The sequence below is a fragment of the Ranitomeya variabilis genome, chromosome 5 (assembly GCF_051348905.1).
Source record: "Ranitomeya variabilis isolate aRanVar5 chromosome 5, aRanVar5.hap1, whole genome shotgun sequence".
Classification (NCBI taxonomy): Eukaryota; Metazoa; Chordata; class Amphibia; order Anura; family Dendrobatidae; genus Ranitomeya; species Ranitomeya variabilis.
Window position 1 is genome coordinate 185,606,315 of NC_135236.1, and position 288,358 is coordinate 185,894,672.

Consider the following 288,358-nt stretch of genomic DNA (forward strand, 5'->3'; position numbering starts at 1 on the left):
AGATTTTAGAACACAAATCACGGAAAAAATAAATAGGCTTTCTATGGCCCACTCAGTGAGAGATGGCACACACAGGGATGGCACTGTAGCAGAAATGCCAATCTTAATCTCCCACAAAAAAAAAAAACAAAAAAAAAAAAAAAACTGTCCTACAATTACTATCTCCCTGCAGTAATGTAAGCCAGGTATGGCAGGCAGCAATAGGAGTGGACTGATGCACAAATTAAATAAAAAGTGTGGAAAAACAGAAAAGATAGCTGTGCAGAAAGGAAGGAACAAGAGGATATGTGCTTTGAAAAAAGCAGTTGGTTTCCACAGTGGCGTACACACAGCAATACAGCTATCACGGAGCCTTCTAGGGCAGCCCAATGAGCTACAGCGCTGAGGGGAAAAAAAAAAAAAAATAGCTTCCACAGTCCCTGCACACCGAAGGTGGTGTTGGACAGTGGAAATCGCTGCAGCACAAGCGGTTTGGTGGTTAGTGGACCCTGCCTAACGCTCTCCCTGCTTCTGATGAAGCGGCAGCAACCTGTCCCTAAGCTCAGATCAGCAGCAGTAAGATGGCGGTCGGCGGGAACGCCCCTTTATAGCCCCTGTGACGCCGCAGACAGCAAGCCAATCACTGCAATGCCCTTCTCTAAGATGGTGGGGACCAGGATCTATGTCATCACGCTGCCCACACTCTGCGTTCACCTTCATTGGCTGAGAAATGGCGCTTTTCGCGTCATTGAAACGCGACTTTGGCGCGAAAGTCGCGTACTGCATGGCCGACAAGCACAGGGGTCGGATCGGGTTTCATGAGACGCCGACTTAGCCAAAAGTCGGCGACTTTTGAAAATGATCGACCCGTTTCGCTCAACCCTAGTCACCAGTAAAGCACCCCCACACCATCACACCTCCTCTTCCATGCTTCACGGTTGGAACCAGGCATGTAGAATCCATCTGTTCTCCTTTTCTGCGTCGCACAAAGACATGTTGATTGGAACCAAAGATCTCAAATTTGGACTCATCAGACCAAAGCACAGATTTCCACTGGTCTAGTGTCCATTCCTTGTGTTGCTTAGCCTAATCAAGTCTCTTCTGCTTGTTGCCTGTCCTTAGCAGTGGTTTCCTAGCAGCTATTTTACCATGAAGGCCTGCTGCACAAAGTCTCCTCTTAACAGTTGTTGTAGAGATGTGTCTGCTGCTAGAACTCTGTGTGACATTGACCAGGTCTCTAATCTGAGCTGCTGTTAACCTGCGATTTCTGAGGCTGGTGACTAGGATAAACTTATCCTCTGAAGCAGAGGTGACTCTTGGTCTTCCTTTCCTGGGGCGGTCCTCATGTGAGCCAGTTTCTTTGTAGCGCTTGATAGTTTTTGCCACTGCACTTGGGGACACTTTCAAAGTTTTCCCAAGTTGTCGGACTGACTGACTGTTAGGGCTAGTGGAACGCACCAAATTAATATATAGATTTTATTATGATAGATGCGTTCGCAGCCCGGAGTCCACCGTGCAGGAGAACCTGCTGCTAGCAAATAGCGGAACTAAATGGCGGTGTTAGCTAACTCTATTACTTCACAGAGCAGCCGTGAACACAAAGCACTGCACCCTGTTAGACTCCACAGAGGCACAGGCTAACTGCCTAAACAAGAGCAGTCAGTGGTCATGCATGCACACGAAACTCCTCGCCGGAGGTGCCAGCATTCTAGGGGCTTATTTCGGCCAGGTCCCTGAATACCCAAGCATACAAACTCCTCGCCGGAGGTACCAGCATTCTAGGGGCTTATTTCAGCCGGGTCTTTCAACACACTCATACAAGACCACACTGGTGCAAAGTACATAAATAAAGAGCAATACTAGCGCATTGCCGTGCGGCCATGCGAGCCTTAAATAGTTGCAGCACGTACAGGACCTTCCAGAAAGAACCAATGAGAGGGTGCCACAGAGCGTGAGCACCTACAGGACCTTAGCTGCAGTGTCTGATCATGTGACCCTCAATCTCCACTGAGAGATCTTACTCTGGGCATGCTCAGAACGAGAAAAGCAGGACTTAGTCCCAGAAGCGTGTGCTCGCCGCTGCCCAGCACTGACTTCAATGGCAGAAGCAGGAAAAGCAGCAGTAACTCTCTTTACAGAGTCAGACTGAGCGAGACGCTGGGACCGATGTCTCCGCTGAGCAGACTCCACTGCGGCAGGAGAAGAAAGGGAGACCGCAGCGGAGATGGCCCGAGATTCCCCCTGTGCAGAGATGGGAACTCGAACCCTAACACTGACCTTCATTTCTTAAAGTAATGATGGCCACTCGTTTTTATTTACTTAGCTGCTTTTTTCTTGCCATAATACAAATTCTAAGAGTCTATTCAGTAGAACTATCAGCTGTGTATCCACCAGACTGCTGCACAACACAACTGATGGTCCCAACACCATTTATAATGTAAGAAATCCCACTTATTAAACCTGACAGGGCACACCTGTGAAGTGAAAACCATTCCCGGTGACTACCTCTTGAAGCTCATCAAGAGATTGCCAAGAGTGTGCAAAGTAGTCATCAAAGCAAAAGGTGGCTACTTTGAAGAACCTAGAATATAAGACATAATTTCAGTTGTTTAACAAAAAAGTTAAGTATATAATTTCACGTGTTAATTCATAGTTTTGATGCCTTCAGTGTGAATGTACAATTTTCATAGTCATGAAAATACAGAAAAATCTTTAAATGAGGAGTGTCCAAACTTTAGCTCTGTACTGTAGGTCGTTAGTAGTGTTGAGCGATACCTTCCGATATGCAAAGGTATCGGTATTGGATTGGATCGGCCGATATCCAAAAAATATCGGATATCGCCAATACCGATACCCGATACCAATGCATATCAATGGGACACAAAATATCGGAATGGTTCCCAGGGTCTGAAGGAGAGGAAACTCTCCTTCAGGCCCTGGGATCCTTATTCATGTATAAAATAAATAATAAAAATAAAAAATATTGATATACTCACCCCTCCGGTGGCCCCTGCTCTTAGCGGTGCCTCCGTTCTTAAGAATACAGAGTTAAGGACCTTCGATGACGTTGCGGCTTGTGATTGGTCGCGTGACCGCTCATGTGACCGCTCACGCGACCAATCACAAGCCGCGACGTCATCGAAGGTCCTTCACTCCCTGCATTCTTAGGAACGGAGGCACCGCTAAGAGCAGGGGCCGCCGGAGGGGAGAGTATATCAATATTTTTTATTTTTATTATTTATTTTTTACATGAATATGGATCCCAGGGCCTGAAGGAGAGTCTCCTCTCCTCCAGACCCTGGGAACAATACGCACCACACACTTCTGATTCCAATTTCCGATATCGCAAAAATATCGGAACTCGGTATCGGAATTCGGATACAGCAAATATCATCCGATACCCGATATTTGCAGTATCGGAATGCTCAACACTAGTCGTTAGTAATTTTTGTCAAGGCTATCTCAGTTGAGTGATGGGGGTGGAAACAAGATTGTAGATTGTCAAAGAGCAACTTAGATTAGAGGTGGGAGAAAACTTCAGCATGGATCTGCTGCTCCAGGAGTTTGGAAGCGAATGGCAGCAGCGATATTGGGCGATAGCTGGACATATCTGTTGGATCGAGGGTTGGCTTTTTAACCCCTTAGTGACAGAGCCAATTTGGTACTTAATGACCGAGCCAATTTTTACAATTCTGACCAGTGTCACTTTATGAGGTTATAACTCTGGAACGCTTTATCGGATCCCGCTGATTCTGAGATTGTTTTTTCGTGACATGTTGTACTTCAAGTTAGTGGTAACATTTCTTCGATATTACTTGCGATTATTTATGAAAAAAATGGAAATATGGCAAAAATGTTTAAAATTTTGCAATTTTCAAACTTTGTATTTTTATGCCCTTATATCAGAGAGATATGTCACAAAAAATAGTTAATAAATAACATTTCTCACATGTCTACTTTACATCAGCACAATTTTGGAAACAATTTTTTTTTTTGTTAGGGAGTTATAAGGGTTAAAAGTTGACCAGCAATTTCTCATTTTTACAACACCATGTTTTTTTTAGGGACCACATCACCTTTGAAGTGATTTTGAGGGGTCTATATGATAGAAAATAACCAAGTGTGACACCATTCTAAAAACTGCACCCCTCAAGCTGCTCAAAACCACATTCAAGAAGTTTATTAACCCTTTACGTACTTCACAGGAACTAAAACAATGTGGAAGAAAAAAATGAACATTTTACTTTTTTTTGCAAACATTTTACTTCAGAACCATTTTTTTTAATTTTCACAAGTGTAAAAACAGAAATTTAACCACAAATTATGTTGTGCAATTTTTCCTGAGTACGCAGATACCCCATATGTGGAGGTAAACCACTGTTTGGGCGCACCGCAGAGCTTGGAAGTGAAGGAGCACCGTTTGACTGTTTCAATGCAGAATTAGCTGGAATTGAGATCGGACGCCATGTCGCGTTTGGAGAGCCCCTAATGTGCCTAAACAGTGGAAACCCCCCACAAGTGACACCATTTTGGAAACTAGACCCCCCAAGGAACTTATCTAGATGTGTGGTGAGCACTTTGAACCCCCAAGTGCTTCACAGAAGTTTATAACGTAGAGCCGTGAAAATAAAAAATCTCATTTTTTCTACAAAAATGATCTTTTTGCCCCCAAATTTTTATTTTCACAAGGGTAACAGGAGAAATTAGACCACAAAAGTTGTTGTGCAATTTCTCCTGAGTACGTCGATACCCCATATATGGGGGTAAACCACTGTTTGGGCGCACCGCAGAGCTTGGAAGGGAAGGAGTGTCGTTTTACTTTTTCAATGTAGAATTGGCTGGAATTGAGATCGGACGCCATGTCACGTTTGGAGAGCCGCTGATGTGCCTAAACAGTAGAGACCCCCCACATATGACACCATTTTGGAAACTAGACCCCTTAAGGAACTTATCTAGATGTGTGGTGAGCACTTTAAACCCCCAGGTGCTTCACAGAAGTTTATAACGTAGAGCCGTGAAAATAAAAAAATCGCATTTTTTCTACAAAAATGATCTTTTTGCCTCCAAATTTTTATTTTACCAAGGGTAACAGGAGAAAATGGACCCCAGAAGCTGTTGTACAATTTGTCTTGAGTACGCCGACACCCCATATGTGGGGGTAAACCACTGTTTGGGCGCATGGCTGAGCTCGGAAGCAAAGGAGCGCCATTTGACTTTTCAATGCAAAATTGACTGGAATTGAGATCGGACGCCATGTCGCGTTTGGAGAGCCCCTGATGTGCCTAAACAGCAGAAACCCCCCAAAAGTGACCCCATTTTGGAAACTAGACCCCCCATGGAACTTATCTAGATGTGTAGTGAGAACTTTGAATGCCCAAGTGCATCACAGAAGTTTATAATGCAGAGTCGTGAAAATAAAAAATATATATTTTTTAACAATAAAGATTTTTTAGCCCCCAAGTTTTTATTTTCACAAGGGTAACAAGAGAAATTGGACCCCAAAAGTTGTTGTCCAATTTGTCCTGAGTATGCTGGTACCCCATATGTGGGGGTAAACCACTGTTTGGGCGCACGGCAGAGCTCGGAAGGGAAGGAGTGCCATTTTGGAATGCAGACTTTGATAGAATTGTCTGCGGGCGTTATGTTGCGTTTGCAGACCCCTAATGTACCTAAACAGTAGAAACCCCCAACAAGTGACCCCATTTTGGAAAATAGACCCCCCAAGGAACTTATCTAGATATGTGGTGAGAACTTTGAATGCCCAAGTGCTTCACAGAAGTTTATAATGCAGAGTAGTGAAAATAAAAAATATTTTTTTTCCCACAAAAAAGATTTTTTTAGCCCCAAAATTTTTATTTTCACAAGGGTAACAAGAGAAATTGGACCCCAAAGTTTTTGTCCAATTTGTCCTGAGTATGCTGGTACCCCATATGTGGGGGTAAACCACTGTTTGGGCACACGGCAGAGCTCGGAAGGGAAGGAGCACCATTTTGGAATGCAGACTTTGATAGAATTGTCTGCGGGCGTTATGTTGCGTTTGCAGACCCCTAATGTACCTAAACAGTAGAAACCCCCAACAAGTGACCCCATTTTGGAAAATAGACCCCCCAAGGAACTTTTCTAGATATGTGGTGAGAACTTTGAATGCCCAAGTGCTTCACAGAAGTTTATAATGCAGAGTAGTGAAAATAAAAAATATTTTTTTTCCCACAAAAAAGATTTTTTTAGCCCCCAAATTTTTATTTTCACAAGGGTAACAGGAGAAATTGGACCCCAAAAGTTGTTGTCCAATTTGTCCTGAGTATGCTGGTACCCCATATGTGGGGGTAAACCACTGTTTGGGCGCACGGCAGAGCTCGGAAGGGAAGGAGCGCCATTTTGGAATGCAGACTTTGATAGAATTGTCTGCGGGCGTTATGTTGCGTTTGCAGACCCCTAATGTACCTAAACAGTAGAAACCCCCACAAGTGACCAAATTTTGGAAACTAGACCCCCTAAGGAACTTATCTAGATATGTGGTGAGAACTTTGAAAGCTCAAGTGCTTCACAGAAATTTATAATGCAGAGTAGTGAAAATAAAAAAATATATTTTTTTCCAACAAAAAAGATTTTTAGCCCCCAAGTTTTTATTTTCACAAGGGTAACAGGAGAAATTGGACCCCAAAAGTTGTTGTCCAATTTATCCCGAGTACGCTGATGCCCCATATGTGGGGGTAAACCACTGTTTGGGTGCACGGCAGAGCTCAGAAGGGAGGGAGTACCATTTGACTTTTTTAGCGCAAAATTGGCTGTCGTGTTTGGAGACCCCCTGATGTACCTAAACAGTGGAAACCACCAATTCTAACTCCAACCCTAACCCCAACACACCCCTAACCCTAATCTCAACCCGATCCATAATCCTAATCACAACCCTAACGATAATCACAACCCTAACCCCAAAACAGCCCTAATCTCAACCCTAACCATAACCCTAATCAAAACCCTAAATCCAACACACCCCTAACCCTAATCCCAACCCTAACCCTAATCCCAACCCTAATCCCAAACGTAACACTAATCCCAACCCTAATCCAAACCCTAACCCTAATCCCAACTCTAACCCTAACTTTAGCCCCAACCCTAACTTTAGCCCCAACCCTAACCATAACTTTAGCCCCCGTCGTCACAAAAAAAGTTCAATGTAACCTTTTTTTTGTACGTCGCGTCCGCCATTTCCGCGGATGCGTGGCTGTAACTCTGCCCCCTCCTCCCCAGGACATAGACTGGGCAGCGGATGCGTTGAAAAACTGCATCCGCTGCCCACGTTGTGCACAATTTTCACAACGTGCGTCGGTACATCGGGCCGACGCATTGCGACCGCCCCGTACCGACGCAAGTGTGAAAGAAGCCTAAGGCTACTTTCACACTAGCGTCGTACTCGGCCCATCGCAGTGTGTCGGGCCAACGTACCGACGCTAGCGTTGTAAGCGCCGCACAACGGGTGCAGCGGATGCTGTTTTTTCAACGCATCCGCTGCCCCATTGTGAGGTGCGGGGAGGCGGGGGTGGAGTTCCGGCCACGCATGCGCGGTCGGAAATGGCGGACACGTCGCACAAAAAAGTTACATGTAGTTTTTTTTGTGTCGACGGTCCGCCGAAGCACGACGCATCCGTCGCACGACGGATGCGACATGTGGCAATCCGTCGCAATGCGTCGCTAATGCAAGCCAATGGAGAAAAAACGCATCCTGCAAGCACTTTTGCAGGATGCGTTTTTTCTCCAACGACGCATTGCGACGGAAGCCAAAAAACGCTAGTGTGAAAGTAGCCTAACCCTAACCCTAGCCCTAACCCTAACCCTAAATTTAGCCCCAACCCTAACCCTAACTCTAACCCTAACTCTAACCCTAACCCTAACCCTAACCCTAACTCTAACCCTAACCCTAACCCTAACCCTAACTCTAACCCTAACCCTAACTCTAACCCTAACCCTAACTCTAACCCTAACCCTAACCCTAACTCTAACCCTAACCCTAACCCTAACCCTAACTCTAACCCTAACCCTAACCCTAACCCTAACCCTAACTCTAACCCTAACCCTAACCCTAATTTTAGCCCCAACTTGTCTTCTCCTGCCGGCCGGCAGATGGCAGCAGATGGCGGGCGCACTGCGCATGCGCCCGCCATGATGAAAAAGCCGGCTGGCAGGAGAAGACAGAAGAGGACCCAGGGACCCCGGGTGAGTATGATAGGGTCCCCGAATCCCCCTATTTCTCTGTCCTCTGATGTGCGATCACATCAGAGGACAGAGAAATAACTGATCGCTTTTTTTTTTTTTTTGCGGTCGCTGGTAAACTGTTAATTACCGGCGATCGCAAAGCAGGGGTCGGTGCAAACCGACCCCGATCATGTTCTTTGGGGTCTCGGCTACCCCCGGCAGCCGAGACCCCAAAGAACATCCGGGTGCCGGGCGGCGGGCGCACTGCGCGTGCGCCCGCCATTTTTTCCCGGAAAAAAAGATGGCGGCGCCCATGGGGAGACACGAGGAGCACCGGGGGAGGTAGGTAAGTATTGGGGGGCTATTGGGGGCCATCGGGGACCACATTTCTCTGTCCTCCGATGTGCGATCACATCGGAGGACAGAGAAATTAAACGGCAAATTGCGTTTTTTTTTTTTTGTTGCGACCGCCGGTAAACGGTTAATTACCGGCGATCGCAACTCGGGGGTCGGTAAAAACCCCCCGAATCATGTTCTCTGGGGTCTCGGCTACCCTCGGCAACCGAGACCCCAGAGAAAATCCGACTCTGGGGGGCGCTATTCACTTTTTCCACAGCGCCGTTAATTAACGGCGCTGTGGATTAAGTACCCTTAGCGGCCGCCGTTAAAAGGCGTATCGGCGGTCGTTAAGGGGTTAAGGATAGGCGTGATTGTGGCATGTTTGAACGCAGAAAGGAAGGTGCGAGAAGTTAGTGATAGGTTGAAGAGGTGGGTTAGGGATGGGATAAGAGTGGTGGTGAGGTTGGGGCGGAGTTGGGATGGGATCAAGCGCACAGGTGGTGAGGCATGATTTGGAGAGGAGACAAATAAGTCCCCCTTCAGTGATGTTGGATAGGGAGGTTATGGATTTTGGGCATTGGTCTGGTATACAAAGGGGTTGTGTTGGTTGAAAAATGAAGACTTGCCTTGTTTGGTTGATCTTATTTTTAAAGTGTGTGGCAAAGTCCTCAGCAGAGATGAGGGAGGTTGGAGGGGGCAGTGGGGGGCAGAGGAGGGAGTTTAAGGTTTTGAATAACTGTTTGGGGTTGTAGGATAAGGAAGATACAGGGGTTGTAAAGTAGGCCTGTTTAGCCGAGGTGAGAGCAGATTTAAAAGCGAGTGTTGCCAGTTTAAATGCAGTGAAGTCATCTTGCGAATGTGTTTTCTTCCAATGCCACTCTGCATCCCTGGACACTTGCCGGAGCTTTTTAGTGGTGCTATTGTGCCAGGGTTGTCTATTGATATGTCACACTCTGCCATGAATGAGAGGGGCAACCGTGTCAATAGCTGATGCAGGAGTGGCATTGTTGAAAGCAGTGGAACTGTCTGTGTCGTGGAGTGAAGATAAGGATGCCAGTGGTAGGATAGAGTCAGAGAGTGTGTGGGTGTCTAGGTGTGCAAGGTTTCTGCGAGGATGCACATATTGCTGGACATGGGTGACTGGTGAGGAGTAGGGTTGAGCGACTTTCATTTTTTTAAGATCGAGTAGGGTTTTGGGAAACCCGATTTTGTCCAGAGTCGAGTCGAGTGCAGTCGGCCGATTGTCGCTAAAAGTCGGGGATCGACCGAAACACGAAACCCAATGCAAGTCAATGGGGAAGCATAGTCGGCAGTGAGTGGAGGCCAGGAAAACACCTACAGTGCCCATTTTAATGCCAAAAACATCCATTCTTGTTTCTGAAGCTTGTCAATCTTAATTAACTTTATAATAATAGTTGGGCATAGGAAATTGGGGGTCATTTGGCAAAAGTTGTGGGGGGAGTAGGGCTGGCTCAAGTTTTTCGTGGGCCCAGGAAATGCGGACTACGTCACGGCGGTGTTGCAGGGAGAGGTAAGTATTTCAACGTTGCAAGTGCTGTGATCCTGAGCAAGCAGGGGGGGCCCACTCATTCGCATTGGCACTGGCACAGGGCCCCTCAAAGTACGGCGGTGTGTTTGCATGGCGGGGGCGCCTCCCACCAGCAGCGACACTTTTGCGTACTCTGGGGGGCCCTGTGCCAGTGACGTCGCCAACGAGTATGCCCCCCGCACCTGATGAAGGAACCTGCACTTTCATCTGCACCTTCCTCTTTGTCCCTGTGTAAGGTGGTATAACATGCGGGAAGGGGAACCTTACTTTCAGCAGGGTCAGATTCTGGCTGTGTAGAGTACAAGGGGAATGTAGTGGTCTAGGTCAATGTACCAGCAGACTCATCTAGCAGTGGCTGGGCAATGGGCAGGATGAGGAGGAAACAGATATAGGGCCAAAGAATAAAGTAGGCTAAATGCAGTTCAAAATTGGTAACAGGACTAAACAGGCGGCATTGCTTTGTTCAGTGGAGTAGCAAACCCAAGAGCAGCAGACACTGTTTCAAGGGCCTAACCACACTAGTAGGCCAAATGCAGTTTAATATCTGATAGTATAGGCCGAAAGCCAGAATGTGGAAGCTCAGCTTTGTTCAGTTGAGGACAACACCAGGGAGGGGCAGACACCGTTAGTAGGCCGGAACAGCCAATTTTTAAAAAAACAGCAGTTAATAAGAGGCAGAAGGTAGAAGCTCAGCTTTATTCAGTTGAGGACAACACCAGGCAGGGGCAGACACCTTTAGTAGGCCGGAACAGCCAATTTTTTAAAAAAACAGCAGTTAATAAGAGGCAGAAGGTAGAAGCTCAGCTTTATTCAGTTGAGGACAACACCAGGCAGGGGCAGACACCTTTAGTAGGCCGGAACAGCCAATTTCATTTTTAAAAATCGTAATTTGGAACAGAAGGTAGAAGCTCAGCTTTATTCAGTTGAGGACAACACCAGGCAGGGGCAGACACCTTTAGTAGGCCGGAACAGCCAATTTCATTTTTAAAAATCGTAATTTGGAACAGAAGGTTGAAGCACAGCTTTATTCAGTTGAGGACAACACCTGGCAGGGGCAGACACCTTTAGTAGGCCGGAACAGCCAATTTCATTTTTAAAAATCGTAATTTAGAACAGAAGGTTGAAGCACAGCTTTATTCAGTTGAGGACAACACCAGGCAGGGGCAGACACCTTTAGTAGGCCGGAACAGCCAATTTCATTTTTAAAAATCGTAATTTGGAACAGAAGGTTGAAGCACAGCTTTATTCAGTTGAGGACAACACCAGGCAGGGGCAGACACCTTTAGTAGGCCGGAACAGCCAATTTTTTAAAAAAACAGCAGTTAATAAGAGGCAGAAGGTAGAAGCTCAGCTTTATTCAGTTGAGGACAACACCAGGCAGGGGCAGACACCTTTAGTAGGCCGGAACAGCCAATTTTTTAAAAAAACAGCAGTTAATAAGAGGCAGAAGGTAGAAGCTCAGCTTTATTCAGTTGCAGCTTCTTGGCAATAATATAAAGAAGACGCGACAGGACAACACTCGGTGGATGCCATATCTGTGTTTTCAATGGAAAAAAACCTTTCAGTTAACTACTTGCAGGAGAAAGTTTTTGTAGCTGGTGGCCAATTTTTGTACTGTACCAGTTTTTTGTTGTATGTGTTTTTGTTTTTAATGTTAAAATGTCTGCATTTGATATCTCTCCAGTATTTTCTTTTTTATAAGCAAAATACTGCAGTTTTACATAAAGTAGGGACCGCAGACAGGCTATCAAAGGCCTAAAATACCTAAAAATAGGCTCAAGGCAGTTTTACATCGGTTACATGGATACACAGGCAGCTTGGTGGTCAGTGGAGGAGTATTTAAAGTAGGGACCGCAGACAGGCTATCAAAGGCCTAAAATACCTAAAAATAGGCTCAAGGCAGTTTTACATCGGTTACATGGATACACAGGCAGCTTGGTGGTCAGTGGAGGAGTATTTAAAGTAGGGACCGCAGACAGGCTATCAAAGGCCTAAAATAACAAACAATAGGCTCATGGCAGTTTTACATCGGTTACATGGATAAACAGGCAGCATTGTTGTCAGTGGAGGAGTATTTAAAGTAGGGACCGCAGACAGGCTATCAAAGGCCTAAAATACCTAAAAATAGGCTCAAGGCAGTTTTACATCGGTTACATGGATACACAGGCAGCTTGGTGGTCAGTGGAGGAGTATTTAAAGTAGGGACCGCAGACAGGCTATCAAAGGCCTAAAATAACAAACAATAGGCTCATGGCAGTTTTACATCGGTTACATGGATAAACAGGCAGCATTGTTGTCAGTGGAGGAGTATTTAAAGTAGGGACCGCAGACAGGCTATCAAAGGCCTAAAATACCTAAAAATAGGCTCAAGGCAGTTTTACATCGGTTACATGGATACGCAGGCAGCTTGGTGGTCAGTGGAGGAGTATTTAAAGTAGGGACCGCAGACAGGCTATCAAAGGCCTAAAATAACAAACAATAGGCTCATGGCAGTTTTACATCGGTTACATGGATAAACAGGCAGCATTGTTGTCAGTGGAGGAGTATTTAAAGTAGGGACCGCAGACAGGCTATCAAAGGCCTAAAATAACAAACAATAGGCTCAAGGCAGTTTTACATCGGTTACATGGATAAACAGGCAGCATTGTTGTCAGTGGAGGAGTATTTAAAGTAGGGACCGCAGACAGGCTATCAAAGGCCTAAAATAACAAACAATAGGCTCAAGGCAGTTTTACATCGGTTACATGGATACACAGGCAGCTTGGTGGTCAGTGGAGGAGTATTTAAAGTAGGGACCGCAGACAGGCTATCAAAGGCCTAAAATAACAAACAATAGGCTCATGGCAGTTTTACATCGGTTACATGGATAAACAGGCAGCATTGTTGTCAGTGGAGGAGTATTTAAAGTAGGGACCGCAGACAGGCTATCAAAGGCCTAAAATACCTAAAAATAGGCTCAAGGCAGTTTTACATCGGTTACATGGATACACAGGCAGCTTGGTGGTCAGTGGAGGAGTATTTAAAGTAGGGACCGCAGACAGGCTATCAAAGGCCTAAAATAACAAACAATAGGCTCATGGCAGTTTTACATCGGTTACATGGATAAACAGGCAGCATTGTTGTCAGTGGAGGAGTATTTAAAGTAGGGACCGCAGACAGGCTATCAAAGGCCTAAAATAACAAACAATAGGCTCATGGCAGTTTTACATCGGTTACATGGATACACAGGCAGCTTGGTGGTCAGTGGAGGAGTATTTAAAGTAGGGACCGCAGACAGGCTATCAAAGGCCTAAAATAACAAACAATAGGCTCATGGCAGTTTTACATCGGTTACATGGATAAACAGGCAGCATTGTTGTCAGTGGAGGAGTATTTAAAGTAGGGACCGCAGACAGGCTATCAAAGGCCTAAAATAACAAACAATAGGCTCAAGGCAGTTTTACATCGGTTACATGGATACAAAGGCAGCTTGGTGGTCAGTGGAGGAGTATTGCAAGGAGTGTCTGTCCAGTACTCCCAAAATATAAATAGATGTTAATGTCTCGCAAAACAACCCAAAAAAAAAAAAAAGGTGGCATACTTAGGTACAGGGGTGGGCTCATCTGCTGAGTTTCTGACATAGTAATTTGGCAGTAACTATTTAATGGTGCCAATATAGGACACAGACACAGACTACTTTAAGTTGCATCATAGATGTCTACAAATTTGTATTGTCAGTGCCAGACATTGAATGATGTCAGCGAATAGACTAAAGATTGGTGGAGCTGTGCGACATAATTTTGCACGTGGTAGAGCACAGTTTGAGCTGGGGGAGGGGGGAACTCTCTTGAGGCTGGCGGGATCGCCCCAGGGCCCCTCATGTTACAACGGTGTGTCTGACGTTGGGTGCGTACCACCACCGCCAGAGACACTACATTGTACTATGAGGGACCCAGTGGCAGTGCCGTCGACCAAAAGCGGCCACACCCACCTCTTCAGACAAACAGCAGTCTCACGGGTGCTTGCGCCAAGTCGCGATACCACGGCCCCGTGTGGGGAGTTTGGCCATTTAGGGAGGTGTAAACATGTCGTATGCTGGACAATCAGCTGCAGCAAATTATACATTAGAAAAGTAATTCACAGTAGTCCACAGGCAAGAGCTTTTCATAGGAAAGCTAGGTGTCGGCCGGGCAAGGTGGGGCAAAAGATTTCGAAATCCAGTTGTGGTTCATTTTAATGAATGTTAGATCGTCAACATTTTGGGTAGCCAGACGAGTCCTTTTTTCGGTTAATATTGAACCTGCAGCACTGAATACTCTTTCTGATAGGACACTTGCTGCCGGGCAAGCAAGCTCCTGCAATGCATATTCTGCCAATTCTGGCCAGGTGTCTAATTTTGATGCCCAGTAATCAAATGGGAATGACGGTTGAGGGAGAACATCGATAAGGGATGAAAAATAGTTAGTAACCATACTGGACAAATGTTGTCTCCTGTCCCTTTCAATTGATGCAGCAGTACCTGTCCTGTCTGCGGTCATAGCAAAATCAATCCACAACCTGGTCAGAAAACCCCTCTGTCCAACGCCACTTCTGATGTGTGCACCCCTAACACTCCTAGTTTGCTGCCCCCTGGAGCTCGTGTGAGAACGATCACGTGCGCTGTGTGCTGGGAATGCCTGAAGCAAACGGTCAACAAGAGTTGATTGTTTGGTTGCTAATATTAGTTCCAAGTTCTCATGTGGCATAATATTTTGCAATTTGCCTTTATAGCGTGGATCAAGGAGGCAGGCCAACCAGTAATCGTCATCGTTCATCATTTTCGTAATGCGTGTGTCCCTTTTTAGGATACGTAAGGCATGTGGGCCAAAGTTCCAGTTGTCAAATCTCCGGTTGTGATTGGTTGAGGGGCAGTTTCAGGCAAATCTACGTCACTTGTGTCCCTCAAAAAACCAGAACCCGGCCTTGCCACGCAACCAATTTCCAGTGCCCCCGGGAAAGCTTCCGCATTAAAAATATACTCATCCCCATCATCCTCCTCGTCCTCCACCTCCTCTTTGTCTGCTACCTTGTCCTGTACACTGCCCTGACCAGACAATGGCTGACTGTCATCAAGGCTTTCCTCTTCCTCTGGTGCAGACGCCTGCTCCTTTATGTGCGTCAAACTTTGCATCAGCAGACGCATTAGGGGGATGCTCATGCTTATTACGGCGTTGTCTGCACTAACCAGCCGTGTGCATTCCTCAAAACACTGAAGGACTTGACACATGTCTTGTATCTTGGACCACTGCACACCTGACAACTCCATGTCTGCCATCCTACTGCCTGCCCGTGTATGTGTATCCTCCCACAAAAACATAACAGCCCGCCTCTGTTGGCACAGTCTCTGAAGCATGTGCAGTGTTGAGTTCCACCTTGTTGCAACGTCTATGATTAGGCGATGCTGGGGAAGGTTCAAAGACCGCTGATAGGTCTGCATACGGCTGGCGTGTACAGGCAAATTACGGATATGTGAGCAAAGTCCACGCACTTTGAGGAGCAGGTCGGAGAACCCAGGATAAGTTTTCAATAAGCACTGCACCACCAGGTTTAAGGTGTGAGCCAGGCAAGGAATGTGTTTCAGTTGGGAAAGGGAGATGGCAGCCATGAAATTCCTTCCGTTATCACTCACTACCTTGCCTGCCTCAAGATCTACTGTGCCCAGCCACGACTGCGTTTCTTGTTGCAAGAACTCGGACAGAACTTCTGCGGTATGTCTGTTGTCGCCCAAACACTTCATAGCCAATACAGCCTGCTGACGCTTGCCAGTAGCTGGCCCATAATGGGACAACTGGTGTGCAACAGTGTCATCTGCCGATGGAGTGGTTGGCCGACTGCGGTCTGTGGAAGAGCTGTAGCTTCTGCAGGAGGACGAGGAGGAGGAGGGGGTGCGAACGCCTACAGCCAACTGTTTCCTAGACCGTGGGCTAGGCACAACTGTCCCGAAATTGATGTCGCCTGTGGACCCTGCATCCACCACATTCACCCAGTGTGCCGTGATGGACACATAACGTCCCTGGCCATGCCTACTGGTCCATGCATCTGTAGTCAGGTGCACCTTTGTACTCACAGATTGCCTGAGTGCATGGATGATGCGCTGTTTAACATGCTGGTGCAGGGCTGGGATGGCTTTTCTTGAAAAAAAGTGTCGACTGGGTAGCTCGTATCGTGGTTCAGCGTACTCCATCAGAGCTTTGAAAGCTTCGCTTTCAACTAACCGGTAGGGCATAATCTCTAACGAGATTAGTCTAGCTATGTGGGCGTTAAAACCCTGTGTACGCGGATGCGAGGATAAGTACTTCCTTTTTCTAACCAGAGTCTCATGTAGTGTGAGCTGAACTGGAGAGATGGAGATCGTGGAACTTGCGGGTGTGCCGGTGGACATGGCAGACTGAGAGACGGTTGGAGACGGTATTGTTTCCGCCGGTGCCCTAGATGCAATATTTCCTCCTACAAAACTGACCCTGACTGCTTTTGGCTGTCAAAGAAACCTGCACAGATACTGCCGGTGGTGCGGAAAATGGTGGCCTTACAGTGACGGAAGGGATGTTGCGTTGCTGACTAGCTTCATTGGCCGAGGGTGCTACAACCTTAAGGGACGTTTGGTAGTTAGTCCAGGCTTGAAAATGCATGGTGGTTAAGTGTCTATGCATGCAACTAGTATTTAGACTTTTCAGATTCTGACCTCTGCTTAAGCTAGTTGAACATTTTTGACAGATGACTTTGCGCTGATCAATTGGATGTTGTTTAAAAAAATGCCAGACTGCACTCTTCCTAGCATCGGATCCCTTTTCAGGGATTGCAGACTGAGCTTTAACCGGATGGCCACGCTGTCCTCCAACAGGTTTTGGCTTTGACACGCGTTTTGGGCCAGATACGGGCCCGGCAGATGGAACCTGTTGCGATGTTGATGCCTGCTGCGGCCCCTCCTCCACCTCCGCTTCTGAACTACTGCCGCCTGCACCCTGTTCCCCCAATGGCTGCCAATCGGGGTCAACAACTGGGTCATCTATTACCTCCTCTTCGAGCTCGTGTGCAACTTCGTCTGTGTCACTGTGTCGGTCGGTGGTATAGCGTTCGTGGCGGGGCAACATAGTCTCATCAGGGTCTGATTGCGGATCAGTACCCTGAGAGGGCAATGTTGTGGTCTCAGTCAAAGGAGCAGCATAGTACTCTGGCTGTGGCTGTGCATCAGTGCACTCCATGTCTGAATCTACTTGTAATGGGCATGGCCTGTTAAGTGTTTCACTTTCTAAGCCAGGGACGGTATGTGTAAAGAGCTCCATGGAGTGACCCGTTGTGTCGCCTGCTGCATCCTTCTCTCTTGTTGTTGTTTTTCCTGAGGAGGACAAGGAAGCGACTTGTCCCTGACCGTGAACATCCACAAGCGACGCGCTGCTTTTACATTTACCAGTTTCAGAAGAGGAGGCAAAAGAGATAGAGGCTGAGTCTGCAATGTAAGCCAAAACTTGCTGTTGCTGCTCCGGCTTTAAAAGCGGTTTTCCTACTCCCAGAAAAGAAAGCTTTCGAGGCCTTGTGTAGCCAGACGACGAAACAGGCTCCACAGCTCCAGACTTAGGTGGAATATTTTTATCCCCACGACCACCTGATGCTCCACTACCACTACCATCATTACCAGCTGACAATGAACGCCCACGGCCACGACCTCTTGCACCAGACTTCCTCATTGTTTGAAAAACTTAACCAAATTAACTTTATTTGTTACTGTCAAACAACTTACACGGTGAGCTATAACTTCAGTATGATTTCAATATCCCTTAACAGGTTGGTGAGACCACAAGGAAAATCAGGCACAATGTTACACACTCTGTTTTCTGTGGCACCAAATCACAGAGATGACACACACGCAGGACTGTCACTCAAGCACAAATGTCAATATTAATCTCACACCTATTTTTTTTTTTTTCTCTCAGGGAGACTTTAGAAACCAAATAAGATAAAATGTTTTTTTCAGGGACAATTTAGAAACCAAATAATAAAAAAAAAAAAAAAAAGAAAAAAAAAAGGCTTTCTATGGCCCACTGAGTGAGAGATGGCACACACAGGAGTGGCACACAAGCCCTGACTGAGGCCAATATTTTTCTCCCACTGATTGATGGAGTTTTTTTTTTTAAGGTAGATTTTCGAACCCAAATCAAGCAAAAAAATAAATAGGCTTTCTATGGCCCACTGAGTGAGAGATGGCACACACAGGAGTGGCACACAAGCCCTGACTGAGGCCAATATTTTTCTCCCACTGATTGATGTAGTGTTTTTTTTTAAGGTAGATTTTAGAACCCAAATCAAGCAAAAAAATAAATAGGCTTTCTATGGCCCACTGAGTGAGAGATGGCACACACAGGAGTGGCACACAAGCCCTGACTGAGGCCAATATTTTTCTCCCACTGATTGATGGAGTTTTTTTTTTTTAAGGTAGATTTTCGAACTCAAATCAAGGAAAAAAATAAATAGGCTTTCTATGGCCCACAATTTGAGAGAGAGAGGTGGCACACCCAGGAGTCAAGACTGGCACACAAGCTGAAAGGGCAATATTAATCTCCCACTGTTTTTTTTTTTTTTTTTTTTTTTTTTCAGGGAGACTGTAGAAACCAAATAATAAAAAAAAAAAAAAAAAAAAAAGGCTTAGGCTTTCTATGGCCCACTGAATGAGAGATGGCACACACAGGAGTGGCACACAAGCCCTGACTGAGGCCAATATTTTTCTCCCACTGATTGATGTAGTGTTTTTTTGTTAAGGTAGATTTTCGAACCCAAATCAAGGAAAAAAATAAATAGGCTTTCTATGGCCCACTGAGTGAGAGATGGCACACACAGGAGTGGCACACAAGCCCTGACTGAGGCCAATATTTTTCTCCCACTGATTGATGTAGTTTTTTTTTTTAAGGTAGATTTTCGAACCCAAATCAAGGAAAAAAATAAATAGGCTTTCTATGGCCCACTGAGTGAGAGATGGCACACACAGGAGTGGCACACAAGCCCTGACTGAGGCCAATATTTTTCTCCCACTGATTGATGTAGTGTTTTTTTTTAAGGTAGATTTTAGAACCCAAATCAAGGAAAAAAATAAATAGGCTTTCTATGGCCCACAATTTGAGAGAGAGAGGTGGCACACCCAGGAGTCAAGACTGGCACACAAGCTGAAAGGGCAATATTAATCTCCCACTGTTTTTTTTTTATTTATTTTTTTTCAGGGAGACTTTAGAAACCAAATAATAAAATTAAAAAAAAAAAAAAAATTCTATGGCCCACTGAATGAGAGATGGCACACACGGGTGTGGCACACAAGCCCTGACTGAGGCCAATATTTTTCTCCCACTGATTGATGTAGTGTTTTTTTGTTAAGGTAGATTTTAGAACCCAAATCAAGGAAAAAAATAAATAGGCTTTCTATGGCCCACTTAGTGAGAGATGGCACACACAGGGATGGCACTCTAGCAGAAATGCCAATCTTAATCTCCCACAAAAAAAAAAAAAAAACAGGGACTGTCCTACAATTACTATCTCCCTGCAGTAATCTCAGCCAGGTATGGCAGGCAGCAATAGGAGTGGACTGATGCACAAATTAAATAAAAAGTGTGGACAAACAAAAAATATAGCTGTGCAGAAAGGAAGGAACATGAGAATATGTGCTTTGAAAAAAGCAGTTAGTTTCCACAGTGGCGTACACACAGCAATACAGCTATCAGGGAGCCTTCTAGGGCAGCCCAATGAGCTACAGCGCTGAGAGAAAAAAAAAAAATGTAGCTTCCACTGTCCCTGCACACCGAAGGTGGTGTTGGACAGTGGAAATCGCTACAGCACAAGCGGTTTGGTGGTTAGTGGACCCTGCCTAACGCTCTCCCTGCTTGTGACACAGCGGCAGCAACCTCTCCCTAAGCTCAGATCAGCAGCAGTGAGATGGCGGTCAACGGGAATGCCCCTTTATAGCCCCTGTGACGCCGCAGACAGCAAGCCAATCACTGCAATGCCCTTCTCTAAGATGGTAGGGACTAGGACCTATGTCATCACGCTGCCCACACTCTGCGTTCACCTTCATTGGCTGAGAAATGGCGCTTTTTGCATCATTGAAACGCGACTTTGGCGCGAAAGTCGCGTACCGCATGGCCGATGCAACGCTGGGATCGGCTCGGTTTCATGAGACGCCGACTTTGCCAAAAGTCGGCGACTTTTGAAAATGAACGACCCGTTTCGCTCAACCCTAGTGAGGAGGACAAGGATGAGAAGGGAGCAGATGGTGGTTGGATAGAGGGAGAGGGGAGATAGTAAAGTTAGATAGAGAACAGAGACGGGCGAAGACCAGGTCTAGTGTATGTCCGTCTGTGTGGGTGGCTGCGGAGGACCACTGAGTAAGTCCAAAAGATGAAGTAAGGGACAAAATTTTGGAGGCTGTTGACTGAAGTGTATCAGTGGGGATGTTGAAGTCACCCATGATGATGGTGGGAATGTCAACAGAGAGAAGGTGAAGAAGCCAGGTGGAGAATTGGTCAATAAAGGCAGTGGCCGGGCCCGGAGGTCAGTATATGACGGCCACTTGTAGGTTGGAGGGAGAGTAGATGTGGACAGAGTGGACTTCAAAAGAGGGGAGGATAAGGGAGGGTAGAGGTGGGATTGGGTTAACCCCTTAGTGACAGAGCCAATGTGGTTCTTAATGACCGAGCCAATTTTTACAATTCTGACCACTGTCAATTTATGAGGTTATAACTCTGGAACGCTTTAATGGATCCCGCTGAATCTAAGAATATTTTTTCATGACATATTGTACTTCAAGTCAGCGGTAACATTTCTTCGATATTACTTGTGATTATTTATGAAAAAAATGGAAATATGGCAAAAAAATGTAAAATTTTGCAATTTTCAAACTTTGAATTTTTATGCCCTTAAATCGGAGAGATATCTCACACAAAATAATTAATAAATAACATTTCCACATGTCTACTTTACATGAGCACAATTTTGGAATCAAATTTTTTTTTTTTAGGAAGTTATAAGGGTTAAAAATTGACCAGTGATTTCTCATTTTTACAACAAAATTTACAAAACCATTTTTTTTAGGGACCGTCTCACATTTAAAGTCACATTGAGGGGTGTGCATGACAGAAAATACCCAAACTTGACACCATTCTAAAAACTGCCCCCCTCAAGGTGCTCAAAACCACATTCAAGAAGTTTATTAACCCTTTACGAGCTTCACAAGAACTGAAACAATGTGGAAGGAAAAAATTAACATTTAACTTTTCTTTGCAAACATTTTACTTCAGAACCAATTTTTTTTATTTTCACAAGTGTAAAAAGAGTAAATGAACCACAAAATTTGTTGTGCAATTTCTCCTGAATACGCCGATACCCCATATGTCGGGGTAAACCACTGTTTGGGCACATGGCAGAGCTTGGAAGAGAAGGAGCACCGTTTGACTTGACAATGCAGAATTGGCTGGAATTGAGATCGGACGCCATGTCGCGTTTGGAGAGACCCTGATGTGCCTAAACAGTGGAAACCCCCAACAAATGACACCATTTTGGAAACTAGACCCCTTAAGGAACTTATCTAGATGTGTGGTGAGCACTTTGAACTCCAAGGTGCTTCACAGAAGTTTATAACGTAGAGCTGTGAAAATAAAAAATCGCATTTTTTCTACAAAAATGATCTTTTCGCCCCCAAATTTTTCTTTTCACAAGGGTAACAGGAGAAATTAGATGACGATCGTTGTTGTGCAATTTGTCCTGAGTACGCCGATACCCCATATGTTGGGGTAAACCACTGTTTGGGCGCATGGCAGGGCTTGGAAGAGAAGGAGTTCCGTTTGACTTTTTCAATGCAGAATTGGCTGGAATTGAGATCGGATGCCATGTCGCGTTTGGAGAGCCCCTGATGTGCCTAAACAGTGAAAAAAAAACACAAGTGATATTTTGGAAACTAGACCCATTAAGGAACTTATCTAGATGTTTGGTGAGCACTTTGAACCCCCAAGTGCTTCACAGAAATGCAGAGCCGTGAAAATAAAAAATCCTTTTTTTTCCTCCAAAATGATTTTTTAGCGCACAATTATTTATTTTCTCAAGGGTAACATGAGAAATTGGACCCCAAAATTTGTTGTCCAGTTTGTCCTGAGTACGCTGATACCCCATATGTGGGGGGTCCACTATTTAGGCACACATCGGGGCTCGGAAGGGAAGTAGTGATGTTTTAAAATGCAAACTTTGATGGAATGGTCTGCGGGCGTCATGTTGCATTTGCAGAGCTCCTGATTAGTGTTGAGCATTCCGATACCGCAAGTATCGGGTATCGGCCGATACTTGCGGTATCGGAATTCCGATACCGAGATCCGATACTTTTGTGGTATCGGGAATCGGAATCGGAAGTTTCCAGTGTATGGTTCCCAGGGTCTGAAGGAGAGGAAACTCTCCTTCAGACCCTGGGATCCATATGAATGTGTAAAATAAAGAATAAAAATAAAAAATATTGATATACTCACCTGTCCGGAGGCCCCTGGACATCACCGCTGGTAACCGGCAGCCTTCTTTGTTTAAAATGAGCGCGTTCAGCACCTTCCATGACGTCACGGCTTCTGATTGGTCGCATGCCGCTCATGTGACCGCCACGCGACCAATCACAAACCGCGACGTCATCCCTCAGGTCCTAAATTCCCTTCTAGGAATTTAGGACCTGAGGGATGACGTCACGGCTTCTGATTGGTCGCGTGGCGGTCACATGAGCGGCACGCGACCAATCAGAAGCCGTGACGTCATGGAAGGTGCTGAACGCGCTCATTTTAAGCAAAGAAGGCTGCCGGTTCACAGCGGTAAGGTCCAGGCTGCGTCGGAGAGGTGAGTATATCAATATTTTTTATTTTAATTCTTTATTTTACACATGAATATGGATCCCAGGGCCTGAAGGAGAGTTTCCTCTCCTTCAGACCCTGGGAACCATCAGGGATACCTTCCGATACTTGAGTCCCATTGACTTGTATTGGTATCGGGTATCGGTATCGGATCAGTTCCGATACTTTGACGGTATCGGCCGATACTTTCCGATACCGATACTTTCAAGTATCGGACGGTATCGCTCAACACTACTCCTGATGTACCTAAACAGTACAAACCCCCCACAAGTGACCCCATTTTGGAAACTAGACCCCCCAAAGAGCTTATCTAGATGTGTGGTGAGCACTATGAACCCCCAACTGCTTCACAGAAGTTTATAATGTAGAGCCATGAAAATAAAAAAATCATATTTTTTTCCACAAAAATTATCTTTTCACCCCCAAATTTTTACTTTCACAAGGGTAACAGGAGAAATTGGACCACAAAATATATTGTGGAATTTATACTGAGTACGCTGACACCCCATATGTGGGAGGGACCACTGTTTGGGCGCATGGCAGAGCTCGGAAGGGAAGGAGCGCCATTTTGGAATGCAGACTTTGATAGAATAGTCTGCGGGCGTTTTGTTGCGTTTGCAGAGCCCCTGATGTACCTAAACAGTAGAAACCCCCCAAAAGTGACCACATTTTGGAAGCTAGACCCCCCCCAAGGAACTTATCTAGATGTGTGGTGAGAACTTTGAACCCCCAATTGCTTAACAGAAGTTTATAATGCAGAGTCGTGAAAATAAAAAATATTTTTTTTCCACAAAAATGATTTTTTTTAGCCCCCAATTTTTTATTTTCCCAAGGGTAACAGGAGAAATTGGACCCCAAAAGTTGTTGTCCAATTTGTCCTGAGTACGCTGATACCCCATGTGTGGGGGGACCACTCTTTGGACACACATCGGGGCTCGGAAGGGAAGGAGCGTCGTTTGGAATGCAGACTTAGATTGATTGGTCTGCAGGCGTCACGTTGCATTTGCAGAGCCCCTGATGTACCTAAACAGTAGGAACCCCCCACAAGTGACCCCATATTGGAAACTAGACCCCCCAAGGAACTTATCTAGATGTGTTGTGAGAACTTTGAACCCCCAAGTGTTTCACTGCAGTTTGTAATGCAGAGCCGTGAAAATAAAAAATCATTTTTTTACCACAAAAATGATTTTTTAGCCCCCAATTTTTTTTTTGCAAGGGTAACAGGAGGAACTGGACCCCAAAAGTCCAACTAGTACTTAGTATGCTGAAAACCCATATGTGGGGGTAAACCACTGTTTGGGCGCACGGCAGAGCTCAGAAGGGAGGGAGCATAATTTGACCTTTTGAGTGCAAAATTGGCTGTCTCTTTTGGAGACACCCTGATGTACCTAAACAGTTGAACCCCCCCAATTCTAACTCCAACCTTAACCCCAACACACCCCTAACCCTAATCCCAACCCGATCCATAATCCTAGTCACAATTCTAACCCCCAAAACACCCCTAACCCTAATCCCAAAAGCTAACCATAACCCTAATCAAAACCCTAAACCCAACACACCCCTAATCCTAATCTCAACCCTAACCTCAAAACCTAACCCTAATCCCAATACACCCCTAACCCTAATCCCAACCCTAACCTTAACCCAAATCCCAAACCTAACCCTAATCCCAATTGTAACCCTAATGCCAACCCTAATCCAAACCCTAATCCCAACTCTAACCCTAACTTTAGCCCCAACCCTAGTCCTAACCCTAACTTTATCCCCAACCCTAACTTTAGCTCTAAACCTAGCCCCAACCCTAACCCTAACTTTAGCCCCAACCCTAACCCTAGCCCTAACCCTAGCTTTAACCCAAATGCTAGCTCTAACCCTAACCCTAGCACTAACCCTAGCCCTAACCCTAAGGCTATGTGCACACGTTGCGGATTTTGCTGCGGATCCGCAGCAGTTTCCCATGAGTTTACAGTACAATGTAAACCTATGGGAAACATTAAATGCTGTGCCCATGCTGCGGAAAAAAACACGCGGAAACGCAGCGGTTTACATTCCGCAGCATGTCAATTTTTTCTGCAGATTCTGCAGCGGTTTTACACCTGCTCCATAATAGAAAACGGCAGGTGTAAAACCGCAGGGGAATACGCACAAAAACCGCGGTACATTTGCGATAAATCCGCAGGAAAAGCGCAGCGTTTTGGCCCTGCGGATTTATCAAATCTGCTGCAGAAAAATCCGCAGAGGACCATTCTACGTGTGCACATATCCTATCCCTAGCCCTAACCCTACCGCTAACCCTACCCCTAACCCTACCCCTAACCCTACTCCGAACCCTACCCCTAACCCTAACCCTAATTGGAAAATAGAAATACATACTTTTTTTATTTTATTATTTTTTTCCTTAAGGGGTGATAAAGGGGGGGTTATTTCCTTTTTTTTTTTTGATCACTGTGATAGGGTCTCACAGTGGCCAAAATAAAACAAGAGGAGGAATCTTCCTCTGTTGGCCAGCAGATCATGGCGGGCGCACTGCGCATGCGCCTGCCATTTTCTTACCAGAGCAGGAAGCCAGTGGCCAGCAGAAGAAGCAGGAGGACCCAGGAACACTGGTAAGTATAACAGGGTCCCCGATCCCCCTATTTCTCTGTCCTCTGATGTGCGATCACATCAGAGGGCAGAGAATGACATCGCTTTTTTTTTTGTGACTGCCGGTAAACGGTTAATTACCGGCAGTTGCAAAACGGGTCAGTAAAAACCGACCCCGAATCATGTTCTCTGGGGTCTCGGCTACCCCCGGCAACCGAGACCCCAGAGAAAATCCGACTCTGGGGGGCGCTATTCACTTTTTCCACAGCGCCGTTAATTAACGGAGCAGTGGTTTAAGTACCCTTAACTGCCGCCGTTAAAAGGCGTATCGGCGGTCGTTAAGGGGTTAAAGGTCCAGTTTGAAGAAAGGAGAAGACAAATTACAATGCAAATCACAAGTATAATGCTGGTACAGATTCCTTAATGTCCAGATTTGCATCACTAAAGAATAACTTAAAAGAAGAAAAAAAGGAAAGATTTGCTTACATCTAACACCACAATGGCATAATGTAGACAATTCACCACTAATACAAATAAATCTATTTCATCCCTATTCTGTACTTTAATTTAAATCTGACAGTAAATAAAACTTATTGACTATAATCAATTCTTATAGGGGGTGTCTACTCAATCTTATGCTCCTCCATCAACTGCCATTTTAAGAAAACGAGAGCTGTGTAATATATTAGTAAATGTCACAAAATCATGTTCCTAACACATTTTCTAAAGTAAAGAGAAAGCGGATAACCCATTTAAACATTTTCATTGTGGTTCTGAACTATTGAGTTAAACTGATGGAGATATAGTTACATAGTTACATAGTTATTAAGGTTGAAGGAAAACTTTAAGTCCATCTAGTTCAACCCATAGCCTAACCTAACATGCCCTAACATGTTGATCCAGAGGAAGGCAAAAAAAAACCATGTGGCAAAGAGTAAGCTCCACATTGGGGAAAAAAATTCCTTCCCGACTCCACATACGGCAGTCAGACTAGTTCCCTGGATCAACGCCTTATCAAGGAATCTAGTGTATATACCCTGTAACATTATACTTTTCAAGAAAGGCATCCAGTCCCCTCTTAAATTTAAGTAATGAATCACTCATTATAACAACATACGGCAGAGAGTTCCATAGTCTCACTGCTCTTACAGTAAAGAATCCCCATCTGTTATTATGCTTAAACCTTCTTTCCTCCAGACGTAGAGGATGCCCCCTTGTCCCTGTCAAAGGTCTAGGATTAAAAAGATCATCAGAAAGGTCTTTGTACTGTCCCCTCATATATTTATACATTAACATAAGATCACCCCTTAGTCTTCGTTTTTCCAAACTAAACAGCCCCAAGTGTAATAACCTATCTTGGTATTGCAGACCCCCCCAGTCCTCTGATAACCTTGGTCGCTCTTCTCTGCACCCGCTCTAGTTCAGCTATGTCTTTCTTATACACCGGAGACCAGAACTGTGCACAGTATTCTAAGTGTGGTTGAACTAGTGACTTGTATAGAGGTAAAATTATGTTCTCCTCATGAGCATCTATGCCTCTTTTAATGCATCCCATTATTTTATTTGCCTTTGTAGCAGCTGCCTGACACTGGCCACTGAATTTGAGTTTGTCATCCACCCATACACCCAGGTCTTTTTCATTGACGGTTTTGCCCAGAGTTTTAGAATTAAGCACATAGTTATACATCTTATTACTTCTACCCAATTACATACTGAGCACTTTAATCCTAACATGTTATCAGCTGACGATATGAAACGAAGACAATTCAGCTCTTTCTCCCTCCTCCCTCTTTGGGAAGTGGCCAATTGACATATAATTAGAAATAAACTCTCATTTAGTCATATAGTGTTTTTTTGGCATTGTCTTTGCTTTTTTTAGACTAGATTCACACAGTTTTTTAGGAGAATTTTCCAGAGTATCTGCTACAAAATCCTCTTAAAAAATCACTTCACTTGCTCACTGAATACCCTTACTATTCAATTCAATGGAAAATCCACTTAGCTCTTATTGCGATGAGTTCTTTAAGATATTGTTGCCAGTGGGTATTTGTGGACAAAGTGGCAGGTCAGGTCAACTTACTTGAGACTGATTTCTCATAGAAGCTGATCCAAACCTGATATTTTTAAGTCAAAATGCTAAAGACCCCATGTGTAAAAAAGAAATGCTTCAGAAACACCTTCAAAATCACTTTAGTAATTGCTTTAGGAAAACATATCAACCAAAAAAGACAAAGTTTGGTTTCTTCTTCAAAAACTTGTAAGATTATTCCTTCGCATATAAAACTGTGTGAACCTAGAATTACTGTTTGTATTTGCAGCAGAAATATTTGCACCAAATTTGCTGAACACAAACATTGCCAGTACGGTGCCAGTAAAATGAAGTAGATATCTATATTCTCATGCACATGCTGCTTAATTTTTCCTTGGAAATTTTAAGCAGTTTCAAACTTGTAGCATGACTATTCTTTCAGGGTTTTTGCAGTGTTTAGGCTATGTGCACACGTCGGAATTGCCGCGGAAATTTCCGCATGCGTTTTGGCATGCGTTTTCCCATTAAACACTAGCGTTTTACAAGCGTAATTAGCTTGCAGAATGCTATCGTTTTCCAAGCGATCTGTAGCATCGCTTGGAAAACTGATTGACAGGTTTCCACCACAGAAAAAAAACGCAACATGTGCACAAAAATTGCGGATTGCATTTTAATAATAGGATGCTTAATGTATGTGCTGTTTTCGCGGTTTTATCGCATTTTTATAGCGAAAAACCGTGAAAAAAACAAAAAAATCCTGAACGTGTGCACACAGCCTTATACTCATTTGAATGAATAGGGAAAAAACACTTGCAAAAAACACGTCACAAATGCATCAAAAACAACCATATTTCATGTATCGTTTTTCCTGTCAACAGATGTGTTCTTGGTGCAGACATTTCTGCTGCAAATGCTCATCAGGCTCATACCTTATTTTTTTTTGCAAAATAAATATCTGGACCTGCTGTGCACAGCTCAGACATGCAGCTTACATAACATGGACTCCCCCACAATTTCATAAGGCAAATACAGTTGTGCTCAAAAGTTTACATACCCAGGCAGAATATTGGCTTTCTTGGCCTTTTTTCAGAGAATATGAATGATAACACCAAAACTTTTTCTCCACTCATGGTTAGTGGTTGGGTGAAGCCATTTATTGTTAAACTACTGTGTTTCTCTTTTTGAATCATTGTAACAACCCAAAACATCCAAATGATCCTGATCAAAAGTTCACATACCCTGGTGATTTTGGCCTGATAAAATGCACAGAAGTTGACACAAATGGGTTCAAATGGCTACTAAAGGTAACATCCTCACCTGTGACCTGTTTGCTTGTAATCAATGTGTGTGCATAAAAGCTGAGTGAGATTGTGGGATCCAGACAGGCTCTTGCGTCTTTCATCCAGCCACTGACGTTTCTGGATTGTGAGTCAAGGGGAAAGCAAAAGAATTGTCAACAGATCTACGGGAAAAGGTAGTTAAACTGTATAAAATAGGAAAGGGATACAAAAAAGATTTCCAAGGAATTGATAATGCCAGTCAGCAGCATTCAAACTGTGATTAACAATGGAAAATCAGGGACACTGTAAAAACAAAACCATGGTCATGCAGACCAAAAACAGTTCGTCCACAACTGCCAGGAAAATTTTCGGGATGCAAAGAAAAACCTACAAATAACATCAGCTGAAATACCGGACTCTCTGAAAACTAGCGGTGTGGCTGTTTCAAGATGCACAATAAGGAGGCACTTGAAGAAAAATGGGCAGCATGGTCAAGTTGCCAGAAGAAAGCTATTACTGCGCAAATGCCACAAAGTATCTTGCCTACAATACGCAAAACAGCACAGAGTCAAGCCTCAAATATTTTGGAACAAGGTAATTTGGAGTGATGAGACCAAAAGTGAACCTTTTGTCCACAACCATAAACTATAGATTTGGAGAGAGGTCAACAAGGCCTATGATGAAAGGAGCACCATTCCTACTGTAAAGCATGGAGATGGATCACGAATGTTTTGGGGATGTTTGAGCTACATAGTCACAGGAAACTTGGTCAAAGTTGAAGGAAAGATGAATGCAGCACGTTATCAGTAAATACTGGAGGCAAATTTGCAATCATCAGCTTGGACGTTCCAACATGACAATGATCCAAAACACAATGCTAAGTCGACCTGTCATTGGCTACAGCAGAACAAAGTGAAGGTTCTGGAGTGGCCACCTCAGTCTCCTGACCTCAATATCATTGAGCCACTCTGGGGAGATCTCAAGCGTGCAGTTCATGCTAGACAGCCCTGCAATTTGCAGGAACTGGAGGCTTTTTGCCAAGAAGAGTGGGCAGCTTTATCATCTGTGAAAATAAAGAACCTCATCCAAAGCTACCACAAAAGACTTCAAGCTGTTATTGATGTTAAAGGGGGCAATACACGGTATTAAGAAATAGGGTGTTAGGACTGGTGGAACGCACCAAATAATAATATTAGAGAATATGAGGTGCGTTCACAGTCTGGGGTCCACTGTGCAGAGATGACACCTGCTGCTGAGTAATGGATGGATGCTTGCTCATACGTGGGTTAGACCTCACCCAGTGTGAACGGAAGTGAACTCTGTTGCTTCACAGAGTCGTCATAAATACGCTTCGCCCTGTTAGAAGTCACAGGGTGCAGCTGAAAGACACTAGTGGGATCCCTATGAATCACCCCCACTAAACTGGTGATTGGACTCGCTCTGACCCTCGTGGCTTTTGAGCCCATGCCTGAGGACCCCCTGAGTCAGATGCTGAGTCCAAGCGGGAATTCCCACCCTACACTGACCGGCTGTCAGGAAAGCACACTGATTGCGCACAGTGCCGTACAGGCGGGCACTGCGAATAGACGCTGTAACGTGTACTAAGTGTGCCGGTAGCACTGTCGGGTGCTAGATAGCTTCCACCATTCGCGAGCAGTCATCAACACAAGGAATGGGAATGATTAAGGAGCTTTCATCCATCGACAGACATTCATCTACACACACACACACATTATCAAGTTTATACTAGCACATGGCCGTGCGGCCATGCGAACCTTTTATAGCTGTAGCTCTCAAGGACCTTCCTAGTGGTCCAATAGGAGCTGAAACAGGAACTGAGCGTGTGACCACCGACCTCCAATGGAAGGTCGTCCTGTGGGCATGCTCAGTATGGGAAAAGCAGGACTTAGACCCTGAAATGCCTGCTCACTGCTGATTAGTACTGGTTACAAAGGCAGAGCCTGGAAAGGCAGCAGTAACCAAGCGCACAGTATCAGCTTGAGCCAGACGCTGGGACCGATGTCTCCACTGTGGCTGGAGGAGAATGGGAGACCGCAGCGGACATGGCTCCAGATTCCCCCTGTGCAGCGGCAGGAACTCGACTCCTAACATGGGGTATGTGAACTTTTGATCAGGGTTATTTAGATGTTTTGGGTTGTCATTATGATTTAAAAAGAGAAAACACAGTAGTTTGACAAAACATGGCTTCACCCAACCACTAACCATGAGTTGAGAAAAAGTTTTGGTGCTATCATTCATATTCTCTTAAAAAAGGCTAAGAAAGCAAATATTCTGCCAAGGTATGCAAACTTTTGAGCACAACTGTAAAATAAAATAAACCTTACAATCGTAATATTATAATACAAATATGTTGTTTATTTTATATTAGTAGCTTTCATTATAAGCTGTGACTTTAGGCTTAGGGTATGTTCCCATGGTCAGTAAACACTGTAGGTTGGACCTTGCGTACATCCGCAGCGTCCAACCCACAGCATCCAGATGTTACAGCATAGTAGATGGGATTTCAAGAAATAGAAATAGATATGTTTCTATTATACTTTTCCTCTAATTGTTCCTCTCCTGGTTTTGGCTTACAAATACTGATGTAAAATACTGACCAAATACTGCTAGTGTGACGGCAGCCTAATATTACCAATAATATTGCTATATAAGATTAAATAATTATAATATCAAAATAATAATATTCCAATATTCTAGACAAATATCAACAAACCATAACCAAATATTAGCACCATATACAGTTATATGAAAAAGTTTGGGCACCCCTATTAATCTTAAGCTTAATGTTTTATAAAAATTGTTTTTTTTGCAACAGCTAATTCAGTTTCAAATATCTAATAACTGTTGGACACAGTAATGTTTCTGCCTTGAAATGAGGTTTATTGTACTAACAGAAAATGTGCAATCTGCATTCAAACAAAATTTGACAAGTGCATAAGTATGGGCACCCTTATCATTTTCTTGTTTTAAATACTCCTACCTACTTTTTACTGACTTACTAAAGCACTTTTTTTTGTTTTGTAACCTCATTGAGCTTTGAACTTCATAGCCAGGTGTATGCAATCATGAGAAAAGCTACTTACAGTGGCCACTTGCAAGCTGTTCTCCTGTTTGAATCTCCTCTGAAGAGTGGCATCATGGGCTCCTCAAAACAACTGTCAAATGATCTGAAAACAAAGATTATTCAACATAGTTGTTCAGGGGAAGGACACAAAACGCTGTCTCAGAGATTTAACCTGTCAATTTCCACTGCGAGGAACATAGTAAGGAAATGGAAGAACACAGGTACAGTTCTTGTTAAGGCCAGAAGTGGCAGGCCAAGAAAAACATCAGAAAGGCAGAGAAGAAGAATGGTGAGATCAGTCAAGGACAATCCTCAGACCACCTCCAGAGAGCTGCAGCATCAACTTGTTGCAGATGGTGTCACTGTGCATCGGTCAACTATACAACGCACTTTGCACAAGGAGAAGCTGTATGGGAGAGTGATGCAAAAGAAGCCGTTTCTGCAAGCATGCAACAAACTGAGTCGGCTGAGGTATGCAAAAGCACATTTGGAGAAGCCAATTTCTTTTTGGAAAAAGGTCCTGTGGACTGATGAAACCAAGATTGAGTTGTTTGGTCATACAAAAAGGCATTATGCATGGCGGCAAAAAAACACAGCATTCCAAGAAAAACACTTGCTACCCACAGTAAAATTTGGTGGAGGTTCCATCATGCTTTGGGGCTGTGTGGCCAATGCCGGCACCGGGAATCTTGTTAAAGTTGAGGGACGCATGGATTCCTCTCAGTAGCAGCAGATTCTTGACAATAATGTTCATGAATCAGTGACAAAGTTGAAGTTACGCAGGGGATGGATGTTTCAGCAAGACGATGATCCAAAACACCGCTCCAAATCTACTCAGGCATTCATACAGAGGAACAATTACACTGTTCTGGAATGGCCATCCCAGTCCCCAGACCTGAATATCATTGAACATCTGTGGGATCATTTGAAGAGGGCTGTCCATGCTCGGCGACCATCAAACGTAACTGAACTGGAATTGTTTTGTAAAGAGGAATGGTCAAAAATACCTTCATCCAGGATCCAGGAACTCATTAAAAGCTACAGGAAGCGACTAGAGGCTGTTATTTTTGCAAAAGGAGGATCTACTAAATATTAATGTCACTTTTCTGGTGAAGTGCCCATACTTATGCACCTGTCAAATTTTGTTTGAATGCTGATTGCATTGATTTTCTGTTAGTACAATAAACCTCATTTCAAGGCAGAAACATTACTGTGTCCAACAGTTATTAGATATATGAAACTGAAATAGCTGTTGCAAAAAAAAAACAATTTTTATAAAACTTTATAAAAGTTTAAGATTAATAGAGGTGCCCAAACTTTTTCATATAACTGTACAATATTGATAATACCCCCATACTGTTCGTTAAAAGGGTTGAGATTAAAGTCTATGCAACTTCAGACTTCTGAATGCTCATAGTGCACACTGTCAGGATTCTCCGATGCCGACATTTGAAGCGGCCATCTTGTGGCCGTAAATATGTGATTTTCACACCTATGGCTACATTCTCACTGATTGCACTGTGCTTTGCTAATTTCAATTGTATTAAGCGATTGTATTGAGCAAGGCCGTGTACGTCTAGTTAGCACATTACTGCATGTATGCAAATCACATACTTGCCATAACATGATGCCTCCTCCACACAAACCACAGCTTGTGATTCCGTATAATTCCCTTATGCCCAATTTAATAATAAATAATAATTTTATAATAATTATCCTGTACCACCTTATAATAATAAAAACATCCCCTGTGCTTTCTTATATTAATAATAATAATGACTCCTTGCTTCCCGTAAAACGATAACAATTCCCCATTGCTCCTCCTTATAATAGTGACCCTCAGTGCCTCTTTATTGCAATAAGGCTCCTGAGTAGGGTTGAGCGACTTTCATTTTTTAAAGATCGAGTCGGGTTTTGTGAAACCCGACTTTGTCCAGAGTCGAGTCGAGTACAGTCGGCCGATTATCGCTAAAAGTCGGGGATCGACCGAAACACGAAACCCAATGCAAGTCAATGGGGAAGCATAGTCGGCAGTGCGTGGAGGCCAGGAAAACACCTACAGTGCCCATTTTAATGCCAAAAAAATCCATTCTTGCTTCTGAAGCTTGTTAATCTTAATTAACTTTATAATAATAGTTGGGCATAGGAAATTAGGGGTCATTTGGCAAAAGTTGTGGGGGGTAGGGCTGGTTCAAGGCTTTAGTGGGCCCAGGAAATGTGGACTCCGTCACGGCGGTGGAGCAGGGAGAGGTAAGTATTTCAACGTTGCAAGTGCTGTGATCCTGAGCAAGCAGGGGGGGCCCACTCGTTCGCATTGGCACTGGCACAGGGCCCCTCAAAGTACAGCGGTGTGTTTGCATGGCGAGGGCGCCTCCCACCGGCAGCGACACTTTTGCGTACTCTGAGGGGCCCTGTGCCCGTGACGTCGCCAACGAGTATGCCCCCCCCACCTGATGAAGGAACCTGCACTTTCATCTGCACCTTCCTCTTTGTCCCTGTGTAAGGTGGTATAACATGCGGGAAGGGGAACCTTACTTTCAGCAGGGTCAGATTCTGGCTGTGTAGAGTGCAAGGGGAATGTAGTGGTCTAGGTCAATGTAACAGCAGACTCATCTAGCAGTGGCTGGGCAATGGGCAGGATGAGGAGGAAACAGATATAGGGCCAAAGAATAAAATAGGCTAAATGCAGTTCAAAATTGGTAACATGACTAAACAGGCGGCATTGCTTTGTTCAGTGGAGTAGCAAACCCAAGAGCAGCAGACACTGTTTTAAGGGCCCAACCACACTAGTAGGCCAAATGCAGTTTAATATCTGCTACTGTAGGCCAAAAGCCAGAAGGTTGAAGCTCAGCTTTATTCAGTTGAGGACAAACAACATGGAGGGGCAGACACCGTTAGTAGGCCCTAACCACCAATTTTTAAAAACACAGCACTTAATGAGAGCCAGAAGGTTGAAGCTCAGCTGTATTCAGTTGAGGTCAGACTCAACACCAGGGAGGGGCAGACACCGTTAGTAGGCCGTAACCAAAGTTGAAGGTCAAATGCAGTTTAATATCTGATACTATAGGCCGAAAGCCAGAAGGTTGAAGCTCAGCTGTATTCAGTTGAGGTCAGACTCAACACCAGGGAGGGGCAGACACCGTTAGTAGGCCGTAACCAAAGTTGAAGGTCAAATGCAGTTTAATATCTGATACTATAGGCCGAAAGCCAGAAGGTTGAAGCTCAGCTGTATTCAGTTGAGGTCAACACCAGGGAGGGGCAGACACCGTTAGTAGGCCGTAACCAAAGTTGAAGGCCAAATGCAGTTTAATATCTGATACTATAGGCCGAAAGCCAGAAGGTTGAAGCTCAGCTGTATTCAGTTGAGGACAAACACCAGGCAGGGGCAGACACCGTTAGTAGGCCCTAAACACCAATTTTTTTTTAAACAACAGCACTTAATGAGAGCCAGAAGGTTGAAGCTCAGATTTATTCATTTGAGGACAACTTGAATTAGGGACTGCAGAAAGACTTACCAGGCTGTCGCCTGTGTGGACCATGCATCCAATACATTAACCCATTGCGCCACAAAGGACACGTAACCTTCCGTGGCCATGCCTACAGGTCCATGTGTCTGTTGTCAGGTGTACCTTTGGACTCACAGATTGACATAGTGCATGGACAATGCGGTCTTTTACATGCTGGTGGAGGGGTGGGATGGCTTTTCTCGCAAAAGAATTGTCAACTGGGTAGCCCATAGCGTGGTACAGCGTAGTCCATCATGGCTTTATTAATATTAAATAAAATTAAAAAATAGGCTCTATGCACTGTAAAATAGGTTCCAGGGGTAAACGGGCAGCATTGGTGTGGTCAGTGGAGGAGTAATGCAAGTAGGGACCGCAGACAGGCTATCAAAGGCCTAAAATGACAAACAATAGGCTCATGGCAGTTTTACATCGGTTACATGGATACACAGGCAGGCAGCATTGTGGTCAGTGGAGGAGTAATGCAAGTAGGGACCGCAGACAGGCTATCAAAGGCCTAAAATAACAAACAATAGGCTCATGGCAGTTTTACATCGGTTACATAGATACACAGGCAGGCAGCATTGTGGTCAGTGGAGGAGTAATGCAAGTAGGGACCGCAGACAGGCTATCAAAGGCCTAAAATAACAAACAATAGGCTCATGGCAGTTTTACATCGGTTACATGGATACACAGGCAGGCAGCATTGTGGTCAGTGGAGGAGTAATGCAAGTAGGGACCGCAGACAGGCTATCAAAGGCCTAAAATAACAAACAATAGGCTCATGGCAGTTTTACATCGGTTACATGGATGCACAGGCAGGCAGCATTGTGGTCAGTGGAGGAGTATTGCAAGGAGTGTCTGACACAGTTAGTACTCCAAAAAAATAAATAGATGTTAATGTCTTGCAAAACAACTATAAGTTAAAAAAGGGTGTCATGCTTAGGTACAGGGGTGGGCTCAACTGCAGAGTTTATGACAAAGTAATTTGGCAGTAAATTAGTATTTACTGGTGTCAATATAGGACACTGACCCAGACTACTTTAACTAGCATCATAGATGCAAACAAATTGGTATTGTTTGTCAGTGCCAGGCATTGAATGATGTCAGTGCATAGACTAAACATTGGTGGAGCTGTGCGAGATAATTTTGCACGTGGTAGAGCACAGTTTGAGCTGGGGGGGGGGGACTCTCTTGTGGCCAGCGGTACCGCCCCAGGGCCCCTCATGTTACAATGGTGTGTCTGACGTTGGGTGCGCACCACCACCGCCAGAGACACTACATTGTACTATGAGGGACCCAGTGGCAGTGCCATCGACCAAAAGCGGGCACACCCACCTCTTCAGACAATCAGCACTGTAATGGGTGCTTGCGCCAAGTGGCGAGACAACGGCCCCGTGGGGGGATTTTTCCCATTGGGGGAGGTGTAAACATGTTGTATGCTGGACAAACAGCTGCTGCAAATTAACAGATTGGAACACTCAGTAAGACCAGTCCACAAGCAAGACCTTTTTATAGGAAAGCTAGGTGTCAGCCGGGAAAGGTGGGGCAAAATAATTTGAAATCCAGGAGTGGTTCATTTTAATGAAGGTGAGATCATCCACATTTTGGGTAGCCAGACGAGTCCTTTTTTTGGTTAATATTGAACCAGCAGCACTGAATACTCTTTCTGATAGCACACTAGCTGCTGGGCAAGCAAGCTCCTGCAACGCATATTCTGCCAATTCAGGCCAGGTGTCTAATTTTGATGCCCAGTAATCAAATGGGAATGACGGTTGAGGGAGAACATCGATAAGGGAAGAAAAATAGTTAGTAACCATACTGGACAAATGTTGTCTCCTGTCACTTTGAATAGATGCTGCAGTACCTGTCCTGTCTGCGGTCATTGCGAAATCACTCCACAACCTGGTCAGAAAACCCCTCTGTCCAACGCCACTTCTGATTTGTGCACCTCTAACACCTCTGCCATGTAGCCCCCTGCAGCTTGTGTGAGACTGAGAACCATCACCGGCGCTGTGTGCTGGGAATGCCTGAATCAAACGGTCTACAAGAGTAGCTTGTTTGGTTGCTAATATTTGTTCGAGGTTCTCATGTGGCATAATATTTTGCAATTTGCCTTTATAGCGAGGGTCAAGGATGCAGGCCAACCAATAATCGTCATCGCTCATCATTTTAATAATGCGTGTGTCCCTTTTGAGGATACGTAAGGCATAATCCGCCATGTGGGCCAAAGTTCCAGTTGTCAAATCTGCGGTTGTGCTGGTTGGAGGGGCTGTTACAGGCAAATCTACGTCACTTGTCTCCCTTAAAAAAACAGAACCCAGCCTTGCAATGCCACTAATTTCTGTTGGCCCAGGAGAAGCTTCCTTATTCAAAAAGTACTCATCCCCATCATCCTCCTCGTCCTCCTCCTCCTCTTCGCCCGCTACCGCGTCCTCTACACGGCCCTGACCAGACAATGGCTGACTGTCATCAAGGCTTTCCTCTTCCTCGGCTGCAGACGCCTGCTCCTTTATGTGCGTCAAACTTTGCATCAGCAGACGCATTAGGGGGATGCTCATGCTTATTATGGCGTTGTCTGCACTAACCAGCCATGTGCATTCCTCAAAACACTGAAGGACTTGACACAGGTCTTGTAGCTTCGACCACTGCACACCTGACAACTCCATGTCTGCCATCCAACTGCCTGCCCGTGTATGTGTATCCTCCCACAAAAACATAACAGCACGCCACTGTTCGCACAGTCTCTGAAGCATGTGCAGTGTGGAGTTCCACCTTGTTGAAATGTCGATGATTAGGCGATGCTGGGGAAGGTTCAAAGACCGCTGATAGTTCTGCATACGGCTGGAGTGTACGGGCGAATGGCGGATATGCGAGCAAAGTCTGCGCACTTTGAGGAGCAGGTCGGGTAACCCCAGGTAACTTTTCAGGAAGCACTGCACCACCAGGTTTAAGGTGTGAGCCAGGCAAGGAATGTGTTTCAGTTGGGAAAGGGCTATGGCAGCCATGAAATTCCTTCCGTTATCACTCACAACCTTGCCTGCCTCAAGATGTACAGTGCCCAGCCATGACTGAGTTTCATTCTGCAAGAACTCGGACAGAACTTCCGCGGTGTGTCTGTTGTCGCCCAAACACTTCATTGCCAATACAGCCTGCTGACGCTTGCCACTAGCTGTCCCATAATGGCACACCTGGTGTGCAACAGTGGCAGCTGCGGATGGAGTGGATGTGCGACTGCGGTGTGTGGACGAGCTCTCGCTTCTGCATGAGGAGGAGGAAGAGGAGGAGGGGGGGCGAACGCCTACAGCCAACTCTTTCCTTGACCGTGGACTAGGCAAAACTGTCCCAATATTGCTGTCCCCTGTGGACCCTGCATCCACCACATTCACCCAGTGTGCCGTGATGGACACGTAACGTCCCTGGCCATGCCTACTGGTCCATGCATCTGTTGTCAGGTGCACCTTTGTAGTCACAGACTGCCTGCGTGCATGGACGATGCAGTCTTTAACATGCTGTTGGAGGGCTGGGATGGCTTTTCTAGAAAAGAAGTGCCGACTGGGTAGCTCGTAGCGTGGTACAGCGTAGTCCATCAGCGCTTTGAAAGCTTCGCTTTCAACTAACCGGTAGGGCATCATCTCTAATGAGATTAGTCTAGCAATGTGGGCGTTCAAACCCTGTGTACGCGGATGCGAGGATGAGTACTTCCTTTTCCTAACAAGAGTCTCATGTAGGGTGAGCTGGACTGGAGAGCTGGAGATCATGGAACTAGCGGTGGTGCCGGTGGACATGGGTGAGTGAGAGAGGGTTGGAGATGGTATTCTTGCCGGTGCCCTACATGCAGTGTTTCCTACTACTAACCTGGTGATTCCCTGACTGCTTTGGCCTGGCGACGAAAGCTGCACAGATACTGCCGGTGGTGCGGGAAATGGTGGGTTTACAGTGAGGGAAGGGATGTAGCGTTGCTGACTAGCTTCATTGGCCGAGGGTGCTGCAACCTTTAGGGACATTTGGTAGTTATTCCAGGCTTGCAAATGCATGGTGGATAAATGTCTATGCATGCAACTTGTATTTAGACTTTTAAGATTCTGACCTCTGCTTAAGGTAGTTGAACATTTTTGACAGATGACTTTGCGCTGATCATTTGGATGTTGTTTAAAAAAATGGCAGACTGCACGCTTTCTACTATCGGATAACTTTTCAGGCATTGCAGACTGAGCTTCTTTAACCGGATGGCCACACTGTCCTCCAACAGGTTTTGGTTTTGCCACGCGTTTTTGGCCAGATACGGGCACGGTAGATGGAACCTGTTGTGATGTTGATGCCTGCTGCGGCTCCTCCTCCTCCGCTTCTGAACTACTGCCGCCTGCACCCTGTTCCCCCAATGGCTGCCAATCGGGGTCAACAACTGGGTCATCTATGACCTCCTCTTCTATGTCGTGTGCAACTTCGTCTGTGTCACCGTGTAAGCCGGTGGTATAGCGTTCGTGACGGGGCACCATAGTCTCCGCTGGGTTTGATTCTGCCTCAGTACACTGCGAGGGCAATGTTCTGGTCTGAGTCAAAGGAACAGCATAGTAATCTGGCTGTGGCTGTGCATCTGTGCACTCCATGTCCGATTCAACTTCTAATGGCCATGGCCTGTTAACTGTTTCACTGTCTAACCCAGGAACGGTATGTGTAAAGAGCTCCATGGAGTAACCTGTTGTGTCGACTGACGCATCCTTCACTGTTGTTTTTAGTGAAGGACACAAGGAAGCGACTTGTTCCTGACCGGGAGCATCCACTGACGATGCACTGCTCTGACATTTGGCACTTTCCGAGGAGGAGGCGAAAGAGTTAGAGGCAGAGTCAGCAATAAAAGCCAATACTTGATCCTCCTGCTCCGGCTTCAAAAGTGGTTTTCCTACTCCCAGAAAAGAGAGCGTTCGAGGCCTTGTGTAGCCAGACAACGAACCTGGCTCAACAACTCGAGACTTAGGTGCTGTACTGCTTTTACCACGACCACCTGATGCTCCACCACCACTACCATCATTACCAGCTGACAATGACCGCCCATGGCCACGACCTCTTCCACTAGACTTCCTCATTGTTTGCAAAACGTAACCAAAGTAACGCTATTTGTTACTGTAAAACAACTTATAAGGTGAACTCAAAATTCTGTAGGATTTATATATACCTTTATAGGTGCCTGACACTGAAAGGAAAATCAGGCCCAATGTTACACACTAGGCTTTCTGTGCCCCAATAATTTGAGACATATGGCACACACAGGAGCAGCACTCAAGCAGACTTGCCAATATTTATCTCCCACTAATTTTTTTTTTTTTAAAAAGGGAGAATTTACCCCCCCCCCAAACAAAGGCCCAGTATTACACAGTGTTTTCGGTGGCACACAATGAGAGACAGATACCACACACAGCAATGGCACGGAGGCAGACTTGCCAATATTTATCTCCCACTAATTTTTTTGGGGGAAAAGGGAGAATGTACCCCCCCCAAAAAAAATGGCCAAGTATTACACAGTGTTTTCGGTGCCACACAATGACAGACAGATGCCACACACAGCAATGGCATGGAGGCAGACTTGCCAATATTTATCTCCAACTAATTTTTTTTTTGGAAAAGGGAGAATGTACCCCCCCCCCCAAAAAAAAAGGGCCAAGTATTACACAGTGTTTTCGGTGCCACACAATGACAGACAGATGCCACACACAGCAATGGCACGGAGGCAGACATGCCAATATTTATCTCCCACTAATTTTTTTTTTTGGAAAAGGGAGAATTTAGCAAAAAAAAAAAAAAAAATGGCCAAGTATTACACAGTGTTTTCGGTGCCACACAATGACAGACAGATGCCACACACAGCAATGGCACGGAGGCAGACTTGCCAATATTTATCTCCCACTAATTTTTTTTTTTGGAAAAGGGAGAATTTAGCAAAAAAAAAAAAAGGGCCAAGTATTACACAGTGTTTTCGGTGCCACACAATGACAGACAGATGCCACACACAGCAATGGCACGGAGGCAGACATGCCAATATTTATCTCCCACTAATTTTTTTTTTGGAAAAGGGAGAATGTACCCCCCCCAAAAAAAAATGGCCAAGTATTACACAGTGTTTTTGGTGCCACACAATGACAGACTGATGCCACACACAGCAATGGCACGGAGGCAGACTTGCCAATATTTATCTCCCACTAATTTTTTTTTTGGAAAAGGGAGAATTTAGCAAAAAAAAAAAAGGGCCAAGTATTACACAGTGTTTTCGGTGCCACACAATGACAGACAGATGCCACACACAGCAATGGCACGGAGGCAGACTTGCCAATATTTATCTCCCACTAATTTTTTTTTTGGAAAAGGGAGAATGTACCCCCCCCAAAAAAAAAAAAATTGCCAAGTATTACACAGTGTTTTCGGTGCCACACAATGACAGACAGATGCCACACACAGCAATGGCACGGAGGCAGACTTGCCAATATTTATCTCCCACTAATTTTTTTTTGGGAAAAGGGAGAATGTACCCAAAAAAAAAAAAAATTGCCAAGTATTACACAGTGTTTTCGGTGCCACACAATGACAGACAGATGCCACACACAGCAATGGCACGGAGGCAGACTTGCCAATATTTATCTCCCACTAATTTTTTTTTTGGAAAAGGGAGAATTTAGCAAAAAAAAAAAAAGGGCCAAGTATTACACAGTGTTTTCGGTGCCACACAATGACAGACAGATGCCCCACACAGCAATGGCACGGAGGCAGACTTGCCAATATTTATCTCCCACTAATTTTTTTTTTGGAAAAGGGAGACTGTACCCCCCCAAAAAAAAAAAAAATTGCCAAGTATTACACAGTGTTTTCGGTGCCACACAATGACAGACAGATGCCACACACAGCAATGGCACGGAGGCAGACTTGCCAATATTTATCTCCCACTAATTTTTTTGGGGGAAAAGGGAGAATGTACCCCAAAAAAAAAAAATGGCCAAGTATTACACAGTGTTTTCAGTGGCACACAATGAGAGACAGATACCACACACAGCAATGGCACGGAGGCAGACTTGCCAATATTTATCTCCCTGCAGTTATCTCAGAAAAGTATGGCAGGCAGCTATAAAAAGGACTGCTGCACACAAAAGTGTGGACAAACACACAAGATAGCTGTGCAGAAAGGAAGGAAAAACAGGATTTGTGCTTTGAAAAAAAGCAGTTGGTTTGCACAGCGGCGTACACACAGGCACAGCAACGCAGCTATCAGGGTCAGGGAGCCTTCTAGTGCAGCCCAATGAGCGACAGCGCTGAGGAAAAAAAAATGTAGATTCCACTGTCCCTGCAATCAAAAGGTGGTGTTGGACAGTGGAAATCGCTACAGCACAAGCGGTTTGTAGCTTTATGTACCCTGCCTATCACTATCCCTGCTTCTGAAGAAGCTGCAGCAACCTCTCCCTACGCTCAGATCAGCAGCAGTAAGATGGCGGTCGGCAGGAACGCCCCTTTATAGCCCCTGTGACGCCGCAGAAAGCAAGCCAATCACTGCAATGCCCTTCTCTAAGATGGTGGGGACTGAGATCTATGTCATCACGCTGCCCACACTCTGCGTCCACCTTCATTGGCTGAGAAATGGCGCTTTTAGCGTCATTGAAACGCGACTTTGGCGCGAAGGTCGCGTACCGCATGGCAGACCCCACACAGGGATCGGCTCGGTTTCATGAGACGCCGACTTTGCCAAAAGTCGGCGACTTATGAAAATGAACGATCCGTTTCGCTCAACCCTACTCCTGAGCATAGGCATAACAGATGCCCCCTAGAAAAAAGTCCTGTCGCGTCACAGTCAAAGAAGAGCATATCTCCCATCATTTTAAGAAATGGAGAAGGAAATGTATTGCAGCAATCAGACAGTTATTTTACCCCTACTAAAGCCCCTAAGTGTTCTGTCACTATGATACCACTTTCCATAGAGTATTATGCCCCTGCAAAGTATGATGACCCCACACAGTATGATTTTCCCACAAACCTTGCACAAAGCATGATGCCCCACAGCACTCTACACAGTAAGATTGTCATCACAGCCTCCCATACAGTATGGTATCCACCACAGCCCCCAGAGTACAGTATGAGAGGCACCACAGACCCCTACACAGTATGATGTTCGTCACAGGTCCCTATATAGAGTGTGATGTCCATTAAAGTCCCATGTACAGTATGAAGACTCCCATAACCATCCCATATAGTATGATGGTCACCACAGCCCACAACATAGTATAATATAACCCACAGACCTTCAGACAGTATAATATCCACCACAGCCACCTCACACAGTATGATATCCACCACATCCACCCTGCAAAGTAAGATGGTCACCCCACACAGTATGATAGATGCCCCATACACTATGAAGATCACCCAAAGCCCTAATACTGTATGACGATCCCTCCACAGCCCCCTATCTAGTAAGATGGTCCACATCACAGCTCCCATATGGAATGATGGCCCCTACAACAGTCCTCTATTTAATATCATGGTACACCTCACAGCTTCTTATATGTTATGATTGCATACCTCAAAGCCCCTATATAGTATGATGGTACTTCCAACGACCCCTCATATAGTATGTTTCGCCTCATAGCCCCAATATAGTATGATGGTCCACATCACAGCCCCTTATATAGTATGATGGTCCCTCCAATAGCTCCCTATATAGTCTGATAGTACCCCCAACATCGAACCATATAGTATGATGGTACAAACCACAGCTCCTTATATATTATGATGGTACATCTCACAGCTCCTATGTAGTGTAATGGTACCCCCATCCGCCCCCATAAAAAATGATGGTTCACCTTATAGCCCCTATATAGTATGATGGTCCATCTTACAGTCACCCACATAGCATGATTGTCTCCCCAACAGTGCACTATATAGTATGGTGGTCCACCCAACAGCCCCTTATATACTATGATATACAGCACCCTATATAATGTGATGGTCCCCCACAACATCCCAAAAGTAAAAAAAATCCCTGTACTCATCCAGACACCTCATCCTCAGCAGAGTTTGACTCCTCTTCTATCTATTCTCACAGTGGATACTGGCGGCGTAATGCAATGACATTGCATCGCTGACGTCCCCTGTTGGTGCTGGCCTCTGGTAGGTCGCAGAAAGAAGGGATGCCAGCGGCCTTCTGGGGTAAGTGATGGAGCCAGCCACTTTGTGCTCCGTCACAACTGTTAACAGTATGGGCATCTTGGGGGTGCAGATTCTTATAACTATGTAGCAGACAAGGCAGCCCACGACCAAATAGGCCCTTCTGGCATTTGCCAGAATTGCCAGATGACCAGTCCTGATATAAAGTTATTTCTGGACTTGTCTTTGAAAAAGATAAATGCACATCTAAGTAGTTTGGGGTTGAAATCCTGATGACAGATTCCCTTTAAATGGGAATCTGTCAGCTGTGTGTTAAAAACTAATCTGAGAGCAGCATAATGTAGCGGCAGAGACCCTGATTCCAGGCATATGTCACTTTTAGGCTGTCACTGTAATTTCAATACAATCAGTTTTTAATCAGCGGGAGAGCATCATAAGAGAACTAAGTCTCATTAATAGGCCCGTCAAGCTAATCTGTGTAACCTAGCCCTTACCATTGATTGGCAGATTGCTGACAATGTACAATGTACAAGAAAGCTCCCAATCAGGGGTGTGGGCCGGGTTATACACAGCTTAGCATTCTGACCACTGCTACATCTACAATTTAGAAAACAATTTTTCTCTCCAAACAATACCAAGCAGTCCAGTAATTGATACATCGCTGAAACCAAGGTCTATGCCCCTACGTCATGTTCCTCTCAGATTACACATTAAAAACCTGCTGACAGATTCCCTTTAAGTGGTAAAAGATTATGGAACTTGCCAAAAAAAATGTTTTTTTGTCTCCACAAAACCAGTAACTTTCTTACTTTTTCTGCTGATGGCATTGTGTGTGTCCTAGGTTTTTTTTTAGCATGGGAAACTGTAGTTTTCATTGGGGCTTTTTGGATGTACACATGATGTTTTGATGGCTTTGTAATGCATTTTTGCGGATGAGGTGTTGTTACCAAAAAAATGGCATTTCATTGTAAAGCGGTAAAATGTGGATGATTCATATTTTTATATTTTTTTTATTTTTAATATTTTAAAATCTTTTTTTTTACTTTGTACTTCTTTTTTTAGACCCTTTAAGAGACTTGAACCTTGAAACTGCAATTGTCTAATCACTTGTTTTAGACACAGCAATACAAGAATATAGCAATATATAGCGACAATTTACATCTATGTGATTGAGCTTAATAGGAGTATAAGCATAGCTACCATGGGGACTCAGGTAGGATTGCAAGCTGTAAATATTGCCAGAGATTGACAATGGCATTTAAGCTGTGACATCACTACTACAGCATGTGACCACTACAGCTAATCAGGGACTCAAGTAATTGGCTGATTGTGCTCATGCTGAGTTCAATAATTGGCTGCAATGGTCACTTGCTTAAGGGTACTGTCACACAGTACCATTTTGATCGCTACGACGGCACGATCCGTGACGTCGCAGCGATCGTATGATTATCGCTCCAGCGTCGTAGACTGCGGTCACACGTTGCAATCACGGCGCTGGAGCGATGCCGAAGTCCCCGGTAACCAGGGTAAACATCGGGTAACTAAGAACAGGGCCGCGCTTAGTAACCCGATGTTTACCGTGGTTACCAGCGTAAACGTAAAAAAACAAACAGTACATACTTACATTCCGGTGTCTGTCCTCCAGCGTCTCAGCTTCTCTCCACTGTGTATGCGCCATAGCCGGCAAGCACAGCGGTGACGTCTGACGTCACCGCTGTGCTCGCTTTCCGGCTGGCAGACGCTCACACAGTGGAGAGAAGCTGAGACGCTGGAGGACAGAGACACCGGAATGTAAGTATGTACTGTTTGTTTTTTTACGTTTACGCTGGTAACCACGGTAAACATCGGGTTACTAAGCGCGGCCCTGCGCTTAGTTACCCGATGTTTACCCTGGTTACAAGCGAACACATCGCTGGATCGCTGTCACACACAACGATCCAGCGATGTCAGCGGGAGATCCAGCGACGAAAGAAAGTTCCACACGATCTGCTACGACGTACGATTCTCAGCAGGATCCCTGATCGCTGCTGCGTGTCAGACACTGCGATATCGTAACGATATCGCTAGAACGTCACGAATCGTACCGTCGTAGCGATCAAAATGGTACTGTGTGACAGTACCCTTAGTTGCAGTGTCTCTGCTGCTTGGTCAACAAAGTTACCAACACTTGAGTTAAGAGCAACCCTCGGAATTGTCTATTTTTTGGAGGGTCATAAATGCCACTTGGTCTGGGACATGGCAAATTTGCTTGAATTGTTTCCTAACAATAATACTGTATATGTGCCAAATATTTGTCAACAAAGACAGACAGGTGCAGCAGCGGACAGGCAGGACTAAATCGACAGTGTATAAGTAAGGCAGAGTGGCCGTACTGGGCCCTCAGCCCTTTAGGGGAGGCCAACGTGACAAGGAGACGTGGGAATATAGGAGCGGACAGGGTTGGAAAGAGATTAAGGGGTTAATGGCACATGAGATATGTTGGAGTGATGAGGTCATGGGGAGGACGGGGCAGAGGAGGGATAAAGGGGACAATATAAAAAGGGGAAGCCATATTAGTGGGGCAACCAATTTAGGTACCCACTGGTTAGGTAGCTTTGTAGCTCAACAGTACCTGGTGTGGCGATGGAGGTGGAGACCTTGCTCCAACGCTTGAGAGTTGCCGCGGGCACTCAAGGCACAGAATGGCTGCAGGCATTGATCAGTAGCCTGCTGCAGGGGTCAGCAGCTGGAGCTTCCCAGGCTTCATCAGATGGCAGATGGCCACGGAGATCCAGGCCTCTGGCACGCCTGAGTTCAGATGCCACCCCCCGGGTCAGCATCAAATAAGGAGCCCCTCCGGGGACCCTCCGGTTAATAATGCAGGCCGCAGGCTGATGGTGCCTCATCAGAGGTCCGGGAGGAATCCAACAAGGTGGCGGGGCCTACAGCAGGGGGAGGACTCGGTCTCCCTCGCGTCCGTGAGTACACAGCAGAGTATGTCAGGACCTAGGCTGGCGGGTGCCTGCGTGGAAGCAGGGCCCGCTCTGCAGAGAGGTGAGCGGGAATCATGAAGGCGGAGGCCTTATCGGGCAGCCCCTTAGGGTAGGGAGAACAGCGGGCGGCACCTGGTCAGCTCAGGTAGCAGCGCATTACTGGCGGCAGCGCTGGATGAGATAAAGCAGTGGAGCTTGGGCCCCAGGGGTGGGTCACAGCCAGCACAGCAGCGGCTTCATGGGTCCCTAGTCAGGCAGCCACAGCATCAGCTGAAGGGATTCGGCAGCCTGGCATACAGGGAGACCCTGGAGCCATGGAGACAGCAGACAATCGATCCAGGATTGGATCAGGACAACTTCACCAGGAGTCAGGATCTACGGCTGGTGGGTTCACAGCACCCAGGCAGCCAGGTGAGAGTGAGTGTGTTCTTCCTTTTAATCCCTGCTTAGCTTCTTTTGAGGGTAGGGGTCGGTAGGCGTTTTCTGGGGGAGTGAGCGGGGTCATGGATTTAATATTACATGGTCTTAGGGATTTAGCCATGCTGTTGGGGTCTGAGGGTGTTCAAGGGGGGGGTGTATCCATCAGCCGTGTGGTTGGGGGACTCGAGTTTGTTTATGGGTGTCGGGGGCCCAGTTGGGGGCAGTGCGAATAATTTAATTATTAATACTTGTGGTACTCCCTCTTTAGCGGGTGGGGGTAGGTCATCCGGGGCTACTACGATTGTGGATAACTCGGCTAGTACTAGCCAGAATGTGGGGACGGGTGACGAAAAAGAGAAAGAAGATGGGGTAGATGACATAGTAAAGGAGGAGGTTTATGTATGTTTTGAGATACTTTGGGGGCTCATTTGAAGCAAGAGGTGAGAGAAAAAATATGGAAAGGGGGCTATATAGAAATATTGTCTTTGTTGCCATTAGAGTGTTTTAATCTTGATAGGGTTAGGAGGGAGGATTCTAAGAAGGAGGATGAGTAGAGGAGGAGATACCGTTTAATGCCTAGAACCTTCTCTAATTGGTTGCAAGCGTTCGCCATTCTGGCTAGCGTAATTTGGGAGAAGGCCCTGAAAATTGTTCAGGTCTTTTTTGTTATATGGATGCCATAGGCGAGGCTTATCAGGTTTATGGGGGTCAGGGTTGGTTGAGATATGATGAACAGTTTCACCAGCGGAAGGTGGTTCGACCAAGTATTAGGTGGACCACAAGGATATAGCTTTGTGGATGAGGGTTGGACAGAGTAGTCAGCCTTTTCAAGGGGGCACTGGAGGTTCAGGACAGTCAGAACACTCAATGGCTATGCAAAAAGGACTGTGTTTTGCATTCAACTAGGTTTGGGGGAAAATGTAAATTCAAACATGAATGTTCAGTTTGTGGGGGTATACACGTACCCGCAAAATGTTTTAGAGGGGGTAGGCAGAAGGCAGGAGATACAATTGAGAAAAGGGGAGATCCTGGTGTGGCTGGGCGAGATGGAGGTATATCTAAATAGGTATCATGACGCAGCGGCGGCGGTTTTATTGAAGGACGGGTTTAAGGAGGGTTTTAGAATTCCATTTGTTGAACAAGAAGTTAGGTTGTCAAAAAAGAATTTAAAATCGGCATATGTGGTTTCAGATAAGTTACAAAAAGAGGTCACCTTGGGTAGGATGGCTGGTCTGTTTGCAGTGGCTCCCCTCAGTAATTTGAGGGTATAACCACTTGATGTAGTTCCGAAAAAAGAGCCCAATAAGTTCAGACTTATCCATCACTTATCATTTCCAAAGGGGTCATCAGTAAAAGATGGGATTGACCCCCAGTTGTGTTCGGTCTTGTATAAGTCGTTTGATGCAGCCATGGATTGGGTTAGGTTATGCGAAAAAGGGGCATTGCTAGCAAAAACGGACATTGAAGCTACATTTCTTTTGTTGCCAGTGCATCTGGAGAGAATGGATTTGTTGGCTTGTTTTTGTGTTGGGGGTTTATTTGTAGATCATTGTCTCCATATGAGTTGTTTTCTATTGTGTGCTTATTTTGAAACCTTTAGTACATTTTTGGAGTGGGTAGTTAAGGACGTATCTGGTTTGAATTCCTGTATTCATTATCTTGATGACTTCTTGTTTATCGGTCCTGCTCAGGAAGCTGATTGTTCAATTTTACTGCATACAGTGGAGAGAATGGCGAAAAGGTTTGGGATTCCATTAGCGGCTGATAAAACAGTTGGGCCGGTTGTTTCATTGATTTTTTAGGAATTGAGATTAACACGTTGGCGATGGAGATGTAGATTGCCTGAAGAAAAGGTGATGGCTTTGAAGGAAGATGCGGGAAAAGCGGCGAGTTCACGTAAATTGACTCTGAGGGAGTTAGAGTCTTTGTTAGGCAAGCTGAATTTTGCTTGCAGGATCTTGCCAATGGGGCGTGCTTTTTGTCGGTGATTATCTTTGGCAACGGTGGGGGTAAAATCCCCTATGCATTTTATCAGACTTTAAAAAGAGATGTGGGAAGATTTGAAGGTGTGGGCAAATTTTCTGGAAGAGTATAATGGCCGTTCCATTTGGATTTGGCCAGTTGTGGATGCTGATTTTCTAGGTTTTTTCATCAGTGTGGATGAAAATCGTGGTTTTGGTCTTTACTCTCCTTTACTTTACTTACTTTACTTTTGAGTCTTTTGGCAAACCGCATTTTACTTCAGTTGTTTCCCAGCGTCGTAGCGTTGTCGCAGTGGGGAGAAATGGTACAGAACAGGAAGATTGGTTTCCTTTGCGAGCATACAGGTGCGGTGTCGGCCATAAATACGTTATCCACTGTGACGCTGGCAGTTGTAAAAATACTGCAGCACTTAGTGTTTTGGTGTTTAAAATTTAATTTATGGATTGTGGTGGATGTTGGGGTTCTGTTGCTGATACTCTTTATCATTCACAGTGGGATTGGCCTCTCGAGTCGGATTCGTGGGGCATGGAGTGTCCAGCAGAGTTATTTAAACTGCCCTGCGGGCCGTAAGGGAACTCTTTTCGAGGTCACTGTCGGACAGTTCTTGGAAGCAGTATGGCCAAGCTTGGAGCGTGTGAGAGGTTTGGAGGGCATCCTTAAGTGAGGATATGGAGGATGAGAGTAAATTATTGTTGTTAGTGGGTCATGACTGGGAATCAGGTTTGTCTGTGATGAAGCTGAAAAAGTTTTTAGCGGGTTTATCATTTGGTTTTAAGGTTAGAGGTGTTAGAGATGAAACCAATTCATTTTTAGTGTGGCAAGTGGTTAGCGGCTTGAGGAGGGGTGGAAGTCAGCGGATAGTAGGAGGCCAGTTTTATACGAAGTATTATTGGTGATTGTTAGGCAATTATTAGGTATATGCTCTTCCACATGGGAAATAGATTTGTTTACCGCAGCTTTTGCTTTGTTGTTCTTCGGGGTTTTTGTTTAGGGGAGCTAATTAGTCCATCAAGGTCTAAAAGAGGAGACCTGTTGAGGGAAGATGTGGACATTTATGTTGATAGGGTTCTGGTGTTCCTTCGCTCCTCTAAAACAAATGTGAATGGTAAGGGTTATAGAGTGGTGTTTTGGGGGGGTTCATGGTTCTCCTTTGTGTCCGGTGGTTTGCATGAGTAACTTCATGAAGCATGGTGGGGTATTAAGGAAACCCTTACTGGTACATGAGGATGGCTCTTTTCTGTCTCAATTCCAATTTATCGCTGTATTCAGGCGTTGTTTGGAGTCTGGGGGCATTCCAGCTGCAGATTATAGTGGTCATTTGTTCAGGATTGGGGTAGCAACAGAAGCTGCTAGAATGGGCTTGAGCGAGGAGGTTGTGAAGAGGATTGGGCATTGGGAATCAGAGAGATTTCAGTCATATGTTCGCCCAAATATGGTTTCAAATTTTGCGGTTCTGTTTTTTTTTCCAATTTTCGGTCTTCAATAGGGTTGTTTTTCTTTTTCTATTGCAGAGCATCATCAATGGTTAATTTGGATAATGGGACACTTGTTCGTCTTCTGGGTGACGATGAGGGCAGCAGGGCGCCTGGCTGGGTGACAATTGGGTTTTCCTCGGGAATCGACAACCCTGCAGTGGATTGGTAAAAGAGGGATGGTTTGGGGACAATTCCTACCTGAATTTCATTGTTTTGTTCGATTGGATCGGGTTCCTGATATAGTTGTTATACATTTAGGGGGAATGATCTAGGTAAGAGGCCCTGCAGAGAGTTAATAAAAGATATGAAGTTTGATATGTTGAGGCTATGGGCGATGTTTCCGAAATTTGTGGTGATTTGGTCTGATATTGTTCCTCGGAAGGTCTGGCGAGGAGCGAGATCAGTGATAGGGGTTAATAAAGCAAGGATTAAAGTAAATAAGGCTGTTTCTCGTTTTATGGGGAAGAATGGGGCAGTAGTCGTACGTCATGTGGATTTGGAATCAGGTGAGGGAGGTTTTTGGAGAGCGGATGGCATTCATTTAAACGCGGTAGACATGGATATTTGGTGCCTGGCCATACAAGAGGGTATTGAGACAGCTTTAAAAGTATGGAGGGACATAAATGCTTGAGGGGTCAGAACATTTATGTTGGTGGCGTGGGGGGGAAGGTCCTCAAAGTTGGTGGAAATTAAAATGGTGGATTGGTGGGGGGATCTTGCGAGGTCCTGGACTCCCCTGGGTGAATTCAGATGGACGGGGTCTGGACAATCCTATGGAAGGATTAACCAAGGGACCCATGAATGGGTCAGTGACTCAGCCAGGTTGGTTGTTATCTGCGACCGAGCTGGTGTATGGCGGCTGGGGGTAAGATTTAACCTGGGGTCATGGTGGGTTTTGGGGTATTTGTGGCATGTGCTTTTGGGGCTTCGAGGACCATCCCTTTCGGGACTTTATTGTTAAACTGTTTTATTAAATGTTAATAAAAGGCTGCTGTGGCCATTTAATCCAATTTACGTTGTAGTGTTTTATTTGGGATGGTCACTGTTCAAGTATTTTGAGGGTTGTGTGCGGGGAAGGGTTAAAAACTAACCACCATCTGAAGCTACTATGAGTCACGGATACCCTCTGTCAAAAGAGGCTTTACTGGGCCCATGGCCCTTTAGGGGAGGCCGACATGACAAGGAGACGTGGGAATATATTAGCGGACAGGGTTGGAAAGAGATTAAGGGGTTAATGGCACATGAGATATGTTAGAGTGATGAGGTCACGAGGGGAGGAGGGAGTAGTGGTGGGATTAAGGGGACAATATAAAAAGGGAAGACATATTAGTGGAACAACCATTTTTAGTACCCACCGGTTAGGTTACAAAGCTCCCATCCACCCTCCTTTTACTGTGGTTGAGGTTGGCTAATTTTGAATTTGGTTGACCATTGAATTTATGTTTATTTTGTCAATATGTCATGGCGGGCGGGGCATCGGGGGAAGGTCCTCAAAGTTGGTGGAAATGAAAACGGTGGATTGGTGATGAGAGATCTCACGAGGTCCTGGACTCCCCTGGGTGAATTTGGATGAAAAGGGTCTGTACAATCCTATGGAAGGATTAATCAAGGGACCCGTGAATGGGTCAGTGGATCGGCCAGATTGGTTGATATCTGCCCCCGAGCTGGTGTATGGCGGCTGGGGGTAAGACTTAACCTGGGACCATGGTGGGTTTTGGGATATTTGTGGCATATGTGTTTTTGGGGCTTCTAGGACCATCCCTCTTGGGACTTTATTGTTAAACTGTTTGATTAAATGTTAGTAAAAGGCTGCTGTGGCCATTTAATCCAATTTATGTTGTAGTGTTTTATTTGAGGATGGTCACTGTAACAAGTGTTTTGGGGGTTGTGTGCGGGGAAGGGTTAAAAACTAAGTATCATTTGAAGCTACCATGAGACACGGATACCCTCTGTCATGATTTTGTTATTTTTAGGCACAAAAAAATCAATGGATGTCTTGAGGCGGTGAGAATAGAGCTGGTGAAAATTCAAGTATAAATCCATTGTAATCTGGAGATAAAGTAACAGATTGTTTTTCCTCATTTGCAACTTGTTCTGACAGCTCACTTTCTAAGTCAATCTCACATTTCTAGCAGAATCAGCTCTTGTAGTCTTCTGTAAATCCCAAGAACCGAGATGGGTTTCTTTTGTCAACTGAAATTTCACAATAGCGAGAAGCCATTTCCATTCCGGCATTGACACTTTATGGAGGATTAAAAGCAACTACAGGAGATGTTTTCTCTGTCAGCAAACTAAGAAGAATACTACCAAGCTTCAATGGTGAATTGAAAGTGCATTTTGGAAATCCTCTATGCAGGTATAGCATATGATTTTTCCCGTGTTCCTTGAAGTCAATCTCAACATTTTCACACTGACCAGAAAGTGAATTTTAGATACAGACGGTAAATATCAAAAACATCTCTGAAGAGTTTGAAGCACATTGTTATCTAATGAGGAACAGCAAAGTGGTCGTGAAGTGTTGTTCAAACGTTCCGTCCCTAAGATGTTGATGATTGTAGAATACAGCTTTAACGGAACAATTATGTCAGGTACATGAAGCCATTAAAACGTGGAGATATACAGTACAGACCAAAAGTTTGGACACACCTTCTCATTTAAAGATTTTTCTGTATTTTCATGACTATGAAAATTGTACATTCACACTGACGGCATCAAAACTATGAATTAACACATGTGGAATTATATACTTAACAAACAAGTGTGAAACAACTGAAATTATGTCTTATATTCTAAGTTCTTCAAAGTAGCCACCTTTTGCTTTGATGACTGCTTTGCACACTTTTGGCATTCTCTTGATGAGCTTCAAGAGGTAGTCACCGGGAATGGTCTTCCAACAATCTTGAAGGAGTTCCCAGAGTTGCTTAGCACTTGTTGGCCCTTTTGCCTTCACTCTGCGGTCCAGCTCACCCCAAACCATCTCGATTGGGTTCAGGTCTGTGACTGTGGTGGCCAGGTCATCTAGAGTAGCACCCCATCACTCTCCTTCTTGGACAAATAGCCCTTACACAGCCTGGAGGTGTGTTTGGGGTCATTGTTCTGTTGAAAAATAAATGATGGTCCAACTAAATGCAAACCAGATGGCATAGCATGCGCTTCAAGATGCTGTGGTAGCCATGCTGGTTCAGTATGCCTTCAATTTTGAATAAATCCCCAACAGTGTCACCAGCAAAGCACCCCCACACAATCACAACTCCTCCTCCATGCTTCACGATGGGAACCAGGCTTGTAGAGTCCATCTGTTCACCTTTTCTGAGTCGCACAAAGACACGGTGGTTGGAACCAAAGATCTCAAATTTCGACTCATCAGACCAAAGCACAGATTTCCACTGGTATAATGTCCATTCCTTGTGTTCTTTAGCCCAAAAAGTCTCTTCTGCTTGTTGCCTGTCCTTAGCAGTGGTTTCCTAGCAGCTGTTTTACCATGAAGGCCTGCTGCACAAAGTCTCCTCTTAACAGTTGTTAAAGAGATGTGTCTGCTGCTAGAACTCTGTGAGGCATTGACCTGGTCTCTAATATGAGCTGCTGTTAACCTGCAATTTCTGAGGCTGGTGACTCGGATAAAGGTATCCTCAGAAGCAGAGGTGATTCTTGGTCTTCCTTTCCTGGGGCAGTCCTCATGTGAGCCAGCTTCTTTGTAGCGCTTGATGGTTTTTGCCACTGCACTTGGGGACACTTTCAAAGTTTTCCCAATTTTTTAGACTGACTGACCTTCATTTCTTAAAGTAATAATGGCCACTCGTTTTTATTTACTTAGCAACTTTTTTCTTGCCATAACACAAATTCTAACAGTCTATTCAGTAGGACTATCAGCTGTATATCCACCAGACTTCTGCACAACACAACTGATGGTCCCAACACCATTTATAAGGCAAGAAATCCCACTTATTAAACCTGACTGGGCACATCTGTGAAGTGAAAACCATTCCCGGTGACTACCTCTTGAAGCTCATCAAGAGAATGCCAAGAGTGTGCAAAGCAATCATCAAAGCAAAAGGTGGCTACTTTGAAGAACCTAGAAAATAAGACATAATTTAATAATATAATAATAATAATAATAATTTTTATTTATATAGCGCCAACATATTCCGCAGCGCTTTACAACTTATAGAGGGGACTTGTACAGACAATAGACATTACAGCATAACAGAAATCACAGTTCAAAATAGATACCAGGAGGAATGAGGGCCCTGCTCGCAAGCTTACAAACTATGAGGAAAAGGGGAGACATGAGAGGTGGATGGTAACAATTGCTTTAGTTATTTGGACCAGCCATAGTGTAAGGCTTGGGTGTTCATGTAAAGCTGCGTGAACCAGTTAACAGCCTAAGTATGTAGCAGTACAGACACAGAGTGCCATTAACTGCATAAAGTGTATGAGAACACGATGCAAGGAACCTGATTATGTGTTTTGGTTTTTTTTTTCTATTTTTAATAGGCCACACAGGGATAGTTAGGTTAATGCGTTGAGGCGGTAGGCCAGTCTGAACAAATGCGTTTTTAGGGCACGCTTAAAACTGTGGGGATTGGGGATTAATCGTATTAACCTAGGTAGTGCATTCCAAAGAATCGGCGCAGCACGTGTAAAGTCTTGGAGACGGGAGTGGGAGGTTCTGATTATTGAGGATGCTAACCTGAGGTCATTAGCGGAGCGGAGGGCACGGGTAGGGTGGTAGACTGAGACCAGAGAGGAGATGTAGGGTGGTGCTGAGCCATGGAGTGCTTTGTGGATGAGGGTAGTAGTTTTGTACTGGATTCTGGAGTGGATGGGTAGCCAGTGTAATGACTGGCACAAGGTAGAGGCATCGGTGTAACGGTTGGTGAGGAATATGATCCTGGCAGCAGCATTCAGGACAGATTGGAGCGGGGAGAGTTTGGTAAGAGGGAGGCCGATTAGTAGAGAGTTACAATAGTCCAGACGGGAATGAATAAGAGAAACAGTAAGAGTTTTTGCAGAGTCGAAAGTAAGAAAAGGGCGAATTCTAGAATTTCAGTTGTTTCACACTTTTTTGTTAACTATATAATTCCACATGTGTTAATTCATAGTTTTGATGCCTTCAGTGTGAATGTACAATTTTCATAGTCATGAAAATACAGAAAAATCTTTAAATGAGAAGGTGTGTCCAAACCTTTGATCTGTACTGTGTAGGAGATTTGACAGTAGACCTGAGTACCTAGTACTTACCAAAATCCATGTAGGAGCGATGGGTAAAACGGTTGGATAAGTGGCAATTTTGTGTATTCAGGCCAAGATTAATAAGATTTTAGAGGACGTGAGTATTTCATAAAGTGTCTGTGATATCACAGCCTGCTCTTGTTAGGCTAGTTAGGCTAATTTGACATAATTTGTTCTTCAACTTCTGTTGGGGGTGACACCAGATATTATTTAAAAGGACCCGAATTTTGTAACATTTATAACTTTATAACATTATTTTGAACCCCTTCCTGACATGGCGATTTTCTTTTTTCATACCTTCGTTTCCAGCCCTAAACCCTTTCTTCCAAAAGCCATAACATTTTTTTTATCATTCCATCAATATAGCCATATGAGATTAAGTTTTCAGCAGGATGACAAAACATATTGGAAAATGAGAAAAAAAATCCAAGTGCAGTGAAAAAAGTACAATTCTGCAATTATTTTTTGGATTTGTGTTTACAGCATGTGGACCTTGTAATTTGTGTTTTCAGCTTTTTTCTCTTTATTCAGTTAATAACATTGGCCAACACAAAAAAAACTCACCAGCAAAGGTAATATGCCTGTTTATGGAGTTTGATGTGCTGATTCCAAAAATATGCTTAGTTTTGCTCTATCACAAAGTTTCTGAGATAAATGTATTTTTGTTATTACATTATTTCTGCATTTTCAATGTATGTGGTTTTTCCGATGCTATTCCCATTTCTTTGCTTGTCTTACTTAATTGTGAATTTTCTTCCAAGGACAACATCAGTAAAGGTTTTAGTGAGTTTTATGGGAAGTATTGACAGTGCAGTCAACCAATGACTGCTTCTCGGAAAGTCACATGTTATGGGGAGGAGCTAACTGTTATGAGGCAATAAGATTTGAGTCAGTCAGAAAAGGATGGTGATGGCAGCAAGGACTGGTGAGACTCTGACAGTAGACAGACCTCTACAGGGATCTGAGCCCTGCCACAGAGAGATAGAAGCGAAGGCAGGGGACAGCGGCCATTGTGAGAGGATTTTCACTGCATTTCTGGGAGGGCAGGCCACCTCAGAGGGTAGAAAATAGCTCAGCCACTGAGGTGTAACTGAGTGAGGGTCTCCACAGAGAGAGAACCTGCAAGCAGCCAATATCACACTGAGAAAGTGCCTGTCCGAAATGTTCATCTGTATGGAATAGGCTGACCCATTTACCTCACATCTGTATATAGTTATCTACCAGATAACCTCCAGTAAAATCAGTTCTAAATACAAGCTACCTCTTTCATCTCTGGGGAAATATCAACATATAGTCGGTCGGCTCATCACATTTTTTTGAGTTTGTCACCGCCATTGAACTGAACTTACTCTACTGTTTGATCTGATTTAATAGAGAAAAATGTCCCAACAGTGTATCAATCATCCAAACAGATTCTGCTATGTATGTGGTTCTTTTACACTAAAAGGCCAAGTACGTTCAATCACTCATTATATTAAAAAGATGTACCAGATGTACTTTAAATGTTCACTTGGTGATGAAGACAAAAGCTGGGCCCCTCATGTGATATGCTTAAGTTGTTCAAATGGTCTTTGTGACTGGTTGAATATGAGGAAAGTGGCTATGCCATTTACTGTTTCCATGATTTGGAGAGAATCCAAATATCATAGTGACTGATGACAGCTACTTTTGTCAAACTGAAGGGCTTTTCTACAAAGAACAAACATAAGATTAATTACCCTGAACTTAAATCTGCGAATAGGCCAGTTCCACATGATGGTACCTTGCCAGTTCCTGTACCACCAGTGTCTGGATTGGATGAAAATGAAGTAGAACATGAAGACTATAGAGCTGAAGCTAGCGGTGAAGAAATGGAGACCTCAAGTCAAGATAAATACAGTATGTGCCTGATGTGCCGAGCAGTCAGAACGCTTTACTCAACATGAATTAAATTATCTCATCAGAGACCTTTCATTGTCAAAACATAAAGCTGAACTTCTTGCATCTAGGTTTAAACAGAAGAATCTTTTTCATGATGATGTCAAAGTGTGTTATAACTGAAACAGAAGTAACACTTTAACACAATTTTTCACAGTTGATGGACCAATAGTGTACTGTAACAATGGGAAAGGCCTCTTTGAAGAAATTAATCAATAGTATTTTGTTGCAGATTAGGATTGTTTATTGACTCATCCTACAGAAGTTTGAAAGCAGTGTTGCTTCACAATGGAAATATGAAACCATCAATCCCTATTGCACACTCATGTCATCTAAAGGAAAGTTATGAAAATCTAACAGTTGTTTTGGATGCTATGCAATATAAGCATCATCAATGGAATATCTGTGGAGATTTGAAAGTGATTGGTCTGCTAATGGGAATGCAAGGAGGTTTCACAAAATATTGTTGCTTCTTGTGTTTATGGGACAGTAGAAATACAGTAGAGCATTATGTTCATCGTGATTGTGGACAGAGAAACATCTACTGTATGCTCCAGGTAGAGACAATGTTCAGCATAATCCTTTAGTTGCTCCAACATAAATCTTTCTTCCTCCACTACTAGTGTTGAGCATTCCGATACCGCAAGTATCGGGTATCGGCCGATATTTGCGGTATCGGAATTCCGATACCGAGATCCGATACTTTTGTGATGTCGGGAATCGGTATCGGGATCGATATTAATGTGTAAAATAAAGAATAAAAATACAAAATATTGATATACTCACCTCTCCGACGCAGCCTGGACCTTACCGATGTAACCGGCAGCTTCCGTTCCTAAGAATGAGCGCTTGAAAGACCTTAGATGACGTCGCGGCTTGTGATTGGTCACGTGAGCCTGGGAACCATACAGGATACCTTCCGATACTTGGTGTCCCATTGACTTGTATTGGTATCGGGTATCGTTATCGGCGATATCCGATACTTTTCGGGTATCGGCCGATACTATCCGATACTGATACTTTCAAGTATCGGACGGTATCGCTCAACACTATCCACTACATATAAAGTTGGGATTGATTAAAAACTTTGTGAAAGCCATGGCAAAGACAAATTCACAAGGGTTCCAGTACATTTCACAGAAATTCTCCAACATTTCACCAGAAAAACTGAAGGAAGGGGTATTTATTGGTCCTCAGATCAGAGAGTTTATGAGAGATGATGTGTTTGAAGGAACTCTAAATGATAAGGAATTGAGATCTTGGAAAAGCTTCAAGTGGATCTGTGAAAACTTCTTAGGAAAAACAAATCTCCAGAATATGTTGAAGGTGTTGAGGAACTGCTAAATGCATAACAGTGTCTTGGATGTAGCATGTCTCTGAAAATGCACTTTTTGCATTCACATTTAGATTTCTTCCTTCAAAATCTTGGGGATGTGAGTGGTTTCACCAGGGCATTAAAGTAATGGAACACCGCTATCAGGGTTTTTGGAATGACTCAATAATGGCAGATTACTGTTGGATGTTATACAGGAACAACACTGAAAAATCATATCAATGACAGTCTAATGTCAAGCACTTTTAATTTCTGCTCATATTTTGGTTTCTATTTTGCATGTGAAATTATTTTGGTTGAATGAAAACTGTTTTGTAAAGTCAAGCATTTTTTTCTGATATGTAGATTACTGTTTTCTTAATGTCGCCAGTATATTTCCTATACCTTATAATAATGATGCTGCTCCGTGGAAACTATACGTGCTACAGAAAAACTATATACATTTTTTTAAATCAGGACAAAAAGAGGATTCAGAAAAGTACAAAGCCACCTGCGATGATTACATTAATTATTTTTTTGTAGACCTGTGTAATAGTACAGTAGTGGGATGCTATTGGATTAGCTCTTTTTGAGTGAATTGCAAACTAACATTGAGTTACATGTCTGTCCCCATTAAATTAATGTTTCACACTGTGAATAATGATTTTTTTCCTTCTTTTTTGGTCTATAATTTGTGATGTGAAACATTACAGGTGTGTTAGTCAATGCATTTCCATTGAGTTATATTTCATGTTGTGTTTTAACATGATCTGCTTCTGATCACAATCTTAGAGGTACGGTACTCAAGTTCTTCTTCACAGCAAGTTCATTTGTAGCTCAACATAGCATGGCATCTGCTAGGAAATAATTTGGTGCCATTCTTGGTCACCTGACAACTTCACAATTACAATTTAGATTTATGAACCTATTGTGATTCGACACAGCACGGTAATATTTGAAGTCTGCATGATGTATTTGCGGATTTAGACAATTCAGGGGGAGCTGTGTGGCTATGGGAAGATATAGAGATCAGCTTAGCAAGTTAATGTCATATTTCTACGTAAATGTCAAACTCATTACAGAACAAAAGACTGTGTGTTCTGCTCAAATCAAGACAGAATTTTATGAGACATCTAAAATCTAATATATAATTGCCTAGAATACTACTTCCTGCAATTTGTGCCAACTTCCGTGGCTTTGTCCGGAGCTAATGTCCGGAGATAATGTCCGGAGCTAATGTCCGGAGCTAATGTCCGGAGCTAATGTCCAGAGATAAGTGACGTCACCAGTGTCCTACACCCAGGCAAAGCACAAATTCACAAGGGTTCCAGTACATTTCACAGAAATTCTCCAACATTTCACCAGAAAAACTGAAGGAAGGGGTATTTATTGGTCCTCAGATCAGAGAGTTTATGAGAGATGATGTGTTTGAAGGAACTCTAAATGATAAGGAATTGAGATCTTGGAAAAGCTTCAAGTGGATCTGTGAAAACTTCTTAGGAAAAAAAAATCTCCAGAATATGTTGAAGGTGTTGAGGAACTGCTAAATGCATAACAGTGCAGGCAGAGCACAGGGGCCCCAGGCAGCATATGGGGCCCCAGGCAGAGCACAGGGGCCCCAGGCAGAGCACAGGGGCCCCAGGCAGCATATGGGGCCCCAGGCAGCATATGGGGCCCCAGGCAGAGCACAGTGGCCCCAGGCAGAGCACAGGGGCCCCAGGCAGAACATGGGGCCCCAGGCAGAGCACAGGGGCCCCAGGCAGCATATGGGGCCCCAGGCAGAGCACAGGGGCCCCAGGTAGCATATGGGGCCCCAGGCAGAGCACAGTGGCCCCAGGCAGCATATGGGGCCCCAGGCAGAGCACAGTGGCCCCAGGCAGAGCACAGGGGCCCCAGGCAGCATATGGGGCCCCAGGCAGAGCACAGTGGTCCCAGGCAGAGCACAGGGGCCCCAGGCAGCTTATGGGGCCCCAGGCAGAGCACAGTGGCCCCAGGCAGAACATGGGGCCCCAGGCAGAGCACAGTGGCCCCAGGCAGAGCACAGGGGCCCAAGGCAGAACATGGGGCCCCAGGCAGAGCACAGGGGCCCCAGGCAGCATATGGGGCCCCAGGCAGAGCACAGGGGCCCCAGGCAGCATATGGGGCCCCAGGCAGAGCACAGGGGCCCCAGGCAGCATATGGGGCCCCAGGCAGAGCACAGTGGCCCCAGGCAGAGCACAGGGGCCCCAGGCAGAGCACAGGGGCCCCAGGCAGCCTATGGGGCCCCAGGCAGAGCACAGTGGCCCCAGGCAGAACATGGGGCCCCAGGCAGAGCACAGGGGCCCCAGGCAGAGCACAGTGGTCCCAGGTAGAGCACAGGGGCCCCAGGCAGCCTATGGGGCCCCAGGCAGAGCACAGGGGCCCCAGGCAGCCTATGGGGCCCCAGGCAGAGCACAGGGGCCCCAGGCAGCATATGGGGCCCCAGGCAGAGCACAGGGGCCCCAGGCAGCATATGGGGCCCCAGGCAGAGCACAGTGGCCCCAGGCAGAGCACAGGGGCCCCAGGCAGAACATGGGGCCCCAGGCAGAGCACAGGGGCCCCAGGCAGAGCACAGGGGCCCCAGGCAGCCTATGGGGCCCCAGGCAGAGCACAGTGGCCCCAGGCAGAATATGGGGCCCCAGGCAGATCACAGGGGCCCCAGGCAGAGCACAGTGGTCCCAGGTAGAGCACAGGGGCCCCAGGCAGCCTATGGGGCCCCAGGCAGAGCACAGGGGCCCCAGGCAGCCTATGGGGCCCCAGGCAGAGCACAGGGGCCCCAGGCAGCATATGGGGCCCCAGGCAGAGCACAGTGGCCCCAGGCAGAGCACAGGGGCCCCAGGCAGAACATGGGGCCCCAGGCAGAGCACAGGGGCCCCAGGCAGTATATGGGGCCCCAGGCAGAGCACAGGGGCCCCAGGCAGCATATGGGGCCCCAGGCAGAGCACAGCGATATTTTGGACCACTGTGCGGTGTTTCAGACCCCCTGTGTGATGTCTGGGGCCCTGTTCTTAAGTATATTAAAGATTAAAGTAACGTATAATAAAGTATATTATAGATCAAATTTGACACGTTTATGAGCACCATTGAGTGATATACTCAAGAATGACATAATTTTTCAACATTTTATGGTTTCAAACTGTAAACACTCAGAGTTTTTTTTACTTCAACCAGAAAACCTTAACGGTTCATGAAAAACTTGACTGTTCAGGATATGATAAAAGTCATAGTATTCTGAATCTTTAACTTATAAAGATACCTTTACATGGGGTGATTATTGGTTCCAGAGAGGCTTTCGGCCGATAATCGTACACATGGCTGGTGACAGGACAATACAATATAAACGTTCAAAGGTAAACACTGATAACATTAAAATCTAATATATAATTGCCTAGAATACTACTTCCGGCAATTTGTGCCAACTTCCGTGGCTTTGTCCGGAGATAATGTCCGGAGATAAGTGACGTCACCAGCGTCCTACACCCGCTCAGGGTGGACAAAGATATATGCCTTCGTGGTGCGCGGCACTTTTCTGATTGGTTGCCGCCTGCCGCGAGCGACCAATCAGAAATGTGCCGTACTGTCAAGAATTGTCAAGAGCTGGTGAGTGCAGCCATTTTTTGTTCTTTCTTACTATTATTTATTAATTGTATTATTCTTACATTTGAATAAATAAAGTATATATGGATTCTAGACTCCCGATTCTTTAGAATCGGGCTGCCATCTAGTTAATTAATATTCTACTGTATCATACAAGGCAATCTACAGAAAAAAAATCTAATTTTTGAAATAACAATCATTTTTTAAATAACATTGCAAGTGTCATCAAAAAGCTACTAGACACTGAAAAACCTGACTAGGTTATAGCCAGTGGCGTAACTTGAAACTTGTGGGCCCCAATGCAAAAGCTCCAATTATCGCACATCTTTAATAGTAATAGTTTTTACATATGGACCAAAGCGACCTTTTGGGCACCTTGGCTCTAGGTCCCGGATGCAATTGCAACCCATGCACATATAGTTACAAACCTGGTTTAATTGGTTAAATCTGAGTACTCCAAGGGTAGGTATTAAAATGGTTGTCCACTGCTTAAACATTATATTCCCCAAAGTAAAATAAAAGTAACAAATAGTCACCTCCTGCACTAGTGCTGTTCCAAGCATTGTTGGCGCAGAGTCTCCCAATGCTTGCATGACCCCACCTCAGCAAAAACCTGCTGACAGATTCTTTTTAAGGGCTCTGCAAATGGTATCTACAAATTATTCCAGCAAATCTGCATACTTAAGTCAAATAGCACTACATCTCTTCCAAACCTTACTGTGTGAAATATTGCCACATAAATGGCTTAACAAATTGTGGCAACCATTTTTTTTTCCTATTATTTTTAGTGAAAATAAAACATATAGGCTAACACAACATTTTAATAGATTTTCAAATGTTATAAAATTCTATGAGACACCTATGTGTTGTGAATTAGACTTTTTTGGCTCCCTCTTGTGGTCACTAGTGATATGACTCTGGGATTGTCTTTCCTCAGTTTGGCACCCACCTGGGTCGTTAGTCCAGGGGTGTTGCTATATAAACTTCCTGGATTCTCAGTCCAGTGCCTGGCATCGTTGTAATCAGATCCTTTCTGTTTGCTCCTGTCTGCTGGTCCTGGTTCTTGCAAAATTAAGCTAAGTCCTGCTTCCTTGTTTTTTGGTTATTTGTATTTCTCTTATTTTCTGTCCAGCTTGTACTAAATGTGATTCCTGATTTTGCTGGAAGCTCTAGGGGGCTGGTATTCTCCCCCCGGGCCATTAGACGGTTCGGGGGTTCTTGAATATCCAGCGTGGAAATTTTGATAGGGTTTTTGCTGACTGTATAAGTCATCTTACTATATTCTGCTATTAGTCAGTGGGCCTCTCTTTGCTAAATATCTAGTTCATTCTTACGTTTGTCTTTTCTCCTTACCTCACCGTTATTATTTGTGGGGGGCTTGTATCCAACTTTTGGGGTCTTTTCTCTGGAGGCAAGAAAGGTCTATCTTTTCCCTTCTAGGGTTAGTTAGTTCTCCGGCTGGCGCGAGATGTCTAGAACCAACGTAGGCACGTTCCCCGGCTGCTGCTATTTGTGGTGCTAGGATTAGATATACGGTTAGCCCAGTTACCACTGCCCTATGAGCTGGTTTTTTATGTTTGCAGACTTGGTATGTACTTTTGAGACCCTCTGCCATTGGGGTCATAACAGTATGCCAGGCCAAAGTTGAATGTTTAATGCATTGCAGAAGTGGGATAATAAGAAAGGAAATTCTGAGTTTTTTTTTTTTCCTCTCTTTGTTCCTCCCCTTTACCTCTGAGTGGCTTGTGCTTGCTGTAGACATGAATGTCCAGACCTTGATTACAAGTGTGGATCAGCTTGCTGCTCGTGTGCAGGGCATACAAGATTTTGTTACCAGTAGTGTTGAGCATTCCGATGCTGCAAGTATCGGGTATCGGCCGATACTTGCTGTATCGGAATTCCGATACCGGGATTCCGATACTCTTGTGGTATCGGGTATCGGGTATCGGAACAACATTAATGTTAAAATGTGTAAAATAGAGAATTAAAATAAAAAATATCGCTATACTCACCTGTCCGACGCAGCCGGGACCTCAGCGCAGGAACCGGCAGCGTTGTTTGTTTAAAATTCCCGCTTTTACATGGTTACGCGAAGTCCCGGCTTGTGATTGGTCAGGGCGGCCATGTTGCCGGGCCGCGGACCAATCACAGCAAGCCGTGACGAAAATACGTCACGGCTTGCTGTGATTGGTCCGCGTCCCGGCAACATGGCCGCCATTAACCAATCACAAGCCGTGACGTCACGGGAGGCTGGAAACGCGCTCATTTTAAAAAGGGCGCGTGTCCAGCCTCCCGTGACGTCACGGCTTGTGATTGGTTGCGTCGCGGTCAACCAATCACAAGCCGGGAGGCTGGACACGCGCCCATTTCAAAATGAGCGCGTCCAGCCTCCCGGCTTGTGATTGGTTGATCGCGGCGCAACCAATCACAAGCCGTGACGTCACGGGAGGCTGGACACGCGCCCATTTCAAAATGAGCGCGTCCAGCCTCCCGGCTTGTGATTGGTTGATCGCGGCGCAACCAATCACAAGCCGTGACGTCACGGGAGGCTGGACACGCGCCCATTTTAAAATGAGCGCGTGTCCAGCCTCCCGTGACGTCCCGGCTTGTGATTGGTCAGGGCGGCCATATTGCCGGGACGCGGACCAATCACAGCAAGCCGTGACGTAATTTCGTCACGGCTTGCTGTGATTGGTCCGCGTCCCGGCAACATGGCCGACCTGACCAATCACAAGCCGGGAATTCACGTAACCAAGTAATAGCGCGATTTTTAAACAAACAACGCTGCCGGTTCCCTCGCTGAAGTCCCGGCTGCGTCGGACAGGTGAGTATAGCGATATTTTTTATTTTAATTCTTTCTTTTACACATTTATATGGTTCCCAGGGCCTGAAGGAGAGTTTCCTCTCCTTCAGACCCTGGGAACCATCAGGGATACCGTCCGATACATGAGTCCCATTGACTTGTATTGGTATCGGGTATCGGTATCGGATTGGATTCCGATACTGTGACGGTATCGGCCGATACTTTCCGATACCGATACTTTCAAGTATCGGACGGTATCGCTCAACACTAGTTACCAGTAGTCCAATGTCTGAACCTAAAATACCTATTCCTGAACTCTTCTCTGGAGACCGATTCAAGTTTAGGAATTTCAGGAATAATTGTAAATTGTTTCTATCTCTGAGAACCCGTTCATCTGGAGACTCAGCTCAGCAAGTTAAAATTGTTATCTCTTTCTTACGGGGCGACCCTCAGGATTGGGCCTTCTCGCTAGCGCCAGGAGATCCGGCATTGGCAAATATTGATGCGTTTTTTCTGGCGCTCGGATTGCTTTACGAGGAACCCAATCTTGAAATTCAGGCAGAAAAAGCCTTGCTGGCTATTTCTCAGGGCCAGGATGAAGCTGAAGTGTATTGCCAAAAATTTCAGAAATGGTCCGTGCTTACTCAGTGGAATGAGTGTGCTCTGGCCGCAAATTTCAGAAATGGCCTTTCTGAAGCCATTAAGAATGTGATGGTGGGTTTCTCCATTCCTACAAGTCTCAATGATTCCATGGCGCTGGCTATTCAAATTGACCGGCGTTTGCGGGAGCGCAAAACTGCTAATCCTCTGGTGGTGTTGTCTGAACAAACACCTGATTTAATGCAATGTGATAGAATTCAGACTAGAAATGAACGGAAAAATCATAGACGTCAGAATGGGTTGTGTTTTTACTGTGGTGATTCTACACATGTTATATCAGCATGCTCTAAACGCCTAACAAGGGTTGTTAGCCCTGTCGCCATTGGTAATTTGCAACCTAAATTTATTTTGTCTGTGACTTTAATTTGCTCATTGTCTTCCTACCCTGTTATGGCGTTTGTGGATTCAGGTGCTGCCCTGAGTCTTATGGATCTGTCATTTGCCAAGCGCTGTGGTTTTGTTCTTGAGCCTTTGGTAAATCTTATCCCTCTTAGAGGTATTGATGCTACGCCATTGGCGGAAAATAAACCGCAGTTTTGGACACAGGTAACCATGTGCATGACTCCTGAACATCGGGAGGTGATTCGTTTTCTTGTTCTGCATAAAATGCATGATTTGGTCGTTTTGGGTCTGCCATGGTTACAGACCCATAATCCAGTCTTGGATTGGAAGGCAATGTCTGTGTCAAGTTGGGGCTGTCAGGGAATTCATGGTGATTCCCCGCCGGTGTCTATTGCTTCCTCTATTCCTTCGGAAGTTCCTGAGTATTTGTCTGATCAGGATGTATTCAGCGAGTCCAGGTCCAGTGCTCTGCCTCCTCATAGGGACTGTGACTGCGCCATAGATTTGATTCCAGGTAGTAAATTTCCTAAGGGAAGACTATTTAATCTGTCTGTACCTGAGCATGGAACAAAAGTAGCGGTCAATAAAATAACTGAAAATATTGAGGCCACAGCTGGGCTAGAATAATAATGGTAAAGGAGTTGTGCAAAAATGTGCAAATACAAAAAGACCACTACTTAGTTAATGAATGGCAGACCATTCGGTATGAGAGTGAAATAAAGAACCTAGGGTATGGAAATCAAGATATATAATAAAACTATATGAGAATATATGAAAAAAAAATTTATATAATAAAAAATACCCAAAAAAATAATAAATAAAAAATGTACTAGGGAAAGGTACAATGAATTAAAATGCCTTTATTACATAGTTATATAATTCCATATTATACAGGGCAACAATAGGCAACACAAGTGTGCCTGTAACTGGAGGACAGAATAATAAAATTTAACAGCAAAAATAGCAACAATATTGTAACGGACACAAAGAGGGCTAGGTGTGGTATAACAGGAAATACAAAAAATTATTAAAATACATATATGTATATGCTATGTATATAGATGGCAATTTGGATAAAATATACGTATGTATAAAAATGGCCGTAAAAGAAGGGAGGGGGGAATTTGAACACTGAGCAAGCTAAACACAATTATAAAATATATATACACAAGAGCGTGTATAATAAAAACACTACGTGTAAGGTGCACGCGATGGGTAATAAGGTGCAAATGAGAGTGCAAAATAAAATAATACAGGCTAGTGTGAACAGAAATATATATATATATATATATATATATATATATATATATATATATATATATATATATAAGGCCAACTAAGTGATCAACTATAAATGTGCACACAGAGTGTAAGAATGGTGAGGAATAAACCCAAAATCACAGAAGTTGCTCAATGTAAAGATTACATACAGGCCACAAAGTATATATTTACCAGTGCCAACGATGTGTCCGGTCCTCCAGGTACAGCGCACCCCGACGCGCGTTTCGGACTGTGTCCTTCGTCATACCTGAGCATACCGCAATGCGTTCGTATATCAAGGAGTCTCTGGAGAAGGGGCATATCCGTCCATCCTCTTCCCCTTTTGGTGCGGGATTCTTTTTTGTGACCAAGAAGGACGGATCTTTGAGACCTTGTATTGACTATCGGCTTCTGAATAAAATCACTGTTAAATTTCAGTATCCTTTGCCTCTGTTGTCGGACTTGTTTGCCCGGATTAAAGGTGCCAAGTGGTTCACCAAGATAGATCTTCGTGGTGCGTACAACCTTGTGCGCATTAAGCAAGGAGATGAATGGAAAACTGCATTTAATACGCCCGAAGGTCATTTTGAGTACTTGGTGATGCCTTTTGGGCTCTCTAATGCTCCTTCAGTGTTTCAGTCCATTATGCATGATATTTTCCGGAAGTATCTGGATAAATTTATGATTGTTTATCTGGATGATATTCTGGTTTTTTCTGATGATTGGGACTCGCATGTAGAGCAGGTCAGGATGGTGTTTCAGGTTTTGCGTGAGCATGCTTTGTTTGTTAAGGGCTCAAAGTGTCTCTTTGGAGTACAGAAGGTTCCCTTTTTGGGTTTTATTTTTTCCCCTTCTGCGGTGGAGATGGACCCAGTCAAGGTCCGAGCTATTCATGATTGGACTCAGCCCACGTCAGTTAAAAGTATTCAGAAGTTCTTGGGTTTTGCTAACTTCTACCGTTGTTTTATTGCTAATTTTTTCTAGCATTGTTAAACCTTTGACGGATATGACCAAGAAAGGTTCTGATGTTGCTAACTGGGCTCCTGCAGCCGTGGAAGCTTTCCAAGAGTTGAAGCGCCGGTTTACTTCGGTGCCTGTTTTGTGCCAGCCTGATGTCTCACTGCCCTTTCAGGTTGAAGTGGATGCTTCTGAGATTGGGGCAGGGGCCGTTTTGTCGCAGAGAGGCCCTGGTTGCTCTGTAATGAGACCATGTGCCTTTTTCTCTAGGAAGTTTTCGCCTGCTGAGCGGAATTATGATGTTGGCAATCGGGAGTTGTTGGCCATGAAGTGGGCATTTGAGGAGTGGCGTCATTGGCTCGAGGGTGCTAAGCATCGTGTGGTGGTCTTGACTGATCACAAAAATCTGATGTATCTCGAGTCTGCTAAACGCCTGAATCCTAGACAGGCCCGCTGGTCATTGTTTTTCTCCCGTTTTGACTTTGTGGTCTCGTATTTACCAGGTTCAAAGAATGTGAAGGCTGATGCTCTTTCAAGGAGCTTTGTGCCTGACTCTCCTGGAGTCGTAGAACCAGTTGGTATTCTTAAAGAGGGAGTTATCTTGTCAGCCATTTCTCCGGATTTGCGACGTGTGTTGCAGAGATTTCAGGCTGGTAGACCTGACTCTTGTCCACCTGACAGACTGTTTGTTCCTGATAAGTGGACCAGCAGAGTCATTTCCGAGGTTCATTCCTCGGTGTTGGCAGGGCATCCGGGAATTTTTGGCACCAGAGATCTGGTGGCTAGGTCCTTTTGGTGGCCTTCCTTGTCACGGGATGTGCGGTCATTTGTGCAGTCCTGTGGGACTTGTGCTCGAGCTAAGCCTTGCTGTTCTCGTGCCAGCGGGTTGCTCTTGCCCTTGCCTGTCCCGAAGAGGCCTTGGACACACATTTCCATGGATTTCATTTCAGATCTTCCGGTGTCTCAGGGCATGTCTGTCATCTGGGTGGTATGTGATCGCTTTTCTAAGATGGTCCATTTGGTACCCTTGCCTAAGCTGCCTTCCTCTTCCGATCTGGTTCCTGTGTTCTTTCAGAATGTGGTTCGTTTACACGGCATTCCTGAGAATATTGTGTCTGACAGAGGATCCCAGTTTGTTTCCAGGTTCTGGCGATCTTTTTGTGCTAGGATGGGCATTGATCTGTCGTTTTCGTCTGCCTTTCATCCTCAGACTAATGGACAAACGGAGCGAACTAATCAGACACTGGAGGCTTATTTGAGGTGTTTTGTTTCTGCAGATCAGGATGATTGGGTGACCTTCTTGCCGTTGGCTGAATTTGCCCTTAATAATCGGGCTAGTTCCGCTACATTGGTTTCGCCATTTTTCTGCAACTCTGGTTTCCATCCTCGTTTTTCCTCGGGACATGTGAAGCCTTCTGACTGTCCTGGGGTAGATTCCGTGGTGGATAGGTTGCAGCAGATCTGGAATCATGTGGTGGACAACTTAAAGTTGTCACAGGAGAAGGCTCAGCGTTTTGCCAACCGCCGCCGCGGTGTGGGTCCCCGACTTCGTGTTGGGGATTTGGTGTGGCTGTCTTCTCGATTTGTTCCTATGAAGGTCTCCTCTCCTAAATTTAAGCCTCGCTTCATCGGTCCTTACAGGATATTGGAAATCCTTAATCCTGTGTCCTTTCGCTTGGATCTTCCGGTGTCGTTTGCCATTCACAACGTGTTCCATAGGTCTTTGTTGCGGCGGTACGTTGTACCTGTGGTTCCTTCTGTTGAGCCTCCTGCTCCGGTGTTGGTTGAGGGCGAGTTGGAGTACGTGGTGGAGAAGATCTTGGATTCTCGTCTCTCCAGGCGGAGGCTTCAGTATCTGGTCAAGTGGAAGGGCTATGGTCAGGAGGATAATTCCTGGGTGGTTGCCTCTGATGTGCATGCGGCCGATTTAGTTCGTGCCTTTCACGCTGCTCATCCTGATCGCCCTGGTGGCCTTGGTGAGGGTTCGGTGACCCCTCCTTAAGGGGGGGGTACTGTTGTGAATTAGACTTATTGGCTCCCTCTTGTGGTCACTAGTGATATGACTCTGGGATTTTCTTTCTTCAGTTTGGCACTCACCTGGGCCATTAGTCCAGGGGTGTCGCTATATAAACTTCCTGGATCCTTAGTCCAGTGCCTGGCATCGTTGTATTCAGATCCTTCTGTTGCTCCTGTCTACTGGTCCTGGCTCTTGCAAAATTAAGCTAAGTCCTGCTTCTTTGTTTTTTGAGTTATTTGCTTTGCTCCTATTTTTGTCCAGCTTGTACTAAATGTGATTTCTGACCTTGCTGGAAGCTCTAGGGGGCTGGTGTTCTCCCCCCGGCCGTTAGTCGGTTCGGGGGTTCTTGAATATCCAGCGTGGATATTTTAATAGGGTTTTTGCTGACCATATAATTCATCTTACTATATTCTGCTATTAGCTAGTGGGCCTCTCTTTGCTAAATACCTAGCTCATTCTTATGTTTGTCTTTTCCTCTTACCTCACCGTTATTATTTGTTGGGGGCTTGTATCCAACTTTTGGGGTCTTTTCTCTGGAGGCAAGAAAGGTCTTTCTTTTCCCTTCTAGGGTTAGTTAGTTCTCCGGCTGGCGCGAGACGTCTAGAACCAACGTAGGCACGTTCCCCGGCTACTTCTATTTGTGGTGCTAGGATTAGATATATGGTCAGCCCAGTTACCACTGCCCTATGAGCTGGTTTTTTGTGTTTGCAGACTTGGTTTTTATTCCTGAGACCCTCTGCCATTGGGGTCATAACACACTGCCCTATGAGCTGGTTTTTTATGTTTGCAGACTTGGTATGTACTTTTGAGACCCTCTGCCATTGGGGTCATAACACCTATGATGTCCAAATGCTCAATTCAAATCTAGAAGAATTTCTTGAGGGGTGTACTTTCTAAAAAGGGTCACTTGTGCTGGATGTCTGCATTTCTGGCACCTTAGGGGCTCTGTAAATGGTGTCCACAATATATTCTACCAAAATTATTGTTCCAATAGCCAAGTGATCCTTCTCTTCCAAGCCCTGCCATGTACCTAAATGGTAGTATATTTTATTATATTTATTATATAGGATACAGGTTAGTGTTGAAGAAAATTTAGGAAATATTCCAATACCCATCACTTCACAACTAAATGGGTCTGATAAAAATTTTATTTGTAAATATCCTTGAAAAACAATGAAACTTTATGCAAAACTTTAAGCTAAGCATTCCAAAGTTATTGCCACATAAGGTGCCACATATTAGATTACAAAATTGATTTTGGTCATGAACGCCAAAACTGGATGTGTCATAAGCCGTTAAAACAGAGCATGACATTGTAACTATAGCTTTAAGTATTTCACAACACAAATTTATTTTTAAAGTTGTGCCTCTTTAAAGTTAGTCTTCAATATGAAAATTTACACTGAGAAAATTAAATCCAATCTGATCACTTAAGAAACCATATACAGTAATCAAATAAATTGCATATATATACAATTATATAACATTAATGGAAAACATAACTAAGGCTACGTTCACATTTGCGTTGTGCGCCGCAGCGTCGGCGCCGCAGCGCACAACGCAAACAAAAACGCGGCAAAACGCACGCTAAAACGCTGCGTTTTGCGCCGCATGCGTCCTTTTTGGCCGAAAGTTGGACGCAAAAAAAATGCAACTTGATGCGTTTCTTGCGTCCAACGCTTGCGGCCATGCGGCGCAAAACGCAGCACAACGCATGTCCATGCGCCCCCATGTTAAATATAGGGGCGCATGACGCATGCGGCGACGCTGCGGCTCCCGACGCTGCGGCGCTGACCGCAAATGTGAACGTAGCCTAATGCTGTAATTTTTAGGCCTAATGAGAATTTATTAACTTTGAGCCTTTAGAATATTTTGAAGAAAATTACAGTTTTGATTCCCCTGTTGTTAAAGTTAAAATGTTCGTTATCATAAATGATTTACAGAAAAAAACAAAGAAAAAAGAGACAACACCAATTGGGGAACATCCTGGATATAAATATCACATGTTAGAAATCAAAAATTAGAAAAATATATAATTTTATTTGAGTCCAAAACACACAAAAACACGAATAAAACCATTTAAAAACAATATAACAACATACCCCAATGAGAGGTAGAGCCCCCCTGGACCCATACATACACAGTTGGTAACAATACCGTATCAACAAAATGGTAACGGGTAACAAAGCTATATGGGTGCTGGAAAATAAGCCACATGTAATGAGCCACATATAATGAGTTTTTAAACAACTGCAATTAGGGACACATGCTACCTATATGTGTAAAACAGCGCTAATAGTAGGTGCACGGTATACCTGTATTATAATAACATGGCTAAATATGAGCCCCATACAATGTTTGTAGATATAAAGATACCAACATACAGGTTAAGTGCACTAATATAGAACAACAACAAATCCTAGTAAAATACTAGACAATAGGAAGACCAGCTGGATTTTCCTCCCTATAGTAACCATATAGTAGCATGCCCAAATTAAATCATAGTAGATGCAGTGAAAAAGCTCAAAGGAGAAATATAACTAACAGCGCCATAGAAAAATTACCCATGTACGGGTAGACCACCTGAGGAGTCTATCCCAAAGCTTGTGTATGTGTAGAAGGAAAAGGAGGGGGACCAGGGGGGGTCAAAGACCCAACGCGTGTCACCACAGAAGTGGCTTCATCAGGGGTGAGAGTAGAAGACTCAAATGGTGCTTTATATACACAGTACAAAAGTGGCCTAAATGCACACAGCTGGAAAAGCACATAGCGTGCATGTAAGCAAGAGACGCCATACCTGGAGGGAGCCTGAGAGCAGAACGCCGGGTATACCAAAATGGACGGCGCTTAGCTGAATGCGCATGCCCACAACAAAGATGACCCGGAAGTGGAAGAAGTATAACCGGGTAGCAGGCATTAGCTTCTTTACACCTAGACGCCAGGAGTACCAATATGGGAAGCGCAAGTAGAGGTGCACACGCGCGAACGGCGCAACCCATTGAAACAAAAAGAATACAAACAAGTAGTGAGCAGCAGCGCTTTGAAATATAGGCACGGAGTATACCAAGATGGTGCAGATTGAAATACACACGCACAAGCCCAAAACTGTGATCATTAAAGAAAAAATGATATGTACTAATACTAATGAGAGTTCCACAACGAGGACCCGGAAGATGAATAAGATATAATATAATATAACATACATTAATGTCTTCACACATAGACGCTGGGTGTACCAATATGAACGACGCAAAATAGAAATGCGCACGCGTGAACGGCAAAACCAATGGACTAAAGGCAAACAAACAGTAAGCAGTGGCACTTTAACGTTTTAACAGATGAGCGCAGGGTATATCAAGATGGCGCAGGTTAGACTACGTACGCGCGAGCCTAAAGCTGAGACCATTACAGACAGATAATGTGCACTAATACTGATGAGAAATCAATGCATGCGCAATGGAATGCCATCAGATGCTGACCATATAATATAATATAGGTATTGGACACAATTCACACGCGCCTAAGCAGCAGTAAAGGTAGACAAAAATAGCGTCAGATTGAAACAGACTTCATTATACTCATACCAAAGGGTAAAAAAACCCCGCAGCAAGAGACACTGCACTTACTGCCGGGGAATAAATGGATAAACTTCATCCACTGAAAAGACTGCTGGTGACGCCCATGGTACCCAAGATCTGGTGCCTATATTAAACCCACACTGCAGACCTCAACTACAGTGACAATAAGAAGAACTATTTAGTATATAATATTTAGTAAACAGTAAATTTATTGATATTAGCTTAAAGAATTACGCCGTAAATTACAAAGCTAAATGCCTCAGGAATATGCAGGACAATACCAATGAAGGAAAGCCTAAATGATTGAGGACAGAGAGCACAAAAAGTGTCACAACAAAGGAAAAATGAGACTGCATACACATTGGCCCCGAGAGAAAGGCCTGACTGAGAAAAATATGTAATGTGGATAAAATAATAATATACAGCACGCCCCATAGGAACAATCCGGCTGGTCATACATGAAGAGAGTTTCAAAAACACATCAGGAAAATCGTCACATGAACAGATATGGGGTCCCAACATGAGATTCAGTAATCACTATAATTGCTTATAATATCCCGTAAAGAGAAATTCCTCGTTGAGGCCTTTAGGTGAGAGACTTTGTAGGGTGAAGATCCACTTGGTTTCACAGCGGAGCAGGCAGTTATGTATATCACCCCCCCTGATGTTCATCTTAACAGATTCAAGTCCCATGACCCTAAAACTAGAGGGTCTACCATGATGCTGGTCCAAAAAATGTTGGGCGACTGATGTTAAAGGCTTGTTTTTTTCTATATCCCTCCGAGCTGTCGAGATGTTTGAAAGATGTTGCTGTGTCCTTCTCCTGATCTCCTGTATCGTCTGGCCGACATAAACCATTGGGCAATCACAGAAGATGGCGTAAACCACATTTCGCGATCTACAGTTAAAGAATTCCCGCGGGCGAATCTGAAATGAGAGAGTTGAAATGGAATATCCATCCTGAGCAATCATGTACTGGCAAACACTGCAGTTGCCACAAGGATATGTTCCAAAAGTCCTACTGCCACAATTGAGTCTCACTGTTGGGCGCTGGTAGTGACTATGGCATAAATTGTCTCTCAGGTTTTTGGCCCTTCGGGCAACCAAACAAGGGGAGTGTGAGACAAGTGGGATAGTCCTCTTGTCACTCATGAGAATGCCCCAATTTTGGTCCAGAATTTCCCGAATATCTGACCACTGATTGTTAAAAGTAGTGATCAGTGAAATCGGACGGGAGCCTTCACGTACCTTTTTAGTGAAAAGATCCCTCCTATTCTGTTGTCGTGCATTCTGAAAAGCCGCTGAAATAGCCCTCCGGGGGTAACCCCTCTTCTTAAACCGATCCGAGAGGTCCTTGGACTGTCGCATGAAATCTGTTGTGAATTAGACTTTTTGGCTCCCTCTTGTGGTCACTGGTGATATGACTCTGGGATTGTCTTTCTTCAGTTTGGCACTCACCTGGGTCGTTAGTCCAGGGGTGTCGCTATATAAACTTCCTGGATCCTTAGTCCAGTGCCTGGCATCGTTGTAATCAGATCCTTCTGTTGCTCCTGTCTGCTGGTCCTGGCTCTTGCAAAATTAAGCTAAGTCCTGCTTCTTTGTTTTTTGAGTTACTTGCTTTGCTTCTATTTTTGTCCAGCTTGTACTAAATGTGATTTCTGACTTTGCTGGAAGCTCTAGGGGGCTGGTGTTCTCCCCCCGGCCATTAGACGGTTCGGGGGTTCTTGAATATCCAGCGTGGATATTTTAATAGGGTTTTTGCTGACCATATAAGTTATCTTACTATATTCTGCTATTAGCTAGTGGGCCTCTCTTTGCTAAATACCTAGCTCATTCTTATGTTTGTCTTTTCCTCTTGCCTCACCATTATTATTTGTTGGGGGCTTGTATCCAACTTTGGGGGTCTTTTCTCTGGAGGCAAGAAAGGTCTTTCTTTTCCCTTCGAGGGTTAGTTAGTTCTCCGGCTGGCGCGAGACGTCTAGAACCAACGTAGGCACGTTCCCCGGCTACTTCTATTTGTGGTGCTAGGATTAGATATATGGTCAGCCCAGTTACCACTGCCCTATGAGCTGGTTTTTTATGTTTGCAGACTTGGTATTTATTCCTGAGACCCTCTGCCATTGGGGTCATAACAGTATGCCAGGCCAATATTGAATGTTTAATGCATTGCAGAAGTGGGATAATAAGAAAGGAAATTCTGAGGTTTTTTTTTGTTTGTTTTTTTTTCCCTCTCTTCCTCCCCTTTACCTCTGAGTGGCTTGAGCTTGCTGCAGACATGAATGTCCAGACCTTGATTACGAGTGTGGACCAGCTTGCTGCTCGTGTGCAAAGCATACAAGATTGTGTTACCAGTAGTTCTATGTCTGAACCTAAAATACCTATTCCTGAACTGTTTTCTGGAGACCGATTTAAGTTTAGGAATTTCAGGGATAATTGTAAATTGTTTCTATCTCTGAGACCCCGTTCATCTGGAGACTCAGCTCAGCAAGTTAAAATTGTTATCTCTTTTTTACGGGGCGACCCTCAGGATTGGGCCTTCTCGCTAGCACCAGGAGATCCGGCATTGGCAAATATTGATGCGTTTTTTCTGGCGCTCGGATTGCTGTACGAGGAACCCAATCTTGAGGTTCAGGCAGAAAAAGCCTTGCTGGCTATTTCTCAGGGCCAGGATGAAGCTGAAGTGTATTGCCAAAAATTTCGGAAATGGTCCGTGCTTACTCAGTGGAATGAGTGTGCTCTGGCCGCAAATTTCAGAAATGGCCTTTCTGAAGCCATTAAGAATGTGATGGTGGGTTTCTCCATTCCTACAAGTCTGAATGATTCCATGGCGCTGGCTATTCAAATTGACCGGCGTTTGCGGGAGCGCAAAACCGCTAATCCTCTGGTAGTGTTGTCTAAACAAGCACCTGATTTGATGCAATGTGATAGAATTCAGACCAGAAATGAGCGGAAAAATCATAGACGTCAGAATGGGTTGTGTTTTTACTGTGGTGATTCTACACATGTTATATCAGCATGCTCTAAACGCCTAACAAGGGTTGTTAGTCCTGTCGCCATTGGTAATTTGCAACCTAAATTTATTTTGTCTGTGACTTTAATTTGCTCATTATCCTCTTACCCTGTTATGGCGTTTGTGGATTCAGGTGCTGCCCTGAGTCTTATGGATCTGTCATTTGCCAAGCGCTGTGGTTTTGTTCTTGAGCCGTTGGTTAATCCTATCCCTCTGAGGGGTATTGATGCTACGCCATTGGCGGAAAATAAACCGCAGTTTTGGACACAGGTAACCATGTGCATGACTCCTGAACGTCGGGAGGTGATTCGTTTTCTTGTTCTGCATAAGATGCATGATTTGGTCGTTTTGGGTTTGCCATGGTTACAGACTCATAATCCAGTCTTGGATTGGAAGGCAATGTCTGTGTCAAGTTGGGGCTGTCAGGGTATTCATGGTGATTCCCCGCCGGTGTCTATTGCTTCCTCTACTCCTTCGGAAGTTCCTGAGTTTTTGTCTGATTATCAGGATGTGTTCAGCGAGTCCAGGTCCAGTGCTTTGCCTCCTCATAGGGACTGTGACTGTGCCATAGATTTGATTCCTGGTAGCAAATTTCCTAAGGGAAGACTATTTAATCTGTCTGTACCTGAGCATACCGCAATGCGTTCGTATATCAAGGAATCTCTGGAGAAGGGACATATCCGTCCTTCCTCTTCCCCTCTTGGTGCGGGATTCTTTTTTGTGGCCAAGAAGGACGGATCTTTGAGACCTTGTATTGACTATCGGCTTTTGAATAAAAACACTGTTAAATTTCAGTATCCTTTGCCTCTGTTGTCAGACTTGTTTGCCCGAATTAAAGGTGCCAAGTGGTTCACCAAGATAGATCTTCGTGGTGCGTACAACCTTGTGCGCATTAAGCGAGGAGATGAATGGAAAACCGCATTTAATACGCCCGAAGGTCATTTTGAGTACTTGGTGATGCCTTTTGGGCTCTCTAATGCTCCTTCAGTGTTTCAGTCCTTTATGCATGATATTTTCCGGAAGTATCTGGATAGATTTATGATCGTTTATCTGGATGATATTCTGTTTTTTTCTGATGACTGGGACTCGCATGTGGAGCAGGTCAGGATGGTGTTTCAGGTTTTGCGTGAGAATGCTTTATTTGTTAAGGGCTCAAAGTGTCTCTTTGGAGTACAGAAGGTTCCCTTTTTGGGGTTTATTTTTTCCCCTTCTGCGGTGGAGATGGACCCAGTCAAGGTCCGAGCTATTCATGATTGGACTCAACCCACGTCAGTTAAGAGTCTTCAGAAGTTCTTGGGTATTGCTAACTTCTACCGTCGTTTTATTGCTAATTTTTCTAGCATTGTTAAACCTTTGACGGATATGACCAAGAAAGGTTCTGATGTTGCTAACTGGGCTCCTGCAGCCGTGGAGGCTTTCCAGGAGTTGAAGCGCCGGTTTACTTCGGCGCCTGTTTTGTGCCAGCCTGATGTCTCACTTCCCTTTCAGGTTGAAGTGGATGCTTCTGAGATTGGGGCAGGGGCCGTTTTGTCGCAGAGAGGCCCTGGTTGCTCTGTGATGAGACCTTGTGCCTTTTTCTCGAGGAAGTTTTCGCCTGCTGAGCGGAATTATGATGTTGGCAATCGGGAGTTGTTGGCCATGAAGTGGGCATTTGAGGAGTGGCGTCATTGGCTCGAGGGTGCTAAGCATCGTGTGGTGGTCTTGACTGATCACAAAAATTTGATGTATCTTGAGTCTGCTAAACGCCTGAATCCTAGACAGGCCCGCTGGTCATTGTTTTTCTCCCGTTTTGACTTTGTGGTCTCGTATTTACCAGGTTCAAAGAATGTGAAGGCTGATGCTCTTTCAAGGAGCTTTGTGCCTGACTCTCCGGGAGTCGCAGAACTGGTTGGTATTCTTAAGAGGGAGTTATCTTGTCAGCCATTTCTCCGGATTTGCGACGTGTGTTGCAGAGATTTCAGGCTGGTAGACCTGATTCTTGTCCACCTGACAGACTGTTTGTTCCTGATAAGTGGACCAGCAGAGTCATTTCCGAGGTTCATTCCTCGGTGTTGGCAGGGCATCCGGGAATTTTTGGCACCAGAGATCTGGTGGCTAGGTCCTTTTGGTGGCCTTCCATGTCACGGGATGTGCGGTCATTTGTGCAGTCCTGTGGGACTTGTGCTCGAGCTAAGCCTTGCTGTTCTCGTGCCAGCGGGTTGCTCTTGTTCTTGCCTGTCCCGAAGAGGCCTTGGACACACATTTCCATGGATTTCATTTCAGATCTCCCGGTGTCTCAGGGCATGTCTGTCATCTGGGTGGTATGTGATCGCTTTTCTAAGATGGTCCATTTGGTGCCTTTGCCTAAGCTGCCTTCCTCTTTCGATCTGGTTCCTGTGTTCTTTCAGAATGTGGTTCGTTTACACGGCATTCCTGAGAATATTGTGTCTGACAGAGGATCCCAGTTTGTTTCCAGGTTCTGGCGATCCTTTTGTGCTAGGATGGGCATTGAGTTGTCGTTTTCGTCTGCCTTTCATCCTCAGACTAATGGACAAACGGAGCGAACTAATCAGACTCTGGAGGCTTATTTGAGGTGTTTTGTTTCTGCGGATCAGGATGATTGGGTGACCTTCTTGCCGTTGGCTGAGTTTGCCCTTAATAATCGGGCTAGTTCCGCTACATTGGTTTCGCCATTTTTTTGTAACTCTGGTTTCCATCCTCGTTTTTCCTCGGGACATGTGGAGCCTTCTGACTGTCCTAGGGTAGATTCTGTGGTGGATAGGTTGCAGCAGATCTGGAATCATGTGGTGGACAACTTAAAGTTGTCACAAGAGAAGGCTCAGCGTTTTGCCAACCGCCGCCGCGGTGTGGGTCCCCGACTTCGTGTTGGGGATTTGGTATGGCTGTCTTCTCGATTTGTTCCTATGAAGGTCTCCTCTCCTAAATTTAAGCCTCGCTTCATCGGTCCTTACAAGATATTGGAAATCCTTAATCCTGTGTCCTTTCGCTTGGATCTTCGGGTGTCGTTTGCCATTCACAACGTGTTCCATAGGTCTTTGTTGCGGCGGTATGTTGTACCTGTGGTTCATTCTGTTGAGCCTCCTGCTCCGGTGTTGGTTGAGGGCGAGTTGGAGTACGTGGTGGAGAAGATCTTGGATTCTCGTCTCTCCAGGCGGAGGCTTCAGTATCTGGTCAAGTGGAAGGGCTATAGTCAGGAGGATAATTCCTGGGTGGTTGCCTCTGATGTGCATGCGGCCGATTTAGTTCGTGCCTTTCATGCTGCTCATCCTGATCGTCCTGGTGGTCTTGGTGAGGGTTCGGTGACCCCTCCTTAAGGGGGGGGTACTGTTGTGAATTAGACTTTTTGGCTCCCTCTTGTGGTCACTGGTGATATGACTCTGGGATTGTCTTTCTTCAGTTTGGCACTCACCTGGGTCGTTAGTCCAGGGGTGTCGCTATATAAACTTCCTGGATCCTTAGTCCAGTGCCTGGCATCGTTGTAATCAGATCCTTCTGTTGCTCCTGTCTGCTGGTCCTGGCTCTTGCAAAATTAAGCTAAGTCCTGCTTCTTTGTTTTTTGAGTTACTTGCTTTGCTTCTATTTTTGTCCAGCTTGTACTAAATGTGATTTCTGACTTTGCTGGAAGCTCTAGGGGGCTGGTGTTCTCCCCCCGGCCGTTAGACAGTTCGGGGGTTCTTGAATATCCAGCGTGGATATTTTAATAGGGTTTTTGTTGACCATATAAGTTATCTTACTATATTCTGCTATTAGCTAGTGGGCCTCTCTTTGCTAAATACCTAGCTCATTCTTATGTTTGTCTTTTCCTCTTGCCTCACCGTTATTATTTGTTGGGGGCTTGTATCCAACTTTGGGGGTCTTTTCTCTGGAGGCAAGAAAGGTCTTTCTTTTCCCTTCTAGGGTTAGTTAGTTCTCCGGCTGGCGCGAGACGTCTAGAACCAACGTAGGCACGTTCCCCGGCTACTTCTATTTGTGGTGCTAGGATTAGATATATGGTCAGCCCAGTTACCACTGCCCTATGAGCTGGTTTTTTATGTTTGCAGACTTGGTATTTATTCCTGAGACCCTCTGCCATTGGGGTCATAACAGAAATCACTATCCTTGCTACAATTTCTTCTGAGAAGAAGAAATTGGCCCTTCGGTATACCTTTTTTGAGATGATTAGGGTGGAAGCTGGTAAAATGGAGGAGACTATTCATCGCTGTGCCCTTAGGAAACAGGGTACAGAAGATGCCCACCTGTTCAATAGATAGTCTGAGGTCCAGGAACTCAATTGAAGAATCTGAAATTATAGACGTCAGTTTGATGTTGAGTAGGTTACAATTAAGATCTTCAATAAACTGATGACAATTCTCCAAAGAGCCCGTCCAGAGAAGAAATACATCGTCAATAAATCTGTGCCAGGTCAAAACATTTGACTTGAAGGGAGAATGATTATAGACGATTGTCTCCTCCCACCATCCAAGAAAAAGGTTGGCATATGAGGGCGCACAACGCGCCCCCATAGCCGTACCAGAAATCTGGCGGTAAAAGTTTCTGTCGAAAACAAAATAGTTTTTATCCAGTATAAAATACAACAGCTTCAAAAGGAAGCTGTCAAACGACTGAGACTGATCCGAAAATTTATCAAGGAAATATTTGACAGCCTGCATACCTGCTTGATGGAAAATGCTTGTGTACAAGGATTCGACGTCCATGCAGACAAGAAAAGATCCTTCTGGAATTTCCAATTCCTCCACAAGCTGCATGAGATGAGACGAATCTCTGGTGAAAGATTTAAGAGAGGTCACCCCTACCCCGGTGGTCCCTACCTTCTATGCACTTCCCAAAGTGCACAAGTCTATGACTGAAACACCTGGTAGACCCATAGTCTCCGGTATTGGTAGCATATTCGAACGTCCATGCATTTATGTAGATCATTTTTTGCAGCCATTGGTGACCTCTCTTAAATCTTTCACCAGAGATTCGTCTCATCTCATGCAGCTTGTGGAGGAATTGGAAATTCCAGAAGGATCTTTTCTTGTCTGCATGGACGTCGAATCCTTGTACACAAGCATTTTCCATCAAGCAGGTATGCAGGCTGTCAAATATTTCCTTGATAAATTTTCGGATCAGTCTCAGTCGTTTGACAGCTTCCTTTTGAAGCTGTTGTATTTTATACTGGATAAAAACTATTTTGTTTTCGACAGAAACTTTTACCGCCAGATTTCTGGTACGGCTATGGGGGCGCGTTGTGCGCCCTCATATGCCAACCTTTTTCTTGGATGGTGGGAGGAGACAATCGTCTATAATCATTCTGCCTTCAAGTCAAATGTTTTGACATGGCACAGATTTATTGACGATGTATTTCTTCTCTGGACGGGCTCTTTGGAGAATTGTCATCAGTTTATTGAAGATCTTAATTGTAACCTACTCAACATCAAACTGACGTCTATAATTTCAGATTCTTCAATTGAGTTCCTGGACCTCAGACTATCTATTGAACAGGCGGGCATCGTCTGTACCCTGTTTCGTAAGGGCACAGCGACGAATAGTCTCCTCCATTTTACCAGCTTCCACCCTAATCATCTCAAAAAAGGTATACCAAAGGGCCAATTTCTTCGGCTCAGAAGAAATTATTGTAGCAAGGATGGTGATTTCATGCGACAGTCCAAGGACCTCTCGGATCAGTTTAAGAAGAGGGGTTACCCCCGGAGGGCTATTTCAGCGGCTTTTCAGAATGCACGACAACAGAATAGGAGGGATCTTTTCACTAAAAAGGTACGTGAAGGCTCCCGTCCGATTTCACTGATCACTACTTTTAACAATCAGTGGTCAGATATTCGGGAAATTCTGGACCAAAATTGGGGCATTCTGATGAGTGACAAGAGGACTATCCCACTTGTCTCACATTCCCCTTGTTTGGTTGCCCGAAGGGCCAAAAACCTGAGAGACAATTTATGCCATAGTCACTACCAACGCCCAACAGTGAGACTCAATTGTGGCAGTAGGACTTTTGGAACATATCCTTGTGGCAACTGCAGTGTTTGCCAGTACATGATTGCTCAGGATGGATATTCCATTTCAACTCTCTCATTTCAGATTCGCCCGCGGGAATTCTTTAACTGTAGATCGCGAAATGTGGTTTACGCCATCTTCTGTGATTGCCCAATGGTTTATGTCGGCCAGACGACACAGGAGATAAGGAGAAGGACACAGCAACATCTTTCAAACATCTCGACAGCTCGGAGGGATAAAGAAAAAAACAAGCCTTTAACATCAGTCGCCCAACATTTTTTGGACCAGCATCGTGGTAGACCCTCTAGTTTTAGGGTCATGGGACTTGAATCTGTTAAGATGAACATCAGGGGGGGTGATATACATAACTGCCTGCTCCGCTGTGAAACCAAGTGGATCTTCACCCTACAAAGTCTCTCACCTAAAGGCCTCAACGAGGAATTTCTCTTTACGGGATATTATAAGCAATTATAGTGATTACTGAATCTCATGTTGGGACCCCATATCTGTTCATGTGATGATTTTCCTGATGTGTTTTTGAAACTCTCTTCATGTATGACCAGCCGGATTGTTCCTATGGGGCGTGCTGTATATTATTATTTTATCCACATTACATATTTTTCTCAGTCAGGCCTTTCTCTCGGGGCCAATGTGTATGCAGTCTCATTTTTCCTTTGTTGTGACACTTTTTGTGCTCTCTGTCCTCAATCATTTAGGCTTTCCTTCATTGGTATTGTCCTGCATATTCCTGAGGCATTTAGCTTTGTAATTTACGGCGTAATTCTTTAAGCTAATATCAATAAATTTACTATTTACTAAATATTATATACTAAATAGTTCTTCTTATTGTCACTGTAGTTGAGGTCTGCAGTGTGGGTTTAATATAGGCACCAGATCTTGGGTACCATGGGCGTCACCAGCAGTCTTTTCAGTGGATGAAGTTTATCCATTTATTCCCCGGCAGTAAGTGCAGTGTCTCTTGCTGCGGGGTTTTTTTACCCTTTGGTATGAGTATAATGAAGTCTGTTTCACTCTGACGCTATTTTTGTCTACCTTTACTGCTGCTTAGGCGCGTGTGAATTGTGTCCAATACCTATATTATATTATATGGTCAGCATCTGATGGCATTCCATTGCGCATGCATTGATTTCTCATCAGTATTAGTGCACATTATCTGTCTGTAATGGTCTCAGCTTTAGGCTCGCTTGCTTACATGCACGCTATGTGCTTTTCCAGCTGTGTGCATTTAGGCCACTTTTGTACTGTGTATATAAAGCACCATTTGAGTCTTCTACTCTCACCCCTGATGAAGCCACTTCTGTGGCGACACGCGTTGGGTCTTTGACCCCCCCTGGTCCCCCTCCTTTTCCTTCTACACATACACAAGCTTTGGGATAGACTCCTCAGGTGGTCTCCCCGTACATGGGTAATTTTTCTATGGCGCTGTTAGTTATATTTCTCCTTTGAGCTTTTTCACTGCATCTACTATGATTTAATTTGGGCATGCTACTATATGGTTACTATAGGGAGGAAAATCCGGCTGGTCTTCCTATTGTCTAGTATTTTACTAGGATTTGTTGTTGTTCTATATTAGTGCACTTAACCTGTATGTTGGTATCTTTATATCTACAAACATTGTATGGGGCTCATATTTAGCCATGTTATTATAATGCAGGTATACCGTGCACCTACTATTAGCGCTGTTTTACACATATAGGTAGCATGTGTCCCTAATTGCAGTTGTTTAAAAACTCATTATATGTGGCTCATTACATGTGGCTTATTTTCCAGCACCCATATAGCTTTGTTACCCGTTACCATTTTGTTGATACGGTATTGTTACCAACTGTGTATGTGTGGGTCCAGGGGGGCTCTACCTCTCATTGGGGTATGTTGTTATATTGTTTTTAAATGGTTTTATTCGTGTTTTTGTGTGTTTTGGACTCAAATAAAATATATATTTTTCTAATTTTTGATTTCTAACATGTGATATTTATATCCAGGATGTTCCCCAATTGGTGTTGTCTCTTTTTTCTTTGTTTTTTTCAGTGCACTATTTGACACACCTTGGGTTGATTGCCCTCTATCTTATGATATATTGTGGGTGGTGCCCTCCATTTTTCTCCCAGTTCATAAATGATTTACAAAGATTTAACATATCCTTCTATGATGCAAAGAAAGTAAATTATAATGAAGAAAAGTCAGAAGAGAGTTGGGAAAAAGAGCTGGACTCAGCTGTTTAATACCAATAAATTGAATGTTGGAAGATAGTGACTATATCATCCAGTTGTCTAACTGTAAACCAGCTCACCCCACCTCTAAGACGGAGATCCTCGGAATGGGTAAGCCACTGATGCTAGACTCAGTGCTGAGTAGATCCAATAGAAAAAACTCCTCCAGCCGAAAAGTCCAGGTAACACAATAGAACTTTATTCCAGTGTGATTAAAAAATAAATGACATCTTCATCCAGCAATATACAGGGTGGGCCATTTATATGGATACACCTAAATAAAATTGGAATGGTTGGTGATATCAACTTCCTGCTGGGGCACATTAGTATATGGAAAGGGGGGAAAACTTTTCAAGATGGGTGTTGACCATAGCGGCCATTTTGAAGTCAGCCATTTTGGATCCAACTTTATTTTTTTCAATGGGAAGAGGGTCATGTGACACATCAAACTGATTGAGAATATCACAAGAAAAACAATGGTGTGCTTGGTTTTAACGTAGCTTTATTTTTTTCAGGAGTTATTTACAAGTTTCTGACCACTTATAAAATGTGTCCAAAGTGCTGCCAAGATGGTGCACCACCACATTATGGGTGTCAGGCCCGAGGATTCCTACATAATCAGTTTCCTGGAAAGTGGATTGGTCATCATGGGCCAATTGAATGGCCACCAAGGTCTCCCGATCTGACCCCTTAGACTTTTATCTTTGGGGTCATCTGAAGCCAATTGTCTATGCTATGAAGATACAAGATGTGCAGCATCTGAAACAATGGATACTGGAAGCCCGTGCTAGCATTTCTTCTGTGGTGTTGCTATCAGTGTGTCAAGAGTGGGAGAAGAGGGTTGCATTGACAATCCAACACAATGGGCAGCACTTTGAACACATTTTATAAGTGGTCATAAACTTGTGAATAACTCATGAAAGAATAAAGTTACATTAAAACCAAGCACACCATTGTTTTTCTTGTGAAATCCTTAATAAGTTTAATGTGTCACATGACCCTCTTCCCATTGAAAAAATAAAGTTGGATCCAAAATGGCTGAGTTCAAAATGGCTGCCATGGTCACCACCCATCTTGAAAAGTTTTCCCCCCGCCCACATATTAATGTGCCACAAACAGGAAGCTGATATTACCAGCCATTCCCATTTTATTTAGGTGCAACCATATAAATGGCCCAACCTGTAGTATAAATTTCCTACACTTTTTGACTGTAATACTCTATTTGTTTCCTGGATTTTCAGCTGGAAGAGCTTTTTTTAACTGTATACAGCCTCGGAAACAGTTCTAAATAGAAGTATGAAGGATATAATATTATTTGACCACTTACAGTGCCTTGCGAAAGTATTTGCCCCCCCCTTGAACTTTTTAACCTTTTCACACATATCATGTTTCAAACATAAAGATACCAAATGTAAATTTTCGGTGAAGAATCAACAACAAGAGGAACACAATTGTGAAGTTGAACGAAATGTATTGGTTATTTTAAATTTTTGTGGAAATTCAAAAACTGAAAAGTGGGGTGTACAATAATGTTGGGCCCTTTTACTTTCAGTGCAGCAAACTCACTCCAGCCTAATGATGATAAATATAATCCGCTTGTGTGTAATCAAGTCTCTGTATAAATGCACCTGCTCTGTGATAGTCTCAGGGTTCGGTTTGCAGCACAGAGAGCATCATGAAGACAAAGTAACACAACAGGCAGGTCCGTGATACTGTTGTTGAGAAGTTTAAAGTTGGATTTGGATACAAAATGATTTCTAAAACTTTAAACATCCCAAGGAGCACTGTGCAAGCGATCATATTGAAATGGAAGGAGTATCATACCACTGCAAATCTACCAAGACCCAGCCGTCACTCTAAACTTTCACCCCAAACATGGAGAAGACTGATCAGAGATGCAGCCAATAGGCACATGATCACTCTGGATGAACTGCAGAGATCTACAGCTGAAGTGGGACAGTCTGTCCATAGGACAACAATCAGTTGTACACTGCACAAATCTGGCCTTTATGGAAGAGTGGCAAAAAGAAAGCCATTTCTTAAAGATATCCATAAAAAGTGTTGTTTAAAGTTTGCAACAAGCCACCTGGGAGACACACCAAACATGTGGAAGAAGGTGCTCTGGTCAGATGAAATCAAAATCGAACTTTTCAGCAACAATGCCAAACGATATGTTTGGCGTAAAGGCAACACAGCTTATCACCCTGAACATACCACCCACTGTCAAACATGGTGGTGGCACCATCATGGTTTGGGCCTGCTTTTCTTCAGCAGGGACAGGGAAGATGGTTAAAATTGATGGGAAGATGGATGGAGCCAAATACAGGACCATTCTTGAAGAAAACCTGTTGGAGTCTGCAAAAGACCTGAGACTGGGACAGAGATTTGTCTTCCAACAAGACAATGATCCCAAGCAAAAAGAAAAATCTACAATGGAATGGTTCACAAATAAATGTATCCAGGTGATAGAATGGCCAAGTCAAAGTCCAGAACTCAATCCAATCGAGAATATGTGGAAAGAGCTGAAAATTGCAGTTCACAAACGATCTCCATCAAACCTCACTGAGCTCGAGCTGTTTGCCAAGGAAAAATTTGCAAGGATTTCAGTTTCTCGATGTACAAAACTGATAGAGACATACCCCAAGCGACTTGCAGCTGTAATGGCAGCAAAAGGTGGTGCAACAAAGTATTAAGTTAAAGGGGCCAAATAATATTGCACGCCCCACACGCCTCACTTTTCATTTTTTGAATTTCCACAAATATTTAAAATTACCAGTAAATCTTGTTCAACTTCACAATTGTGTTCCACTTGTTGTTGAGTCTTCACCAAAAATGTACATTTGGTATCTTTATGTTTGAAGCATGATATGTGGGAAAAGGTTGAAAAGTTCCAGGGGGCCGAATACTTTTGCAAGGCACTGTACTTACATTTGCCATACAAGTACAGTGCAAATTGGTAGTGGGTGCATGGAGCGGGTTTACGGCATGAGCTCGACCCATAACTGAGAGGTAATGGCAAGATTTGCCTCTAACACCTGCGATAGTTAACCTGTTAAATTTTACTGTTAATGTCTGACAAGGGCTTTAACAGCATCCGAGCATGGGGGCATGTCAATCTATACGCCCATCAGTGCACCTGGGACACAATAGTGGGGCGCCAATGGGTTGAGCTTCAAAGGAGGCTGTGATTTTTACTCTGTGCACCAATACTTTGTCTGATTGCTTGTACTAAATGCCTCTATACCAATCACAGGTTTAAGACCCCTAAGGGGTCTAATAAATAATATGAAGTAAAATAAAAAGTTTTAAAACATATGAAAAAAAATCATAACAGTTCAAATTACCCACCTTTTACCCATTTAACAATAAAGATAATAAAAAAGTTAAAAAAAATACATGTACCGTATTTTTTGGCATATAAGACGCACTTTTTCCCAAAAAAAATTGTGAGGAAAATGGGGGGTGCGTCTTATATTCGGAACACAGGCTTACCGGCATTGTGGCGGCGACAGAGGTGCGGGCATGATGTGACACGGTGAGCTGTATGGCGTGAGCAGGTCCCATCCATATTTGAGGTGACTCCATGGCCCGGTATTGATGGAGAGCAGCAGTGCTGGTGAGTTACGGTATTTTCCGGTGGCGGTGGCCATCTTGCTGAGGCCGCGCATGCGCATATTCACTACTCTGCGTCCCAGGGCTTCAGGAAAATGGCCGCGGGAGGCCTCGCGTGCGCAGATGGAGATCGCGGCGGCCATTTTCCTGAAGCCAAGATCTCAATCTGCGAACTCGGCTTCAGGAAAATGGCCACCGCGATCTCCATCTGCGCATGCGCGGCCTCCCGCGGCCATTTTCCTGAAGCCCTGGGACGCAGAGTAGTGAATCTGCGCATCCGCGGCCTCAGCAAGATGGCCGCCGCCACCGGAAAAATCCTTAACTCACCCTGCTCTGCTGCTCTCCATCAATACCGGGCCGCGGATTCACCTCAAATATGGATGGGACCTGCTCACGCCATACAGCTCACCGTGCCACATCATGCCCGCACCTCTGTCGCCGCCACAATGTCAGTAAGCCCGCCGCCACCAGGAAAACCACCCAGCTCTGCTGCTCTCCTTCACTACTGCTGTGGCGTCACCTCAAAAGTGGAAGGGACCCTGGCCGCTGCCACCTGAGGAAGTGACCACACGTCTGCCTCCGCCACAGCAACCTCCCCATGGACACCAGGCCATGGCATCGCCCACCTAAGCAGGATGGGACCCTGCTCAGGTGCACGCCGTTCCGCCCACCGCACCTCAGCATCACCTCACCTCTGCCACCACCATGCCTCCTGTGACCCTGCTCTGCCACTGCCTGCCCTCAGGTAAGAGATCTTAAATTCGGACAATAAGACGGACCCCCATCTTATAAAAAATCTTTTTTTCTGCATTTTTCACCCCAAATTTGGGGTGCGTCTTATAGTACGGTGCGTCTTATATGCCAAAAAATACGGTATGTACATATGCGGTATCACTGCTTCCAAAAAGTCCAATCTTAATTAACCTGATTTGTAAACACTGTAAACAGAAAAAAGTGCCAGAATTGCCTGTTTTTGGTGATTGAAATACCACTAAAAATCAAAATTTCGTATTTATCTCAAAATGGTATCAATAAAAATGTTGTCAAGCCCATCTAAAATAAGCCCTCACACAGCTCAGTTGAGTGAAAATTGCAATCTTACGGGTCTCAGAAAATGGCAACACAATCAAAATATTTTTTTCTATCAAAATTCTGAATTGTTTTCAACATTTTTTTAATCACTTTATTAAAAAGTTCAACAAGTTTGGTATTTTCGTAACCATACCGATAAGGAGAAGCAAATTGGCAGGTCATTGTTATCACATAATATATGCCATAAAAACAATTCCTAAAAATCAATGTCAGAATTGTGGGGGTTTCTTTGCAATCTCACAGCACTTGGAATTATTTTACCGTTTTTCATTACACTATTTGGAAAAATAAATCGCATTATTCAAAAGTATGACTCTTCCCACAAAAAAGAAGCTTTCATACATCCATTTGAACCGAAAAATAAATAAGGTATTGCCCTTGGAAAAAGGAGAGGAAAACAAGAATAAATAAAAAACAAAAACTGAAATTCCACGCCTCAACACGTCCGATTATCCACCACCCTTGGATCCTTCAGACGGAACCTGAAAACCCATCTCTTCAGGAAAGCCTACAGCCTGTAATAACCATTCCGCCGCCTCACCACCACTCGAGCTGCTGCCTCACCACCACCCGAGCTGCGGCCTCACCACCATCCGAGCTGCCGCCTCACCACCACCCGAGCTGCCGCCTCACCACCACCCAAGCTGCTGCCTCAACACCAGCCGAGCTGCCGCCTCACCACCACCCGAGCTGCCGCCTCACCACCACCCAAGCTGATGCCTCCCCACCACCCGAGCAGCTGCACACCGACCTTCTGTCTATTCCCCATTATCCCATAGAATATAAGTCCGCAAGGACAGGGTCCTCGCCCCTCTGTACCAGTCTGTCATTGTAAATTTGTTTACTGTAAACGATATCTATAACTCTGTTTATAACCACTTTCTCATGTACAGCACACTGGAATTAATGGTGCTATATAAATAAATATTAATAATAATAATTGACCATGTAGAGGTTAATCTCTTACCCGGTCCATGACATACTCTTAAATCACAGGTGAGGTGGACCCATGCGCGTTCTACCATACTGTTATGCCTTGTATCATACAGCTGAAACCCAGTTTCAATTACCACGGTCAGTGATGGCACAGATTGAAACTATTTAACAGTCTAGATGCTATGGCAAATAACGACCAAGGCAGCTGAATGGTAGAGAGGCAAGGGACTCACCTTTGTACCGCTAATACTCCCCTTGCCATGTTGCAGCAGCCACCATTTTGCTGAATCCACTCAGAAAAGCATGACAAAAAAAATCAAAATTTTGGCAAATGTGGATTTTTGCAAAAATTCGAGTATAATTCAATTCCAATTGAATTTATTCACTCATCTCTAACGTTTATCGTTAATAAAAAGTGCAAAGTATTACAAAAAAACAGAATCACATTATTATAATTATAACTAAAAGCATTCCACGGTTATTGCTACTTAGACCTCATTCCAATGTCCATTTCTCACATGCGTGTTCTATACATGTTTTTCACTGATTAAACATGTACACATTTTAGTCAATGGGGCTATTCACATGTTCGCGTCATGATGAATCAAAATCACCATATAGTTCTAGGGGTCCATGAAAATCATTTATGTTTCATTGGTGTGCTGTTCGTTTTTAATACTGCAATTAACATTTTTTTATTTGTAAACGAGAAAATCACTGATGCCATATTTGTGTCACCCGTGTACTGTCCTGATGTCCATTTTTACATTTAAAAAGATAGAAGAATTACAATTTTTTTTTGGTAATAGAAAATCACTGATGAAACACTGATCGTAAAGACTGAAACACTGACCAAACACTGATGAAAATTGGATCTTAAAACACTGCGGAAAATTGGACTTTTTTTTTCTGAAAAAACACTGATGTCTGCATGAGGGCTTAAAATTACACATGTTTAATTTGAATTATCAGGCTATGTTCTCATGATGAACTTTTGGCACGTCTGTGACACACCATTTCTGCACCTATTATTTAAATAAGGTAACTTGTGGTTAATCATTGCATTTTTGTGTGCATTTTTTTAAACATATTTTTACTGCGTTTTTGACACTTTTGTCTCTTGTTGGTGTGTCATACTTTAAAGAAAGCTTCTTTGTTTTTGATACTTCCTGTGTTTAGCTTTGACAAAACTTTATTGATGTACTTACGTGCAGATTACATGCCTTTTTAATGGGCTTCCATTGCGGAAACACACCAAAAAAGCATGTGCGTTTTTAACTTGCGAAATTTCGGCATCTAATGCTGGTCTATGGGAATATTCCACACAGAAAAATCAGTGTACCTCCCAAGAGAAATTGACATGCTGCAGATTGCCAACACACATCGCTGGTCAGTTTACTCTGTGTTATAAAGAGGCACAGTGAGCAGGAGATTTCTATAAATCCAATCCACTTTTCTGGGACTGTAAGATACTGCGTTTTAGACGCGGTGAAAATATGCAGCGTCAATAACGCACCAAAAGCTCATTGTCGGGACATAGCTTTAAGATTTCTCCAAATGAATGGTTGTCTTTTATAAGTCAAACATTTTTGTGATTACCACATGGCTAAAACAGATTTTTATACCCTGGGAGTCAAGTATGGACTGAATGACTGCAAGCTTGAATACCATGATGAATGTTCCAGAAGGAATATATATTGGAAAATAACTGAAACTCTGTTATCATTTAAAGCATGTCTGAGAGAATCTTGGAAAACATTTAAGGTTTAATTATGAAAAACATTGAATGCATCTGAGTCATTTACATTTTAACATTTAATGATCATGTTCCTGTCGGCCTTGGATCCACTTGGAGATACCTATGACTACATCACTGCACAATATGGCATTGCACAGTGAGATAGTTTTGGAAAATAAAGATGAATAGCTCTATGAATTCTTGCTCATAGGAGCCAGCAAACTTTAGATTACAGCACAAGAGGCGCCACTTACGTTTCTGCCAGTTACACTCTTTACAATATGCCTTGGATTCACCTGTAACTCAATCATGCTCCTTCTCAATAAGAACAAGAGCAAAAAACTTGAAAATCTCAAAATATCCATTGAATACTATACAGTAAGTCATGAAACTAATATCAGGGTAGCTAAACAAGTAATTGTTAGTTTCTAAAAGAATTATCATTTGTATTATTAATGACTAGAGATGATTTAACCTTTTGAAATTAAAATTTTCCAAATTCGAAGAATTTTTCTAACAAATGTTTGATTTTCAGTGAATTAGTTAATCTTTAATTGCAATAACAGCATATATCCAATTTCATTGAAAAAATGAGTACAATGCCCTAAGGTCTTCTAGGACCGTACTAACGTCATTCAAGTTTTTTAATGCAAATATGGCCTTAGAAATAGTAAAGTAATATCATCACTGAAACTGACGATGACCTGATAGCAACCAACAGCCCATTTAATACACAGACAGACATTTTAGCCCAATTAATCGAGGAGGTTTTGACAGATTTTTGCCTTTAAACTCCTTAAAATGTTGCTAAATTTTGTGTTACTCATATTTGTGCAAAATTATGGGGTTTTTGGTGTTTTTACGCAGTCTTGGCCAACTCCTTCTAAACTACTAAAGTAGGAGAATCTGGAACAAGAAGCCAGCATGTCAAAACTCATCATAATTTGCAGCAAAAAAGTTTCATAAATTGTGCTCGAAATGTATGTCAGCGCAAGGCTAGAGGGTACATTTTAATGAATTTGGCGCTTCTTCCTCCAGTGCACTTTTCATTGAGACTGATGTACAAAGTGCCAGTCTTAATGAATAGGGGCCCTCATGTTTATGTTTAATTTATAAATAATCTAAAAGCTATTCCTCTTAGTTATGTGTGATCACACAAACCATTTTGTGCAGAATACAGACTCACACATTCGGCTTCGCTGTGAGAGGTAACATCATCCTGCTGTGCCTGAGAAAAGTGATATGTCATATATTCAATTATGACCACTGCATGCTGGAGGCATAGGAAGCTAGTTGTGATTTCTGTTTGGTAGAAGTACAGCCTAGACAGTTGGCACCAGTGGTGTCGGTGGTTTTGTAACTGCGCTTTGCTTTGTGTTTTTCTGTTCTGCTTTTTTGCTTTACAGTGCTCATTCTCACTTGCGATGAAATCAAATGAATGCAATCCGATTGCTATTCTGTCATTGTGTGTTTATCTGCGTTTTTTTATCCAGCTTGGAGTGTAACACGGTCGGACTGGAAAAAAATCGCAGCATGCTGCGATTGTAATTGGAAATCAGATTGCATTCAGCAATAGAAGTCAATGGGTGTAAGTAAAAATTGCACAGCACTTGGACCATGCGAGTGCTGTCTGATTTTTACACATCAATGTCTTTTTGAAAAGCTGGCAATTCATCTGCCATGTACAGTAAAATCACAGCGGGACCTGACAGGAAAGAATAGATGGATTACACACAATGTATACACATAAAATACTGTAGATAGACATATAGATGTCAGTGACATATACAATTAGTAGTGTGTGTGCAGCTTACTGTATATGTTTATGATTATTAAAAGATTATTGTTCTGAAAAAATCGTGTGGGCTCCTGCATAATTTTCTTCCCAGGGTACTAAGATCAGCTCACAACTGTATACTTAGCCTTTCCTTGCTACTAAAATGGGGTCCCCCCCAAAAAAATGATGTAGAGTGCCCCTATAATTAATAACCAGCAAAGGCTATGCAGACAGCTGTGGGCTGATATTAATAGCCTAGGAAGGGGCGATGGATATTGCCCCCCAGGTTAAAAACATCAGCTCTTACCCACCCCAGAAAAATAGCATTTATAAGATGTGCCAATTCTGGCACTTAGCCTCACTCTTCCCACTCGCCCTGATGTGGTGGCAAGTGGGCTAACAGTTGGAGGGGCTGATGTCACCTTTGTATTTTCAGGTGACTTCTGTCCTCATAGTTTGTAACAAAGACTCATTTTACTTTTTATGTTCCCTGCACCAACCCCACCTATTCCCAGCATATACAAACTCCTCATCTTGCTCATCTCCTAATTCTGTCATTGTGTGTTTATCTGCATTTTTTATCCAGTAATGGCTGTTGGCACCTGCTGAGAAGCACACTGACCCTAAGGATATGTTTACACGTTGCAGATTTGTGTGCAGAATTTTCTGCACAGAATCTGCATCTCATGGCAGAAAACGTAGGTAAAAATCTGCGGGTTTTGATGAGTTTTTGGTGCATTTTTGATGCAGATTTTCATGCGTTTTTTCATGCGAATTTGTATGCGGTTTTTAGGCTAAATAAAGATTTATTATTTAACAACAAAAAAAAATAGATATATCTGTAGATAGATTGATCGATAGATCTATCTATCATCTATTATCTATCTATCTATCTATCCATAGATATATCTATCTATCTAGTAGTAAAAAACGGAAGGCAGCACTCCAAAAAGTAGTTTCAAAATAAGGTGGACTTTATTAAGTCCACATGGTGTGGTGACATTTTGGCTACAGGGCCTCCGACGATGCACTGACAGGAGATAATGGCTCCTGCAGTGTATCGCTGAAGAGGTTACCTGAGTTCAGACTCGCTTTACGGCAATGCTGCGTGGGATTTTTCTCACAGAGCGCTGTCGGTAAGAATTAACTCAGGTGACCTCTCTCCCGGCAGCAGCAGAGGGATACATCACAAAGGATTACCTCCGCTTGTCAGTTCATCGCGGAGGCCCTGTAGAGCACTGACATCGACCAATTTCACTGTTCTACACGGGAGATCGTCGTGGGACACTTGCTATTAACTGGACTACGGCAGAAAGGTAAGAATAGGTTGGTTCATTATGTTATTTGTTTTCCAGGTGATTGAGGGCTTCGGGGACTAGGTGATTGGTGAGTATGTACTATATGTTGTATGTACTGTATGTGTGTATGTGTTTTTTTTAACACTTGAACATAGTAGCCGGATGATGGGACTACTGCTGTAGGGACAGCTTGCATTTAATGTGGTCTTGCTTTTAATACATTTAGGAGGCCTCTATGGCACAGCGAATATAAAAAACATAGAGTAGGACTACCAATTATGAGAATGATGTGACGGGGTGGCTCAAATCAATATGTGCATTTGCACTTTATGTATTGAATTCTGACCATAAACAGCTCTGGCTTCTCCCCTCTTTGACTTATAAGGACCCCTTAAAAGTAAAGATGCCCCCTGGGTGCCTCCTTCAACTGACAATGCACCCAGAGTGCTTACTTTAAGAAATAATGCCAGAAGGGTTCCCCCTTCACTTAAAAATGCCTCCTCAGTGCTTCCATCAAGTAAGGATTCTCCCTCAGTAACCCCTTCAACTAATACCACCTCTATACCCATTTAAATATAATAATGCCACCTTTATGCCGCAGACATTCAAAATTATATCATCTTCTGTCCTGCACATAAGTGTGAGCCGACTCAGCCGGCACAATGCAGTGATGTAATTACACCTATTTCAGTAAGTTGCTGAAGATTTATAGGCCACTGGCCTATAACAGGCTGCACCCTAAAAGTCTAAGTGTGGTAAAACTGGGAGCTGTGCTCTCCCAGGGGATCAAACTGTACATTGATACAATTCAAAGTAGTATTTGGAGGATCATTTAACAGGATCGAGGGGTAGAAATTTTGCTTCCTTCCCTATCCTCCAGAATTTTATACCCAGGGTAAAAACCTTGTGTCTCACTCCCAACCCCACGAGACATCAATGGATGCAGTGTAATCTAAGCACTAAGTTGCTTAAAATCAGGATGGAGATATATTCTGTCCTTTATCTGTCTTTTAAGATGAACTCTTCAACATTGGAATTTGCAACACCAAGAAGGAAAAGTCATGAAACTTTAGAAATCACAGGATCGATACACATCTTAATGATGTGCAAATGATGAAAAATTAAAACAAATTTTTCAAAACATCTCCATTTATTCTTAATTAAGCATGAGCGCAACATTCAGAAATCCTCACATTTACATGCCTTGGTTGCTATTAATGAGGTTATTAATGGTTGTCTGAGTAATGTTCTGACACACTGAATTCACTTGGGAACAAAAATAATCAAGATTTTCCACTGGCAGCTCCCTTTGTAATTGCAAACCTTTGAGGTCCAAGATGTACTCAATGAGATTCAACTCCAGAGATGCTGCAGGTCATTGTAGCCCATTTAGGCACCGCAGGCTGTTAACAGTCGTGTTAGGGCTAGCGGAAAGCACCATATAATATAAAGGGAGATATGAGGTGCGTTCGCAGCCCGGGGTCCACCGTGCAGAGATGGGACCTGCTGCTGAGTAATGTCGGATGAATGCTTGCTCACATGTGGGTTAGACCTCACCCAGTGTGAATGGAAGCAAACTCTGTTGCTTCACAGAGTCGCTTAAATGAACGCTATGCCCTGTTAATAGTCACAGGGTGCAGCTGGTGGATGCTGGTGGGATCCCTATGATTCACCCCCTCTATGCTGGTGAATGGACTCGCTCTGACCCTCGGTGGCTTTTGAGCCCGCGCCTGAGGACGCCCTGAGTCAGATGCTGAGTCCAAGCAAGAGTTCTCACCCTACACTGACCGGTTGTCAGGGCTAACTAAAGATTTACCGCACTGAGTGTGTACAGCGCCGCTCTGGCAGATGCCACTAACCACCCTAACTAGGGCTAGGAAAGCGCACTAGTTGCACACGGCGCTGCACTGGCGGTCGCTGCTGATTGACGCAGTAAACTTGTGCCTGGTGCTGGATGGCGCAATCTGGCGCTAGATAGCTCAATCACCCAAGTACAATCAACAACACTAGGAATGGGTATGATTAAGGAGCTTTCACCAGATTCAGACATACATCCACACACACACAATTACAGGCTTATACTAGCGCATGGCCGAGCGGCCATGCAAACCTTTTATAGTTGCAGCCTTTCAGGACCTTCCTGGTGGACCCATCAGAGCCACTACAGGACCTGAGCATGTAACCTCCAACCTCCTATGAGAGGTCATCCCACCGGCATTCTCAGTAGACAAAAAGCAGGATTTAGTCCCTGGAGCGTCTGCTCGCCGCTGATTAATGCTGGTTACAATAGCTGGACCTGGAACGGCAGCAGTAACCAGATGTACAGCATCAGCTTCAGCAAGATGCTGGGACCGGCGTCTCTGCTGAGCAGGCACCTCTGCGGCTGGGGAAAAATGGGAGACCACAGAGGACATGGTTCGCGATTCCCCCTGTGCACCTAACAAGTCATACAAGGAACTTGCCCCCTGGTATTGTTTGGTTGCACTTGGGACACTTTGGAGAAATGATAATTACACTGGTGATTCCCATACTTCCATAACTTATGATTCTTGGTGTTGCAATTTCAATGATGATGGGTGTATAAGATACTGCTGTCTTGTTCTATATAGTGTCTGTTTCATTACTTGCTTCCATCATTGACAGGATGATATATGTACATTCGGGTAAATAACAAAACAGTGACCATCAATTCCAAACAAACAAAACAGGTGTGAACTAAAAGTAGCCATCTCCATATATAACAAACAAATAAAGTAGCACTTTGTAGTGCTATAGCATGAACACATGAAATATATGAAATATGAATTGCATTACTGCACAGGAAAACAGGAAAAATTGAGAATACATGTGTGCCCAGCAGCTACGATAAGGCGATTCTCATTGCTGGGAACCTATCTAATGTGAATCCTCTACTAGGTTGAAGCCTTCATTTATGTGGTGTGACAGAGTCACTGGCATACTGCAGTCAGTGATGTCAAACCATGGTGTGTTTTAGGGGACCTTCATAGAGCGGGTGAGAGGATCTCCACCGTAACTCCACCTGCAGAGTCGTGGCAGGACCTGTGTGAGGTCAAGGTCATGTGATCATCACATGGGATGTTAAATAACTGGACATGAGAGACAGGCAGTGGTGTTTCTTGGGAGAGCAGGAACTCCCAGATAGCTCCAGGAGGAGCTGAGGACTATGCGGGTTAACTGCAGGGAATGGACTCATATGGACTGTATTTTGTTTGTTTTACCATTATGCCAGCAAGGCTCTGTTTATTTTTCTGAACCCTGCCAAGGTTTTGGCTATCCCCAATAAACCAGCAGGTGATCTTCTACCAGAATGGTGTCTACCTGGGAAAGCAGCTGAGTGTGTCAACCCCTCTCCTAGGCTTCAGCCTAGGAGAGGATTCACATTAGATAGGTTCCTAGCAATGAGAATCGCCTTATCGTTGCTGCATGGTATACATGAATTGGCCAAATTATGCACTAAGTATTCTCAATTTTGATTATTTTTAAGAGCAGCAATGCAATTCATATTCCATATATTTCATGTTTTCATGCTATAGCGCTACAAAGTGCTACATTATTTGTTAAATATGTGCATGCAGGGTCAAATCAAACTGAATATACTTTAAGATTCCTTTAAAGTACTTATCATACTATACAATGATAGTTATTGCACTTTATTGACCCATATGGTCCCACTGCTCTCCAGTCTTCACTACCGGAAAGTCACAGATTGAATGTCCTTCTACCAATCAGGAAGTACAAAGAAGCCACATCAGGAAGGAATGCAAGAACAAAGAAGTCAAAGTAAGTAATTTTAAGATAAAAGTGCTGTGAATTTGTATATGTTCCTCAAGCAACATAAAATCAGAGTGAGGGCATGTGTGGCACCCCAGGAGTCCAGTTGCCACAGTGGCATTGCCTCCCTCACAGGGAGTAAAGTCATGCCTGAAAGCAAGGAAGAGGTCCCCTTACCAGGTGTCAGTAGGAGACAAGTTGAACAGAACCTGGGGAGTGAAGCTGTGTTTAAACTCGCCCCAGAGCTGAGCGCTAGGAACCGGATACCTGAGTCCGTGGTTGCGACGGTACTGAAGTCAGGCAGCTAAATCCAGAGGGCATGGGACTGCAGGTCTCCTGGCCTGATCTAATACCCGGGAGCATAGCAGCATACCAGAGCCTGGAGCCGACACAAAGGTGCGGCACCTGTGATAGGCTCGAGCTGCCTGCCATGCGGGCAACAGTTTGTTCTTAAAAGCAGAGAGTGACAGTTAGCTGCAGTAGGATGACCGGTGAGGCAGCAAGGAAAAAGGGAGGACAGCGCAAAAGGAAGGGCTCTGTACCTACCTGGCCAGGTGTACCCAAAATGGCTTCCAGGCTACACAGCTCTCCATCATGATCTGTTACCAGTGCCCTGGTCTGTACTATCAACCATCAAGTAAAGGAAAAGAAAAACTACAGTCCTTGTGTCCTCCAATGATCTCTTGCATCCTGAGTCCTGCACCACAAGGTACACGAAGCCTGACATAAACAAAACCGGTAGCCCTGGGGCCCCGCTTCACCTGTGGGGAGCAGAACTATCCCAGCTGCATCACCATTAGCCCCAGCAGTCTCCTTTAGCAGCGTTGGCTATCTGTTGCCGAACACCACAGGTGGCATCACGTTAAATCCCATATACATATTCCCCATTTTACAACACAGCCAGGGCCATGAGGTCGGGTCACGGCCTCGTGACTTCTCCAAAGAACTTGACAAAAATATGCTTTTCTTCCCACTATATTAACACCGAAACGCTAAGCCCCCTCCATATGTGACCTCAAGCACATTCCGTGCTTCTACACCAACACCCAAGCACTTAATTTCTCTGCCATATGCCACTACGCAGGCATCGGCGCTTTCTCTATAACACTGAGTAACTGTGCAGGCGCTGGCACACTCTGTGCCTCTACATAGCTCCTTCTGTACAGATAGCGCACCCCCGACCCCCTGACGAAGGATTTTATATCCGAAACGCGCGTCGGGGTGCGCTATTACAGGACGTGGCAGACCCAGATAATAAGGTAGTAATCATGTACCTCCCTTTTCTTGCACCCTGCACTTTATATGGTTGGTTTTTGAGCTATTCCTTTGCACACCAATTGCAGTTTGCACATTGCACTGTTGCACTTCACATTGCCACCTATGTGGATATGTGGTGGCAATATATGCATTGCGGAGTCTAATAAACACTTCAGCAAAGGAGGATTTAATTTTCCTCACATGCTTTTTTTCTTTTTTTGCACACTGTTATTTGCGGTTTTTGCACATTGCACTATTGCACTTCAAATTAGGTAATCTCCTCATAATTAGCTGTGGAAGTGTAGCACTAGTACATATATATATAAAAATAACCCCTTTTTTTGCATGCACATATTGAAATAGGGAAACACTACTCCTATATATATACATATATAAACTGGGTCAGCCGCTACCATTAATTTATTTTTAACTTTATAGATATGTATATTTTTTTAGTCCTGTTGTGCGCATAATTGTTTTGTATTATCTAGCCAATCATATACAATAAAGGCATTTTTATATCTACTTTCTGTTTGGTGGTTCCTTTGGGTATCCATATATTGGTTGTGTTTTGCTCTTTCACTGACTGTGTCGGCATATCCCACTCATCCACCAACGCTGGCTCTGCATTCCAGGATCTGTAACCGCACTGAAGTAAGACACCATCACCCTCTCAGATAAGTAATGGATCTACCCACACTGATCCTCAACTTTACTTTCTTCTTCACAGCGCTATTTTCCCATGGTCTCCCTGGGATATCTAGTACTACACAGGGACTCTGCAACCTGACCTTTTTTCATAGGCAAGACAGGTATTATACTCTTTCTCTAAACCTGCACATGGACATCTGGCGACACCTTATTCCTGGCATCTTACACTCTGTTTGCTACTTTCTCTACACAATACGCAGCAACCCTGCTCTATCCCGAGCCGGGACCACGTTTACAGTACATTGGCAAGTAGAGTATTAAGGTTACACCATCTTTGGTGTTTATACGAAATAACTGTAGTTACCTACCATGTCTATAAGACCTTATGTTCCAAAATCGGATAGAAGGGGTAGTCTTTTGCTCCCTCACTCCGGTGTCTATAGAACAGGTATATACATTATAGCCACTCTAGGTACCGCTGCATATAGTTCCATTGCCACACACTGGTATACCGCTCTGTCTGTACCGTACCTTATACAGTATTATTCTGTGCAGGTGTATCCGACTAGGTCCCTTTTTCCTAGCCATACAACATATTTACCTGTACACAACAAATTTACTCTCTGGGTATGTTCAATGTTCTTATCCGTCTGTATGTTATACATTTTGCCTCTGCTAAACCCGTCTCTTCGTCTAAGGTCCTTACGGTTTATAAACCCTCCCCCACTCTATTGGTCGAGTTGAACATGTATCTTTATTTTGGCAAATGGACCTCATCTTGGCAACCTCTCTTGGCATGTACTCGTAAAAATGTATAGATGCCCTTGCAATTGTACATATGTACATTTATATTTTGTCTGATTATGTCTTTTTTGTTTGTTTTTTTTGGTCCATCACAGCGATATTGTGAACAAGGCCACGGGTTGGCCAAAACGTTATTTTGCCTATCGCTTCAACATGAACTTTCACTTGTGAATAAACTTTACACTTTATCAAGCAACTTTCGATATACGAGTGCAGTGATTACTTTATTCTCCAAAGAACTGTCTGACCCGGTTCCAAGTACCCCACAGCCCTGGTGGACGTGTCACATGAGTACAGGAGTTCAGCATCATATTCCAGGTGTAAGCTACCAGACTTATGTAGCTGTTATTGTTAGAAATTATATCTTCAACTTTCCGTTACTTTGTTTGCTTCTCTACCACTAATGCTACGTAGAGCATTACTTATCAGGCAAGCTAAAGGAACTGTGACATTGGGTTGTCTCCTTGTTTGGTAATTTGAGATGTGATTTTTTGGGGGTGGTTATTATTTCACTTTCTGGAAAAGAAAGTTGCTACAATTGTCAGCCATATTAGTTTTCACAAGGCTAATCTTTATATCTTTCATTTACCGACTTGATCCTTTGCTGGACTCTATCATGTCTCACTTGTAGTCAATCATAGAGAACCAGCAAAGTGCCACCAACCCTACCGAGAAGAGACATGTATTTCTTAATCTTTGGATTCATGATTATTAATTGGCAAAGATAATTTTCCTTCAGAAGTAAATCAAATAAACCATTACTTATAGCTGAAAAAGTGACAATTTTAATATAGTTATTTTTACACATTTTTATTTTTAAATATTGAAAACAATAAATATTGGTAAATGTAATTCACCAGTGACATTAATGAGGGAGGAAAAAGCTAACGTCTCCTTCTACTTGAGTTTTAATATAAATTCATGAAACTTGCTGCATCATAACCAAGTGATCAAAGTCTACAGTTTTAAGAAAATATGCTACAAGCCTTACATTTGTAAATCTGAAACTAAAATATATACATTTAGTTATGAAAAGTTAATCAAGACATTGATGAGCAAAATGAATGTGTTACGTGAATGTGATATTTTAACTATAAATCTCTGCTTCATAGAGGAATCTCTGTAGAGAAAAAACACATTTTTTTATTCCTGCTATAGTCAGTCTAGTACTACATTTTCTGTATCAGATTCATGACATTCCAGAAAGAAGGTTTTTTGACATTTTTCTATGACATGAGCTTCTGCCCCCAATGTGGTGCCAATGTAGAGATGAAATCTCCAAACCTTATATATTTGATATGCTAGTAATGACTCATCTCTCTGAATGAAAGCTGGTGAACGACCATTCTGTAGAGACAGCTATACACATTTTCTTTAATATTGTCTGTTATAGTTGTTCTAATACTCCTCCATACATGATATTTTACACAAGATGTGAAACAGCTGATGTATCGATGGAAGCAACGTTCATAAAAAAAAATGAAAGCTTTCAAGAAATCATTCTTCATGTATTTTCAGAAAAATATGAAAACGGCTGATTTTATTTCAGAAGATGATGGTCTACAATTGTTAGCTAAAATGATCAACCCTTCCATTGATTTAATATATCATATAAAAAGCTATATTCTTCTCTTGTCATCAACTAGTTGTTTCTATAAACCCGGCCTTATAGGGTTTTTTGTGAGATAAAGTAGCAAAAGAATCTTTACTACTGTAAACTCATGTCGTTTCAGTGCCACCACACCACTCTAGTTGTCCTCTCTGTCTTTGTGTACTTGGCTGTAGCAATTACATGCCATCCACATATGTGATGGCTGCAGGGTTCAAGGGTTTACTGTTTGCTCACTCTTGAGATCAGTGATTGGCCGCAGCAGTAGTTTGTGTAGATGTCATGTCATCTCTGCAGATGAGCAAACAATGACTGACAGCACTGGAGTGGAGACAGCAATTATGAATGTTGACTATGTAGATGGCATTTCCTCAGTGCACCTCAATGCAAAAAAGATCTTTAAAAATACTATTTCTTTATGCTGTCTTTAATATCACGATTACACAGCTCCTCCTTGCTGTTTAAAAGAAACCTAACATCGAAAAAAATGCTATTAATCTGCAGATATAGGGTTAATCAGCAGGTTAATAGTGTTGTGATCCTGCCCGGCGCCTGCACTTACTGTAGATCCTTCGCTGCTGGGAGGAAATGAACTTTATCCCTCCTGGCAGCATTCTGGTTTCAGTCAAGGGGGCTGCGCCGGTGCAGGTTTAGTCACTGCTCTGTGTATAGAGAGCGGCAGATGTAACTGTGCCCTGACTGAAAGCCGACCCTAATACTGAGCTGCTTTCAGTCAGTGCTGCTGGTACATGGTTACAGTTGTGGCTCTATATACACAGAGTGGTGGCTAAACCCAAGCCAGCGCCGCCCTGGGACTGAAACCTGAATGCTGCCAGGGGGGATAAAGTTAATTTCCTCTTGGCAGTGTGGGTCTAACCGCCATCACCGGGAAGGTTCACAATGCTATTAATATGCAGATTAACTCAATCTTTGCAGGTTAATACTGTAATGCTTTTTCGAGTGACAGGTTCTCTTCATATAAATTGTTTCTTTATCTCAAAAAAATCATAATATCCATTATATATATCAGAATAATATCAGAATAATATCCATTTCAATAATTCAAAGATCAAACTTACATCCAGGATAAACACCGCAGTGACTGATCCCAAGCATAGTGCAGTATAGACAAGTGGAAAATTCATTCCAAATAGGAACAGGCAGAGACGCGGGATCAACCACCCACACCTGAGCGCTATTTCCAGGAGCCACCCTCTTTTTCAGTCTCTGTTATCTTTATTTGTAGGATGTCATCGATGCAGCAACAACAGTATCGGAGTTGTGGCACTAGAATGATGAGAGATATATGTGAGTATATGTTTTTCTGTTATTTTATCACATTTTCTTTGTTTTGACAAAATATTAATGATTTGGGAAATCCACTTTAAATGAACATCCAAATGCAGAAAAGCTAAGTAAAACTAAATAAAAATGTAGCATCTGAGAGAACATATTCATCATATCTAAAGCTAATATGAAACAGACAAGGTGTGTATTGGAATAAAAGCGATCACACTGGACACCAGAACTATGAAGCGAAGCGGTCTCTGACAGCCAGAGACTTGTTCGTCCTGCAGAAGTTGCTGCACAAATGATTCTTTGACACTCCACATGAATATATTGCTAGCATGGTACTGACAGCACAATATCACACAAATACTAATACATAATTGTAGCCTTTGGATTTATAACCTCAAGCTCAGTTTTATAGACTGGACATACAAACGGGATGGCACAGAATGAATATGACCACTGTCAATTGATATTGTATGTCAGTGTGGCAATTACTGTGCCTCTAGGAACTCAAGATAAGGGTCTTAATATAACAAAATAATCAGTCAAACTGCAATTTGCATCGCAATTACATCCTAAAACAATGTAAGAAAGCTAGCAAAGAAAAGTAGTAAGGAGACTCAGTGATAAACTGTAGGAGTATATTCAGAACATGAATTTATGGGAAAAAATACATCTGCAAGGCGTTTGCATGTTCTCTTCATAACAGTTTCCTCCTGGTTTTTGGTTCACTTCCACACGCTAAAACCATACTGATTAATTATCTTACTATGAAAATAACCTTAGTTTGTAAGTGCGTGTATATTGTATACAGTACAGACCAAAAGTTTGGACACACCTTCTCATTTAAAGATTTTTCTGTATTTTCATGACTATGAAAATTGTACATTCACACTGAAGGCATCAAAACTATGAATTAACACATGTGGAATTATATACTTAACAAAAAAGTGTGAAACAACTGAAATTATGTCTTATATTCTAGGTTCTTCAAAGTAGCCACCTTTTGCTTTGATGACTGCTTTGCACACTCTTGGCATTCTCTTGATGAGCTTCAAGAGGTAGTCACCGGGAATGGTCTTCCAACAATCTTGAAGGAGTTCCCAGAGATGCTTAGCATTTGTTAGCCCTTTTGCCTTCACTCTGTGGTCAAGCTCACCCCAAACCATCTCGATTGGGTTCAGCTCTGGTGACTGTGGAGGCCAGGTCATCTGGCGTAGCACCCCATCACTCAGCTTCTTGGTCAAATAGACCTTACACAGCCTCGAGGTGTGTTTGGGGTCATTGTCCTGTTGAAGAATAAATGATGGTCCAACTAAATGCAAACCGGATGGAATAGCATGCCGCTGCAAGATGCTGTGGTAGCCATGCTGTTCAGTATGCCTTCAATTTTGAATAAATCCCCAACAGTGTCACCAGCAAAGCACCCCAACACCATCACACCTTCTCCTCCATGCTTCACGGTGGGAACCAGGCATGTAGAGTCCATCCGTTCACCTTTTCTGCGTCGCACATAGACACGGTGGTTGGTACCAAAGATCTCAAATTTGGACTCATCAGACCAAAGCACAGATTTCCACTGGTCTAATGTCCATTCCTTGTGTTCTTTAGCCCAAAAAGTCTCTTCTGCTTGTTGCCTGCCCTTAGCAGTGGTTTCCTAGCAGCTATTTTACCATGAAGGCCTGCTGCACAAAGTCTCCTCTTAACAGTTGTTGTAGAGATGTGTCTGCTGCTAGAACTCTGTGTGGCATTGACCTGGTCTCTAGTCTGAGCTGCTGTTAACCTGCGATTTCTGAGGCTGGTGACTTGGATAAAGTTATCCTCAGAAGCAGAGGTGACTCTTGGTCTTCCTTTCCTGGGGTGGTCCTCATGTGAGCCAGTTTCTTTGTAGCGCTTGATGGTTTTTGCCACTGCACTTGGGGACACTTTCAAAGTTTTCCCAATTTTTCAGACTGATTGACCTTCATTTTTTAAAGTAATGATGGCCACTTATTTTTCTTTACTTAGCTGCTTTTTTCTTGCCATAATACAAATTCTAACAGTCTATTCAGTAGGACTATCAGTTGTGTATCCACCAGACTTCTGCACAACACGACTGATATGGTCCCAACCCCATTTATAAGGCAAGAAATCCCACTTATTAAACCTGACAGGGCACACCTGTGAATTGAAAACCATTCCCGGTGACTACCTCTTGAAGCTCAATTAGTAGAACACAGCACCTCATGGGAAAAGCAGAGTCAACATTACCCATATAAAGAGCACACGTCTCAGCCAAGGAGTCCTTCTTGGTATGTAGTCCAATGTATAAAGATATAAAAGACAGCGCCTCACACGTTGCTGGCCACAGAAGGCAGAATAAACTGTGATCTATTTCACCAACGTGTGAGGCGCTGTCTTTTATATCTTTATATTCTCATCAAGAGAATGCCAAGAGTGTGCAAAGCAGTCATCAAAGCAAAAGGTGGCCACTTTGAAGAACCTAGAATATAAGATATAATTTCAGTTGTTTCACACTTTTTTGTTAAGTATATAATTCCACATGTGTTAATTCATAGATTTGATACCTTCAGCGTGAATGTACAATTTTTATAGTCATAAAAATACAGAAAAATCTTTAAATGAGAAGATGTGTCCAAACTTTTGGTCTATACTGCATGTGTCTACCAAAAAGAGATGAGCGAATAAATTAGGGAAGGATCAAATTTGAGTCAAAATTCCTAAAATCCTTGGCTTCATGCAAACTCAAACAATTGATATGATTCACGAGGAATTGCAAAAATGCCCAGGGCCATTTCACACAAGCTGCAAAATCAGTGAGTGAGCCAATGGCACTATGAGTGGTAGCGTGGGCTACCCCATAATGCACTGCAGCAATTTGATCACAAGGTGTAGCAGAGCCAATCAAAGGGCTGTCACAGAAAGTCCAAAACAAAGGGGTTGGCCAAGGAATGCCATTTTATGTTTTTATAGTGCAGGGATAGGAACTCAGAGACCACAGGCTGGGGATAGAAAAATGCCTAATGTGATTGTGCATTCTACTTCAGTGCTGATGTACCAGACTTCATTCTGTGGATAGATATATAAGTGATATATAGTAAACTGTTATAGCAGACTCTTCTTCACCACTCAGAGTTTGACTGTGAATTACTACATCTATGATGGACTGCAGCAATAGCATCATAGTAGCTACTTTTTTTCACACAGTGCCAGAACGTAAGGGTAATATTAACCCCTTTCTACCATTGGACATATTATTCCGTCCATGTGGGGCTCTACTTCCCAAAAACGGAATAGTACGTCCAGAGCGATCAGCCGCGCTCACGGGGGGAGTGCGGCAGAGAGCGGCTGGGTGTCAGCTGACTATCGCAGCTGACATCTGGCACTATGTGCCAGGAGCGGTTATGGACCGCCCCGGGCACATTAACCCCCGGCACACTGCGATCAAACATGATCGCAGTGTTCCAGCGGTATAGGGAAGCATCGCGCAGGGAGGGGGCTCCCTGCGTGCTTCCCTGAGACCCTCAGAGCAGCGCAATATGATCACATTGCTGCAAGGGTCTCTTACCTCCTCCTTCCTGCAGGCCCGGATCCAAAATGGCCCCGGGACTGCATCCGGGTCCTGCAGTGAGGTGGCTTACCAGCGCCTGCTCAGAGCAGGCGCCGGGAAGCCTCCCTGATGTGCATGTCAGATCGCTGATCTGACATAGTGCTCGGCAAAGTGTCAGATCAGCGATCCGTCACTTTACTGTGATGTCCCCCCTGGAGCAAAGCAAAAAAAAATTAAAATTCCTAAATAAATAATAATAAAAAAAAATTGTTCCAATAAATATTCCTTTATCTAAATAAAAAAAAACAAAAAAAAGTACACATATTTAATATCGTAACGACCCGACCTATAAAACTGTCCCTCTAGTTAACCCTTTCAGTGAACACCGTAAAAAAAAAAAAAAAACAAGGCAAAAAACAACGCTTTATTATCATACCGCCGAACAAAAAGTGGAAGAACACGCGATCAAAAAGACGGATATAAATTACCATGGCATCGCTGAAAACGTCATCTTGTCCCGCAAAAAACTAGCTGCCATACAGCATTATCAGCAAAAAATAAAAAAGTTATAGTCCTCAGAATTAAGCGATGCAAAAATAATTATTTTTTCTATAAAATAGTTTTTATCGTATAAGCGCCAAAACATAAAAAATGATATAAATGAGGTATCGCTGTAATCGTACTGACCCGAAGAATAAAACTGCTTTATCCATTTTACCAAATGCGGAACGGTATAAACGCCCCCCTCCCCCCCAAAAAAAGAAATTCATGAATATCTGGTATTTGGTCATTCTGCCTCACAAAAATCGGAATAAAAAGCGATCAAAAAATGTCACGTGCCCAAAAATGTTACCAATAAAAATGTCAACTCGTCCCGCAAAAAACAAGACCTCACATGACTCTGTGGACCAAAATCTGGAAAAATTATAGCTCTCAAAATGTGGTAACGCAAAAAATATTTTTTGCAATACAAGCGTCTTTTAGTGTGTGACGGCTGCCAATCATAAAAATACGCTAAAAACCCTGCTATAAATAGTAAATCGAACCCTCCTTCATCACCCCCTTAGTTAGGGAAAAATTTAAAAATTAAAAAATGTATTTATTTCCATTTTCCCATTAGGGTTAGGGCTAGGGCTAGGGTTAGGGTTAGGGCTAGGGTTAGGGTTAGGGTTAGGGCTAGGGTTAGCGTTAGGGTTAGGGATAGGGTTGAGGTTAGGGCTACAGTTAGGGTTGGGGCTAAAGTTAGGGTTAGGGTTGGGGCTAAAGTTAGGGTTAGGGTTGGGGCTAAAGTTAGGGTTTGGATTACATTTATGGTTGGGAATAGGGTTGGGATTAGGGTTAGGGGTGTGTCAGGGTTAGGGGTGTGGTTAGGGTTACCGTTGAGATTAGGGTTAGGGGTGTGTTTGGATTAGGGTTTCAGTTATAATTGGGGGATTTCCACTGTTTAGGCACATCAGGGACTCTCCAAACGCGACATGGCGTCCGATCTCAATTCCAGCCAATTCTGCGTTGAAAAAGTAAAACAGTGCCCCCTCCCTTCCGAGCTCTCCCGTGCGCCCAAACAGGGGTTTATCCCAACATATAGGGTATCAGCGTACTCAGGACACATTGGACAACAACTTTTGGCTTCCAATTTCTCCGGTTACCTTTGGGAAAATACAAAACTAGGGGCTGAAAAATAATTTTTGTGGAAAAAAAAAGATTTTTATTTTCACGGCTCTGCATTATAAACTGTAGTAAAACACTTGGGGTTCAAAGTTCTCACAACACATCTAGATAAGTTCCTTGGGGGGTCTAGTTTCCAATATGGGGTCACTTGTGGGGGGTTTCTACTGTTTAGGTACATTAGGGGCTCTGCAAACACAATGTGACGACTGCAGACCATTCCATCTAAGACTGCATTCCAAATAGCGCTCCTTCCCTTCCAAGCTCTGCCATGCGCCCAAACGGTGGTTCCCCCCACATATGGGGTATCAGCGTACTGAGGACAAATTGGACAACAACTTTTGGGGTCCAATTTCTCCTTTTACCCTTGGGAAAATAATAAACTGGGGGCTAAAAAATAATTTTTGTGGGAATTTTGTTTTTTTCACGGCTCTGCGTTATAAACTGTAGTGAAACACTTGGGGGTTCAAAGCTCTCATAACACAACTGTATGAGTTCCTTAGGGGGTCTACTTTCCAAAATGGTGTCACTTGTGGGGGTTTTCAATGTTTAGGCACATCAGTGGCTCTCCAAACGCAACATGGCGTCCCATCTCAATTCCAGTAAATTTTGCATAGAAAAGTCAAATGGCCCTCCTTTCCTTCCGAGCTCTGCCATGCGCCCAAACAGTGGTTTATCCCCACATGTGGGGCATCAGCGTACTCAGGACAAATTGTACAACAACTTTTGTGGTCCAATTTCTTCTCTTACCCTTGGGGAAAAAAAAATTGGGGGCGAAAAGATCATTTTTGTGAAAAAATATGATTTTTTATTTTTACGGCTCTGCATTATAAACTTATGTGAAGCACTTGGTGGGTCAAAGTGCTCACCACACATCTAGATAAGTTCCTTAAGGGGTCTAGTTTCCAAAATGGTGTCACTTTGGGGGTTTCAACGTTTAGGCACATCAGTGGCTCTTCAAACGCAACATGGCATCCCATCTCAATTCCTGTCAATTTTGCATTGAAAAGTCAAACGGCGCTCCTTCCCTTCCGAGCTCTCCCTTGCGCCCAAACAGTGGTTTACCCCCACATACGGGGTATCAACGTACTCAGGACAAATTGTACAACAACTTTTGGGGTCCAATTTGTTCTCTTACCCTTGGGAAAATAAAAAATTTGTGGCGAAAAGGTCATTTTTGTGAAAAAATATAATTTTTCATTTTTACGGCTCTGCATTATAAACTTCTGTGAATCACTTAATGGGTCAAAGTTCTCACCACACATCTAGATAAGTTCCTTAGGGGGTCTACTTTCCAAAATGGTGTCATTTGTGGGGGGGTTTCAATGTTTAGGCACATCAGGGGCTCTCCAAACGCAACATGGCATCCCATCTCAATTGCAGTCAATTTTGCATTGAAAAGTCAAATGGTGCTCTTTCGCTTCCGAGCTCTGCCATGTGCCCAAACAGTGGTTTACCCCCACATATGGGGTATCGCCGTACTCAGGACAAATTGTACAACAACTTTTGGGGTCCATTTTCTCCTGTTACCCTTGGTAAAATAAAACAAATTGGAGCTGAAGTAAATTTTTTGTGAAAAAAAGTTAAAGGTTCATTTTTATTTAAACATTCCAAAAATTCCTGTGAAACACCTGAAGGGTTAATAAACTTCTTGAATGTGGTTTTGAGCACCTTGAGGGGTGCAGTTTTTAGAATGGTGTCACACTTGGTTATTTTCTATCATATAGACCCCTAAAAATGACTTCAAATGAGATGTGGTCCCTAAAAAAAAATGGTGTTGTAAAAATGAGAAATTGCTGGTCAACTTTTAACCCTTATAACTCCCTAACAAAAAAAAAATTTGGTTCCAAAATTGTGATGATGTAAAGTAGACATGTGGAAAATGTTACTTATTAAGTATTTTGTGTGACATATCTCTGTGATTTAATTGCATAAAAATTCAAAGTTGGAAAATTGCGAAATTTTCTAAATCTTCGCCAAATTTTCATTTTTTTCACAAATAAATGCAGGTAATGTCAAAGAAATGTTATGACTATCATGAAGTACAATATGTCATGAGAAAACAGTGTCAGAATCACCGGGATCCGTTGAAGCGTTCCAGAGTTATAACCTCATAAAGGGACAGTGGTCAGAATTGTAAAAATTGGCCTGGTCATTAACATTCAAACCACCCTTGGGGGTAAAGGGGTTAAACAATCAATTGCAAATTTTGAAATTAATTCTGAATTTAAGGTTTGTTTCTATTTGCAAATGAAAGAGTGTGATCCCTGTGTTTTGAGGAGCCCCCTTTTTTTTAAAAGGGAAATTTCAATAATCCTGAAACTTAAACACAAGTGTTTACCTACTAAACTGTGAGTGTTGTTTAAAATGATATTTTTTAGCCCCCTTCATTGCTCCAATAGTCTTATATCACATATGCAAACATGCCACCTGAATGTAGCAACCAGTTACATGTGCTTACTATTAAGACGTGATTCTACCTAGATTTCCTGGTCCCATACACATAAAGTATCTTAATTAAAGGTTGTCTGAAAATACAGAACATTTTACAACAACATCTGCCATTAACTCTTCTGACATTATGTTAGCATTATACACTGGATAATTCTCTGCTCACTGAAAGGGGTTTATCTCATTTTTCTCACTGCTGAGCTGAATGAAATGGTAGAATGCACATACAATGGATTTCAGCTGTACAATTCAGGTAGCTCCATACGATTGACAATATGTATCTATTTGTTAACACTGAAACCAAGAAAATTAGTTTATTAACAACTTTTCTGACGCTTGTCTGAATAACTTGTTTCATTATCACCTTTATGATACTTTGTTTAAAGCAAATGAACTGGTGTCTGTGTTAATCTCTGTCTTTAAAATGTTTCTCTTTTTGCATTAGGGGTAGAATAAATCTAGTAACATGTTGCACACTATCCTGCAGACAGCTTTGCGGAAAAGCATCACTCATCTATCAATGCAGACAGCATCGGTGGCAGCCAGTTGTCAATAGTGTATGGAGTCAGCACAGCTTTATATAGGGGCCATGTCCCTGTACAGTAGCTCAGCTCCTATTGATATGAATAGGAGCTGAGCTGCAGTACCTCAGATCGGCCACAACACAGTGTATGGAGCTGTGGCATTTTGGATCTGTACACTGTTTATATTCGTCTGCCATTGGCACTGCAAACTCCTAATCGTTTACAGTGCCATGTGTCAGATGCCTATCTATTTGACATTGATAACCTATCCTTGGGATTACAGATGACTGAATCGCTCCATGGAGGATAGACGTCAAGTCAATATATTTCTTAACCCCTTCACCCCCAAGGGTGGTTTGCACGTTAATGACCAGGCCAATTTTTACAATTCTGACCACTGTCCCTTTATGAGGTTATAACTCTGGAACGCTTCAACGGATCTTGGCGATTCTGACATTGTTTTCTCGTGACATATTGTACTTCATGATAGTGGTAAAATTTCTTCGATATAACTTGCGTTTATTTGTTAAAAAAACAGATAGTTGGCGAAAATTTTGAAAATTTTGCAATTTTCCAACTTTGAATTTTTATGCCCTTAAATCACAGACATATGTCACGCAAAATACTTAATAAGTAACATTTCCCACATGTCTACTTTACATCAGCACAATTTTGGAACCAAAATTTTTTTTTTGTTATTGAGTTATAAGGGTTAAAAATTGACCAGCAAGTTCTCATTTTTACAACACCATTTTTTTTCAGGGACCACATCTCATTTGAAGTCATTTTGAGGGGTCTATATGACAGAAAATACCCAAGTGTGACACCATTCTAAAAACTGCACCCCTCAATGTGCTCAAAACAACATTCAAGAAATTTATTAACCCTTCAGGTGTTTCACAGGAATTTTTGGAATGTTTGAAAAAAAGTTAAATGTTCATTTTTATTTACACAAAATTTATTTCAGCTCCAATTTGTTTTATTTTACCAAGGGTAACAGGAGAAAATGGACCCCAAAAGTTGTTGTACAATTTGTCCTGAGTATGCTAATACCCCATATGTGGGGGAAAACCACTGTTTGGGTGCATGGCAGAGCTCGGAAGGAAAGGAGCGCCATTTGACTTTTCAATGCAAAATTGACTGCAATTGACATGGGACGCCATGTTGCGTTTGGAGAGCCCCTGATGTGCCTAAACATTGAAACCCCCCACAACTGACACCATTTTGGAAAGTAGACCCCCTAAGGAACTTATCTAGATGTGTGGTGAGCACTTTGACCCAACAAGTGCTTCACAGAAGTTTATAACGCAGAGCCGTAAAAATAAAAAATCATATTTTTTCACAAAAATGATCTTTTCGCCCCCATTTTTTTATTTTCCCAAGGGTAAGAGAAGAAATTAGACCACAAAAGTTGTTGTGCAATTTGTCCTGAGTACAATGATACCCCATATGTGGGTGTAAACCATTGTTTGGGCGCAGGGCAGAGCTCGGAAGGGAAGGAGCGCCATTTGACTTTTCAATGCAAAATTGACTGGAATTGAGATGGGACGCCATGTTGCATTTGGAGAGTACCTGATGTGCCGAAACATTGAAACCCCCCACAAGTGACACCATTTTGGAAAGTAGACCCCTTAAGGAACTTATCTAGATGTGTGTTGAGCACTTTGACCCAACAAGTGCTTCACAGAAGTTTATAATGCAGAGCCGTAAAAATAAAAAATCATATTTGTTCACAAAAATGATCTTTTCGCCCCCATTTTTTTATTTTCCCAAGGGTAAGAGAAGAAATTAGACCACAAAAGTTGTTGTGCAATTTTTCCTGAGTACGGCGATACCCCATATGTGGGGGTAAACCACTGTTTGGGCGCATAGCAGAGCTCGGAAGCGAAGGAGCGCTATTTTACTTTTCAATGCAAAATTGACTGGAATTAAGACATGCCATGTTGCGTTTGGAGAGCCCCTGATGTGCCTAAACATTAAAACCCCCCGCAAGTGACACCATTTTGGAAACTAGACCTCCCAAGGAACTTATCTAGATGTGTTGTGAGAACTTTGAACCCCCAAGTGTTTCACTACAGTTTATAACGCAGAGCCGTGAAAATAAAAATTCCTCTTTTTTTTCACAGAAATGATTTTTTAGCCCCCAGCTTTGTATTTTTCCAAGGATAACATAATAAATTGGACCACAAAAGTTGTTGTCCAATTTGTCCTGAGTACGCTGATACCCCATATGTGGGGGGGAAACACTGTTTGGGCGCATGACAGAGCTCGGAAGGGAAGGAGCGCCATTTGGAATGCAGACTTAAATGGATTGGTCTGCAGGCGTCACGTTGCATTTGCAGAGCCCCTGATGTACCCAAACAGTAGAAACCCCCCACAAGTGACCCCAAATTGGAAACTAGACCTCACAAGGAACTTATCTAGATGTGTTGTGAGAACTTTGAACCCCCAAGTGTTTCACTACAGTTTATAACGCAGAGCCGTGAAAATAAAAAATCTTTTTTTTCCCATAAAACTTATTTTTTAGCCCCCAGTTTTGTATTTTCCCAAGAGTAACAGGAGAAATTGGACCCCAAAAGATGTTGTCCAATTTGTCCTGAGTACGCCGATACCCCATATGTTGGGGTAAACCCCTGTTTGGGCACACGGGAGAGCTCTGAAGGGAAGGAGCACTGTTTTACTTTTTCAACGCAGAATTGTCTGGAATTGAGATCGGATGCCATGTCCCGTTTGGAGAGCCCCTGATGTGCCTAAACAGTGGAAACCCCCCAATTATAACTGAAACCCTAATCCAAACACACCCCTTACCCTAATCCAAACGGTAACCCTAACCACACCCCTAACCCTGACACACCCCTAACCCTAATCCCAACCCTATTCCCAACCGTAAATGTAATCCAAACCCTAACCCTAACTTTAGCCCCAACCCTAACTGTAGCCTTAACCCTAGCCCTAACCCTAGCCCTAACCCTAGCAATAACCCTAGCCCTAACCCTAGCCCTAACCCTAGCCCTAACCCTAGCAATAAACCTAGCCCTAACCCTAGCCCTAACCCTATCAATAACCCTAGCCCTAACCCTAGCAATAACCCTAGCCCTAACCCTAGCCCTAACCCTAACCCTAACCCTAGCAATAACCCTAGCCCTAACCCTAGCCCTAACCCTAACCCTAGCCCTAACCCTAGCCCTAACCCTAGCCCTAACCCTAACCCTAGCCCTAACCCTAATGGGAAAATGGAAATAAATACATTTTTTTTACTTTTTTATTTTTCCCTAACTAAGGGGGTGATGAAGGGGAGTTTGATTTACTTTTATAGCGGGTTATTTAGAGGATTTTTATGATTGGCAGCCGTCACACACTGAAAGACGCTTTTTATTGCAAAAAATATTTTTTGCGTTACCACATTTTGAAAGCTATGATTTTTCCATATTTGAGTCCACAGAGTCATGTGAGGTCTTGTTTTTTGCGGGACGAGTTGACGTTTTTATTGGTAACATTTTCGGGCACATGACATTTTTTGATCGCTTTTTATTCCGATTTTTGTGAGGCAGAATGATCAAAAACCAGCTGTTCATGAATTTCTTTTGGGGGAGGCGTTTATACCGTTCCGCATTTGGTAAAATTGATAAAGCAGTTTTATTCGTCGGATCAGTACGATTACAGCGATACCTCATTTATATCATTTTTTTATGTTTTGGCGCTTTTATACGATAATAGCTATTTTATAGAAAAAATAATTATTTTGGTATCGCTTTATTCTCAGGACTATAACTTTTTTTTTTGCTGATGATGCTGTATGGTGGCTCGTTTTTTGCGGGACAAGATGACGTTTTCAGCGGTACCATGGTTATTTATATTTGTCTTTTTGATCGCGTGTTATTCCACTTTTTGTTCGGCGGTATGGTAATAAAGCGTTGTTTTTTGCCTCGTTTTTTTTTTTTTTTCTCACGGTGTTTACTGAAGGGGTTAACTAGTGGGACAGTTTTATAGGTTGGGTCGTTACGGACGCGACGATACTAAATATGTGTACTTTTATTGTTTTTTTTTTTTTATTTAGATAAAGAAATGTATTTATGGGAATAATATATATATTTTTTTCTTTATTTAGGAATTTATTTTTTATTTATTTTTTTACACATGTGGAAACATTTTTTTTTTAACTTTTTTACTTTGTCCCAGGGGGGGACATTACAGATCGGTGATCTGACAGTGTGCACAGCACTCTGTCAGATCGGCGATCTGCTGTGCAGGGCTGCAGGCTTACCAGCGCCTGCTCTGAGCAGGCACTCGGTAAGCCACCTCCCTCCCTGCAGGACCCGGATGCTGCAGCCATCTTGGATCCGGGACCTGCGGCGAGGAGGGAGATAGGAGACCCTCGGAGCAACGCGATCACATCGCGTTGCTGCGGGGGTCTCAGGGAAGCCCGCAGGGAGCCCCCTCCCTGCGCGATGCTTCCCTATACCGCCGGTACACCGCGATCACCGCTCCTGGCACATAGTGCCGGATGTCAGCTGCGATATGCAGCTGACACCCGGCCGCGATCGGCCGTGCTCCCCCCGGGAGCGCGGCCGATCGCGTATGACGTACTATCCCATCGGTGGTCATACGGGCCCACCCCACCTCGACGGGATAGTACGTCAGATGTCAGAAAGGGGTTAAAATTCGTATGTCCTTCCTAATTCTAAAAGTTTGTGATTCGATTAGCTTGAATCGGCTAAATAAAAAAAAAATACTGTAGCGCTGTCTCTCCTGCGGGCGGTACGTGCACACGGAGGAGAGTGCACACTGTTCTCCGTGTTCACGTGTGCGGGACGCTTTGCGGACCATGCTGCCGGAGAACAATGGACATGTCTCTGTGTTTTCAACATGGACACACGGTCCGTGAAAACACGGAGACATGTGCATAGACCCATTCATTTGAATGGGTCTACGTGTGTCAGTGTCTCCGGTACGTGAGAAAACTGTCACTAAACGTACCGGAGACACTGACTTGTGAAACCGGCCTTAGGAGCAGCCACCTCCATGTGCAATATACAAAAACGTTGCACAAAATTTCTATGTTAGCTTACTGACTGAACCCTCCACCCTTCACCATGTTGTGATCTTAATTGCAGCAGGTTCCTACCTACCCATAAATGCAGGTTTTACTGAGAGAGGTGTCCACATTCACCCAGGAATTCAGACATCAGCCTAAGTAAGGCTACGTTCACATTTGCGGTGTGCGCCGCAGCGTCGGGCGCCGCAGCGTCGCCGCATGCGTCATGCGCCCCTATATTTAATATGGGGGCGCATGGACATGCGTTGCACTTGCGTTTTGCGCCGCATGCGTCCCGGCGGCGCCCGTGTCTGGGCGCAGAGGACGCAGCAAGTTGCATTTTTGCTGCGTCCAAAATCAATGAAAAAAAGGACGCATGCGGCGCAAAACGCAGCGTTGTGCATGCGTTTTGCTGCGTTTTTGTTTGCGTTGTGCGTTGTGGCGCCGACGCTGCGGCGCACAACGCAAATGTGAACGTAGCCTAAGAGAGGTTTTCATACATGTAGGGACCCATCAGTTTTTTTCTGAGACCACCATGACGATGGTTGATGAGCAGAAATAACTTGGCCAAATTGTATGCAAAGCGTCTCTTTTTTTTCTAGTATTCAGAAGCTGTATAGCTATTTATATTTCATATATTTCATATAGACATGCTTTAGCACGATAGAGTGCAACTTCTTTGTATATTGTCCTGAAGTACTTCTGCTGCTGGGGCTGCCATTCCTGGCCTTAATCTGCCAAGCACTGACCCATCTAACATGGCTTGGTTTGGGGATTCGATCCACTGTTGCTGTTGCTGCGTGGCCGGTTCCCCTATAATCAAACAACAAACATGTTAAGAAAATAATCAAATAGAAAAATTACTGAAGATAGCCGAATCGGCAACCAGTAATAGCGGGCACTCCACTGAATATGGGCCCTACACGCGACTTGGAGTAAAAAAAAGCCCAAAAATCAAATATATACAAAATCAACAAAATCTATTTCACATGAAAATAGATACACAAACATGATAATTGAAATTCATATAATACAGAGTACAGGAGGAAAGAAGTGACGGCACAGAATGTCACAAAAAATGCCAACTTATAGGGCATGGGTAAAAAATGTGTGTGTCCCCATAAGTAAGGTATACCAATCGGTTTAATATCCAGCATATGCATCAAAAAATGCACAAATGATCTCACATGCTATTAAAAAACATATAGTGGTCTTATAATAGTATTAGTATCGGGTGTACTCGGGCAATAGGTAAGAAGATATATGTAATCCCAGTAAAGAGAACTGTAAACCAAGTAATAATAAGCCACCTTATCAAAAATAGGGGAACAAACAGTCTTACCCATAATGACCCTTGTGAGGCAGCAAGGAAAGCAGCTGCTTACATTTTTTGATGCATATGCTGGATATTAAACTGATTGGTATACCTTACCTATGGGGACACACACATTTTTTACCTATGCTTTAGTTTGTGAGTTGGCATTTTTTGTGACACCCTGTACCATCACCTCTTTCCTGCTGTACTCTGTATTGTATGGATTTGCATTACCATATTTTTGTATGTATTTTCATGTGCTATAAATGTTGTTACTTTTTTATATATATTTGTTTTTTGGGCTTTTTTTGACTCCAAGTCACTTACCTTTGCTGGTTTCATAACATAGAGACCCACATCAATTTTTTTAAATTATATTTATACTATGAAGGGGGGTTGTGAAATCATATAACTGCAGGATATCTATTATTTCTAGCTATCCTTTCTATCTATTCTATCTGTCAATTATTTTCATCCATCCGTCTATTCTGACGGTTATGGCTGTGAACTTCCTGTGCTTGACTGATGCATTTTCTTCGTTCTTTTGAGATGTGTTCGTAAAAATCTGATGGCATACGGATGTTTCATGTGCCGTTAGTTCTCACACCCATTGCCTTGCATTAGCATGTCTTGTCCGATATACGCGGCCATACCCAGGGTGCTGTGATTTGTTCCTCAGCCCGATTCCAGCCGATTCTCAGCACTGACTGATTGAATACCATTTTTCAGAGTGCAGTGTGATTTTGTTCTTGCATTGCACTCGTCCCATTTATACGCCAGTGTGAGCGAGCCCCTACATGTATTTATTGGAACATCTGGTTTGTAGGTTGGGTAACAACTGAATGTGATGAGTAATTGGGTTATTTTTCATCTGGAAACATTCTTCTGTGCATATTGTTAATTTGGCTGTTTTTTTGCTATAGACATTTCTTGTGACAGCCTCAGCTTCCCAATTCAGCTGAAGACAAAAATAAGAGGCTGATTTTGGAAGCTTTGTGCACTTTATTCCCTCTGACAGCATCCAAGTGACAGCATATTATTTGGTCGGTACGACACACAAAGTATCTTAATTAAAGGTTGTCTGAAAATACAGAACATTTTACAACCACATCTGCCATTAACTCTTCTGACATTATGTTAGCATTATACACTGGATAATTCTCTGCTCACTGAAAGGGGTTTATCTCATTTTTCTCACCGCTGAGCTGAATGAAATGGTAAAATGCACATACAATGGATTTCAGCTGTACAATTCGGGTAGTTCCATACGTGTGACAATATGTATCTATTTGTTAACATTGAAACCAGAAAAATTAGCTTATGAACAACTTTCTGACGCTTGTCTGAATAACTTTTTTCATTATCACCTTTATGATACTTTGTTTAAAGCAAATGAACTGGTGTCTGTGTTAATCTCTATCTTTAAAATGTTTCTATGAAATGTTTTCATATGATGCTCCAGTATATGATGGGCCCCATATGATGCTCCAGTATATGATGCTCCATATATAATGTTCCCCATATGATGCTCCATATAAAATGGGCCTCATATGATGCTCCAGTATATGATGGGCCCATATAATGCTCCAGCATATGATGCTCCATATATAATATGCTCCATATAGAGTTAGCCCCATATGATACTCCAGTATATGATTGGCCTAATATCATATTTCAAACGTGGACAAAATATAAAAATGGCCACTGCCCTGGTCCGTACTCTTCATCGTCGGCATCTTCCAGCTCTCTGCACTGACTGTTCTGGCAGAGGGAGCACAGGTGTGACATCATCACGACCTGAAATATCAGAGTCAGGAGATGCTGAAGATGCCGCAGTGCAGGAATGGGGAGAGGTAAGTATTGCAAAGCGGCGGGGGGGGGGCCTGAGTAAGCGGCAAGCTGACGCCAGCCCCGACAGCAGGGTATATGTTTATTTTGTTTCTATCTTAGGCTTTGTTTTTTAGAGTCATAGAGAGGGCTAGAGATGTCAAGTGTGGCCCAGTGGGCTTCTCCACAATGCATCAATGCAGGGGGAACTATCACAGCCACTAGGGTTGAGCGAAACGGGTCGATCATTTTCAAAAGTCGCCGACTTTTGGCTAAGTCGGCGTCTCATGAAACCCGATCCGACCCCTGTGCTTGTCGGCCATGCGGTACGCGACTTTCGCGCCAAAGTCGCGTTTCAATGACGCGAAAAGCGCCATTTCTCAGCCAATGAAGGTGAACGCAGAGTGTGGGCAGCGTGATGACATAGATCCTGGTCCCCACCATCTTAGAGAAGGGCATTGCAGTGATTGGCTTGCTGTCTGCGGCGTCACAGGGGCTATAAAGGGGCGTTCCCGCCGACCGCCATCTTACTGCTGCTGATCTGAGCTTAGGGACAGGTTGCTGCCGCTTCATCAGAAGCAGGGAGAGCGTTAGGCAGGGTCCACTAACCACCAAACCGCTTGTGCTGCAGCGATTTCCACTGTCCAACACCACCTTCGGTGTGCAGGAACAGTGGAAGCTATTTTTTTTTTTTTTTCCCCTCAGCGCTGTAGCTCATTGGGCTGCCCTAGAAGGCTCCGTGATAGCTGTATTGCTGTGTGTACGCCACTGTGGAAACCAACTGCTTTTTTCAAAGCACATATCCTCTTGTTCCTTCCTTTCTGCACAGCTATCTTTTTTGTTTGTCCACACTTTTTATTTAATTTGTGCATCAGTCCACTCCTATTGCTGCCTGCCATACCTGGCTTACATTACTGCAGGGAGATAGTAATTGTAGGACAGTTTTTTTTTTTTTTTTGTTTTTTTTTTGTGGGAGATTAAGATTGGCATTTCTGCTACAGTGCCATCCCTGTGTGTGCCATCTCTCACTGAGTGGGCCATAGAAAGCCTATTTATTTTTTCCGTGATTTGTGTTCTAAAATCTACCTCAACACAGAAACACTACATCAATCAGTGGGAGAAAAATATTGGCCTCAGTCAGGGCTTGTGTGCCACTGCTGTGTGTGCGCTATCTCTCATTCAGTGGGCTATAGCAAGCCTATATTTTTTTTTTTTTTTTTTTTTTAATATTATTTGGTTTCAAAAGTCTCCCTGAAAAAAAAAAAAAACCTAAAAAAACAGTGGGAGAGTAATATTGCCCTTTCAGCTTGTGTGCCAGTCTTGACTCCTGGGTGTGCCACCTCTCTCCCTCTCATTCAGTGGGCCATAGAAAGCCTATTTATTTTTTTTTTTAAATATTATTGGGTTTCTAAAGTCTCCCTGAAAAAAACAAAAAATACATAAAAAAACAGTGGGAGAGTAATATTGCCCTTTCAGCTTGTGTGCCAGTCTTGACTCCTGGGTGTGCCACCTCTCTCCCTTTCATTCAGTGGGCCATAGAAAGCCTATTTATTTTTTCCGTGATTTGTGTTCTAAATTCTACCTCAACACAAAAACACTACATCAATCAGTGGGAGAAAAATATTGGCCTCAGTCAGGGCTTGTGTGCCACTGCTGTGTGTGCTATCTCTCATTCAGTGGGCTATAGCAAGCCTATTTTTTTTTTTTTTTTTTTTTTTTTAATATTATTTGGTTTCTAAAGTCTCCCTGAAAAAAAAAAAAAACCTAAAAAAACAGTGGGAGAGTAATATTGCCCTTTCAGCTTGTGTGCCAGTCTTGACTCCTGGGTGTGCCACCTCTCTCCCTCTCATTCAGTGGGCCATAGAAAGCCTATTTATTTTTTTTTTAAAATATTATTGGGTTTCTAAAGTCTCCCTGAAAAAACAAAAAATACATAAAAAAACAGTGGGAGAGTAATATTGCCCTTTCAGCTTGTGTGCCAGTCTTGACTCCTGGGTGTGCCACCTCTCTCCCTTTCATTCAGTGGGCCATAGAAAGCCTATTTTTTTTTTTTTTAATATTATTTGGTTTCTAATTCTCCCTGAAAAAAAAAAAAAAACCTAAAAAAACAGTGGGAGAGTAATATTGCCCTTTCAGCTTGTGTGCCAGTCTTGACTCCTGGGTGTGCCACCTCTCTCCCTCTCATTCAGTGGGCCATAGAAAGCCTATTTATTTTTTTTTTTAAATATTATTGGGTTTCTAAAGTCTCCCTGAAAAAACAAAAAATACATAAAAAAACAGTGGGAGAGTAATATTGCCCTTTCAGCTTGTGTGCCAGTCTTGACTCCTGGGTGTGCCACCTCTCTCCCTTTCATTCAGTGGGCCATAGAAAGCCTATTTTTTTTTTTTTTAATATTATTTGGTTTCTAATTCTCCCTGAAAAAAAAAAAAAAACCTAAAAAAACAGTGGGAGAGTAATATTGCCCTTTCAGCTTGTGTGCCAGTCTTGACTCCTGGGTGTGCCACCTCTCTCCCTCTCATTCAGTGGGCCATAGAAAGCCTATTTATTTTTTTTTTTAAATATTATTGGGTTTCTAAAGTCTCCCTGAAAAAACAAAAAATACATAAAAAAACAGTGGGAGAGTAATATTGCCCTTTCAGCTTGTGTGCCAGTCTTGACTCCTGGGTGTGCCACCTCTCTCCCTTTCATTCAGTGGGCCATAGAAAGCCTATTTTTTTTTTTTTAATATTATTTGGTTTCTAATTCTCCCTGAAAAAAAAAAAAAAACCTAAAAAAACAGTGGGAGAGTAATATTGCCCTTTCAGCTTGTGTGCCAGTCTTGACTCCTGGGTGTGCCACCTCTCTCCCTCTCATTCAGTGGGCCATAGAAAGCCTATTTATTTTTTTTTTTAAATATTATTGGGTTTCTAAAGTCTCCCTGAAAAAACAAAAAATACATAAAAAAACAGTGGGAGAGTAATATTGCCCTTTCAGCTTGTGTGCCAGTCTTGACTCCTGGGTGTGCCACCTCTCTCCCTTTCATTCAGTGGGCCATAGAAAGCCTATTTTTTTTTTTTTTAATATTATTTGGTTTCTAATTCTCCCTGAAAAAAAAAAAAAAACCTAAAAAAACAGTGGGAGAGTAATATTGCCCTTTCAGCTTGTGTGCCAGTCTTGACTCCTGGGTGTGCCACCTCTCTCCCTCTCATTCAGTGGGCCATAGAAAGCCTATTTATTTTTTTTTTTAAATATTATTGGGTTTCTAAAGTCTCCCTGAAAAAACAAAAAATACATAAAAAAACAGTGGGAGAGTAATATTGCCCTTTCAGCTTGTGTGCCAGTCTTGACTCCTGGGTGTGCCACCTCTCTCCCTTTCATTCAGTGGGCCATAGAAAGCCTATTTTTTTTTTTTTTAATATTATTTGGTTTCTAATTCTCCCTGAAAAAAAAAAAAAAACCTAAAAAAACAGTGGGAGAGTAATATTGCCCTTTCAGCTTGTGTGCCAGTCTTGACTCCTGGGTGTGCCACCTCTCTCCCTCTCATTCAGTGGGCCATAGAAAGCCTATTTATTTTTTTTTTTAAATATTATTGGGTTTCTAAAGTCTCCCTGAAAAAACAAAAAATACATAAAAAAACAGTGGGAGAGTAATATTGCCCTTTCAGCTTGTGTGCCAGTCTTGACTCCTGGGTGTGCCACCTCTCTCCCTTTCATTCAGTGGGCCATAGAAAGCCTATTTTTTTTTTTTTTAATATTATTTGGTTTCTAATTCTCCCTGAAAAAAAAAAAAAAACCTAAAAAAACAGTGGGAGAGTAATATTGCCCTTTCAGCTTGTGTGCCAGTCTTGACTCCTGGGTGTGCCACCTCTCTCCCTCTCATTCAGTGGGCCATAGAAAGCCTTTTTTTTTTTTGGTTTTTTTAATATTATTTGGTTTCTAAAGTCTCCCTGAAAAAAACAAAAAATACATAAAAAAACAGTGGGAGAGTAATATTGCCCTTTCAGCTTGTGTGCCAGTCTTGACTCCTGGGTGTGCCACCTCTCTCCCTTTCATTCAGTGGGCCATAGAAAGCCTATTTTTTTTTTTTTTAATATTATTTGGTTTCTAATTCTCCCTGAAAAAAAAAAAAAAACCTAAAAAAACAGTGGGAGAGTAATATTGCCCTTTCAGCTTGTGTGCCAGTCTTGACTCCTGGGTGTGCCACCTCTCTCCCTCTCATTCAGTGGGCCATAGAAAGCCTATTTATTTTTTTTTTTAAATATTATTGGGTTTCTAAAGTCTCCCTGAAAAAACAAAAAATACATAAAAAAACAGTGGGAGAGTAATATTGCCCTTTCAGCTTGTGTGCCAGTCTTGACTCCTGGGTGTGCCACCTCTCTCCCTTTCATTCAGTGGGCCATAGAAAGCCTATTTTTTTTTTTTTTAATATTATTTGGTTTCTAATTCTCCCTGAAAAAAAAAAAAAAACCTAAAAAAACAGTGGGAGAGTAATATTGCCCTTTCAGCTTGTGTGCCAGTCTTGACTCCTGGGTGTGCCACCTCTCTCCCTCTCATTCAGTGGGCCATAGAAAGCCTATTTATTTTTTTTTTTAAATATTATTGGGTTTCTAAAGTCTCCCTGAAAAAACAAAAAATACATAAAAAAACAGTGGGAGAGTAATATTGCCCTTTCAGCTTGTGTGCCAGTCTTGACTCCTGGGTGTGCCACCTCTCTCCCTTTCATTCAGTGGGCCATAGAAAGCCTATTTTTTTTTTTTTTAATATTATTTGGTTTCTAATTCTCCCTGAAAAAAAAAAAAAAACCTAAAAAAACAGTGGGAGAGTAATATTGCCCTTTCAGCTTGTGTGCCAGTCTTGACTCCTGGGTGTGCCACCTCTCTCCCTCTCATTCAGTGGGCCATAGAAAGCCTATTTATTTTTTTTTTTAAATATTATTGGGTTTCTAAAGTCTCCCTGAAAAAACAAAAAATACATAAAAAAACAGTGGTAGAGTAATATTGCCCTTTCAGCTTGTGTGCCAGTCTTGACTCCTGGGTGTGCCACCTCTCTCCCTTTCATTCAGTGGGCCATAGAAAGCCTATTTTTTTTTTTTTTAATATTATTTGGTTTCTAATTCTCCCTGAAAAAAAAAAAAAAACCTAAAAAAACAGTGGGAGAGTAATATTGCCCTTTCAGCTTGTGTGCCAGTCTTGACTCCTGGGTGTGCCACCTCTCTCCCTCTCATTCAGTGGGCCATAGAAAGCCTTTTTTTTTTTTGGTTTTTTTAATATTATTTGGTTTCTAAAGTCTCCCTGAAAAAAACAAAAAAAACATAAAAAAACAGTGGGAGAGTAATATTGCCCTTTCAGCTTGTGTGCCAGTCTTGACTCCTGGGTGTGCCACCTCTCTCCCTTTCATTCAGTGGGCCATAGAAAGCCTATTTTTTTTTTTTTTAATATTATTTGGTTTCTAATTCTCCCTGAAAAAAAAAAAAAAACCTAAAAAAACAGTGGGAGAGTAATATTGCCCTTTCAGCTTGTGTGCCAGTCTTGACTCCTGGGTGTGCCACCTCTCTCCCTCTCATTCAGTGGGCCATAGAAAGCCTTTTTTTTTTTTGGTTTTTTTAATATTATTTGGTTTCTAAAGTCTCCCTGAAAAAAACAAAAAAAACATAAAAAACAGTGGGAGAGTAATATTGCCCTTTCAGCTTGTGCGCCAGTCTTGACTCCTGGTTGTGCCACCTCTCTCTCTCTAATTGTGGGCCATAGAAAGCCTTTTTTTTTTTTTTTTTTAATATTATTTGGTTTCTAAAGTCTCCCTGAGAAAAAAAAATAAATAAATTAGGTGGGAGATTAATATTGACATTAGTGCTTGAGTGACAGTCCTGCGTGTGTGTCATCTCTGTGATTTTGTGCCACAGAAAACAGAGTGTGTAACATTGTGCCTGATTTTCCTTGTGGTCTCACCAACCTGTTAAGGGATATTGAAATCATACTGAAGTTATAGCTCACCGTGTAAGTTGTTTGATAGCAACAAATAAAGTTACTTTGGTTAAGATTTTAAAACAATGAGGAAGTCTGGTGCAAGAGGTCGTCGTGGGCGTTCATTGTCAGCTGGTAATGATGGTAGTGGTAGTGGAGCATCAGGTGGTCGTGGGGATAAAAATATTCCACCTAAGTCTGGAGCTGTGGAGCCAGTTTCGTCGTCAGGCTACACAAGGCCTCGAACGCTCTCTTTTCTGGGAGTAGGAAAACCGCTTTTAAAGGCGGAGCAGCAACAGCAAGTTTTGGCTTACATTGCAGACTCAGCCTCTAGCTCTTTTGCCTCCTCTTCCGAAACTGGTAAATGTAAAAGCAGCGCGTCGCTTGTGGATGTTCACGGTCAGGGACAAGTCGCTTCCTTGTCCTCCTCAGCAAAAACTACAACAAGAGAGAAGGATGCAGCAGGCGACACAACGGGTCACTCCATGGAGCTCTTTACACATACCGTCCCTGGCTTAGAAAGTGAAACATTTAACAGGCCATGCCCATTACAAGTATATTCTGACATGGAGTGCACTGATGCACAGCCACAGCCAGAGTACTATGCTGCTCCTTTGACTCAGACCACCACATTGCCCTCTCAGGGTACAGATCCACAATCAGACCCTGATGAGACTATGTTGCCCCGCCACGAACGCTATACCACCGACCGACACAGTGACACAGACGAAGTTGCACACGAGCTCGAAGAGGAGGTAATAGATGACCCAGTTATTGACCCCGATTGGCAGCCATTGGGGGAACAGGGTGCAGGCGGCAGTAGTTCAGAAGCGGAGGTGGAGGAGGGGCCGCAGCAGGCATCAACATCGCAACAGGTTCCATCTGCCGGGCCCGTATCTGGACCAAAACGCGTGTCAAAGCCAAAACCTGTTGGAGCACAGCGTTGCCATCCGGTTAAAGCTCAGTCTGCAATCCCTGAAAAGGGATCAGAGTCTAGGAAGAGTGCAGTCTGGCATTTTTTTAAACAACATCCAACTGATCAGCGCAAAGTCATCTGTCAAAAATGTTCAACTAGCTTAAGCAGAGGTCAGAATCTGAAAAGTCTAAATACTAGTTGCATGCATAGACACTTAACCACCATGCATTCTCAAGCCTGGACTAACTACCAAACGTCCCTCAAGGTTGTAGCACCCTCGGCCAATGAAGCTAGTCAGCAACGCAACATCCCTTCCGTCACTGTAAGGCCACCATTTTCCGCACCACCGGCAGTATCTGTGCAGGTTTCTTTGCCAGCCAAAAGCAGTCAGGGTCAGGGAATCACCAGTTTTGTAGGAGGAAATATTGCATGTAGGGCACCGGCGGAAACAATACCGTCTCCAACCGTCTCTCAGTCTGCCATGTCCACCGGCACACCCGAAAGTTCCACGATCTACAGCTCTCCAGTCCAGCTCACCCTACATGAGACTCTGGTTAGAAAAAGGAAGTACTTATCCTCGCATCCGCGTACACAGGGTTTTAACGCCCACATAGCTAGACTAATCTCGTTAGAGATGATGCCCTACCGGTTAGTTGAAAGCGAAGCTTTCAAAGCCCTGATGGAGTACGCTGAACCACGATACGAGCTACCCAGTCGACACTTTTTTTCCAGAAAAGCCATCCCAGCCCTGCACCAGCATGTTAAACAGCGCATCGTCCATGCACTCAGGCAATCTGTGAGTACAAAGGTGCACCTGACTACAGATGCATGGACCAGTAGGCATGGCCAGGGACGTTATGTGTCCATCACGGCACACTGGGTGAATGTGGTGGATGCAGGGTCCACAGGCGACATCAATTTAGGGACAGTTGTGCCTAGCCCACGGTCTAGGAAACAGTTGGCTGTAGGCGTTCGCACCCCCTCCTCCTCCTCCTCGTCCTCCTGCAGAAGCTACAGCTCTTCCACAGAACGCAGTCGGCCAACCACTCCATCGGCAGATGACACTGTTGCACACCAGTTGTCCCATTATGGGCCAGCTACTGCCAAGCGTCAGCAGGCTGTATTGGCTATGAAGTGTTTGGGCGACAACAGACACACCGCGGAAGTTCTGTCCGAGTTCTTGCAACAAGAAACGCAGTCGTGGCTGGGCACAGTAGATCTTGAGGCAGGCAAGGTAGTGAGTGATAACGGAAGGAATTTCATGGCTGCCATCTCCCTTTCCCAACTGAAACACATTCCTTGCCTGGCTCACACCTTAAACCTGGTGGTGCAGTGCTTATTGAAAACTTATCCTGGGTTCTCCGACCTGCTCCTCAAAGTGCGTGCACTTTGCTCACATATCCGACGTTCGCCTGTACACGCCAGCCGTATGCAAACCTATCAGCGGTCTTTGAACCTTCCCCAGCATCGCCTAATCATAGACGTTGCAACAAGGTGGAACTCAACACTGCACATGCTTCAGAGACTGTGCGAACAGAGGCGTGCTGTTATTTATTTGTGGGAGGATACACGGGCAGGCAGTAGGATGGCAGACATGGAGTTGTCAGGTGTGCAGTGGTCGAAGATACAAGACATGTGTCAAGTCCTTCAGTGTTTTGAGGAATGCACACGGCTGGTTAGTGCAGACAACGCCGTAATAAGCATGAGCATCCCCCTAATGCGTCTGCTGATGCAAAGTTTGACGCACATAAAGGAGCAGGCGTCTGCACCAGAGGAAGAGGGAAGCCTTGATGACAGTCAGCCATTGTCTGGTCAGGGCAGTGTACAGGACGAGGTAGCGGGCGAAGAGGAGGTGGAGGACGAGGAGGATGATGGGGATGAGTATATTTTTAATGCGGAAACTTTCACGGGGGCACAGGAAATTGGTTGCGTGTCACGGCCGGGTTCTGGTTTTTTGAGGGACACAAGTGACGTAGATTTGCCTGCAACTGCCCCTCAACCAATCACAACCGGAGATTTGACAACTGGAACTTTGGCCCACATGGCGGATTATGCCTTACGTATCCTAAAAAGGGACACACGCATTACGAAAATGATGAACGATGACGATTACTGGTTGGCCTGCCTCCTTGATCCACGCTATAAAGGCAAATTGCAAAATATTATGCCACATGAGAACTTGGAACTAATATTAGCAACCAAACAATCAACTCTTGTTGACCGTTTGCTTCAGGCATTCCCAGCACACAGCGCACGTGATCGTTCTCACACGAGCTCCAGGGGGCAGCAGACTAGGAGTGTTAGGGGTGCACACATCAGAAGTGGCGTTGGACAGAGGGGTTTTCTGACCAGGTTGTGGAGTGATTTTGCTATGACCGCAGACAGGACAGGTACTGCTGCATCAATTGAAAGTGACAGGAGACAACATTTGTCCAGTATGGTTACTAACTATTTTTCATCCCTTATCGATGTTCTCCCTCAACCGTCATTCCCATTTGATTACTGGGCCTCCAAATTAGACACCTGGCCAGAATTGGCAGAATATGCATTGCAGGAGCTTGCTTGCCCGGCAGCAAGTGTCCTATCAGAAAGAGTATTCAGTGCTGCAGGGTCAATATTAACCGAAAAAAGGACTCGTCTGGCTACCCAAAATGTTGACGATCTAACATTCATTAAAATGAACCACAACTGGATTTCAAAATCTTTTGCCCCACCTTGCCCGGCCGACACCTAGCTTTCCTATGAAAAGCTCTTGCCTGTGAATTACTTTTCTAATGTCTAATTTGCTGCTGCAGATTGTACAGCATACGACATGTTTACACCTCCCTAAATGGCCAAACTCCCCACACGGGGCCGTGGTATCGCGACTTGGCGCAAGCACCCGTGAGACTGCTGTTTGTCTGAAGAGGTGGGTGTGCTCGCTTTTGGTTGACGGCATTGCTACTGGGTCCCTCATAGTACAATGTAGTGTCTCTGGCGGTGGTGGTGCGCACCCAACGTCAGACACACCGTTGTAACATGAGTGGCCCTGGGGCGGTCCCGCCGGCCTCAAGAGAGTTCCCCCCTACCCCAGCTCAAACTGGGCTCTACTACGTGCAAAATTATGTCGCACAGCTCCACCAATCTTTAGTCTATTCGCTGACATCATTCAATGTCTGGCACTGACAATACAAATTTGTAGACATCTATGATGCAACTTAAAGTAGTCTGTGTCTGTGTCCTATATTGGCACCATTAAATAGTTACTGCCAAATTACTATGTCAGAAACACAGCAGATGAGCCCACCCCTGTACCTAAGTATGCCATCTTTTTTTTTGTTTTGGTTGTTTTGCGAGACATTAACATCTATTTATATTTTGGGAGTACTGGGACAGACACTCCTTGCACTACTCCTCCACTCAGCACCAAGCTGCCTGCCCGTGTATCCATGTAACCGCTGTAAAACTGCCATGAGCCTATTGTTTGTTATTTTAGGCCTTTGATAGCCTGTCTGCGGTCCCTACTCCTCCACTGACCACCAAGCTGCCTGCCCGTGTATCCATGTAACCGCTGTAAAACTGCCATGAGCCTATTGTTTGTTATTTTAGGCCTTTGAAGCCTTTCTGCGCTCCCTCCTTCCACTAGTCCTCCACTGACCAGACCACTGCTGCCCGTGTACCCCTGGAACCAATTTTAAAGTGCCTACAGCCAGCCCATTTTATTGTGTTAGGCCTTCGAAGCCTGTCTGCGGTCCATACTTCCACTAGTCCTCCACTGACCAGACCACTGCTGCCCGTGTACCCCTGGAACCAATTTTAAAGTGCCTACAGCCAGCCCATTTTATTGTGTTAGGCCTTCGAAGCCTGTCTGCGGTCCATACTTTAAATACTCCTCCACTCACCACCAAGCTGCCTGCCCGTGTATCCATGTAACCGCTGTAAAACTGCCATGAGCCTATTGTTTGTTATGTTAGGCCTTTGATAGCCTGTCTGCGGTCCCTACTTTAAATACTCCTCCACTCACCACCACCAAGCTGCCTGCCCGTGTATCCATGTAACCGCTGTGAAACTGCCATGAGCCTATTGTTTTTTTATGTTAGGCCTTTGATAGCCTGTCTGCGGTCCCTACTTTAAATACTCCTCCACTCACCACCACCAAGCTGCCTGCCCGTGTATCCATGTAACCGCTGTAAAACTGCCATGAGCCTATTGTTTGTTATTTTAGGCCTTTGATAGCCTGTCTGCGGTCCCTACTTTAAATACTCCTCCACTCACCACCAAGCTGCCTGTGTATCCATGTAACCGCTGTAAAACTGCCATGAGCCTACTGTTTGTTATTTTAGGCCTTTGATAGCCTGTCTGCGGTCCCTACTTTAAATACTCCTCCACTCATCACCAGCTGCCTGCCCGTGTATCCATGTAACCGCTGTAAAACTGCCATGAGCCTATTGTTTGTTATTTTAGGCCTTTGATAGCCTGTCTGTGGTCCCTACTTTAAATACTCCTCCACTCACCACCAAGCTGCCTGTGTATCCATGTAACCGCTGTAAAACTGCCATGAGCCTATTGTTTGTTATTTTAGGCCTTTGATAGCCTGTCTGCGGTCCCTACTTTAAATACTCCTCCACTCACCACCAAGCTGCCTGTGTATCCATGTAACCGCTGTAAAACTGCCATGAGCCTATTGTTTGTTATTTTAGGCCTTTGATAGCCTGTCTGCGGTCCCTACTTTAAATACTCCTCCACTCACCACCAAGCTGCCTGTGTATCCATGTAACCGCTGTAAAACTGCCATGAGCCTATTGTTTGTTATTTTAGGCCTTTGATAGCCTGTCTGCGGTCCCTACTTTAAATACTCCTCCACTCATCACCAGCTGCCTGCCCGTGTATCCATGTAACCGCTGTAAAACTGCCATGAGCCTATTGTTTGTTATGTTAGGCCTTTGATAGCCTGTCTGCGGTCCCTACTTTAAATACTCCTCCACTCACCACCACCAAGCTGCCTGCCCGTGTATCCATGTAACCGCTGTGAAACTGCCATGAGCCTATTGTTTTTTTATGTTAGGCCTTTGATAGCCTGTCTGCGGTCCCTACTTTAAATACTCCTCCACTCACCACCACCAAGCTGCCTGCCCGTGTATCCATGTAACCGCTGTAAAACTGCCATGAGCCTATTGTTTGTTATTTTAGGCCTTTGATAGCCTGTCTGCGGTCCCTACTTTAAATACTCCTCCACTCACCACCAAGCTGCCTGTGTATCCATGTAACCGCTGTAAAACTGCCATGAGCCTACTGTTTGTTATTTTAGGCCTTTGATAGCCTGTCTGCGGTCCCTACTTTAAATACTCCTCCACTCATCACCAGCTGCCTGCCCGTGTATCCATGTAACCGCTGTAAAACTGCCATGAGCCTATTGTTTGTTATTTTAGGCCTTTGATAGCCTGTCTGTGGTCCCTACTTTAAATACTCCTCCACTCACCACCAAGCTGCCTGTGTATCCATGTAACCGCTGTAAAACTGCCATGAGCCTATTGTTTGTTATTTTAGGCCTTTGATAGCCTGTCTGCGGTCCCTACTTTAAATACTCCTCCACTCACCACCAAGCTGCCTGTGTATCCATGTAACCGCTGTAAAACTGCCATGAGCCTATTGTTTGTTATTTTAGGCCTTTGATAGCCTGTCTGCGGTCCCTACTTTAAATACTCCTCCACTCACCACCAAGCTGCCTGTGTATCCATGTAACCGCTGTAAAACTGCCATGAGCCTATTGTTTGTTATTTTAGGCCTTTGATAGCCTGTCTGCGGTCCCTACTTTAAATACTCCTCCACTCATCACCAGCTGCCTGCCCGTGTATCCATGTAACCGCTGTAAAACTGCCATGAGCCTATTGTTTGTTATTTTAGGCCTTTGAAGCCTTTCTGCGCTCCCTCCTTCCACTAGTCCTCCACTGACCAGACCACTGCTGCCCGTGTACCCCTGGAACCAATTTTAAAGTGCCTACAGCCAGCCCATTTTATTGTGTTAGGCCTTCGAAGCCTGTCTGCGGTCCATACTTCCACTAGGCCTCCACTGACCAGACCACTGCTGCCCGTGTACCCCTGGAACCAATTTTAAAGTGCCTACAGCCAGCCCATTTTATTGTGTTAGGCCTTCGAAGCCTGTCTGCGGTCCATACTTCCACTAGGCCTCCACTGACCAGACCACTGCTGCCCGTGTACCCCTGGAACCAATTTTAAAGTGCCTACAGCCAGCCCATTTTATTGTGTTAGGCCTTCGAAGCCTGTCTGCGGTCCCTCCTTCCACTAGGCCTCCACTGACCAGACCACTGCTGCCCGTGTACCCCTGGAACCAATTTTAAAGTGCCTACAGCCAGCCCATTTTATTGTGTTAGGCCTTCGAAGCCTGTCTGCGGTCCATACTTTAAATACTCCTCCACTCACCACCAAGCTGCCTGCCCGTGTATCCATGTAACCGCTGTAAAACTGCCATGAGCCTATTGTTTGTTATGTTAGGCCTTTGATAGCCTGTCTGCGGTCCCTACTTTAAATACTCCTCCACTCACCACCACCAAGCTGCCTGCCCGTGTATCCATGTAACCGCTGTAAAACTGCCATGAGCCTATTGTTTGTTATGTTAGGCCTTTGATAGCCTGTCTGCGGTCCTTACTTTAAATACTCCTCCACTCACCACCTAGCTGCCTGTGTATCCATGTAACCGATGTAAAACTGCCATGACTGCCTACTGTTTGTTATTTTAGGCCTTTGATAGCCTGTCTGCGGCCCCTACTTGCAATACTCCTCCACTGACCACAATGCTGCCTGGAGTGCCTGCCTGTGTATCCATGTAACCGATGTAAAACTGCCATGACTGCCTACTGTTTGTTATTTTAGGCCTTTGATAGCCTGTCTGCGGCCCCTACTTGCAATACTCCTCCACTGAGCACAATGCTGCCTGGAGTGCCTGCCTGTGTATCCATGTAACCGATGTAAAACTGCCATGACTGCCTACTGTTTGTTATTTTAGGCCTTTGATAGCCTGTCTGCAGCCCCTACTTGCAATACTCCTCCACTGACCACACCAATGCTGCCCGTGTACCCCTGGAACCTATTTAAAAGTTCATAGAGCCTAGTTATATATTTTATTTACTATTAATAAGGCCATGATGGACTACGCTGTACCACGCTACAAGCTAACCAGTCGACACTTCTTTTGCGAGAAAAGCCATCCCAACCCTCCACCAGCATGTAGAAGACCGCATTGTCCATGCACTCTGGCAATCTGTGAGTACAAAGGTGCACCTGACAACAGACGCATGGACCTGTAGGCATGGCCACGGAAGATTACGTGTCCATTACGGCGCAATGGGTTAATGTGGTGGATGCATGGTCCACAGGGGACAGCCTACTAAGTCTGTCTGCAGTCCCTAATTCAAATTGTCCTCCACTGTCTAAATCGGAACTTCCACCTTCTGGCTTTCGGCCTATAGTATCAGAAATTAAACTGCATTTGGCCTTCAACTTTGGTTAGGGCCTACTAACGGCTTCTGCCCCTCCCTGGTGTTGTCCTCAACTAAATAAAGCTGAGCTTCAACCTTCCGGCTCTCATTAAGTGGTTTTTAAAAAAAAATGGTGGTTAGGGCCTACTAACGGCTTCTGCCCCTCCCTGGTGTTGTCCTCAACTAAATAAAGCTGAGCTTCAACCTTCCGGCTCTCATTAAGTGGTTTTAAAAAAAAAAAAAATGGTGGTTAGGGCCTACTAACGGCTTCTGCCCCTCCCTGGTGTTGTCCTCAACTAAATAAAGCTGAGCTTCAACCTTCCGGCTCTCATTATGTGGTTTAAAAAAAAAAAATGGTGGTTAGGGCCTACTAACGGCTTCTGCCCCTCCCTGGTGTTGTCCTCAACTAAATAAAGCTGAGCTTCAACCTTCCGGCTCTCATTAAGTGGTTTTAAAAAAAAAATGGTGGTTAGGGCCTACTAACGGCTTCTGCCCCTCCCTGGTGTTGTCCTCAACTAAATAAAGCTGAGCTTCAACCTTCCGGCTCTCATTATGTGGTTTAAAAAAAAAAAATGGTGGTTAGGGCCTACTAACGGCTTCTGCCCCTCCCTGGTGTTGTCCTCAACTAAATAAAGCTGAGCTTCAACCTTCCGGCTCTCATTAAGTGGTTTTAAAAAAAAAATGGTGGTTAGGGCCTACTAACGGCTTCTGCCCCTCCCTGGTGTTGTCCTCAACTAAATAAAGCTGAGCTTCAACCTTCCGGCTCTCATTAAGTGGTTTTAAAAAAAAAAAAAATGGTGGTTAGGGCCTACTAACGGCTTCTGCCCCTCCCTGGTGTTGTCCTCAACTAAATAAAGCTGAGCTTCAACCTTCCGGCTCTCATTAAGTGGTTTTAAAAAAAAAAAAAATGGTGGTTAGGGCCTACTAACGGCTTCTGCCCCTCCCTGGTGTTGTCCTCAACTAAATAAAGCTGAGCTTCAACCTTCCGGCTCTCATTATGTGGTTTAAAAAAAAAAAATGGTGGTTAGGGCCTACTAACGGCTTCTGCCCCTCCCTGGTGTTGTCCTCAACTAAATAAAGCTGAGCTTCAACCTTCCGGCTCTCATTAAGTGGTTTTAAAAAAAAAATGGTGGTTAGGGCCTACTAACGGCTTCTGCCCCTCCCTGGTGTTGTCCTCAACTAAATAAAGCTGAGCTTCAACCTTCCGGCTCTCATTAAGTGGTTTTAAAAAAAAAAAAAATGGTGGTTAGGGCCTACTAACGGCTTCTGCCCCTCCCTGGTGTTGCCCTCAACTAAATAAAGCTGAGCTTCAACCTTCTGCTCCAAATTACCATTTTAAAAAATGCAATAGGCTTTTCCGGCCTACTAAAGGTGTCTGCCCCTCCCTGGTGTTGTCCTCAACTGAACAAAGCTGAGCTTCCACATTCTGGCTTTCGCCCTATACTATCAGATATTAAACTGCATTTGGCCTACTAGTGTGGTTAGGCCCTTGAAACAGTGTCTGCTGCTCTTGGGTTTGCTACTCCACTGAACAAAGCAATGCCGCCTGTTTAGTCCTGTTACCAATTTTGAACTGCATGTAGCCTACTTTATTCTTTGGCCCTATATCTGTTTCCTCCTCATCCTGCCCATTGCCCAGCCACTGCTAAATGAGTCTGCTGGTACATTGACCTAGACCACTACATTCCCCTTGTACTCTACACAGCCAGAATCTGTCCCTGCTGAAAGTAAGGTTCCCCTTCCCGCATGTTATACCACCTTACACAGGGACAAAGAGGAAGGTGCAGATGAAAGTGCAGGTTCCTTCATCAGGTGGGGGGGCATACTCGTTGGCGACGTCACTGGCACAGGGCCCCTCAGAGTACGCAAAAGTGTCGCTGCTGGTGGGAGGCGCCCCCGCCATGCAAACACACCGCCGTACTTTGAGGGGCCCTGTGCCAGTGGCAATGCGAACGAGTGGGCCCCCCCTGCTTGCTCAGGATCACAGCACTTGCAACTTTTAAATACTTACCTTTCCCTGCAACACCGCCGTGACGTAGTCCGCATTTCCTGGGCCCACGAAAAACTTGAGCCAGCCCTACTCCCCCCACAACTTTCCCCCAATTCCCTATGCCCAACTATTATTATACAGTTAATTAAGATTGGCAAGCTTCAGAAACAAGAATGGATGTTTTTGGCATTAAAATGGGCACTGTAGGTGTTTTCCTGGCCTCCACTCACTGCCGACTATGCTTCCCCATTGACTTGCATTGGGTTTCGTGTTTCGGTCGATCCCCGATTTTTAGCGATAATCGGCCGACTGCACTCGACTCGACTCTGGACAAAATCGGGTTTCCCAAAACCCTACTCGATCTTAAAAAAATGAAAGTCGCTCAACCCTAACAGCCACTATAAAAGAAGAATGCCAGCTAAGCAGGCACCATGTTATGCTTTTACAGCATAGGAATGGGAGGTCAGAGCATATAACTCATTCTACATAGGGAAAAAGAGCAAAAATTAGTTTATGACAAATTACTTCACAAGTGATAAAATCACATTGAAAACGGAAGTGGCAGTCTTAGTTTAGAATCACACAAGAGTATGGCATAGGATGCGATGTGCTAATGACACTTGGCTCCAGCTAGGCTGTGAACGTGCTCCGATCCTTTCGTATCAGAGAATTCTATGGGGATGTGGAAACCACAAAAAAACGACCACAACTGGCTAGTTATCATATATAAATAATCTTTATTAGAACACACTGACAATGAAAATAGTAACCAGACAATAATGTAACATAATGAACGGATGGTGCGAAACACCGCACTAAAAATGCTGCTGTGCCAAAACAAACATGCTGACTGAACAACCTAAGTCCCCGAGTAACAAATGTACATGCGGGGGATGAAGCTACCGAGTGACAGTGCTTCTATAAAGGTAAGAAACACACATCAGCATAGGGGGCGTCTCTAGGGACACCAATAGTACACGTAAAACTATCCATATAACATGCTAAGGGCGCCTGAAAGGAAACTGTCTATAACTAGACTGAAGTGCCCTGGACAGCTGCCCTACGCACTATAATGAAGGTGCACAGTGATTATGTGCACCACCTTTGCACTGTTCGCCCCAATAGGCAGGAAAACCCCATAGTCCAAGACGATGTCAAAGAGAATAATGAACAGCAAATGCTGTACCCATATACATTACCTCCTACGGGGGACCCTCGGTAGCAACCTTGTTCAGTCAGCACGTCTACCCGACGCGCGTTTCGGAGAGGAAACTCCTTCGTCAGGGGGGCCCCCCCTCGGCAGCTGTGAGTGCCACCCTGTGGTCGGCGCTCACAGCACACCTGCATTTCTGCTACATAGCAGCGAACATCAGATCGCTGCTATGTAGCAGAGCCGATTTAGTGGTGCCTGCTTCTAGCCTCCTATGGAGGCTATTGAAGCATGGCAAAAGTAAAAAAAAAAAAGTAAAAAAATGTGAAAAAAATAAAAAAAATATAAAAGTTTAAATCACCCCCCTTTCGCCCCAATCAAAATAAATCAATTAAAAAAAAAAATCAAACTTACACATATTTGGTATCGCCGCGTTCAGAATTGCCCAATCTATCAATAAAAAAAAGCATTAACCTGATCGCTAAACAGTGTAGCGAGAAAAAAATTCGAAACGCCAGAATTACGTTTTTTTGGTCGCTGCGACATTGCATTAAAATGCAATAACGGGCGATCAAAAGAACGTATCTGCACCAAAATGCTATCATTAAAAACGCCAGCTCGGCACACAAAAAATAAGCTCTAAAACGACCCCAGATCATGAAAAATGGAGACGTTACGAGTATCGGAAAATGGAGCAATTTTTTTTTTTTTTTAGCAAAGTTTGGATTTTTTTTTCACCACTTAGATAAAAAATAACCTAGTCATGTTAGGTGTCTATGAACTCGTACTGACCTGAAGAATCATAACGGCAGGTCAGTTTTAGCATTTAGTGAACCTAGCAAAAAAGCCAAGCAAAAAACAAGTGTGGGATTGCACATTTTTTGCAATTTCACCGCACTTCGAATTTTTTTCCCGTTTTCTAGTACATGACATGGTAAAACCAATGATGTCGTTCAAAAGTACAACTCGTTCCACAAAAAATAAGCCCTCACATGGCCAAATTGATGGAAAAATAAAAAGTTACGGCTCTGGGAAGGAGGGGAGCGAAAAACGAACACGGAAAAACGGAAAATCCCAAGGTCATGAAGGGGTTAAACAACATGTATGTAAGTACTTTTATGAGAATTAACTGATTAACCAGAGCCAGCATGAGTTTGTAACTATTAAGTCATGTCAGACTAACTTAATTCCGTTCTATAACAGAATCACTGACTGGGTGGATCAGGGAAACGCAGTAGATATAGTATATCTTGACTTGAGCAAAGCATTTGACAAAGTATCTCACACAATCCTTATTTAAAAAATGACTAACTATGGAATGGACAAGGCAACTGTTAGCTTCATTCATAACTGTCTTAGTGATTGGACCCAAAGATTGGTCATAAATGGCTGCCCATCCAGTTAGAAGAATGTCTCAAGTTGGGTACTTACAGGGTTCTGTCCAGGGCATTGTGTTGTTCAACATCTTTATTAATGATTTAGATTAAGGAATTGAGGGTAAAATGATTAAATTTGCTGATGACCCAAAGTTAGGAGGGATAGTTAATACTAGAGAAAATAGAGATTCAAAAAGTTCTAAACAAACTGCAGCTGTGCGCAGCAACTAACGGTTTTTAATAGGGAGAAATGCAAAGTTCTTCATCTGGGCAACAAAAATGAAAAAAGCATAAAGAGAATGGGAGGAATAGCGCTAAGCAACAGCGCATGTGAAAAAGACTTGGGTATGCTAATAGACCACAGATTCAACATGAGTCAACAGTGTAGTGCAACAGCAAAAAAGGAAAACACAACTCTGGGTTGCATTAATAGAAGCATATAGTCTAGATCACGTGAAGTAATTATCCCTCTACTCCTCCTTTTACAGGCCTCATCTGGAATACTGTGTCCAGTTCTTGGCACCACATTTTAAAAAAGACATGAACAAACTGGAGCAAGTTCAGAGAAGAGCGACCAGAATGGTGACCGCTCTGCAAACAATGTCCTATGAGGAAAGGTTAGAGGATTTGGGAATATTTAGCTCACAAAAGAGAAGACTACGAGGAGACTTAATAGCTGTCTACAAACATCTGAAGAGATGTCACACTGTAGAGGGATCACCTTTATTCTCATTTGCACAAAGAAAGACTAGAAGCAATGGAATTAAACTGAATGGGACATGATACACATTAGATATTAGAAAAAAATGTTGACAGTGAGGGTGCTCAATGAGTGGAACAAGCTACCACGAGAGGTGGTAAGTTCTCCTTCAATGGAAGTCTTCAAACAGAGGCTGGACAGACATTGTAATAATTATAGGGGATAACTCAGGAGACTCTTTGCGTGGAACAAGACAGCTACATGACACAGTTTTAAAAGTGGTAAAGTCTATATTATCACACGGTGATTCAAACAGGTGCAGAGAGAAACTCAAGTCCACAACACTTGGAGTAAATATTAAATGCAGCTTAGCAGTCTATAGGAAACTTCAGAGGAAAATGCAATCACGCAGAAAGTCTATGAAGCACAATTATTCTTGAGGATACTTGACATGAATAAGTCCTTGCTTAGTCCAAAACACAGATGGATATGCTTATAAGGCAGTTCAAATAATATATTAGCTCAACCAGGGAGGCCTGGGTAATAGTCTCAGGTTCTTGCAGAGCAGCAACAGCTTACATGTCCAGCAAATGCAGATGGAAGTAAACACAAGCAGCAGATGAAGGAGGATTACTGGAACTGGTGTATGCAGCAGGAACTCAGAGCAGAGTAGCAGGATCACCACACAGGTTCACAGGAGCTGGTATATAGCCAGGGAGTAACCAGAGGTCAGGAGCTGGATGCAAGGCAGAATACTCTAGCACAGACTGAAGGCTGGGATGGAGTTTTATTGCAGGAAGACACAGTGCACATGAGACCAAAGATGCCATCTTGGAAAAGGGCAGTAATAAACAAAAGGTAATAAAAAATGTTCAGAGTCCTGACTAGGGTTGAGCGAAATGGGTCGGCCATTTTCAGAAGTCGCCGACTTTTGGCAAAGTCGGGTTTCATGAAACCCGACCCAACCCCTGTGTGGGGTCGGCCATGAGGTCGGCGATCTTCTGAATCTGGTATCGGAATTCCGATACCGAGTTCCGATATGTTTGCGATATCGGGAATCGGTATCGGAATCCATATTTAAGTGTAAAATAAAGAATCAAAATAAAAAATATTGATATACTCACCCTCGGAAGCTCCCTGGTACTAACCGGCAGGCTTCCTTCCTAAGAATGAGCGCGTGAATGACCTGCGGTGACGTCGTGGCTTGTGATTGGTCGCGAGTGGTCACATGGACAAGCTGCGACGTCATCTAAAGTCCTTCACACGCTCATTCTTAGGAAGGTAGGCTGCCGGAAAGAAGCAGGGCGCGTCCGACGGTGAGTATATACCTAATAGGAATATACTCACCCTCGGACGCGCCCTGCTTCTTTCCGGCAGCCTTCCTTCCTAAGAATGAGCGCGTGAAGGACCTTAGATGACGTCGCGGCTTGTCCATGTGACCGCTCGCGACCAATCACAAGCCGCGACGTCACCGCAGGTCATTCACGCGCTCATTCTTAGGAAGGAAGCCTGCCGATTAGTACCAGGGCGCGTCCGAGGGTGAGTATATCAATATTTTTTATTTTGATTCTTTATTTTACACATTAATATGGATCCCAGGGCCTGAAGGAGAGTTTCCTCTCCTTCAGACCCTGGGAACCATAGTATCCCATTGCACTGCATTGGGTTTCGTGTTTCGGCCGACCCCGACCCCGACTTTTTTATAGGATCGGCCGATTTCACTCGACCCGACTTTTGAGAAAGTCGGGTTTCGTGAAACCCGACCCGATCCTATAAAAATAAAAGTCGCTCAACCCTAGTCCTGACATTACTCTCTTTTTAGAAGCGGCCTCAGGACGATCCTGGACCTGGTTTCTCAGGGAATCTCTGATAAAAACGAGAAACATTCTGTTGGGCATTGATGTTTTCCACAGGTTCCCAAGAGTCTTCCTCAGGGGGATATCCCTGCCATCTTATCAGATATTGGAGCCGATTCCTGCAAATCCTGGAATCAACAATTTCCTCCACCACAAATTGTTCTTGCCCATCAATCACCACAGGCTGCGGAGGTGGCACAACACATCCCTGGAAGGTATTAGAAGACACAGGCTTTAGTAAAGATACATGAAAAACTGTGTGTACCTTCATAGTCCTAGGCAGCTTCAGCCGGCAGGCCACAGAGCTCACAATACCGTTGATCTTGAAAGGGCCGATGAATTTCTGTCCAAGCTTTTGTGAAGGAATGTTTAACTTCAGATTCTTAGTTGCTAACCACACAGAATCTCCTACCTTGATCATGGGTGCAGGTTTACGGAATCTATCAGCCGATCTCTTATAACGTTCTTGAGCTGTAGTCAGGGATTCCTTCAGAACCTCCAGATTTTGCCTCATCGCAGTCAGCCTTTCCGCCACTGCCGGAACCGGAGAATTAATTGGAGACCTAGGTAAGATACACGGATGATAACACAGATTGGCAAAGAAAGGTGTAAATTTAGTGGAGGCGCTCTGAGAATTGTTATATGAAAATTCGGCTAACGGCAGCAACTCCAACCAATCATCCTGGAGATGGCTGACATAGCATCTTAGATATTGTTCCAGCGTCTGGTTGGTATGCTCAGTCTGACCATTTGTCTGGGGATGGTAAGCGGAAGAGAGACAGACATTAATATTGAGTGCAGAGCAAAACCCCTTCCAGAATCTTGAAGTGAAGTGAACTGCACTCCACGGTCAGAGATGATCTCATCCGGAACCCCATGCAACCGAAAGACATTCTGTATAACCAAGTTCACTGTATCTTTAGCTGAGGGGAGGCCGGTGCACGAAACAAAATGAGCAGCTTTAGTCAGGCGATCAACTACCACCATGATTGTATTCATGCCCCCTGATGTAGGCAGCTCCACAATAAAGTCCATTGATATAGACCCCCAAGGGCGGGACAGAACAGGTAATGGTTGTAGAAGACCCATAGGTGCCACATGAGGAGTCTTGTAACGAGCACATACCTTGCAAGAGAGAACATAGTCCTTGGTATCCTTCAGGCAAGTTGGCCACCAGAAGAATCGGCTCAGGAACTCTTGTGTCTTCTGTACCCCCCTGTGACCAGCCAACTTGGAGTCATGTACCAACTTGAGGATCTGCAGACGGACGACCTCAGGGATGTAGATACGTCGATCTCTGAACCACATGCCACCCTTAAAGACAAGATTAATATCCACAGGTGGGTTGGCCAGAAATACATCACCGTCATAGGCCTCCCTGCACTCCTTCCACAAGTCCTGATCGTGGATAACTCAGATGAAATTGGCATCAGATAGAATCGTCTTGGACGGGGCTCCATGTACGGAATCCACAGCATGGATTCGGGATAAAGCATCAGCCTTCCCATTACGAGAACCTGGATGGTACAAGATAACAAAGTTAAATTGATTTAAAAATAAGTTCCAATGAGCCTGATGAGGAGAAAGACATCTAGCGGATCTAAGGAACTCTAAATTGCCATGGTCAGATAACACTATGATCTGTTGTGCAGCTCCTTGCAGATGATGCCTCCATTCTTTGAAAGCCGCAATAATAGCGAGCAATTCCTTGTCTCCCACGTCGTAATTCTTCTCTGCTGAGGTTAGTCTACGGGAAAAGAAAGCACAAGGATGTAGCAGACCCTTCTCTCCAGTTCTTTGGGAGAGAATAGCCCCCAAAGTATTATCAGAAGTGTCCACCTCCACAATGAAAGAAAGTGTTGGATCTGGGTGTATCAACAGCGGTGCTGATGTGAAACAGATCTTAAGCCGATCAAAAGCTTCTTGAGCCTGTGATGACCACTTAAAGGGCTTTTCCTTCTTTGTCAAGGAAGTAATGGGACGGACAATATCAGAAAAATTTCAGATGAAGCGTCTGTAGAAATTTGCAAAACCAATAAAACATTGGACCTCCTTAACGTTCTTGGGTACCGGCCAGTCAAGGATAGCCTGAATCTTACCAGATTCCATGTTCAGCCCCTGGGGAGAGATGATATAACCTAAGAACTGTATCTCAGAACGATGGAACTCGCATTTCTCTGGCTTAATATACAGATGGTTCTCTTTCAGACGTCTTAAAACAGTTTTGACATGTTCTTCATGTTCCTGTAGAGAGTCAGAAAAGATTAATATATCGTCCAAATAGATCACTACAAACTGTTCCAACAAATCTCTGAAAATGTCATTAGCAAGGTGTTGAAACTTTGCAGGGGCGTTACAAAGCCCGAAGGGCATCACAAGAGATTCAAAGTGTCCATACCGCATCTGAATGCTGTCTTTCACTCATCCCCTGGACGAATACGCACCAAATTATAAGTCCCACGAAGATCCAGTTTAGAGAACACCTTAGCATGGCGGACTCTTTCCAGTAATTCGGGAATCAGAGGCAAAGGGTAACGGTTTTGCACGGTTACCTTATTGAGTTCCCGATAGTCAACACAGGGTCTCAGGGTCCCATCCTTCTTCTTTACAAAAAAGATAGGTGCCCCTGCTGGTGAGGAAGAAGGACGTATGAAGCCTTTGGCCAGATTTTCATGAATATACTCCTTTAAGGCATGAAGCTCAGGTGCCGCCAAAGGGTATACATTACCAAAAGGAATAGCTGCCCCAAGAAGCAACTCAATGGGACAGTCATAATGCCTGTGTGGAGGAAGCTGATCTGCATTCTTCTTGTCAAATATGTCAGAGAACTCTTTATATGCTGGAGGTAAAGAAAATACCTGTACATGTGGTTCCGTAGCCGTGAACTCAGGGACAGCTTCTGTTAACGCTGAGTTGCTCCTTGTTAGAAAGATAATCTCCTTGGTCTCCCAGTTGATAATTGGGCTCTGAGAATGCAACCAAGGAATGCCTAAAATCACAGGAAAATGAGGAGAAGAAATTAGCAAGAAAGAAAGTTGCTCCTGATGATTAGGCTCCAACAAAATTTCAAGGGGTACGGTCTCCTGATCCACAGGCCCAGAGATAAAAGTTGACCCATCCACTGTTTCCATGGTAATTGGAGAGCTCTTTGCTGAATTTCAATACCATGTTCCTTGGCAAATGCGATATCCATGAAATTGCCACCTGCACCAGAGTCAGTCATAGCTGCACTGGAAATCCACTGTCCTGAACACAGGATCTTAATAGGGAGAGAACAGTGGGAGTTCTTTTCCTTAAGCTCCTTGGGGGGTGAAGTCATAGAAAGTGAATAGAATACAGCGTTTAAAGGCAGGCTACATTCAGAGATGTCAGATTCATCATCACAGTTGTCATACTTCCCTACTGCTGCTAGCACCATGTTAGGCCGTCTAGGACACTTAGGACAATTGATCAAGAAGTGGTCAGACTGGCTGCAGTAGAAACATAGACTTTCACGAAGGCGATGCTTCCGGCGCTCATTGATCTCGTGCCTCTGAACAGAATCAATTTGCATGGGCACCTCCTCCACCTCCCGAGATGTTTTACCTGCAGGCTCTTTGGAAGGAAGGGAAAAGTTAGAAATACGGTTATATGCAGCAAACTTCTCCTGCCTACGCTCAGTAAGGCGAATGTCAATGCGCACACAATGCTGTATAAATGTCTCTAGCTCTTGTGGTGACTCTGAGCGAGCTAGTTCATCTTTTACAATACTAGACAGACCCCTTTTAAAAATAGGCAATTGTGCATAACTGTCCCAATTGGTATCTACCGCTAATCTCCTGAATTCAGTAGCATACTCAATAACAGAACGTTTTGCCTGGCGTAAAGACAATAAAGCAGATTCAGCGGTTGCACGGCGATTAGGATAATCAAACATAAATGCCATAGCGGCCAAGAAATCATCCAAGTTATTTAACCGTGGGTCACGAGACTCAATCATCGGATTCGCCCAGGCGAGCGCTCGTGTGGTCAGCAGCATTATTACACATAATACTTTGGATCTATCATTAGGAAAACGGTCAGCATGCACATCAAAATATAGCATACATTGATTCACAAAGCCACGAAATTTGTCGCGATCACCATTAAATCTGAATGGGGCAACTTAGGTGGGCTAGCTGGTGGCGGTTGCCCAGAGGGAAAAGTCGCTTGTGCAGCTATTTGCGTGCTTATGTCCTGAAAAGACCATCCATACTGGGACTCTATGCCAGCAAGTTTGTTTTCCTGGGCTGCCATACGGGTGCTTAAGTCATGCAAAGTCTGTCCAAACACTTGTTGATTGTGTTCAAAGCTTCCAAACTTCTTTTGCAGACCTTCCACATCTTTCTGCAGTGATCTAATTATGGAAAACACCTGCTCTAGTCTGCTTTCTGCAGTCATTGTTCCTGCAGTCTCCTTTTTTTTTAGGCTAGAGTATCCTGTAATAATTATAGGGGATAACTCAGGAGACTCTTTGCGTGGAACAAGACAACTACAGGACACAGTTTTATAAGTGGTAAAGTCTATATTATCTCACGGTGATTCAAGCAGGTGCAGAGAGAAACTCAAGTCCACAACACTTGGAGTAAATATTAAATGCAGCTTAGCAGTCTATAGGAAACTTCAGAGGAAAATGCAATCAAGCAGAAAGTCTATGAAGCACAATTATTCTTGAGGATACTTGACACGAATAAGTCCTTGCTTAGTCCAAAACACAGATTGATATGCTTATAAGGCAGTTCAAATAATATCTTAGCTCAACCAGGGAGGCCTGGGTAATAGTCTCAGGTTCTTGCAGAGCAGCAACAGCTTACATGTCCAGCAAATGCAGATGGAAGTAAACACAAGCAGCAGATGAAGGAGGATTACTGGAACTGGTGTATGCAGCAGGAACTCAGAGCAGAGTAGCAGGATCACCACACAGGTTCACTGGAGCAGGTATATAGCCAGGGAGTAACCAGAGGTCAGGAGCTGGATGCAAGGCAGAATACTCTAGCACAGACTGAAGGCTGGGGTGGAGTTTTATAGCAGGAAGACACAGTGCACATGAGACCAAAGACGCCATCTTGGAAAAGGGCAGTAATGCACAAAAGGTAATAAAAAATGTTCAGAGTCCTGACAGACATCTGTCTGAGATGATTTAGTGAATCCTGCATTTAGCAGAGGGTTGGACCAGATGACCATTGAGGTTCCTTCTAACTCTACCTTTCTAGGATTCTATAATTTTATTATTATTATTATTTATTATTATAGCCCCATTTACTCCATAGTGCTTTACATGTGAAATGGGGTATACATAAAAAACAAGTACAATAATTTTAAGCAATAAAAGTCATGACTGGTACAGGAAGAGAGATGACCCTGCCCGTGAGGTCTCACAATCTACAATGGATAGGTAAGGATACAGTAGGTGAGGGCAGAACTGGTCGTGTAGCGGCTTGGTTGTTACTGCAAGTTGTAGGCTTGTCGGAAGAGGTAGGTCTTCAGGTTCCTTTTAAAGGTTTCCATGGTATGCGAGAATCTGATATGTTGGGGCAGATAGTTCTAGAGTAGGGGGGATGCTCGGGAGAGGACTTGTATGTGATTGTGGGAAGGGGAAATGACAAGGAGAACTTGTCAGGATCGGAGGTTGCATGCGGGTAAGTACCAGAAGAAGAGGTCACAGAGATAGGGTGTGGATGGCTTTGTATTCCATCGTTAGGGTTTTGAACTGGAGGGGACAGAGGGGAGAGGCTGGGGAATAGTGGGGGGATAAGTGGATCAGTTGGGCAGCAGAGAATTTTATGATTTGATTTTTCCATCTCCTCCATTGCCAGCATCCGCGGGAATTGCACTGCACTTGGGTAATATCCGAGTGCAGTGCGATGTTTCATACGCACCCATAGACTTTTGGGTGCGTGCGATCCAATTCTCAGATGCAATCGCAGCATGCTGTGATAATTATCTCATGCCAATTTGGCATGCAAAAACAATCGCAGATGTGAGCTGCCCATAGAATAACACTAGGCCGAGTGCAATAAAATATTCTTTCAGACTGGACTCGTCCGATTACATCGCAAGTGTGAGAGAGCCCTTGGAAAAGTCATCCAAAGATTCAAATGAGATAAATGAGGTGCTCTGTCTGCATAGATAGTGTGACAGTGAATTCATTAATCTGTGATATAAAACAGTATCAGCACCTTGATAACAGCATTTATTTTTTAATAACATTTTTGTAATCTTCACACAGTGTAATTCCAAACCAGGAGAGCAAATGAATACCCTGAGTCCTAATTTTGCTTGTAAAGAAGAATCCTGAAGTCTAGGCTTTTGTGTCACAGGCAGGAAAGTTATTTAAAAAAACAACAACACACAAATCTGCTGAATCTTGAAATTTAAAATAAACTGTCTATTAGTGTTGAGCGATACCTTCCGATATGCAAAGGTATCTGTATCGAAATGGATCGACCTGATATCCAAAAAATATCGGATATCGCCGATACCGATACCCGATACCAATGCATATCAATGGGACACAAAATATCGGAATGGTTCCCAGGGTCTGAAGGAGAGGAAACTCTCCTTCAGGCCCTGGGATCCATATTCATGTATAAAATAAAGAATAAAAATAAAAAATATTGATATACTCACCCCTCCGACGGCCCCGGTTCTCACCGGTCCAAGCGTCTGCCTCCGTTCCTAAGAATGCAGAGTGAAGGACCTTCGATGACGTCGCGGCTTGTGATTGGTCGCGAGACCGCTCATGTGACCGCTCACGCGACCAATCACAAGCCGCGACGTCATCGAAGGTCCTTCACTCCCTGCATTCTTAGGAACGGAGGCACCGCTAAGAGCCAGGGTCCGCCAGAGGGGTGAGTATATCAATATTTTTTATTTTTATTATTTATTTTTTACATGAATATGGATCCCAGGGCCTGAAGGAGAGTCTCCTCTCCTCCAGACCCTGGGAACCATACGCACCGCACACTTCCGATTCCGATTTCCGATATCGCAAAAATATCGGAACTCGGTATCGGAATTCCGATACAGCAAATATCGGCCGATACCCGATATTTGCAGTATCGGAATGCTCAACACTACTGTCTATCTAACAAAGTGAGGGTGTTATCATTTTTTAAACGCTTTAGTCAAGAAGTACAATATTAGATCCATACACCCCCCCTGAATATACACTGTTCAAAAAAATAAAGGGGACACTAAAATTCGACATCCTAGATATCACTGAATGAAATATTCCAGTTTTAAATCTTTATTCATTACATAGAGGTATGTGTTGAGAACAATAAAACCTAAAAATGATCAACGTAAATTACAACTAATATCTCACGGAAGTCTGGAGTTGGAATGATGCTCAAGATCAGAGTGGAAAATGAAGTTACAGGCTGATCCAACTTCAATGGAAATGCCTCAAGACAAGGAAATGATGCTCAGTAGTGTGTGGCCTCCACATGGCTGTATGATCACCCTACAATGCCTGGGCATGCTCCTGATGAGGCGGCGGATGGTCTCCTAAGGGGTCTCCTCCCAGACCTGGACTAAAGCATCCGCCAACTCCTGGACAGTCTGTGGTGCAATGTGATGTTGGTGGATGGTGCGAGACATGATGTCCCAGATGTGTTCAATCAGATTCAGATCAGTCTGGGGAACGGGCAGGCCAGTCCATAGCTTCAATGCCTTCATCTTGCAGGAACTGCTGACACACTCCAGCCACATGAGGTCTGGCATTGTCCTGCATTAGGAGTAACACAGGGCCAACCGCACCAGCATATGGTCTCAAAAGGGGTCTGTGGATCTCATCTCGGTACCTAATGGCAGTCAGGCTACCTCTGGCAAACACATGGAGGGCTGTGCGGCCCTCCAAAGAAATGCCACACCACACCATTACTGACCCACTGCCAAACCGGTCATGCTGAAGGATGGTGCAGGCAGCAGATCGCTCTCCATGGCGTCTCCAGACTCTGTTACATCTGTCACATGTGCTCAGTGTGAACCTGCTTTCATCTGGGAAGACCACAGGGCTCCAGTGGCGAATTTGCCAATCCTGGTGTTTGGTGGCAAATGCCAAGCGTCCTGCATGGTGTTGGGCTGTGAGTAAAACCCCCATCTGTGGACGTCGGGCACTCAGACCATCTTCATGGAGTCGGTTTCTAACTGTATGTGCAGATACATGCACATCTGTGGCCTGTTGGAGGTAATTTTGTTGTTGCCCTCCTACGGCCCCCTCCACATCTCCTGGTGTACTGGCCTGTCTCCTGGTAGCACCTCCAGCCTCTGGACACTACACTGACAGACACAGCAAACCTTCTTGCCACAGCTTGCATTGATGTGCCATCCTGGATGAGCTGCACTACCTGAGCCACTTTTGTGGGTTGTAGAGTCAGTCTCATGCTACCACGAGTGTGAAAGCACAACCAACATTCAAAAGTGACCAAAACATCAGCCAGAAAGCATTGGTACTGAGATGTGGTCTGTGGTCCCCACTTGCAGAACCACTCCTTTATTGAGTGTGTCTTGATAATTGCCAATAATTTCCATCAGTTGTCTATTCCATTTGCACAACAGCATGTGAAATTGATTGTCAAACAGTGTTGCTTCCTAAGTGGACAGTTTGATTTCACGGAAGTTTGATTTACTTGGAGTTATATTCTGTTGTTTAAGTGTTCCCTTTATTTTTTTGAGCAGTGTAGCCTTTTGCAAGTGCACATTTTGGGGAAGCAAAATTAACATTCCTTTCTTGTCCCGTTCTTTTTGGAAAATACCATGGGTGACATATTTTTTTTTTTAAATCTAATATAATGGACACACGTGAATTTTTTTTAAATACCAGTTTAAATAGTCCAATTTATCAACAGTACACCCCCCGACCATAATGCATGCTGCTGTCATATTTTTATTTCCAAGAATGAATATATGTATACCTACTTTGCAATGCAGCATTTTGAGTTACCTTGCGGTTTTGTTCAAGGGGGAGATAACTTAAAAGCTGTCTCGACTTGTCTTTGAGCCGCAAAGTGCACTGCAATATAGACACAGTATCAGCAATTATGGGCAGGGATAATACATGAGTTTCATGGCTCACTATGTGAATGTTTGTAGCTGCAGCAATGCACCAGCCAGAGTCGGTACAGGTGGTAAAGCCTCTGCTGCTGGGAGCTATGTCTGTTTCCACCACCAGTCAGCGGCTATGTCTTCTTCTACACCTGCTTTGTATACTACTCATTTGACATGATCCCATCCCTTAGACCAACAGGGTACAGAATTGCGTCCACACACTGCATGTTCATTAATGCAAGGTTTTACAGCTTGAAAGCACCAAGGAACAAAAGTCACACAGCAAATGCTGTACATTAGGCTGCTTTCACACATCAGTTTTTTTGCCGTCACGCTGTTATGGACTGGTGATTTAGGAACGACATGCGACTAGCTCTGAGCAGGTGGTAACTATACGGACCGCAGTTCATGATCTTAACACAACACTAGAAGTAGCCGTGGGATGTTCCTGTCACTCCCTGGACACCTCGTCACAGCCGGAGAACTAGCTACCCCTAAAGGTAGAAACAGGAAAGCTATCTTGCCTCAGAGAGAATCCCCAAAGGATAGACAGCCGAACTCACAAAAGTGCTACTTACAACCACCGGAGGGAGCCCAAGAGCGGAATTCACAACAGTACCCCCCCTTGAGGAGGGGTCACCGAACCCTCACCAGAGCCCCCAGGCCGATCAGGACGAGCCAAGTGAAAAGCACGAACCAAATCAGCGGCATGAACATCGGAGGCAACCACCCAAGAATTATCCTCCTGGCCATAACCCTTCCACTTGACAAGATACTGAAGCCTCCGCCTCGAAAAACGAGAATCCAATATTTTCTCAACCACATATTCCAACTCCCCCTCAACCAACACCGGGGCAGGAGGATCAACAGAGGGAACAACGGGTACCACATATCTCCGCAACAAAGATCTATGGAAAACATTGTGGATGGAAAAAGAGGCTGGAAGGGCCAAACGAAAAGACACTGGATTGATAATCTCAGAAATCTTATAAGGACCAATAAACCGAGGCTTGAACTTAGGGGAAGAAACCTTCATAGGAACATGGCGAGAAGATAACCAAACTAAATCCCCCACACGAAGCCGAGGACCAACACACCGACGGCGGTTAGCAAAACGCTGAGCCTTTTCCTGAGACAACGTCAAATTGTCTACCACATGAGTCCAAATCTGCTGAAACCTGTCCATCACAGAATCTACATCAGGACAATCAGAAGGCTCAACCTGCCCTGAAGAAAAACGAGGATGGAAACCAAAATTACAAAAAAAAGGTGAAACCAAAGTAGCCGAACTGGCCCGATTATTAGGGGCAAACTCGACCAACGGCAAGAAAGCCACCCAATCATCCTGATCAGCAGACACAAAGCATCTCAAATAGGTTTCCAAGGTTTGGTTAGTTCGCTCAGTTTGGCCATTTGTCTGAGGATGGAACGCCGAAGAAAAAGACAAATCAATGCCCATCCTAGCACAAAAGGCCCGCCAAAACCTGGAAACAAACTGGGAACCTCTGTCAGACACAATATTTTCCGGAATGCCATGCAAACGAACCACATGCTGAAAAAACAATGGAACCAAATCAGAGGAGGAAGGCAATTTAGGCAAAGGTACCAAATGGACCATTTTAGAGAACCGGTCACAAACCACCCAGATAACAGACATCCTCTGGGACACAGGAAGATCCGAAATAAAATCCATGGAAATATGCATCCAGGGCCTCTCAGGGAAAGGCAAAGGCAAAAGCAACCCACTAGCGTGGGAACAGCAAGGCTTAGCCCGGGCACAAGTCCCACAGGACTGCACAAAAGAACGCACATCCCGCGACAAGGAAGGCCACCAAAAGGACCTAGCCACCAAATCTCTGGTACCAAAAATCCCAGGATGACCGGCCAACACCGAACAATGGACCTCAGAAATTACCTTACTTGTCCATCTATCAGGAACAAACAGCTTCCCCACAGGACAGCGGTCAGGTTTATCAGCCTGAAATTCCTGAAGCACCCGCCGTAAATCAGGGGAGATGGCAGAAAGAATCACCCCTTAACTAAGAATGCCAACCGGCTCAAGAACTCAAGGAGAATCAGGCAAAAAACTCCTAGAGAGGGCATCCGCTTTAACATTCTTGGATCCCGGAAGATATGAAACCACAAAATCGAAACGGGAGAAAAACAGGGACCATCGAGCCTGTCTAGGGTTCAGCCGCTTGGCCGACTCGAGGTAAATCAGATTCTTATGATCGGTCAAGACCACAATACGGTGCTAGGCCCCCTCAAGCCAATGTCGCCACTCCTCAAATGCCCACTTCATAGCCAACAACTCCCGATTGCCGACATCATAATTGCGTTCAGCAGGCGAAAACTTTCGGGAAAAGAAGGCACATGGTTTCATCAAGGAACCATCAGAATTCCTCTGTGACAAAACGGCCCCTGCCCCAATCTCAGAAGCGTCAACCTCAACCTGAAAAGGAAGAGACACATCCGGCTGACGCAAAACAGGGGCAGAAGTAAATCGGCGCTTAAGCTCCTGAAAGGCCTCAACAGCCTCAGAGGACCAATTTGTCACATCAGCGCCTTTCTTCGTCAAATCGGTCAGGGGCTTAACCACACTAGAGAAGTTGGCAATGAAACGGCGATAAAAATTAGCAAAGCCCAAAAATTTTTGAAGGCTCTTTACAGATGTGGGTTGAATCCAGTCATGAATGGCTTGGACCTTAACAGGATCCATTTCTATAGACGAAGGAGAAAAAATAAATCCCAAAAAAGAGACCTTCTGAACTCCAAATAGGCACTTAGACCCCTTCACAAATAGAGCATTATCACGAAGGATCTGGAATACCATCCTGACCTGCTTCACATGAGACTCCCAATCATTGGAAAAAATCAAAATATCATCCAAATACACAATCAAGAATTTATCAAGATAATTGCAGAAAATGTCATGCATGAAGGACTGAAATACAGAAGGAGCATTAGATAGCCCGAAAGGCATCACCAGGTATTCAAAATGGCCTTCGGGCGTATTAAATGCAGTTTTCCATTCGTCACCCTGTTTAATACGAACAAGATTATATGCCCCTCGAAGGTCAATCTTGGTAAACCAACTAGCCCCCTTAATCCGAGCAAACAAATCAGAGAGCAAAGGTAAAGGGTATTGGAATTTGACCGTGATCTTATTAAGAAGGCGATAATCAATACAGGGTCTCAAGGAGCCATCCTTCTTGGCAACAAAAAAGAATCCCGCTCCCAATGGTGACGAAGACGGCCGAATATGCCCCTTCTCCAAGGACTCCTTAACATAGCTCCGCATAGCGGTGTGTTCTGGCACAGAGAGGTTGAAAAGTCGGCCCTTAGGGAACTTAGAGCCTGGAATCAAGTCAATAGCACAATCACAGTCCCTATGTGGAGGAAGGGAACTGGACTTGGGCTCATCGAATACATCTTGGAAATCTGACAAAAATTCAGGAACATCAGAAGAGGGGGAAGAGGAAATTGACATTAAAGGAACGTCACTATGTACCCCTTGACAACCCCAACTAGTCACAGACATCGATTTCCAATCCACCACTGGATTGTGTACTTGTAACCATGGAAAACCCAGTACAACAACATCATGTAAATTATGCAACACCAGAAAACGACAATCTTCCTGATGTGCTGGAGCCATGCACATAGTCAACTGAGTCCAATACTGAGGTTTATTCTTGGCCAATGGTGTAGCATCAATACCCCTCAAAGGAATAGGGCTCTGCAAAGGTTGCAAAGAAAAACCACAGCGCCTGGCAAATTCTAAGTCCATTAAGTTCAGGGCAGCGCCTGAATCCACAAATGCCATGACAGAGAAAGATGACAATGAGCAAATCAGGGTCACAGACAGGAGAAACTTAGGCTGTACAGTACTAATGGTAACAGATCTAGCGACCCTCTTAATACGCTTAGAGCAATCAGAGATAGTATGAGCTGAATCACCACAGTAAAAACACAGCCCATTCTGACGTCTGTATCCCCTCTGTTCCACTCTAGTCAGAATCCTATCACATTGCATAGGCTCAGGACTCCGCTCAGAGGATGCTGCCATATGGTGCACCACTTTGCGCTCACGCAGGCGCCGATCGATCTGAATGGCTAGAGAAATAGATTCGCTCAGACCAACAGGCGTGGGGAACCCCAAGATAACATCTTTAAGGGCTTCAGAAAGACCCTTTCTGAAAATTGCTGCCAGAGCGTCCTCATTCCATTTAGTGAGCACAGACCATTTTCTAAATTTCTGGCAGTATAATTCTGCCGCTTCCTGACCCTGGCACAGAGCCAACAAGGTTTTTTCCGCATGATCCACACAGTTAGGTTCGTCATACAATAATCCGTGCAATTGAAAAAATGCATCTACATTAAGCAATGCCGGATCCCCTGACTCAAGGGAGAATGCCCAGTCCTGAGGGTCACCACGCAGCAGAGAAATAACTATTTTAACTTGCTGAGTGGGGTCACCAGAGGAACGGGGTTTCAGAGCAAAAAACAATTTGCAGTTATTTTTAAAGTTCAAAAACTTAGATCTATCCCCGTAAAACAAATCTGGAGTAGGAATTCTAGGCTCTAAGGCTGGAGTCTGAACAACATAATCTTGGATACTCTGAACTCTTGCATCAAGCTGATCCACACGAGAAAACAGACCCTGAACATCCATGTCCGCGCCCAAATCCACCCAGAGATTAAGAGGAAGGAAAAAGACAAAACAGACTAAAGAAAAAAAAAATGGCTCAGAACTCTTTTTCTTTTCCTTCTTTTGAGATGCATTCAACTCATTTTTGGCCAGTTGTACTGTTATGGACTGGTAATTTAGGAGCGATATGCGACTAGCTCTGAGCAGGTGGTAACTATACAGACCGCAGTTCCTGATCTTAACACAACACTAGAAGTAGCCGTGGGATGTTCCTGTCACTCCCTGGACACCTCGTCACAGCCGGAGAACTAGCTGCCCCTAAAGGTAGAAACAGGAAAGCTATCTTGCCTCAGAGAAAATCCCCAAAGGATAGGATAGCCCCCCACAAATATTGACTATGAGAGGAGAAGGAAATGACATACGTAGTATGAAACAAGATTTAGCAAAGGAGGCCACTTCTAGCTATATACATAGTAAGGAAAGAACACTGTACGGTCAGTAATAAAAACTAGAAAAAGTCCACCGCAGAGATATGCAAAAATCTCCACACCTGACTAAAGGTGTGGAGGGCAAAATCTGCAGCCCAGAGCTTCCGGCTTAGCTAAATAGATCCATACTGATAAGCTGGACAAATGAGCAAAACATAGAATGTGCTGAACAATAAAGTCCACAACAAATGGACTGCAAAAGGACAAGCAAGGACTTATCTTTGCTGAACTGGACAGAGTGTCAAGGAAATCCAAAAGAGCAGTGGCTCCAAGCAGGAACCATTGACAACTGGCATTGATTGAGGGCTAAGGCCAGACTAAAATAGCCGAGCCAGAAAGACCATCAGTGGAAGCAGCTGCTAATGCTAAATCCAAGAAGCAGCTATACCACTCAAAACCACAGGAGGGAGCCCAAGAGCAGAACTCACAAAAGTGCTACTCACAACCACTGGAGGGAGCCCAAGAGCGGAATTCACAACAGTACAGGATAGAACACTGTGCGGTCAGTAATAAAAACTAGAAAAAGTCCACCGCAGAGAAATGCAAAAATCTCCACACCTGACTAAAGGTGTGGAGGGCAAAATCTGCTGCCCAGAGCTTCCAGCTTAGCTGAATAGATCCATACTGATAAGCTGGACAAATGAGCAAAACATAGAATGTGCTGAACAATAAAGTCCACAACAAGAGGACTGCAAAAGGACAAGCAAGGACTTATCTTTGCTGAACAGGTCAGAGTGTCAGGGAAATCCAAAAGAGCCGTGACTCCAAGCAGGAACAATTGACAACTGGCATTGATTGAGGGATAAGGCCAGACTAAAATAGCCGAGCCAGAAAGACGATCAGTGGAAGCAGCTGCTGATGCTAAATCCAAGAAGCAGCCATACCACTCAAAACCACCGGAGGGAGCCCAAGAGCAGAACTCACAAAAGTGCTACTTACAACCACCGGAGGGAGCCCAAGAGCGGAATTCACAACACACGCTCAATCCGGCAAATTTTGGAAAAAACGAATCCAGCAAAAATTGTCGCCACATAATTTTTTTTCTCATAGATTTGTATTAGCGACGGATTGCGATGGATGGCCTCACGTTTCATTTGTTTTTCTTTGGATCCTTCGAAAATTGTTTTTCCGGCAGCCGGAGAAAATGGACATAGTAACATTTTTTGTGTCTGTCAAAAAAACCGACAGCGACAGATCCGTTGCCATCCGTCGTTTCCTAGAATGGAACCCTATGGCGCCGGATCCGTCAAATGATGGAATGCGGTGACGGATTTCAATTTTTTTAACTGAGCATGCTCTGATTTTTTTAGGATCCAATTAGCTGGATCAGCTAGTCGGATCCGTCAAAAAAACGGATCCGTCGCATCAGTTTTTCACAATCTGCGACGAATCCGTGTTTTTCAACATTTTACAGATTGTGCCTGATGGCAAAAAACTGATGTGTGAAAGCAACCTAAAGCGGTAAATCTCATGCTGGAATGTTCTTCATGAACTGTAGCTGGGAATTGTCATGAGCAGCAATGTCTGTAATATTATGGCTGCCTTACGTATGACCAAAGAAACTCTTACTCCCTGCATGGTCCACGTTCTGAATTTAGTTCAGCAACATCTCTTTAAGAAATAAACCTACTTGAAACAGTTAGTGGTTATTGCCAGGAAAGTATCAGCTCAACCATTCTTACGTGGCAAAGCATGTTCTTCTGGCTTTGCTAAATGGTCTATTAAAGTGCCACTTGATTTGCAACATCACAACCAACTGGAATTTGATGCCGCATATGATGAAGAATCTGTGTGAGTAGAGTAAAGTAATGACAGACTACATCAAGCAGCAGCCAAATTGAAATATGGATTACTTTCAGATTCACCATTGGCAGCTGATGAAGGACAAGTGTCACCTACCGAAGCTCTTAGAAGAGGAGATGAAATTTGTCAGTAGAGACACGTGTGGAATTAAAGATCTCATCCTCCTCATATTTATCCTGAATAAAACAATCACTTGAATGCAAGAGAGAAAGAGGAAAAATAGCATCTTGAACTTCAAAATTTTGGGAAAAATTTAGTAAAACTGGCGAAGTTGAATTTCAATCATTTCGATCATCTGTACTAGGGATAGTTCATCAATATCTTAGTACAGTACATCACCTATAAAGTCACAATATTGACTGATATAGGGTATGCTGAAACAAACATTTCACTAGTGCTGTCAGTAAATTAAGATTTTTTTTCTCCAAGGAATAGCCAGATTTGCTGACCATAAGAGATCTATGCAGCTTAAACTTTGAATCAATTATACTGTGAATAGCTCATAGTAACCTTATTTATCCAAAAGTATATTATAAACCATCATAAAATGTATGTTAACTTTAAAAGACACCTCTTAGCAATTTGCATTACTTATTGTTCCATTGCCGGTCCAGGACTCTTTATGCAGTGTGATTTATCAGACTATTTGGTTTCTACTGTCTACTCTAAACCTTTGGGAAGCTGCTAATTGCACTCTCACAATATAACAGCTCCTTTCAGAAAAGGAAATGAGTCACTGACTCAGCAAGTGCTTTTTCTCAGTATCAATAAGATGCTGTAATCCTATAGGGCATCCTAAAGAATGGGAAATGTCACCACATTCAAGTAACGGTAAAGCGGAAATGAAATGATTAAGCATATTATGTAAATAGACCCATTCATTAGCGGTGCACTGTATTCAATAATACTATCAAGCAGTAGTCAGATAATGTGTTATTGATACTGAAATTCACAAAGTTTACCTGAGATCAGATTACACCAAAACGTTGTTCCTCTTAACTTGTATGTGACCTGATCCTCTATTGATATTGTACAATTAGGAGTGGATGCAATAAATATACTTTTACTCTTCCCTTTGACTTAAAAAAGAACTGCATCTAAAACATTAACAAATCTGTCATGTGGGACTGGTCTTAAAGGGAATCTGGCAGCAGGTTTTGCTACTCCAAGAGACCCTGAATCCAATAAAAAGACATGGGCTAAAGAAAAATGTGCAAAACTGAACATGATGCTTAGTTTAACATTCTGATCAGACTGTATAAAGCTCAATACCACATCACGGTGAACCTTTCAGTGGGTCCCTGACCTAAATTGTGTGGCGCCATGCGTCAACCACTGCCGGAGTGACAGCACACTAGCAGGTGAAGTGACCGATGCTGCAACGCAAAGCCCCTATGTCTCCAGACTACGCCACCCCATAAGCACAGCATAATAGTGACAATGGCTACCATACAGCAGTAACACCAAATTAAAGGAGCTAAAAAACTGACCTGCCACATGTTTTCTGTGACTGTGAGTTGAGAGCAAAAAATTGGCAAAACCCCTCTTGCAGCAGTCTCCTACTAATAAAAAACACCTGGGTAAGATGGGAGAAGCTCTGTTCCTTGCAAAACAAAAAAGGAGGGGACAGTATGCAAAATGCTATAACTGTAGAAACATTTACAAAACCAAACATGGGGTTTTCAGTTAAACATTCTGATCGGACTGTATGATTGCCAAGTCATGGGGAACCAATGTATAATTTTCTTTCTAATCTCCTGAGACAGCTCGCTTTTCAGCTTTCTTTGGTCCGTGTTCCGTGTGGTACACACCATCGGTGTCGGATTGGGGTGCCAAGGGCCAGGTAACTTTTCACCTGCATACAAATATTACACTACCCTTGTTCACCAATTTACCTATATCTCCATAAAATAATAAACTGGGCAGCTTGGTTAATGAATGATGAGGTTCTGCTTTTTTCTGTACAGAGTAAATCATGTGAATTATGCCATGTACCACCCATATATTGGGGTTGGGGGCCTGTGACTGCACAGGGGCCCACCAGGGGATTCCCCTGTTTCCCTATGAGCTAGTCCGAGCCTGCACACCATGATACCAAAGAGCACAGTGACTACTTTTCACTCTATGAATAAGCAGACTGACTGATTACAAGTTTGTAGACTCCTGTGATGCTAATTACAGGATACACCTTTGAGTAACATGTCCCTATGGTATCCTGCCCATAGTATCAGTATAGTGTGTATGTGCCTCCAGTTTCCCAACTTAAATAGGTGTGCCAAAATAGACCTGCACAGTTCAATGTCTTAAATTAGTGTAATTATTTCCAGACTTTTGATTAAGCAGACTAATTCCCCCTGCCCAAAGAGGAAGCTGTAACAACATATGCCAGGAGGATCAAAATGCTGCAATAGCCCACAGTATGGTTCTGGGTCGTACAGCTGCCAAATTGGAATATAAAAGCAGGCATGCAAAAGAGCAAAACATGTATAACATTTTAAAATTATATATGTATCTCTTAAAAACTTATCTCCCTCAAAAAACAAAACAACAAAACCAATAATGCTATATTGGTTATTAGGTACAAGCACGGAAAGGAAATTGCGGCAATAGCCAGCAGTACGGCTGTGGCATGTTCAGTTGGTAAATTGAACTAGTTAAACTGTTTCGCTATATTGTGTGTTTCATTTATAACTTTTTATAACATAAAACAGCATGCAGTATAGTTGCTGTTTGCATGGTTGCTAAATTATACTATTAAAAAAGGTATTCAAAAATTAAAATAGAACTATTTTTAACTTTAAAAAAGGACATAAAAAATAACACCATCAGCCTTTACCACAAAGGAAAAAGCTAATTAGTTTCACATCCCAAAAGCCAACACCTTTAACAGGCTGTTGTATTCGGTTGGAATATATGGGAGCAATATTAAACCCTTCACGACCAGAGGTATTTTCATTTTTGCATTTTCGTTTTTTGCTCCCCTTCTTCCCAGAGCCATAACTTTTTTATTTTTCAGACAGTATATGGCCATGTGAGGGCTTGTTTTTTTGCGGGACAAGTTGTACTTTTGAACGACACCATTGGTTTTAACATATCTTGTACTAGAAAATGGAGAAAAAAAAATTCCAAGTGCGTTGAAATTGCAAAAAATAGCAAATTCCACAGTTGTTTTTTTTTTTTTTCTCTGTTCACTAAATGCTAAAACTGACCTGCCATTATAGTTGGGGAGATAAGTATTTGATCCCTTGTTGATTTTGTAAGTTTGCCCACTGACAAAGACATGAACAGTCTATAATTTTAAGGGTAGGTTAATTTTAACATTAAGAGATAGAATATCAAAAATAAAATCCAGAAAATCACATTGTATAATTACATAAATTTATTTGCATTTTGCGTGAGAAATAAATGTTTGATACCCTACCAACCATTAAGAGCTCTGGCTCATACAGACCAGTTAGATGCTCCTAATCAACTCGTTACCTGCGTTAAAGACAGCTGTCTTACATAGTCACCTTCATAAAAGACTCCTGTCCACAGACTCAATCAGTCAGACTCTAACCTCTACAACATGGGCAAGACCAAACAGCTTTATAAGGATGTCAGGCACAAGATAATAGACCTGCACAAAGCTGGAATGGGCTACAAATCCCTAAGTAAGACCCTGGGTGTGAAATTATGTTTCCAAAATTGTGCTGATGTAAAGTAGATATGTGGGAAATGTTATTTATTAACTATTTTGTGTGACATAGCTCTCTCATTTAAGGATTCAAAAATTAAGAATTTTGCCAAATTTCCATTTTTTTTCATAAATAAAAGTAAGGCATATAAAAGAAATTTTCCCACTATCAAGAAGAAAAATATGTCGCGAAAAAAACAATCTCAGAATCAGTGGGTTCCATTGTAGCGTTCCAGAGTTATTAACTCACAAAGTGACAGTGGTCAGAATTGTAAAAATTGGCCTGGTCACTAAGGTCAAAATTGGCTAGGTCACTGAGGGGATAAACTGAGCAAATATGCATGATGTTTACAACTATCACAGTAGATGTCAAGCAGAATATATAATGTATAGACCCTGGGTGAAGGTCAAGATCTATGTAGTTTAATAATCATTCGATAAATCATAAAGAACTTGGTTTATAACCTCCTATTGAACATTATATTAAAAAATAAACAATGATAAGGTAATAAGGAATGCATATTGTTCATACTGTACAACAAAATGTATATTAGGACATTATCACCGTCTATGGAACAGATTATGTAGCAGACCTTACGACGAATTGAGTAATTCAAATACATCTTTGTATAGTCTACCGTACATAGACTGTACTAAACTTTTGATCATACAGCAATTTAAATATATAAACTTCATGGTGTAAAGGCATTTCAATCATATTCTGTCCCTACGAAGTTATCCTGGAAGTTAATATATATATATGTGGAAACAAAGAAGGGCTGAAGACCCGAGTTCATGGCTAATATAACCTCCATGATACCATAAGCTTCATCAATGATTTATCAGACAGATGAATGCAACAAAGAAGAGGTCAAGATGTTCATGATGGAGATGCATCAGGACAAAGATCTAATTATAATACCAACAGAAAATTAAGATTAAAACCATATACAGTGGGGCAAAAAAGTATTTAGTCAGTCAGCAATAGTGCAAGTTCCACCACTTAAAAAGATGAGAGGCGTCTGTAATTTACATCATAGGTAGACCTCAACTATGGGAGACAAACTGAGAAAAAAAATCCAGAAAATCACATTGTCTGTTTTTTTATCATTTTATTTGCATATTATGGTGGAAAATAAGTATTTGGTCAGAAACAAAATTTCATCTCAATACTTTGTAATATATCCTTTGTTGGCAATGACAGAGGTCAAACGTTTTCTGTAAGTCTTCACAAGGTTGCCACACACTGTTGTTGGTATGTTGGCCCATTCCTCCATGCAGATCTCCTCTAGAGCAGTGATGTTTTTGGCTTTTTGCTTGGCAACACGGACTTTCAACTCCCTCCAAAGGTTTTCTATAGGGTTGAGATCTGGAGACTGGCTAGGCCACTCCAGGACCTTGAAATGCTTCTTACGAAGCCACTCCTTTGTTGCCCTGGTGGTGTGCTTTGGATCATTGTCATGTTGAAAGACCCAGCCACGTTTCATCTTTAATGCCCTTGCTGATGGAAGGAGGTTTGCACTCAAAATCTCACGATACATGGCCCCATTCATTCTTTCATGTACCCGGATCAGTCGTCCTGGCCCCTTTGCAGAGAAACAGCCCCAAAGCATGATGTTTCCACCACCATGCTTTACAGTAGGTATGGTGTTTGATGGATGCAACTCAGTATTCTTTTTCCTCCAAACACGACAAGTTGTGTTTCTACCAAACAGTTCCAGTTTGGTTTCATCAGACCATAGGATATTCTCCCAAAACTCCTCTGGATCATCCAAATGCTCTCTAGCAAACTTCAGATGGGCCCGGACATGTACTGGCTTAAGCAGTGGGACACGTCTGGCACTGCAGGATCTGAGTCCATGGTGGCGTAGTGTGTTACTTATGGTAGGCCTTGTTACATTGGTCCCAGCTCTCTGCAGTTCATTCACTAGGTCCCCCCGCGTGGTTCTGGGATTTTTGCTCACCGTTCTTGTGATCATTCTGACCCCACGGGGTGGGATTTTGCGTAGAGCCCCAGATCGAGGGAGATTATCAGTGGTCTTGAATGTCTTCCATTTTCTAATTATTGCTCCCACTGTTGATTTATTCACTCCAAGCTGGTTGGCTATTGCAGATTCAGTCTTCCCAGCCTGGTGCAGGGCTACAATTTTGTTTCTGGTGTCCTTTGACAGCTCTTTGGTCTTCACCATAGTGGAGTTTGGAGTCAGACTGTTTGAGGGTGTGCACAGGTGTCTTTTTATACTGATAACAAGTTTAAACAGGTGGCATTACTACAGGTAATGAGTGGAGGAAAGAGGAGACTCTTAAAGAAGAAGTTACAGGTCTGTGAGAGCCAGAAATCTTGATTGTTTGTTTCTGACCAAATACTTATTTTCCACCATAATATGCAAATAAAATGATAAAAAAACAGACAATGTGATTTTCTGGATTTTTTTTTCTCAGTTTGTCTCCCATAGTTGAGGTCTACCTATGATGTAAATTACAGACGTCTCTCATCTTTTTAAGTGGTGGAACTTGCACTATTGCTGACTGACTAAATACTTTTTTGCCCCACTGTATAAAAATACTATAAAATATATAAAAACTATCCACATATTATAAAAATGACCAAAGCCAAAGTTCTCATTCAGACAGCAAGGGACCATTGTATTTAGCCTGTAATTCCACCAGCTGTCAACTTGGGATAGTACTTCCCCCCTTCCAGACATGCGCCGTACTAGTACGGCGCATGTCGGGTCCCCTGCTTTGATGTGGGCTCACCCCACATCAAAGTCGCGACATGTCAGCTGTTTTGTACAGCTGACATGTGGGCGCAATAGCGGCGGGTGAAATCGCGATTCACCCACCGGTATTAACCTGTTAAATGCTGCTGTCAAACGCTGACAGCGGCATTTAACCGGCGCTTCTGGCCGCGTGGCCGGAAATGACCTCATCGCCGACCCGTCACATGATCGGGGGTCGGCGATGCATCAGGATGGTAACCATAGAGGACCTTGAGACCACTATGGTTACTGATGCCGGCCTGCTGTTAGTGCCCCCCTGTGGTCGGCGCTCATAGCAAGCCTGCATTTCTGCTGCATAGCAGCGATCTGATGATCGCTGCTATGTAGCAGGGCCGATTGAGTGGTGCCAGCTTCTAGCCTCCCATGGAGGCTATTGAAGCATGGCAAAAGTAAAAAAAAAATGTTTTTAAAAATATTAAAAAAAAATAAATAAAATAAAAGTTTAAATCACCCCCCTTTCGCCCCATCCAAAATAAAACAATAAAAAAAATCAAACCTACACATATTTGGTATCACCACATTCAGAATCGCCCGATCTATCAATAAAAAAAGCATTAACCTGATTGCTAAACGGCGTAGCGAGAAAAAAATTAGAAACGCCAGAATTACGTTTTTTTGGTCGCCGTGACATTGCATTAAAATGCAATAATAAACGATCAAAAGAACATATCTGCACAAAGTGGTATCATTAAAAACATCAGCTCGGCATGCAAAAAATAAGCCCTAACCCAACCCCAGATCATGAAAAATGGAGACGCTACGGGTATCGGAAAATGGCGCTTTTTTTTCAGCAAAGTTTTGAATTTTTTTTCACCACTTAGATAAAAAATAACCTAGACATGTTAGGTGTCTATGAACTTGTAATGACCTGGAAAATCATAATGGCAGGTCAGTTTTAGCATTTAGTGAAGCTAGAAAAAAAGCCAATCAAAAAACAAGTGTGGGATTGCACTTTTTTTGCAATTTCACCGCACTTGGAATTTTTTCCCCGTTTTCTAGTACAAGACATGGTAAAACCAATGATGTCTTTCAAAAGTACAACTCTTCCCACAAAAAATAAGCCCTCGCATGACCATATTGATGGAAAAATAAAAAAGTTATGGCTCTGGGAAGGAGGGGAGCGAAAAACGAAAATGCAAAAACGAAAAAGGGCCGCGGCGGGAAGGGGTTAAACAAGTCACCACCCATTGAATCCTATGATACCTGATTTAATCCTTAGTAGACTTGCATTCAAATTATGGCAACATTTTAGGTGTCTGAGTGATGTTTTTAACTGTTCATCGCCTTCAACATAATTTTTTTTGTTAGGACATTATAAGGGTTAAAAGTTGACCAGCAACTTCTCTCCAACAAAATGTACAAATTCATTTTTTAAGTATCACATCACATTTGAAGTGGCTTTGAGGAATCTGTATGACAGAAAGCACCCAAAAGTGACACCATTCTAAAAATTGCACCCCACAGTGTGCTCAAAACCACATTCAAGAAGTCTATTAACCTTTCAGGTGCTTCACGAGAACTGAAACAATGTGGAAGGAAAAAATTAACATTTAACTTTTTTTCACAAAAAAATTATTCTAGACCCAAACTTTTTTATTTTCACAAGGGAAACAAGAGAAAATGGACCAAAAAATGTGTTGTGCAATTTCTCCTGAGTACCCAGATACCCCATATGTGGGGGAAATCCACTGATTGGGCGCATGGCAGGGCTCAGAATGAAAGGAGCACTGTTTAACTTTTTGAACGCAAAACTGTCTGGAATCAATAGCAGGCACCATGTCGCTTTTGGAGAACCCCTGATGTACCTAAACAGTGGAAACCCCCACACAAGTGACCCCATTATGGAAACCACACTCCTCAAGGATTTTATCCAGGGGTATAGTGAGCATTTTAGACTTACAGGTACCACACAGAATTTGATAACAAAAGTTTGTCTTATTGAATAAAATGTCATTAGTGTTGAGTGCAAATGCTCACTACTCCAGTTTGCGTCGGGATCGCGGGTATGCATCAAATATCGCTGGTGCTCAAGTGACATTCTTGAGTCACTGCTCTGCATGTTTTGTGGCTCTTAGACACCCCAAAAAAACATGCAGAGATCTGCAATATTCCGCACATACCTGAGCACCAGATGCAACCTCGAATAGGGAACACTTGTGCTCAAAACTAGCTGTCATATCATCATTTTTTTTACTTTTGAAAAAATCCCAATTCTAACTCCAACCCTAACTCTAACTCTAACATAACCTTAACGACAACCCTAACCCAACCGTAACCCCAAACTTAACATAACACAACCCTAACTGCAAAGAATGGAAAAAAAAAATATTTTTTTATTTTAGAATTCTTATCTAACGAAGGGGGTGACAAAGCGGGATTTGATTTACTATTTTTTTTTATTTTGATCACGGTAATAGGGTATATCACAGTGATGAAAAGGAACCAATAGGAAAAATGTTCTATTGTTGCCGGGTACCAGCTGTCAGATCTCGGCATCAACACTGCTCATGTGTACATCATATTCTTCCAGGAAGATGACGTGGAGGACCGAAGGACAAACCAGGAGGGCCTGTGGATGGTGGAAGTACCAAAAGTGCTCGGGGAGGGCTCGGGGGACCCCATTTCTCTATTCTCTGATATGCTAGATCATATCATAAAAGAGAGAAATGAATGGTAAATCTGATTTTTTTGTTATAGCCATTATTCGATGAATAATGGTATTCACGTGACAGGGGATCGTAAAATCTGGCTATGATGATGTTCTCCACACCTAGGGACAGAGCAGGAAGGCCCATGGATGGTGGAAGTACCAGAAGTGCTCGGGTAGGGCTCGAGGGACCCCATTTCTCTATTCTCTGATATGTTAAATCATATGATAAAAGAGAGAAATGAATTGTAAATCTGACTTTTTTTTGTTATTGCCATTATTCGATGAATAACGGTAATCACGTGACAGGGGATCTTAAAAAACTCGATCTGATGATGTTCTCATGGGTAGCCGAGACCCTGGAGAAAATCATCAGATCCCAAAGATTTTCCGACGCTGGGGGAGCTATAGCCTTATATCTCATTAAAAAGCGGCGCTGAGGAATAAGTACCCTTAACTGCCACCATTAAAAGGTGTATTGGCGGTCGTTAAGAGGTTAATGTATTTCATTTTTTTATTTTTTATTTCACCTTTCAACTAAAACTACACAATCTAGGCACACATGCACTTTGTAACCTGATCGGATACAGTATAGAGTGATTAAATTAAATATGGCAGGTTATTTTTATACTTATGAATAGTGATGGGCGAGTCCGAACAGTAAAGTTCGGGGTCCGTACCAAACACCTACTGTTCGGGCACGGACCCCGAACACAGACTTCTTCAGGAAGTCCCTGTTACTGTTTGGGTTCGACACCCCGAACATTGGGTGTTTCCTACTATATCATCTGAATGACAGCGAAAGATAGCTCTGATCGGCTGTAAGATTATTACCACTGATCAGAATGCCGGCTCTTGGTGGCCAAAAAGTAAAATTTTTCATCACATCTGACCACAGCACCTTCCTAGGTTTGGGCAGTCTCCCACATGTCTTTTGACAAACTCAAAATGAGCCCTACAATTTTTGTGTGTAAGTAAAGGCTTTTTTCTGCCCACTCTTCAATAAAGGCCAGCGGTATGGAGTGTACTGCTTATAGTGGTCATATGGACAGATACTTCACTTTCTGCTTGGGAACTCTGCAGCTGCTTCAGAGTTACCTTTGGTGTCTGCGCTCCCTCTCTGATTAATGCCCTCCTTGCCCAGGCTGAAAGTTTTGGTGGGCGGCTCTCTCTTGGTAGGTTTGTTGTGGTACCATCTTCTTTCATTTGATGACAATGGGTTTGATAGTGCTCTGGAGGATCATCAGAGATTGTGATTTTATTTTTATAACCCAACCCTGACTTGTAGTTCTCAATAACTTTGTCCTTGATTTGTTTGGAGAGCTCCTTGACTTTCATGGTGTTGTTTGGCTGGTGGTGCCTATTGCTTAATGGTGTTGCAGCCTCTGTGGCCTTTCAGAAAAGGTAAAGTGTATATACTGACAGACATGTGATGCTTAGATTGCACACAGGTGGACTTTCTTTTTGTAAGTATGTGACTTATGAAGGTAATAGCTTGCACCAGAAATATTTAGGGGCTTTATGGCAAAGGGGTGAATACATATGCACATGCCAATTTTTAGTTATTTGATCTCATAATTTTTTTTTTCCTATATATTTCTCCCTTCACTTCACCAACTTATTATAACTAATATTTAAACACAGGTTGTAATGTAATAAAATAAGTAAAAAGCCAGGAGGGTGAATACTCACTAAAGCCACTGTAGTATAGTTCATGCAACACGTTTCCCCTCAAAATTGTCTCATCAGGAGTACATACTGAGTAAGTTAATTAGGAATAAATCCCTTAATACCGTATATTGCATATACATATATCATGATACTTAGCTCATGGGTTTACTAGTGGTACCCTTGGTAAAGTGCCTCTTGCATAAAATGGATACAGTGTCAGGAGCTTTTCCTAACAGTGTTCCCTTCATGCAGCATGCCCAAATGTTTTTGCCTATCTGGGTTCTTACTATGTTTTCTGTGACATCTTTTCACTGTCGTTTTCCGGTCATTTTTTTCACTTCATTGAATATTGAAGAAACCCAATCATTATTTTTAAGCAAAAAGAATGGCATAACACTCCAAAAGACGTCCAGGCATCTTTGAGTTTTCTCATTGATTCGTATTGTAAAGCAGAGTGTGTCTTCACAGCGGAAAATGCCAGAAGAAAGGACTTGTAACTTTTCTTAACCACTTGGTCATTTTTACATACCTGAGACGTTAAGAAGACATTCAAAAGCCTGAAAATATGCATAAGTGTTTTTACATACTAATGCATATGTTCATTATGTTGCCGTTTTCTGGTAGGTTTTTCAAGAATTTTCAGTGTCGGAATCCACCTGAAAAAAATTGTGTGCACAATTTATCACCATGAAAAACTGTGTTTTACTTACTGTTTTTTGGGATGTGGTTGTGAAACTGCTTACTATCAAACAGTAATACAAAGTACTAACCTTCCATTTTGAAATACTGCAAATTGATCAAAGTTTAAAATATTACTTGTAATTAAAAAAAAGCTCAAATCTTCTAGATTTTGCAAGACGAACTACAGTCATTTTTTCCTGTCATTCCTGCTATCAACGTCAACCCTGACATTCTGACAGTTGAGATGAGATCCTGTGGCTGCAGTCACAACTGGCCAGAGCTGAATAAGCCTGCTGCTTCAGACAAGTCCTGGCATGTTCCATATGCTAAGAAGAAATGGCTAAAGCAATAAGGACCAAAATTAGACTATTATTCATCATTAGAGTTGAGCATTCCGATACTGCAAGTATCGGGTATCGGCCGATACTTGCGGGTATCGGAATTCCGATACCGAGATCTGATACTTTTGTGGTATCGGGAATCGGTATCGGGATTAATATCAATGTGTAAAAGAAAGAATTAAAATAAAAAATAGGGATATACTCACCTCTCCGATGCAGCCTGGACTTTACCGCCGTAACCGGGAGCCGTTGTACCTAAAAATGCGTGCTTGAAGGGCCTTAGATGACGTCACGGCGCTCTGATTGGTCCGTAGCGGTCGCGTGACCGCTACGTGACCAATCACAAAGCAGTGACGTCACCTAAGGTCTTTCAAGCGCTTGAAAGACCTTAGGTGACGTCACTGCTTTGTGATTGGTCGCGTAGCGGTCACGCGACCGCTACGGACCAATCAGAGCGCCGTGACGTCATCTAAGGCCCTTCAAGCGCGCATTCTTAGGTACAACGGCTCCCGGTTACGGCGGTAAAGTCCAGGCTGCGTCGGAGAGGTGAGTATATCCCTATTTTTTATTTTAATTCTTTCTTTTACACATTGATATGGATCCCAGGGCCTGAAGGAGAGTTTCCTCTCCTTCAGACCCTGGGAACCATACAGGATACCGTCCGATACTTGGTGTCCCATTGACTTGTATTGGTATCGGGTATCGGTATCGAATTAGATCCGATACTTTGCCGGTATCGGCCGATACTTTCCGATACCGATACTTTCAAGTATCGGACGGTATCACTCAACACTAGTGTTGAGCATTCCGATGCTGCAAGTATCGGGTATCGGCCGATACTTGCTGTATCGGAATTCCGATACCGGGATTCCGATACTCTTGTGGTATCGGGTATCGCAACAGCATTAATGTTAAAATGTGTAAAAGAGAGAATTAAAATAAAAAATATCGCTATACTCACCTCTCCGACGCAGCCGGGACTTCAGCGAGGGAACCGGCAGCGTTGTTTGTTTAAAATTCGCGCTATTACTTGGTTACGTGAATTCCCGGCTTGTGATTGGTCAGGTCGGCCACGTTGCCGGGACGCGGACCAATCACAGCAAGCCGTGACGAAATTACGTCACGGCTTGCTGTGATTGGTCCGCGTCCCGGCAATATGGCCGCCCTGACCAATCACAAGCCGTGACGTCACGGGAGGCTGGACACGCGCCCATTTTAAAATGAGCGCGTCCAGCCTCCCGGCTTGTGATTGGTTGACCGCGGCGCAACCAATCACAAGCCGTGACGTCACGGGAGGCTGGACACGCGCCCATTTTAAAATGAGCGCGTCCAGCCTCCCGGCTTGTGATTGGTTGACCGCGGCGCAACCAATCACAAGCCGTGACGTCACGGGAGGCTGGACACGCGCCCATTTTAAAATGAGCGCGTCCAGCCTCCCGGCTTGTGATTGGTTGACCGCGGCGCAACCAATCACAAGCCGTGACGTCACGGGAGGCTGGACACGCGCCCATTTTAAAATGAGCGCGTCCAGCCTCCCGGCTTGTGATTGGTTGACCGCGGCGCAACCAATCACAAGCCGTGACGTCACGGGAGGCTGGACACGCGCCCATTTTAAAATGAGCGCGTGTCCAGCCTCCCGTGACATCACGGCTTGTGATTGGTCAGGGCGGCCATATTGCCGGGACGCGGACCAATCACAGCAAGCCGTGACGTAATTTCGTCACGGCTTGCTGTGATTGGTCCGCGTCCCGGCAACATGGCCGACCTGACCAATCACAAGCCGGGAATTCACGTAACCAAGTAATAGCGCGAATTTTAAACAAACAACGCTGCCGGTTCCCTCGCTGAAGTCCCGGCTGCGTCGGAGAGGTGAGTATAGCGATATTTTTTATTTTAATTCTTTCTTTTACACATTTATATGGTTCCCATGGCCTGAAGGAGAGTTTCCTCTCCTTCAGACCCTGGGAACCATCAGGAATACCGTCCGATACATGAGTCCCATTGACTTGTATTGGTATCGGGTATCGGTATCGGATTGGATCCGATATTTTGCCGGTATCGGCCGATACTTTCCGATACCGATACTTTCAAGTATCGGACGGTATCGCTCAACACTACTCAACACTATTCATCATTTATTTAGGAATAATTAAAAAAAACAGTAAAAAAAAGTTTTAATTATAAAGAAAGCAATTTTTGCTTAGAAAAAGTGCAAAACAAGCTGTTTGGTGGAAATCATGAGGCTATTTTCACAACAGTTTTATTTTGTATTTCTTAGAGGATCCACTTATTTTGAATCAACATGTAAAAATCGTGGAGAGATACTGTTAGGATTGGCGGATTGCGCTAAATAAAAAATAATAATAAAGTGCAATCGCAACCCGGGGTCCACCGTGCAGAGATGAACCCTGCTGCTAGTGATAACAATGACAGAACAAAACTGCAAGCATTACATTGGACACACTGAGTTAGCGCCACTCAGAGTGAATGGAACACAGAGTACCAAGCTCAGTTACTTCACCGAGAGGTACGGCACGATTATGCAAAGTGCTATACCTTGCTAACATCACAGGGATAATAGCACTTGGATTGGGCTAGTTCTGCAACTAAACGGTGCTAACCGCATACATGACTGAAGCAGATGCTGAGCCAAGAGAGAGTGCACATTGACGCTAGATACAATACCCTGTCACTTTCACTGTGAAGTGTAGCATAAGGCTATGAGCACACATAGGAAAAGAGGTGCGGAATTTTCTGCACAAAATCCGCATCTCCTGGCAGAATCTGCAGCCGTGGATTTGCCGCGGTTTTTATGCGGATTTTGTGCGTTTTTTATGCGGAATTGATGCAGATTTGGTGCGGATTTTCTGCGGTTTTTGCCACTGTGGATTTTTATCATGGAGGGGTGCAGAAACGCTGAAGATCCGCACAAAAGAAGTGACATGCACTTCTTTGAAATCCACAGCAATTCCGCACTGATTTTTCCGCACCATCTGCACAGGCTTTTTTTGGCCCATTGATTAACATTGTACTGTACATCACAGTGCGGATCTGCAGCGTTTCTGCGTGGAAAAATCCGCTGCAAATCCACATCGTGTGCACATAGCCTTAGGGTTGAGCTTGCTCTGTAGCTGAACTGTGCCAATCGTGCACTTGAACGAAACAGTCGCTAAGCCAAGTGCCTACTAACCCCAGTCCTGACACTACTGAACCTGTGCCTGACCGGAACCCTAAGCATGTAGCAGACTAGAGACTCAGGCGTTGAGCCAAGGGTACGAAAACCACATAAGTGTGCAACCTGCTTGCCAATGTGTACAGTCTCAGACCAAAGACACACACGAATGTGCAGACAGAGTGGTAGAGTAGCTACACACACACCAAACATAAATGACACTAGCGCGCCTGCATGCGCCGCTGAGAGCCTATTACATGCTAGGCTCCACCCCAAACACTCATGCCCATTCAGTCGAGACATCTACTAGAGGTGATTGATTGGTCTCTTCCTTGTGTGTAGAAATGAAGGGACATTGTAATAACTTGCAACAGCGCTGGGCAGAGCCAGCCCTGTGCAAAGCTGGACAAGTCTGATCTCTGGCTAAGGTCCCTGGCTGGATATTTAACCCCTTAGGGACAGAGCCAATTTTGCACTTAACCCCTTTACCCCTCGAGGGTGGTTTGCATGTTAATGACCGGGCCAATTTTTACCATTCTGACCACTGTCCCTTTATGAGGTAATAACTCTGGAATGCTTCAATGGATACCGGTGATTCTGACATTGTTTTTTCGTGACATATTGTACTTCATGTTAGTGGTAAAATTTCTTTGGTATGAATTTCGCAATTTTCCAACTATGAATTTTCATGCCCTTAAATCACAGAGATATGTCACACAAAATACTTAATAAGTAACATTTCCCACATATCTACTTTACATCAGCACAATTTTGGAATTACATTTTTTTTTTGTTAGGAAGTTATAAGGGTTAAAAGTTAAAGAGCGATTTCTCATTTTAAGGGTATGTGCACAAGTTGCAGATTTGCCTGTGGAATTTTCTGCGCAAATTCTGCATCTCTTGACGGAAAACACAGGTAAAAATCAGCTCGGACTTGATGGTTTTTGATGCGGATTTTCATGCGGTTTTTTTCATGCAGGTTTGTATGCGTTTTTGTAAGCTAAATAAAGATCTATTCTTTAACCAAAACAAAGAATTGTGATGTCATTTCTTGTCGAACCTCGTCATTTACATACTCCATTTAAGAATAATGTTTACACACAGAGATAGATAGACAGATAGATAGATCAATAGATAGATGATAGATAGATAGATAGATAGGCAGATAGATAAATCTATAGATAGATATATCGATAGATAGATGATAGGTCTATAGATAGATAGATCTAACTATCTATCTATAGCTCTATCTATCGATATATAATGTTTACACACACAGAATGACAGATCTATAGATAGATAGATATATCGATAGATATATCGATAGATGATAGATTTATAGATGGATAGATAGGTAGATATATCGATAGATAGGTAGATATACCAATAGATGATAGATCTATAGATAGATAGATATGGGATAGATAGATATATCTATAGGTAGACAGATAATAGATAGATCTATAGATAGATTGATCTATCTATAGATCTATCTATCTATCCATAGATATATCTATATATCTAGAGATATATCTAGAGATATATCTATCTATAGATAGATATAGGAAGAAATGCAAGCAGCATTTTGAAATAAAACCACATTTTTTTCACCTTTAAGCTATGGAGCGCTGCCTGCATTTTTTCCTATGTCTAGATTGAGGCAAGTCTTGGATATTTTGTCTGGGAGGCGTGCACCCATCTGTTGGTAAAGTGCTGTTCCAATTTTCTGTGTTTATCTATCGATAGATAGATATATAGATAGATCTATAGATAGATAAATCTATAGATAGATAGATAATACCAAGCCCGATGTTTTGTAATAAACATAATAAAATGGTACATAGAGAGTTAAACAAAGATACACACACAAACAAAATCTGCGTTAAGCCGGGGTCACACTTGCGAGAAACTCGCACGAGTCTCGCACCTCAGTACCCGGCACTGCCGCCGGCACTCGGAACGGAGCGTTCAGCTACATAGAAATACATGCAGTTGCACACTCCGGTCATGAGTGCCGGCAGCAGTGCCTGGTGTTGATGCGAGAGACTTGTGCAAGTTTCTCGCAAGTGTGGCTACGACCTTAAACGCAATATCTGTTTAATTTTGTAAAAAAAAAGAAAAAAAAAAGGCTCCCACGCAATTTTCTGCGCCAGAGAGGGAAAGCCAGCGACCGGGGGGGCCAATATTTATAGCCTAGGAAGGGGTTAATACCCATGAATCTTCCCAGGCTATGAATATCAGCCTGTAGCTGTATATTTAGCCTTTACTGGCTAAAAATAGGGGGACCCCCTAAAAAAATCCAATGTGGGGTCCCCCTGTAAATAATAGCCAGAAAAGGCTATGCAGACATCTGTGAGCTGATATTCATAGCCTAGAAAGGGGCCACGGATATAGCCCCCTGGCTACAAACACCAGCTCACAACAAGGGGATCTGCTACCTTGGATCTAATCCTTATAAACAGGAAGGAAATGGTTGAGGAGGTAAGAGTGGCTGGGACCCTAGGAGCTAGCGACCATGCTATTTTAGGATTTTGGATAACTAGAGGAGGAAGACCTGTGAAGACTCAGACTTCAAGGTTAGATTTCAGAAAGGCAGATTTTAAGGGACTCAAAAAGAGAATCGGAGGGATCCAATGGCTGGATATCCTTAAGGACAAAGATGTCCGGGAAGGTTGGAAAATCTTGAAAAATTAGCTTCTCAAAGCACAATTGTTAAAAATTCCAAAAAGAGGGTAGAATACAAAGCATTTAACCCCTTCACCCCCAAGGGTGGTTTGCACGTTAATGACCGGGCCAATTTTTACAATTCTGACCACTGTCCCTTTATGAGGCTATAACTCTGGAACGCTTTGACGGATCTTGGCGATTCTGACATTGTTTTCTCGTGACATATTGTACTTCATGTTAGTGGTAAAATTTATTCGATATAACTTGCGTTTATTTGTGAAAAAAATGGAAATTTGGCGAAAATTTTGAAAATTTTGCAATTTTCCAACTTTGAATTTTTATGCCCTTAAATCACAGACATATGTCACGCAAAATACTTAATAAGTAACATTTCCCACATGTCTACTTTACATCAGTACAATTTTGGAACCAAAATTTTTTTTTGTGACGGAGTTATAAGGGTTAAAAGTTGACCAGCAATTTCTCATTTTTACAACACCATTTTTTTTTAGGGACCACATCTCATTTGAAGTCATTTTGAGGGGTCTATATGATAGAAAATACCCAAGTGTGACACCATTCTAAAAACTGCACCCATCAAGGTGCTCAAAACCACATTCAAGAAGTTTATTAACCCTTCAGGTGTTTCACAGGAATTTTTGGAATGTTTAAATAAAAATGAACATTTAACTTTTTTTCACACAAAATTTATTTCAGCTCCAATTTGTTTTATTTTACCAAGGGTAACAGGAGAAAATGGACCCCCAAAGTTGTTGTACAATTTGTCCTGAGTACGCTGATACCCCATATGTGGGGGTAAACCACTGTTTGGGCGTATGGCAGAGCTCGGAAGGAAAGGAGCGCCATTTGACTTTTCAATGCAAAATTGACTGGAATTGAGATGGGACGCCATGTTGCGTTTGGAGAGCCCCTGATGTGCCTAAACACTGAAACCCCCTACAAGTGACACCATTTTGGAAAGTAGACCCCCTAAGGAACTTATCTTGATGTGTGGTGAGCACTTTGACCCACCAAGTGCTTCACAGAAGTTTATAATGCAGAGCCGTAAAAATAAAAAATCATATTGTTTCACAAAAATGATCTTTTCGCCCCCAATTTTTTATTTTCCCAAGGGTAAGAGAAGAAATTGGACCCCAAAAAATGTTGTGCAATTTGTCCTGAGTACGATGATACCCCATATGTGGGTGTAAACCATTGTTTGGGCGCATGGCAGAGCTTGGAAGGGAAGGAGCGCCATTTGACTTTTCAATGCAAAATTGACTGGAATTGAGATGGGACGCCATGTTGCGTTTGGAGAGCCCCTGATGTGCCTAAACATTGAAACTCCCTACAAGTGACACCATTTTGGAAAGTAGACCCCCTAAGGAACTTATCTAGATGTGTGGTGAGCACTTTGACCCACCAAGTGCTTCACAGAAGTTTATAATGCAGAGCCGTAAAAATAAAAAATCATATTTTTTCACAAAAATGATCTTTTCGCCCCCAATTTTTTATTTTCCCAAGGGTAAGAGAAGAAATTGGACCCCAAAAAATGTTGGCCAATTTGTCCTGAGTACGATGATACCCCATATGTGGGTGTAAACCATTGTTTGGGCGCATGGCAGAGCTTGGAAGGGAAGGAGCGCCATTTGACTTTTCAATGCAAAATTGACTGGAATTGAGATGGGACGCCATGTTGCGTTTGGAGAGCCCCTGATGTGCCTAAACATTGAAACTCCCTACAAGTGACACCATTTTGGAAAGTAGACCCCCTAAGGAACTTATCTAGATGTGTGGTGAGCACTTTGACCCACCAAGTGCTTCACAGAAGTTTATAATGCAGAGCCGTAAAAATAAAAAATCATATTTTTTCACAAAAATGATCTTTTCGCCCCCAATTTTTTATTTTCCCAAGGGTAAGAGAAGAAATTGGACCCCAAAAAATGTTGGCCAATTTGTCCTGAGTACGATGATACCCCATATGTGGGTGTAAACCATTGTTTGGGCGCATGGCAGAGCTTGGAAGGGAAGGAGCGCCATTTGACTTTTCAATGCAAAATTGACTGGAATTGAGATGGGACGCCATGTTGCGTTTGGAGAGCCCCTGATGTGCCTAAACATTGAAACTCCCTACAAGTGACACCATTTTGGAAAGTAGACCCCCTAAGGATCTTATCTAGATGTGTTTTGAGAGCTTTGAACCCCCAAGTGTTTCACTACAGATTATAACGCAGAGCCGTGAAAATAATTTTTATTTTTTTTCTCAAAAATGATTTTTTAGCACCCAGCTTTGTATTTTTACAAGGGTAACAGAATAAATTGGACCCCAAAATTTGTTTTCCAATTTGTCCTGAGTACGCTGATACCCCATATGTGGGGGGGAACCACTGTTTGGGCGCATGACAGAGCTCGGAAGGGAAGGAGCGCCATTTGGAATGCAGACTTAAATGGATTGGTCAGCAGCCGTCACGTTGCATTTGCAGAGCCCCTGATGTACCCAAACAGTACAAACCCCCCACAAGTGACCCCATATTGGAAACTAGACCTCCCAAGGAACTTATCTAGATGTGTTTTGAGAACTTTGAACCCCCAAGTGTTTCACTAAAGTTTATAGCGCAAAGCCGTGAAAATAAAAATTCTTTTTTTTTTTCACAAAAATGGTTTTTAGCCCCCAGTTTTGTATTTTTACAAGGGTAACAGGATAAATTAGACCCCAAAAGTTGTTGTCCAATTTGTCCTGAGTACGCTGATACCCCATATGTGGGGGGGAACCACTGTTTGGGTGCATGACAGAGCTCGGAAGGGAAGGAGCGCCATTTGGAATGCAGCCTTAAATGGATTGGTCTGCAGGCGTCACGTTGCATTTGCAGAGCCCCTGATGTACCCAAACAGTACAAACCCCCCACAAGTGACCCCATATTGGAAACTAGACCTCCCAAGGAACTTATCTAGATGTGTTGTGAGAACTTTGAACCCCCAAGTGTTTCACTACAGTTTATAACGCAGAGCCGTGAAAATAAAACATCTTTTTTTTCCCACAAAAATGATTTTTAGCCCCCCAAATTTTTATTTTCCTAAGGATAACAAGAGAACTTGGACCCCAGAAGTTGTTGTTCAATTTGTCCCGAGTACGCTGATAACACATATGTTGGGGTAAACCCCTTTTTGGGCGCACGGGAGAGCTCGGAAGGGAAGGAGCACTGTTTTACTTTTTCAACGCAGAATTGGCTGGAATTGAGATTGGACGCCATGTCGCGCTTGGAGAGCCCCTGATGTGCCTGGACAGTGGAAACTCCCCAATTCTACCTGAAACCCTAACCCAAACACACCCCTAACCCTAATCCCAACGGTAACCCTAACCACACCCCTAGCCCTGACACACCCATAATTCTAATCCCAACCCTAATCCAAACGTAAATGTAATCCAAACCCTAACCCTAACTTTACCTCCAACCCTAGCCCTAACCCTAACCCTACCCCTCACCCTAACCCTAAACGTGACTGAAATACGTGTCACTAAAATACGTGTCACTAAAATACGTGGCACTGAAATACGTGGCACTGAAATACGTGGCACTGAAATACGTGGCACTGAAATACGTGGCACTGAAATACGTGATACGTGGCACTTAAATACGTGGCACTGAAACACGTGGCACTGAAATACGTGATACGTGGCACTGAAATACGTGGCACTGAAATACGTGGCACTGAAATACGTGGCACTGAAATACGTGGCACTTAAATACGTGGCACTGAAACACGTGGCACTGAAACACGTGGCACTGAAACACGTGGCACTGAAATACGTGGCACTGAAATACGTGGCCCTAAAATACGTGGCACTGAAATACGTGGCACTGAAATATGTGGCACTGAAATACGTGGCACTGAAATACGTGGCACTGAAACACGTGGCACTGAAATACGTGATACGTGGCACTGAAATATGTGGCACTGAAATACGTGGCACTTAAATACGTGGCACTGAAATATGTGATACGTGGCACTGAAATACGTGGCACTGAAATACGTGGCACTGAAATACGTGGCACTGAAATACGTGGCACTGAAATACGTGGCACTGAAATATGTGATACGTGGCACTGAAACACGTGGCACTGAAACACGTGGCACTGAAACACGTGGCACTGAAATACGTGGCACTGAAATACGTGGCACTGAAATACGTGGCACTGAAATACGTGGCACTGAAATACGTGGTACTAAAATATGTGGCACTGAAATACGTGATACGTGGCACTGAAATACGTGGCACTGAAACACGTGGCACTGAAATACGTGATACGTGGCACAGAAATACGTGGCACTGAAATACGTGGCACTGAAATACGTGGCACTGAAATACGTGGCACTGAAATACGTGGCACTATGACTGTCAGAAAATGTTCATTAAACGGTTAGGGGTGAGGTTAGGGGTAGAGTTAGGGTTAGGGTTTGGATCCCTTTATCACCTTGATGGTGGTGGGTGGCTTTTCAGTGTGTTTTCTGTTTTTTTTCGATAAAAATGCATGCGTTTTTAACGCAAACAAACGCATGTGCTTAAAAACGCAAGAAAATACTGCAGGTTGTTATTTCTGAAAATGAACGCATGCAGAAAAAAACCGCATGCGTTTGAAAACGCGACCAAACGCGTACAAAAAAACCGCATGCGTTTTCAATGTCAAATATAGGGAAAAAACGCATGCGTTTTTTTGTGCAAAAAACGCTGCAGACAAAAACGCAAGTGTGAAACCAGCGACGCTTTTTATAGCAAAAAAGTTTTTGCGTCTCCACATTTTGAGACCTATAATTTTTCCACATTTTGCTCCACAGAGTCATGTGAGGTCTTGTTTTTTGCGGGACGAGTTGACGTTTTTATTGGTAACATTTTCGGACACGTGACCATTTTTGATCGCTTTTTATTCCGATTTTTGTGAGGCAGAATGACCAAAAACCTGCTATTCATGAATTTCTTTTGGGAGAGGCGTTTATACCGTTCCGCGTTTGGTAAAATTGATAAAGCAGTTTTATTCGTCGGGTCAGTACGATTACAGCGATATCTCATTTATATCATTTTTTTATGTTTTGGCGCTTTTATACGATAAAAACTAAAATATAGAAAAAATAATTATTTTGGTATCGCTTTATTCTCAGGACTATAACTTTTTTATTTTTTTGCTGATGATGCTGTATGGCGGCTTGTTTTTTGCGGGACAAGATGACGTTTTCAGCGGTACCATGGATATTTATATCAGTCTTTTTGATCGCGTGTTATTCCACTTTTTGTTCGGCGGTATGGTAATAAAGCGTTGTTTTTTGCCTCGTTTTTTTTTTTTTTTTCTTACGGTGTTTACTGAAGGGGTTAACTAGTGGGGCAGTTTTATAGGTTGGGTCGTTACGGACGCGGCGATACTAAATATGTGTACTTTTATTGTTTTGTTTTTTTTATTTAGATAAAGAAATGTATTTATGGGAATAATATATTTTTTTTATTATTATTTATTTAGGAATTTTTTTTTTATTTTTTTTTACACATGTGGAAAAATTTTTTTTTTACTTTTTTACTTTGTCCCAGGGGGGGACATCACAGATCATTGATCTGGCAGTGTGCACAGCACTCTGCCAGATCGACGATCTGCTGTGCAGGGCTGCAGGCTTTCCAAGTGTCTGCTCTGAGCAGACACTCGGTAAGCCACCTCCCTCCCTGCAGGACCCGGATGCCGCGGCCATCTTGGATCCGGGACCTGCGGCGAGGAGGGAGGTAGGAGACCCTCAGAGCAACGCGATCACATCGCGTTGCTCCGGGGGTCTCAGGGAAGCCCGCAGGGAGCCCCCTCCCTGCGCGATGCTTCCCTATACCGCCGGTACACTGCGATCATGTTTGATCGCGGTGTGCCGGGGGTTAATGTGCCGGGGGCGGTCCGTGACCGCTCCTGGCACATAGTGCCGGATGTCAGCTGCGATATGCAGCTGACACCCGGCCGCGATCGGCCGCGCTCCCCCCGTGAGCGCCGCTGATCGATGATGACGTACTATCCCGTCGGCGGTCATACGGGCCCACCCCACCTCGACGGGATAGTACGTCAAATGTCGGGAAGGGGTTAAGGAAACCAGGATGGATGAACCCAGAACTTAAACACATGCTAAAAAAAAAGAAAGAAATCTTTATCAAATGGAAAGAGAGAGGCATATCTAAGGAAGAATATAATGCTGTCTGCAGAAACTGCAGGGCATGAACCAGATTATCTAAAGCTGACAATGAATTAAGGCTTGCAAGAGATGACAAAAGCAGTAAAAAAGGATCTTGGGGATATGTCATAAGTCAAGATGCTATAGGATTTTTACAGGATGGAAATCATGAAATAGTAAGAAAGGATGTTGAGAAGGCCGAACTTTTACATTCCGATTTTGCATCTGTTTTCTCTCAGAAAGTTATTGCAAAAAAATGGGGAGACAAAGAATGCAATAGGGTCTTATCCACGTTACACAGGAGAGAATAAACACTAAATATGCTCACCTGGTTAGGATGAGATAAGAGTATATGAATAGCGGCTGCTGTAGATCCACAGGTCTTCAGCGACCAGAGCAAATACTGTCTTCAAAGGGAATTCATAGTTAAAATTCCACGCTACCGCTGGAATGAATTTCGTGAGAATGTAGTTGATTCACAGTGGTTTTATTCAACGCGTTTCAGGGGTCTCCTGCCCCCTTCATCAGGAAACCCTGAAACACGTTGAATAAAACCACTGTGAATAGACTACATTCTCCTGAAATTTATCCCAGCGGCAGCATGGAATTTTAACTACGAATTCCTTTTGAAGACAGTATTCTCTCAGAAAGGAAATGTATCATTAACTGATCTTCACTGTCTTATTAAAGGAGTAAAAGAATCCAGGATATCTATAAACAGAAAGATAGTGAAGAAACACTTAGCTAACATAAATGAATTCATATCTCCAGGTCCAGATGAATTACACCCCAGAGTACTGAAGGAGATAGCAGAAGAAATTTTTGAACCACTCTTCATAATCTTTGAAAATTCATGGAGAACACGAGAAGTCCCAGAAGACTGGAGAAGAGAAAATGTTGTTCTTATCTTCAAAAAGGGGAAGAAGGTGAACCCAGGGAACTATAGGCTGGTGTGTCTGACTTCCATACCAGGAAAGATCTTTGAACAAATTATTAAGCAACATATATGTAAGTACCTGGATAAGAATGAAGTGATTAACCAGAGTCAGCATGGATTTGTAACTAATAAGTCATGTCAGACTAACTTTCCTTCTATGACAGAATCACTGACTGGTTGGATCAGGGAAATGCTGTAGATATAGTATATCTTGACTTCAGCAAAGCATTTGACAAAGCATCTCACACCATCCTTATTGAAAAAATGACTAAGTATGGAATAGAGAAGGCAACTGTTAGGTGGATTCATAACTGGCTTAGTGATCGGACCCAAAGAGTGGTCGTAAATGGCTGCACATCCAGTTGGAAGAATGTCTCAAGTGGGGTACCACAGGGTTGTTTCCTGGGCCCTGTATTGTTCAACATCTTTATCAATGATTTATATGAAGAAATTGAGGCTACAATAATTAAATTTGCTGATGAAAAAAAGCTAGGAGGGATAGCTAATCCTAGAGAAGAGAGAGAGGATTCAGATTCAAAAAGATATAAATAAACTGGAGCAATGAAGAGCAACTAACAATGGTTTTTATTTTAATTAAAAAAAATGCTAAATACTACATCTGGGCAATAAAAATGAAAAAAGCATATACAGAATGGGAGGAATAGGGCTAAGCAACAGCACATGTGTAAAAGACTTGGGTATACTAATACATCATAAACTGAACACGAATCATCAGTGTGATGCAGCAGCAAAAAAGGCAAATGCAATTCTGGGATATATTAACAGAAGCATACTGTCTAAATCACGCAAAGTCATTGTTGCCCTCTACTCCTCTTTGGTCAGACCTCACCTGGAATTCTGTATCCAGTTTTGGGCACCACATTTTAAAAAATACATCAACAAACTTGAGCAAGTTCAGAGAAGAGCGACCAGAATGGTGACCGGTCTGCAAGCCATGTCCTATGAGGAACGGTTACAGGATTTGGGAATGTTTAGCTTGCAAAAAAGAAGACTGAGAGGAGACTTAACAGCTGTCTACAAATATCTCAAGGGCTGTCACATTGTAGAAGGATCATCTTTATTCTCATTTGCACAAGGAAAGACTAGAAGCAATGGCATGAAACTGAATAGGAGGAGACACAGAATGGATATTAGAAAAAACTTTTTGACAGTTAGGGTGATCAATGAGTGGAACAGGCTGCCACGAGAGGTGGGGAGTTCTCCTTCCATGGAAGTTTTCAAACAGAGGCTGGACAGACATCTGTCTGGGATGATTTAGTGAATCCTGCTTTGTGCAGGGGGTTGGACAAGATGACACTGCCGGTCCCTTCCAATCTTATCATTCTATGATTCTACAGCTGCCCCAGAAATGGTGCATCTCTAAGATGCACCAATTACGGCACTTAGCCTCTCTCTTCCTACTGCCCTGTAGCGGTGGTGTATGGGGTAATATTTGTAGGGTTAATGTCACCTTTGTATTGTAAGGTGACATCAAGCTGGCTTAGTAATGGAGAGGTGTCAATAAGATACCTATCTATTAGTAATCCTATAGTTGTAAAAGGGTTAAATAAACACAGCCAGAATCAAATATTTTAATGAACTAAAACACTACAGTTTTCCCATATTTATTGTTATGCCTAATCCATGCGACACCCTCGATCTCCTGCAAAAAAATAAATGAATAAACCAGCACAAATACTCCATTGTCAGATGTGATCAATTTAATAATGAGTGTCCCACAACAATCTCCCCTATAGAACAGTCACATCAGGAGGTGTGACCGCTCTACAGGGCCTCCAGTGACACACTGACAGGAGACAATGTCTCCTGCAGTGTTATCACTGAGGGTTCAATGAGTTCATTGCTCTCACTTTACGGCACTGCTGCATGAGAAATTTCCCACGCAGCAGTGCCGCAAGTGACAGTATGAACTCACGGCGGCGGAGAGATACAGTACGGAGGATTATCTCCTCTTATTGTACCACCGGAGCCCCTGGAGAGCGGTAACATCTGTTATTAAATGAATTACATGGGAACAGGGAGTATACTGTTGGTTTATTATTTTTATTTTTGTTACAGGTGATTGAGGGCATCGGAGACTAGGTGATTGGTGAGTATGTACTGTAGACAGTGCCTTGCAAAAGTATTCGGCTCCCTGGAACTTTTCAACCTTTTCCCACATATCATGCTTCAAACATAAAGATACCAAATGCAAATTTTTGGTGAAGAATCAACAACAAGTGAAACACAATTGTGAAGCTGAATGAAATTTATTGGTTATTTTAAATTTTTGTGGAAATTCAAACACTGAAAAGTGGGGCATGCAATATTATTCTGCCCCTTTAACTTAATTCTTTGTTGCGCCACCTTTTGATGCGATTACAGCTGCAAGTCGCTTGGGATATGTCTCTATCAGTTTTGTACATCGGGAGACTGAAATTCTTGCCCATTCTTCCTTGGCAAACAGCTCGAGCTCAGTGAGGTTTGATGGAGATCGTTTGTGAACTGCAGTTTTCAACTCTTTCCACAGATTCTCAATTGGATTGAGGTCTAGACTTTGACATGGCCATTCTAACACCTGGATACGTTTTTTTGTGAACCATTCCATTGAAGATTTTGCTTTAAGTTTGGGATCATTGTCTTGTTGGAAGACAAATCTCCATCCCAGTCTCAGGTCTTTTGCAGACTCCAACAGGTTTTCATCAAGAATGGTCCTGTATTTGGCTCCATCCATCTTCCCAACAATTTTAACCATCTTCCCTGTCCCTGCTGAAGAAAAGCAGGACCAAACCATGATGCTGCCACCACCATGTTTGACAGTTGGGATGGTGTGTTCAGGGTGATGAGCTGTGTTGCCTTTACGCCAAACATATCTTTTTGCATTGTTGCTAAAAAGTTTGATTTTGGCTTCATCTGTCCAAAGCACCTTCTTCCACATCTTTGGTGTGTCTCCCAGGTGGCTTGTTGCAAACTTTAAACAACACTTTTTATGGATATCTTTGAGAAATGGCTTTCTTTTTGCCACTTTTCCATAAAGGCCAGATTTGTGCAGTGTACGACTGATTGTTGTCCTATGGACAGACTGTCCCACATCAGCTGTAGATCTCTGCAGTTTATCCAGAGTGATCATGGGCCTCTTGGCTGCATCTCTGATCAGTCTTCTCCTTGTTTGAGATGAAAGCTTAGAGTAACTGCCGGGTCTTGGTAGATTTGCAGTGGTATGATACTCCTTCCATTTCAATATGATCGCTTGCACAGTGCTCCTTGGGATGTTTAAAAGTTTTGGAAATCATTTTGTATCCAAATCTGGCTTTAAACTTCTCCACAACAGTATCACGGACCTGCTTGTTGTGTTCCTTGGTCTTCATGATGCTCTCTGTGCTTCAAACATAACCCTGAGACTATCACAGAGCAGGTGCATTTATACGGAGACTTGATTACCCACAGGTGGATTATATTTATCATCATTAGGCATTTAGGACAACATTGGATCATTCAGAGATCCACAATGAACTTCTGGAGTGAGTTTGCTGCACTGAAAGTAAAAGGGCTGAATAATATTGCACGCTACCACTTTTCAGTGTTTGAATTTCCACAAAAATTTAAAATAACCAATAAATTTCGTTCAACTTCACAGTTGTGTTCCACTTGTTGTTGATTCTTCACCAAAAATTTACATTTGGTATCTTTATGTTTGAAGCATGATATGTGGGAAAAGATTGAAAAGTTCCAGGGAGCCAAATTCTTTTGCAAGGCACTGAATGTGTGTATGTGTTTTTTTTTTTTGTTTGTTTTTTTACATAGTAGCCGGACAATGGGATTACTGCTGTCCCATCATCGTCTAGCTTTCACTGTGGCAGGCATAGTTGCTCATCGAATGATGTCTTCCTTCATACAGACCCGCACACACGCACACACACACACAGCCCCACACACAGACACACAAAGCCCCTCAGATCCCTTCAGACAGAAACAAACACCCGCACACAGACACACACATCTTCTCCGCACACACATAGTCTCTGCTCACACACATAGTCTCCGCCCACACTTCACCCACACACTCTTTCTCCTCCCGATCTGTAGGATTTCTCGCAGGCAAAACCGCAGTTCTTTTTAAACCTGCGGTTTTGTTGCGGATTTGCCTGACTCAATGGTAGTCAATGGGTGCAGAAACGCTTCAGATCTGCAAACAGAATTGACATGCTGCATGTGCACAACAATTCTCAATTTCCCATTGACTAACATTGCTTGTGCACTTCACTGCAGATTTGATGCAATTCCACGCATCCAAAAACGCTGCGGAAATGCATCAAAATCCACAACGTGTGCACATAGCCTTACTCCACTTTTTTTTTAGGGACCACCTCACATTTGAGGTCACTTTGAGGGGTCTATATGATAAAAAATACCCAAAAGTGACACCATTCTAAAAACTGTACCGTCAAGGTGCTCAAAACCACATTCAAGATGTTTATTAACCCTTCGGGTGCTTCACAGGAATTTTTGGAATGTTTAAAAAAAATTAACATTTAACTTTTTTCACAAAATCACAAAAAAATTAATTCAGACCAAATTTTTTTTATTTTACCAAGGGTAACAGGAGAAATTCGACCACAAAAGTTGTGCAATTTTGTCCTCAGTGTGCTGATACTCAATATGTGCAGGCAAACTACTATTTGTGCTCATGGCAGAGCTCAGAAGGAAAGGAGCGCCGTTTGACTTTTCAATGCAAAATTGGCTGGAGTTGAGATCGGATGCCATGTCCCATTTGGAGAGTTCCTGATGTGCCTAAGCAGTGGAAACCTCCCACAAGTGACACTATTTTGGAAACTAGACCCCATAAGGAAATCATCTATATGTGTGGTGAGCACCTTGAACCCCCAAGCGCTTCACAGAAGTTTATAACGTATTGCGTAAAAATAAAAAATCATAGTTTTTCCAAAAAAGTGATCTTTTTGCCCAAATTTTGTATTTTCCCAAGGGTAACAGGAGAAATTGGACCCATAAAGTTGTTGTGCAATTTGTCCAGAGTATGCTGATACCTTATATGTGGGGGTAAACCACTGTTTGTGTGCATGGCAGAATTCAGAAGGGAAGGAGCGCCGTTTTACTTTTTCAACTCAAAATTGGCTGGAACTAAGATTGGACACCACGCCATGTCGCATTTGGAGAGCCCCTGATGTGCCTAAACAGTGGAAATCCCCCACAAGTGACACCATTTTGGAAACTAGACCCTGTAAGAAACTTATCTAGATGTGTGGTGAGCACTTTGAACCACCAAGTGCTTCACAGATTTTTATAAAGTAGAGAAGTAGAAATAAAAAATCATATTTTTTTCACAAAAATGATTTTTTGCCCTTAATTTTTTATTTTAACAAGGATAACAGAAGAAGTTAGACCCCAAAAGTAATTGTGCAATTTGTCCTGAGTGCGCTGATACCCAATATGTGGGGATAAGCCGCTGTTTGGGCATATGGCAGAGCTCAGAAGGGAAGGAGCGCCAGATTTTACTGTTATGGTTTGCAGGTTCCATGACCCACTGGGAGAGACCATGTGGTGCCAGAACAGCAGAGCCCCCCATAAGTGACCCCATTTTACAAACTACACCTCTCAATGAATTCCTATAGGGGTGTAATGATCATGTTGACACCAAGGGTGTTTCACAGAATTTTATACCATTGGGCAATGAGGACAAAATAACTACATTTTTACCACCAAAATTTAGTTTTAGCCAAAGATTTAACATTTTTGCCCAAGAAGTGGGTAAAAATGGCAACAAAATTTGTTCCACAATTTCTACTGAACGTGGCAATACCCCATATGTGGCTGTACAGGGATACTTAGCCATGCGGAGAGACTCGGGTGGAACGGAGCACTATTTGCCTCTTCAAGTGAATGGATCTGTGCACATCAGTGTGTTTCCACTGACCGTGTGTCCATGGACAAAACACGCTGATGTAGCGCCCCCACTGCCGCAGGGCCGAGGGGTACCCAGTACCGGGCCTCTGAGTCTCTGCTCTGGGGTTGTCACGGTGGCTAGACTCGGTCCGTGACCCTGCTGAGGGGCGCCCAATGAAAGGTGTGGATGGTGGTGGTAGTGCGGTGCAGTGCTGGCCACAGTAAATAACGAGGACACCAGGTTGCAGTCTCTTTACCTCTTTACTGAAGGCTTCAGGATCCTCAGTCCGGAATACGGTTAACCAGGCTGCGCAAGTCCGGCCGGTCCGATGGCACCTCCAGAGTTCCCTTTGCAGGTGGAAATCTGTGCCTACCTTCTAGCGCTTGTGTGTTGTGGTCCTCCCCTGCTGTGCTTACGGGATAGTCCCCACAACTGTTGTGTCTGTTTCTCGTGTTCCCTCACAACTCGATTCTGATGTTCTTCCACGTCCCCCAGATCTTATGGTTAGGACGCACCCGTATGATGGGGAGGCTCGGAGCTCTTCCGGGACTCTAGCGACGCCCCACTCCTGTTGTTACCCCCCTGTGTCTTCCTAGGTCAATTGGGTGAGACAGCCCGCCTATAACTGACTGTCCTGCCGTAGGTTTGAAGTTTGGCCTGGAGCTCTATACTTCCTCGGCGTTCCGGCCACCGGTTACGCGCCTCAGTAGGATGTTGCCTCGTCTTACAGCACGACTCCTACTGGTATTCTCCTTGTTGCGTTGATCTCGTTTCTCACTCAGCACAATAAACCTCGCTTCTTGTCCTTTCTTGGGGTACCGCCGCTATATCGTGCAGGCGCGGTCCCGTAACGTTCTCTCTGGTTGCTAGGCCTCTGTCAGGATCCCACCCCTGACAGGGACCCCTCTAAATCGTCCCCTACAACACTCTCTGCCACAAGGTGTTGCCTGGTTCCAACCCAGTCAGCTTTCTGATCTAACTTCCTATCCAACCCCCAGTTTTACCAGACTGTGAGGAGTGGCCTAATGCATAGTGCCCTTAGCTCCCCCTGGAGGCCAGACTGTGAAATGTATTGGTGTCTGTGATACCTGGTCAGGTGAACTCCTTCAGTGCCATCAGACGTACCATAGCCCCCCTTAGTGGTGGAGCATCAGTACTGCAACGACCAGTACTCTGGGGCGCTGCACTGACATGTCCATTTTTTAATGTCAGCATGGGCCATAAAAAGCCCCGCACATGCGCATACACATAAATCACATGGATGTCAGCCATGTGACACGCATCGGCGCTGGGGAAGGAGCGTTATAGTAAGCGCTGTTCCCCGGCGCCAGGTGCTCAATTCAGCTCTCCTCATTCTTCCCTGCTCTGCTGGCGATCAGCGCGAGCAGGGGAGAATGATGAGAGTTACATTTAAGTAATAAAAGAGACAACAGGCAGTGTCTGATTGGACTATTACTCCCATCAGCCTATTCCTGCTGCTGCTAATAACAGTGACAGCAGGAGTGGCGGATGGGAGTATTCATCTGCCACTCCTGCGCTGTAAATAAAAATGGTAATTGAAAAAAAAAATGGAATGGGCTCCCCCCTATTTTTGATAACCAGCCAGACAAAACTCACAGTGGGGGGGGGCTGCAACCCTCAGCTGTCAGCCTCAGCAAGGTTGGATATCAAGAATAGAGGAGTCCCCATGCCATATTTTTTAATTATTTAAATACGTTTTTTAGAAACATGGGGTACCCCGCATTTTTGACAATCAGCCTTGCTAAAGCTCACAGCTGGGGGCTGGTATTCTCAAGCTGGTAAGGGGCCATGGATATTGACCCTCCCCAGCCTAAAAATAGCGGCCCGCAGCTGCCCAGAAATTCTGGCACTTTTCTTGGCTCTTCCCACTTGCCCTGTAGTGGTGGGAAGTGGGGTAATAGTTGTGGGGTTGCTGTCACCGGTGACATCAAGCCCATGGCTTAGTAATGGAGAGGCGTCTATAAGACATCTATCCATTACTAATCCTATAGTTGTAATGCTAAATAAAGACACAGCCAGAATAAAGTATTTTATTTGAAAAAAATGACACAGACACCTTTTATTATTCTTAATTAAACCATACCTACTGCAACGCCTAATCCAAGCAAAGCCCTCGATCTCCTGTAATAAAAGTAAAATAAAAAACCAACAATATACCCATACCCATCCATCGTTGTGTCCCACCCTGTAATCCATATCTGGGGGATATACCGTTTTCAACCTGGATGGTGCTAAGATGCGACTATCCCGGCTGAAAACCACTGGTGAATGAGCTGCTTGGGAGCGGAGCTTCAATGACCAGGGGATGACGTCATAGAGGTTACCTTCGGTTACTGAGCTCCATTCCCAGCCGAGTGGGAGATTCTGTGAGATCCCCACTAGCACCGTGAACCGTGAGCACTCACTGTGCTAGCGGGGATCTGATTGCAGTTCCGCCCAACTGGGAATGGACGTCACGCCGCAGGGTCTCCGATGCAGAGGCAGAGGGGCTGTCAGCCCCTGAGACAGCTTCAGAAATACTGCATTCATGTTCAATCTCAGTATTTCGGGGGTTAAAGTGCCGAGAGTGGTCTGTAATCACTCCTGGCACCCAGTGCCGGGTGCCAGCTGTCAGAACCAGCTGACACCCGACGGCGATCAGCCGCGATTCCCCTGTGTCACTGAGATGTACCATTCCATCCATGGTCAAATTGGCTCGGGTCACATGGACGGAATAGTACGTCTGATGTCAGAGAGGGTTTAATGACCAAGCCAATTTTAAGAATTCTGACCACTGTCACTTTATGAGGTTATAGCCCTGGAACGCTTCAATAGAACCCACTGATTCTGAGAAGGTTTTTTCATGACATATTGTACTTCATGTTAGTGGTAAATTTTTTTCGATATGACTTGCGTTTATTTATGAAAAAAACTGAAATTTGGCAAAAATTACAGGTCCTTCTCAAAAAATTAGCATATAGTGTTAAATTTCATTATTTACCATAATGTAATGATTACAATTAAACTTTCATATATTATAGATTCATTATCCACCAACTGAAATTTGTCAGGTCTTTTATTGTTTTAATACTGATGATTTTGGCATACAACTCCTGATAACCCAAAAAACCTGTCTCAATAAATTAGCATATCAAGAAAAGGTTCTCTAAACGACCTATTACCCTAATCTTCTGAATCAACTAATTAACTCTAAACACATGCAAAAGATACCTGAGGCTTTTAAAAACTCCCTGCCTGGTTCATTACTCAAAACCCCCATCATGGGTAAGACTAGCAACCTGACAGATGTCAAGAAGGCCATCATTGACACCCTCAAGCAAGAGGGTAAGACCCAGAAAGAAATTTCTCAACAAATAGGCTGTTCCCAGAGTGCTGTATCAAGGCACATCAATTGTAAGTCTGTTGGAAGGAAAAAATGTGGCAGAAAACGCTGTACAACGAGAAGAGGTGACCGGACCCTGAGGAAGATTGCTGAGGAAGCAGTGGACTGAGTCTGGTGTGGAAACATCCAGAGCCACCGTGCACAGGCGTGTGCAGGAAATGGGCTACAGGTGCCGCATTCCCCAGGTAAAGCCACTTTTGAACCATAAACAGCGGCAGAAGCGCCTGACCTGGGCTACAGAGAAGCAGCACTGGACTGTTGCTAAGTGGTCCCAAGTACTTTTTTCTGATGAAAGCAAATTTTGCATGTCATTCGGAAATCAAGGTGCCAGAGTCTGGAGGAAGACTGGGGAGAAGGAAATGCCAAAATGCCTGAAGTCCAGTGTCAAGTACCCACAGTCAGTGATGGTGTGGGGTGCCATGTCAGCTGCTGGTGTTGGTCCACTGTGTTTCATCAAGGGCAGGGTCAATGCAGCTAGCTATCAGGAGATTTTGGAGCACTTCATGCTTCCATCGGCTGAAATGCTTTATGGAGATGAAGATTTCATTTTTCAGCACGACCTGGCACCTGCTCACAGTGCCAAAACCACTGGTAAATGGTTTACTTACCATGGTATTACTGTGCTCAATTGGCCTGCCAACTCTCCTGACCTGAACCCCATAGAGAATCTGTGGGATATTGTGAAGAGAAAGTTGAGAGACGCAAGACCCAACACTCTGGATGAGCTTAAGGCCGCTATTGAAGCATCCTGGGCCTCCATAACATCTCAGCAGTGTCACAGGCTGATTGCCTCCATGCCACGCCGCATTGAAGCAGTCATTTCTGCCAAAGGATTCCCGACCAAGTATTGAGTGCATAACTGAACATTATTATTTGTTGGTTTTTTGGTTTGTTATTAAAAAACACTTATTTGATTGGACGGGTGAAATATGCTAATTTATTGAGACAGGTTTTTTGGGTTATCAGGAGTTGTATGCCAAAATCATCAGTATTAAAACAATAAAAGACCTGACAAATTTCAGTTGGTGGATAATGAATCTATAATATATGAAAGTTTAATTGTAATCATTACATTATGGTAAATAATGAAATTTAACACTATATGCTAATTTTTTGAGAAGGACCTGTATATAAAATTTTGCAATTTTCAAACTTTTAGTTTTTTTAATTTTATTAATAAATAACATTTCACACATGTCTACTTTACATCAGCACAATTTTGGAAACATGATTTTTTTGTTAAAATTTGACCAGTGATTTCTAATTTTTCCAACAAAATTTACAAAACCATTTTTTTAGGGACCACCTCACTTTTGAAGTGAGTTTGGCGGGTCAATATAACAGAAAATCCTGAAAAGTGACACCATTCTAAAAACTGCACCCCTCAAGGTGCACATAACCACATTCAAGAAGTTTATTAACACTTCAGGTGCTTCACGAGAACTAAAGCAATGTGGAAGGAAAAAATGAACATATTACTTTTTTCACAAAAAAATTACTTTGGAATCAAACTTTTTTATTTTCACATGGGTATCAGAAGAAAATGGACCCATGGATGAAAATGGACCCATTCCAGAATGCTGTAGATAAGCCCCTGATGCTGGTGTGCTTAGCTTATCGTCGATTTTGGGGGTGACAGGTTCCCTTTAAGTGGGAACCACTTATAGAGTAGGACTAATCCGTGCGCCACGACAGGATCCAACCAAGAACCACCATAACAAGGAATGTGCAATAAAATATATATTTATTAAGAAATACTATGACAATATGACAACATTCAAAATTTGTGCACGTATCAAAATATACATAAAACAATATGTATATAGAAAAAAGACAATTTTGCGTCAAGCAGATAAGGTAACAAGAATAAATCTATTTATAATATTCCTCCTAGGAATTATAAGCACTAGGGTTGAGCGACCTTTACTTTTATAAGAGCGGGTCGGGTTTCACGAAACCCGACTTTTTCAAAAGTCGGGTCGAGTGAAATCGGCTGATCCTATAAAAAAGTCGGGGTTGGGGTCGGCCGAAACTCGAAACCCAATGCAGTGCATTGGGTTTCCAATGGTTCCCAGGGTCTGAAGGAGCGGAAACTCTCCTTCAGGCCCTGGGATCCATATTTAAGTGTAAAATAAAGAATTAAAATAAAAAATATCGCTATACTTACCCTCTGATGGGCCCTGGTACTAACCGGGAACCTTCCTTCCTTAGAATCAGCCTTCCAGGACCTTGCGGTGACGTCACGGTGACGTCGCGGCTTGTGATTGGTCGCGCGGCCGCCCATGTGACCGCTGCGCGACCAATCACAAGCCGCGACGTCACCGTGACGTCACCGAAGGTCCTGGAAGGGCTGATTCTTAGGAAGGAAGGCTGCCGGAAAGAAGCAGGGCGTGTCCGAGGGTGAGTATATACCTAATAGGAATATACTCACCCTCGGCTTCGTTCCGGCAGCCTTCCTTCCTAAGAATCAGCCCTTCCAGGACCTACCGTGACGTCACGGTGACGTCGCGGCTTGTGATTGGTCGCGCAGCGGTCACATGGGCGGCCGCGCGACCAATCACAAGCCGCGACGTCACCGCGACGTCACCGCAAGGTCCTGGAAGGCTGATTCTAAGGAAGGAAGGTTCCCGGTTAGTACCAGAGCCCGTCAGAGGGTAAGTATAGCGATATTTTTTATTTTAATTCTTTATTTTACACTTAAATCTGAATTCCGATACCAATTCCCGATATCTTAAACATATCGGGAATCGGTATCGGAATTCCGATTCCAGATTCAGAAGATCGCCGACTTCATGGCCGACCCCACACAGGGGTCGGGTCGGGTTTCATGAAACCCGACTTTGCCAAAAGTCGGCGACTTCTGAAAATTGCCGACCCGTTTCGCTCAACCCTAATAAGCACCACTCATAAGAAAAAAAAAATAAATTAAATTAATATATTTAAAATTTTAACTAAAAATTTGAAAAAATGCAATGTGTGACCTGATTAATAATACTATATAATATATATATATATATATATATATATATATATATATATATATATATATATATATACTAAAAAATGTATAAACTAGATCATATATACACACAGTGCAATGATCAAAAAAGATCAAAAAGCTGTGCCCACATAAAGGAAACAATTTGCATATCCTATGTACTACAATGAGCACAATAAATAGGAGGCACAGGAGAAAAAGTGCAAAGTGCATAATCCACCTGAAGACCCTCGTTCTGTAAAAAAAATAAAATAAAAAGCCCCACTGTATAATGACACATATGCACAGCCCTACTGTATAATGACACACACAGCCCCACTGTTTAATGACAGGCACATGCACAGCCCCACTGTATAATGACACATACGCACAGCCCTACTGTATGACACGCACAGTCCCACTCTATAATGACACACACGTACAGCCCCACTGTATAATGACACACACACACGCACAGCCCCACTGTATAATGACACACACACACAGCCCCACTGTATAATGACAGGCACACGCACAGCCCCACTGTATAATGACACACACACACGCACGCAGCTCACACACACACGCAACTCACACACACATGCAGCTCACACACACGCACAGCCCCACTGTATAATGATATACCCACACAGCCCCACTGTATGACGCACATGTACAGCCCCACTGTATAATGACACACCCACACGCACAGCCCCACTGTATAATGACACACACACACAGCCCCACTGTATAATGACAGGCACATGCACAGCCCCACTGTATAATGACAGGCACACGCACAACCCACTGTATAATGACACACACACGCACAGCCCACTGTATAATGACAGGCACACGCATGGCCCCACTGTATAATGACACACACATGCAGCTCACACACACGCAGCTCACACACACACGCAGCTTACACACACGCACGCAGCTTACACACATGCACGCAGCTCACACACACGCAGCTCACACACACGCAGCGCACACACACACGCAGCTTACACACACGCACGCAGCTCACACACACGCAGCTCACACACGCAGCTCACACACACATGCAGCTCACACACATGCAGCTCACACACACGCAGCTCACACACACAGCTCACACACAGCTCACACACACACACACGCAGCTCACACACACAAGCAGCTTACACACACACGCAGCTCACACATGCACGCAGCTCACACACACACACGCAGCTCACACACACACACAGCTCACACACACACACAGCTCACACACGCAGCTCACACACGCAGCTCACACACGCAGCTCACACACACGCAGCTCACACACACGCATGCAGCTCACACACAGCTCTCACACACACAGCTCACACACACACACACAGCTCACACACACAGCTCACACACACACACAGCTCACACACACACACACACACCAGTTACCTCATACACACATCACACACTCTCCTCTGTGGTGCAGGGGCGGCTGATGTCCATGTGCAGCTCTTCAGTTTCTCCTGCTCACAGCTCTGCACTGTCCCAGCACCTCCCCCGTCTCTCCTTCTCTGCCGGGATAGCAGATAAGAGCAGGAGAAGCCGAAGCTCCATGCACACACAGGCCGGTACGCTGACCTTTCATCTTGGCTGCTGGCTCTCTCCCTCAGAGTGGCAGTGGCACATAGGAGCTTGCTCATCACATACCCCTGCAGCCTGCATGACAGGGCTGCTGGCGGGATGACACCATCACGCACTACAGCTATGTATTACAGTCACTGCCAGTCCTCCAGCGGCCCTGTGCAGCTGCTTAGACACCGGCCCGGGGGGCATATGCATTTCTGCCACCCGGCCCAGCCCGCCCCTGTATATACACCTATTCTATGTGTAGACATTTATTCTATCTATTCTATTCTAACCTGTCAGTGTGATTTTACTGTACACCGCACTGAATTGCCAGCTTTTCTATAGAACACCGGTGCGTATTTCTCGCACGTCACTCTGATGGTCCGTGTGTAATCCGGATTTTTCTCACCCCCATAGACTTTCATTGGCGGATTTTTAGCACAATACGCTGACAATTGCTGCGATTTTCTCAGCCCGTAAAATAGGGCTGCGAAATATACGGCAGATAGGAGCTGCCCCATAGAGAATCATTGGTCCGTGTGCAATGCATTGCTTTTGCACCTCTCATACGTCCGTAAAACTCTCTAGTGTGACGCCGGCCTTACAGTGGCATTAACCCATTTACAACCTATGGTGTATATGTACGTCAAAGGTTGCCACCCTCTCTTTGATGCAGTCTCTAGTGCTGAGTCCGCATCCTGTCAGATACATGACAGATGATTTGATCAGTTGTCATGTACCCCTAAAAGCTGTGGAAGAAATCGCAATCCTCCCCCTGCTGTTAGTATGTTAAATGCCACTGTCAATGTCTGACAGCAGCATTTAAATAGTGCTTACTGGAAGCATGTCACAAATCCCGCCCATCGACACCCTTGTCACATGATTCCGGGATGCTGATGGGTTGGCATTTACAGGTGGGGGTCTGCAGAAGACCCCCGTGTCTATCATTGTAGATCTTCTATGGACGCTGGCCACAGACCGGCTTTCATAGGAGATGATAATTTCTACTACACACAGCAGGGCTTCAAAGAAGACTGCGATTTTTATTATATGCAGCAATACTGTGGTATTGTGGTATATAGTACAAATGATCAGACAATCACAGCTTACAGTCCCCTAAGAGGACTAATACATACAGTAAAAAGTAAAAAAAAGTCATTAAAAAAAATGTTCAAATCACCCCCTCTTCCCCACATTAAAAATAAATGTGGCATTGCCGCATACATAAATGTCAGCTCTATCAAAATATAAAAGTGAACCTGTGCGGTAAATACGGTAAGCACAAAAAAAACTGCCAGAATTGCATTTTTTTGGTCGCCGTAATATTACAAAAAACGCTGTAGGAAGCGATCAAAATGTTATATCTATCCCAAAATGGTATGAATAAAAATGTAATCTCGCCTCGCAAAAAAAGCTTTATCACAGCTTTACCAACTAAAAAAATGAAAAGGTAATGGGTCTCGAGATGGAAACACAATAAAAACATTATTTTTATAAATTTCTAATTATTTTTTTAACACCAAAATAATAAAAAGAAATGGACAACTTTGATATCGGCAATGATACTGAAGAAGAGAATCACACTTCCAGGTCATTTTTGCCACACAATGTACAGTATACTGTGAAAAACAATTTCCAAAAAGGTATGTCAGAATCACATTTGTTATCACCACACTTGGAATTTGTTTTCTATCTTCCAATACACTATTTGAGAAAATGAATGCTGTTATTCACATGGTGTACTGCATAAAGCATACTGTATGTCTATGAGGATGGAAAAATAGAAACGTTATGGCTCTTGGTAAAAGGAGGGGAAGAACAAAAATGCAAAAATGGAAATTGGCCATGTTGGGAAGGGGTTAAATTATAGTGCAATGAAGCAGCAGCAAGATGTGATATTTGGTCGTGTGACCAAAGTCCTTGTGTGGTCTAAGGCTACTTTCACATTTTTCGGTTTATCTGCAGCGTTTAATCCGCAAATGCAAGGACAAGAAAAACGCAGGAAAACGCGTGCAAACGCAGCGGTTTTAAAGCCCATGCGGTTAAAGCATGAGGCTTTAAAACGCTGCGTTTACATGCTTTTTAATGCGTTTGCGTTTTTTGTGCGCATGTTGAAAAAATTTACAGGAGAAAAATCTAGATTACCAGAAACAGCCAATGGGACTACAGAGGGCGTGTATTATGGGATATCTATATATAGACCCTAGGACTGCTGAAATCTTCAGATTTTGCTCCTGTATCCTGTGACATGATGGATCTTCACATGGATAGCTTTTACTTCAACCTGGATCTAAGCATCAAGATTTTTCTTGTGTGTGCGTTTGCTTGGGAGCAACACCGAAACCGTGAAAGACAGAGAAGGACACGGCGTAGGTGTTTTTGGCAACACCCTATTATAGAACTGCGGGAGAGCCGTGGTGCATATCACACCCTGTATGTAGAGCTCAATGAGAACCCGGAAAAATTCCCGGCATATACCAGGATGTCACAAGACTCTTTCCAGGATTTGCTTGCTCGTGTCCAAGGAGCCATCCGGAGACAGGACACCCAGCTCCGTAGAGCGATTCCACCAGAGGAACATCTCCTGGTTACCTTAAGGTATGTAATAATTCTAAACAAATGCTAGTCATAATTATTGCTGGTCTGACATGTATTCTTTGCATTTTTGTAAATTATTTTTTCTGTTTTACAGATTTCTTGCAACTGGAGAGAGCTTGTCATCCCTCCATTTCCAGTACCGCCTTGGAATTTCCACCCTGTCCGGAATAGTTTTTGACACCTGCCAGGCTTTGTGGAACGTTCTCCGTGAAGAATTTATACCCATACCCACCGAGGAAATGTGGATGGAAATTGCTGATAAATTTTGGACTGTGTGTGATTTCCCCAACTGTTTGGGTGCGGTGGATGGGAAGCACATCCGGATTATCAAACCAGCCAGAACGGGATCACAGTTCTTCAACTACAAGAAATATTTTTCAGTAGTTCTCATGGCAATAGCCGATGCGGACTGTCGCTTCATTGCCATGGACATTGGTGCTTTTGGCCGTGGCAACGATTCACAGACTTTTAAAAACTCGGATATGGGCCGATGTGTTTATGGTAAAAATTTTAATTTTCCACAGCCACGACCTCTCCCCAACACTCAAAGCCCACCGATGCCATTTGTAATGGTTGGGGATGAGGCCTTTCAGATGAGTGAAAATCTACTGAAGCCCTATTCAAGTCGGGACTTGAACCGCACAAAACGGATCTATAACTACAGACTAACCAGGGCCTGCAGAACAGTAGAGTGTGCCTTTGGGATTATGGTATCCAAATGGCGCATTCTAGCAACTGCCATAAATCTAAAAATGGAGACAGTAGATGAGGTGGTAAAAGCCTGTGTGGTTCTCCACAATTTCATTCGGGCTAAAGAGCGACCCACCATTGAACTTGATGAACCAGTTGCAAACCCTTTGCCTGATTACCGTCATCACCCGCTGCAGTCAACAGTTGAAGTAGGCCACATGCGGAACCAATTTGCTGCCTTTTTTTGATTCTGACATTGGACGTGTGTCATGGCAGGACAATATGGTGTAAAATGTCCTGTTGGCTTCGGCTCTGTAACAGTTATGTTTTAAATGTTATTAATGTTTTTTCTAATAAAATAATTGTGTTTTATTTTCTTCACCATGTCTCCTATCTATTTCCTTTACAAACCACTTTGGGTTTTTGGGCTTAGATTGTTGATGTCATTGCGTCCTGTCTCGGTTCACCAGTACCTATTTGCCGCAGACTGTAGAGACGATGGCTGTTTGGTGTCGTCGCATTCGCAGTATTTGTTCAGTATTTAACATCAGTATTTGTAAGCCAAAACCAGGAGTGGTTGTTAAATGCTGAAGTGGTGCATATGTGTTTATTGAACTTTTCCCCACATAGTTCCACTCCAGGTTTTGGCTTACAAATAGTGATGTAAAATACTGAGCAAATACTGACAGTGTGACGGCAGCCTACACAACAGATCTATAGTCATCAAGTCAGGTGTCAGAAATAATGAATTCATGATGCACAAATTAATGGCTCCTGAATTCATTTCTTCTGACACTTGTCCTGCTGAGTATATATATGCCTTGTATGACCTACATCGTCCCTTCACTTTGTGTGAAATATATTTAATGTACAAAGAAGATAAAATGGAGGGAATACAAGGCATTTCTCAAATCAGCAGGTCAGGTGTCATAAATAATGATTTTGTGAAGACACGACCTGTTGAGTATAGTTGTGCTGTGTATTACCACCATTTTGTATTCTGTGTGCGACAAAAATTCACAGAGTAAACAGAAAGAAGGGGTTTTCGAGAAAATACAAGTGTTATTTTTTGGGTCAACCTCATATCTCTAAACCAAACACACACAAAGCTTCAGTGTTCTGCTAAGTACTGGAGGTTGAAGGTGGCCCCAAAACAAGTGTTCGACGCATTTTTTGTAATTGGCGCTCGGTGTGTGTTGCCGGTGGCGAAATACACAATTAACCAAACCTTATAGGGGCAAAAAACAGGTTTATTTTTTTAAACACAAAAAAGAAAAAAAAAAAATTAACTGCGCCTGCTTGGGGTTGAGTGACGAAATTGTGGGGTGTCGAGCTGTGAGGTCTGGCTTACTGTCGCTGACATAGGGGTGGCAGGAGAAGGTGCTATAAAACTACTGGGGTCAGGAAGTTCGGGGATTGGGCTAGACACATGAGAGGGCTGAGACACACCGGAAGGGTGAGACAAACCAGACATTACAGACACATTGGGAGGTGAGGGGGGAGGGATAGCTATTGTCTTTTGTTTTTTGCCTTTCCCTTTTTTGGATCGGCGCTACCGTCCGGGGAGCCTCGTTGGGCTACTTGGTATTGGCATGGGGAACGCCAGGGCAGGGTCAGGCAGCGGCATTCTTGACATCGTGGTGGTGGCAGGGAACGCCAGGGCAGAGTCCGGCAGTGGCATTCTTGAACTCATGGTGGTGGCAGGGAACGCCAGGGCAGGGTCCGGCAGTGGCATTCTTGAACTCGTGGTGGTGGCAGGGAATGCCAGGGCAGGGTCCGGCAGCGGCATTCTTGAACTAGTGGTGGTGGCAGGGAATGCCAGGGCAGGGTCCGGCAGCAGCATGCCTGTGGTGGTGGCGGGTAACAGGCCTGGGTCCGGCAGCAGTATTCTTGTGGTGGCGGGGAACGACAGGCCAGGGTCTTGCGGCTGCCGCATGGTAGTGGCAGTAGAGGAGCTCCAAGCAGGAGCAGCAGTTGTCATGGTGGTGGCGGTGGGCTGTCCTACTGCACTCGGCATGGTGGTGGTGCTATAATAAGGTCCAGCAGTGTTTGGAATGGAGGTGGCCGTGCAGTGGTATGCAGCAGATGTCGGCATAGAGGTAAAGCGTGACAGTGTGGGCACTGGTGGAAATGCCCCCACTGTCTGCTGAAAATACCGACTCTGCTGCATAGCCTGCATGTAAGCAGCATTGCAGGCCTGCATAACACTAATCTGGAGATCGGGACTAAGGTGTTCCGACATGCCCTGTTCTACTTGATTAAAAAAAATGATGTGCTGGCCTCTGGAGGTCGGCTTTCACTTGGGCAAGGGCTGTGGTAACCTCCTGGATACGTGTACTCATATGACTAATGGCAGTATCCAGTCGGTCACCCATCGCCTTGAGTCCCTCATGGAAGACCAAGCTCAAGTGCAAAAACTTGGGCATGAGTGACCTGTCCGCGGCCCTCTGCCGCTGCCGGGAGGAGCCCCAAAATAATTGGGCAGAGGCAGAGGACTGGGGAAGGGGATCACCTGATGGACCAGCTTCCTGGTCTCCAGTTAGTGTGGCAGGCCCACTTGCTGCAGCGGTGGAGGATGGCTGGGACGGGTCCGTGGCTGACTGATGAAGGACCGCTCGAGAACCTGGGCCAACAGTGGAGCTCCAAGTGCTGTGAAAAAAGATTTAAAAAAAATTAATACCAAACATTTACAAAACGATAACTCCTATGGAATATAAAAATTGAGATTAAGGCTGAGGTCACACTAGCACTATTTGGACTGAGTTTTACATCAGAGTTTGCAAGCCTAAATCAGGAGAACAACAGTACGCAGAAAAGTATAATAAAACCATATGCTCCACTTCTGCATGCATCAACCACTCCTTGTTTTGGATTACAAATACTGAGGTAAAATATGAAGGGACGATGGAGGCGATACAAGCCATATCTATATACAAGCCATATCTATTCTCACCAGGACAAGTGTCAGGAAGAATGAATTCAGGAGCCATTAATTTGTGCATCATGAATTCATTATTTCTGACACCTGATTTGATGACTATAGATCTGTTGTGTAGGCTGCCGTCACACTGTCAGTATTTGCTCAGTATTTCACATCACTATTGGTAAGCCAAAACCAGGAGTGGAACAATGTGAGGAAAAGTATTCAAAAAACACGTGCCCCACTTCTGCATGTATCAATCACTCCTGGTTTTGGATTTCAAATACTGATGGAAAATATGAATGGAAGATGGAGGTCATACAAGGCACATCTATACTCACCAGGACAAGTGTCAGGAAAAATGAATTCAGGAGCCATTAATTTGTGCATCATGAATTCATTATTTCTGACACCTGACTTGATGACTATAGATCTGTTGTGTAGGCTGCCGTCACACTGTCAGTATTTGCTCAGTATTTCACATCACTATTGGTAAGCCAAAACCTGGAGTGGAACTATGTGAGGAAAAGTATTCAAAAAACACATGCCCCACTTCTGCATGTATCAATCACTCCTGGTTCTGGATTCCAAATACTGATTCAAAATAGTGACCAAAAAATTCTAGCATTACAAAACATTCCTTATTTTTTAACCAATATACTTACGTTCTCCGGGCAAGGACCGGTCTCAAAAACGCAAGGATGCGGTGGTACTTGTATTTTCGGATCCTTGCTCCAGAACCACTTGGAAGCCGGCTCTCTTGACGCAGGTCCTTGTTGAAGCGGTCCTTCATCGATCGCCAACGTGTTTTGACTTTTGACACTGTTGACAAAACAAAACATAATAGTTAGGACAATGGTCCTTTGACCGTGGTCACACAACTGTGTGTGCTGAGAAAAAGTTATGACTTTCTATCATCATACACAGTTGTGTGAGCATGGCCAAGGTCTTGGCTGCATCACACTGCATTGCGATACTTACCAAATGCAGATCGGACCCGAGTCGGGGCACTGGCCCAGCCATCCCACAACGCTGTGGCCACCTCATTCCAAAGCCGCCTGATTGTCACGTTGTTGGTGTGCAGTGGATTTCGGGTGTCCCACAACGGGACTCGCTCATGGACCAGGGAGATGAGGTGCTCATTCTCTATGAGGTCCTCATCCCGTTCTGGAACCTAAAAAACAAAAAGGACATTAATATTAGAGACATTAACATAAGGAAGACAGAAAACAGAAGCAGAGGAATGGCATGAATATTGAAATTAATAAAAAATTAGTGCTGAAGCAAAAGGGAAAGAAAGAGAGAAGTAAAAAGAAATGAAGATTCAAGAATTGTAAAGTGAGGATACAATAAACAGTCAGCCAGGTATACTTACACGCTACCGCCGTGCCACCCGACTGTGACTCCGCTGCTCCTGCCCAGTCTCCTGCCCAGTCTCTTCCGCTGTAGAAGAAGAGCTCTGAAAAAAGGAAAATATACATTGTCATATGTGTAGATGTGACAGTGAATACTTACCAATCTGAGTAGGTGAATACTCACTTCGCTGACATTTTCCCCTTGTGCAGGCCCAGGCGTTTGCTCATCATCAGAAGAAGAAGACATTCTGATGCATGCAGAAAGAAAGAAATGGCAGAAATTAGGGCATGTAGAGACAGAAAATTTAATAGAAAGGCATTGGATAGGATATACTCACATTGTTCAAAGGCTTGTTTGCTGCTCCAAGGGGCTGTGGGGCATCTCGTCTGCAAGGCAGTCTGCTGACTAGTGACCTGCAAATGTCCACTACCTCCCTTTATCACCTTGTATGTGGGGGGTGGCTTATCAATGTCTAGACATGTTTTTCTCAATTGAAACACATGCGTTCAAAAACGCAACCAAACGCATGTGCTGAAAAACGCATGCGTTTACATAGACAGCAATGCGTTTTTTGGGCGCAAAACTTACGCAAACGACCGCATACGTTTCCAGGCGGCAAATTGACGCCTCTAAAAATTACTACATGTTGCATTTCCGCGCCAAGCCGCAGACGACGAGACGACGAATGCGTCGTCAAACGCGGCAAAACGCGAAGAACCAAAAACGCATGCATTCCTAATGTTAAATATAGGAATACAAAACGCATGCGGATATTTGCGGTAGAAACGCTGCGGACACAACCGCAAATGTGAAACCGGCCTTAGTCTAAGTGTGGTATACAGCCACCTAAATATCCACCTTGTTTCTATGGTATTTTTTTCATAGCATTTTTGTAGTGTTTTTGCTTTGCTGAATATGCTGCAGCCAGTTATTTTTTATATGAATTTTCCAGGTTTAAATGTTTTTAGTGCATATGCAAAAATAATTTACACAACTAAACTCATCCACCCCTCTCTAGCTGCAGTCCTCCATACCGGCCTCAAATTTTAGTTGTCAGCAATATCGTGCTGTCTTCAGGCCACCATTCACATTAGACTAAAGTTGGTGGACAGTTTCATGTGTATGGAGGCCTCCGAACTCATCAGAAACAGATGTTGTTGGAAAAAGAAGGATCCACAATGTCCAATTTCCAGCTACTGATAATTTTTTAATCCAAGACAAAAGACACTGCCAAAAGAATCTGCAAAAGGACAAAGGAGCCTGGGCCACTCTGACAGTGGCTCTCTTATAGGGAACACAGGAGAACTTGGCCGAGTCCAATGTTCCTGTATATGGGGGAAACTGGAAAGTTAGCTGTTGGTTGAGAGATCTAATGTGCTATTTAATGTGTATGTGTCATGATCCATTTTTGGATTTGTGGCAGTTCTGGTTCCACTATGTTTTAAATGTAGCTTTTTTTCCTTTCCAGCCAGCGGGGGTTAATGTTAGTTATCCCTGCTGGCAGCCTGCTGCAACTGCAGATTTGCTAGGTCAGCTGATGAGGGTGGTGACCACTCCCACCATCCTTTAAATGGTCACTTGATTTATCAGCTGACTATTGGTGATAGAGTTTCTTTATAGAGACCAGCCTTGCAGTAAAAGCTGTCTGGTGTCGACTACTTTGGAGTTTGGAGTCCTGTTTATGTGTCATCTGCAGTGTGGAGCTTGCCAGAGGAGTCTGGAAGCTAAATGTTGTGTTTATACCTTGTTTGTCTCATGTTTGTCACCACCCCCTGTATAGTAACATCTGCAGTCGTGATGCTAGCACCCTTGCCAGCCATTGCACTAGCCAGGGCAGTGCGAGGCACAGCGAGGGACGAGGTTCGTGATGGCAACGGGGGGGAAGGACCTGGTTAGGGCGGTAGGAGAGTGCAGGGACAGGCTCAGGTTGGATCTCAGAAGGTGTCCCATTAATCATTCCCTATCGGTAGGGCCTTCCTCTCCCCTATACCATCCCATTGTGTGTATGTCGTGCCATCCGCTGACTGGCCCCCTGGTGGGATCATGCCTGTATGGAGGCGTTAACGCTTCATTACCACTGATCGTAGAAACAGCAACAGAAAGGCAGTGTAAGGAGTTAAAAGCACAAGAAGAGTCTGGGGGCGGTTACCTTCTCAGCTCTGTGCCCGGAACCATTGAGCTGTGCTGCGGGTTCCCTAGGGAGAGACTGATAGACTGGGACAGAAAGGAAGCAGCCAGAGGGCGGGAAAGGGACGCGCGCAGGAGACAGAGCAGCGTGCAGAGCAACGTGCAGAGCAGGGTGCAGCTGCGCTCCAGAAGAGAGAGAGAGAGAGCTCCCAGTCTGAGGACAAGTAGAGAGAGACTGCCCAGAAAGACTGTATCTCGTGAGTACGTAAAGCGGACTCTGCTGTGACTGGAGAGGGGTGCTTTGAGACCAGTTTTAGAGACTACGACACCCTGGTCCCCGCAGTATCAGTACAGAGACTTAACAGTACAGAGCCCCTGACTCCTGGTACAGAGACTCAACAGTGCAGAGCCCCTGTTTACCTGGTATAGAGACAACAGTGCGGAGCCCTAATTTCCTGGTTGTGCTGTAAAAGTTAAAGACTCAGAGCCTGTGCATGCCACATTAACTCCCGAAACCCCAGGCAGCAGGCTCTCAGAGACTACTCTGCCCACGGACAACAGAGGGACGACAAGTGCGGCTGTTTCTCGGCGCCTACGTTGGAGAAGACGACCCTCCAAGCAAGTCATCTTCAGACTGATAAGTGTTCTTTTCTCAAGGAATCCTGCTTAATTCTGTTATTTTGTTTAACTCCCGTATTTTAGCATTGTTTTATTGTTAGTTATTTTGCATTGCTTCCTCCCTGCGAGGAGAACCTTATTCCTGTTATTAAACCCCTCAACTGTTGGTCTGTCTGTTCCGTGGTGACATACTCAGTACCTGCATCTTATTACATTTGGCGTAGTCGGCAGGATGTCACACGGTAGCGCGGACAGGGCAGACCAAGCAGCTGGGGAAGTTCCCAGGTCTAGCATTTCCCTGGGAGCCATGTTGAACAATTTGCCAAGGTTCACTGGGAACAATGTAATGTTGTGGAGATGGACAGAGCGTATCCGGGGAATGATGCGTATGCACCCCATGACACCAGCCCTGGAGGCAGAAATTGCATTGATGGCCCTGGAGGGGGAGGCGCGGGATTCTGTCATGCATAGGTGCCCCCGGGAGAGAGATACCCTGGACAAAGTGCTGTGCATACTTGAGGAAACGCATGGGGACCCCAATGTGACATAGGGGAACTTCACATGTGACTGTTTCACCGGGTACAACGGGAGGGGGAGACCGTGACCCAATTCATGAACACCCTACAAGAGCTTCACACTGCTATCAGACGAAAGGACGGTGTAGGAGTAGGGTCAGTTGATGTGGTGCTCAGAGATCAGCTAGTGACAGGACTGCGTGACACAATGATGAAACAGGCACTGCGAGAGCGCATGCGAGTAAAGCCAGACATGACTTTCTCTGAGGTTGGCAGTGAGGCGCGTGTGCGAGAACAAGACCAGGGAGTGACGGGGCTGGTAGGAAGGGTGCAGAGCGGGGAGGTAACCACCACCGCAGGCAATATTCCCCAGTGGGTGGAGGACCTGAGAACGGAGATTAGACAGGTCCGTGAAGAAATGGCGGCCACCAGACGAACTCTGGCAGAGGGGCCCGGCCCTCTGGTGCGAGACAGAGAAGCTGCCCCCCGAAGGGAGGGTGAAACTACCAGGAGGAGAAGCCCTCTTACATGCTACACTTGTGGAGAGTCCGGCCACATTGCTCGATGGTGTCCCCGGCGGAGCCGACCATCCCCACATCCTCCTTTAAACTAGGTGGCTCTGGGCTTGAGGGGCGCCGCTCAGAGCGTGAAGAACAGAGGAGGAGGAGTAAAAGTCCCCACAGCCTTGTTTCCATGTGCCCTCTGGTCTGGGCAGAAATCAATGGAAGAGCAGTGCGATGCTTGATGGACACCGGCTCACAAGTGACCACCATGCCTGAGAGATATTTCCGCCATCACTTCACAGAGGCGCTACGGCCCGAATGGGGCCCTGTGATCAAACTTATGGCAGCAGATTGTGCAAGGACTGGAAGATTGCCAACAGGAACTCCTGAAGATCTCGCCCGTGGAATGGCGAGCAGAAAGAGGGGGGGAATGTAAGGAGTTAAAAGCACAAGAAGAATCTGGGGGCGGTTACCTTCTCAGCTCTGTGCCCGGAACCATTGAGCTGTGCTGCGGGTTCCCTAGGGAGAGACTGATAGACTGGGACAGAAAGGAAGCAGCCAGAGGGCGGGAAAGGGATGCGCGCAGGAGACAGAGCAGCGTGCAGAGCAACGTGCAGAGCAGGGTGCAGCTGCGCTCCAGAAGAGAGAGAGAGAGAGCTCCCAGTCTGAGGACAAATAGAGAGAGACTGCCCAGAAAGACTGTATCTCGTGAGTACATAAAGCAGACTCTGCTGTGACTGGAGAGGGGTGATTTGAGACCCGTTTTAGAGACTACGACACCCTGGTCCCCGCGGTATCAGTACAGAGACTTAACAGTACAGAGCCCCTGACTCCTGGTACAGAGACTCAACAGTGCAGAGCCCCTGTTTACCTGGTGTAGAGACAACAGTGCGGAGCCCCGATTTCCTGGTTGTGCTGTAAAAGTTAAAGACTCAGAGCCTGTGCATACCACATTAACTCCCGAAACCCCAGGCAGCAGGCTCTCAGAGACTACTCTGCCCACGGACAACAGAGGGACGACAAGTGCCGCTGTTTCTCGGCGCCTACGTTGGAGAAGACGACCCTCCAAGCAAGTCATCTTCAGACTGATAAGTGTTCTTTTCTCAAGGAATCCTGCTTAATTCTGTTATTTTGTTTAACTCCCGTATTTTAGCATTGTTTTATTGTTAGTTATTTTGCATTGCTTCCTCCCTGCGAGGAGAACCTTATTCCTGTTATTAAACCCCTCAACTGTTGGTCTATCTGTTCCGTGGAGACATACTCAGTACCTGCATCTTATTACAGCAGCACTGGACCTGGGGAGGGTCAGTACAAGTGTTTTTGCTATTTTCTATGCCTGTAAAGCCTATGTACAAATACAAATGAACTGGACTACCTGTGTAAAGGATTGAAGAACGGCATGACAAATTATGCCAAATTCGTTGAACCTTGCATTGCTATTTTTCCATTCTGGGGATGGGGAGATGTTACAGTATGTAGGCTGGGACGGTTTATATGCCAGACCTACTTTATCGTCCCACTCCGGCCATGCAGGATATGCTTGAAGCTCTGCACTGTAGTTTCTGTCAGGACACAGACATGAACGAAGTCTAAGATAAATGATTGATCTTTATATTTAAACTACATCTCACAAATCAAGGAATCAATGCATTCTTTGGATTTCCCAAAATAATGCATTTGCTGTATACACAAAAATAAATAACAACTTTGTGAAATTTCTTGAAGAAGTTTTCTCTTTTTGAGACCTTCAAGATAGAACAAGATTAATACAGTTACTAGCCCTATCATGAATAAAGCTGATACTATAGACACAAGTCCTGGCTGCTGCATTGAGACAAAAGACCACATAGGTCTGAAATGCATTGACGGAGTAGCGTTCTTGAAAAACTGAATTTTGCAAGATGCAAATGCTGCCTGTAAGACTGCATATTGTGGATTATGGATTTTAACCCTTTATGAAAATAAAGATTTGATGATGTTAATAATAGGACCTTGGTATTGTTTGAACTTTCTATATATTCTGAAGGAGATGTGAAGAGCCCTATACCGTCTGGGTGAGCTAATTAACCATCTTTTGTTCGGTTGCATGAATTGCAATATAGACATTATGTAGATATGGCTAAAAAATTCAAGTCCCCTACTATTGCCTGCAAATCTATTCCTTGGTTACTAGAAATCATTTATAGCTTGTAACTACAAAAACATAGGTTGTCATAAAATAGCTGAGTCCTGACTGGAAGATTTCCCTGTAGCCAGTGGTGTAGATAATAGAGAAAACTACACTATTGACATGGTTTCTGCGGATGGGGAATGCTTGACACCTATTCTATTTTCCAGGGGGTGAATCTAAGAGTAAAAATAGTCAGGGACAGGTGTCTCTTGGGTTATGTTCATACAGGGAGGATACATTATGGAATTTTGGACTACTTACTAGAAATTCCACCGCATACTACAGATTTTATCAATTAAACAACATAGTATGTATCTCCATTTTTGTTAAAGTTATTACGTTATTAGAAGATTACATTTAAAATACTAAACAAACACAATAAATACATAAAGGAACACAAAAAAAATATCCTAGGACTATAGGATCACAAATATGAGGTGAGGGGTTATAATATCCCAGATACTGGCTGCTAGCTAACCACGGATGTTTGCATCCTAGTTGTAAATGCAAAACTGGCACCCTTGCTTGGCCATCATCTATCCCTGTGCTAATAGCCTATGTATCCCTAAGGTCATCATGGGAAAATGAGGCAGAAAGCTATCACATAGGGATGTAGACTCAGCATATATGAAACAAACCAAGTCTTCAGATGATAAAGATACTGTACAATGGCAAATCAAAGAAATGCAGTATAAATGTGAAAAATGATAGAAAATAAAATATAAAACAAATTTATCTGTGTAAAAGTGTGTCCATTTATTGTCACTAGTGATGAGCGAATATACTCGTTACTCGAGATTTCTCGAGCATGCTCGGGGGTCCTCCGAGTATTTTTTAGTGCTCGGAGATTTAGTTTTTCTTGCCGCAGCTGAATGATTTACATCTGTTAGCCAGCATAAGTACATGTGGGGGTTGCCTGGTTGCTAGGGAATCCCCACATGTACTTATGCTGGCTAACAGATGTAAATCATTCAGCTGCGGCAAGAAAAACTAAATCTCCGAGCACTAAAAAATACTCGGAGGACCACCGAGCATGCTCGGGAAATCTGGAGTAACGAGTATATTCGCTCATCACTAATTGTCACCAGTCCACAAGTGACAGCCTCAATGCTCTTCACCTCTGAATTAAAGTTCATCAGGAGGCCATTACCGCAACAACATCTGAATTGATCTGGACGCAATGATATTGTGTTATACGAGCCCAGATCGACGGTTTAAAGGGAAATAACTAAATATGAAGTTACCTTCTCTCTGAAACTTAAGATGCCGTTCCGTTGGACCACATTGTCTCCTAGTACAGCATCATGCCTGTGCTTCTCCATTCAATCAACAACACGACCTTGTGCATGCGCAGAGTACCGCTGCCATGATGAGTGAGATTCCCTCAATGACTTGATTCTGCACCTGCACAAAAGTGCTGAAATTAGCATGCAGATTGGATCATAATTCCACAGCACTTCAAAAAAATGTGCACATTTTTTATGCAGATTTTCTCCTGTGCTCTGTATTGAGCGACATCCACCACAAAATTCAAGTCAAAAATTGTCTGCAGTGGTCACATGTTTATGGCAGGATTTCATCACTGGAGCAGAAAGTAGAAAACAATAGGGGACCCAAAAAGTGTCTAAAAGATCTATAAGGCTGGGTTCACACTAAGTTATGGGCGTCCGTTAGACGGACTACGTTACACCGCGGCATAACACGGTGCAACGTAGTCCTTAATGGCCGCCATTAATTCCTATGTCGGACACATCGCTAGCGCACGCCCACAATGGGCGTGTGCTAGCGATGTGCCGTCATTGAGTGACGGACCCTGAGAGGCGGGCTGCAGCATTTCTGGGTCCGTCACTGCTAGCGCAGATAGAGCTAGCAAATGCTCTATCTGCGCTAGCATGCTGCCATACCGGCACTTACGTTTACAGCAGCCCGTTACCGTATGTGTTGAATGGGCTGCTGTAAACGTAATGTGAACCCAGCCTAAGATAAGTATGACTTCTTTTGGGGGGGTTTAGAACATCCTAATGTTTTTTTAAAAAAAGCTATAGAACCCATTTAATAAAATATATTTCATTACAGAGCTTTAAACTTAATAAGTTGTGTCCAGATCACAATACTGATGTAATTATTAAATCCATAGTGTAAAGAGAAATATAAAAGAGAACATAGAGGTGCGGAAAATGAACGTGTGCAATTTAAATTTTGCAAAGTCTATATTTTATTATTGAGGTCCTGTGAATGCAGAACAATCTGCTGTCTGTACTCTGTCTTTACTGACAAAGCCTAATATGGATGACAACTCCAAGACAGAACATCTAATCAGCTGACCAGTTGTCAGTGTACATTAGCGGTTCATCCAATGTGGTGATCATATTTTATGATCATGCTTATTCAGGACCTGCACTGTACCTGTATTGTACTCACTATCTGATTAGCAATTGAGAATTTATTCATTTTCCAAAATGAACATTTCTGACAGACACAAATTGATGAGATTAGTGTTAAGTCATTCATGCAGCTGCCGCATGTTCAACAATAAGAACAAGAGCTTAGTAGATACAAACATGATAAAAAACAGCAATGAAATACATTCATCACTTGTACTCTGCTGTTTAATAATTATTTAATTTTTACACAACATATTAAAATGTAAGCTTAAAAAGTACCTCCAATAATGATTGCAGTCATATCTCCCACCAGACAGCAGTGGACATAATTCGGGGACTAGGCGGACTGCTTGTAGAGACATGGAAAGCATACGATACATACCGGAGAACTCTCCTGCAAAAGGACATCAATATAATCACATATCCAGTTCTTTATATCTTAAATGGAGCTTCCTATATAATAAACTGATTACTTATTGCTAGGATAGGCCTTTATGATTGGTAGGAGTCTGACCTCTGAGACCCCTGACCATGATCCGGAGAGTGAAATGGAAGCAACTCAAGTGTAATTTTCCCTGTACAGCTGAGCTCGTGACTACCACACTGTGCTTGGGAGAAAATGTGAAGTGCTGATGTAGTGGGTACATTGACCCATCAAACAGTAATGTCATGTCCTAGTGATATGTCCTGACTTTATGTGATGTACAAATCCAAAAATAATAAAAACACCCTTGTGCTTGATTGTGACCCGCCACCAGTGCCGTCCGTTTTTTTTATGGCTCAATCAAATTCTCTCTCCAAAATCCTTCATGAACATATACAACCCAGCATCCAGATTTATAGCAACAGGGAGAAGGGAATATGCTTTTGTTATACACCACTGGCACACTATTACTTCTCTTACCTACTGTAAGTGGTCAACTTAACACTTCCAGTCACCCATTTAAATAATATTTTAATTTCTGAATTGCTGTTACTTCAAAGAAAACCAAAACTAACAGTGTCCAAAACAGATTAGAGATTTCTTTAAAAAATAAAAAAAACAATAAAAGTTGGAAGACTACATATAGTTGCATCCTGCTAGTGCAATTGTCATCTGACAGGTTTTGGTAAGGCTGTTTCCTTATGGTATGGAAGACTACATATAGCATAAGAATAACCAGCTAACCTATCTGTGTCGTCTGTAGCATGATAGACAAGGGCGTTTTTGGTATCTCATTTATCTGGTCATTCATTTTTTATGTTAATTTATTCATTTGGATGCTCCACATTTTAGTATGTTGAAACCGCAAATCCAGAAGAATAAGTATTATCAAATAGTCCTCTCAAATTACCAATAATGGCACTTCCAATCAATATCCTACTTATTGCGGACTGTTTTATTTTGATGTCAAATAAAGAATTAATTTTTAATAAATACATGTATATGGGTCTCTTCATGCGGCAAAGAGAACATAAGTCCGCAATAAGTAGGATGAATAAAAGAAGAATGGCTCTGGAAAAGGTAAAGGGAAAGAGGAAAGGTGATCAAGACCAGATACTCAGCGCTAGATTGATTGGAAAGTTAGAATCTGATGTTAACATGTTAGAATTAGCCGCTTCTGTATTAAATTTACATAAATAAAAAGTAGCGCAAAATCTAATCTTTATTTATTCATTCGGTGTTTAAATCATTTTCGACTGGAGTGTAACGTCACTGCATAATAGATTGACACTTCATAAATGAAAGATAACAATAATAACAACAATCCCAACTGCTAAATGTTTGAAAATCCAGTTGCACCACATTTGTATTTCTGTAAATTTATGATTAGAAATAAACTGATTTATTTATAATAAGTGAAAAAATATTTGCTAATCTGTGTCATGTAATATGTAGTATTCTGTTACAAAAGCTTCTCTCTTTTTTTCTAAATATTGATTTTTTTTATATCAAAGCACATGTTCAGTTATGAGCTGAAAAAATTATATGCAAGTCAGTACCTATAGATGATACTTACCTGCTACTTATTTTACTTAGTGCATCCTCTGTTACTATGATTTTGCTACAGTGCTTATGTGAGGGAGGTACAGGGCGGTAGTCGTCGCTGAAAGAATTTGTGTTAGTGCGCCCTGACCTCCCATCACATGAACACACTGTCCATAGCTCTGCATACCTGAGACTTCTTCACCTGTACCGTCAGGACCCTCTGCACGTTCCTGGAGGCTTCCTCGATCCGGTTTTTCACAATATGAGCCACAGTCCAAATTAACTTTCAGATAAACAACTTTACTGATCTTCGTACACAGCACATCTATATTTGTTCCAACATCAGCATCAGTTTTCTGTTGTGAATTCTGCTTTTGGGCTCCCTCCGGTGGTTGTAGGTGGTAATGCAGTTGCCCCTGAGTTGCAGTCCTGGTCAGGTGTATCTGCTGATTGCAGTTCTGACTGGGGTATTTAGGCGTGCAGGATTCATTAGTCCTTGCCAGTTGTCCATGGTTGTTGGGAGGTTTTGGTCCTGGTTTGGTTCCTTCTGCCTTCTGCCAAATCAGCAAAGATAAGTGTCTGGTTTTGTTTCTGTGGCACACATGCTGTGTGCTTAATAATTCTGTGCTATTCAGTGTTTTTTGTCCAGCTTAGATTGTGTCAGTATTTTCTCAGTCTTGTTGGATTCTCTGGAGTGGCAGATATACATTCCATGTCTTTAGTTAGATTGTGGAACTTTTTGTATTATCTGCTGTGGATATTTTTGGAAGGGTTTTAATACTGACCGCCTAGTATTCTGTCCTATCTTTCCCTATTTAGCCAGAGTGGCCTCTTTTGCTGAATCCTGTTTTCTGCCTGCGTGTGTCTTTCCTCTCCTACTCACAGTCAATATTCGTGGGGGGTTGCCTATCCTTTGGGGTTCTGCTCTGAGGCAAGGTAGTATTCCTATTTCTATCTATACGGGTATTTAGTCCTCCGGCTGTGTCGAGGTGTCTAGGGTTTGTTAGGCACACCCCACGGCTACTTCTAGTTGCGGTGTTAGTTCAGGTTTTGCGGTCAGTACAGTTTCCACCTACTCCAGAGAAAGTTCATGAGGCTCCAAAGTCACCGGATCATAACAGTTTTCACATCATAGAACCCTTCCTCTGTCCCTGTCCTTCTCTCTGTGTCACTAAGCTCGCTTCCGGGACAGACCGTACCTTCTGGTTCTTCAGCATCCTCCCTGTGTAGGCTTACTCCATTAGGGGACTTCCTCAACCATTTCACCCTAGTCCTGAGGGCATCAGCCCATGCAATAAGCTGCCACATGGTGAGTGACCTGCCCATACTGCTTAGTCTTCCCTAGCAACTGCAGTTCCCAATAAAGCTGCACTGCTAGCATGGTTGCCGCTGCTTTCACTGATGCTGTCCTGGCCACCAATACTAGAAGGCTGGGCCTTGTTCTTGTCAACATTGCGTGGCCACTGTGTTGTCCTGGGCATTAAGCCCATCTGGACTGTCAGGGTACTCAAGCCCTCCTGAGCTGTTCAGCTCCCAGGATACACTAAACTCAAAAACAGGAAGCTCTCTGTCTTATCCTACAGTGGCCCCTCCTATATTAACTATTTACAGGGCTATTGCTACAAGCTACAATGTGCCCCCATCTAGTGGCCAGAAAAGAACACTGCACTTTCCCTATAAAACAACAATATACATTGTGCAGCAGCAGCTAGAATACTATACATATGTACGCTTGACAAAAATATACAAATACAAATCACATAAATATGCATAATAATATGTGCAATACTAATACTTAACCAGGATGGATTTGGGGCACACTGGGAGTTTGAGGTAGTCTGAAACACGCCCCTATCTCATTATTGTTTCAGACTTCTGTTTTCTCCCTCCCTCTGCAGCTCCACCTCCTCAGATAGGCTGCTGTGTTTAATAACTAAAGGCTACCATGGGCTCTGCAGGAAATCATTGCATAGAGAGATTTAAATTACATCAAGGCCAGAATGATTATAAAGTAAAGATTACATCATGATTATACCAAACACAACCTACAGATAGGATTGGAGCTGTTTCTGAATATAACCAGTGATGTTCTTCTAATCCAAGACAAATGAGTATGTGTGTAAAGTTTGTCAGAAGCCGTCTGCTCAAAAAGGCTACTTCAGAAAGACTAGCTACGCTGTTAGGAAAATCCCAGAGGAAGCCTTGGCTTTTACCTTACTATACTGGGATCTAGACTTTAACGGGGTTGCTTTGTTTGCTTCCAGATAGTGGCTGCTGGAGGGAGGAGTGACACAGAGGCAAATGAAGACTAAAGGTACCTTCACACTAACCGACTTTGCAGCGATAACGATAGCGATCCGTGACGTTGCAGCATCCTGGATAGCGATATCGTTGTGTTTGACACACAGCAGCGATCAGGATCCTGCTGTGATATCGCTGGTCGTTGCTGAAAGTTCAGAACTTTATTTGTTCGTCAGATCGGCGTGTATTGTCGTGTTTGACACCAAAAGCAACGATGCCAGCGATGTTTTACAATGGTAACCAGGGTAAATATCGGGTTACTAAGCGCAGGGCCGCGCTTAGTAACCCGATGTTTACCCTGGTTACCAGTGTAAATGTAAAAAAACAAACAGTACATACTCACCCTCTGATGTCTGTCACACGTCCCTCGCCGTCTGCTTCCTGCACTGACTGTGATTGCCGGCCGTAATGTAAAAGCAGAGCACAGCGGTGACGTCACCGCTGTGCTGTGCCTAAACGGCCGGCAATCACAGTCAGTGCAGGAAGCAGACGGCGAGGGACGTGTGACAGACATCAGAGGGTGAGCATGTATTGTTTGTTTTTTTTACATTTACACTGGTAACCAGGGTAAACATTGGGTTACTAAGTGCGGCCCTGCGCTTAATAACCCAATGTTTACCCTGGTTACCCGGGGACTTCGGCATAGTTGGTCGCTGGAGAGCGGTCTGTGTGACAGCTCTCCAGCGACCACACAGCGACGCTGCAGCGATCGGCATCGGTGTTGATATCGCTGCAGCGTCGCTTATTGTGAAGGTACCTTAAGGCTGCTTTCACACATCAGTTGTTTGCCATCAGGCACAATCCAGCGAATTTTGAAAAAAACGGATCTGGCAAAAGTTGCCATCGGATCCGTTTTTTTTCTCATAGACTTGTATTAGCGACGAATTGCGATGGATGGCCTCACATTTCATCTGTTTTTCACTGGATCCATCAAAAATTGTTTTTCCGGCGGCCGGAGAAAACGGACATAGTAACAATTTTTGTGTCAATCGAAAAAAACAGACAGCAACGGATCTGTCACCGTCTGTTGTTTGCTATAATGGAACCCTATGGCGCCGGATCCATCAAATGACGGAATCCGGCAATGGATTCCGCTTTTTTTCACTGAGCATGCTCCGATTTTTTTAGGATCCAATTAGCTGGATCAGCTAGTCAGATCCTTTGAAAAAAATGGATCTGTCACATCAGTTTTCACAATCTCCGACAGATCCGCTTTTTCAACATTCAATGGATTGTGCCTGATGGCAAAAAACTGATGTGTGAAAGCAGCCTAACTAGCTGGGTCAGTGACTGGAGTGACACAGCAAAGACAGAAACAGAAATCCAAAGCTGAAGTCTGAAGGATAGCCAAGGTTGCCAAATAGGCCTATGTCAGGATAGAGGGGAATAGCTAAATCAGAAAAAGTCAGGGTACAAACCAGGTCTATATCGGAATTCAGAATAAAAACAAAACCAGAGCCCAGGATGTTTTGAGGCATAATATCAGGCAACTTCAATAGAATGCTAGGAGTTTAAGTAGGGTGCGGTCACAGTAGGGAGTTGATTACACCAGCTGGGCTGCTGGACAGCACACAAACTCATAAGCCTGGCTGAGTAGAAACCCACAAAAGGCTCATTAATACCTGGCTGGACAGCTTCTGTTCTGTCAAGAGGTACTGGCTGGCTATAACGTCTTTTCCATCACAAGAGACGCCTTCAGAATGTATATGGCAGCGCTTTGTGACTGATGTAGATTTCGCTGGAGCAGGTCTGGGTAGGGATGTGACAATGTGTTCTCAATTGGGACAGGGTAATAAGTCACTGCCAAATCCAATTTCTTGCTCATACATCTTCAGATTAGATGGTTAGTTCCTCTTGCCCAAATTTGCAGGTTTGATTGATAAAATGATACAGTAACATAGTAACATAGTTTTTAAGGTTGAAGGAAGGCTTTAAGTCCATCTAGTTAAACCCATATTCTAAACTAACATGCTCTAACATGTGATGAGCAAAAGGGTGGCAATGTTTTGAACTTTTGACTTTCAGGCTCCAGTTATTATTTTGTTAGTACACTGTTCAAAAAAATAAAGGGAACACTAAAATCCCACATCCTAGATATCACTGAATGAAATATTCCAGTTGTAAATCTTTATTCATTGCATAGTGGAATGTGTTGAGAACAATAAAACCTAAAAATGATCAATGTAAATCACAACTAATATCCCAAGGATGTCTGGAGTTGGAATAATGCTCAAAATCGAAGAGGAAAATGAAGTTACACGCTGATCCAACTTCAGTGGAAATGCCTCAAGACAAGAAAATGATGCTCAGTAGTGTGTGTGGCCTCCACGTGCCTGTATGACCTCCCTACAATGCCTGGGCATGATCCTGATGAAGCAGTGGATGGTCCTGAGGGATCTCCTCCCAGACCTGGACTAAAGCATCTGTCAACTCCTGGACAGTCTGTGGTGCAAAGTGACGTTGGTGGATGGTGCGAGACATGATAACCCAGATGTGTTCAATCGGATTCAGGTCTAGGGAATGGATGGGCCAGTCCATAGCTTCAATGCCTTCATCTTGCAGGAACTGCTGACACACTCCAGTCACATGAGGTCTGGCACTGTCCTACATTAGGAGGAACCCAGGGCCAACCACACCAGCATATGGTCTCACAAGGGGTCTGAGGATCTCATCTCTGTACCTAATGGCAGTCAGGCTACCTCTGGCAAGCACCTGCAGGGCTATGCGGCCCTCCAATGAAATGCCACACCATACCATTACTGACCCACTGCCAAATCGGTCATGCTGAAGGATGTTGCAGGCAGCAGATCGCTCTATACGGCGTCTCCAGACTCTGTCACGTCTGTCACATGTGCTCAGTGGGAACCTGCTTTCATCTGAGAAGAGCACAGGGCGTAAGTTGCAAATTTGCCAATCCTGGTGTTCTGTGCCAAATGCCAAGCGTGCTGCACAGTGTTGGGCTGTGAGCACAACCCCCATCTGTGGATATCAGGCAGTCAGACCATCTTCATGAAGTCGGTTTCTAACCATTTGTGCAGACACATGCACATTTGTGGCCTGCTGGAGGTCATTTTGCAGGGCTCTGGCAGTGCTCCTCCTGTTCCTCCTTGCACAAAGGCTGAGGTAGCGGTCTTGCTGCTTGATTTTTGCCCTCCTACGGCCCCTTCCATGTCTTCTGGTGTACTGGCCTGTCTCCTGGTAGTGCATCCAGCCTCTGGACACTACACTGACAGACACAGCAAACCTTCTTGCACAGCTTGTATTGATGTGCCATCCTGGATGAGCTGCAACACCTGAGCCACTTGTGTGGGTTGTAGAATCCGTGTCGTGCTACCACGAGTGTGAAAGCACAACCAATATTTAAAAGTGACCAAAATGTCAGCGAAAAAACATTGGTACTGAGATGTGGTCTGTGGTCCCCACCTGCAGAACCACTCCTTTATTCAGTGTGTCTTGATAATTGCAAATAATTTCCATCTGTTGTCTCTTCCATTTGCACAACAGCATGTGAAATTGATTGTCAAACAGTGGTGCTTCCTAAGTGGACAGTTTGATTTCACAGAGGTTTGATTTACTTGGACTTATATTCTGTTGTTAAAGTGTTCCCTTAATTTTTTTGAGCATTATATATATACACGTCAGTAACACACACACATATATATATGTATTGATATTGCACAGAAAGCTAGACGAAAAGCCGTTCATTAATTTGCCGGCTTCTGTAAAATCACTGCAGGAGCCGACAAGATAGAAGAGATGGATTACATACAGTAAATACATATTAACCCCTAAACTATTGCCCCGCTTGCCACTGCTACAGGGCAAGTGGGACGAGCGAGACTAAGTGCCGGAATTGCCTTATCTTATAGATGCGCCTTTTCTGGGGCAACTGAGTGCTGATGTTTTTAGCCAGGGGGGGACAATATCCATGGTTCCTTCCTAGGCTATTAACATCAGCCCATAGCTGTCTGCATAGCCTTTGCTGGTTATTAATTATGGGGAGACCCCACATAATTTTTTTTGAGGGGTCCCCCATTTTAATAGCCAGTAAAGGCTAAGTATACAGCTGTGAACTGATATTAATAGCCTGGGAAGCTCAATGCGTATTACCCCCTTCCAAGGCTGTCATGATCTCAATGGCAAGAGAACATAGCATAAGCATATATAGGAACTAGCTCTTGGAAGATGGGAACTGAGCTGACCATGAACTAAACCTAACGCACAACTAGCAGTGGCCGGGTAGCATGCCTACGTTGATTCTAGATGCCCAGCACCAGCCGGAGGACTAAATAAAGCTAGCAGAGGAAAATATTAGTCCTAGCTCACCTCTAGAGAAATACCCCGAAAGGAGACAGAGGCCCCCCACATGTATTGGCGGTGAGTTGAGATGAAATAACAAACGTAGTATGAAAATAGGTTTAGCAAATTTGAGGTCCACTTACTACATAGCAGAAGACAGAAAGGACACTTTCATGGTCAGCTGAAAACCCTATCAAAAACACCATCCAGAAATTACTTTAAAACTCTGGCATTAACTCATAACACCAGAGTGGCAATTCCTGTTCACAAGAGCTTTCCAGACACAGTAACGAAACTACAGCTGTGAACTGGAACAAAAATGCAAAAACAAACATGGACAAGAGTCCAACTTATCTAGTAGTTGTCTAGGAGCAGGAACAAGCACAGAGAGGCTTCTGATAACATTGTTGACCGGCAAGCAACTAACAGAGCAGCAAGGTTATATAGCGACTCCCACATCTTGATGGGAACAGGTGAACAGAGAAGATGAAGACACCAGTTCAATTCCACCAGTAGCCACCGGGGGAGCCCAGAATCCAAATTCACAACAGTACCCCCCCCTCAAGGAGGGGGCACCGAACCCTCACCAGAATTACCAGGGCGATCAGGATGGGCCCTATGAAAGGCACGAACCAGATCGGAGGCATGAACATCAGATGCATTAACCCAAGAATTATCCTCCTGGCCGTATCCCTTCCACTTGACCAGATACTGGAGTCTCCGTCTGGAAACACGAGAGTCCAAGATTTTCTCCACAACGTACTCCAACTCACCCTCAACCAACACCGGAGCAGGAGGCTCAACGGAAGGCACAACCGGTACCTCATACCTGCGCAATAATGACCGATGAAAAACGTTATGAATAGAAAAGGATGCAGGGAGGTCCAAACGGAAGGAAACAGGGTTAAGAATCTCCAATATCTTATACGGGCCGATAAACCGAGGCTTAAACTTAGGAGAAGAGACCCTCATAGGGACAAAACGAGAAGACAACCACACCAAATCCCCAACAGAAAGCCGAGGACCAACACGACGGTGGCGGTTGGCAAAAAGCTGAGTCTTCTCCTGGGACAACCTCAAATTGTCCACCACCTGCCCCCAGATCCGATGCAATCTCTCCACCACAGCATCCACTCCAGGACAATCCGAAGATTCCACCTGACCAGAGGAAAATCGAGGATGAAACCCCGAATTACAGAAAAACGGGGACACCAAAGTGGCAGAGCTGGCCCGATTATTGAGAGCGAACTCCGCCAATGGCAAAAAAGCAACCCAATCATCCTGGTCAGCAGACACAAAACACCTCAGATATGTCTCCAGGGTCTGATTAATCCGCTCGGTCTGGCCATTCGTCTGAGGATGGAAAGCGGACGAAAAAGATAAATCTATGCCCATCCTAGCACAGAATGCCCGCCAAAATCTAGACACGAATTGGGTCCCTCTGTCAGAAACGATATTCTCAGGAATACCATGCAAACGAACAACATTTTGAAAAAACAGAGGAACCAACTCGGAAGAAGAAGGTAACTTGGGCAGAGGAACCAAATGGACCATCTTAGAAAAACGGTCACACACCACCCAGATGACAGACATCTTCTGAGAAACAGGCAGATCTGAAATAAAATCCATCGAGATGTGCGTCCAAGGCCTCTTAGGAATAGGCAAGGGCAACAATAATCCACTAGCCCGAGAACAACAAGGCTTGGCCCGAGCACAAACGTCACAAGACTGCACAAAGCCTCGCACATCTCGTGACAGGGAAGGCCACCAGAAGGACCTTGCCACCAAATCCCTGGTACCAAAAATGCCAGGATGACCTGCCAACGCAGAAGAATGAACCTCAGAGATGACTCTACTGGTCCAATCATCAGGAACAAACAGTTTATCAGGTGGGCAACGATCAGGTCTATCCGCCTGAAACTCCTGCAAGGCCCGCCGCAGGTCTGGAGAAACGGCTGACAATACCACTCCATCCTTAAGGATACCTGTGGGCTCAGAGTTACCAGGCGAGTCAGGCTCAAAACTCCTAGAAAGGGCATCCACCTTAACATTCTTAGAACCCGGTAGGTATGACACCACAAAATTAAACCGAGAGAAAAATAATGACCAGCGCGCCTGTCTAGGATTCAGGCGCCTGGCGGTCTCAAGATAAATCAAATTTTTGTGGTCAGTCAATACCACCACCTGATGTCTGGCCCCCTCAAGCCAATGGCGCCACTCCTCAAAAGCCCACTTCATGGCCAAAAGCTCCCGATTCCCAACATCATAATTCCGCTCAGCGGGCGAAAATTTATGGGAAAAGAAGGCACAAGGCCTCATCACGGAGCAGTCAGAACTTTTCTGCGACAACACTGCCCCAGCTCCGATCTCAGAAGCGTCGACCTCAACCTGAAAAGGTAGAGCAACATCAGGCTGACGCAACACAGGGGCAGAGGAAAAACGGCGCTTAAGCTCCCGAAAGGCCTCCACAGCATCAGGGGACCAATCAGCAACATCAGCACCCTTCTTAGTCAAATCGGTCAATGGCTTAGCAATATCCGAAAAACCAGCAATAAATCGACGATAAAAGTTAGCAAAGCCCAAAAATTTCTGAAGACTCTTAAGAGAAGAGGGCTGCGTCCAATCACAAATAGCTTGAACCTTGACAGGATCCATTTCAATGGAAGAGGGGGAAAAAATATATCCCAAAAAGGAAATCCTCTGTACCCCAAAAACACACTTAGAACCCTTCACACACAAAGAATTAGACCGCAAAACCTGAAAAACCCTCCTGACTTGCTGGACATGAGAGTCCCAGTCATCCGAAAAAATCAGAATATCATCCAGATACACAATCATAAATTTATCCAAATAATCGCGAAAAATATCATGCATAAAGGACTGGAAAACTGACGGAGCATTAGAAAGACCAAAAGGCATCACTAAATACTCAAAGTGGCCCTCGGGCGTATTAAATGCGGTTTTCCACTCATCCCCCTGCCTGATTCGCACCAAATTATACGCCCCACGAAGGTCAATCTTAGAGAACCACTTGGCCCCCTTTATGCGAGCAAACAAATCAGTCAGCAACGGCAATGGGTATTGATATTTAACAGTGATTTTATTCAAAAGCCGATAATCAATACATGGTCTCAAAGAGCCGTCTTTTTTTGACACAAAGAAAAAACCGGCTCCTAAGGGAGATGACGATGGACGAATATGTCCCTTTTCCAAGGACTCCTTTACATATTCACGCATAGCAGCATGTTCAGGCACAGACAGATTAAATAAACGACCCTTTGGGTATTTACTACCCGGGATTAAATCTATGGCACAATCGCACTCTCGGTGCGGAGGTAACGAACCAAGCTTGGATTCTTCAAAGACGTCACGATAGTCAGACAGGAACTCAGGAATTTCAAAGGGAATGGATGATGAAATGGAAACCACAGGTACATCCCCATGAGCCCCCTTACATCCCCAGCTCAACACAGACATAGCTCTCCAGTCGAGGACTGGGTTGTGAGATTGCAGCCAAGGCAATCCTAGCACCAAATCATCATGTAGATTATACAGCACCAGAAAGCGAATAATCTCCTGGTGATCCGGATTAATACGCATAGTTACTTGTGTCCAGTATTGTGGTTTATTATTAGCCAATGGGGTGGAGTCAATCCCCTTCAGAGGAATAGGAGTCTCCAAAGGCTCTAAATCATACCCACAGCGTTTGGCAAAGGACCAATCCATAAGACTCAAAGCGGCGCCAGAGTCGACATAGGCGTCCGTGGTAATAGATGACAAAGAGCAAATCAGGGTCACAGATAGAATAAATTTAGACGGTAAGGTGCAAATGGAAACAGATTTACCAAGCTTTTTAGTGCGCTTAGAGCATGCTGATATAACATGAGTAGAATCACCACAATAGAAACACAACCCATTTTTCCGTCTAAAATTCTGCCGCTCGCTTCGGGACAGAATTCTATCACACTGCATACTCTCTGGCGACTTCTCAGTGGACACCGCCAGATGGTGCACTGGTTTGCGCTCCCGCAAACGCCTATCGATCTGAATAGCCATTGTCATGGACTCATTCAGACCCGCAGACACAGGGAACCCCACCATAACATCCTTAATGGCATCAGAGAGACCCTCTCTGAAAGTCGCCGCCAGGGCGCACTCATTCCACTGAGTAAGCACAGACCATTTACGGAATCTTTGGCAGTAAATTTCCGCTTCATCTTGCCCCTGAGATAGGGACATCAAAGTTTTTTCTGCCTGAAGCTCCAAATGAGGTTCGTCATAAAGCAACCCCAAGGCCAGAAAAAACGCATCCACATTGAGCAACGCAGGATCCCCTGGTGTCAATGAAAAAGCCCAGTCTTGAGGGTCGCCCCGGAGCAAGGAAATCACAATCCTGACCTGCTGTGCAGGGTCTCCGGCAGAGCGAGATTTCAGGGACAAAAATAATTTGCAATTATTTCGAAAATTCTGAAACCCGGATCTATTCCCCGAGAAAAATTCCGGCAAAGGAATTCTCGGCTCAGATACAGGTGCATGACAAACAAAATCTTGCAAATTTTGTACCTTCGTGGCGAGATTATTCAAACCTGCAGTTACACTCTGAAGATCCATTACAACCAGGTGGACACAGAGCCATTCAAGGGTTAAGAGGAGGTAAGAAGCAGCTAGACAGCAATTAAGGGCTAGGCAGCAAAACTCTGAGGGGAAAAAAAAAAAAAAAATTTCCCTTCAACACTTCTTTTTCTCCTGCTTCAGCCCAAACAATTAACACTTTGAGGGCCGGTCAAACTGTCATGATCTCAATGGCAAGAGAACATAGCATAAGCATATATAGGAACTAGCTCTTGGAAGATGGGAACTGAGCTGACCATGAACTAAACCTAACGCACAACTAGCAGTGGCCGGGTAGCATGCCTACATTGATTCTAGATGCCCAGCACCAGCCGGAGGACTAAATAAAGCTAGCAGAGGAAAATATTAGTCCTAGCTCACCTCTAGAGAAATACCCCGAAAGGAGACAGAGGCCCCCCACATGTATTGGCGGTGAGTTGAGATGAAATAACAAACGTAGTATGAAAATAGGTTTAGCAAATTTGAGGTCCACTTACTACATAGCAGAAGACAGAAAGGACACTTTCATGGTCAGCTGAAAACCCTATCAAAAACACCATCCAGAAATTACTTTAAAACTCTGGCATTAACTCATAACACCAGAGTGGCAATTCCTGTTCACAAGAGCTTTCCAGACACAGTAACGAAACTACAGCTGTGAACTGGAACAAAAATGCAAAAACAAACATGGACAAGAGTCCAACTTATCTAGTAGTTGTCTAGGAGCAGGAACAAGCACAGAGAGGCTTCTGATAACATTGTTGACCGGCAAGCAACTAACAGAGCAGCAAGGTTATATAGCGACTCCCACATCTTGATGGGAACAGGTGAACAGAGAAGATGAAGACACCAGTTCAATTCCACCAGTAGCCACCGGGGGAGCCCAGAATCCAAATTCACAACACAAGGCTATACACATCTGCCCCCAGTCGCTGGCTTTCACTCTGCTGGTTTTGAAAATTGGCCAGGAGCCCACGCCATTTTTTTCCGTAAAATAATCTTTTATTAATTAAATACATGTTCAGTAATTTGCACACACACTGTACTAATTGTATTTGTCACTGACATCTATATATCTACCTATTCTGCATCTATTTACTGTATGTAAACCATGTCTTCTATCCTGTCGGCTCCTGCATTGATTTTTACAAAAGCCGACAAATGAATTACCGGCTAATCTTCTATCTATCTCTCTATGAAATATAAAGATATATATATACAGTATATATATATATATACATATATATATATATATATATATATATATATGTGTGTGTGTGTGTGTCACTGACATACATATACATGTATATATATATATACATCTATTCTTTGTGTATCTATCTATTCTATCTTTTCTATCATAACCTATTCTATTCTATACTGTACGCGGCAGATCATTTGCCGGCTTTTAATTAATCTATCGATCTATCTATTTTTATATCTATACAGTATATATATATATATATATATATATATATAATATATAACAATGTGTCAATGACAGAGAACTGCTGTATGTAAAAGCTCACGTTAAAGTCGCATTGCATACGGATTGCATACAGATGTCATATGGATACTAGATACAAGGAAATCGCATTGCAAACGGATTACACATGGATCACCATATGGAGAAAATTGGTGCGATCCTCGGCCATCAAAATCGGACCAATTTTTTTATACGTTGAGTGTGACTCCGGCCTTAGAGAAAAGTTAGCCAAATTTGGAGGGACCAGCAGACCATCTAACGTTCATGTTTAACCCCTTTCTAACGTTGGGCGTAATAATACACCCATGTCGGACTCCCTCCCTTTGATGTGGGCTTCGGTGTTGAGCCCACATCTTTCCCGGAACATGTCAGCTGTTTTGAACAGCTGACATGTGCCTCTAACAGCCGCAAGTTGAATCGCAATCCACCCGTGGCTGTTAACCCGTTAAATGCCGTTGTCAATTTCTTACAGCGGCATTTAACTCACGCTTCGGCAAGCGCGTTGGAATTCCCGACCATCAGTGACCCTGTCAATTGATTGCAGGTCACCAATGGGTTGGCATGACAACCAGAGGTCTCCAGCAGACCTCTATGGTTATCACTGCCGGATTGCTGGTGGTCAGCGCTCATAGCAAGTGATCATTTCTGCTACACACAGATGATCTGATCATCGCCTGTATGTAGCAGAGCCGATCGGACAAGTGCAGCTTCTAAGTCTCCCATGGAGACTATTAAAGCATGCAACAACTAAACAAAATGGTTTTAAAAATCAAAAAATATATATATAAAAGTTCAAATCACCCCCCGTTTGCTCCATTGAAAGTAAAACAATGAAAAAAATCAAACATACACATATTTGTTATCGCGAATTGCCCAATCTGTCAATATAAAAAAGAATTAACCTGATCGTTAATCGGCATAATGAGCAAAAAGTCAAAACGCCATAATTTTTGGTCGCCGCTACATTGCAATAAAATGCAATAACAGGCGATCAAAATGGTATCAATAAAACATCAGCTTGGCGCACAAAAGATAAGCCCTCACCCAGCCCAAAATCGTGAAAAATGGAGACATTACAGGTCTCGAAAATAGCAACTTAATTTCAACTTCTGATCCCTTTGTTTCAATGGAGATAAAACACCATGTAAGGTATCTGGTAGTGGCTTACTCTACTCTCCACACTGAAAACATCAAGGTTGAACAGAGCATACATGTGTGTGGGGTAATGAGAAGGCGGAATGAGAAATTGGACTACAGTTATCTAGCATGTATGAAATAGATTTACTGCATGTAAGGACCCATATTGACTAATCATTAATTTTGGTAATCCTGGTAATAATAAGGAATTGATATTTTTGCATAAAACCAAACTTTTCATGGTTCTTCTTATAAGAAATATTAATTTATGTATGTATATAATGCTTTAATGGTACTGTTTTTACTGCCAAAAAATGTACTGACAACTCACATCGCTGCCTTATTTCTGTGATAGCTTTACACGTTGTTAATAGCCTGTCATGTCATAGTATAATATTGCATTTTGACATTTTGCTTTCTGCACCACAGCGGTCCGGGAACAGCCTTCCTCATCTAGATGACAGTGACCTTCTAGGATTACTAACATTAATACTTGTACTCATGAAGACATAGGCAGTGCCAGCAGAAATGTTGCCAATAACTATTTAGCCATCCATCAGATATACTACTGTATTTCCTTTTAGGAGGAAACTAAATAAATAGTGGTATTAAACATGACAGGATAGTAGTTATATAGACATTCTTTGGACTGTTCTCGAATACTCCCTGGAATTATATATCCCATCTCCTTCCTTAATTTTAATTTTGCTTTTCATATTGAATGCAATGTTTATTTAAGTCATAGTCTTAAAGCCTGGTGCAGGGCTAAAATTTTGTTTCTGGTGTCCTTCGACAGCTCTTTGGTCTTCACCATAGTGGAGTTTGGAGTGTGACTGTTTGAGGTTGTGGACAGGTGACTTTTATACTGATAACAAGTTCAAACAGGTGCCATTACTACAGGTAATGAGTGGAGGACAGAGGAGCCTCTTAAAGAAGAAGTTACAGGTCTGTGAGAGCCAGAAATCTTGCATGTTTTTAGGTGACCAAATACTTATTTTCCACCATAATTTGCAAAATAAATCTTGCCAAATCAGACAAGGTGATTTTCTGGATTTGTTTTCTCATTTTGACTCTCATAGTTGTGGTCTACCTATGATGTTAATTACAGGCCTCTCTCATCTTTTTAAGTGGGAGAACTTGCCCAATTGGTGGCTGACTAAATACTTTTTTCCCCACTGTATCATGTGTCCTACCATATGGTACCAGACTGAACCCTGACATGTTATCATGTGGTTCAGTTTTTTGGCACCCACATTCAAAGCATTAACCTATTTAAATGATACTCCTGCTGTCTTGTCATACATGTGGTGTTTCCTGAAGAAGTTAAATACTTTGAAATGTGTTGAAATAAACCACCACCTTACTCACCATACTGGGATATAAGTCTCCATTCTGTCGGCAATGCAGAATATTGTCCAGTAACTCCCTTTACAGTCTGAATACAGCAGAGCTGTGAGAGCTGTGGCTGATATCATGTTTGTAATGATACAAAGTTGAGTTCTGCTGTTCAGTGTTAGCTACCTGTCTCACACTGGTAATTCTTGCTATCATTTATAATAATCTCTGGAGGCAGATTCTCATGCAGATCAGTGTCCGGTCCATAGTCCTGAGCAGCTTATTTACATATAAGAAAAACGCAAATTTCTCTGGAATAAGACATTAGATCGCAGATATCAAGATACCATTGTATTCAGCTTCCTATGACCTACATACCCATATAGACGGCTTAGGAGGGTTGGTCCTACTGACAGATTCCCTTTAGTAGCTCTTTCTTATGGCGCTTGCAAGCCGAGATCACTGGAGCACACTGTTGTCTAGAGGTCTATGCCATCTTAGTTTCTTCAATGATACTGGGTTCCTCCAGTGCTGTAGGCAATTCTGCCTCAGAGAGCAGCAATGGAGAATCTTATGTTTGGGCTTAGCAAAGCAGTGATGCAGATTGTTTGAACTGTCAATCAAGCAGAAGTCCCCTTCCCCCACACACGCCTGCCCACTCGCGTTGTGTTTCTGAACAATCAAGATGGGTCCAACCATATGTATTTTAGCACATTTTCAGAGATATATTCTATACATAAGGGAAAAGAGGAACATGGTTAAAAATTAAAATATTAATAAAATAGATGGAAGATTCATGATATTTGTAATCCTCCCTATCATTCATTAGAAAATCAGAACTTATTTACAGAAACGAGAAATAAACTACTGTACATTTTGACATAAAATATATTATACAATTGTTAGGGTGGATTCGCACACTGCACATTTTGTTGCAGAATTTCTCACCACTGAAAACAGATCCCGTACATCTGAATGGGTTTTTTTTTTAGATGGATTAGATAGTTGCAGACAAAATCTGCAGCACGTGAATAATTTTCTCGTATTATTTCATAGCAAGGTCCTTCAGACTCCCTAATCAGGGCTGTGGTGTTGAGAACATTTAAAAGATATTATTATACAGAAGTATTTACTTAGGGTCCACATCAATAATTACTAGCGCAGTACTGCTCATGAAATAGTTTTACTGTTTTAATTTAATTATTAGAAGAACAATTTCTGTGGCGCCACAAGCATATCTTTCAAATAGGGAACCCCTGAATCGCAATATTTAATAATCTCTACAACTACTGAGATTCCACATCAGTAACTGAATCTGTCCAAGTGGCTACCTAATAAATGGTCTCTGCAGCCAGAGGTGACAACATCATACGCTTGTTCACAGCAGAATGGACATCTGCTACTATTACACCATGAAACTCATAAGTCTCATGTACCTCCATGCATCTTTCAGAAGCAGATAACTTTTAGTTCAGAGTATTATCACAGCAAGAATTATGGACAGTAGAAGAGGTCATTTTTATATTTTGTAAGTTTTATATAAAGGCCAGAATTTTATAGGTGGCTGGCAATCCTGATTTCTAACTGTTGTAGGTTCTGTGTTGTAATACTGCAAATTCCAGTTCCAAATGTAGCTGCCTTAAATCACAAGTATAAAATAATAAACCAAGAAAATAATTTATTCAGTAGGAGAGTAGTAGTCTGTAAGGCCTCTTTCACACTTTCGTCGGGACTCTCCCGTCCTGCTGCCTCGCCGAGACGTAGCGACGGACGTGTGTCAAAACGTATGTGACGGGTGCACTGGGCCGGTCTTTCTGACGGACCCGTCGAGGCTATGTGCATCTGTTGTGCATGCGTCTTCGCAGCGGTTTTCCGCTGCGAAAAAGAATACACAACACAAACCAGGTTAAAAATAAAATATTATTTTTAACATTATATCTTGTTACTATTGATACTGCATAGGCAGCATCAATAGTAAAAAGAGCGAGCGAGAGAAAATTTCCTGATGGGAAATTCTTCTACGCATGCTCAGTTTGAAAAGACAGGACCCGTCGCTGGATTCCTGCTTTTCACAGTCAGCGATGCATCCTGCGCCCATAGGCTTCCATTGTAGCCAGTGACGAGCAGCGCAGGATGCGTCGCTGACCGATTTTCCGACGTGCAGAAAAAACGTTCCACTGAACATTTTCTCTGCCCGATGGACCGATATTTTACGCAGGATCCAGTGCACGACGGATGAAATGGATGGCCATCCGTCACAATCCGTCGCTAATACAAGTCTAAGGCTATTTTCACACTAGCGTTTTTTGCAATACGTCGCAATGCGTCGTTTTGGCGAAAAAATGCATCCTGCAAAAGTGCTTGCAGGATGCGTTTTTTCACCATTGACTAACATTAGCGACGCATTTGCGACGCATTGCCACACGTCGCAACCGTCGCGCGATGTGGCAGACCGTCGGATGCAAAAAACGTTACATGTAACGTTTTTTGCTGCCGACGGACCGCCATTTCCGACCACGCATGCGTGGCCGGAACTCCGCCCCCACCTCCCTGCACCTCACAATGGGGCGGCGGATGCGCTGGAAAAATGCATCCGCTGCCCCCGTTGTGCGGCGTATACAACGCTAGTGTCGGTAACCTTGGCCCGACGCACTGCGACGGGCCGAGCCCGACGCTAGTGTGAAAGAAGTCTAAGAGAAAATGCAGGATCCTGCAAATTTTTTTCTCAAAAATCGACGTATCTTGACGGGAGCTGAAAGACGGAAGTGTGAAAGAGGCCTAAGACTATCATTGTCCTCGTGTTGCGATTATGGGTTCTGATGGGACACCATAAAAGTGAGTGTATAGCAAAGTCCCCAACTCTGTCATATATCAGTCATGGTCATGTTTATGTGTAGATGTCAGCCTGGGCCGTAGTCATGGCTGAGCTTATCAGGCTTTGGGTGCCCTGACCTCCATTTACATATAAATCATGTTCCACTTTCAGCTTACTTGTTTCTCCATACACTGCGTCGTCAGGGTTCTTCCTTGGTTTTCCAGGGTCACCTTCGACCATTTGCGAAATAACAGAGACATAGTCCAGTAGTAACTCATAATGCAGAACTTTACTTTCATAGCTTCGAAGCACATCCAGGTTCAACACAGCATTCTCAGCAGATTTCTCATTACATATCATTACAGATTTCCCTTCGCTTCGCTCCCTGTCACACAGCTCGAGATCAGGTCGTACCACACTGTACGTTTTCTCGGCGTCCTCCCTGTCCAGACTCACTGACAACAAAATGGACAAATTAGAATTAATGTTGTTGGAGCATAATTATGACATGGTGGAGATATCTGAGACATGGCTGGACGAGAGCCATGACGGGGCTGTTAACTTGCAGGGCTATAGTCTGTTCAGAAATAACCGAATGGATAAGCGAGGGGGAGGTGTGTGTCTATATGTAAAATCATTCTTAAAACCGATCCTGTGTGATAATATAGGTCAATCTAATGAAAATGTAGAGTCCCTGTGGGTGGAGATAAGGGGAGGGGGAAAAAATAATAATTTACTGATAGGGGTTAGTTATAAGTATCCCAAAATAATGAAAGCAACGAAGAATATCTTCGTAAAGCAAATAGATGAAGCTGCGACTCAAGGAGAAGTCATTATTATGGGGGACTTCAACTACCCTGAAAGAGAATGGGGAACAGAAACCTGCAGTTCCAGCAAAGGTACCGTATTTTTCGGACTATAAGACGCACTTTTTTTCCTCCAAATTTGGGAGGAAAGTGTGGGTGCGTCTTATAGTACGGATATAGCATGTGGGGAGGGGGGCAGCAGCGAGTGGGATCGCACTGTTATCCCACTTCAGGATGTCCCCGCTGCCCGGAATCAGCTGCTGGGGAAAGCACATGGCCCCGCTGATTAAGTGCAGTGAATATTTATTAGCTGCTACCCGCCCACCGATCAGCTGAGCGGTGAGCCGGGAGCAGCAAATGAATACTGCACTTAAGCAGGGACACACAGTTTCCCCAGCACTGATTCCGGGGAGAATCTGTGTGTCCGGGGGAGGAGGCAGCAGCAGAAGGGGCCAGGAGATCGCTGTCTACCTGCCTGTGCTGGACGCTGAGCTGTCTGGTGCACAGGGAGGAACTGTGTGATGTCAGAAGTGGGCGGGCTGGAGCATCACATGGCAGCTCAGAGCCCTCCCTCTTCTGACATCATCACAGGTCCTTCAGACTCCCACCTAGAATCTGCAGCTTCCTCTTATGTCCTGCGCTGTGGAAAGGCAACAACAACAGGGAGGGCTCTGTGTGTGTGCAGCCATGGGATGCTCCAGCTTTTACCTCACAACAGTGTGGCTGGCTGCCACAATTAAGAGGTCAGTCTTTACAAAACACAAGCACTCTGCCGCTCCTTTGGTGAACTATAACTCCCGGCATGTCATAGGATCTGCAGGACATGCTGGGAGTTATAGTTCTCCCATGGGATTTTAAAGCAGCACTCCAGTGTTATTTTGCAGTGCTGGAGTGGTGCTTTCACTATAAGCCCTGTGCCCCCATTCTTAGGGCTCATTTCCACATGCGAGGCACACGTCCGTATCTCGCATGTGGAAACCAAGCTGTGGAGCCGGCACTCCAGAGCGGAGCGTGCGGCCGCATAGGAACACATGGAGCTGCACAGCTCCGCTCCAAAGTGCCGGCGCCAGAGCTTGGTTTCCACATGCGAGATACGGACGTGTGCCTCGCATGTGGAAATGAGCCCTTATACTCACCCTCCAGCGTCTTCATATCGTACTTCACAGACACCACACTGGTGCCGCAGCTTCCAACATAATAACATACTATTATATATAATAACACCACATATAATAATATGTTATTTATGTTATTAAATATTTTACCACATTTTTTTTGCTTCAAATATTTTTTTCCCTATTTTCCACCTCTAAAACCTGGGTGCGCCTTATAGTCCGGTGCGTCTTATAGTCCGAAAAATACGGTAATCGGTTTTTAACAACTATGAGAGACAACTACCTTTCACAACTGGTTCAGACCCAACAAGAAGGGGGGCACTGCTAGACCTAATATTAACCAACAGGCCAGACCGCATATCAAATATAAGGGTTGGGGATCACTTGGGGAATAGTGATCACAAAATAATAAGTTTTCATGTAACCTTTAATAAGATGTGTAATAGAGGGGTTACAAGGACACTAAACTTCAGGAGGGCAAATTTCCAATGGATGAGAGATGATCTTGGTGCAATTAACTGGGACGATATCCTGAGACATAAAAATACACAAAGAAAATGGGAGACGTTTATTAGCATCCTGAATAGGACCTGTGCACAGTATATACCATATGGGAATAAGCATACTAGAAATAGGAGGAAACCACTATGGCTAAATAGAGCTGTAAGGGGCGCAATAAGTGACAAAAAGAAAGCATTTAGAGAATTAAAGGAAGTAGGTAGCGATGAGGCATTAAATAAATATAGAAAATTAAATAAATTCTGTAAAAAGCAAATTAAGGCAGCAAAAATTGACACAGAGAGACTCACTGCCAGAGAGAGTAAAAATATTCCAAAAAAAATTCTTTAACTACATAAATAGTAAGAAACTAAAAAATGATAGTGTTGGCCCCCTTAAAAATAGTCTGGGTAAAATGGTGGATGAGGATGTGGAAAAAGCCAATATGCTAAATGACTTTTTTCATCAGTATATACACAAGAAAATCCCGCGGCAGACAATATGATCAGTGGTAACAAAAATTCCCCATTAAATGTCACCTGCTTATTCCAGCAAGAAGTACGGCAGCGTCTAAAAATCACTAAAATTGACAGATCTCTGGGCCCGGATGGGATACACCCCCGAGTACTGCAGGAACTAAGTACAGTCATTGATAGACCATTGTTTTTAATCTTTAAAGACTCCATAATAACAGGGTCTGTACCACAGGACTGGCGTATAGCAAATGTGGTGCCAATATTCAAAAAGGGGACAAAAACTGAACTCGGAAATTATAGGCCAGTAAGCTTAACCTCTACTGTGGGTAAAATCCTGGAGGGTATTCTAACAGATGCTATGCTGGAGTATCTGAAGAGGAATAACTGTATGGGAATAAACATACTAGAAATAGGAGGAAACCAATATGGCTAAATAGAGCTGTAAGGGGTGCAATAAGTGACAAAAAGAAAGCATTTAGAGAATTAAAGGAAGTAGGTAGTGATGAGGCATTAAATAAATACAAAAAATTAAATAAATTCTGTAAAAAGCAAATCAAGGCAGCAAAAATTGAGACAGAGAGACTCATTGTCAGAGAGAGTAAAAATAATCCCAAAATATTCTTTAACTCCATAAATAGTAAGAAACTAAAAAATGAGAGTGTGGCGGTGTCTAAAAATCACTAAAGTTGACAAATCTCCGGGCCCGGATGGGATACACCCCCGAGTACTGCAGGAATTAAGTACATTCATTGATAGACCATTATTTTTAATCTTAAAAGAGTCCATAATAACAGGGTCTGTACCACAGGACTGGCGTATAGCAAATGTGGTGCCAATATTCAAAAAGGGGACAAAAACTGAACTCGGTAATTATAGGCCAGTAAGCTTAACCTCTACTGTGGGTAAAATCCTGGAGAGTTTTCTAAGAGATGCTATACTGGAGTATCTGAAGAGGAATAACCTCATGACCCAGTATCAGCACGGGTTTACTAGGGACCGTTCATGTCAGACTAATTTGATCAGCTTCTATGAAGAGGTTCCGGACTGGACCAAGGGAACCCAGTAGATGTAGTGTATATAGACTTTTCAAAAGCTTTTGATACGGTGCCACACAAAAGGTTGATACATAAAATGAGAATAATGGGGATAGGGGAAAATATGTGTAAGTGGGTTGATAGCTGGCTCAGGGATGGGAAACAAAGGGTGGTTATTAATGGAGCACACTCGGACTGGGTCGCGGTTAGCAGTGGGGTACCACAGGGGTCAATATTGGGCCCTCTTCTTTTTAACATATTTATTAATGACTTTGTAGGGGGCATTCAGAGTAGAATTTCAATATTTGCAGATGACACTAAACTCTGCAGGGTAATCAATACAGGGGAGGACAATTTTATATTACAGGATGATTTATGTAAACTAGAAGCTTGGGCTGATAAATGGCAAATGAGCTTTAATGGGGATAAATGTAAGTTCATGCACTTGGGTAGAAGTAATAAGATGTATAACTATGTGCTTAATTCTAAAACTCTGGGCAAAACCGTCAATGAAAAAGACCTGGGTGTATGGGTGGATGACAAACTCATATTCAATGGCCAGTGTCAGGCAGCTGCTACAAAGGCAAATAAAATAATGGGATGCATTAAAAGAGGCATAGATGCTCATGAGGAGAACATAATTTTACCTCTATACAAGTCACTAGTTCGACCACACTTAGAATACTGTGCAGAGTTCTGGTCTCCGATGTATAAGAAAGACATAGCTGAACTAGAGCGGGTGCAGAGAAGAGCGACCAAGGTAATTAGAGGACTGGGGGGTCTGCAATACCAAGATAGGTTATTACACTTGGGGCTATTTAGTTTGGAAAAACGAAGGTTAAGGGGTGATCTTATTTTAATGTATAAATATATGAGGGGACAGTGCAAAGACCTTTCTGATGATCTTTTTAATCATAGACCTGAGACGGGGACAAGGGGGCATCCTCTACGTCTGGAGGAAATAAGGTTTAAGCATAATAACAGATGCGGATTCTTTACTGTAAGAGCAGTGAGACTATGGAACTCTCTGCCATATGATGTTGTAATTAGTGATTCATTACTAAATTTAAGAATGGACTGGATGCCTTTCTTGAAAAGCATAATGTTACAGGTTATATATACTAGATTCCTTGATAGGGCGTTGATCCAGGGAACTAGTCTGATTGCCGTATGTGGAGTCGGGAAGGAATTTTTTCCCCCAATGTGGAGCTTACTCTTTGCCACATGTTTTTTTTTTTTGCCTTCCTCTGGATCAACATGTTAAGGCATGTTAGGTTAGGCTATGGGTTGATCTAGATGGACTTAAAGTCTTTCTTCAACCTTAATTACTGTTACTATGTTACTATGTTACTGGGTGTTCCTTCAGCCGATTCGCACCGGATCTGAGGGCATCTACCCAGGCTAGAACCTGCCACATGGTGAGCGACCTGCCTGTCTGTCCTGCCGTGTCCACCTTTATTGCTTCCATACTTGAAGCTCTATCTTCTGCAACTCCTCTAGCTGCGTCTGTGCTCTTCCCCTCACACTGGATGCCTGGGCACTTCCTTGGAATTAACGTTACTGGGTCTTCCAGTTGCCCTGGCCTATAGTCCACCCAAGTTCTATGGGTGCCCTCGACCTTCTTACTCTTATCAGGAAGCTCCCTTCCTCTTACTCCAGTGACCCCTCCTACAGTTAACTATCTACAGTGTGGAAACCTATCCTTACTAAACATACTAGGATGCCCCCCATCTAGTGGCAAAAAATGGGCATTAACCTCTGCCTCACACTAATATTAATGTAATACATTACATTACATTGCAATGTATATATATATATATCTATATATAATCAGCATAGAAAGCTTAAAGGGGTAGACTTTACATCCCCTTACATTCCCCCTTCCTTTTAGCTTGGTAATCCCTGACCAAATACAGTGCAGCTTTAATATTGTACAACTAGTACTCATCGCAGGGAGAAAATGAGGTAGTCCAAATAGTTATATCAGCTCAAAATGAGCCAAGTCCATGTATTATTGTAACAACTCTGCTGGCATCACTGCATGGCCTCCCATCCCCCAACTGCATTACACTCAAACTCACTTATTTCTCTGGGCCTTGTTGTGACTTCTCTCTGCTGTCAGCTCCATGCTGTGTGCCTCATATCTACTGTTTGCTCTGTGCATGCTCTGTCTGTGTGCATAGGGGGGGTGGCGCCGGAAACTCCTATTTCTTATAGAGACTGTGTGCACCTTGCTAAGGTGTCCCTGGCCAATCGCCATAAGGCTTCCTGTATTTAAGACATCCCCACCCATTGGTGGGGGCCTGTGCAACTTACTCCCTCAGTCAGTTCTTTGCTGCTAAGGTGCCAGGCCCTGTCTCGCTTACTCTCATGTCTGCCACCCAGGGGGGCATTGTACCCTGGTCTGTGTCCTGTGTAGCCACCTAGTGGGGCTTAGTACCCTGGCCTATGTTCTTGTGTAGCCACCCAGTGGGGATTCGTACCCTGGCCTATGTTCGCCACCCAGAGGGGCATCGTACCCTGGCTTGTGTCCATGTCTCTATGCCTTGTCTCGTTCTTGACTCTGTCTTAGTCTAGTCCCATTCATGTGTCTGTTTATATCCGTGTCTTGGTTTGCTTTCTCTGCTGTGCGTACTTGCTTTGCTCTGCTTTCGGCTCCGTTCTCTGTGACCTTGCTTTGCTCCTTGCTCTGCATTCTGTTACCTTGCTCTGCACTCTGTGGTTTTACTCTCGGCTCTGCACTCTGTGACTTGCTCTGCACTCTGACTTTGCTCTGCTCTCAGTTCTGCACTCTGTGGCTTTGCTCTCAGCTCTGCTCTCTGTAGCTTTGCTCTGCACTTTGCTCTGTACTCTGACTTTGCTTTGCACTCTGTGGACCTGCTCTGCGGCTCCGCTCAGCTCTCACTCTGTGGCTCTGCTTCTTGTTGTTCTACTTTGCTCCGCTCCTTGTGGTTCTACCTGGCTCCGCTCGTTGTGGTTCTACTTCTCCTGCTCTTTGCTCCGCCTCCTGCATTTCTGCACTTGGCTCCGCCTCCAGCTCTTGGCTCCGCCTCCTGCGTTTCTGCACTTGGCTCCGCCTCCAGCTCTTGGCTCCGCCTCTTGCGTTTATGTGCTTGGCTCCGCCTCCTGCTCCTTGCTCTGCCTCCTGCATTTCTGTGCTTGGCGCCACCTCCTGCTCTTGGCTCCGCCTCTTGCGTTTCTGTTCTTGGCTCTAGCTCCTGTGCTTTCGCTCTGCATCCGCTTTTGCGGTCTTTCTCTACCTATTCTTAAGTCCTCCTGTCTGAACAGGTTCTTACCTGTTTTACATACCTGCCTGCAGACCGGTCCCTACCGGTTCTTCCAGTGTATCAGCCTTGTTTGCCTGTCCTGCCAGAGAGCCAGCTGTACCTGCCTGCCTACCAGAGAGCCAGCCGTGCCCGCCTGCCAGTGTCTCTGTTGTACCCATCTGTCTGCCTGTGTCCCAGCTGTGCCCACCTGTCTGCCAGAGTGCCAGCCGTGCCTGCTTGCCTGTCTATGTTCCATTCCCCAGTGGGATCAGCAGCCACAGCCAGACACCACCCTGGAGTGGTACCTGGTAGCTTCCTATTGCACAAGTCTGACCTCACCATCAGAGGCTCCAACAAACACCTAGGAAGCTACTTAGTTACGCCCCTTCCAGGGTAGTTTGGTCTGTGGTCCAGTGGGGCCACACCCCCGCACCAACCAGTCTCGATGCGAGCGTGACAATTATTACATAAAAACACAAGCCTGGTTCACAGTCCTCAAGGTGATGTCCATGGTTCACTTTCTAAGGTCGTCTGGAGCCGATCTTAATTACATAGTGACCCTTCAATTAGGTCCATAGTCCCTGAGGTAGGCCCAAACATATACACAATTATCAACAGTCCATAAGGAGAAGGTGTCCCCCCTTCCTTTGAGCAGAGCACTTTTCTCTGCTCGTTTTTAGGCCATCTGTACCTGGTCCTTTAGTCCAAGGACCCGTTGTTCCTCAACATCCAAGTCCTGCTTTTCAGCAGAAAGGGCGCAACAGGTGCAACAAAACATAAGTACAACTTAACATTCTCTCCAAGCTGTACCGGTCGCATTGCTCCTGGCTCTAAGAGCACATCTGGGCTCCTTTGCCCTTGGGGACGCAGCTAAAGCTTATTCAACCATGGTGCAATGAGCACAACCTTTCACAGTTCAACACGCACAGTTCAATTGCACGCATCTCGTGCCACAGGGTTCCTTGCTCGTGTGCGGACTGAAGAGTACTCTGCAGCCGCAGAATCTGTGGGCTGACAGGATGCAGCAAATGCAGCGTTGGAAGCAGTTGCAGGTTGAGAAGCCGATCATTCCTGTCTCAGGCCCGCATAAAGTCCCGAGCCATCACCCTCTGGACACAATGTCACTGCTACCACGTAGTAGCCTCTAGGGCAGTCCTCCTTAATGAAAGAGACTCAGTCCCCTTCGACTAAGGGTCGCCCATGCTTCACAGAGGCAGCATTTATATAGATTTTTTCATCAGTGCCTACCTCCCTATATAAAGCCATACCCATGTTCGATGTTAGTTTACACTAAAATTAATATAATACATCACATTACAATATATATACTTTACATATATAGCAGCATAAAAAGCTTAAAGGGGTAGACTTTACATCCCTTTACACATGTATTAGGCCTTGACCAAGGCAGGACCTAATGGGATGTCAAACAGTGTAAAACCGACAGGCATACGGTAATACTCTGTAAGGAGTATACTGTGTATTCTCAAAACAATAAAGTCACAATTATCTAAACAATAAAATCACAGGTTGTGACAACTAGACAAAAATTTAGCTTATGGAATTACTAGTTTTTAAGTAAATGGTCAACACAAAAAGAATTTTCACTCCGCGCTTTTTTACATATCAAACTAGGTCAAGTTTCACCTTAAAAAGAAAAAAACAAACAAAAAGAAACCTTGTATGGGCCCTAATTAAACATCAGCAGTGGGGATGAGCAAGCTCTAAAATGCTCAAATGCTCGTTACTTGAACCAAGCAATTCCTAATGCTCGGATCCTCAGTTCAAGTAACGAGTATAATGGGAGTCAATGGGAAACCTGAGCATTTTTAAGGCAGACCCTACAAGGAGGTCTGGGGGGCAGTGACAATCTGGAAATGGATTGAAAAAGTGTTGAATGGAGGGAGAACAGCATGGGGAAGACCCCTGGAAGCATCTCTGACTCACAGATCACTGCTTAGAACAATGGTGTCACACTTTTACTCCACTTTTAAGAGTGACAATGAAACATTCATAATCGAAGGGAAATTGTTAAGAAACATTCTTTCCTGTACAAGGACTTGTTCATAAGGCAAAACTTAAAAAGGATTTTAAAAAAATTATAATTTAAGTGAACCAAAATTGAAATTCTTATTAAAAAATTGGAAATGTCAGTGTCAATTATGATGGAAGCAAGAACTGCCAAAGATTATATGAAAGAGGGACTCAGATACACCCTGTATTAGACATAAAGGAGGGCCTCAGACACATCATGTTCAAATTGTCATGTAGTTGTACTCCTAGACTCATGAAGGCTATGTACTAATTGCAAACCATGCCAAAAATTGCAATCAGGGTCATCCATACAACCTTGAAGGCTGCAGTGACTCATTCAAATATTGTGAACAAAGTAGAATTGTGGTACTTCTACACTCATAAAAGCTCTGCACACAGTGCAAAATCTGCTAAAAATTATAAGGAGAGTCCTCCACACACGCTTGAAAGCAACAACTGGAGGGACTCATTCAAATACTGAATATTAAAATCATTTTCTGTGCTGGTGTCCTCTGGTGGTGTAGAAACGTCGAGGCTAATCCAGGCTCTGTTAATTTTTATCAGAGTGAGCAGGTCAGCATTTTCTGTTGACAGACGAAAGTGCCTGTCTGTTATGACCCCCCCCCCCCGGTGGCACTAAAAACTTGCTTATACAAGACACTAGCAACAGAGCAACACAACACCTCCAAGCCACAGATGGACAGTTTGTGTCAGGTATCCAGCTTTGAGACCCAATAGTAGAAGGACGCAGAGGAATTAGGGAGTGCGCTGGTTTTGTCAGCCAGGTGTTGCTTGACCATCTTTAAAAACTTCTCTCTTCATCAAAATTACCCGGTCATCAGGTCCTGGACGCTGGGAGGGTGTCATGAAATGGACCCAAGCCTTTAACAGTGTACCCCTTCCTCTGCTGTACCTGGTGTTTGTTTCCCTGGTCTCTCCTCCTTGAGCTTGCCCCTTGCTGCTAGCATTTTCTGATGGGAATTTTTTCAAGATATTTTACACAACGGCCTTCTGGTATAGAACCATTTTAGTAGACCTCTCTGCCTCAGGAAGGATGCAAAGTTCACCTTGAAGTGTGGGTCTAGCTAGATGAACAACCAGTACTGTTTTGTGGCCATGATGAATATAACGCGAGGGTCACTGAAAAGGCAGCAGTACATAAAGGTGGCCATATGTGCCAAGCTCCCTACAGCCAACACTACCCTGTTTCAACCATGATGATGACTCTCCATCTACTCATCCTCCCTCTTCTACTCCTTATTCCACTCCTTAGCCCATCCACGTAAGAGAGATGGGACAAAGCTTGTGTGTGTACTTGCCTTTGTTACGATTCGGGCCCGGCCTGCACAATGTTCAGCCAGTGTGCTGTCGAACGTCCCTGGCCACAAGCACTTGCTCATGTGTCAGTCGTTAAGTGGACAATTCCAGTAAGTGCATTGGTAAGGGCACGGGTGATATTCCTGGACATGTGTTTGTACAAGGTGGAGACTCCACACTGGGAAAAATAGTGGCGTCTGCGAACCGAGTACCAAGGAACAGCTGCTGTCATGAGTCGGCGGAAATCCTCTGTGTACACAAGCCGAAATGGCAACATTTCCATGGCAAGCAGCCTGGAAATGTGCACTTTTAGCGTTTGGACCTGTGGGTGAGTGGCTGGGAACTTTCTTTTTCTTTACAAGGCCTGGGGTAGAGACAGCCGAACACAGTGCCTGATGATGGTGTCACAGAAAATGCAAGGACAGGTGCAAGGCGGGAGGATTGGCAAGCAACCAGCACAGGGGAAGAGGCAGTGGTGTCACCCACTGGTACTATCTGTGGACCCAGGCATTCAGTCCACTAAGTCAGGTGCTTAGATGACATGTGCCTGATCATGCTGGTGGTGCTTAGGCTCTTAATAGTCAGGCCTCTTTAAAAAATCATAAACTGGGGAACACCTAAGTCTTTCATGGAGAAATTCACGGGTGCCAGTACCCTGCGGAACACTTGCCCGCCCTCTCCTTCTGGTCACCCCACTGACTCTTCCTGACTGTTTTGGTGCTGCTGATCCCTTCCCCTCAGCGCTACTGGCCTCACTCTGCATGCCAGCTTCCCAGGTTGGGTCAGTGACTTTGTCATCTACCACCTTGCCTTCCACCACCGCACCCTGGTCCTCCTAACTTGGTGACTTAAAAAAACTTGACTTATCGGCAACTGTGCCTCATCATCATCTACCTCCTTAGACAAAATTTTCCATTTCCCACCATCAGCTTCTTGTGACTGTGGCTGATCTATGTTTTTTGCATAACTAAACATCATGTCCTCTTGTTCCTCTTGGAACATTATTGTGAGAGGCCACAATAAAGAAATAATGAAGTAAAGAGCTCCTCGCAGTGTCCTATTGCGGGATCACTGGTCTCCTGAGACTCAACATGGTGGGAGAAAGAAGGATCAGGGTGAGGATTAAATGATCCAGACTCTTGGCTGGTGAGACTGGACCGTGTGGAAGACTGGGTGGTACTGGTAAGCATGCTAGAAGCATTATCTGCTATCAAACCGACCACATGTTCACACTGTTGTGGCTTCTAAAACGGTGTTACGTGCATCCCTGCAAAGTGGGACAGGAATCTGTCATGGATGGGTGTGTTGTTTCTGCTCCAACAACAAGTACAGTCGCATGTGCCCCACGTCATTACAGTCTGCATGTACCATCATCATCACTTCCACTTACCTGTCCCCTACCGCCTGCCTTACGCATTTTCTAATTGCTAGGTGTCTGGAAACCAAGTTTCCGTGATTAAGTGAAACAAAATTTTTTCAGTAAAAGAAAAATGTGGTCACCTGTCGCAGGCGAAGCGGTTTTTAAATTTCAAACCATCATAATTTCAAGCAAAGCAGGTTAAACTGTATGGATGACAATAGTCAATTTTTGGAACCAAACAAATGTGGTCACCTGCAGCAGCTATACATTTAGCAACAAACTGCAAACCCTTAAACCCTGCCTAAAGGCTGTATTCAGCCACTCACTTTGTTCCAGCAGCTGTCCCTAGGCAAAATGCAGAATGCTTTGCATAGAAACAGGAAAAGAACAAGTTTAGCCCTTAGTAGAATTTTTAACATGATGATTCAGCATCAACAACAGTAGCACCATTAGAGGACTCTGATTAATGAAACTGTGCACACACAGGCCTGGACAACTACCCTCTTCCTCCAATCACAACTGTCCCTAAGCTGTGTAATGTCATCAATGTGTAAGGAGGAAGACCAGGCTGCAGGTACCTGTGTGATGCCGGGTCCGGAACTGTCAGGGTTGTGTCCAGTGTTGCCGGGGGGAAAGGATGGGAAGCCAGACAGGAATGATGACCTGGTGAGAGGGGGCATGGCAAGCAGAGGGAGGAGAAAGCAGGAAGCACTGAAGAGTCAGAAGTTTCCTGCCGGCAGAGAGTAGAGACAGGTGTGTGCGGCGCTCTAAAGACACAGAGGGGGAGCGGAGCTGAGACCCGTTCGGGGTTACGTGAGGGCCCGCGGGAACAGGGAGTGTGCAGAGCGTCGGGCACACCGCCAGACAGTGTGAGGTGCTCGCAGCAAGGAACAGGTGCCAGGAGCCAGATCGTGAGCTGTACTCCCCTGTGTAGACAGGCATGCGGCAGAGCATGCATCGGATAAAGACTTCCACTATGTTACCCTCTTTGGTGCTATGGATTAATGGACTAGGTCCTCAACGGGTAAAACTGGAGACCGCCCGAAGATGGTGATGGCATTACAGTGACTGGCAGACAATCCCCGCATGTTTTCTGGCTGTGTAACAGGTGCCAAACATAACTTGCAGGGCAGGGATATGAGCTTGAAATCCGAGCACCAGCCAATGCTTTTTGAGTGCTGAGCACATCTGAGCACCCAGCTACTTGAGTGATATCCAAGTATAATTGCTCATCACTAATCATCAGTTTCCTTACCTACAGGTGCTTCTCACAAAAAGTTAATCTATTTTACTTCTTCAATACAAAAAGTGAAACTCATATATTATATAGAATCATTACAAACATATATATCTATTTTAAGTGTTTATTTCTGTTAATCTTCATGATTATGGCTTACAGCCAATGAAAACCCAAAAGTCATTATGTCAGTAAATTAGAATAATTACCAAAAACACCTGCAAAGGCTTCCTAAGCATTTGAAAAGGTCCCTTAGTCTGTTTCAGTAGGCTCCACGATCATGGGGAAGACTGCCTTTTTGATAGATGTCCAGAAGGCAGTCAATGACGCAATCCACAAGGAGGGTAAGCCACAAAAGGTCATTGCTAAAGAAGATGGCTGTTCACAGAGTGCTGTATCCAAGTATATTAATGGAAAGTTGAGTGGAAGGAAAAAGTGTGGTAGAAAAAGGTGCACAAGCAACCAGGATAAGCACAGCCTTGAAAGGATTGTTATGAAAAGGCCTTTCAAAAATTTGGGGGAGATTCACAAGGAGTGGACTGCTGCAGGAGTCATTGCTTTGAGAGCCACCACACACAGACGTATCCAGGACATGGGCTACAAGGGTCGCATTGCTTGTGTTAAGCTACTCACGACCAATAGACAGTGCCAGAAGCGTCTTACCTGGGCCAAGAATAAAAAGAACTGGACTGTTGCTCAGTGGTCCAAGGTGTTGTTTTCACATGAAAACAATTTTTGCATTTCATTTGGAAATCAATTTCCCAGAGTCTAGAGGAAGAGTGAAGAGGCACACAATCCAAGCTGCTTGAGGTCTAGTCTGAAGTTTCCACAATCAGTGATGGTTTGGGGAGTCATGTCATCTGCTGGTGTAGGTCCACTGTGTTTTATCAAGACCAAAGTCAGCGCAGCCGTCTACCAGGAAATTTTAGAGCACTTCGTGCTTCCCTCTGCTGACAAGCTTTTTTGAGATAGAAATTTCAATCTACAGCAGGACTTGGCACCTGTCCACACTTCCAAAAGTACCAGTACCTGGTTTAAAAACAACTGTATCACTGTGCTTAATTGACCAGTAAACTCGCCTGACCTTAACCCCATAGAGAATCTATGGGTTACTGTCAATAGGAAGATGTGAGACACCAGACCAACAATGCAGATGAGCTGAAGGCTGCTATCAAAGCAACCTTGGCTTCCATAACACCTCAGCAGTGCCACAGACTGATCACCTCCATGCCACACCGCATTGGAGCCCCAACCAAGTATTGAGTGCATTTCAGTAGGACAACATTTAAGATCTCAAAATCATTTTTCAAGCTGGTGTTCTAACATATTCTCATTTACTGAAATAATGACATTAGGGTTTTCATTGGCTGTAAGCCATAATCATCAACATTAACAGAAATAAAGACTTGAAATAGATCACGCTGTTTGTAATGACTCTATGTAATATATGAGTTTCACTTTTTGTATTAAAAAACTGATAAATTAACGTTTTGATGATATTCTAACTTTGTGAGAAGCACATTTATGTACAAGTCTCTCGTAGGACAGTAATCAATAGATCAGACTTTTCAAATCACTGAGAAAACACAGCTTCTTTCTGTCTCAACCAGTCACATTCTATAAAGATTAATTCTCTTAATAGCTTCATTGGAATTTAAAGGGTGCCTGTCAGATGAAAAAATGCTATTAACCTGCAGATATAGGGTTAATCTGCAGGTTAATAGCTTTACCAACTGCAGGGGAGGAAATAAAAGGGGTTATCCACTACTAGGACAACCCCTTCTTCATCAAAATGTTTGGCGTCGATAAAATAATAAAGCCTATACTTACCTCACGTGCCGGCGCCATTCCCGCAGTGTCGGCACTCTGTCTCCCAGGGCTCATGTGATTGTGACACGTGATGCTGGTGATAAATCAGCGCCGGCATCATTGTCTATCTACCTTCAGATAAATCAAACATGAAGAGGAAATCCGGGCTACAGCGGATCTTGGAGTTCCTCTTCCTGCACAATTCAACAGGAGGCGGTGACATTGATGCCAGCGCTGATTGGAAACCAGTATCAAGTGTCACAACAACAGCATTGGAGCCCTGGGAGATGGAGTATTGACATCGCGGGAATGGCACCAACATGGGAGATGAGGATAAGCTTTATTCTTTAATGGTTTCAAGCGAGTGATATGAAAAAACGTTGTCCAACGTTGACAACTTCTTTAACTATATTTCTGAGAGTAGCATTCGGGTTTAAGTCACTGCTATCTATATGTAAAGTGGCAGCTGTAACCGCACCTCCAGCACTGACTGACAGCAGCTCAGAATTAAGGCCTGCTGTCAGTCAGTGCTGGGGGCGTGGTTACAGCAACAACTCTCTATACACAGAGCGGTGACTGAACCCACTTCGGTGTCGGCATGGTGACTGAAACTTGAATTCTAGCAGGAGGAATAAAGTTCAGGGGTCTAATTTCCAAAGCCGGGCAGGTTCAGAATGCTATTAACCAGCAGATCAACCCCACATCTGCAGGTTAATAGCATTATTTTACATTTCAGGCTCCCTTTAATGAGGACTTATCCAAAACCTGCACTGGAGGTAGAGGGAGTAGTAAGAGAATTCTTTGTAGATTGATGTACACTTGTAGATGACATAATTCAGAGTTGTAGTTATGACAATCTGCAAGCTGAGCAGATATGTGTAATGCCAATACTATATACTGTTTTTTGATTGCTATATTTTACAGAATACTATTCTGTGTGTTCAACATTTTGCAGGTATAGTATCCTACCAGAGAAAGTACAGACAATTTATCTATAGTGTTGTATCTCTTGCTTATATGAGTCTCTTGGGACTTTATTATATTGCTTTATCCATGAGGTTTATGTAAATGGCCTTGATTAATTAATTATTTAAGTATTTGTGTGGCTATTTGTGTGTGTGGTTCTGATAGGAGAATTCATAGTGGTGCCGTGGATCATGACAACATTGTCAGATTTTAATTGGCTTGGGTTTGTATATGTCAGATATTTTCATCCCAATTAGGATACTTACCACTTATACACAAACTATATAATTTTAGATTGTATTTTTGCTTTTTAAATCCCTATAACCATATATCTATTACTGTTCCTTTTTATGGTTTATGATATATATCTTACAAGCAAAATTAAATGTGAAAGCCACTATGTAATAATAATAATAATAATACTATGTAATTTTAATGTCATCTTTCCACTAGAACACAAGCATGGCTGATTTTTATTTTTTATACATTATAGTACCATTTCTGTGCAAATCAGCAATATGACTAGACACATCTCTACGTAAAACATTTTTGTCACAACTTTGGCCCCAGTTTTGAACATACTATACTACAAAGAAACACATAAGGTAAAATCTGCTGTGAGTATGCGCACAAGAATGAGCATGCTCAGATTTTGTTGGGATTTTCTTCTGCTACATGTAAATGATGTTTTTATAAAAAATCATTCAACTTTTTTTATATTAAAAATTGTTGTGAATTTTTGTGTTGGAATCGGCATCAGAAATCAACAGCAAATGAGTGAACATAGCCTTAAACTACAGAGACCCGTACAAACATTTCTGAATAATTCTCCCCTCTATTCTGAACATCCCAGCTGACTACAGAGAGTTAAAGATACAGAATTCATATGTGAAGATCGGTCGTAGCTTTAATTAATTGATTCCTAAAAATATAACAATGAAAATGAAGCACTTAAAATTTAACAAAAGACCAGTAGTCAAATGACCTGAAACATCTACAGGCAAATCAGCCTACTCAGTCACAACTTTCTGATGCTTCTTTCATTGATAACAGCCAAGAAGGATCCTGGATAGTCCTACACAGAACTCCGACCACCACCCAGACACAAAGCTTGCTCTAAACCATCTTGAAGAACAGGCAAGAAAACGTTCAGAGGAATGTCCATGTGGTGGACACACTCAGACCTTAAAAGAGATGAGTTGTCACTAGGGTTGAGCGAAACGGATCGGTCATTTTCATAAGTCGCCGACTTTTGGCAAAGTTGGGTTTCATGAAAAACAAACAAAAAAGAGAAAAAAAAAAGAGAAAAAAAAAAAAAAAAGGAGCCAGCTCACCGATAGATGCAAGAGGCACGGAACTTCGTCCTGACACAACGTAGTAGAATCCCAACAACAAAGAAAAATTGTTCCAGCTTCTTCATAAAATTTGATACTTTAATCCAACATATTAAAATTAGTGTTGAGCATTCCGATACTGCAAGTATCGGCCGATACTTGCGGTATCGGAATTCCGATACCGAGGTCCGATACTTTTGTGGTATCGGGAATCGGTATCGAAACAACATTAATGTGTAAAATAAAGAATTAAAGTAAAAAATATTGATATACTCACCTGTCCGGAGGCCCCTGGACATCACCGCTGGTAACCGGCAGCCTTCTTTGCTTAAAATGAGCGCGTTTATGGCCTTCCATGACGTCACGGTTTCTGATTGGTCGCATGCCGCTCATGTGACCGCCACGCGACCAATCACAAGCCGTGACATAATTCTAGGAATTTAGGACCTGAGAATTACGTCACGGCTTGTGATTGGTCGCGTGGCGGTCACATGAGCAGCACGCGGCCAATCAGAAGCCGTGACGTCATGGAAGGCCATAAACGCGCTCATTTTAAGCATAGAAGGCTGCCGGTTCACAGCGGTAAGGTCCAGGCTGCGTCGGAGAGGTGAGTATATCAATATTTTTTATTTTAATTCTTTATTTTACACATTAATATGGATCCCAGGGCCTGAAGGAGAGTTTCCTCTCCTTCAGACCCTGGGAACCATCAGGGATACCTTCCAATACTTGAGTCCCATTCACTTGTATTGGTATCGGGTATCGGTATCGGATCAGATCCGATACTTTGCCGGTATCGGCTGATACTTTCCGATACCGATACTTTCAAGTATCGGACGGTATCGCTCAACACTAATTAAAATAGAAAAGGACACACTCCTGGGACAATGCCATAGCACATGTGAAGAGAGCCCTCTTCACATGTGCTATGGCATTGTCCCAGGAGTGTGTCCTTTTCTATTTTAATATGTTGGATTAAAGTATCAAATTTTATGAAGAAGCTGGAACAATTTTTCTTTGTTGTCGGGTTTCATGAAACCCGACCCGATCCCAGCGTGTGATCGGCCATGCGGGACACGATCTTCGCGCCAAAGTCGCGTTTCATATGACGCTTAAAGCGCCATTTTTCAGCCAATGAAGGTGCACGCAGAGTGTGGGCAGCGTGATGACATAGGTCCTGGTCCCCACCATCTTAGAGAAGGGCATGGCAGTGATTGGCTTGCTTTCTGCGGCGTCACAGGGGCTATAAAGGGGCGTTCCCGCCGACCGCCATCTTACTGCTGCTGATCTGAGCGTAGGGAGAGGATGCTGTCGCTTCGTCAGAAGCAGGGATAGCGTTAGGCAGGGTAAATTGACCCCAAAACCGCTTGTGCTGTAGCGATTTCCACTGTCCAACACCACCTTTTCTTTGCAGGGACAGTGGAGGCTAGATTTCTCTTCATCAGCTCTGTAGCTTATAAGGCTCCCTGATAGCTGCGTTGCTGTGTGTACGCCGCTGTGCAAAGCAACTGCTTTTTTCAAAGCACAAATCCTGTTGCTCCTTCCTTTCTGCACAGCTATCTTGTTTGTTTGTCCACACTTTTGACTTTTGTGTGCAGCACTCCTTTTTATTGCTGCCTGCCACACTTTAGTAATTATAGTATAATAATAATAGTAATTGTAGTACTTTTTTTTTTTTTGCTATATCTCTTCAAGCCACTTTCTGCCACAGAAAACCTACTGTATAACAGTGTGCCTGATTTCTTCCTAATTCTCCCATAAAACAAAAAAAAAGTGGGAGATTAAGACTGGCAAATCTGCATTAGTGCCAGTCCTGTGTGTGACATGTCTTTTTTTTTCTGCCACAGAAAACCTACTGTGTAGCAGTGGGCCTGATTTCTTCACAATTCTCCCCAAAAAATAAAATAAAAGTGGGAGATTAAGATTGGCAAATCTGCATTAGTGCCAGTCCTGTGTGTGGCATCTGTCTTTGTTTTTCTGCCACAGAAAACCTACTGTATAACAGTGGGCCAGATTAAATCACTTGTCTCACATATCCCCCCAAAAAATTAAAATAAAGGGAGAATAATCTTGCCAAACCTGTGCATCTGTGCGAGTGCTGTCTGTGGTATCTGTCAGTAATTTTGTGCCACAGGAACTATACCGTGATATAGTGGGCCTGATTCAATCCCTTGTCTCCCATATCAAAAAAAGAGGGACATTTCTATTGCCAGTGTGTGCATCTGCGTCAGTCTGGCTAGTGCCATATCTGCCAGCCTCTTTCTGCTAATCAAACTGTGTTGTTGTGTAATACAGTGGGCCTGATTTTCCCCTGCATTCTCCCACACATAAAGAGGGACATTTCTATTGGCAGAGTTTTGATCTGCGTCACTCCTGTTAGTACCATATCTGCCAGCCTCTTTCTGCTAATCAAACTGTGTTGTTGTGTAATACAGTAGGCCTCATTTTTCCCTGGATTCTCCCACACATAAAGAGGGACATTTCTATTGCCAGTGTGTGCATCTGCGTCACTCCTGTTACTGCCATATCTGCCAGCCTCTTTCTGCCAATCAAACTGTGTTGTTGTGTAATACAGTGGCCCTGATTTTTCACTGCATTCTCCCACACACAAAGAGGGACATTTCTATTGCCAGTGTTTTTATCTGCGTCACTCCTGTTATTGCCATATCTGCCAGCCTCTTTCTGCCAATCAAACTGTGCTGTTGTGTAATACAGTGGGCCTGATTTTTCACTGCATTCTCCCACACATAAAGAGGGACATTTCTATTGCCAGTGTTTTTACCTGTGTCACTCCTGTTAGTGCCATATCTGCCAGCCTCTTTCTGCTAATCAAACTGTGTTGTTGTGTAATACAGTGGGCCTGATTTTTCCCTGGATTCTCCCACACATAGAGACATTTCTATTGCCAGTGTGTGCATCTGCGTCACTCCTGTTAGTGCCATATCTGCCAGCTTCTTTCTGCCAATCAAACTGTCTACTGTAATATAGTGGGCCTGATTTTTCACTGCATTCTACCACACACAAAGAGGGACATTTCTATTGCCAGTGTTTTTATCTGCGTCACTCCTGTTAGTGCCATATCTGCCAGCCTCTTTCTGCCAATCAAACTGTCTAGTGTAATACAGTGGGCCTCATTTTTCACTGCAATCTCCCACACATAAAAAAGGGAGATTTACATTCCCAACAAGTTCACGCACACCTTGTACCTGGTTTTACATGGTTGTTAGTTTGGTAACATTTTTCCAAGAATGAGGAAGTCTGGTGGAAGAGGTCGTGGCCGTGGGCGGTCATTGGCAGCTGGTAATGATGGTAGTGGTGGTGGTCGTGGAGCATCAGGTGGTCGTGGGAAAAGCAGTATAGCCCCTAAGTCTCGAGTTGTTGAGCCAGCATCATCGTCTGGCTGCACAAGGCCTCGAAGGCTCCCTTTTCTGGGAGTAGGAAAACCGCTTTTGAAGCCGGAGCAGCAGGAACAAGTATTGGCTTTCATTGCTGACTCTGCCTCTAGCTCTTTCGCCTCCTCCTCGGAAAGTGCCAAATGTCAGAGCAGTGCGTCGTCAGTGGATGCTCCCGGGCAGGAACAAGTCACTTCCTTGTGTCCTTCACCCAGAACAACAGTGAAGGATGCGTCAGGCGACACAACTGGTTACTCCATGGAGCTCTTTACACATACCGTGCCTGGGTTAGAAAGGGAAATTGTTAACAGGCCATGCCCATTACAAGATGAATCGCACATGGAGTGCACAGATGCACAGCCACAGCCAGATTATTATGCGGTTCCTTTGAATCAGATCAGAACATTGCCCTCGCAGTGTACTGATCCAGAATCTGACCCCGATGAGACTATGGAGCCCCGTCACGAACGCTATAGCACCGGCTTACACGGTGACCCAGAGGAAGGTGCACAGAACATAGAAGAGGAGGTCATAGATGACCCAGTTGTTGACCCCGATTGGCAGCCATTGGGGGAACAGGGTGCAGGCGGCAGTAGCTCTGAAGCGGAGGAGGAGGAGCCGCAGCAGGCATCAACATCGCAACAGGTTCCATCTGGCAGGCCCGTATCTGACCAAAAACGTGTGGCAAAACCAAAACCAGTTGTAGGACAGCGTGGCCATCAGGTTAAAGTAGCTCAGTGTGCAATGCCTGAAAAGGTATCCGATAGGAAGAGTGCAGTCTGGAATTTTTTTAACCAAGATCCCAATGATCAGCGCAAAGTCATCTGTAAGAAATGCTCAAGGACCTTCAGCAGAGGTCAGAATGTTAAAAATTTAAATACAAGTTGCATGCATAGACATTTAACCACCATGCACTTGCAAGCCTGGACAAACTACCAAACGTCCCTTAACGTTGTAGCACCCTCTCACAATGAAGCTAATCAGCAAGGCGACATCCCTTCCCTCACTGTAAGCCCACCGTTTACCACACCACCTGCAGGTAATGTTGCGGTTTCGTCGCAAGGCCAAAGCAGTCAGGGAATCACCAGGTTCGTGGTCGGAAAAACTGTATGTATGGCACCATCAAGAATACCATCACCAACCCTCTCTCAGTCACCCATGTCCACCGGCACCCCCGCTAGTTCCACCGTATGCAGCTCTCCAGTCCAGCTCACCCTACATGAGACTCTCGTTAGGAAAAGGAAGTACTCATCCTCGCATCCGCGTACACAGGGTTTGAACGCCCACATTGCTAGACTAATCTCGTTAGAGATGATGCCCTACCGGTTAGTTGAAACCGAAGCTTTTAAAGCCCTGATGGACTACGCTGTACCCCACTACGAGCTACCCAGTCGACACTTCTTTTCGAGAAAAGCCATCCCAGCCCTCCACCAGCATGTAAAAGACCGCAATGTCCATGCGCTCAGGCAATCTGTGAGTAGAAAGGTGCACCTGACAACAGATGCATGGACCAGTAGGCATGGCCAGGGGCGTTACGTCTCCATCACGGCACACTGGGTTAATGTGGTGGATGCAGGGTCCACAGGGGACAGTAATATTGGGACAGTTCTGCCTAGCCCACGGTCTAGGAAACAGTTGGCTGTAGGCGTTCGTCCCCCCTCCTCCTCCTCGTCCTCCAGCAGAAGCGAGAGCTCGTCCACAGACCGCAGTCGCACGACCACTCCATCCGCAGCTGCCACTGTTGCACACGAGGTGTCCAATTATGGAACAGCTAGTGGCAAGCGTCAGCAGGCTGTATTGGCAATGAAGTGTTTGGGCGACAACAGACACACCGCGGAAGTTCTGTCTGAGTTCTTGCAGCACGAAACTCGGTCATGGCTGGGCACTGTACATCTTGAGGCAGGCAAGGTAGTGAGTGATAACGGAAGGAATTTTATGGCTGCCATAGCCCTTTCACAACTGAAACACATTCCTTGCCTGGCTCACACCTTAAACCTAGTGGTGCAGTGCTTCCTGAAAAGTTATCCGGGGTTACCCGACCTGCTGCTGAAAGTGCGCAGACTTTGCTCTCACATCCGCCGTTTGCCCGTACACTACAGCCGTATGCAGAACCATCAGCGGTCTTTGAACCTTCCCCAGCATCGCCTAATCATCGACGTTGCAACAAGGTGGAACTCCACACTGCACATGCTTCATAGACTGTGTGAACAGAGGCGTGCTGTTATGTATTTGTGGGAGGATACACATACACGGGCAGGCAGTTGGATGGCAGACATGGAGTTGTCAGCTGTGCAGTGGTCGAAGGTCCAAGACCTGTGTCAAGTCCTTCAGTGTTTTGAAGAATGCACATGGCTGGTTAGTGCAGACAACGCCGTAATAAGCATGAGCATCCCCCTAATGCGTCTGCTGATGCAAAGTTTGACGCACATAAAGGAACAGGCGTCTGCAGCCGAGGAGGAGGGAAGCCTTGATGACAGTCAGCCATTGTCTGCTCAGGGAAGTCTACAGGACGAGGTGGCGGGCGAAGAGGAGGAGAACGAGGAGGATGATGGGGATGACTATTTTTTGGATGAGGAAGCTTCTCAGGGGGCAATAGAAACTGCTGGCGGTGCAAGGCCGGGTTCAGGGTTTTTGAGGGAGACAAGTGACGTTGATTTGCCAGAAAGTGCTCCTCAACCCAGCATATGCACTGACTTGACAACTGGAACATTGGCCCACATGGCGGATTATGCCTTGCGTATCCTCAAAAGGGACCCACGCATTATAAAAATGATGACAGATGACGATTACTAGTTGGCCTGCCTCCTTGATCCTCGCTATAAAGGCAAATTGCAAAATATCATGCCACATGAGAACCTCGAACAGATATTGGCAACCAAACAAGCTACTCTTGTAGACCGTTTGATTCAGGCATTCCCAGCACACAGCGCCGGTGATGGTTCTCACACGAGCTGCAGGAGGCAACAGGGCAGAGGTGTTAGAGGTGCACAGATCAGAAGTGGCGTAGGACAGAGGGGTTTTCTGACCAGGTTGTGGAGTGATTTCACAATGACCGCAGATACGACAGGTACAGCAGCATCCATTCAAAGTGACAGGAGACAACATTTGTCCAGTATGGTTACTAACTATTTTTCCTCCATTACCGATGTTCTCCCTCAAACGTCATTCCCCTGTGATTACTGGGCATCCAAAATAGACACCTGGCCTGAATTGGCTGAATATGCATTGCAGGAGCTTGCTTGCCCAGCAGCTAGTGTGCTGTCAGAAAGAGTATTCAGTGCTGCTGGTTCAATACTGACCGAAAAAAGGACTTGTCTGGCTACCCAAAATGTTGATGATCTAACCTTCATTAAAATGAACCACTCCTGGATTTCAAATTATTTTGCCCCACCTTTCCCGGCTGACACCTAGCTTTCCTGTAAAAAGGTCTTGCTTTGGGACTGGTGTTACTGACTGTTCCAATCTCGTAATTTGCAGCTGCTGTTTGTCCAGCATACGACATCTTTACACCTCCCTAAATGCCCTAACTCCCCCCAGAGGGCCGTGGTCTCGCCACTTGTGGCAAGCACCCGTCAGAGTGCCGTTTGTCTGAAGAGGTGGGTGTGCCCACTTTTGGTCGACGGCACTGGCACTAGGTCCCTCATAGTACAATGAAGGTGTCTCTGGCGGTGGTGGCGCGCACCCAACGCCAGACACACCGTTGTAACATGAGGGGCCCTGGCCTTGTACCGCCGGCCAGGAGAGAGTGTCCCCCCTAAGGTAAAACAGTACTCTACCACTTGCAAAATTATCTGTCGCTGCTCCACCACTGTTTAGTCTATGCGCTGAAATCCTTCCATGCCTGACAATAACAATTTGTTGACATGTATGATGCTAGTTAAAATAGTCAGGGGCCCTGTCCTACATTTACACCAGTAAATACTTTGCGCAAAATTACAATGTCTGAAAGTCAGCATAGGAGCACACCCCTGTACCTAAGTATGCCACCCTTTTTTTGGGGGGGGTTGTTTTTTTTTTGGGGAGACATTAACATCTAGTTTGTTTTTGGGAGTACTTACTGTGTCAGACACTCCTTCCAATTGTCCTCCACTGACCACACCAATGCTGCCTGTGTACCCCTGTAACCAATTTAAAACTGCATAGAGCCTATTTTATTATTTTAGGCCTAGGAAGTCTGTCTGCGGTCCCTCCTTCCAATTGTCCTCCACTGACCACACCAATGCTGCCTGAGTACCCCTGTTGCCAAATTTAAGCTGCATAGAGCCTATTTTATTATTTTAGGCCTAGGAAGTCTGTCTGCGGTCCCTCCTTCCAATTGTCCTCCACTGACCACACCAATGCTGCCTGTGTACCCCTGTAACCAATTTAAAACTGCATAGAGCCTATTTTATTATTTTAGGCCTAGGAAGTCTGTCTGCGGTCCCTCCTTCCAATTGTCCTCCACTGACCACACCAATGCTGCCTGAGTACCCCTGTTGCCAAATTTAAGCTGCATAGAGCCTATTTTAATATTTTAGGCCTAGGAAGTCTGTCTGCGGTCCCTCCTTCCAATTGTCCTCCACTGACTACACCAATGCTGCCTGAGTACCCCTGTTGCCAAATTTAAGCTGCATAGAGCCTATTTTATTATTTTAGGCCTAGGAAGTCTGTCTGCGGTCCCTCCTTCTAATTATCCTCCACTGACCACACCAATGCTGCCTGTGTACCCCTGTAACCAATTTAAAACTGCATAGAGCCTATTTTATTATTTTAGGCCTAGGAAGTCTGTCTGCGGTCCCTCCTTCCAATTGTCCTCCACTGACCACACCAATGCTGCCTGTGTACCCTTGTAACCAATTTAAAACTGCATAGAGCAAACTTTTTTAGTTAACACATACTACCTTTGTCTGTCTGCGCCACTAAATCACGCTGTCCTCCACTCAAAAAGCTGAGCTTCAACCTTCAGGCTCTCATTAAGTATTTTTAAATGTAACACTGCAATTGCCCTACTACTTGGGTTGGGGCCTAGTAACGGTGTCTGCCGCTCCTTGGTGTTCTCCTCCACTGAACAAAGCAGTGCCGCCTGTTTCCTACTGTTAGCAATTTAGAACTGCATTTAGCCTAGTTACTTATTTGGCCCTACTCACTGTGTCAGCCTCTCATTACAGTTGTCCTCCACTGATCAAAGCAATGCCGCCTGGTTAGTCCTGTTACCAATTTTGAACTGCATTTAGGCCACTTTATTATTTGGACCTAGATCTGTGTTTCCTCCTCATCCTGCCCATTGCCCAGCCACTGCTAGATTAGCCCGCTGGTACATTGACCCAGACCACTACATTCCCCTTGCACTCTACACAGCCTGAATCTGACCCTGCTGAAAGTCTGGTTCCTCTTCCCGCATACTATACCACCTTACACGGGGACAAAGAGGAAGGTGCAGGTGAAAGTGCAGGTTCCTTCATCAGGTGGGGGGGTCCACTCGTTGGCGACGTCACTGGCACAGGGCCCCTCATAGTACGCAAAAGTGTCGCTGCCGGTGGGAGGCGCCCCCGCCGTGCAAACACACCGCCGTACTGTGAGGGGCCCTGTGCCAGCGCCAATGCGAACGAGTGGGACCCCCTGCTTGCTCAGGATCACAGCACTTGTAACGTTGCAATACTTACCTCTAACTGCTCCACCGCCGTGACGTAGTCCACGTTTCCTGGGCCCACTAAAAACTTGAACCAGCCCTACCCCCCACAACTTTAGCCAAATGACTCCCCAATTTTCAATTGCTACCTATTATTGTAAGGTAAATTAAGATTGACAAGCTTAAGTAACAAGAATTGATGTTTTTGGCATAAAAATGGGCACTGTAGGTGTTTTCCTGGCCTCCACTCACTGCCGACTATGCTTCCCCATTGACTTGCATTGGGTTTCGTGTTTCGGCCGAACAACGACCCCGACTTTTCAAGAAGATCGGCCGATTTCACTCGACTCGACTTTTGACAAAGTCGGGTTTCGCAAAACCCGACTCGACCCCAAAAAAGTAAAAGTCGCTCAACCCTAGTTGTCACATTTGAGCTGGCGTTGCCTCACTACCACACCAAACTTATCCCGAACGAACTTGGACATTCATGCATTTATGATTCGTCTGGTCTGCTCCACCACCAGGGCCGGACTGGGACTAAAATTCAGCCCTGGCATTTGAAGTTACACAGGCCCATTTGTCACATGGTGACTGTATAATATCTTTGTACACTTGTAGGTAGGGCCGGTTTTAGGCAACGTGGGGCCCTACGCCTTGGGAAAGTTTAAAATGGGGCCCCAAATGCTAACATATTGCACATCACACAAAAGCATTTCGGTTGTATTTACAAGCGTGGAGTTCAGGCCGCTAAATGAGTTTGATCAACAATACTGAAGTTGTTCAACACTTGTTTCCCGGCCTCTTTCCAACAGCTAGAAATAATGATGGGACAGAACGATCACTAACAGATCACCATACAGTATCATGTTTTCAGCAGCACATCTAAAGTTTACACCGGCGATGTGCTGCTGAGAACAAAGATTTCTGATCCAGCAAAACCAATCAGAATATGCAGCACTTACTTGTTTAGTAAAATACACCCCATAGTCCTCTATATATTATAATGTGCACCACAGTCCTCCATATAGTATAATACACTCCCTATAGTCCTCCATACATTAAAATACACTGCTCAGTCCTCCATATAGCATAATACACTCCTCATAGTCCTCCATATAGCATAATACACTGCTCACAATGCTCCATATAGTATATTTCACTGCCATAGTCATCCATGTAGTACAATTCACTTCCCATAGCATAATGCACCCCATAGTTCTTCATATACTATAACGTATTCCCCATAACTCTCGATACAGTATAATATAGTATAATTCAGCCACCACCCTACAGAATATAATGCAGCCATCCCAGAATATAATGCAGCCACCCCATAGAATATAATACAGCCCACCTCCCCATAATATATAATATAGCTCCCACAGAATATAATGCAGCCCCCCATAGTATAACACAGCCTCCCCCATAGAATATAATATACCCCCCATAGTATATAGCACAACCCACATAGCAGATATCACAGCCCACGTAGCAGTATACAGCACAGCCCATGTAGCAGTATACAGCACAGCCCACAGAGTAGTATACAGCACTGTCCACATAGTAGTATACAGCACTGCCCACATAGTAGTATACAGCTGAGCCCACATAGTAGTATACAGCACAGCCCACATAGTAGCATACAGCAGAGCCAACACAGTACTATACAGCACTGCCCACATAGTAGTATATAGCACAGCCCACATAGTAGTATACAGCAGAGCCAACACAGCAGTATATAGTACATCCCACATAGTAGTATACAGCACAGCCCACATAGTAGTATACAGCACAGCCCACATAGTAGTATACAGCACTGACCACATAGTAGTATACAGCACTGACCACATAGTAGTTAATACAGCACTGCCCACATAGTAGTATACAGCGCAGCCCACACAGTAGTATACAGCACAACCCACACAGTAGTATACAGCACTGCCCACATAGTAGTATACAGCACTGGCCACATAGTAGTATACAGCAGAGCCCACATAGTAGTGTATAGCACAGCCCACATAGTAATATACAGCAGAGCCCACACAGTAGTGTATAGCAGAGCCCACACAGTAGTATACAGCAGAACCCACATCTCTCTTCCCACCCTAGAATGGCCCCACAGTCCAGTAAAAAAAAAACACTCCTCACCTCCCCTCGTGCCTGCGGTGCCCCCTGCTTCTGTCTCGGCGGCTGCCGCTGCACTGCCTTGGACACAGTGAGTGCACGCGCACCCGCAGTGTCAGAGCAGGGAGTGATGGGAGAGAGAGCGTCAGGTGACGCTCTCTCCTCCATCATTGCATTCAACTGTACCGGCGTCATAGACACTGAAGCTAAAGGCGGCAGCGGCGGCGCTAGGGGGGGAAGGGTGAGTCGGCATGCAGCGGCCCACTACTGGCACCAGCCCTTCTGGCATTTGCCAGAACTGCCCGATGGCCAGTCGGGCCCTGACTTGGGGTCACTTTCAAAGTTTTCCCAATTTTTCGGACTGACTGACCTTCATTTCTTAAATGACAGAAAAAAGACTTGCACATCCAAACTAGTGTGAAAAGGTGCATACCAGGAGCAGCTACCTCCATACATAAATATACAAAAAAGCACTCAGCACTCCTCCCATCACCATGTGGTTTTTAATTGCATCTCATCACTCTTGGTCCCGGCCAACTCATATGTAGGCTTTGCTGAACAGAGGTGTCCACATGCACCCAGGCATACAGACATTGGCCTTCGGTAAGTGTTCACATTTGGACAGGGAGGTCAGGGACCCATCAGTTTTATGAGACCACCTTGAGGACGGTTGATGGGCTCACACTATTTGAGTATATCAAATTCTGTGCAAAGCGTCTCTTAAATATTTTCCTAATGTTCAAAAGCCATTTTGCTATTCATATTTCATGTATTTCATATTAGACATGCTTTGGCACGATAGAGTGCAACCTTTTTTGTATATCTTAATTTCTTAAAGTAATGATGGCCACTCGTTTTTCTTTACTTAGCTGCATTTTTCTTGCCATAATACAAATTCTAACAGTCAATTCAGTAGGACTATCAGCTGTGTATCCCCCAGACTTCTGCACAACACAACTGATGGTCCCAATCCCATTTATAAAGCAATAAATCTCACCTATTTAATCCCGAGAGGGCACACATATTTTCAGTTGTTTCACACTTTTTTGTTAAGTATATAATTCCACATGTGTTAATTCATAGTTTTGATGCCTTCAGTGTGAATGTACAATTTTCATAGTCATGAAAATACAGAAAAATCTTTAAATGAGAAGGTGTGTCCAAACTTTTGTTCTGTACTGTATATGGATGTATTCTTAATATATTTTCATTAAAAGTTATTTTTTACCTTCACCACTCGCTGGACACACCTGCTTTTCTGTTGGATTCATTGTGGCTACTTCACCCTGATCCGTGCGAGGTGTTTGGTGATCACACAGGAGGTCAAGATGAAAGACATGGTGAGCTAATTTTTTTTCTCTACTTAGTATTATAGTTTTGGTCTTTGAGGGCACATCAATACCAAATATGTGTACTTTTACTATTTATATATTTATTTATAGATACAGTATCTTTTGATTATTTTATTTTTTTTATTTTAAATTTTTTTTTACAATTATTAAAAAAAAAACTTTTTTTTTAACGTTTTTACTTAGTCCCACTATGGGACTATCATTTTTTGCAGGCTGATCGCTCCCCATCCCATCCTTGTAGGAATGGCTCCACCGTCCCTGTCCTTGTATGCATGGCTCCCCATCCTATCCTTGTATGCATGTGTGGCGCCCCTAGGGGTATTTGCCACAAAAATAGTTATTGACACCAAATACAAATACTAGAATAGCAAGACTGCACTACCATCTCCGGCCAGAAGGGGGAGCTCCAGAGACTCCCCTTGATCTATTCTGGTCTGAGAAAAAGACTGGCAGTTGGGCTGAGGAGCTGAAAGTGAGAGGTCGTATAACTGAACTCCTAACAGCCCTATGACGGATTATAGGCCCGTAATACCCATAGTAGGAAAAGAGGAGTAGAGAAAAAGGACATTGTGAGAACCGGGTAGCAATAATCACTACCCATAATAGGCGCAGAGATGGATACCGGATCTGTGGCTATATTCATTATATATAATACAGCAACCGGAAGGACGTGAGGTGATATCAGCTTCACCAGGGTAAGACGCAGCAACAGACACAGAGTTTAGCGGTACTCCCAGAGGGGGTAAGCAGACAAAAAGGACTCGGGTTGTCCGTCGAACCAGAGCATAGAAGAGACAGATTGGGCCGGCAGCCAGTTCACATACAGCAGCAGGGCCATACAGAAACTGCGCATAATAAGAGGTGGAAATCCTGACAGGGTCAAAGTAATTTCAGAGTTCTTATACAGACTCCGGTGACAGTGTTGGTCACAAATCCCTTTTTGTTGAAGTAAACTGGTTAAACGTTTCAGCGCCTCAGTCTTTCATTTGGACAATAGCCATCAATCCAGGATCGGGGTCATCACAGCTGAGAGGACCTGCTGCTGATCAAGTAAGTGTCTGTTCTTTCATGATATCCCTTATACTGTGCATCGCCTGAGGCCACAGCACCGGGTCAAGCCACTAGTGACATCCCCCTCAAGAGACGGACCTCATTGATCTGGTGCTGGGTACCTCGGTCTCCCGGGCGTTACACATGGGTCCCCCATCTCTATCCTTGTTTGCATGGCTCCCCCGTCCCTGTCCTTGTATGCATGGCTCCCCATCCCTGTATGCATGGCTTCCCCGTCCATGTCTTTGTATGCATGTGTGGCGCCCCAGGGTCCTGGTCGTCACAGTAGAATTGCTTTCCTCATGGGGAGAGTGATGTTACGTTTGGAGGCGATTAAGGATAACTTTTATCAGGTAAACACCATACACACAACATGTTCACACTCCAGGCCACAAGGGGGAGCTTTTGATCCTATTTACTAGGTGACTCCCCTATATATATTGTGGTTTGGAGGGAAAGAGAGAGCAGATTGTCAGAGAGACAGAAGGGAGCAGACCGACATAGAGTGTCAGAAGGTCTGAAGGGGCCGTGTAGTCTGATGTTCATGATTAAGGGTGCTCAGTCACCGGAAACGCGTTGATCTTGGTTTTAATGTGCTGATGTTTTGTCCTCACACGCTATTTTGAAGTGAAATAAAGCTACGGATCTTTCACTGCATCGTTGAGCTGGATTCTTTTCCTTTTAAGTCTGATGCACTACAGTTCCAGGAAAGAGACATACAGAAAACCAAACATTGTTTAGTGAGAGTGAAGGAGAGCACAGGAGAGTAACATCAGGGGAGACCAGCTAAGAGCAGGCTGCCTCCTTCTGAAGCGCAGATAACCAGTAGCCAGACCACTGAGGTTGTAAGGACTCTACCACTTACATCAGAGACCGGTAGGACAGCTGAACTACAAGTAACCTGTCCGCCTTAATGCCCAGGAGGCACGGTGACACCTATAGAGCCCAGGGCGTGCTAGAGTCCCTGTAAAAATGCTCAAGTCGCCAGTCATATGGGTTTATGTTCTATCCTATATGGGGGACAGAGAGAAGAACTGTGAGGACCTTATGTGAAACCATAGGCAGTAAGGGACTACAACACTACCGCGCTAGAGGAAGGCTTTTAACTCCACCTGGTAAAGGGGATTCTGGATTTGTTTCCAAGCCAGCCGGACCCTGCCTACCCTGTGATCTGGAACCCTGGACTGTGGCTGCCTGAAGTCTTCAGTTAACCAGATAAAGAGACTGCAAACCTGTGTCCTCATTCTTTACTGCGCCAGTCACCATCTTCCATCTACACACCGGGAGCCCTGGGGATGCACTTAACCTGTGGGAAGTTATACTATCTAGCTGCCATAACATCACCCCAGAGGACCCCTTAAAGCAGCGTCAGTCCCCACAGATCGAATACCACAGGTGACGTCACGAACATAAACACTATTCACCAAATCCCTTTTAAGACTTTCCCCTTTTACATGAGCGCCCAGGGCCACAGACCGGGTCGCTACCGTGACATCCCCCTGTGAACACCGGACCTGGTACCGGGTACCCCACGGCCCTAGCGGGCGACTCACATGGCTCCCCATCCCTGTCCTTGTATTCATGGCTCCGCAGTCCCTGTCCTTGTATGCATGGCTCCCCAGTCCCTGTCTTTGTATGCATGGCTCCCCCATCACAGTTCTTGTATGCATGGCTCCTTATCCTCTATCCTTGTATGCATGGTTCCTATAAAAAAAAACCCCCACATCCTACTTACCTCCCTGCACGCCTTCGCTGCATCTTGTTCGCTCTGGCGCGAACAGCTCTTCCTGCCGAGCGATCACGTGGCCCCACTCATTAAGGTAATGAATATTCACTCCACACCTATGGGAGTGGAGAGGCGTGAATATTCATTACCTTAATGAGCGGAGCCACATGACCGCTCAGCAGGAAGAGCTGCTGACTCCGGAACGAACAAGATGCAGCGAGGGCGCGCAGGGAAGGTAAGTAGAATGTGTGCTGGAAGCCGGCGGCTGCAGTTGTAACTGTGCACGCTATAAGAGAAATTAATATTCATTGCCAGCGCAGTGAATATTAATTTCTCTTTAGCAGCGGGAACAGTTACAGCAGCAGCCACCAGCTCCTGCCTCTGTGACCCGCTGCTCCGCCTCTCCCTCACACCCCGCAATCTTTCTGGGATAATGACTCATTTCAAGCCGAGGGAGGGCGTTTTTTTTGCACAAAAAAATGTGCTGAAAAACTCAGCTTATACGCGAGTATATACGGTATGTCTTTTTGATCACTTGTTCAGTTTTTTGTGTGCCAGTATCATGAAAAAACAACACTTTTGGTATGTTTTGTATTATTATTTTTTTTTTACGCTGTATGCAATAAATAACCTTCTAGTTTTATAGATCAGGTCGTTCCTGACATGGTGATACAAGTATGTGTAGGCTTTTTTGTTTCATTTAGTTTTAGCGCAAACACTGTGTTTTTAGTGCCAAAATGACTTTTTGTGATTTGTGTGTGCTTTTTTGTGTGTATTTACTTTTTTTACACATTTTAGGCTAGGTTCACATTAGCGTTTCTGTGCGCAGCCAAATGCATGCTTACGCCTCATCATCTTATGCATGACGCAAAAAAAAAACAACACTGTGTGCATGCGCTTAAAAGCGTTTTGGCATGCATTTGCATTGTTTATGCGAATGGTGGATGTGGTGACATCATTTCCTGGACATGCGCAGTCTGAAGTATGCATGCGTATCGAACACATGCATACGCATGTCCTTGCGTATCAATGTGTTCCCATAGACAGTAATGCGTTTATTTTACGCACTCATCCGCATGCACATGATTACCCAATATTCGATGCCTCAAAAAATGCAGCATATTGCGTTCGCCAGACACCACCGCACACCACGAAAAGACGCATGCGTACGCATCTGCATGCAAACACGTCCCTGTGTACACCATGTTAAAGATATGTACGCATGACGCATGCGGATCTATGCCCACAGATACTCTAATGTGAACCCGGCCTTAGTGTATTTTGTCTCACTTTTTCACTAAGTCCCACTGTGTGGCAAGTATAATTTGTACTCTGATCGTCGGTTTTATGCTCTACTATACTCGTGTACTGCAGTGCCGGAGACCAGTCAATGCTTCACTGAAACAACCTGTAAGACCCTACTTATTGTAGGATCTTACAGGCCAACATATCCTGGGGTCATCATATGATCCCATGGCAACAATCGGCACTTGCGATTGCAATCGTGTAGGGTCAATTCTGCCATGGATGGTCTTTTAACACTTAGATACTGCTGTAGTGATTGACAGCAGTATTTAAGGGATTAATCTACCCAGATCCCTTCCAAAACTGGCTGGCGCTGATACCACAGGATGTCAACTTTCATGTACAGCTGTCACATGCGAGAATTGTGCACTGTGGTGAGTGCTATTCTCTTATTCCTGACTGCTGTTTTAAAATGATGATCAGGGATAGGGCCCATTAACAATTGCCATTTTAATGCATATTGGTGGCTAGTAAAGAGTTAAAAAAGTGGCTGCACTGCTGGAAATTGAAGGAGTCGAGTCTGTGGCTGCAGTCATTTTAAAAGCTATTTTATTCCACTACCCATTTCAGTGCCGTACCAGCATCTTTTTGAAGTGAAACAAACAACAAGTAACACATACTGGTACATTGAGACTTTCAGGGTGCGCTCACATCTGTTTTTAAACTTGGTGAGTGCAATGTGAGAAAGACTCACTACAATGTTAGTCTGTTAGGCAGTGCCATCTGCAAGTTTTTCCTCACCTGGAAATGGAGTGAAGAATTTGCAGTGTTCTTCGTATGACCACTTAAAATGGCCGAGACTCACCAATGGAATTCAAGGGGTGCAAGAAAACAGTTGCGATTTTGAAGCACCCATCTCATAGGAAACCCGACATTTCATCAGCCGAGCACAGTAAATTCACAGTGTGAACCATCAGAATAGAATAGATATAGATGAAGTCAAAGAAAAAAATGTTGTGGGGTCCCATAATATTATTTTTAACAAGCTGAGGGAAAGCCAACAGCTGAGGGCTGATGTTTATAGGTTGTGAACGGGGTAATAAACATGGGCTACGAAGTCCTGTCACCTTGCTGCCATCAGTACTCAGACCAGTTTCTCCTGGATGCCAGGCTAAGCAGTCACATTTTATGTCACTGCTCAACAAAGCACCCAGATGTAGCTGAGTTGGACTTGTGGAGCGCCCCCAGACGCAGGGCCGCGGGGCACTCGGTACTGGGCCTCTCTGACTCAGTTCTGGGGTTGTCACGGTGGCTGGACCCGGTCCGTGACCCTGCTAAGGGGCGTCCAATGAAAGGTGTAGGTGATAGGTGCGTGGTGCAGGTCGCGATGAATAACGAGGACACAGGGTTGCAGTCTCTTTACCTCTTTACTGAAGGCTTCAAGGTCCTCAATCCAGAGTACGGTTAACAGGGCTGTCTGAGACCGGCCGGTCCGATGGCACCTCCAGAGTTCCCTTTGCAGGTGGAAATCTGTACCTACCTTCTAGCGCCTGTGTGTTGTAGTACTTCCCTGCTGAGCACCATGGGATAGTGCTCACAACTGTTGTGTCTGTTTCTGATGTTCTTCCCCACAACTTATGTCTGTTCTGATGTTCTTCTCTGTCCCCCAGATGATATGGATAGGACGCACCCGTATGACGGGTAGGCCTGGAGTTCTTCCGGGACCCTAGTGTCGCCCCTCTCCCACAGTTGCCCCCTATGTCTTCTTAGGTGATTTTGGTGAGACAGCCAACCTCAAATCAACTGTCCTGCCTCTGTTTGAAGTATTGCTTGGAGCCTAATACTTCCTCGGCGTTCTGGCCACCGGCTACGCGCCTCAATAGGATGTTGCCTCGATCTTACAGCACGACTCCTATCGGTGTTATCTCCTTTTTGCTTTGATCTCGTTTCTCACTCTCCACAATAAACCTCGCTTCTTGTCTTTTCTTGAGATACCGCCGCGATGTAGTGCAGGCGTGGTTCCTTAACGTTCTTTTCTGTTCGCTAGGCCTCTGTCAGGATCCCACCCCTGACAGGGACCCCCTGAATCTTCCCCTGCAACACCCTCTGCCACAGGATGTTGCCTGGTTCCAACCCAGTCAGCTTCTGTCTAACTTTCTATCTAACCCCCAGTTTTACCAGATTGTGAGGAGTGGCCTAATGCATAGCGCCCTTAGCTCCCCCTGGAGGCCAGACTATGAAGTGTATTGGTGTCTGTGATACCTGGTCAGGTGAACTCCTTCAGTGCCATCAGACGTACCATCACTCCCCTTAGTGGCAGAGCGATGTTACTGCAACGACCAGGTCTCTGGGGCTCTGCACTTGGCACTGGACATATGAATTGTTGACCAACAAGTGACAATTTCTTCATTTTTTATTTTTCTTTGGATGTAAATAAATGAGTTAAAGAGGGTTGGGGAGTTTTTTTGCTCAAATAAAAGACTTTGCTCTGTGTGTGTTTTTCTTTTTTTACTAAAACTAGCAAGGTTAGTAATGTGGATGTCTTATAGATTCTTCTCCATTACTAACCCGTGGGCTTGATGTCAACTGACATTATAAAGCTCACATCAACTCCAATATTATTACCCCACTTGCCACCCCACCAGGTTAATTGGGAAGAGCCAAAACTAAGTGCCAAAATTGGTACATTAGAGCTGATGTTCTTAAGCCCTTTCCTAAGCTATTAATATCAGCCTCCAGCTGTCTGCCTAGCTTTTGCTGGCTATTAAAAATAGGGGGACTCCACATCATTTTTGGTGGTGTCACTCCTTGTTAATAACCAATAAAGGCTAAGTAGACAGCTGTGAGGTGATATTAATAGCCTGGGAGGCTCCATGTTTATTACCCCCTTCCCAGACTTTAAACATCAAGTCCAGCTGTTGGCTTTCCCTCAGATGGTAAAGAATAATATTGGGGACCCCACACTATTTTTTTTCTTCAATTTATTTAATTAATAGCTAAATACATGTACAGTAAGCTATTCATGCACTGCACTGATAATATAGCTCACTGACATATTTCTTTCTATCTATCATCTATCTATATCTGTGTATAAAATTGGTTTATTAGTTAGAAAACCAGCTTGAAAAGACACAGAGAATTACTGTATGTAAAAGCTCTTGCTAAAAACATATTGCATACGGATGTCATACTGATGTTAGGTGAGAAAAAAATGCATGACACTTGCCTGACACTCTCCAGCTTTTCTGGCTGAGAATCTCAGCTACTTTAAATACGCAGATGCGAGTGAACCTTAATAGGCTAAATTGGGCACCAAGAAATCTAAGGTAACATCCACTGTGGGGTTGAGTTTCCAATTTAGAAATAAGGTGGGAAAAAAGGAGGAGTGTGCAAAGTAAAAGGAAAGCTAGATTGTGATGATAAAACTCATGAAGAAACAGAAAGAGGATGTATATTTCAGAGGAAAACTAAATGTTACAATAATAGATACTGTACATCCATCATCAGTACCATAGATCCATATGGTACTGTAGCTTTGTTTTGACCTTGGGTCTAACATCTATAAAAAAAAAAAACCTGTTAAAATAGGTATAGTGTGACCATGAAAATGAGGCTTAGAGAGAATTTAGCAGCAGGTTTTTACTGTGTAATGTGACAGCTTGGTTAACACAAGGAAGAACATTGCTGACCATGAAGGATCCTCGCAAAGGAACAGTTCCATCCGACTACCGCCCAATAACCTGCCTTACCACAACCTGGAACTCCTGACAGGCATCATAGCCACCAAGCTACATAACCATATGAACCAGTATATGAATCCAGCTCAGAAAGGCATTGGGCCTGACACCAGCGGCTATAAGCACCAACTCCTGGTAGATAGAGCAGTCGCTCAAGACTCAAGGTCCAGACAGACCAATCTCAGCACAGCCTGGATTGACTACAGGAAAGCCTATGACTCAATGCCACAGACATGGATCTGTGAATGCTTGACTCTCTACAATGTCAACAGGAAATTAAAAACCTTCCTCAGAAACTCAATGGGGCAATGGAGAACAACATTGGAAGTCAATTAGCACAAGTATCCATCAAATGTGGCATATACCAAGGTGATGCACTGTCCCCATTGCTGTTCAGCATAGGCTTGAACCCCCTCTGTCAGATAATTACAGAGTCTGGCTATGGATACAAGTTAAAGAGTGGAAGCACCATCAGCCACCTCCGCTACATGGATGACATCAAACTGTATGCGAAAAACGAATGAGACATCAATTCACTGATCCACCTGACAAGGATCTACAGTGAAGACATCGGGATGTCCTTCGGTCTAGAGAAGTGTGGCTGGTTGGTAATAAAGAGAGGCAAGGTAGTCCAGACTGATGGAGTGGAATTACCAGCAGGGCACATAGCAGATGTACATACATGCTACAAGTACTTTGGAATCCCACAGGGATATGGTAACCATGATGAGAAGGCAAGGAAAGCAGCAACATCCAAATACCATCAAAGGGTAAGACAGGTCCTGAAGAGCCAGCTCAATGGGAGGAATAAAATCCGCGCCATCAACACATATGCCCTGCCAGTTATCAGGTACCCTGCTGGCATAGTGTGCTAGCCAAAAGAAGAGATGGAAGCCGCAGATGTGAAGACATGAAAGCTCCTCACAATGCATGGAGGTCTCCACCCTATGTCTAACACCCAAAGATTGTATGCCAACAGAAAGGAGGGTGGGCGTGGCTTGATAAGCATCCAAGCCACCATCACGGATGAAACAAGGAGTTTCCAGGAATACATCAGAAAAATGGCACCAAAAGATGAGATTCTGAGAGAAAGCCTAAGGCTACGGTCACACTACGATTATTTGGTCAGTATTTCACATCAGTATTTGTAAGCCAAAACCAGGAGTGGGTGATAAATACAGAAGTGGTGACATGTTTCTACTATACTTTTCCTCTGATTGTTCCAGTCCTGATTTTGGCTTACAAATACTGATGTAAAATACAGACCAAATCCTGATAGTGTGACCGTAGCCTAAGCCAGCAACAACAACAGATCTGGAAGGAAGAACAGGAACATGAAGCTCTATGGCAAGACAAGTTGCTGCATGGGATGTACCATCGAAATATAATGGAGGTGGCTGACATGGAGAAATCCTACCAATGGCTGGAGAAAGCTTGACTCCAAAACCGCACAGAGGCACTAATTATAGTGGCACAAGAGCAAGCCCTAAGTACCAGATCCATAGAAGCATGAATCTACCACACAAGACAAGACCCCAGGTGCAGACTATGCAAAGAAACCTCAGAAACCATCCAGCACATAGTGGCAGAATGCAAAATGTAAGCGGGAACAGCGTATACCAAATGCCACTGCCAAGCAGCGGGAATTGTATACAGGAACATCTGCACAGCATATGGGCTAAGTCCCCCTAAGTCCTGGTGGGAGTCCCCAGATAAAATGGTGAAGAATGAAAGGGCTAAAATCCTGTGGGACTTCAAGATCTAGATGGATAAGCAGGTGTTGGCTAACCAACCAAACATTGTGATAGTAGACAAGGATCAGAAGACAGCAATGATAACAGGTGTGGCAGTGCCAAGTGACAGCAACATCAGAAAGTAGGAATATGAGAACCTGGAGAAATACCAGGGCTTCAAAGAAGAACTAGAGAAGATGTGGAAGGTGAAGGCAACAGTGATTCCCAGTGGTGATAGGAGCACTTGGAACAGTGACCCCTAAGTAGGAAGAATGGCTACAACAGATCCCAGGAGCAACATCTGAACTCTCTGTCCAGAAAAGCGCAATGCTGGGAACAACTAAGATCCTGCGCAGAGCCCTCAAACGCCCAGGCCTCTGGTAGAGGGCCTGAGAATGAGAAAGGACAACAAAGACCACACCCATTGGGGGTGAGAAGGAAGTTTTTGTTTATATATACAGTATCTATATATATATATTTTTTTTTTGCATCCAGCCCTTTTTTAAAACATAACATGTGGGTTATAGTTAAATTAGTGACAAAATACACAATTAGTGGAGGAAGGTTGAACTTGACAGACCTATGTCTTTTTTCAGCCTATTTAACTATGTATGTAACTATGTCTAGTCATTTTTTTGCATTATATGCTGATGTACAAGTTAAAAATATTAACCAAATGATATAACAAAGCAATGTCTAAAATCGAATAGTGATTGTTCTGCGTAAAGACCATAGGCTAAATTCTTTGGAGGAACAACCATCTTTCTTTAGCTCCTGCTTGGATGGAAACACCAGCAGATGGATTGTACAGACACATTAATTGGCTGCTGACAAGTTAATCTTATGCGCTACTTCAGTGACTGGATAGCTAAAGATTGAATTATTTTCATGCTGAATACATTTATGGTAAAACTGCTCATAAAGAACAACATAACTTAGAAGCCATACCTGATTCTCTATAGGTTTTTTTTATTGATCACCAATTGAAGTCACTTAGCAGCAAAGACAAACTAGGACTCCACAGCGCATGATATACACTATTAGGCTGGTGTCAAACTTGCGAGTGCAATGTGAGAAACTTGCGCGAGTCTCTCGCATCAATACCCGGCACTGCCGCCGGCAGTCGGGACTGGAGTGTGTGGCTGCATGTATTTCTATGCAGCTGAACGCTCCTGTCCGAACCGCCGGTGGCACTGCCAGGAATTGAGGCAAGAGACTCATGCGAGTTTCTCGCACTGCACTCGCAAGTGTGACACCGGCCTTAAAGGAAGAATTGCGGCATTAGTCACACATGCAGAACTTTAATGTTTCCTGTGTGAAAGACAGTTAAAAGTAATCTGGTAAAAAAAAACCTGCAAATTATTCATAATGATCAGATGTTTTGTGATGGTCATAAAGTTCCACAACCTACAAAAAGAATACATGCTTGTCCCTCTTTCAATCAAGGCTGATGTAATCACTGACAAATTAGCATGGTGGACCCATTAGACCCCAGAGCATAACAACTATAGTTAAAAAAGATAACACTCACATGTCCCACCGTTCACATGTAAAGCTTTGTTGGCTCCTTTTGCTCTGGTCTTCAGGCATCCATCCCAGTTCAGTCTGCATTTCACTAGGCTACAAAATGCATGTCATGAAGTTTTGAGGCACAGTGTAGCGTGGAGGGGCCAAGGATGTCACGATGTGGCAGAAAGGGGTTTGTGTGGTTGCACAGGGGAGGGATGCAGTGAGTATCATTTTTTTATTTTTACACCCCTTTTCGTCCGTCATTTTGTTGGATTCTTCCAAAGCTAGTTGTCCACAGTTCAGGTTGGATTGAATCCATGAATTTTGGAATTTTGATACTTTTAGGACTGATTTGTAGATCTCCAAAACCTTCTTTGACTTTTAAAAAGATCATGGGACTTAAAGTGAAGCAATCATCAGGTTTTGGTGTTACATGTATTTTTTTTTTTTATGAAAAATATTTTTTTTACATATATAACATGATTTAGAAAATAACTAATCTCAATAATCTTGCCATTTTAACATTGACTGCCTTCAAGAACTGTTTTCAATAGGCTCCTTATAATTAGTGACAGAATTACATTTACAGGTAGCATTTCTGTTCACAGCTGATAATACAGGATCCACCAATCACAATATACGATGTCACAGCTGCTCCCATCTCTTTACATTGACCTTTGCACCTGCTCATTAGACACTTCAACAGAAAAGATAGAGTGGTGATCTGACGACTATTGCGGCTATGTACATGTGTTGTTTCCTGAAACAATTGAAAGTTAAAGTCTAAAAAAGTCCCAGTGTCCAATGTGAAAGTTCTATTTTTCTATTTTTAATACAGACCACAATTAGTTAAAAATAACATTGCCATAAATAAACTATTTACACAAAAAACTAATTTATATGTCATTTTTCTGATGTCAGCTTCCCTTTAAGCAATACTGCAAAAGAAGAGAAAAATGAGTGCAGCTCTCTTCTCCAAAAAGGATCTTCTCCTCTAATAGATGGATATAAGGTAATAGCTCATTATGCATCTACATCATACTAAACATGTAATACTATTATTAAAAATCATGAAATGAATAAGAAGTGCAGATGTTACAAACATTCATGTTCATGTCCACTACTGTATTTGTGTGGGCATTTAGTTTTACTATCTTACCCCAGCACAGACATATAAGAAATAATGTCCAGTGCTGAATTCATTTTATTGTAGTTACATTTTAAGGTTACTATTTGCACCATAATGTTGCTCTTAACCAGAAAATAAATTTAAGCAATAAATGACAAAGCCAGAGAGAGTGGTCATCATTCTTTATTAAATCTGAAAAATAGAAGAAAAAAAAATTATATTTACTTGAATGTAGAGTAACGAACGATTCACTGACAGTATTCTTCCCATTATCTAATTTCAATAAACTGAAATCTTGTTTTCCGCTTCACTGCAAACATAAATGCATGAGTGCCCTGCTGTCAATGTCCCTGACCAGGCCGCACAGGCTTTAACACTCCTATCCACTGTCTATAGCAAATCCTTACCCTCCCCCATAAAACCCAGAAAACAAAGAGACAAACAAAAGAAAGAAATAGCGTTTGCATCAAAGTTGTTGTAGATGATTGTTAAAAAAATAAAGCTTTATAAACAAGGCATTCTACTAATGGGGAAAGCGAATAATTGACAATTGTAGTGTATTTTTTTTTTCAGGAAATGCTGTAATAAATTAATGAATTATTACACTGACAAACAGGATAATCAACTAATCTTATCAATGAATTCCATATCAATGTGTAGTAACCTAAAAGGAGCATGCACACATTACAATGGCCATCTTGCTGTGACCATATAAACTATTGGTAAATGTTACTGAAATTAGTGTGAGCATTATTTTTCTTGCATACAAGACGTTTTCTCAAGCTTCCCCTATTAAACAAACTGGAAATTCGGACAGCAAACAACAAGGATTGCACATTGATGAGTTTGATCTGCAACTTGGATCAAAATCAGACATGTCTCTGTGCTTTGGTGTAGACCACTTGGTCCATACATATATACAGACGTGTAAGCAGCCCCATAGATTATAATTGGTTGGAAAATATCGATAGAACTGATAAATGAAAAAACTGTTTTATAAAAGAGGCCTGCATTCACAAGTCTGATGGTTGTTATTGGAAACAGCCAACAAGCTTGCTGACATACGCACCCCTAGCAGCTCAGCCATGCTTTTATAACAAAATAGGTAAATCAGCTGCAATTATTTAACACCACCTTGTGTAAAGTCTTCCCAGTAATATCCAGGACAAGCTCTGCGCATATTTTGAAGCATCAAGTATGGCTGGGAAACGTCCCTGGAGCCTGCAGAAGTGCAGTCGTTCTGGAGAATGATACAAGACAAGTGATGTGATGTATAGGCATCTTTTTACATTCTATATGTTACTCGTAAGAGACTGTTCATACCCTGAATGAGATGACAACATTGGTGCCTAATAAACGCAAGTTCTGCTCATTGTGTTGCTTTTAAGGGCTCGTGCACATGAGCGTAAAAATCGATCGACTGCTATCCATCATTTTGACGGAGAGCACTTGTCCCCATGTTAGTTAATGAGGCAGTGCACATATCCAATTTTTTCTTAGGACAGAGTGGTCTGAGGAAAACAAATTGCAGCTTGCACAATTTACCTCCGATAATTGGAACGCAGTGGGCTATTCATGCCTATAGGTCTAGGGAAAACATCGGATAGCACTCACATGACATCCCAGTGTGGTCAAATTTTCACAGACAAAGTGAATGGATTGAGTGGAGAAACTTTTTTTAGTCTTCACCTCTGAAAAAAATCGGATCAGATTTTGATCACCCTATGATCAATATACACTTATTGAAACTTGATAATGGGAAGAATACTGTCAGAGAATCGTTCGTTACTCTAGATTCACGTACATATTGCATAGCATAATCGGACCAATTTTGGGGGGTGAGAGAAAAACGGCTGTGTGACCTAAGCATAAGGCTAAGGTCACACAACAATGCTTCTCGCACAAGAGAGACTCGGTCCAATTATGCTAATCACACTTTGATCAGACTCTGAGCACAGGTTGACCAGAGTGTGGTTAGAGTACAATCCCATTTTCTCTGAGGTGGTGAAAAAAAAAGTTCTCCACCTTCTCTTTATTGTATTGTCAGTCCATGAAAATCGGACAGCACTCAGATGTCATTTGAGTGCGGTCCAATGTTTTCCATGAACCCATAGACATGAATGACTGAATGCGTTCCGATTACTGATGGCAAATTGTGCATGTTGCAATTCTTTTCCTCGGACCACTCGATCCAAGGAAAAAAAATCGGATATGTTCATGGCCTCACTGAAAAACATGGAGACAAGTGCTATCTGTCAAAACAACGGATATTACGTGTCCGATTTTTACAGTTGTGTGCACGAGCCCTAAGGCACATTTATTAAGTAAGCTGCCTAATTTCCTTACCCCAAACTGATGAGCCATTTTTTATATTTTCTACCGGGATACCTTTGTTTTCCTGCCTGACACAGCCAAACCAGATCTCCACTATGCGCTGACGAGGGGCAGTACCCCGAAACACAGTGCTGCAAATTGAGATTCTGGTTTGGCTATTATCCTAAGTCATGTGACAAGGCTCGTTAAAGGGTCGACATTAACTTGTAGGATTGCTACTTCCAATAGGTGGCACTAGAGTTCTTGTCCTCTTCTTCTATGAAGAGACAATCTGCATATTTCCCAGAGGAGCATTGCGGCTTTAAGTCTCCTCATCTCGGCATGCTTAGCATCTCAATCTCCGCAATGATAAAGTTTGGGCACCCCTTGTCAAAATGACTGTTATTGTGAACAGTTAAGCAAGTTGAAGATGAAATGATCTCTAAAAGGCTTAAAGTTAAGGATGACACATTTCCTTTGTATTTAGGATATACAGTACAGACCAAAAGTTTGGACACACCTTCTCATTTAAAGATTTTTATGAAAATTGTACATTCACACTGAAGGCATCAAAACTATGAATTAACACATGTGGAATTATATATTTAACAAAAAAGTGTGAAACAACTGCAATTATATCTTATATTCTAGGTTCTTCAAAGTACCCACCTTTTGCTTTGATGACTGCTTGACACACTGTTGCCATTCTCTTGATGAGCTTCAAGAGGTAGTCACCGGGAATGGTCTTCCGACAATCTTGAAGGAGTTCCCAGAGATGCTTAGCACTTGTTGGCCCTTTTGCCTTCACTCTGCGGTCCAGCTCACCCCAAACCATCTCGATTGGGATCAGGTCTGGTGACTGTGGAGGCCAGGTCATCTGGCGTAGCATCCCATCACTCTCCTTCTGGGTCAAATAACCCTTACACAGCCTGGAGGTGTGTTTGGGGTCATTGTCCTGTTGAAAAATAAATGATGGTCCAACTAAACGCAAACTGGATGGAATAGCATGCCGCTGCAAGATGCTGTGGTAGCCATGCTGGTTCAGTATGCCTTCAATTTTGAATAAATCCCCAACAATGTCACCAGCAAAGCACCCCCACACCATCACACATCCTCCTCCATGCTTCACGGTGGGAGCCAGATATGTAGAGTCCATCTGTTCACTTTTTCTGCGTCGCCCAAAGACACAGTGGTTGGAACCAAAGATCTCAAATTTGGACTCATCAGACCAAAGCACAGATTTCCACTGGTCTAATGTCCATTCCTTGTGTTCTTTAGCCAAAACAAGTCTCTTCTAGGGTTGAGCGAAACGGATCGGACAAATTCAAAAATCGCCGACTTTCTGCAAAGTCGGGTTTCATGAAACCCGACCTGATCCTAGTGTGGGATCGGCCATGAGGTCGGCGATCTTCACGCCAAAGTCGCATTTCGTATGATGCGTTCAGCGCTATTTCTCAGCCAATGAAGGAGGATGCAGAGTGTGGGCAGCGTGATGACATAGGTCTCGGTCCCCACCATCTTAGAGAAGGGCATGACAGTGATTGGCTTGCTTTCTGCGGCGTCACAGGGGCTATAAATGGGCGTGCACGCCGACTGCCATCTTATTTCTGCCGATCTCAGCATAGGGAGAGGTTGCTGCAGCTTCGTCAGAAGACGGGATATAGTTAGGGAGGGAAGATTAACCCCCAAACCGCTTGTGCTGTAGCGATTTCCACTGTCCAACACCACCTTTTTTTGCAGGGACAGTGGAGGCTATTTTTTGTGCACCAGCTCTGAAGCTTATAAGGCTGCCTTATAAGGCTCTCTGATAGCTGCATTGCAGTTTGCACCGCTGCTGTGCAAACCAACTGCTTTTTTAAAAGCAAAAATCCTGTTGCTCCTTTCTGCAGTTATCTTGTTTATTTGTCCACACTTTTGTGTGCAGCAGTCCTTTTTGTTGCTGCCATACTTGTCCTGAGATCATTGTATGGAGATTGAAATTGTACTACAGTCCTTGGATTTTTTCAGATATCTTCCAGCCACTTTCTGCCACTTACATTGTGCTGTGTTACATACTGGGCCTGAGTTTTGGTGCAGTCTCCCCCCCCCCCAAAAAAAGGGAGATTCAAATTGTCACAAACTGGATATACGTCAGTTCTGTTAGTTTGTCGTATATCAGCCAGCCACGTTCTGCCACTTACCGTATTTTCCGGCGTATAAGACGATTGGGCGTATAAGACGACCCCCAACTTTTCCAGTTAAAATATAAAATCTTCTTAAAAGTCGGGGGTCTTCTTATACGCCGTATGTCATCTTATACGGCCGGTGACTAATGTGCCTTTTGGGTGGGAGTGGTCCCGATGACGACGAGGGGGCGTCTCACAGGAAAGTGTGAGTGGACTATCCCCCATTACCTCATCATAGCGCTGAAGCGTGGGGTCTCTGCTGGGAGCGGCGGCAGCGGCTCCTCTTTGTGCCGCGTGGGTGCTGTGGGGCGGCGGCTCCTCTTCTGCAGTGTGGGGCCTCTGTGCTGTGGGTCGGCTGCGGCGTATTTTCATGCGGTCAGTCGGGGCTCCTCCGGCATCTTCTTAAAGCCCGGAGGCCCCGCCAGCAGCTCCATTGCTACGATGCAGTGGCCTCCGGGAAAATGGCCGCTAGGGGCGGCGCATGCTCAGATTCAGATCTCGTCCCGAGATCTCGGGAGATGAGATCTGAATCTGAGCAGCGGCCATTTTCCCGGAGGCCACCGCATCATAGCAATGGAGCTGCCAGCGGGGCCTCCGGGCTTTAAGAAGATGCCGGAGGAGCCCCGACTGACTGCATGAAAATACGCCGCCGCCGCCCCACAGCACAGAGGCTCCACACTGCAGAAGAGGAGCCGCCGCCCCACAGCACAGCACCCATGCGGCACAAAGAGGAGCAGCCGCCGCCGCTCCCAGCACAGAGACCCCACGCTGCAGCGCTACGATGAGGTAATGGGGGATACTCCACGCACTTTCCTGTGAGACGCCCCCTCGTCGTCATCAGGACCACTCCCCCCTCACCATATACACCCGGCGTACAAGCCGATACCCGGCGTATAAGACGACCCCCGACTTTTAAGAAGATTTTCAGGGGTTAAAAAGTCGTCTTATACGCCGGAAAATACGGTACATTGTGTTGTGTTATACCCTTGGCCTGAGTTGTGGTGCAGTCTCCCCCCCAAAAAAGGGAGATTCAAATTGTCACAAAGTGGATATACGTCAGTTCTGTTAGTTTGTCGTATATCAGCCAGCCACGTTCTGCCACTTACATTGTGTTGTGTTATACACTGGGCCTGAGTTGTGTTGCAGTCTCCCCCAAAAAAAAGGGAGATTTAAATTCTCAAGAAGTTTATATACACCTTCTACCTTGTTTTACAGTACCATATAACGGTTGTTATTTTGGTTACATTTTCCCAAAAATGAGGAAGTCTGGTGGAAGAGGCCGTGGGCGGTCATTGCCAGCTGGTATTGATGGTGGTGGTGGTGGTGGAGCATCTGGTGGTAGTGGGAAAAGCAAAATAGCACCTAAGGCTGGAGGTGTTGAGCCAGCGTCATCGTCTGGCTACACAAGGCCTCGAAGGCTCCCTTATCTTGGAGTAGGAAAACCACTTTTAAAGCCGGAGCAGCAGGAAAAAGTTTTGGCTTTCCTTGCTGACTCAGCCTCTAGCTCTTTTGCCTCCTCTTCAGAAAGTTCAAAATATAAAAGCAGCGAGTCGTCAGTGGATGCTCCCGGTCAGGAACAAGACGTTTCCTTGTGTCCTTCACCCAAACCAAAAGTGAAGGATGTGTCAGGCGAAACTACAGGTTACTCCATGGAACTCTTTACACATACCGTGCCTGGGTTAGAAAGGGAAATTGTTAACTGCCCATTACAAGATGAATCGGACATGGAGTGCACTGATGCGCAGCCACAGCTAGATTATTATGCTGTTTCATTGACTCAGATCACTACATTGCCCTCGCAGTGTACTCAGCCAGAATCTGACCCTGATGAGACTATGGTGCCCCGTCCCGAACGCTACAGCACCTTATGTAGAAAAAAGATCACTGCACTCGTATACTTCAAGTTGCTTATATCAAAAGTTTATTCGGATAAAAGTTCGTGATAATAGCGATAGGCGATAATTAACGTTTCGGCCAGCCCGTGGCCTTGATCACAAAATCGCCCAAACAGAATTAATTACAGTAAGGACACTGTGTGCTTGGTGAGTCTGGTAAAGGACGCAGTTATGTTATCAAACTGGTATGGTCTAGGTGCTCGCCAGTGCAATATGAACGTAGTTCCAGCTGCGATCAAGCCTGTTTTGTATATTGAGTCTGGGGTGCAGATCAGGCTATGTGGTCCCCGTGCAGCTTGGTATTTCCCAGTGGGAGCAAGGGGAGACAGTGCTGTCTTGCATACAGAGTCAGGGGTACAGTTCAGGCTGTATGGTCCCTGTGTAGTTTGACATATCCCAAGGGGAACAGGGGGTGATAGCAGTCCAAATCTCGTTTTCCTGCACCTGAGGCGAGCGTTGGTGGCCAAGTGGAGGGAGCCGACACTATTGTGTTACACGGTGACACAGAGGAAGGTGCACATGACATTGAAGAGGAGGTGATAGATGACCCAGTTGTTGACCCAGATTGGCAGCCATTGGGGGAAGAGGGTGCCGCTGCCAGTAGCTCAGAAGCGGAGGAGGATGATCCGCAGCAGCCATCTACATCGCAACAGCTGTCATCTGGCAGGCCCGTATCAGGCCAAAAATGTGTGTCAAAAACAAAAACAGTTTTAGGACAGCATGGCCATCCGGTGAAAATAGCACAGCATGCAATGCCTGAAAAGGTATTCGATAGTAGGAAGAGTGCAGTGTGGCAATTTTTTAACCAAGATCCAAATGATCAGTCAAAAGTTATCTGTAAGAAATGCTCAAAGACCTTTAGCAGAGGGAAGAATCTTAAAAATTTAAATACAACGTGCATGCGTAGACATTTAACCAGCATGCACTTGCAAGCCTGGACTAACTACCAAACGTCACGTACCGTTGGTGCACCTGCTCAGAATGAAGGTAGTCAGCAACGCTACATTGCTTCCCTCACTGTAAGCCCACAGGTTAGGACACCACCAGCAGCAAATGTAGAATTATCGTCGCAAGGCCAAAGCAGTCAGGGAATCACAAGGTTATTGGTAGGAAACACTGTATGTAGGCCAACATCAAGAATACCATCACCATGTCCACCACCACCACCAACGCTAGTTCCACCATATGCAGCTCTCCAGTCCAGCTCAACCTACAAGAGACTCTTGTTGGGAAAAGAAAGTACTCATCCTCTTATCCGCGTACACAGGGTTTGAACGCCCACATTGCTATACTAATCTCATTAGAGATGATGCCCTACCGGTTGGTTGAAAGTGAAGCTTTCAAAGACCTGATGGCCTACGCAGTACCACGCTATGACCTACCCAGTCGGCACTGTTGTGAATTCCGTTCTCAGGCTCCCTCCTGTGGTCATGAGTGGTACTGTGTGAGTTTGTTCTTGGGCTCCCTCTGGTGGCCTTTAGCGATATGGCTGGGCTCAGCTGCTTCATTTCCTTCTATGCTGGGCCTATTTAACTCACTGGACCTTCATTTGTTGCCTGCTGTCGGTGTATTCAGTCCTGATACTGAGCTCTCCTGAATATTCCTTGTGACCAGTCTCCTGCTGGAGAAGCTAAGTTTGCTTGTTCATTTTGCTCATTATTTCCTTGAAAACGTTTCTCAGTATATGATGAGTTCAGTCCAGCTCGCTTTTATGTGATTTTTTGCTTGCTGGTTAGTTCTGGGGTGCAGAGGGCGCCCCTCACATCGTGAGTCGCTGTGGGGGTTCTTGTATTCTCTGCGTGGTTTATGTTTGATAGTTTTTGTACTGACCGCACAGATTCCTATCTATTTTCTGTCTATCTAGTGTTAGCGGGCCTCATTTGCTAAACCTGTTTCATTTCTACGTTTGTATTTTCCCCTTAACTCACCGTTATTATTTGTGGGGGGCTGTCTATAACTTTGGGGTTATTTCTCTGAGGCAAGTGAGGTCTTTGCTTTCTCTCTAGGGGCAGTCAGTTTCTCAGGCTGTGAAGAGGCGTCTAGGTTTTTAGGAAACGCTCCACGGCTGCCTTTAGTGTGTTGGATAGGATCAGGATTGCGGTCAGTATAGCTTCCACATCCCCAAAACTTGTCCTATCATTCTGGTTATATGTGTCAGGTCAGTTTTGAGATCCTACCACCGGATCATAACAGTACAGCAGGCCCCAAAGATGTTATGGTGGGGTTCCCCACGCCTGTGGGTCTGAATGAGTCTATGTCTTTGGCCATTCAGATAGATCGGCGTCTGCGGGAGCGCAAACCTGTGCACCATCTGGCGGTATTTTCTGAGCAGAAGCCTGAGCCTATGCAATGCGACAGGATTCTGACCAGAGTTGAACGGCAAAACCACAGACGTCAGAATAGGTTGTGCTTTTACTGTGGTGATTCGACTCATGTTATCTCAGAGTGTTCTAAGCGCACAAAAAGGTTCGCCAAGTCTGTCACCATTGGTACTGTACAACCTAAATTCATTTTGTCTGTTACTTTGATTTGCTCTCTGTCATCCTACTCAGTTATGGCTTTTGTGGATTCAGGTGCCGCCCTGAATTTGATGGATTTGTCATTTGCCAGGTGCTGTGGTTTTATCTTGGAGCCTTTACAGCTCCCTATCCCACTAAAGGGAATTGATGCTACGCCATTGGCCAAGAATAAACCTCAGTACTGGACCCAAGTGACCATGTGCATGGCTCCTGCACATCAGGAGTAGTGTTGAGCGATACCGTCCGATACTTGAAAGTATCGGTATCGGAAAGTATCGGCTGATGCCGGCAAAGTATCGGATCTAATCCGATACCGATACCCGATACCAATACAAGTCAATGGGACTCAAGTATCGGACGGTATCCCTGATGGTTCCCAGGGTCTGAAAGAGAAGAAACTCTCCTTCAGGCCCTGGGATCCATATTAATGTGTAAAATAAAGAATTAAAATAAAAAATATTGCTATACTCACCTCTCCGACGCAGCCTGGACCTCACCGAGGGAACCGGCAGCATTCTTTGCTTAAAATGCGCGCGTTTACTTCCTTCCGTGACGTCACGGCTTGTGATTGGTCGCGTGCCGCCCATGTGGCCGCGACACGACCAATCACAGCAAGCCGTGACGTAATTTTCAGGTCCTCAATGCCTAATTCTAGGCATTCAGGATTTTAAAATTACGTTCCGGCTTGTGATTGGTGGCGTCGCGGTCACATGGGCGACGCGACCAATCACAAGCCGTGACGTCACGGGAGGCAGGAAACGCGCGCATTTTAAAATTACGTCACGGCTTGTGATTGGTTGCGTGCCGCCCATGTGACCGCGACGCGACCAATCACAGCAAGCCATGACGTAATTTCAGGTCCTGTATGCCTAATTCTGCATTCAGGACCTGAAATTACGTCACATCTTGCTGTGATTGGTCGCGTCGCGGTCACATGGGCGGCACGCAACCAATCACAAGCCGTGACCTAATTTTAAAATGCGCGCGTTTCCTGCCTCCCGTGACATCACGGCTTGTGATTGGTCGCGTCGCCCATGTGACCGCGACGCGACCAATCACAAGCCGGAACGTAATTTTAAAATCTTGAATGCCTAGAATTAGGCATTGAGGACCTGAAAATTACGTCACGGCTTGCTGTGATTGGTCGCGTCGCGGCCACATGGGCGGCACGCGACCAATCACAAGCCGTGACGTCACGGAAGGAAGTAAACGCGCGCATTTTAAGCAAAGAACGCTGCCGGTTCCCTCGGTGAGGTCCAGGCTGCGTCGGAGAGGTGAGTACAGCAATATTTTTTATTTTAATTCTTTATTTTACACATTAATGTTGTTTCGATACCGATACCCGATACCACAAAAGTATCGGATCTCGGTATCGGAATTCCGATACCCGCAAGTATCGGCCGATACCCGATGCTTGCGGTATCGGAATGCTCAACACTAATCAGGAGGTGATTCACTTTTTTGTACTACATAATTTGCATGATGTTGTCGTGTTGGGTCTGCCATGGCTGCAGGCTCATAATCCAGTCCTGGATTGGAAAGCAATGTCTGTGTCAAGTTGGGGTTGCCAGGGAATTCATGGCGATGCTCCTTTGGTGTCAATTGCTTCTTCTACTCCTTCTGAAGTCCCTGAATTTTTGTCGGATTACCAGGATGTATTTGATGAGCCCAAATCTAGTGCTCTACCTCCTCATAGGGATTGTGATTGTGCTATAAATCTGATTCCTGGTAGTAATTTCCCTAAGGGACGACTTTTTAATTTATCTGTACCAGAACATGCCGCTATGCAAAGTTATATAAAGGAGTCCTTGGAGAAGGGGCATATTCGCCCGTCCTCGTCCCCTTTAGGTGCGGGGTTCTTTTTTGTGGCCAAGAAGGATGGTTCTCTGAGACCCTGTATAGATTATCGCCTTCTAAATAACATCACGGTCAAATTTCAGTACCCCTTGCCACTGTTGTCCGATCTGTTTGCCCGGATTAGGGGGGCCAGTTGGTTCACCAAGATAGATCTTCGAGGAGCATATAATCTTGTGCGCATAAAGCAGGGCGATGAATGGAAAACAGCATTTAATACGCCCGAAGGCCATTTTGAGTACTTGGTGATGCCTTTTGGGCTTTCTAATGCCCCCTCTGTGTTTCAGTCCTTCATGCATGACATCTTCCGAGAGTATCTGGATAGATTTATGATTGTGTACCTGGATGATATTTTGGTCTTTTCTGATGATTGGGAGTCTCATGTGAAGCAGGTCAGGATGGTATTTCAGGTCCTGCGTGCCAATGCCTTGTTTGTGAAGGGCTCTAAATGTCTCTCTGGAGTCCAGAAGGTTTCCTTTTTGGGCTTTATTTTTTCTCCTTCTACTATTGAGATGGATCCAGTCAAGGTCCAGGCTATTTATGACTGGACTCAACCTACATCTGTGAAGAGTCTTCAGAAGTTCTTGGGTTTTGCTAATTTTTACCGTCGCTTCATCACTAATTTTTCTAGTGTGGTTAAGCCTTTGACGGATTTGACCAAGAAGGGTTCTGATGTGACGAATTGGTCTCCTGCGGCCGTGGAGGCCTTTCAGGAGCTGAAACGTCGATTTTCGTCGGCTCCTGTCTTGCGCCAGCCCGATGTCTCTCTTCCCTTTCAGGTCGAGGTTGATGCTTTTGAGATTGGAGCAGGGGCTGTCTTGTCGCAGAGAAGCTCTGATGGCTCTGTGATGAGACCATGTGCTTTCTTTTCAAGAAAGTTTTCGCCTGCCGAGCGGAATTATGATGTTGGTAATCGTGAGTTGTTGGCAATGAAGTGGGCATTTGAGGAGTGGCGACATTGGCTTGAGGGAGCCAAGCATCGTGTGGTGGTCTTGACGGATCACAAGAATTTGACTTATCTCGAGTCTGCCAAATGGTTGAATCCGAGACAGGCTCGATGGTCGCTGTTTTTCTCTCGTTTCAATTTCGTGGTTTCATATCTTCCGGGTTCGAAAAACGTGAAGGCTGATGCCCTTTCTAGGAATTTTGTACCTGTCTCCCTGGAAGTTTCTGAACCGACTGGTGTCCTCAAAGAGGGGGTGATTTTGTCTGCCATCTCTCCTGATCTGCGACGGGTGTTGCAGGAGTTTCAGGCCAATAGACCTGACCGTTGTCCTCCGGAGAGACT